General features: G+C 52.1%; 11 protein-coding genes and 1 long non-coding RNA gene across 19 annotated transcripts; 6 read left to right on the top strand and 6 right to left on the bottom strand.

Moving 5' to 3' along the window:
* Positions 1–3226: 3226 nt before the first annotated feature.
* Positions 3227–16546, top strand: LOC100489535 (E3 ubiquitin/ISG15 ligase TRIM25). Its single transcript, XM_031906843.1, has 5 exons — positions 3227–3275; positions 5543–5616; positions 9239–9375; positions 14812–16058; positions 16521–16546. The coding sequence occupies exons 1-5, from the start codon at positions 3227–3229 to the stop codon at positions 16544–16546; spliced, it is 1533 nt and encodes a 510-aa protein (XP_031762703.1).
* Positions 16547–35091: 18545 nt separating this feature from the next.
* Positions 35092–50793, top strand: spag8 (sperm associated antigen 8). Its single transcript, XM_031895033.1, has 7 exons — positions 35092–35110; positions 35428–35492; positions 37057–37210; positions 39060–39105; positions 45231–45348; positions 47125–47187; positions 50431–50793. The coding sequence occupies exons 2-7, from the start codon at positions 35436–35438 to the stop codon at positions 50551–50553; spliced, it is 561 nt and encodes a 186-aa protein (XP_031750893.1). The 5' UTR covers positions 35092–35110; positions 35428–35435; the 3' UTR covers positions 50554–50793.
* Positions 50794–55681: 4888 nt separating this feature from the next.
* npr2 (natriuretic peptide receptor 2) lies at positions 55682–113003 on the bottom strand. Its single transcript, XM_031895006.1, has 22 exons — positions 112118–113003; positions 88733–88926; positions 84748–84861; positions 82884–83019; positions 81414–81508; positions 77917–78049; positions 76631–76715; positions 76239–76359; positions 75668–75742; positions 74155–74232; positions 73921–74025; positions 73260–73331; positions 72478–72637; positions 71073–71228; positions 69041–69209; positions 68789–68935; positions 64760–64883; positions 64146–64214; positions 63889–64063; positions 59827–59925; positions 58189–58280; positions 55682–56509 (listed from the first exon to the last, which is right to left on the bottom strand). Exons 1-22 carry the CDS (start codon positions 112905–112907, stop codon positions 56447–56449), a joined length of 3252 nt encoding a protein of 1083 aa, XP_031750866.1. The 5' UTR covers positions 112908–113003; the 3' UTR covers positions 55682–56446.
* An 18299-nt stretch (positions 113004–131302) lies between these two features.
* Positions 131303–149000, bottom strand: taf1c (TATA-box binding protein associated factor, RNA polymerase I subunit C). Of its 4 annotated transcripts, none has more exons than XM_031895008.1 (15): positions 148894–149000; positions 147100–147240; positions 146813–146906; positions 145624–145739; positions 143501–143596; positions 142519–142589; positions 142076–142314; positions 141732–141857; positions 140809–140926; positions 139686–139757; positions 138920–139055; positions 138604–138732; positions 133970–134144; positions 133407–133544; positions 131303–132870 (listed from the first exon to the last, which is right to left on the bottom strand). In XM_031895008.1, the coding sequence occupies exons 2-15, from the start codon at positions 147226–147228 to the stop codon at positions 131441–131443; spliced, it is 3069 nt and encodes a 1022-aa protein (XP_031750868.1). In that variant the 5' UTR covers positions 147229–147240; positions 148894–149000; the 3' UTR covers positions 131303–131440. The 4 variants fall into 4 exon arrangements, with proteins under 4 accessions (XP_031750868.1, XP_031750871.1, XP_031750870.1 ...); XM_031895011.1 differs by having other exon boundaries at positions 148913–148969; XM_031895010.1 differs by having other exon boundaries at positions 148859–148924.
* Positions 149001–149047: 47 nt separating this feature from the next.
* LOC100145065 lies at positions 149048–160275 on the top strand. Of its 3 annotated transcripts, none has more exons than XM_031895030.1 (5): positions 149048–149122; positions 156678–156860; positions 157521–157702; positions 158431–158595; positions 159367–160275. In XM_031895030.1, the coding sequence occupies exons 2-5, from the start codon at positions 156679–156681 to the stop codon at positions 159711–159713; spliced, it is 876 nt and encodes a 291-aa protein (XP_031750890.1). In that variant the 5' UTR covers positions 149048–149122; position 156678; the 3' UTR covers positions 159714–160275. The 3 variants fall into 3 exon arrangements, with proteins under 3 accessions (XP_031750890.1, XP_031750888.1, XP_031750887.1); XM_031895028.1 differs by lacking the exon at positions 149048–149122 and adding an exon at positions 153577–153751; XM_031895027.1 differs by lacking the exon at positions 149048–149122 and adding an exon at positions 153579–153689.
* Positions 160276–160907: 632 nt separating this feature from the next.
* LOC100495886 (IgGFc-binding protein) lies at positions 160908–170670 on the bottom strand. Its single transcript, XM_031895015.1, has 4 exons — positions 170319–170670; positions 168461–169660; positions 166651–166842; positions 160908–161423 (listed from the first exon to the last, which is right to left on the bottom strand). The coding sequence occupies exons 1-4, from the start codon at positions 170488–170490 to the stop codon at positions 161065–161067; spliced, it is 1923 nt and encodes a 640-aa protein (XP_031750875.1). The 5' UTR covers positions 170491–170670; the 3' UTR covers positions 160908–161064.
* Positions 170671–177513: 6843 nt separating this feature from the next.
* Positions 177514–202965, top strand: tmem8b (transmembrane protein 8B). Of its 2 annotated transcripts, XM_031895012.1 has the most exons (13): positions 177514–177771; positions 181026–181215; positions 181400–181607; positions 181931–182064; positions 182241–182512; positions 182807–183156; positions 184495–184591; positions 184870–184993; positions 185150–185292; positions 186399–186577; positions 186770–186916; positions 199811–199927; positions 201324–202965. In XM_031895012.1, the coding sequence occupies exons 1-13, from the start codon at positions 177693–177695 to the stop codon at positions 201657–201659; spliced, it is 2376 nt and encodes a 791-aa protein (XP_031750872.1). In that variant the 5' UTR covers positions 177514–177692; the 3' UTR covers positions 201660–202965. The 2 variants fall into 2 exon arrangements, with proteins under 2 accessions (XP_031750872.1, XP_031750873.1); XM_031895013.1 differs by lacking the exons at positions 177514–177771; positions 181026–181215; positions 181400–181607; positions 182241–182512 and having other exon boundaries at positions 181976–182064.
* Positions 202966–203847: 882 nt separating this feature from the next.
* On the bottom strand, positions 203848–213076 carry ggt6 (gamma-glutamyltransferase 6). Its single transcript, XM_031895017.1, has 4 exons — positions 212936–213076; positions 207347–207684; positions 206667–206780; positions 203848–205257 (listed from the first exon to the last, which is right to left on the bottom strand). The coding sequence occupies exons 1-4, from the start codon at positions 213025–213027 to the stop codon at positions 204074–204076; spliced, it is 1728 nt and encodes a 575-aa protein (XP_031750877.1). The 5' UTR covers positions 213028–213076; the 3' UTR covers positions 203848–204073.
* Positions 213077–213199: 123 nt separating this feature from the next.
* On the top strand, positions 213200–278487 carry retn.1. 2 transcript variants are annotated; one of them, XR_004220814.1, is made up of 4 exons: positions 213200–213428; positions 269153–269313; positions 277518–277595; positions 278288–278487. It is a non-coding gene; the product is annotated as a resistin, gene 1 (long non-coding RNA). The 2 variants fall into 2 exon arrangements; XR_004220813.1 differs by lacking the exon at positions 213200–213428 and adding an exon at positions 267741–267819.
* LOC101734599 (beta-1,3-galactosyltransferase 5) lies at positions 219436–222706 on the top strand. The gene has a single exon (XM_004920868.4). The coding sequence runs from the start codon at positions 221002–221004 to the stop codon at positions 221947–221949; it is 948 nt and encodes a 315-aa protein (XP_004920925.2). The 5' UTR covers positions 219436–221001; the 3' UTR covers positions 221950–222706.
* LOC101730266 (killer cell lectin-like receptor subfamily B member 1C) lies at positions 222680–246118 on the bottom strand. The gene is made up of 8 exons (XM_031895025.1): positions 245843–246118; positions 236625–236837; positions 231264–231374; positions 228535–228567; positions 227399–227461; positions 226901–227049; positions 225964–226067; positions 222680–223147 (listed from the first exon to the last, which is right to left on the bottom strand). Exons 1-8 carry the CDS (start codon positions 246078–246080, stop codon positions 223030–223032), a joined length of 1029 nt encoding a protein of 342 aa, XP_031750885.1. The 5' UTR covers positions 246081–246118; the 3' UTR covers positions 222680–223029.
* Positions 264164–266394, bottom strand: LOC116408246. Its single transcript, XM_031895022.1, has one exon. It carries the CDS (start codon positions 266269–266271, stop codon positions 264688–264690), a length of 1584 nt encoding a protein of 527 aa, XP_031750882.1. The 5' UTR covers positions 266272–266394; the 3' UTR covers positions 264164–264687.
* Positions 278488–286008: the final 7521 nt, after the last annotated feature.

The raw sequence follows: 286008 nt of genomic DNA, 5'->3' as shown, positions 1-286008 counted from the left end.
ACGCATAAAACCATGTGGCACAAACTAATAGTATTGTGAACTGCAATGTATTCAAGTACCCTATCCCTTATTACCCCTTCCAGAAGCTTTCCTACTACTGATGTCAGACTAACAGGCCTATAGTTTTCAGGCTGAGAAGGGGATCCCTGTTTAAATAACAGCACCACATTAGCAATCCGCCAGTCTCTCGGCACCATGCCAGGCCCCAATGAATCCTGGGAAATTAAGTGAAGAGGTTTGGCAATCACAGCGCTCAGCTCATTTAATACCCTGGGATGAATCCCATCCGGCCCTGGACCTTTGTTTACCTTTACATGTTCAAGTCTCTTTTGAATTCCCCCCCGAGTGACCCATGCGTCAGTAGCTAAATTACTAGAACTGGGCATATTACAAGGGAAGCCTTCATTATCTGGCTCCTCAGATGTATAGACAGATGAAAAATAAGAGTTCAAAATTTCTGCTTTTTCCCCGTAATAAGGTTCCCACCCCTTCTTGCTTTATTTTTTTACTATTCACATAATTAAAAAATAATTTAGGATTCTTTTTACTCCTAGCTGCAATATCCCTTTCCATCTCTATTTTAGCTTGCCTGATAGCTTTTTTGCTGCTTTATTTGCCCCCCTGTACCCGATGAAAGCCCCAGCTGTCCCAGCTAACTTGAATGCCCTAAAAGCACGTTTTTTCTTACCAACCTCGACAATAACACTTTTATTCAGCCATAAAGGTTTTGCTTTGCGATGCCTCTCCTTGCTTACAAGGGGAATATACTGTTGTGTATACCTGCAAAGCAATGTTTTAAAGATGTTACATTTTCCTTCTGTGCCTAACCCCATGAAAAGCCTTTCCCAGTTGACACATTGCAGAGATGCCCTTATACTGGCAAAGTCTGCACGGCTAAAATTGAGCGTTTTAGTTCCTCCCTTATAGAGCTGTCTCTGCAGCATTAATCAAGGGTATTGATTACCTGTTAGAGAAGATGTTCCTTGTGTGGTGTGGTAGCAGAGTGAAGTAATTTACACGGTGGGAGGTGAGGGGAGAAGGCTATTCTGTAGCCCTGGTGGAAGATACTTAGTACCCAGGTGTCACATGTGTTTCCCATGTCCCAATGAAACCTTGTAGCCTTCCCCCTACAAACTGTGGCTTGTCTGGCCGGATGGAGTCAGGCTGAGGTAGCTATTTCGGGCTTGCTGGTGCCAGGTTGCTCTGCTGCATCTGGAGGTCGGGTTGGTCAGGGAGGCTCTGGAGTTGGAGCTAATGGAGCAAAATGATCTGCCATGTGAAGCCCAGCCTCTCCTCCCAAAGTATCTGTTGGGTTTGTCAAATGTAGATATCTTTCCTGTTTTTGCCCCTTATAACCTCTGCTATGACCTGTTTTAAATCAGGTCCAAATAAGGACTCCCCCATAAAGTTTAGGGATAACAGTCTTAGTTTTGATGCAGAATCACCTGACCAATGGCACAGCCATAATGACTAACATGTTGGCTGTGGGTTTGGCTTTTAGCTTGATCATTTCCATAGCATCCTCTGCATTTTTTCCCAGTAGAGGAGTCAGATGGCACATACTCAGAATCGCTAAATTCCTCTGAGCTGGAGTCCATGCAATACCTAGCAGCTTCCTCGGTGCTGTAAAACTGTACCGATAACTGCAAATCTAGCAATCAGCAGGCAAAGTCAAAACAAGCAAGCAAGACAATACTTGGAACACTTGTAATAGGAGAAGGTAGAAAAAAAACCTCACTGTAACCTTTTGATAAACTCAAGCCAGCAAGAGATGACCAGGAGTTAACCATTGGCAATAGAAACTACCAGAACAATCTGAACTTAGCCTAACACCTCTGGATCTTTCTAGAACAACTGAAATCAAATGAAGTTAAAATGGAATAAAACCACTAAAAGCAATGAAAGAACAATAATTGCAATGAAATTGGTGGTCAGAGCCCTGGATCCACCAATGTCACTGCAAAGGTAACCTTTTTGGGGTACTAAACATACAATAAAGAACAATGCAAAGATAAAACACAATAAAATCAGTAAAATCCAATAAAATCACCTAAACCAACAGAAGAACAATTATTGCAATGAAATCAGTGGCCAGAGCCCTGGATCCACCAATGTCAGTGCATATTTAGCACCCAATGCAATAAAATTATTAAAAAACAGAAATCAATTATGAAAATGCCAAAGAACACACAAATGCAACCAAATCAAATTATAGAGCAAGATCAAAAAAGACAAAGAAAGCAAAGAAAGAAAAGAAATAAAGAAAACAGAAAAAAAGGAGTAAGTGTGTGTGTGTAAAGGTCCCCATACACGGGCCGATTATAGCTGCCGATATGGGTCCCTTGGACCAGTTTGGCAGCTTATCGGCCCGTGTAGGGGCAGAACCGAGGGGCCTGGCCGACCGATATCTGGTCTGAAATTGCAATGGTAGGGGGGGCGCTATTTAAAGGGACAGCAGTGGACACATCATCATCGTGCACCCACTGCTGTCATTGGCTGGGGACTGGATCGCCGGTGGATGGGGGAGCCAATCAGTGAGTATAACCTTACTTGCTTGTTGCCTAGGGGGATGTGCACGGTTTACAAGCGCTGCACTGCTTTAAAAGTGAGCGCAGCACTTGTAAACCTGAAAGTGCTGCAGGACGTAGAATCTATGTCCTGTGGCACTTGAAGGGTTAATTCAGATTTGAAACAACATAAGATACATTGGCTAAAACGGATAATAGCAATGACTTCTGCAATGTGGTCAAATATATTTAGGTCTCTTAGTTTGTGAGATACGCAGGAGGCTTCCGCTTCTCCCTGAGTATCTGTTAGTGGGCACAGGTGTCTCCCGATGTGTTTTCTTCTTCTGAGCTCCTCTCTGTAGGGCCATCATTGTTTGTTTTGGGGCTCTCTTGAAATAGTCTTTGCAAAGGCTCATCATCATCATCATCAGGTAATTCTCGATTTTGTTTAGAAATCCTTTTGAAATAGGAAGCATTTCGGGTAATACTGTGCGGATCATTTTCTGCGGTTACCATAGAGCCCTCGATGCTTGTAACTGTATATGGTTGTGTATCATACACAGGGTCCAGTTTGTTTCCGACACAGGACTCTGTCTCCCACTGCCAACCCAGAGTGTCGGGCATGACGATGGGTGTCAGAATATGCTCTCATTTTGGATTTAGCACTAGAATCTTTTTCAAACAAATCTCTACCCACAGTCTCAGTTTTGCTGTCACCAATGTCTGGAATTGTAATCCTGAGTTTGCGGTTGAACAGCACCTCCGCAGGTGATTTGTCTGTTGTGCAATGTGGGGGGGGACCTGTAGTCTCTGAGAAAAGAAACCAGATTTGTTTCCATGGCCGGCCTTCACATGCAGTTGCTCTAAGGAACTTCCCATTGTCCCATGAACCTTTCCACCTCCCCGTTTGCTCGAGGCCACAGCCGAGTGATACGCTTATGATTAAATCCAAGGTACAAAGCAAAGTTCTTGAACTGATCTCCATTAAAAGGTCGGCCATTGTCTGTTTTAACAGTCTGTAGAATGCCCAACAAAGAGAACACTTTCTATAGAGCAGGTAGAACTGATACAGAGGAGGTTGGTCTGACACTGGGAATGTGGAATAATCACCAATGATAACCAGCAGGTATTCACCAGTATGAAATGCTCCATAGAAATCAATGCTCACATTACACCAGGGGCTGCTGGTAACACAGACATTAGTAATGGTTCCGTGTGGGTTCCAGGTGCCGTTGCCGGACACGCAATGCATCTTTGCACCACCATCTCTGCTCTCTGATCTATGTCTGGAAACCATACTTTTTCTCTAAGAAGTCTTTTCATTGTTACTATACCTTGGAGTCCTTCATGGGATAAAGACACCACTCGGTTTTGTAGACAGTAAGGAATAAGTATTCGGTTAACCCTTAAGAGGATGCTGTTATCATCAGTGACTGTCAGCTCCTTTGCAACTCAATATCATGAGCTTTGCTGAATGTTCAGTGTTTTTGCTACAGTGTGCCATTTCCCATTGTGTATCAGTTGCGCAAGTGCTTGTAATACAGGATATTTCAGTGTGGCTTCCTGAAGCTCTGGAACTGTAAGAGCCTTTGGGACTGCATGGCTGGACACAAAACGGACATATTTCATCATCAGTGTTAGAGAAATTATAGTATTTAGCCAGCAAACGTAATCTAGTGTGATATGTATCCAGCGTTCCATCTGACTGCTGTGTTGTCTGAATATATAGATTCCATACTGTTTATTCCTCTTAGGGTTGAAATATGCAGTTGTTTCCCTCTCAGCTCTGTGTGTGTCAGTGGGTTCAGCCGGTGTGTGTAGGTATCATACACCTTTTCCCCAGCTAAATGCAGTAATAAAGCTTTCTGTCGGCATTAGTGACATCCATAGCAACCCGATCATTATCTCTATATCCATCTCATCCACCTTTGCCCAGCAGCAGAGTTGGGTTCAGCATCAGAATCAAATGGTGGAAAAGTGTAATTAGTGCAAAGGGCCCTGACAGAGGAGCATAAATGCCGGCTATCACTTTTAGTAAGAATCAAACAAAGAAAGTGACACAGAATGTTGATCCTCATTGCCAGTTGTAAAGTTTAGACCCACACACAGACACACACACACACAGACACACACACACAGACACACACACACACACACACACACACACAGAGGCTTTTGCTTTATTTTACAAACTGTAGGGCTGCCAGCTCTGCTCACATGGCTGTATCAAACCCATAGTGACTATGATACTATCTGGCTTGCTGGAAAGGGCGCCCTCTAGTGTCAGCAGTGCTGAATAGTATTGAACATTAACAAAACATAATAAACATCTAATAACAGGGTTGCTGTTAAACACTACATTGTATACACAGAAGAAAAGAACTGGTTAAGCACATCTGCCTTTTCTGTACCCGCTGTAACCATATTGTTATTATAACTCAATGGGGCCACACCCTCAACCTGCATCTTTTTACTATTAATATACTTAAAAAACTTTTTGGGGTTAGTCTTGGCCTCGGCCGCGATGCGCTCCTCATTTTCTATCTTTGCCTTCCGGATTGCTGTTTTACACACTTGTTATAGTGTTTATAATCATTAAATACAGCTTTTGTCTCCTCTGATTTGTATTTCTTAAATGCCATCTTTTTTTTCCCTATTAACTTTTTTACCTCCAAGTTAAACCACTTAGGATAGTTCTTCAATATTTGTACGCAAATAATTTTTTAACACTTACCCCATAGCAGAAAAGTGCCAAAAAAAAAAAATAGGACAAAGCCCCTAAGGTTGATTTGGTAATCGTTCAGGTATCAAGTCAGCTGCACTGCTGGCCAAAGGAACCATTAAACTATTGCATGGAGCCCATACTTATGAGATCTTAAGTCCAAACAGCAGTCATACTTAGATCCTCCCCCTGCAGCATCCACAGGCCTAGCCCACACAGCCCAAGCATTGGGCACAAGAATTGACCAGGCATCCATCACAAGAACTCAAGACAGATATAGACAGCCTGTCCGCTACACTTTCCTTCCTGGCAGAGGATGCTATGGAAGTGATCAAGCTAAAAGCCAAAACCACAGCCAACATGTTAGTCATTATGGCTGCACAATTGGTCAGGTGATTCTGCATCAAAGCTAAGACTGTTATCCCTAAAATTTATGGGGGAGTCCTTATTTGGACCTAATTTAAAACATAGCAGAGGTTATAAGGGGCAAAAACAGGAAAGATATCTACATTTGACAAACCCAACAGATACTTTGGGAGGAGAGGCTGGGCTTCACATGGCAGATCATTTTGCTCCATTAGCTCCAACTCCAGAGCCTCCCTGACCAACCCAACCTCCAGATGCAGCAGAGCAACCTGGCACCAGCAAGCCCGAAATAGCTACCTCAGCCTGACTCCATCCGGCCAGACAAGCCACAGTTTGTAGGGGGAAGGCTACAAGGTTTCATTGGGACATGGGAAACACATGTGACACCTGGGTACTAAGTATCTTCCACCAGGGCCACCAGGGCTTCCCTTTGATCCCCTGCACCAAAAAAGATACAAAGTTTCCCAAACGTAATGAGATAAGGGGACTTTTGGCAGAAACCAGAAAACTCACCACCCCTGCACGGAGATACAATTGTAACTAATAAGCTAAACAGGTCTTTTGGGGGAACTGAGACTCTCAGCTTAAAGGGCAACTTCACCTCAATTAGAAAAATTGTAATAACACATAAAACAAGACCCCAAAACCCTCAGGAATGTGTACAAACTTTACATAACCTGCCAAATTTTGTAAAATGGAAGTGCTATTTAGGGGTGTGGTCACAAAACAGGCATCTTAAAAATTATTGCCCAAAACATGCAGCATTTCTTTTTGTCCCTTTTTGCATTTTTCAAATGTCAGGAGGTATGAAAACCCAAATGATTGGTGCTCACTGCAGGAATATCCCCCTTCATTCATAAAAAAGGTTCATGTCATATTAAGCCACACCCTTAAATCCATATGGCTCCTCCTCCCCTACAGATAGCATAGCAACCCCCAGCATATAATTACTCACCCAGGCAGCATAGGGCAGGCAGAGTATGGTATACAGAGGCAGCATAGGGCAGGCAGAGTATGGCACACACAGGCAGCATAGGGCTTGCAGAGTGGCACACACACGCAGCGTAGGGCAGGCAGAGTATGGCACACACAGGCAGGGTAGGGCAGGCAGAGTATGGCACACACAGGCAGCATAGGGCAGGAACAGTATGGCACACACTGTAAGGGTTAATCTCTTTAACTCTGTCTGTGCTTCTCTGCACTGTATCTAAGCAGTCACGAACCGGTTCGATTTAATCTGTGCGTCGGCGAAACATCTGATATCGTCTGCGCATGTGCGCTGATCAGGGAACTTGTACAAACGATACAACCAGTATGTGTATTGCAAACAAGTACAAATTTATTTTGTTTTGTTATTACTTATATAGTAGATAGAAAAACACATCCCATTATGCTTACATATCATGGGTGGGTACATTGCAATTATTAGTAGAAATACAGAAATTATTTAATTAGCTGCTGAAGCTTTATTATGATCTCTTAGCCTTGAATATTAGCTGAGATAAACAAGGCCAAAAGCAACTTGGACACAGACAAGATAGTGAGGATAATCATAACAACTGAAGTAACACATTCACAGGCCTTCATGATTGAAAACAAAATTGTGTAAATTCAGCATTAAGCAATTTAAACCCTATCAATCCCCCTTTTAGTCACCAAAGTGACTACATATGTGAAGCATAAATAAGCTTAAGTTGTTCAGACTGAGCATGTGAAATCATTTTTTGAATACGTTTACGAAAAATACATGAGAGATATAAATTGAAAAATACAAGTAAAACAAACACAGTAATAACAGCAAAAAGTGAATAAAAAGAAAAAACTTTGCATAATAGCAGAACCTGTAGGAGACCAGCCAGTGAAGGCATCATACCAATGGGGTTGCAGCTCATCTTGTATATAGAGCCCAGAGAGAGCAATTTGTTCTTGGGAGCAATGTCATGCAATTGGGTATCATGCTTACGATAAGCAGCAATCATGTTAGTGTTATGGATAATAAGTGATTGATATACAGTATTGGGAATCTGATCCTACAGGTAAGGTAGGTGGGAAATACAGAAAGGAACGATGGACAGTGGGGATAGGAGAAAAATAATAGGTATAATTATACCAACGTAAAAGGGTGACGTTAGTGAGGCAACCACTGAAAGGTAGTGAGGGATCTATAGCAGGAATTAATTTGAGTTGTTCTAGTTGAGAAATGGAAATCATCTTTTGTATGTGTTTGCAAAAGGTACATGACAAATACAAGTTGAACAAAAAATAAGCAAAACAAATATAACCACAACAATGATAAGTGGATAGAAGAAGCTTTGAACAATAGAATAGCCAATGTGTGACCAACCTGAGAATATATCATACCAATGATGCTGTAAATTGTCCTGTATTTGAGATCCTAGGGATATTAACTTGTTCTAAGTTGCTACTGTTTTAATAGCTGTGTCATACAGTTATTGGTCATGTGACAAGCGGCTATAGCATTAGTATTATCAGTGATTAAGGAACAGTACACTGATAAAGGGATCTGATACTGATCTAAGGTAAAGCAGATGGGAAATACATGAATGACTTGTGAACAGTAGGAAATGGGAGAAAAATAGTAAGTACAATTGAACCATCGTAGCAGAGTGACATTGGCAAAGCAGCCACTAAAAGGTAGAGAAGAATCAACAGCATAAACACCGACAGGAAAGTCTGTAGCTAGGCAAACATACTGTGGGACAACTGTAATCATTACAGAATAGTCAGATAAACATTCTAATGAATGTAGTACATTCAAATCTTTGTGTAAAAAATAAGGTTCAGCTGTGGTTTACTTGGTATTCAGCCTTGAGCATTTTAACCTTGATGGTATTGGCAAAAAGAAAAACAAAAAACAGCTTGTCCAATAACAGGATGGCTAAGATTATTTAAGAAGGACAGAGACAAAAAGAAAAAAAAACATGTATACAGATTTTTATACACATAGAATAACTATGTGTTAAGGTGTATCAAGATGGACGCACTTGATGTTAAAAATAAACTATGTGCAGTTAGTGATAGGAGTATAATTAATAAAAACTAACACAAGGTCTACAGGAAGAGAAAAATTAGTGACATAAGTCCAGGTATAAGTAGTGGACACAATGTTATTCAAAAAAGGTTAAATCATAAACAACAGAAAAGTAAAGAATAATAGATTGGAATGCAGTGATATTAGATATGGAACAGTCACAGGTGGTATTAGAAAACATAAAATAACCTTTTAACAGATCTGGAACCTTATAGATAGAGAAAGTTGCAGACATATTCCATATAGTACAGTGATTATTAGCAGAGCAAGTTAAATTATCTTTAAGTGTGAATAGTAATAGCATTGAACCAACCTCATTGCATTATCACAATTCCATTAAAACCTTTAAACAAATAAACTAATAAGGTAAGGTGATTAAACTTCATGTTTAACCCTAGATACTATAGATAAATTGGTTGTAGAAATAGGAAAAAATGTCATTAATGGGAGGCTTATAACAGAGACTGGAAAGTTTCTGTAAATGAAAAAGAGTAGATGCAGTTAAGTAATATTCACAATGGGATAAATATCAAAAGGAAAATAAGAGGCTGCACCAAAGTGCATATTTTGTCTATTTCCTGTTCATTACAGGTAGGTAGTTATCAGTTCTTGAGTTTCTCTCTGATCATCCTCCTGGTCATCCTGGTCATTCTGTCTGTCCTGATGTCTTGGGGCGGTGCTATCAGGCAAGAAGAGGTCATCTTTGGTAGTGTTATAATCTTTAGAAGGTACTGGTGGTGGTAGCAACTCGGGCAAGTTTCACTCTTGAAGCGTGAATCCACTGGTCACTGGAATCTGTTAGAATGGAGGTTGGTGTGATGGCAATAACTGTGGCTTTGGGTCCAAATGGAAATCCCCCATTTCGATAACGATGCATCTGTAGAACAACAAGAGAGTCTTCAGGGCGGAAGGTATATGTAGGTTCCTGTGTGGGTAAACGAAAAGATAAAGAGACATCACCATAGTTGCCATTCAAAGTAATGATAAAGTTATGTACATATTCTTATTTGAATAGTAATAAATGTTAACAAGAATAATAATAATATAAAAGGATATAAGTTATCTTTGCACGGATGTAAGTGTTCCTTCCAGGGCTGGGGTCTTTTTGCAGTGGGAGGTGTAGTTCCAAACAGATTCCTTTAGCATCACTTAGTCCTCGGGCTGCAGTTCCCTCAGTGAAGATGGGATCTGTTACAAAAGAGAACACCTGGCCATGCACTTTAGTTAGTTCACAAGTTAATTGAGATACAAAATTATTTTTTTATTATATTAGACAAGTACAATAATCATTGGGAAACAAACAATCCCAAATGGGATTAATAAGGTACATAAGTAGATCAATACAATGAGCAATTCAAACAATTTTACAAGTGACTATAGATGAAAAGGTAATGGCAGAAAAACATGGATTATTGTGATATAATTGGATAAGATTAATACTACATTAAACAATTCTTATTGATACAATTAAACAGGCTAGTAGACTTTGGAAATATTCATGGAACTATGGATAGTAAGGAAATGAGTCCAAATGAGAACTATCATTGGGAGAAAGGGTATGCATGAGGAATCTCCATTTAGATAAGAATCTTGTGCGGTTTTTTGTATTACTAAATTTGAAAGCAATGGCTTTATTTGTACAGAGAATTTGTAAAATAATCCTCTTTGCTGCTGCCAAAATAAGGTTCAGATAATTTATGGAGTAGGAAATGTTCCCAAATTTAGGCTGAATTAGGCGAGACACTTGTATAATGTCTTCTGAAAAATTTAATAAGGCAGATTTTGGAGTCAGATTATGTTTAAAGTCCAATGTAGATTTTAAATGGCTCTCAATGACTCGCCAAAAACTTTTAATATGAGGGCAATCCCAAAGTAGATGAATAATGTTTGGAAGCGGTGTATTACATTTGGGACAATTTTTTTAAGGAAATTTTTTTTTTAATCAGAGTTAAAACCTTTATAGGCTAGATGGATTAGTCTAAAGTTTTGCTCCCTCCAGATTTCTGTGTGGATGAGTTTATCAAAACGCTTTATGCAATTTGTTAAGGTTTCTGGGGAAATTTCTGTATGTAGATAGATGGACCATGTTTTAGAGATACAAAATTAGTTAAAGCATCAGAGTGTAATTGTAACTGTTGGGGAAACAAACATTCAGTGCTGCGGAATATGTTGGCGCTTTATAAATAAATGTTAATAATAATAATAATAGTAACACCTTAATCTGGGAACCGACCCAAACAAAATTTTAAAGAAAAACAGTTTACAATTTCTTTCTTTCCTTTTTATCTGATATTCCTTCCCCTCTCTGACTGCCATCAGCTCACATACTGAGATCCCTTCCTCCACCTTACTATTGGTTTGATCCCTGGAACCCAGTAGAGAGAGAGATATCCAGGGTCCTAAATTTCTAACTCAGTTTTGCTCATCTTATTCACACTCTAACATCCCTTCTGTAATACCAAAGAAAAGTTCAAATACACAATTTTGACACAACATAGCTTTCCCGCACACTGTACTAGGTTAACCCACCAAAGTTATGACACCCCACACACACACACACACACACAATCGCAGTGACTATCCCCTTTCCAACATGTACACCTCTCAGCTGGAATGTAACCATTAACCCCTCTTATCCCTGCACATAAGAATCCTCCTGCTACTGAACTTCATAGACACAACCTTAGACTGTTAACAGAGACCAATTATAGGGAGGCAAAAGAAAACATAGAAAAACAGAATACATCAGGCAATATATACCATGTGCAGGTTCCGTTAAAATGAGCTGCAGGCCTGAGGAACCTGTCTTTGCTTGCTGCCAGGAAGCCACTGCGAATACAGACTAATTCACAATAGGATATGGGGATGACACGGTAAAGAAACTAAAACCTAGGTTCTTATCGTGTCCCGGAGGTGATCAGTCTCCGTCCCGTTCCGTGTCAACTGTCCGGAATTCTTATATATTTGGCTTAAAGACAGACAAAACCTGCAGTCTCACATTGGGCTCAAATTGTTAAAGACATAATCAGTCCTCACGGTATTTATTCCTGTCCAAATTAGTTCAACAAAGTGTGTGGGTGCGCACCGAAAGAATCATACTGACACCAGGTTCAGTATTCCTTGCAAGTTTATCACAAATGAGTAATAGTAATTTCTTAGCATTATTATTTCCTTTATTTTCAATTTCGTATAATGAAGGTAGTGTATGGCAGGCAGAGTATGACACACACAGGCAGCATAGAGTAGGCAGAGTATGGCACACAAAGGCAGCATAGAGTAGGCAGAGTATGGCACACAAAGGCAGCATAGGTTAGGCAGAGTATGGCACACACAGGCAGCATAGAGTAGGCAGAGTATGCCACACACAGGCAGGGTAGGGTAGGCAGAGTATGGCACACACAGACAGGGCAGGCAGAGTATGGCACATACAGGTAGCATAGGGCAGGCAGAGTATGGCACACACAGGCAGCATAGGGCAGGCAGAGTATGGCACACACAGGCAGCATAGGGCAGGCAGAGTATGGCACAAACAGACAGGGAAGGATAGGCAGAGTATAGCACACAAAGGCAGCATAGGGTAGGCAGAGTATGGCACACACAGGCAGGGTAGGGCAGGCAGAGTATGGCACACACAGGCAGCATAGGGCAGGAACAGTATGGCACACACAGGTAGTGTATGGCAGGCAGAGTATGACACACACAGGCAGCATAGGGCTTGCAGAGTATGGCACACAAAGGCAGCATAGAGTAGGCAGAGTATGGCACACAAAGGCAGCATAGGGTAGGCAGAGTATGGCACACACAGGCAGCATAGAATAGGCAGAGTATGCCACACACAGGCAGGGTAGGGTAGGCAGAGTATGGCACACACAGGCAGGGCAGGCAGAGTATGGCACATACAGGCAGCATAGGGCAGGCACAGTATGGCACACACAGGCAGTATAGGGCAGGCAGAGTATGGCACACACAGGCAGCATAGGGCAGGCAGAGTATGGCACAAACAGGCAGGGTAGGGTAGGCAGAGTATGGCACACACAGGCAGGGCAGGCAGAGTATGGCACACACAGGCAGCATAGGGCAGGCACAGTATGGCACACACAGGCAGCATAGGGCAGGCAGAGTATGGCACACACAGGCAGCATAGGGCAGGCAGAGTATGGCACACACAGGCAGCATAGGGCAGGCAGACTATGGCACACACAGGCAGCATAGGGTAAGCAGAGTATGCCACACACAGGCAGGGTAACATAGGCAGAGTATGCCACACACAGGCAGGGTAACGTAGGCAGAGTATGGCACACACAGGCAGGGTAACGTAGGCAGAGTATGGCACACACAGGCAGGGCAGGCACAGTATGGCACACACAGGCAGTTTAGGGTAGGCAGAGTGTGGCACACACAGGCAGCATAGGGCAGGCAAACTATGGCACACACAGGCAGTGTAGGGCAGGCAGAGTATGCCACACACAGGCAGGGTAACATAAGCAGAGTATGGCACACACAGGCAGGGTAACGTAGGCAGAGTATGGCACACACAGGCAGGGCAGGCACAGTATGGCACACACAGGCAGTTTAGGGCAGGCAGAGTGTGGCACACACAGGCAGCATAGGGCAGGCAAACTATGGCACACACAGGCAGTGTAGGGCAGGCAGAGTATGCCACACACAGGCAGGGTAACATAGGCAGAGTATGGCACACACAGGCAGCATAGGGCAAGCAGAGTATGGCACACACAGGCAGGGTAGGGTAGGCAGAGCATGGCACACACAGGCAGCATAGGGCTTGCAGAGTATGGCACACACAGGCAGGGTAGGGTAGGCAGAGTATGCCACACACAGGCAGCATAGGGCAGGCAGAGTATGGCGCACACACAGGCAGCATAGGGCTGGCAGAATATGACACACTGGCAGCATAGGCAGAGTATGGTATACACAGGCAGCGTAGGGCAGGCAGAGTATGGCACACATAGGGAGCATAGGGCAGGCAGCGTAGGGCAAACACAGGCAGCATAGGGCAGGCAGAGTATGGCACACACAGGCAGCATAGGGCAGGCAGACTATGGCACACATAGGCAGCGTAGGGTAGGCAGAGTATGCCACACACAGGCAGGGTAACATAGGCAGAGTATGCCACACACAGGCAGGGTAGCGTAGGCAGAGTATGGCACACACAGGCAGGGCAGGCACAGTATGGCACACACAGGCAGTATAGGGCAGGCAGAGTATGGCACACACAGGCAGCATAGGGCAGGCAGACTATGGCACACACAGGCAGCATAGGGCAGGCAGAGTATGGCACACACAGGCAGCATAGGGCAGGCAGAGTATGGCACAAACAGACAGGGAAGGATAGGCAGAGTATGCCACACACAGGCAGGGTAGGGTAGGCAGAGCATGGCACACACAGGCAGCATAGGGCTTGCAAAGTATGGCACACACAGGCAGGGTAGGGTAGGCAGAGTATGCCACACACAGGCAGCATAGGGCAGGCAGAGTATGGCGCACACACAGGCAGCATAGGGCTGGCAGAATATGGCACACTGGCAGCATAGGCAGAGTATGGTATACACAGGCAGCGTAGGGCAGGCAGAGTATGGCACACACAGGCAGCATAGGGCAGGCAGCGTAGGGAAAACACAGGCAGCATAGGGCAGGCAGAGTATGGCACACACAGGCAGCATAGGGCAGGCAGACTATGGCACACACAGGCAGCGTAGGGTAGGCAGAGTATGCCACACACAGGCAGGGTAACATAGGCAGAGTATGCCACACACAGGCAGGGTAGCGTAGGCAGAGTATGGCACACACAGGCAGGGCAGGCACAGTATGGCACACACAGGCAGCATAGGGCAGGCAGCGTACGGCAAACACAGGCAGCATAGGGCAGGCAGAGTATGGCACACACAGGCAGAGTATGGCATACACAGGCAGCATAGGGAAGGCAGCGTAGGGCAAACACAGGCAGCATAGGGCAGGCAGAGTATGGCACACACAGGCAGCATAGGGCAGGCAGAGTATGGCACACACAGGCAGCATAGGGCAGGCAACACATACAGTGACACAATGCTGGCACTGCTCCTACAGTCTGTTTGAGGTGTGAACAGGTGAACAATGTTGGTGCTTATAGTTTGAGCAAGTAATAATTTTGCCCCACCCCGTGTGAGAGGGGGAGATAAAACAAGTCCAACTGGTTATACAGACAGTAACGTTCAGTTTTGTTTTTTGTTCCTGATTTCAGCGATGGCGGCTGCTGATCTGAGAGACGAGCTGAGCTGCTCCATCTGTACCAGCATTTATACTGATCCGGTATCCCTGCCCTGTGGCCATAACTTCTGCCGGGGCTGCATTGGGAGAACATGGGACTGGCAGGAGGGGATAGAGGAAGATCCTTCTTGCCCTGAATGCAGACAGAGATTTAAAAGAAGGCCTGAACTGGCAACAGCCTGGAAGCTGCGTGGCCTGGTGGAGAGGTTCCGTCCGACTGAGACAGCACTGGGGAAGACTGGGATCTTCTGCACTTACTGTCTCCTCTCTCCTGTACCTGCTGCTAAATCCTGTCTCCTGTGTGAGGCTTCTCTGTGTGATACCCACCTGAGGGGGCACTGCCAGTCAGCAGAACATGTACTCACTGAGCCCACCGCTTCCTTTATGGGGAGAAAATGTTCTGTACACAATGAGCCCCTAAAGTATCACTGCTGTGAGGACTCTGCCTGTATCTGTGCATCCTGCTGCCTGGCCGGGGGGCACCGGGGCCACAGGGTGGAGCTGCTGAGTGAGGCCTCTGAGAAGAAGAAAGAGAAACTGAGGAAAGTTCTGGAGAAATTGAGCCCAGAGAGAGAGGAGACTGAGAGAGGAGCCCAGAGGCTGCAGGAGCGCAGGAGAGAAGCTGAAAGAAAAGCAGCCGGTGAGACAGAGAGAGTCACTGCCCTGTTTCGGGGCATCAGGGAAGAGCTGGAAGCCCTAGAGAAGCGAGTCCTTGGTGATGTGTCCAGGCAGAGAGAGGAACTTTCTCTTCCATTCAATAAACTGATCAACAGACTAGAATTTAAGAAGGATGAGCTGTCCAGGAAGATCCGTCACATTGAGGAGCTGTGCAACATGGCAGATCCACTCACTGTCCTACAGGAACAATGGGAATCCCATGGAGCTGCCTTTTGTGGGGCTGAGGGGGCAGATAATAAGGGCAGAGAGAGAGAGGGTATAAAGGACCCAGCTGTAGGGGATCTGGATGTGGGTCGGATCTCAGAGACATTACTTACAGGCTTAGCTGGGATTGTGACTGGGGTAAAGGAATGGTGGATCTCTGGACAGATTCATACAGGCCTGGTACTAGATATAAACACGGCTGGGAATCATGTATCTGTATCAGGGGACAGGAAATCTGCTTCCTACTCACTAACAGAACTACATTACCCACAATCCCCAGAGAGATTTCAGGGGCCTCAGGCTTTAAGCACCAGGAGTTTCCCCTCAGGGCGACATTACTGGGAAGTGGAGGTCAGTGAATCTGGTAGCTGGAGGGTAGGGATGGCCTATCCCAGTATAGAGAGGGGAGGGGGGGAAGAGTCTTGGATTGGGGAGAATAACAAGTCCTGGTGTTTGTACAGATGGGCAAATATCTATTCAGTGACACATGACAAGAGAGACAGAGAGTTACCCCACGTCCCTTCCTGCAGGAGAATCAGGATCTCATTGGACTATGAGGCCGGACGCCTGTCCTTTTATGAGCTGAGTGAGCCAATCAGGCACTTACACACCTTCACTGCCTCCTTCACTGAGCCCCTTCATGCTGCATTCTGGGTATGGGGGGACGAAAGTTCCAGGGTGAGAATCATTACTTAAGACACTACCCATTACTCAATGGGAAATCCAGGCAAAGAGCTGCCCTTGGTCCTGTGATGGCAGCAAAATGCTGGAGCCATGTTTATATTGGGCAGTCTCGTTACGTGTTATTTCCGGATGTTACTCGGTTACTTCCCTTGTTGTACTGGGCACAGGCAGGGCAATAATTACTAGAGTACAATGCTTGTGTGTGATTATTAATTACATGCCTATATTTCATCTACAGCAGTCAGGAAACGTGTCTACAATCTGCCCCAAATGATTTGTTTCCTCTTTCCTGACCCTCTAGTGGGGGACCAGCAATCAGGGGATCCCCTTTGCTACTGTATAAAACCAGTGCTTATAGAGAGAAGGGTAAATCAAGGGGTTGTTGTTACGGAGGAATGTGAGATTAGATCTGAGGGCTCGGGTACTTAACTCCCTGCCGACACCCACACACATTTCAGGAGATCGCCCCTCGTAGATTCATTTCATACACTTTTAGGGCTCTGGCACATGGGGAGCTCAGTCACCCGCGACAAATCTCCCTGTTCGCGGGCGACTAATCTCCCCGAGTTGCCATCACCCACCATCCCACCGGGGAAAATGTAAGTCGCCGGTGGGATGGCACACGCAGCGGCACGATTTCGGGAAATCGCCGTAAAAGCCTTGCGAGGCAACTTTGCCGAAATTGCGCCGCCGCGTGTGCCATCCCACCGGCGACTTACATTTTCCCCGGTGGGATGGCGGGTGATGGCAACTCGGGGAGATTAGTCGCCCGCGAACAGGGAGATTTGTCGCGGGCGACTAATCTCCCCGTGTGCCAGAGCCCTTAAGCCCTGTTCATTTGTACAAGATACAAGGAGAGACATATGTCTCTCATTCATCCAGGTCATGGTATATCTAGTATAAATAAATTACCAAACAAGTCCAGTTGCTTTAAATTTATTTATACAAGATAAGGAGAGACTAATATTTACATGTAGACTGTGAGCTTTAATGAGTTGGGGCCTTTATCCTGTAATCCAGTGCTGTCCAACTTCTGTTGTACCGAGGGCCGGAATTTTTCCGACGTACGTGGTGGAGGGCCGATAATGGAAGCCAGTTTTGACCACTCCCCTTTTTGAAACCGCACCCACTTGAAACCACACCCATGTTATCACATGACCATACCCATATTAATGGTTGTAGTACAGCAAAAACCTGCCATACTCTGCCTTCACTACCCTGCCTGTGTGTGCCATACTCTGCCTGCCCTACCCTGCCTGTGTGTGCCATACTCTGCCTGCCCTACCCTGCCTGTGTGTGCCATACTCTGCCTTCCCTACCCTGCCTGTGTGTGCCATACTCTGCCTTCCCTACCCTGCCTGTGTGTGCCATACTCTGCCTGCCCTACCCTGCCTGTGTGTGCCATACTCTGCCTTCCCTACCCTGCCCGTGTGCCATACTTTCACTGTGTGTGCCATTCTTGGCTGGTTTGTGCCATACTTGGCCTGTGTGTGCCATACTCTGCCTGCCCTACCCTACCTGTGTGTGCCATACTCTGCCTTCCCTACCCTGCCTGCGTGTGCCATACTTTCACTGTGTTTGCCATTTTTGGCTGGTTTGTGCCATGCTTGGCCTGTGTGTGCCATACTCTGCCTTCCCTACCCTGCCTGTGTGTGCAATACTCTGCTTGCCCTATGATGCCTGTGTGTATGGCACACACAGGCAGCCTACAGTGACACAATGCTGGCACTGCTCCTACAGTCTGCACAATAACTATATATTAAAAAACTTTTTAATTGAAGTACCACCTCAGTATATGTTCTTTTTGTAGTGTGCAGGGATTATTTGTGGGTTTCTACTGCTCCTGAGGTGTGAACAGGGGAACAATGTGGGTGATTACAGCCTGAGCCTGAGGTGTGAACACTGCAGGGGGGAACAATGCAGAGATTAAAAGGTGTGAACAACACAGGGAATTACATATTTAAACAATGCAGAGGGATTACAGCCTGAATCTGAGGTGAGAACCATGCAGGGGGGCAGTTAATCACAGTACTGATACTACTTAGAGCTTACACAAGAGTAAGCCATCAAAGCAGCCAGACAGGTGGGGGGCCACACAGAGGGGGGTCGCGGGCCGCATGCGGCCCGCGGGCCGCCAGTTGGACAGCACTGCTGTAATCAGTAAGGAATCTCTCTGTTGGATACACCCTTCTATTGTACAGATGGATATGGTGGTGCTTTTAAATACTTATTAATAATAAATAAAAGCAATAGTCAATATAGTCTTCAGTTACTTCAACTACCCCACCCCAAGGCTTATAAATGGCCCCCCAAGTGTGTAACTGGCATTGATGTTATTCTGCCAAAGTACATACCCTTTGTTTTTCCAGCATTGAACCTCATTTCCCAGTTTGCTGCCCAGTTTCCCAGTCAAATCGCTCTGCAAAGTGGCAGCATCCTGCATGGAACTTATAGTTTTGCCCAATTTTGTGTCAATAGAAACAGTACTGTCTATGCCCCCCCCCCAGGACATTAATAAACAAGTTAAAAAGCAAAGGCCCAAGGACTGACCCCTGCGGTACCCACTAACCACACTGGTCCAATTAGAAACTGTTCCATTTCCCCCCACTCTGTGTACTCTATCCTTCAGCCAGTTCTCTATCCAATTACAAATATTATGTTCTAGGCCAATATTCCTCAATTTGATCATTAACCTTCTGTGAGGTACTGTATCAAACGCTTTAGCAAAGTCCAAGTAGATCCCATCCACTGCCATTCCAGCATCAAGGTTCCTGCTCACCTCCTCATAAAAGGCGACTAAATTAGTCTGGCAAGATCGGTTACCCATAAACCCCTGTGGCACAAACTAATAGTATTGTGAGCTGCAATGTATTCAAGTACCCTATCCCTTATTACCCCTTCCAGAAGCTCTCCTGCTACTGATGTCAGACTAACAGGCCTATAGTTTTCAGGCTGAGAGCGGGATCCCTGTTTAAATAAAGGCACCACATTAGCAATTGGCCAATCTCTCGGCACCATGCCAGCCCTCAGTTATATTACTAGAACTGGGCATATTAAAAGGGAAGCCTTCATTATCTGGCTCCTCAGATGTATAGACAGATGGAAAATAACAGTTCAGAATTCCTGCTTTTTCCCTGCTCTCATCAACCAACTTACCCCCTTCTGACACTAACACTTTTATCCAACCATAAAGCTTTGGCTTAGCTCCACCTCTCCTTGGCTTAGCCCCACCTCCCTTGGCTTAGCTCCGCCTCCCCTTGCTTACAAGGGGAATATACTGACCTGTTTACTTGTTAAGCAACATTTTAAAGACATTCTATTCACCTACTGTGTTTAACCCTGTGAGAAGCCTTTCCCAGCTGATACATTGCAGAGATGTGCATACATAAAATTTAGGGGCAGATTTATCCAATGGGAGATTAGAGCTCACCTGCCTTCTATTCAATCCTATGGGAGAAGCCTATCTATCAAATGATGAACTTTAACTTTCACCAACTGATAATTACACTTATAAATAATCCATAATGTATAGAAAGTGGGTGAATTTTTCTGTGTTGAGCTCTAATATCCCATCTGGATAAATCTGCCCCTTAGTGTTTAGTTACCCCCTTATAGAGCTGTCTCTGCAGCATTATCCCAAAGGAGACCATGTTGTGATCACTGTTCCCCAAATGCCCCCCCCCACACAAATGTTAGAGATAAGTTCATTATTATTAGATATTACCAGGTCCAAAATAGAGTCATTCCTAGTGGGTTCTTGAACTGCCTGAAATAAAAAGTTGTCATTTAGCATAGTTACAAACCTACTAGCTGTTTCTGACTTAGCCCCCCCATTACTCCAGTCAGTGCCGGATAATTAAAGTCCCCCATAACAACAACTTGACCCAGTTTTGAAGCCTCCTCCATTTGCAACAATAGCTGGGCCTCATCCCCCTCATCTATACGGGGGGTTTATAGCATACACCAATGATCATTTCCGTTGTGACCTTCAGCCCTACTGACATTTCTACCCAAAGGGATTCCACGCCCTCCCTAGTCCTACCCCTGGGTATTTTTTTAATGCCTTGGCTTTAATTCTAAATTCACATAAAGACAAACTCCTCCCCCTTTTTATTCTCTTTTCCCTCCTAAGTGTATAACCATTTAAATTCCCCGCCCAGTCACATGTTTCATCCCACCAGGTCTCTGGTCACTCGACCTTCGTCTCGATCGCCCTCCGACATTTCTGTATCCGATACACATCCCCATGTTCTGCAAATTGTACAAATTTACCCGGTTTCAAGATGGGGCGTGGGGCCATCTTATATGATTTTTTGTTAATAAATTTCCTTCGAAGAAAACGCTGTGTTGGAGAAAATTCATAATTAGTAGTGTTCCACACAGAAACCATATCATTGTCATAATCACGTTTATCTCGTAGGAACTTTTCCCGTTTGGTATTCTTTATAACGTATTCATATCGTTTTATCCGTTTTATCTAAAGTATCAGTATACACATCAGACCGCAAATTGGTTTGTAAGTCAGTAACTTCCTTCTGAATATGATCTAATTCTTGTCTGTCATAAGTTAAATTCCATTAGCCGACCCGAACAGTCAGATAAAATAGCATTCCAAGCTATTACAGAATCACGTGGTGCATCTGTGAATGAGGGGAACTTTTTAATCCTTAGCCCCCTCGGGATCCGATTGTTCTTAATATAATTCTCCAAAGAACAGATATCCCACCACAGACGTACCTCCCGTTTCATTTCCCGCTCCAAGCTTCGGAATAAGTACGTAAGTGTCTGATGCGCACTTGTTCCTCCATCATGTCCGAACTTCCGGATCCTCTGTAACCAGGAGAGCAACGCCCACCTTCGTGCACAGCAATATTATAGAATAATTCAAAAAATACTGTGGAGAAACATGAAGGAAATATGGCTTTCGATTTTCAAATTATAGATACTGGTGGTTCTAATCTAAGGAAAGGTGACTTTGGGAATAGACTTTTACGTAGGGAAGCCTTTTGGATCTATCGCTTGGGTACTAGAGAGACCTTGGGAGGTATGAATAGAGAGTGGGAACTTACTTGCTTCTTTTAAAAAGGTCTCTATGATTTGGTATAGATCTCATAAAACATTAGCCTCTAAACTATAGCTGCTAGATGTTTCTGTTATAAATAAATCCCTTTGTTTGTGATTATGATTTTGATGTCATTTTGCTTTAGGTATTGTTTTGATATGTGTATATGAAGGGGTAAATTAAATATGGGTGGAGTTATGGGCGCGAATAAAAGGCAATTCTGGGAAAATTGTACCATACAGCTTTTGATAAAGTGGTGTGACGCCACGAAACGCGTCAAGCGTGCGGTTTTCTTTGTATGTGCACGATATGCTTTTAAAGAGATTTAAATAAAGTGGAAGATTTTTTTTGTTTGTTTGTTTGCTCTGTACAAATCTTCTTATCACCAGGTCTCCATGGGCAGAGGGTGAATTTCCTGTTTGCGGGGCTAAAAGCCAAACAAAATGTCTAAAGTTTAATAAAAAATGACAAATCAAGTGCCAGGATGGGATACACACAGTATTTGGCCTGATGAATGGGCCCTGGAGCTCTGAAACCTTGCAGTCTATCTGTATTGTTGGCCAATATAGGAATCACTTCTACAATACTTTTGTTTTTACTTTTTGTTATTTTTGCCACTGGCCAACATGGTACCACAGTATTTACTAAATGGCCAAAGAATTCAATAATGGAAACACTCACTGTGCAGGATATGTCTAACAGAAGTCTAGAGCAACGGGACTTGTGGGTAATCATTGGGGACATTGAACTACTCATTCGAGCAGCTTCTTCTGTTCAACTGACTGGCTAACTCTTCCAATTATCCAATCACTGTGGCGCATTCTGATCTGGTGCAACCCCAGACATGCCAATATAATTACTACAGAAAATGGATAATGACCATATTAACCTCAGAAGTGCCACTATAATTACTACAGAAAATGGATAATGACCATATTAACCCCAGACCTGCCAATATAATTACTACAGAAAATGGATAATGACCATATTAACCCCAGACCTGCCAATATAATTACTACAGAAAATGGATAATGACTATATTAACCTCAGAAGTGCCACTATAATTACTACAGAAAATGGATAATGACCATATTAACCCCAGACCTGCCAATATAATTACTACAGAAAATGGATAATGACCATATTAACCCCAGAAGTACCACTATAATTACTACAAAAAATGGATAATGAACATATTAACCCCAGACCTGCCAGTGTAATTACTACAGAAAATGGATAATGGCCATATTAACCCTACATGTGCCAGCATAATAACAGTAGAACTAGTAGCAATGAGCTCTCCTTTATCCCCTGCCAAGCCAGTAACATCACTGAAAAATGGTCAATGAGTTCTCCATTAACCTCAGACATGCCAGTAAGATGAATGCAGAAATGGATAGACTGAAAGCATTCCCTGTTCTTGCACAGGCAGAATCCCAACCCCAAAGCTCCCCTTCCTGCCTCCCCCACGTCGCTTGGCCCTTTCTCTCTGCCTCCCTCTGATTGGTTCCTGCAAAGAATCCCCAGTGGAATGAATGGCTCCCTTCTTGGATATTTTTCTCGAGGAGCAGGGAGCTGAGAAGAACGAGGAAAGCAGAGCAACGCGTGACAGTGGGCTGAAAAGTGGGGTAGTTGGGGGGTATGCAGAATTCCAGGGGGGCAACACTGCAACCACAAACATTCTTTGCCAGCTTTTCATTCCTACCATAAAATGGTTTCTTTACCTGAAGATCAATGGGTCGTTAGCCCTCTGGCTCTTGGCACCAACCCACGTGAATCAGAACTACATCTCCCAGCATTCCCTTGTAAGCTTAGCGGCCAACTAGTGACTGAGATGTATGTGCAGCCTATAGAATGTATATAGTAGTCAGGACATGGCTCCGCCAACCAGCAGCACTGGTTGCCAGACTCTCTAGTGCTATGGAAATATGTGGTGATGATGATGATGGTGAGTCACATGCCAATTCCTTGAACCTATGGTGTGTGCTTGGTCCAGCTGCCACCAGGGGATTCTGGGTAATTGTGCCAAGGGAGATAGTAAAATAAGATATTTGGGGGCACCTCAATCTTCACCCAGGGAGTTGGCATAGGCCCCAGTTATAGTCCATGGCCTTGGCTCCACGTCATTGGATCAGAACATATGAAAGTGTTTTGTAAAGGGGAACTGCAGATTAAAATATTATAATTGCACTTGGTGGGGGGGGAACCCCCGGGCCCTGATATAATACAAGGTGTAAGGGTGCTGGATGGGGGTGCTGGTACCTACAATGTACCCCAAAAAAAGTGCAGCCCCCACTGTAAGTTCTTAGAGTGGCAGAAAAACAAAGCAGGGATATCACTAGATACATAACTAAGCGAGAGCGCAAGAAGCACAGAAATACTGCCTTGCAGTTGGTCAGTCAGGCCCAGGATGAGGGGTGGGCAGTACAGTCACCTGTTTGGAAGAGGGGGGCACAATAAAATATGTTTAATATGCTGTGCACAGCAACCCACTGATTGGCTGACCCCTCCCCTGCCAGCTGCTCTGTGTCGGGGGGTAACAGTATAGTGAGACAATGGAGGGGGCAATTACTCTCTGTAACCCCTGTCCCTGGGGAATAAATGGGGAAATCTCCACACACTCACTCCCTGTAAGGGGCCAAAGTCGCCCCAGCTGATTGGTGGCGCTCTCTGGTGTTCCTCCTGGGTAAGCCAGCCAAAGACACTGCTGTGTGGATAGAGGACTGTGGCCCCCATAGGGCCCTTGCACAGGGCTGCTGCCCTAGGCACATTCTGTCTCTGCTGTGTATGAATATTACTAACTGCATGGCCTGCGAGGCACCCCCAGGACCTCTCGGTCCCCAGCCCAACCCTTGTGGGTTCCATAAGTCCCTGCCTGCCCAGGGGCTCCATATACCAAGGGGCTCCATATACCAAGGGGCTCCATATACCCAGGGGCTCCATATGCCCAGGGGCTCCATATGCCCAGGGGCTCCATATGCCCAGGGGCTCCATACGGCCTGAGAACCCGGCACCCTGCGATGCTCCTTGTTGCCCAGGAGAGCTGCTGTTTTCCTTTCTGCCACTAGATGGCAGCCCAAGATCACTGTGCCAGCTATGCACTGGAGCTGGAGGATTTGGTGGAGCTGCCGCACACACTCCCCTGCACATATTTATAGCCCTGTAACCTAATGCCATAAAGATTACAGCTCCACTCCCCCCGCCCGGGGCCTTTCAGCCCAGGAGAATGACTCTTTTGTCTGACCAGTGACTTTTATGCACTTTAAAAGCCTCCCCAGGGGCAATACCTCTTGTTGCACAGTAAGAACTCAGAGGATTCCCCCTCCAATCTGGCCACCCACTCACCACTTTAGCTCTAGGGGGCTGCTGGGAGTTGTAGTTCAATAAATGCTAAATATATGTAATAAGGGGAGCCATTAGGGTGCACTATGATACAATGTCAGTGGTTCTATAAGTAGGGTCCCCTCACCCCCAAACCTGTATCTAAGACTCAATAATGAGACTGAGCAGCCAATTAGTGCCCCCCTTTATTCCCATAACTTTGGCGCATTCCCCGGCACCCCCCTTTCATATACATATGGGGGCATTTGTGCCTATAACATTAGGGCAGTCATAAACCCCAGGGATGTCTCTAGGGGGGAGCAAAATACCCGGACCCCCTGACTGGTGCTGATCCCCACACAACTCCCCTTCAGGCCCCAGCCAACCATTGGTCTGATTTCTGTGGGAGTGGCCTCTGGTGCCAGGTTCTGTGGTGGCCAATGAGATGGCTGTGCCCGAGATACTGATAAGAGGGGCCAGACTATTGCCCCCCCCCCCCCAGGCCCCATAAACTCTGTAGCACAAGGATTTCTGGGAAATCCCACCAATCTGCACGCAACTCTCCCCATTGGTTCCTGTATGGACTTGTGGCCGGGCAGGGGGGGGGCAGCAATCAGCAGATTGTATCAGTTTCCAGTCACTGGGGGGTCAGACACAGAGATAACCTGTGAGTGCATGGGAGGGAATTTGCCCCCAGGGGGGATATCTGACTCCTCAGCCCCTTTCCTAATTGCATTGACCTCTCCCACTGCTTCCGGCCCTGAACCCCCAACCCTTCCACTTACTTAGGGGAAATATCCCTCCCCTGTGGGACATGGGCTCAGTCAGTTGGGGGGGGGGGGGGTAAGTAGATATAAATATACAGGTATTATTGTTACACACAGAGCTGATCCCTCAGATTGATAGGAACCCTGATACTGTGTGTGTGTGTGATATTAAAGGGGAAATATCCCTCCCCTGTGGGACATGGGCTCAGTCAGTTGGGGGGGGGGGGTAAGTAGATATAAATATACTGGTATTATTGTTACACACAGAGCTGATCCCTCAGATTGATAGGAACCCTGATACTGTGTGTGTGATATTAAAGGGGAAATATCCCTCCCCTGTGGGACATGGGCTCAGTCAGTTGGGAGGGGGGGTAAGTAGATATAAATATACAGGTATTATTGTTACACACAGAGCTGATCCCTCAGATTGATAGGAACCCTGATACTGTGTGTGTGTGATATTAAAGGGGAAATATCCCTCCCTATATACATCAGTCAGGGACCCCACTGGCCCCGCAAATACTCCTGCACCCCCAAACATCACACACACACACTGCCCCCCCCCTCTGCCCCACATAAGGGCCTCAGTAAGACTGACTGCCCCCACTATCCTCTGTGCATCCCGCAATGCCACAGGCTGCCACTAGGGGGAACCCTACGCACACCTACCTGTAGCGCAGCTCATGGAAGGATTTGCTCAGACCTAATAATAACCCAGTTCAGCCGGGAGGCCCTGACAGCGAGTGAGAGCACAAAGAGAGCACACATAGCCGGCTATAAATACCTCCCCCACCTGGGGCTCTTAACTCTATGCGCGCTCACTCACTGCCCCACCTGGGGCCCTTAACTCTATGTGCGCTCACTCACTGCCCCACCTGGGGCCCTTAACTCTATGTGCGCTCACTCACTGCCCCACCTGGGGCCCTTAACTCTATGCGCGCTCACTCACTGCCCCACCTGGGGCCCTTAACTCTATGCGCGCTCACTCACTGCCCCACCTGGGGCCCTTAACTCTATGCGCGCTCACTCACTGCCCCACCTGGGGCCCTTAACTCTATGTGCGCTCACTCACTGCCCCACCTGGGGCCCTTAACTCTATGTGCGCTCACTCGCTGCCCCACCTGGGGCTCTTAACTCTATGTGCGCTCACTCACTGCCCCACCTGGGGCCCTTAACTCTATGTGCGCTCACTCGCTGCCCCACCTGGGGCCCTTAACTCTATGTGCGCTCACTCACTGCCCCACCTGGGGCCCTTAACTCTATGCGCGCTCACTCACTGCCCCACCTGGGGCTCTTAACTCTATGTGCGCTCACTCACTGCCCCACCTGGGGCTCTTAACTCTATGTGCGCTCACTCACTGCCCCACCTGGGGCTCTTAACTCTATGTGCGCTCACTCACTGCCCCACCTGGGGCTCTTAACTCTATGTGCGCTCACTCACTGCCCCACCTGGGGCCCTTAACTTTATGTGCGCTCACTCATTCTTAACCCTTTGCGTATAAGCACCTGCCCACTTGTGACTCAATGCTGTGATTATACCTATTCACTGACTGGGATGGTTATACCTGGGACCCCCACCCACCTGAAACTCCTTCTATATGGGGCTGATTTATCAAATTTAGAATTTGAATTTTTACCATACAGTAATTCGTTTTTTTGCACTAAAACTCAAATTTTAGAAATTTATCAAGATGCAGAGTGCAATATTCTGACATAATTTGCAATTGGTCTTCATATTTTTATTATCTGTGCTTTTTTTTTTTTTTTTCAGCAGCTCTCCTGTCTCCTGGAATTTCAGCCGTTATCTGGTTACTAGGGTTCAAACTGCCTTAGAAACCAGGAAGTGGTAGAAATGAGGGACTGATATAGGAATAGGAAAGGACATGAAAAGAAAAATAAATAATAAAAAGTAATAATAATAATATTGTAGCCTCGCAGAGCAATAGTTTTTGGCCGGCGGGGGTCAGTGACCCCTATTTAAAAGTTGGAATTAAGGCCCCAGCTTTGCTTCCCAGAGCAATATATGAAGGGGGGCCCTGTTACACCCTTATACAGCCCACCCCCATGCTCCAGGTACCAGTGTACTGATGGTCCCTTATGGCTTTGGGCACCACTTACCCCTTTGCCCTCCGTGCCCCATGGAACTGCACTAACCTAGGCAATAGGGTAATTAGTGCCCCACCTCCACATATTAAGCTATAACTCCCACTCCTGACAGTCATGCTGGGAGTTGCAGTTGAATATACTGCACACACAGCTCCTTAAAGAGACAGTACACATCTCAACACAAGCATTCCGTCTATTCTCTAAACAAACAAAAACCATTTTCATATGCAGGGTCGGACTGGGGGGTGAAGGGCCCACCTAGGCTCCCGCCCCAGGGGCCCTGCCGGCTGCATCCCCTAAACCGCCCCCTCGCAGGGACCCCCAACCTGACGTCCTCCCAGAAGCACATAAACTTAACCGTCCAGGGGGAGTGGTCGGGCAGGGGTAGCGCCTGCAAGGGTGGGGTCTGGGCCGCTGGGGCCCACTAGAGCCGGGGCCCACTGGGATTTGTTCCGGTGGCCCAGTCTGACCCTGTTCCTATGTTATTATAAAGCAGTGATTTGTAAATAGCTGAATTGGTGAGCTCTGTATAAACAGCCTCCCGTTGCATGGGAAAACTATGAATAAATACACAAATTGCTAAAATAAGGTGAATGCCAGGAGAGGCAGATAGTCTGCGGATAAACAAAGGCAGATAATCAGCCCCCCAGGCCGGCATCGACCTCTCCCTGTGCCTCTCACACACAGTTTATGTGGCCCCCCCAGCTGGGGCTCTTATAATCAATACTGAAGAATAGCTGCCTTACTACTCAACCATGCCAACAGCCGTGGAAAGTAAACCCCTGGAGAGACTGCCGTAATGAACTCGCAGAAATATTAATAGAATTTACAGAAGAAACACAAATTGGACAAGAAAAAAACAACTGACCCAACAGCAATAGCCATTATAATATACTCACCAACCAGAATATCTGTAGGGAGCTCACATTAAATGCCCAACAAAGTATGAACTTAACTACTTACAGCTCAGAGGCAGAAAACTGGTCAGAACAAACTTTAACCTGCTGCAAGATAAATACATTTTAAGATATTGCAAAGGGAATTCTCGTACTGAATAAGACAAACCATCCCCGCAGGAAAAATATGCAATAGACCAATTAGCAACATAGTAGAAACCTATAAAAAGCAGGTTATGGACACCGTTGCATACAAAGAAATGTTTATATAATATAAAATACTGCATTAATAAGCTTCATTCTTCTAGAATAGTACAGGTATCGGACCTCTTATCCGGAAACCCGTTATCCAGAAAGCTTCAAATTACGGAAAGCCCATCTCCCATAGACTCCATTTTAATCAAATAATTCAGAATTTTAAAACTGATTTCCTTTTTCTCTGTAGTAAGAAAACAGTACCTGTACTTGATCCCAACTAAGATATAATTACCCCTTATTGGGGCAGAACAGCCCTATTGGGTTTATTTCATGGTTAAATGATTCCCTTTTCTCTGTAATAAAACAGTACCTGTACTTGATCCCAACTAAGATATAATTACCCCTTATTGGGGCAGAACAGCCCTATTGGGTTTATTTAATGGTTAAATGATTCCCTTTTCTCTGTAATAATAAAACTGTACCTGTACTTGATCCCAACTAAGATATAATTACCCCTTATTGGGGCAGAACAGCCCTATTGGGTTTATTTCATGGTTAAATGATTCCCTTTTCTCTGTAATAATAAAACAGTACCTGTACTTGATCCCAACTAAGATATAATTACCCCTTATTGGGGCAGAACAGTCCTATTGGGTTTATTTAATGGTTAAATGATTCCCTTTTCTCTGTAATAATAAAACAGTACCTGTACTTGATCCCAACTAAGATATAATTACCCCTTATTGGGGGCAGAACAGCCCTATTGGGTTTATTTAATGGTTAAATGATTCCCTTTTCTCTGTAATAATAAAACAGTACCTGTACTTGATCCCAACTAAGATATAATTACCCCTTATTGGGGCAGAACAGCCCTATTGGGTTTATTTAATGGTTAAATGATTCCCTTTTCTCTGTAATAATAAAACAGTACCTGTAATTGATCCCAACTAAGATATAATTACCCCTTATTGGAGGCAAAACAATCCTGTTGGGTTTAATTAATGTTTTATTGATTTTTTAGTAGACTTAAGGTATGAAGATCCAAATTACGGAAAGACCCCTTATCTGGAATACCCTTGGTCCCGAGCATTCTGGATAATAGGTCCTATACCTGTACTACCAAATTTGAGACAATGCAGTAAAATAATCTTTGAGACTGAGATCCAGCTAATGTTGTATCCCCATGCCAAGTAGCAGTAACAGTGTTACTATAATAATGCCTGAAAAAAAAAAAACCAAATCTGTTAAAACGATAATAGAGCAGGGTAACAGAATAGCATGCGACAGTGATACTCCTAGATTTGTAGGGATTCTATAGAGGCCTAAAACTGCAGCCTCTACTATGAAGAATGACAGATGCAACTTGCATATATCCCTGGAGGATCAGCAGAACTAAAATGGAGATATAGAGCACTAACACCCCTGCAGAACTAACGGCATCAATGCCGGATACATGCCAGGACTACTTTCCTGTAAAAAAATAAGTGTGTGTGTGTGTGTATCCTTGGAGAAAAAGAATATTCCTGGTAGCTGCATAAACTGAACTACAAAATATGCATATGAACAAAAATACCAACAAGTTGCATCCTGACAACACTGATTAATTGTAGATGCCGACAGTATAACCTACTGATTCATTTGCAATGTAGAAGAATGAACTCAGTAACACTATATAATACAGTACTGAGCCAATGTAATAAGGCCATAACGGCAACCTGCATATCTACCCCCAATACTGTGAGGAGCTACTACCTGATCTTGTAGAGTGTAAGCTCTTTTGGGCAGGGCTCCCTTCCCCTCCTGTATCGGTTACTGATTGCTTTATATGTTACTCCTTGTAGAGTGTAAGCTCTTTTGGGCAGGGCTCTCTTCCCCTCCTGTATCGGTTACTGATTGCTTTATATGTTACTCCTTGTAGAGTGTAAGCTCTTTTGGGCAGGGCTCCCTTACCCTCCTGTATCGGTTACTGATTGCTTTATATGTTACTCCTTGTAGAGTGTAAGCTCTTTGGGGCAGGGCTCTCTTCCCCTCCTGTATCGGTTACTGATTGCTTTATATGTTACTCCTTGTAGAGTGTAAGCTCTTTGGGGCAGGGCTCTCTTCCCCTCCTGTATCGGTTACTGGTTGCTTTATATGTTACTCTGTATGCCCAATGTATGTAACCCACTTATTGTACAGCGCTGCGGGATATGTTGGCGCTTTATAAATAAATGTTAATGTAATGTAATAATCATAATATTTTGAGCAGGTAAACCTGGGAATGATGACTCAAATTCCCCAAGTAGTTGCAATATGACCATAACTCAACACCCTTAGTAGTAAGTTATGATAATTCATTAAAAAACTAAATACTTGCAACATGATGATGACTGCACAACATTAATATTAAGTAGTTGCAATTTAAATATATTATGTGGTTGCAACATAGTGATAAAATATTCTAAGTTATTGCAACCTGGCTGCATAAGCACATCGCATTATAATTAAGAAGTTTACAATATGGTAATAGAGACCCATAATGCACAAAGTATTTGCAACAAAGATTGTTGACCTTGTAATATATTAAGTGGTTCCCACCTGATGACAAATATTCAGTAGTTGCAACCCCGGCTATACGCAGCGGCCTCCATATCAGGCAGTGACCGGGGCCAGCCCTGCTTAGCTTACTAGATCTATCAAGATCAGGTCCATTTGGGCCACAGGTGACTTGGTTGAAAGTGTTTGAGATACCTTCAAAGTGTAAAAGTCAAGAGAGAGAAGTTGAGAAAGGCGACAAGCTAAAGCCAAAAGGGCCATGACCAGATTCAGAGAGTCTAGGGACCTAGCCAATACAGGCACACTCACTTCAATGGACTGATTTTGGGTTGGTGAGGTGATTTGGTTGAAACAAATGGAAATACTTTGGCAAATGTAAAAAGTCCGGAGAAAGAATCAAAGTTGAAAAAGGCGGCAAGCTAAAGCCAAAATTCAAAGTGTTCCGAGACCTGCAGTACCCAGCGGCCTCCCTTCCAAGCACTGACCCGGCCCAGCCCCAGTATCAGGCTCATTCCACAGGAGACGGTTTGAGGAATACTCAGTAACATTTTGTGTAGTTACCACAGGACGACTTACCATGTTGCCACTACTTGGCATATTTTGATATTCAGAACTTACCCACCTGGTAAGGAGACAGAAATAACCGAGTAGATAACTTCATAATGAGCTACATGGTGCACATAATACTGTGTGTAAAGTGGTTGCAAACATGGTAAAGACTGCATTAGCCCATCGTCTAATTAAACATGTCATGAAGACACATTGAGAATTTGCCACACGGTATTGATAACTCGTTAATATATTGAGCATTTGCAACATGGTATTGATAACTCGTTAATATATTGAGAATTTGCCACACGGTATTGATAACTCGTTAATATATTGAGCATTTGCAACATGGTATTGATAACTCGTTAATATATTGAGAATTTGCCACACGGTATTGATAACTCGTTAATATATTGAGCATTTGCAACATGGTATTGATAACTCGTTAATATATTGAGCATTTGCAACATGGTATTGATAACTCGTTAATATATTGAGCATTTGCAACATGGTATTGAAAACTCATTAATATATTGAGCATTTGCAACATGGTATTGATAACTCATTAATATATTGAGCATTTGCAACATGGTATTGAAAACTCATTAATATATTGAGCATTTGCAACATGGTATTGATAACTCATTAATATATTGAGCATTTGCAACACTCATTAATATATTGAGCATTTGCAACACTACTGAGCATCTGTAACAGTTCATACCACATGGAAAAGAAGGCTCATACATAAAAGCAAGTAGTTGCCACAGGGGATGATGCCAGTGAGTAGTTGCCATATGGCAATGATAACTAACATATAGAGTAGTTGCAATATAATGACTCATAATATCAATATGTTGCTGACTGAACATCAAATAAAATATGAAAATAACCCTAACTGCAATGTAGTGGAGACTGCACAAACAACATTAATACCAAGAAACTGCGTCATAGAAACAACTCAAATATGGCAATTAGTTGCCAAATGGCATCAGGGTCTAGGACCAACAAAAAATACCTACAGCCAGTTAATGGTGACCAATTACAACACAAAGTTGTGCTCAACTGCAAAACCCTGCAGTTCTATATAATGTAGAATACTCACCTTCCAGACATACTTAGAGCCTTGCATAATGCATACAAAATGGCACCCATACAGCCAGAACCTTGCCTGACGCCGTGTAACAAGCCCTAAAGGCTGCAGATAGTTCCAAACAGTATATAAAAAGCTGAAGGGTGAATAGACTGCACCAGCCTCTCCTTGTATAATAAGGCTCTCTTTGAAAAAGATGACAACTTACCTGAATCCCCAGCTACTCACCCTTCTGCCGCACTAATTGCAGTTTACACAGGCTTTTAGGCTGAATGATAATAAGGCGGCACAAGCTCTTCCCATAATAACACAGCTACAAGTCTGTGCCTACATACCATGGAAACTGAATTATTCAGGTTTGCCACCACAACCCTGCAGGTCCCCAATAAGTTTCCAAAGCCTGGAAGTTAATTAGGCCGTCACCATTATCCATAAGGCTGGAGTTTTGGTTACACAGGCTCTGCCCCAGCTGAACCCAATAAGCACTCACAGCTCAGAAGGTAATTAGCCCTCCTTGTAGCTGGGGCCTTACTCTTGATGAAGAGCTTCTCAGCTGCATAAAGTACCAGCACTATGCCCCAATGAAGCCATAATAGATTGGAAGGTGAATACTCACATAGGCTTCTCCATTCTCATTGGAATGTTTGGACAAAACTTACCGGATTCTTTGAAGACTTGTGTTTTATAACCATTTAATTGCATGGCTAAAGCACAAACAGGCCTCTGACTCCTGCCACTCACCCACTCCCAGTTACCCCAGGGGAACAATAAGCTCTCTGGGCAACAGGAATCTGACAGCTCCCCCATAATTGGTAACATGTTCCCTAATCTTCTTAATGAGGTGCTATCAAACAGAGCGCGCAGTGAGGAGCACCCGAGCACCCCATACTCCCTGCATTACAGGTATTGCCTGGCTGTAACACCGACTTACCGCGCATGGGCCCAAAAGCCTAACGACTTACCCTGATGTGAGGCAACGGGAGGCCATGGTCCCTTTGGACCCTCACAGGACACACACAGGTAATAAAACCCACCCCTGGGGCTTCAGCAGGTAGAGGCCAGAGACCCCGCTGGATGTTGGGGTGAGCTCACGCGGGTTGGAGTAGTGGGGGGCGGGGAGCCGAATTTATTAACTGCTTGTAATTGCCTGCCAAGTCACGTGACTGGGATTAACCCATTGGTGCCCACTGCCATGTGAAGGAACAGGAAATATATATACACACAAACATATATATATATATATACACACACACACACACACACAAACATATATATATATATATACACACACACACACACACAAACATGTATATACACAACAGCGAAGAGATCCGCACTCACAGGACTTATAGAATTAATCTGGTGTTTATTGAGAAGACTAACGTTTCAGCTACCTCAGGAGGTTAGTCTTCTCAATAAACACCAGATTAATTCTATAAGTCCTGTGAGTGCGGATCTCTTCGCTGTTGTATCTAACTCTTCACTTGGACCTGCACCCAGGCTATTGTGACCCTATATAGATATATACACACACACACACAAACATAAATATACACATATATAGATATACATTAGGAGAACACAGTATATATATATATATATATATATAAGGAGCAGGGCGGTCCCTTCCCGTTTCTCCCTCACGCCGGACACTAAAGAGAAGGGGGCGGTTCTATTTAAGTTCCATTGAGGCGGCATCGAGCTGATTGGTTGATGTGGGCGGGGCTGATGAGGGAAGCAAAGCTACGATTGGCGGAGCAGTAGGAGGGCGGGTACCAGCGCGCACGGCTCTAGGAAATGCCGGAATGTAGATAGTGTACGGGTTTCTCCTTCCGGCAGTTTTTATTTGTTTTTATCTTTTAACCAAACCCATAAACCTACCGGAGCTGAGCCGGTACCGGAGAGGGGCCACATGGCGGGCACTTGGGCCACAGGACGAATGAATTCCACTGTATTTTACCCCGTCGAACTTTCATGGTTTCCCATTGGCTGAATATTTAAGCCACGCCTCTGTTGTCTGGGGAACGGCAGAAACACGGAGGCGGAGTCTGATTGCCATAGAAACATGTGAGGCAAAATAAACAATCGGTGTAGAGGGATCATTGGGTCTGTGTCTCCGGAGTCAGCTTCTCCCTGGTTTGTTATTATGTTTGTCACAAGGTGCTGAGTGTGAGTGTCAGTGTGAGTCAGTGTGTGAGTGTCAGTGTGAGTGTGAGTCAGTGTGTGAGTGTATCAGTGTGAGTGTGAGTGTATCAGTGTGAGTCAGTGTGTGAGTGTGAGTGTCAGTGTGAGTGTGAGTCAGTGTGTGAGTGTATCAGTGTGAGTGTGAGTGTATCAGTGTGAGTGTGAGTGTATCAGTGTGAGTGTATCAGTGTGTCCCTGTGTTACCCCTGCCCACTAATGCCCCCCATACTCTCTCTCAGCCCACAGAATGGAACGTACTGGCACCGCGCGGAGTCCCTGTCTCCTGAGCAACTGGGTGGAAGAGGTAAAACTGGGAGAGAAGAGGGGGGTGGGGAGCCCTGGGGCGTGATGGTGGGGAGCCCTGAGGCGTGATGGTGGGGAGCCCTGGGGCGTGATGGTGGGGAGCCCTGGGGCGTGATGGTGGGGAGCCCTGGGGCGTGATGGTGGGGAGCCCTGGGGCGTGATGGTGGGGAGCCCTGGGGCGTGATGGTGGGGAGCCCTGGGGCGTGATGGTGGGGAGCCCTGAGGCGTGATGGTGGGGAGCCCTGGGGCGTGATGGTGGGGAGCCCTGGGGCGTGATGGTGGGGAGCCCTGGGGCGTGATGGTGGGGAGCCCTGAGGCGTGATGGTGGGGAGCCCTGGGGCGTGATGGTGGGGAGCCCTGGGGCGTGATGGTGGGGAGCCCTGAGGCGTGATGGTGGGGAGCCCTGGGGCGTGATGGTGGGGAGCCCTGGGGCGTGATGGTGGGGAGCCCTGGGGCGTGATGGTGGGGAGCCCTGGGGCGTGATGGTGGGGAGCCCTGAGGCGTGATGGTGGGGAGCCCTGGGGCGTGATGGTGGGGAGCCCTGAGGCGTGATGGTGGGGAGCCCTGGGGCGTGATGGTGGGGAGCCCTGGGGCGTGATGGTGGGGAGCCCTGGGGCGTGATGGTGGAGAGCCCTGGGGCGTGATGGTGGGGAGCCCTGGGGCGTGATGGTGGGGAGCCCTGAGGCGTGATGGTGGGGAGCCCTGGGGCGTGATGGTGGAGAGCCCTGGGGCGTGATGGTGGGGAGCCCTGGGGCGTGATGGTGGGGAGCCCTGAGGCGTGATGGTGGGGAGCCCTGAGGCGTGATGGTGGGGAGCCCTGGGGCGTGATGGTGGGGAGCCCTGGGGCGTGATGGTGGGGAGTCCTGGGGCGTGATGGTGGGGAGCCCTGGGCGGTGGGGGCCTGGGGTGATGGTGGGGAGCCCTGGGGCGTGATGGTGGGGAGCCCTGGGGCGTGATGGTGGGGAGCCCTGGGGCGTGATGGTGGGGAGCCCTGGGGCGTGATGGTGGGGAGCCCTGGGGCGTGATGGTGGGGAGCCCTGGGGCGTGATGGTGGGGAGCCCTGGGGCGTGATGGTGGGGAGCCCTGGGGCGTGATGGTGGGGAGTCCTGGGGCGTGATGGTGGGGAGCCCTGGGGCGTGATGGTGGGGAGCCCTGGGGCGTGATGGTGGGGAGCCCTGGGGCGTGATGGTGGGGAGCCCTGGGGCGTGATGGTGGGGAGCCCTGGGGCGTGATGGTGGGGAGTCCTGGGGCGTGATGGTGGGGAGTCCTGGGGCGTGATGGTGGGGAGCCCTGGGGCGTGATGGTGGGGAGCCCTGGGGCGTGATGGTGGGGAGCCCTGGGGCGTGATGGTGGGGAGCCCTGGGGCGCGATGGTGGGGAGCCCTGGGGCGCGATGGTGGGGAGCCCTGAGGCGCGATGGTGGGGAGCCCTGGGACGTGATGGTGGGGAGCCCTGGGGCGTGATGGTGAGGCAGCACTGGGGGTGAGACCCTCACAGGTATAATGGGGCGGGCAGTGCCCATAGAATGGCAGAACATAATTAGCATTATGGCCTATTTACATACAGAGAGCCACGGCGTCTTTAGATTGTGACTCCAGTGCAGGAACCGGTACCGGGCACCGGGGTATCCTCACCCCCGAACTGCTGGCAAAGCTCATGGACTCCACCACCTACCGAGACTCCTACACACAGCTTCCTGGTACCAGCAACTGTCAGCGAGGTAACTGTATAACTCAGCCTGCAGCCTTGTGCCTTTATATGGGGGGCACAGAACCCCTCAGTGACTGCTAATATCCTTATCATTTACAGTAGGGGGTACAGTATCCCTTATAATACATGAGTGATACTCAGAGTTCCCTGTATAACTCAGCCTGCAGCCTTGTGCCTTTATATGGGGGGCACAGAACCCCTCAGTGACTGCTAATATCCTTATCATTTACAGTAGGGGGTACATTATCCCTTATAATACATGAGTGATACTCAGAGTTCCCTGTATAACTCAGCCTGCAGCCTTGTGCCTTTATATGGGGGGCACAGAACCCCTCAGTGACTGCTAATATCCTTATCATTTACAGTAGGGGGTACATTATCCCTTATAATACATGAGTGATACTCAGAGTTCCCTGTATAACTCAGCCTGCAGCCTTGTGCCTTTATATGGGCACAGAACCCCTCAGTGACTGCTAATATCCTTATCATTTACAGTAGGGGGTACAGTATCCCTTATAATACATGAGTGATACTCAGAGTTCCCTGTATAACTCAGCCTGCAGCCTTGTGCCTTTATATGGGGGGCACAGAACCCCTCAGTGACTGCTAATATCCTTATCATTTACAGTAGGGGGTACATTATCCCTTATAATACATGAGTGATACTCAGAGTTCCCTGTATAACTCAGCCTGCAGCCTTGTGCCTTTATATGGGGGGCACAGAACCCCTCAGTGACTGCTAATATCCTTATCATTTACAGTAGGGGGTACATTATCCCTTATAATACATGAGTGATACTCAGAGTTCCCTGTATAACTCAGCCTGCAGCCTTGTGCCTTTATATGGGCACAGAACCCCTCAGTGACTGCTAATATCCTTATCATTTACAGTAGGGGGTACAGTATCCCTTATAATACATGAGTGATACTCACATGGGGGCCATTTTCCCTCCCTAGGAACCACCTGAAACAAAGTTCTCATCTCATGGCAGGACACTCAATATATTGGGTTAATTTGGTTTCCCCATAAGATACTGAACCAACTGGTTGTTCTAAAATTCTAAATGACTTAGTCTCCGCCCCACAGCGCCCCCTAGTGAAGGTGTAAAATGAATGGAGGGGCAGTGAGATTCCTTTGCTGGATTATCAGAATTAGAATGAAGGTAATAGCTCCTCGGGGCAAGTTGTCCATTAAATGGATCATGGATTTGCCCTTGGGAATTGCTGTGGGGGCAGAGAAACACAGTTTAAAGGGGAACTCCACCCCAAAGCAACTTTGTTGCATAATGAAAGAAATTGTCATTCTAAGCAACTTTCCAATACACAGTCATTCAAAATTTTCAGGGGTTTTAAAGTTATTTGTATTTGTCTTTGCTGTCGAACGCGGTATCTGTTCATCCATTTCTGTTCCCTGCTACTGTCATTTGCAACAATGTAGCAGTCAGTTCCCGTCCGGGTACTTCCATCCGCTGCCTGCTGCTACATTGTTTCAGATCAGAGGCAGACTCTGCATCAGTAGCAATTACACTTACAAATAACTTCAAAACTACTGAAAATGTTTAATGACTGTAAATTGGAAAGTTGCTCGGAGTGATCATTTCTTTCATTAAGCAGCAAAGATGCTTTGGGTTGAGTTCCCCTTTAATGCTCGATGAATGTTACGTAAAACAGGTTTCTTTCTCTGCGCGGATTTGTATTTAGCCAAATCTCTTGTCTCCATGGAAATGCAAGACGATACTAAGGGGTCCAATCTGCACCAATGGGTTGCTGGTACCAGCTGGTGCTTTTGGGGGTACAGCCAGGATTTGGGGTATAGGAGACGGGAAGATAATAATAAATGTTTTCCGTTTCCCTCCCAGGACAAAGGGAGGAGCTGCTGAAGAAGTTCCTGTATGAGAAGTTCAGGTAAGAAGCGTTGGTACCATTTGGGCTCAGGGAATGTTCTAGTGATATGGACTCTGTCTCTTCCCTTCCTCCTAAATAAATATCCCTCTCTGTTTTCCTAGCGATCCCCGTGGAATTCTTTCCATTTCCACCTCTTGTATCCAAAGCCCTGCTCTCAGCTGTCTCCCATATGTTCCTAGATGTCTCTCCTCCTCCCCACACGTGTCTCTTTCCTACCCCCCCCCCCGCCCCCTTGTTGTTATTTCACAATCAATAGAATCTAATGGAGGTGCCTATAGGGCAGAATCAGCACCTGGAAATGCAACCGTTCCCCAGAGTATGAGACCCCCCCCGAAGGGAATCTCTGCACCAAACTGTAACAAGTATGGGGGGATCTGTGTACCCCACAGGGCAAGGGGCTCACTGTACTGCACTGACAGATAGCAGGGGGATCTGTGTACCCCACAGGGCAAGGGGCTCACTGTACTGCACTGACAGATAGCGGGGGGATCTGTATACCCCACAGGGCAAGGGGCTCACTGTACTGCACTGACAGATAGCGGGGGGATCTGTGTACCCCACAGGGCAAGGGACTCACTGTACTGCACTGACAGATAGCGGGGGGATCTGTATACCCCACAGGGCAAGGGGCTCACTGTACTGTACTGACAGATAGCGGGGGGATCTGTATACCCCACATGGCAAGGGGCTCACTGTACTGCACTGACAGATAGCGGGGGGATCTGTGTACCCCACAGGGCAAGGGGCTCACTGTACTGCACTGACAGATAGCGGGGGATCTGTGTACCCCACAGGGCAAGGGGCTCACTGTACTGCACTGACAGATAGCGGGGGGATCTGTATACCCCACAGGGCAAGGGGCTCACTGTACTGCACTGACAGATAGCGGGGGGATCTGTGTACCCCACAGGGCAAGGGGCTCACTGTACTGCACTGACAGATAGCGGGGGGATCTGTATACCCCACAGGGCAAGGGGCTCACTGTACTGCACTGACAGATAGCGGGGGGATCTGTGTACCCCACAGGGCAAGGGGCTCACTGTACTGCACTGACAGATAGCGGGGGATCTGTATACCCCACAGGGCAAGGGGCTCACTGTACTGCACTGACAGATAGCGGGGGATCTGTGTACCCCACAGGGCAAGGGGCTCACTGTACAGCACTGACAGATAGCGGGGGGATCTGTGTACCCCACAGGGCAAGGGGCTCACTGTACTGTACTGACAGATAGCGGGGGGATCTGTGTACCCCACAGGGCAGGGGGCTCACTGTACTGCACTGACAGATAGCGGGGGGACCTGTGTACCCCACAGGGCAAGGGGCTCACTGTACTGCACTGACAGATAGTGGGGGGAACTGTATACCCCACAGGGCAAGGGGCTCACTGTACTGCACTGACAGATAGCGGGGGGAACTGTATACCCCACAGGGCAAGGGGCTCACTGTACTGCACTGACAGATAGCGGGGGGATCTGTGTACCCCACAGGGCAAGGGGCTCACTGTACTGCACTGACAGATAGCGGGGGGATCTGTGTAACAGAGGGGGGGGATATCAGTGTAACAGAGGGGGGGGATATCAGTGTAACAGAGGGGGGGATATCAGTGGAACGGGGGGGGGGATATCAGTGGAACAGTGGGGGGGATATCAGTGGAACAGAGGGGGGATATTAGTGGAACAGTGGGGGGGATATCAGTGGAACAGAGGGGGGGGATATCAGTGTAAGGGGGGGATATCAGTGGAACAGAGGGGGATATCAGTGGAACAGAGGGGGGATATCAGTGGAACAGAGGGGGGATATCAGTGGAACAGAGGGGGGGATATCAGTGGAACAGAGGGGGGGATATCAGTGGAACAGAGGGGGGATATCAGTGGAACAGAGGGGGGATATCAGTGGAACAGAGGGGGGGGATATCAGTGGAACAGAGGGGGGATATCAGTGGAACAGAGGGGGGGATATCAGTGGAACAGAGGGGGGTGATATCAGTGGAACAGAGGGGGGGGTATCAGTGGAACAGAGGGGGGGGATATCAGTGGAACAGAGGGGGGATATTAGTGGAACAGTGGGGGGGATATCAGTGGAACAGAGGGGAGATATCAGTGGAACAGAGGGGGGGGATATCAGTGTAAGGGGGGGATATCAGTGGAACAGAGGGGGGATATCAGTGGAACAGAGGGGGGGATATCAGTGTAAGGGGGGATATCAGTGGAACAGAGGGGGGATATCAGTGGAACAGAGGGGGGATATCAGTGGAACAGAGGGGGGATATCAGTGGAACAGAGGGGGGGATATCAGTGGAACAGAGGGGGGGATATCAGTGGAACAGAGGGGGGGGATATCAGTGGAACAGAGGGGGGGGATATCAGTGGAACAGAGGGGGGATATCAGTGGAACAGAGGGGGGGGATATCAGTGGAACAGAGGGGGGATATCAGTGAACAGAGGGGGGGGATATCAGTGGAACAGAGGGGGGTGATATCAGTGGAACAGAGGGGGGGATATCAGTGGAACAGAGGGGGGTGATATCAGTGGAACAGAGGGGGGGGATATCAGTGGAACAGAGGGGGATATCAGTGGAACAGAGGGGGGGGATATCAGTGGAACAGAGGGGGGATATCAGTGGAACAGAGGGGGGGGATATCAGTGGAACAGAGGGGGGGGATATCAGTGGAACAGAGGGGGATATCAGTGGAACAGAGGGGAGATATCAGTGGAACAGAGGGGGGGGATATCAGTGTAAGGGGGGATATCAGTGGAACAGAGGGGGGATATCAGTGGAACAGAGGGGGGATATCAGTGGAACAGAGGGGGGGATATCAGTGGAACAGAGGGGGGGATATCAGTGGAACAGAGGGGGGGGATATCAGTGGAACAGAGGGGGGATATCAGTGGAACAGAGGGGGGGGATATCAGTGTAAGGGGGGATATCAGTGGAACAGAGGGGGGATATCAGTGGAACAGAGGGGGGATATCAGTGGAACAGAGGGGGGGATATCAGTGGAACAGAGGGGGGGATATCAGTGGAACAGAGGGGGGGGATATCAGTGGAACAGAGGGGGGGGATATCAGTGGAACAGAGGGGGGATATCAGTGGAACAGAGGGGGGGGATATCAGTGGAACAGAGGGGGGATATCAGTGGAACAGAGGGGGGGGATATCAGTGGAACAGAGGGGGGTGATATCAGTGGAACAGAGGGGGGGGGATATCAGTGGAACAGAGGGGGGTGATATCAGTGGAACAGAGGGGGGGATATCAGTGGAACAGAGGGGGGGGATATCAGTGGAACAGAGGGGGGGGATATCAGTGGAACAGAGGGGGGGGATATCAGTGGAACAGAGGGGGGGGATATCAGTGGACCAGAGGGGTGGATATCAGTGTAAGGGGGGGATATCAGTGGAACGGGGGGGGGTACTAATATAAGAGTAGAAGGGGGATATAGGTATAAGCCAGCAGTTAGGGAGATGTTAGTAAAACAGCAGAGGTTTTGGGTTCATGACTGGGGGGCTTGGTATGTATAAGCCGCTGTGCTCCTTCCAGCATTGTGCAGTGGGAGGGGTAGGATTGCGTGGGGGCGCTACAGCTCTGCAAACACACAGGCCCCCCCTTTCCGGAGCAAATGCAGCCTAATCGGAGCCTGCAGGTCTGCTTCCTATTAACTTCCCAGAAATAGAACAATTTGGCCTTTTGTGTGTTGGAGAGGGGGGGGGCACGGGGCAGGGGAATAAAGAGCCAAATAAGCAAAGAGAAGGGAAAGAGGCAAAAAGAAAGGCAGGAGGGCACCGGGCTGGGTCACCTGTTCCTCATTTGTGCCCAGTTATCAGTGTGTAGTACCAACCTGTGCCCGGCCGTAGTACCAACCTGTGCCCGGCCGTAGTACCAACCTGTGCCCGGCCGTAGTACCAACCTGTGCCCGGCCGTAGTACCAACCTGTGCCCGGCCGTAGTACCAACCTGTGCCCGGCTGTAGTACCAACCTGTGCCCGGCCGTAGTACCGACCTGTGCCCGGCCGTAGTACCAGCCTTCTGTGCCTGGCCGTAGTACCAACCTGTGCCCGGCCGTAGTAACAGCCTTCTGTGCCTGGCCGTAGTACCAACCTGTGCCCGGCCGTAGTACCAGCCTTCTGTGCCTGGCCGTAGTACCAACCTGTGCCCGGCCGTAGTACCAGCCTTCTGTGCCTGGCCGTAGTACCAACCTGTGCCCGGCCGTAGTACCGACCTTCTGTGCCTGGCCGTAGTACCAACCTGTGCCCGGCCGTAGTACCAACCTGTGCCCGGCCGTAGTACCGACCTTCTGTGCCTGGCCGTAGTACCAACCTGTGCCCGGCCGTAGTACCAACCTGTGCCCGGCCGTAGTACCAACCTGGGCCCGGCCGTAGTACCGACCTTCTGTGCCTGGCCGTAGTACCAACCTGTGCCCGGCCGTAGTACCAACCTGTGCCCGGCCGTAGTACCAACCTGGGCCCGGCCGTAGTACCGACCTTCTGTGCCTGGCCGTAGTACCAACCTGTGCCCGGCCGTAGTACCAGCCTTCTGTGCCCGGCTGTAGTACCAACCTGTGCCCGGCCGTAGTACCAACCTGTGCCCGGCTGTAGTACCAACCTTTGCCCGGCCGTAGTACCGACCTTCTGTGCCCGGCCGTAGTACCAACCTGTGCCCGCCCGTAGTACCAGCCTTCTGTGCCCACCTGTAGTACCAGCCTTCTGTGCCCGCCCGTAGTACCAGCCTTCTGTGCCCACCCATAGTACCAGCCTTCTGTGCCCACCCGTAGTACCAGCCTTCTGTGCCCGGCCGTAGTACCGACCTTCTGTGCCCGGCCGTAGTACCAGCCTTCTGTGCCCGGCCGTAGTACCAGCCTTCTGTGCCCGGCCGTAGTACCAACCTTCTGTGCCCGGCCATAGTACCAACCTTCTGTGCCCGGCCGTAGTACCAGCCTTCTGTGCCCGGCTGTAGTACCAACCTTCTGTGCCCGGCTGTAGTACCAGCCTTCTGTGCCCGGCTGTAGTACCAGCCTTCTGTGCCCGGCCGTAGTACCAACCTTCTGTGCCCGGCCGTAGTACCAACCTGTGCCCGGCCGTAGTACCAGCCTTCTGTGCCCGGCCATAGTACCAGCCTTCTGTGCCCGGCCGTAGTCTGTCTGTCTGCCAGTCTGTCTGTCTGTCTCTCTGCCAGTCTGTCTGTCTGTCTCTCTGCTTGCCTGTCTGTCTCTCTGTCTGCCTGCCTGTCTCTCTGTCTGTCTGTCTGCCTATCTCTCTGTCTGTCTGTCTGCCAGTCTGTCTGCCTGTCTCTCTGTCTGCCAGCCTGTCTCTCTGTCTGCCTGCCTGTCTCTCTGTCTGCCTGCCTGTCTCTCTGTCTGCCTGCCTGTCTCTCTCTCTGTCTGCCTGTCTGTCTCTCTGTCTGCCTGTCTGTCTCTCTGTCTGCCTGCCTGTCTCTCTGTCTGCCTGCCTGTCTCTCTGTCTGTCTGCCTGTCTCTCTCTCTTTCTGCCTGCCTGCCTGCCTGTCTCTCTGTCTGTCTGCCTGTCTCTCTCTCTCTCTTTCTGCCTGCCTGTCTCTCTGTCTGCCTGCCTGTCTCTCTGTCTGCCTGCCTTTCTGTCTGTCTGCCTGTGTCTCTCTCTTTCTGCCTGCCTGTCTCTCTGTCTGCCTGCCTGTCTTTCTGTCTGCCTGCCTTTCTGTCTGTCTGCCTGTCTCTCTCTCTTTCTGCCTGCCTGTCTCTCTGTCTGCCTGCCTGCCTGCCTTTCTGTCTGTCTGCCTGCCTGCTTTTCTGTCTGTCTGCCTGTCTCTCTGTCTGTCTGCCTGTCTCTCTGTCTGCCTGCCTGTCTCTCTGTCTGCCTGCCTGACTGTCTCTCTGTCTGCCTGCCTTTCTGTCTGTCTCTCTGTCTGTCTGCCTGTCTCTCTGTCTGCCTGCCTGTCTGCCTGTCTGTCTGTCTGTCTGTCTCTCTGTCTGCCAATTTGGAACTATAACTACAGGGAATATTCCTCCCCAGCCCTCAGTGTTACTGTGCATTCTGGGAAACGTACCTTGGGTGTATCTAGAGAAGGCTCTGCATTGTGTCCCCTCCCTGTCCTGCTGCTCAGAATCCTGACAATAACCCACAGTACTGACGCACCCCATGTTACTGTGTCCCCAGGAAGGAAATACTCAGCGAGATCAACTCATCTGCCCAAGAGCCCACACTCACCGAATCCACAACAAAGAGAGACTATCAGGTGGAAGGATTTATACCTCGGAAACCCCAGCCGAGTAGGGTAAGTCGGGTACCTTCCAATACAGTGAACTGATTGGTCACAGGGGGCAAATTTCAGAGGGGGAACTTCATATGCGGGTCAGTGTTCTGAGGGGACGTCATTTCCCGGGGCAGGAGCTGTTGGTGCAAGGCCAGCCCACTGAGGGGTGTTATTACCTGGGAGGAGCTGTTGGTGCAAGGCCAGCCCACTGAGGGGTGTTATTACCTGGGAGGAGCTGTTGGTGCAAGGCCAGCCCACTGAGGGGTGTTATTACCTGGGAGGAGCTGTTGGTGCAAGGCCAGCCCACTGAGGAGTGTTATTACCTGGGAGGAGCTGTTGGTGCAAGGCCAGCCCACTGACGGGTGTTATTACCTGGGAGGAGCTGTTGGTGCAAGGCCAGCCCACTGAGGGGTGTTATTACCTGGGAGGAGCTGTTGGTGCAAGGCCAGCCCACTGAGGGGTGTTATTACCTGGGAGGAGCTGTTGGTGCAAGGCCAGCCCACTGAGGGGTGTTATTACCTGGGAGGAGCTGTTGGTGCAAGGCCGGCCCACTGAGGGGTGTTATTACCTGGGAGGAGCTGTTGGTGCAAGGTTGGCCCACTGAGGGGTGTTATTAACTGGGAGGAGCTGTTGGTGCAAGGCCAGCCCACTGACAGGTGTTATTACCTGGGAGGAGCTGTTGGTGCAAGGCCAGCCCACTGACAGGTGTTATTACCTGGGAGGAGCTGTTGGTGCAAGGCCAGCCCACTGACGGGTGTTATTACCTGGGAGGAGCTGTTGGCGCAAGGCCAGCCCACTGGGGGGTGTTATTAACTGGGAGGAGCTGTTGGTGCAAGTCCAGCCCACTGACAGGTGTTATTACCTGGGAGGAGCTGTTGGTGCAAGTCCAGCCCACTGACAGGTGTTATTACCTGGGAGGAGCTGTTGGTGCAAGTCCAGCCCACTGACAGGTGTTATTACCTGGGAGGGGCTGTTGGTGCAAGGCCAGCCCACTGACAGGTGTTATTAACTGGGAGGAGCTGTTGGTGCAAGTCCAGCCCACTGACAGGTGTTATTACCTGGGAGGAGCTGTTGGTGCAAGGCCAGCCCAATGATAGGTGTTATTAACTGGGAGGAGCTGTTGGTGCAAGGCCAGCCCACTGACAGGTGTTATTACCTGGGAGGAGCTGTTGGTGCAAGGCCAGCCCAATGATAGGTGTTATTAACTGGGAGGAGCTGTTGGTGCAAGGCCAGCCCACTGACAGGTGTTATTACCTGGGAGGAGCTGTTGGTGCAAGGCCAGCCCAATGATAGGTGTTATTAACTGGGAGGAGCTGTTGGTGCAAGTCCAGCCCACTGACAGGTGTTATTACCTGGGAGGAGCTGTTGGTGCAAGGCCAGCCCAATGACAGGTGTTATTACCTGGGAGGAGCTGTTGGTGCAAGCGTCCAATTTAAATGGGTGGTTCACCTTTAAGTTAACTTTTAATATGTTATAGAATGACCAGTTCTAAGCAACTTTTCAATTGGTCTTCATTATTTTGTATAGTTTTTGAGTTATTTGCCATCTTTTTCTAACTTTTTTGCAGCTTTCAAATGGGGGTCACTGACCCCGGCAGCCAAACCCTATTGCTCTGTGAGGCTTCCAGTTACATTTTATCGATTATTTTTCTATTCAGTCCCTCTCCTATTCATATATGAGTCTCTCATTCAGATCACTTCCTGGTTGCTAAGGTAATTTTGATCCTAGCAACCATATAGCTGCTGAAACTATAAACTAGAACTAAAAGTTCAGTCTCTCACTTTGCGTTCCCAACAGACTCACGACTACCGTACGGAGCAGCCGGTGACCTTCTGGGCAGAGAATGTGCGCAGTATCACTGTAAGTACCCCCTTATATACAGAGTATGTGTGGGACCCCCTCATACTGCGCCCTCTTATATACAGAGTATGTGTGGGACCCCTCATACTGCGCCCTCTTATATACAGAGTATGTGTGGGACCCCTCATACTGCGCCCCCTTATATACAGAGTATGTGTGGGACCCCTCATACTGCGCCCCCTTATATACAGAGTATGTGTGGGACCCCTCATACTGCGCCCCCTTATATACAGAGTATGTGTGGGACCCCTTCATACTGCGCCCCCTTATATACAGAGTATGTGTGGGACCCCCTCATACTGCGCCCTCTTATATACAGAGTATGTGTGGGACCCCTCATACTGTGCCCTCTTATATACAGAGTATGTGTGGGACCCCCTCATACTGCGCCCTCTTATATACAGAGTATGTGTGGGACCCCTCATACTGCGCCCTCTTATATACAGAGTATGTGTGGGACCCCTCATACTGCGCCCTCTTATATACAGAGTATGTGTGGGACCCCTCATACTGCGCCCTCTTATATACAGAGTATGTGTGGGACCCCTCATACTGCGCCCCCTTATATACAGAGTATGTGTGGGACCCCTCATACTGCGCCCCCTTATATACAGAGTATGTGTGGGACCCCTCATACTGCGCCCCCTTATATACAGAGTATGTGTGGGACCCCTTCATACTGCGCCCCCTTATATACAGAGTATGTGTGGGACCCCCTCATACTGCGCCCTCTTATATACAGAGTATGTGTGGGACCCCTCATACTGCGCCCTCTTATATACAGAGTATGTGTGGGACCCCTCATACTGCGCCCCCTTATATACAGAGTATGTGTGGGACCCCTCATACTGCGCCCCCTTATATACAGAGTATGTGTGGGACCCCTCATACTGCGCCCCCTTATATACAGAGTATGTGTGGGACCCCTTCATACTGCGCCCCCTTATATACAGAGTATGTGTGGGACCCCCTCATACTGCGCCCTCTTATATACAGAGTATGTGTGGGACCCCTCATACTGTGCCCTCTTATATACAGAGTATGTGTGGGACCCCCTCATACTGCGCCCTCTTATATACAGAGTATGTGTGGGACCCCTCATACTGTGCCCTCTTATATACAGAGTATGTGTGGGACCCCCTCATACTGCGCCCCCTTATATACAGAGTATGTGTGGGACCCCTCATACTGCGCCCCCTTATATACAGAGTATGTGTGGGACCCCTCATACTGCGCCCCCTTATATACAGAGTATGTGTGGGACCCCCTCATACTGCGCCCCCTTATATACAGAGTATGTGTGGGACCCCCTCATACTGTGCCCCCTTATATACAGAGTATGTGTGGGACCCCCTCATACTGTGCCCCCTTATATACAGAGTATGTGTGGGACCCCCTCATACTGCGCCCCCTTATATACAGAGTATGTGTGGGACCCCCTCATACTGCGCCCCCTTATATACAGAGTATGTGTGGGACCCCTCATACTGCGCCCCCTTATATACAGAGTATGTGTGGGACCCCTCATACTGCGCCCCCTTATATACAGAGTATGTGTGGGACCCCCTCATACTGCGCCCCCTTATATACAGAGTATGTGTGGGACCCCCTCATACTGCGCCCCCTTATATACAGAGTATGTGTGGGACCCCTCATACTGCGCCCCCTTATATACAGAGTATGTGTGGGACCCCTTGTACTGTACCCCTTATATACAGAGTATGTGTGGGACCCCTCATACTGCGCCCCCTTATATACAGAGTATGTGTGGGACTCCTCATACTGCGCCCCCTTATATACAGAGTATGTGTGGGACCCCCTCATACTGCGCCCTCTTATATACAGAGTATGTGTGGGACCCCCTCATACTGCGCCCCCTTATATACAGAGTATGTGTGGGACCCCCTCATACTGTGCCCCCTTATATACAGAGTATGTGTGGGACCCCTCATACTGCGCCCCCTTATATACAGAGTATGTGTGGGACCCCCTCATACTGCGCCCCCTTATATACCGAGTATGTGTGGGACCCCTTGTACTGTACCCCTTATATACAGAGTATGTGTGGGACCCCCTTGTACTGTACCCCCTTATATACAGAGTATGTGTGGGATCCCCTTGTACTGTGCCCCTTATATACAGAGTATGTGTGGGACCCCCTCATACTGCGCCCCCTTATATACAGAGTATGTGTGGGACCCCTCATACTGCGCCCCCTTATATACAGAGTATGTGTGGGACCCCTCATACTGCGCCCCCTTATATACAGAGTATGTGTGGGACCCCCTCATACTGCGCCCCCTTATATACAGAGTATGTGTGGGACTGTACCCCTTATATACAGAGTATATGTGGGACCCCCTCATACTGCGCCCCCTTATATACAGAGTATGTGTGGGACCCCTTGTACTGTACCCCCTATATACAGAGTATGTGTGGGATCCCCTTGTACTGTGCCCCTTATATACAGAGTATGTGTGGGACCCCTTGTACTGTACCCCCTATATACAGAGTATGTGTGGGACCCCCTCATACTGCGCCCCTTATATACAGAGTATGTGTGGGACCCCCTTGTACTGTGCCCCTTATATACAGAGTATGTGTGGGACCCCCTTGTACTGTGCCCCTTATATACAGAGTATGTGTGGGACCCCCTTGTACTGTGCCCCTTATATACAGAGTATGTGTGGGACCCCCTTGTACTGTACCCCTTATATACAGAGTATGTGTGGGACCCCCTTGTACTGTGCCCCTTATATACAGAGTATGTGTGGGACCCCCTTGTACTGTGCCCCTTATATACAGAGTATGTGTGGGACCCCCTTGTACTGTGCCCCTTATATACAGAGTATGTGTGGGACCCCCTTGTACTATGCCCCTTATATACAGAGTATGTGTGGGACCCCCTTGTACTGTACCCCCTTATATACAGAGTATGTGTGGTACCCCCTTATATACAGAGTATGTGTGGGACCCCCTTGTACTGTACCCCCTTATATACAGAGTATGTGTGGGACCCCCTTGTACTGTACCCCCTTATATACAGAGTATGTGTGGGACCCCCTTGTACTGTACCCCCTTATATACAGAGTATGTGTGGGACCCCCTTGTACTGTACCCCCTTATATACAGAGTATGTGTGGGACCCCCTTGTACTGTACCCCCTTATATACAGAGTATGTGTGGGACCCCCTTGTACTGTACCCCACGTTCTTCCCTTCTCACATCTCCCTCTCGTTTCAGGGGGTCTCCGACACCCGCACTAAGGACACTCCCTTCAGAAAGAGTTCGAGGTTCTCGGCCCCAATATCGGAATATTTAGACCAACCCGTTCCCTACAGCCTGGAAAACTACCCCAACATGTGACCCTTCTAACTGCCCCTCTGCCATTGTATCAAGTACCCCTGCCTGAGTAACGACTTGCATTTCAGACAGAGTACAGCCCCAGCGGGGGGCCCCACAGTCTCTCAGCACTGGGAGGTCCTGAATGGGCCCCAGTTATGTCTAGTGGGGGCCCCAACTGCACCACAGAGATGGAACCCGGCCAGACGTTAGATATGGTCTCTAATGTTCCTTCCTACTCAATAAAGCCCCAATATGGTCTGACCCAGTGTAAATCTGTGTGTGTGGGGGGGGGGATATGGGGCAAATCTCTAGGCACAGGAGAAACCCCTATTCCTCCCATCGTACCCCATGTGGGGAGCAGCGCTGGGGTCCTGAGTTCAGAGACTGATGGGAATGTGATAGGGACCTTAGATTGTAAGCTCACTGGGGCAGGGACTGATGGGAATGGGATAGGGACCTTAGATTGTAAGCTCACTGGGGCAGGGGCTGATGGGAATGGGATAGGGGCCTTAGATTGTAAGCTCACTGGGGCAGGGGCTGATGGGAATGTGATAGGGGCCTTAGATTGTGAGCTCTCTGGGGCAGGGACTGATGGGAATGGGATAGGGACCTTAGATTGTAAGCTCACTGGGGCAGGGACTGATGGGAATGTGATAGGGGCCTTAGATTGTAAGCTCACTGGGGCAGGGGCTGATGGGAATGTGATAGGGGCCTTAGATTGTGAGCTCTCTGGGGCAGGGACTGATGGGAATGGGATAGGGACCTTAGATTGTAAGCTCACTGGGGCAGGGACTGATGGGAATGGGATAGGGACCTTAGATTGTGAGCTCTCTGGGGCAGGGACTGATGGGAATGGGATAGGGACCTTAGATTGTAAGCTCACTGGGGCAGGGGCTGATGGGAATGGGATAGGGACCTTAGATTGTGAGCTCTCTGGGGCAGGGACTGATGGGAATGGGATAGGGACCTTAGATTGTAAGCTCACTGGGGCAGGGACTGATGGGAATGGGATAGGGACCTTAGATTGTGAGCTCTCTGGGGCAGGGACTGATGGGAATGGGATAGGGACCTTAGATTGTAAGCTCACTGGGGCAGGGGCTGATGGGAATGGGATAGGGACCTTAGATTGTAAGCTCACTGGGGCAGGGGCTGATGGGAATGGGATAGGGACCTTAGATTGTAAGCTCACTGGGGCAGGGACTGATGGGAATGGGATAGGGACCTTAGATTGTAAGCTCACTGGGGCAGGGACTGATGGGAATGGGATAGGGGCCTTAGATTGTAAGCTCACTGGGGCAGGGGCTGATGGGAATGTGATAGGGGCCTTAGATTGTGAGCTCTCTGGGGCAGGGACTGATGGGAATGGGATAGGGACCTTAGATTGTAAGCTCACTGGGGCAGGGACTGATGGGAATGTGATAGGGGCTTTAGATTGTGAGCTCTCTGGGGCAGGGACTGATGGGAATGGGATAGGGACCTTAGATTGTAAGCTCACTGGGGCAGGGACTGATGGGAATGGGATAGGGACCTTAGATCAGTGCTGTCCAACTGGCGGACCCCCCTCTGTGTGGCCCCCCACCTGTCTGGCTGCTTTGATGCCTTACCTTTGAGTAAGCTTTAAATGGTATCAGTACTGTGATTAACTGCCCCCCTGCATGGTTATCACCTCAGATTCAGGCTGTAATCCATCTGTATTGTTTAAAAATGTAATCCCCTGTGTTTTTCACACCTTTTAATACCTGCATTGTTCCCCCCTGCAGTGTTCACACCTCAGGCTCAGACTGTAATCACTCCCATTGTTCACTTCTTCACACCTCAGACATAGGTACTGTAGGCAGAGTATGGCACATACAGCCAGCATAGGGCAGGTAGAGTATGGCACACACAGGCAGCATAGGTCAGGGAGGGTATGGCACACACAGGAAGGGTAGGGCAGGCAGAGTATGGCACACACAGTCAGAGTAGGGCAGGCAGAGTATGGCACACACAGGCAGGGTATGGCAGGCAGAGTGTGGCACACACAGACAGCATAGGACAGGCAGAGTGCTGCCTGTGTGTGCCATACTCTGCCTGCCCTATGCTGCTTGTGGGAGGTGAACCTGGCAGGGGTTTGTTGTGGGAGTTTGTTAGCAGTTGGAAATAGCCATTAAATGGTCCCTAAGGTGTGTAATTATATGCTGGGGGTTGCTGTGCTATCCACAGGGGAGGAGGAGGCATATGGAATTTAAAGGTATATCTTAATATGACATAATTCTTTCACATATGAATGATGGTTGATATCCCCACAGTAAGGACCAAGCATTTGGGAATTTGCTGTGCTACCACCATTGTGATAAAATAGGTGTGGTTTGAAGTGGGTGTGGTTTCAAAAAGGGGAGTGGTCAAAACTGGCTTCCATTAGCGGCCCTCCACCATGTATGCTAGAGAAATTCCGGCCCTCGGCACCGTAGAAGTTGGACAGCACTGCCTTAGATTGTAAGCTCACTGGGGCAGGGACTGATGGGAATGGGATAGGGACCTTAGATTGTAAGCTCACTGGGGCAGGGACTGATCGGAATGGGATAGGAACCTTAGATTGTAAGCTCACTGGGGCAGGGGCTGATGGGAATGTGATAGGGGCCTTAGATTGTGAGCTCTCTGGGGCAGGGGCTGATCGGAATGGGATAGGGACCTTAGATTGTAAGCTCACTGGGGCAGGGGCTGATGGGAATGGGATAGGGACCTTAGATTGTAAGCTCACTGGGGCAGGGACTGATGGGAATGGGATAGGGACCTTAGATTGTAAGCTCACTGGGGCAGGGGCTGATGGGAATGGGATAGGGACCTTAGATTGTAAGCTCACTGGGGCAGGGACTGATGGGAATGGGATAGGGACCTTAGATTGTAAGCTCACTGGGGCAGGGGCTGATGGGAATGGGATAGGGACCTTAGATTGTAAGCTCACTGGGGCAGGGGCTGATGGGAATGTGATAGGGACCTTAGATTGTAAGCTCACTGGGGCAGGGGCTGATGGGAATGGGATAGGGACCTTAGATTGTAAGCTCACTGGGGCAGGGGCTGATGGGAATGTGATAGGGACCTTAGATTGTAAGCTCACTGGGGCAGGGACTGATGGGAATGTGATAGGGACCTTAGATTGTAAGCTCACTGGGGCAGGGGCTGATGGGAATGTGATAGGGACCTTAGATTGTAAGCTCACTGGGGCAGGGGCTGATGGGAATGATGTATAATCTCTGTAAAGTGCTGCAGAAATGTGTCAGTGCTGTATAAATACTAGGAAATAAATAAATCAGAATTCCCCAATTCTAGGCACAGGGTACAGGAATGACAGATATCAGTCCCACCGCATCCCCTGTTTCTTGGGGTACAGGAACAATACATATCAGTCCCACCGCATCCCCTGTTTCTTGGGGTACAGGAACGATACATATCAGTCCCACCGCATCCCCTGTTTCTTGGGGTACAGGAACAATACATATCAGTCCCACCGCATCCCCTGTTTCTTGGGGTACAGGAACAATACATATCAGTCCCACCGCATCCCCTGTTTCTTGGGGTACAGGAACGATACATATCAGTCCCACCGCATCCCCTGTTTCTTGGGGTACAGGAACGATACATATCAGTCCCACCGCATCCCCTGTTTCTTGGGGTACAGGAACGATACATATCAGTCCCACCGCATCTCCTGTTTCTTGGGGTACAGGAACGATACATATCAGTCCCACCGCATCCCCTGTTTCTTGGGGTACAGGAACGATACATATCAGTCCCACCGCATCCCCTGTTTCTTGGGGTACAGGAACGATACATATCAGTCCCACCGCATCCCCTGTTTCTTGGGGTACAGGAACGATACATATCAGTCCCACCGCATCCCCTGTTTCTGGGGTACAGGAACGATACATATCAGTCCCACCGCATCCCCTGTTTCTGGGGGTACAGGAACGATACATATCAGTCCCACCGCATCCCCTGTTTCTGGGGGTACAGGAACGATACATATCAGTCCCACCGCATCCCCTGTTTCTGGGGGTACAGGAACGATACATATCAGTCCCACCGCATCCCCTGTTTCTGGGGGTACAGGAACGATACATATCAGTCCCACCGCATCCCCTGTTTCTGGGGGTACAGGAACGATACATATCAGTCCCACCGCATCCCCTGTTTCTGGGGGTACAGGAACGATTCATATCAGTCGCACCGCATCCCCTGTTTCTTGGGGTACAGGAACGATACATATCAGTCCCACCGCATCCCCTGTTTCTGGGGGTACAGGAACGATACATATCAGTCCCACCGCATCCCCTGTTTCTTGGGGTACAGGAACGATACATATCAGTCCCACCGCATCTCCTGTTTCTTTGGGTACAGGAACGATACATATCAGTCCCACCGCATCCCCTGTTTCTTGGGGTACAGGAACGATACATATCAGTCCCACCGCATCCCCTGTTTCTTGGGGTACAGGGGTACAGGAACGATACATATCAGTCCCACCGCATCCCCTGTTTCTGGGGGTACAGGAACGATACATATCAGTCCCACCGCATCCCCTGTTTCTTGGGGTACAGGAACGATACATATCAGTCCCACCGCATCCCCTGTTTCTTGGGGTACAGGAATGATACATATCAGTCCCATCGCATCCCCTGTTTCTTGGGGTACAGGAGCGATACATATCAGTCCCACCGCATCCCCTGTTTCTTGGGGTACAGGAACGATACATAGTCCAACCGCATCCCCTGTTTCTTGGGGTACAGGAACGATACATATCAGTTCCACCGCATCCCCTGTTTCTTGGGGTACAGGAACGATACATATCAGTCCCACCGCATCCCCTGTTTCTTGGGGTACAGGAACGATACATATCAGTCCCACCGCATCCCCTGTTCCTTGGGGTACAGGAACGATACATATCAGTCCCACCGCATCCCCTGTTTCTTGGGGTACAGGAACGATACGTATCAGTCCCACCGCATCTCCTGTTTCTAGGGGTACAGGAACGATACATATCAGTCCCACCGCATCCCCTGATTCTTGGTGTAGAGGAACGATACGAGTCCCACCGCATCTCCTGTTTCTAGGGGTACAGGAACGATACGAGTCCCACCATAGCCCCCCTTATTCAGACTCCCAGACGCCGTTACTAAGAGACATTTATTTCAGAGAACGGATTCCCTGTCAGGAACAAACCGTATTTTGCAGTCCAAAGTGCCTGAATATTTTGTTGGAGGAACAAAAAGATTGGGGGGAACCGCTTAAGCCCAAACGGGTCCCCATGTAGCAGAACTGGGCGCCCCCCGCTTCCCAGCTGCACAAACCTTTGGGACTCAGGTACAAGTCCTGTTTAAGCGCAGGGGCCCCCCATTTCCTTACACTGCCGATGGAGCCCAGAGGGAACATGGGGGCGTCTCACCCTCCTGGCACCCTGAGTGGAATGGGAGCTTTGGGTGCAGCTTTGGGGGAACACTGGGAGGCAGTTAGAGGGGCTCCCCCCCAGCCAAGCGTTAATGGTATTTCCGTTAGAGGGGTGAGTCCCTGGCGGTTCCTGTAGAGGGGGCCAGTGAGTGTGCAAGCAGGTCCGTACTGGCACTTATTGCTAGCCCAATGGCTTCAGTACCTGGGGAATTATCCTGGGTCCATTACTGCCCCCCGGAACGCTATGGTTGGTGGTTCTGCGAGTCGTGGGGTGAGTGGCGCCTGGCCGTGCTGCTGGCATTGCATGGAGCGGCTCCTACCCAGAGGTGGGCATCTGAGAAAAGGAAAATGGAAGAGGTACCCGGTACCCACTGCTCCAACCAGCGAGGCATCCGTATGGGTTCTGGGAGTGCCCGGAGAGATCTGGGTCGGCCCCACAGGATCAGGAGCAGCTCAAAGTGCAGTGATACAGAGCTGGGAGCAAAGTCATTCAGATAACGTCGTCTTCTCTGTGTTCTCCATGGAGCCAATACGTCCTCATCTTCCCCTTCCCCTGGGAGGAGACACAGAGCAGCCCAATGGCATTGTTTCACATGTACAACTATATAGTGGCACCGTGTGTGTAACCCTAGCCCTGTGGCACTGTGTGTGTGTAACCCTAACCCCGTGGCACTGTGTGTGTGTAACCCTAGCCCCGTGGCACCGTGTGTGTAACCCTAACCCCGTGGCACCGTGTGTGTGTAACCCTAGCCCCGTGGCACTGTGTGTGTGTAACCCTAGCCCCGTGGCACCGTGTGTGTGTAACCCTAACCCCGTGGCACCGTGTGTGTGTGTAACCCTAGCCCTGAGGCACCGTGTGTGTAACCCTAACCCCGTGGCACTGTGTGTGTGTAACCCTAACCCCGTGGCACTGTGTGTGTGTAACCCTAGCCCCATGGCACAGTGTGTGTAACCCTAGCCCCGTGGCACCGTGTGTGTGTAACCCTAGCCCCATGGCACAGTGTGTGTAACCCTAGCCCTGTGGCACCGTGTGTGTGTAACCCTAGCCCCATGGCACAGTGTGTGTAACCCTAGCCCCGTGGCACTGTGTGTGTGTAACCCTAGCCCCATGGCACAGTGTGTGTAACCCTAGCCCTGTGGCACCGTGTATGTGTAACCCTAGCCCTGTGGCACTGTGTGTGTAACCCTAGCCCCGTGTGTGTGTAACCCTAGCCCCGTGGAACCGTGTGTGTGTAACCCTAGCCCCGTGGCACCGTGTGTGTAACCCTAACCCCGTGGCACTGTGTGTGTGTAACCCTAACCCCGTGGCACTGTGTGTGTGTAACCCTAGCCCCGTGGCACAGTGTGTGTAACCCTAGCCCCGTGGCACCGTGTATGTAACCCTAGCCTTGTGGCACCGTGTGTGTGTAACCCCAGCCCCGTGGCACCGTGTGTGTAACCCTAGCCCCGTGGCACCGTGTGTGTGTAACCCTAGCCCCGTGGCACCGTGTGTGTAACCCTAGCCCCGTGGCACTGTGTGTGTAACCCTAGCCCCGTGGCACCGTGTGTGTAACCCTAGCCCCGTGGCACCGTGTGTGTGTAACCCTAGCCCCGTGGCACTGTGTGTGTGTAACCCTAGCCCCGTGGCACCGTGGGTGTAAGCCTAGCCCTGTGGCACCGTGTGTGTAACCCTAGCCCCGTGGCACTGTGTGTGTGTAACCCTAGCCCTGTGGCACTGTGTGTGTGTAACCCTAGCCCCGTGGCACAGTGTGTGTAACCCTAGCCCTGTGGCACCGTGTGTGTGTAACCCTAGCCCCGTGGCACCGTGTGTGTGTAACCCTAGCCCCGTGGCACTGTGTGTGTGTAACCCTAGCCCCGTGGCACCGTGGGTGTAAGCCTAGCCCTGTGGCACCGTGTGTGTAACCCTAGCCCCGTGGCACTGTGTGTGTGTAACCCTAGCCCCGTGGCACCGTGGGTGTAAGCCTAGCCCCGTGGCACCGTGTCTGTAACCCTAGCCCTGTGGCACCGTGTGTGTAACCCTAGCCCTGTGGCACTGTGTGTGTAATCCTAGCCCCGTGGCACTGTGTGTGTAACCCTAGCCCCGTGGCACCGTGTGTGTAACCCTAGCCCCGTGGCACCGTGTGTGTAACCCTAGCCCCGTGGCACCGTGTGTGTAACCCTAGCCCCGTGGCACCGTGTGTGTAACCCTAGCCCCGTGGCACCGTGACTGAGCGACACTAATGGGATCTTTACCTTCATCTCAATGTCTCCCCGGAGCTCCAGCTGAAAGCAGCTAAACTCATCCAGAACCTCCTTGGTTGCAGATGAGATGTGGATTCTGAGCGCTGTGGGACAGAACCGAACAGGCGGAGTTATACACTCATGTATTATAAGGGATAATGTACCCCCTACTGTAAATGATAAGGATATTAGCAGTCACTGAGGGGTTCTGTGCCCCCCATATAAAGGCACAAGGCTGCAGGCTGAGTTATACAGGGAACTCTGAGTATCACTCATGTATTATAAGGGATAATGTACCCCCTACTGTAAATGATAAGGATATTAGCAGTCACTGAGGGGTTCTGTGCCCCCCATATAAAGGCACAAGGCTGCAGGCTGAGTTATACAGGGAACTCTGAGTATCACTCATGTATTATAAGGGATAATGTACCCCCTACTGTAAATGATAAGGATATTAGCAGTCACTGAGGGGTTCTGTGCCCATATAAAGGCACAAGGCTGCAGGCTGAGTTATACAGGGAACTCTGAGTATCACTCGTGTATTATAAGGGATAATGTACCCCCTACTGTAAATGATAAGGATATTAGCAGTCACTGAGGGGTTCTGTGCCCCCCATATAAAGGCACAAGGCTGCAGGCTGAGTTATACAGGGAACTCTGAGTATCACTCGTGTATTATAAGGGATAATGTACCCCCTACTGTAAATGATAAGGATATTAGCAGTCACTGAGGGGTTCTGTGCCCCCATATAAAGGCACAAGGCTGCAGGCTGAGTTATACAGGGAACTCTGAGTATCACTCATGTATTATAAGGGATAATGTACCCCCTACTGTAAATGATAAGGATATTAGCAGTCACTGAGGGGTTCTGTGCCCCCCATATAAAGGCACAAGGCTGCAGGCTGAGTTATACAGGGAACTCTGAGTATCACTCATGTATTATAAGGGATAATGTACCCCCTACTGTAAATGATAAGGATATTAGCAGTCACTGAGGGGTTCTGTGCCCCCCATATAAAGGCACAAGGCTGCAGGCTGAGTTATACAGGGAACTCTGAGTATCACTCATGTATTATAAGGGATAATGTACCCCCTACTGTAAATGATAAGGATATTAGCAGTCACCGAGGGGTTCTGTGCCCATATAAAGGCACAAGGCTGCAGGCTGAGTTATACAGGGAACTCTGAGTATCACTCATGTATTATAAGGGATAATGTACCCCCTACTGTAAATGATAAGGATATTAGCAGTCACTGAGGGGTTCTGTGCCCCCCATATAAAGGCACAAGGCTGCAGGCTGAGTTATACAGGGAACTCTGAGTATCACTCATGTATTATAAGGGGTAATGTACCCCCTACTGTAAATGATAAGGATATTAGCAGTCACTGAGGGGTTCTGTGCCCCCCATATAAAGGCACAAGGCTGCAGGCTGAGTTATACAGGGAACTCTGAGTATCACTCATGTATTATAAGGGATAATGTACCCCCTACTGTAAATGATAAGGATATTAGCAGTCACTGAGGGGTTCTGTGCCCCCCATATAAAGGCACAAGGCTGCAGGCTGAGTTATACAGGGAACTCTGAGTATCACTCATGTATTATAAGGGATAATGTACCCCCTACTGTAAATGATAAGGGGGCCGTACCTTCCCCATTGGACTCCATGCGCGATGCTGTATTCACTGTATCCCCAAACAGACAGTACCGGGGCATCTTCAAACCAACGACACCAGCACATACCGGACCTGCAGCGTATGGGAAAGAATGGTCAGTGCAAGAACTGTTACCTGGGGAGTTGGGGTGTATCCCGAGGGATCATGTGCCCCTCTGCACCCCTATGTGCCCCTATGTACCCCTCTCCTATATGGCCCCTCTCCCCTGCTTATTTACAGTCTGGCGTTTAGCGATGGCCCCTCTCCCCCTGCTTATATACAGTCTGGTGTTTAGCGATGGCCCCTCTCCCCCTGCTTATATACAGTCTGGTGTTTAGCGATGGCCGCTCTCCCCCTGCTTATATACAGTCTGGTGTTTAGCGATGGCCGCTCTCCCCCTGCTTATATATAGTCTGGTGTTTAGCGATGGCCCCTCGCCCCCTGCTTATATACAGTCTGGTGTTTAGCGATGGCCGCTCTCCCCCTGCTTATATACAGTCTGGTGTTTAGCGATGGCCGCTCTCCCCCTGCTTATATACAGTCTGGTGTTTAGCGATGGCCCCTCTCCCCCTGCTTATATACAGTCTGGTGTTTAGCGATGGCCGCTCTCCCCCTGCTTATATACAGTCTGGTGTTTAGCGATGGCCGCTCTCCCCCTGCTTATATATAGTCTGGTGTTTAGCGATGGCCGCTCTCATATCTAGTATTGGTTAAAGGGCAAGGTAAGGTGAATTCCCCGGGTTTTGCTGCTTTTAGGTAAAAACTGCTGACTGTGCGGCCATTTTCATTGTACTTCTGAGCAAATACCCTACTAACTGGGGATTCCAGAGTCGGCGTTTACCCACAATGCATCCTGGCAGCACTTTCCCAGCATTCCCCGTTGCAGCCAGTGTAATTGATTATGTAACTGTTGGTAACGCGCAGAGACCGGCGGCCGCTCAGCCGGGGGATTATCACTCTATCAGGGCACATTCTGTCTCTTGGGCTGGAGAATAAAGCAATTTCTCCACATAAGGAGGGAATTTCAGTAGAAATGACAGGAGATCACATCTCGCCCTTCTCTAGAGTTTCCTAAAAAGGAAGTTTCACCCAGACGTGTTCTTTGGGGCCAGAAACCCCCGGCTGCTGGGGGAGCTCAGTGTAAGGAAGAATGTTCCGGGTCTTTCCCATAATAGGAAGATCTACAGGAATATGAACAGGTCCCTGTCCTCTCCCTACTTCATCAGTGTCTCCATGGAGTCACCGGCAGCTTTGGGTCTGGACCTTCTCTGTGGCTAGGACAAGCAATGCTCTGCTCTCATTGGCTACAGGCTGTACCGGCATCTGAGAAGACCAGTTTTGTAGAAAAGCATAAGGAGAATATGAGAGAGAAGTAAGCTAAGCCAGAAGGCCAGGGGTATCCCTACTAGGGTTGCACCAGTATGGAGACTGGGCTCGGCCACAAGAGCTCTTACTGCATTGAGTCTATGAAGGACCTTCTCCTTGGGGTTCTGTGGGCTGAAACAGAAGAGGGTCGTATGGGACCTCTTACATATAAGTGAGAACTAGAAACCACCTTAGGAAGGAAGTCTGGGGTTGAGCAAAGGACCCCTTTATATTTAGTAAAGACCGGCCTTTGTTCTAAATGGATCAAGTACTCATTTTCCTGGTAAATACACCATTTTGTGATTGTGAAGATCAAATTCAAGGCCAAACGTGGCCGATAGGAAAAGGATGGGAAATGAAAGAGAATGGTTCAATCTGACCAAAACCCACATCTAATGGGTAGGTACCACTATCTGGCACTCATGGGGGTAGAGAGTTGTTAGTGCGGAATAGGGAGAGATCCATAAATGGCGGAACCCATGTCCCAGCAGAACAAACCACTAGCACAAAGCAGGGGTGGAGAAGAGTGAAAGGCTGAATAAAGAGGGTGGGAATGTGGCCAAGAGACTAATGGGGGAACCCAGGGAAAGACCTGCTGACAAAGAGGCTGAACCACCAAGTGGAATTGGAGCCAATGAGCTGCCTTCCAGATGGACTGGTCAGATAATACTGGTGCCGCTGGGGGCAAAGGGCAGGGGAAGTCGGAACCATCACTGCTTCCCAAACATAGAAGAGAAAATCTCAATTGCAGGTGGAATTTACCAAGTTGGCCAGTGCCCGTGTCCAGCCCAAGGGGAAGGGGGAGACCCGCGTGGACTAAACGCCCCAATATTTCCACTATACAGCCATTTCATTGGTCCTCCAATCCTCCAATAGTAGATAGATTTACACTTTGATAGTAGACAGAATGACCCATCAATAGTAGATAGAATGACCCATTGATAATAGATAGAATAATGCATCAATAGCAGAATGAGGCATCAATAGTAGATAGAATGATACACTGATAGTAGAATTAAACATCAATAGTAGATAGAATGACACCGATACTAGACAGAATAGTCCACCTATAGTAGTGACGCAGTGATGCCACATCGATAGTAGAATAATGCATCGAAAGATAGAATGATTCATCTATAGTAGATAAAATTATACAACAATGGTAGATAGAATGACACATCAATAGCAGAATGACACATGGATAGTAGATAGAATGGCGCATCAATAGTTGATAGAATGACACATGGATAGTAGATAGAATGGCGCATCAATAGTTGATAGAATGACACATGGATAGTAGATAGAATGGCGCATCAATAGTTGATAGAATGACACATTACTTCAGTCTGCCCCACTGATATCTGACAAGGACCCTGGATTACTGCTGCAATCCCATTGGGCAGAAGTATTGATTAGCCCTGCCCCCAGCACTAGCCGTATCCCTTCCCTCAATAACTAATCAAACCTTTCACCACTATCAATCAATTACTCACAGCTCTCCCCAACCTTTATCCTTTCTCCCTGATTAGCTAGGGCTCGTTAGAGGCAGAAACAGATTGTCACTACAGATGGCTGCTATTTGTACTTGTCATCTTGGTACCAATCCAATCAAATCCAATCAAATCTACTCTGCCCAATCTTCCAAAGAGCCCTTCCAGGAACATCCATTTAGCCAGGGTCCCTCTCTCTGAGCCGCTCCTCCCCCTGGCGAGTTAATCAGCTGAGAGGCGGAGCAAATAGAGGGAGCGGGTCTGGGCCTGAAGCACTCACCAGCCTGGGGCAAATACCAGCCTTGGTACCTGTATAGCATATACACCTGTCTATATACCTGTATGGCACACACCTGCCTGGGTACCTGTATAGGGCAAATACCAGCCTTGGTACCTGTATAGCATATACACCTATCTATATATCTGTATGGCACACACATCTGCCTGGGTACCTGTATGGGGCAAATACCAGCCTTGGTACCTGTATAGCATATACACCTATCTATATATCTGTATGGCACACACATCTGCCTGGGTACCTGTATGGGGCAAATACCAGCCTTGGTACCTGTATAGCATATACACCTATCTATATATCTGTATGGCACACACATCTGCCTGGGTACCTGTATGGGGCAAATACCAGCCTTGGTATCTGTATAGCATATACACCTGTCTATATATCTGTATGGCACACACACCTGCCTGGGTACCTGTATAGGGCAAATACCAGCCTTGGTACCTGTATAGCATATACACCTATCTATATATCTGTATGGCACACACACCTGCCTGGGTACCTGTATGGGGCAAATACCAGCCTTAGTACCTGTATAGCATATACACCTATCTATATATCTGTATGGCACACACACCTGCCTGGGTACCTGTATGGGGCAAATACCAGCCTCGGTACCTGTATAGCATATACACCTATCTATATACCTGTACGGCACACACACACCTGTCTGGGTACCTGTATAGGGCAAATACCAGCCTTGGTACCTGTATAGCATATACACCTATCTATATATCTGTATGGCACACACACCTGTCTGGGTACCTGTATGGGTCAAATACCAGCCTTGGTACCTGTATAGCATATACACCTATCTATATTACCTATCTAACACCCGTCTGGGTACTTCTGTACACAGGTATATAAGTCTGTATGTCGCGCCGCCCTTGGCTCAGTACCTACCTGTATGGATCCCTATCCGGAGCCTCAGTTGGGTATTTGGTCGATGCCGGATTTTGAATGTTCTGACGGCTTCCAGCAGTGCCAACGACATTCTGGCGATTTCCCTGGTGTGAAGTTTCCCGTTACGGACCGGTAAGCCTGACACCACCATGTAAGCGTCTCCTATGGTCTCTACCTGCGGGGTCACCATAAAGGGAAAGTTATAGCGCAAATTCCACTTTTTAGTATGGACTTTATTCAGCTCAGCCGGGTCTCACCTTGTACACATCGAAGTTGTCTATGATGGCGTCGAAGCAGGTGTACAGGTCATTCAGCAGCGTCACCACCTGTGGGAGGGGCAGGTTATACAGAGCTGGGGCAGTAGTTCAGCAACAACAGGAGGGCCCCAGACTGGTTATTGTAAAGGCTGGGGGCCAAGTATTCTGGGTCCCTCTCTGCTCAGGCTCTGGGTCCCTCCGTGTATATTTGGCACAGTGAATGGGGCAGATTTATTGCCTCCTGGGCTACTTTGCAGTGTGAGACTCTGATAGGCTGAAGGCAGCCAATCAGAAGGTGGCCAGGAGTTAGTACGTGATGTCATAGAGACAATTCCTGCCATTACATGAACCAAAATAAATCCCTGTGAAAGTGTATAGAGATCCTGTAGCTCACTGCCTGGGGGCAAAGTAAGGGTAACCATGGGATTTGCTGTGACTGGGGGGGGAATCCTGCAGGGGTCACGCACTCAGGTTCTAGAGCAGAGATCCGGGCCATACTGCTCACTTGTGATTGGAGAGGAAAAGCTTTCATTCATCTATTTAAATTCACTGAGGCGACCCAAGAGCTTGCATTCTATAGGAAACAAGGGTAGGTGCATACAGGGGAGCATTACCTGCATTGGGGTGCTCTCTGCCGACATTGAAGTGAACCCCACAATGTCACTAAAGTAGATGGTAACGCTGTCAAACGCTTCGGCCTGGACTGTCTCGCCACGCTTCAACTGCTCAGCAACGGAACTAGAAGGGAACCATAGTGTGACTTATGTACCCCCTGCTAGTTACCCCCCGTGTGTTCTACCCCCAGCGTTCTATATATATCTACAGTGTGTTCTACCCTCACGTTCTACATATATCTACTGTGTGTTCTACCCCCACCGTTCTATATATATCTACAGTGTGTTCTACCCTCACGTTCTACATATATCTACTGTGTGTTCTACCCCCACCGTTCTATATATATCTACAGTGTGTTCTACCTTCACGTTCTACATATTCCTACAATGTGTTCTATCCTCACGTTCTACATATACCTACTGTGTGTTCTACCCTCCACGTTCTACATATACTTACTGTGTGTTCTACCCTCACGTTCTACATATACCTACTGTGTGTTCTACCCTCACGTTCTACATATATCTACTGTGTGTTCTACCCTCACGTTCTACATATACTTACTGTGTGTTCTACCCTCACGTTCTACATATACCTACTGTGTGTTCTACCCTCATGTTCTACATATATCTACTGTGTGTTCTACCCTCACGTTCTACATATACCTACTGTGTGTTCTACCCTCACGTTCTACATATACTTACTGTGTGTTCTACCCTCACGTTCTACATATACCTACTGTGTGTTCTACCCTCACGTTCTACATATATCTACTGGGTGTTCTACCCTCACGTTCTACATATACCTAAGGTGTGTTCTACCCTCACGTTCTACATATACCTACTGTGTGTTCTACCCTCACGTTCTACATATACTTACTGTGTTCTACCCTCAGTTCTACATATACCTACTGTGTGTTCTACCCTCACCGTTCTACATATACCTACTGTGTGTTCTACCCTCACGTTCTACATATACCTACTGTGTGTTCTACCCTCACGTTCTACATATACCTACTGTGTGTTCTACCCTCACGTTCTACATATACCTACTGTGTGTTCTACCCTCATGTTCTACATATACCTATTGTGTGTCTACCCTCACGTTCTACATATATCTACAGTGTGTTCTACCCTCACATTCTACATATATCTATTGTGTGTCTACCCTCACGTTCTACATATATCTACAGTGTGTTCTACCCTCACGTTCTACATATACCTAGTGTATGTTCTACCCTAACGTTCTACTTACATCTACATTGTGTTCTACCCTCACATTTTACATATACCTACTGTGTGTTCTACCCTCACGTTCTACATATACCTACTGTGTGTTCTACCCTCCCCGTTCTACATATACCTATTGTGTGTTCTACCCTCACGTTCTACATATACCTAGTGTGTGTTCTACCCTCACGTTCTACATATACCTACTGTGTGTTCTACCCTCACATTCTACATATATCTACAATGTGTTCTACCCTCCCCGTTCTACATATATCTACAGTGTGTTCTACCCTCACGTTCTACATATATCTACTGTGTGTTCTACCCTCACGTTCTACATATACCTACTGTGTGTTCTACCCTCACGTTCTACATATATCTACAATGTGTTCTTCCCTCACATTCTACATATACCTTTTGTGTGTTCTACCCTCACGTTCTACATATACTTACTGTGTGTTCTACCCTCACGTTCTACATATATCTACTGTGTGTTCTACCCTCACGTTCTACATATATCTACAATGTGTTCTACCCTTACGTTCTACATATACCTACTGTGTGTTCTACCCTCCCCGTTCTATATATACCTACTGTGTGTTCTACCCTCACGTTCTACATATACCTACTGTGTGTTCTACCCTCACGTTCTACATATACCTACTGTGTGTTCTACCCTCACGTTCTACATATATCTACAATGTGTTCTACCCTCACATTCTACAAATACCTTTTGTGTGTTCTACCCTCACGTTCTACATATACCTACTGTGTGTTCTACCCTCACGTTCTACATATATCTACTGTGTGTTCTACCCTCATGTTCTACATATATCTACAATGTGTTCTACCCTTACGTTCTACATATACCTACTGTGTGTTCTACCCTCCCCGTTCTATATATACCTACTGTGTGTTCTACCCTCACGTTCTACATATACCTACTGTGTGTTCTACCCTTACGTTCTACATATACCTACTGTGTGTTCTACCCTCCCTGTTCTACATATACCTACCGTATTCTACCCTCACATTCTACATATACCTACTATGTGTTCTACCCTTACGTTCTACATATACCTACTGCGTGTTCTACCCTCCCTGTACTATATATACCTACTGTGTGTTCTACCCTCATGTTCTACATATACCTACTGTGTGTTCTACCCTCACGTTCTACATATATCTACAGTGTGTTCTACCCTCCCCGTTCTATATATACCTACTGTGTGTTCTACCCTTGCGTTCTACATATACCTACTGTGTGTTCTACCCTCACGTTCTACATATATCTACAATGTGTTCTACCCTCACATTCTACATATATCTACAGTGTGTTCTACCCTCCCCGTTCTATATATACCTACTGTGTGTTCTACCCTTACGTTCTACATATACCTACTGTGTGTTCTACCCTCCCCGTTCTATATATACCTACTGTGTGTTCTACCCTCACGTTCTACATATACCTACTGTGTGTTCTACTCTTACGTTCTACATATACCTACTGTGTGTTCTACCCTCCCCGTTCTACATATACCTACTGTGAGTTCTTCCCTCACGTTCTACATATATCTACAGTGTGTTCTATCCTCACGTTCTACATATACCTACTGTGTGTTCTACCCTCACATTCTACATATATCTACAGTGTGTTCTACCCTCACGTTCTACATATACCTACTGTGTGTTCTACTCTTACGTTCTACATATACCTACTGTGTGTTCTACCCTCACGTTCTACATATATCTACAGTGTGTTCTATCCTCACGTTCTACATATACCTACTGTGTGTTCTACCCTCACGTTCTACATATACCTACTGTGTGTTCTACCCTCACGTTCTACATATATCTACAGTGTGTTCTACCCTCAAGTTCTACATATACCTACTGTGAGTTCTACCCTCACGTTCTACATATACCTACTGTGTGTTCTACTCTTACGTTCTACATATACCTACTGTGTGTTCTACCCTCCCCATTCTATATATACCTACTGTGTGTTCTACCCTCACGTTCTACATATACCTACTGTGTGTTCTACCCTTGCGTTCTACATATACCTACTGTGTGTTCTACCCTTGCGTTCTACATATACCTACTGTGTGTTCTACCCTCACGTTCTACATATATCTACAATGTGTTCTACCCTCACATTCTACATATATCTACAGTGTGTTCTACCCTCCCCGTTCTATATATACCTACTGTGTGTTCTACCCTTACGTTCTACATATACCTACTGTGTGTTCTACCCTCCCCGTTCTATATATACCTACTGTGTGTTCTACCCTCACGTTCTACATATACCTACTGTGTGTTCTACTCTTACGTTCTACATATACCTAATGTGTGTTCTACCCTCCCCATTCTACATATACCTACTGTGAGTTCTACCCTCACGTTCTACATATATCTACAGTGTGTTCTATCCTCACGTTCTACATATACCTACTGGGTGTTCTACCCTCACATTCTACATATATCTACAGTGTGTTCTACCCTCACGTTCTACATATACCTACTGTGTGTTCTACCCTCACATTCTACATATATCAACAGTGTGTTCTACCCTCATGTTCTGCATATAATCGACAGTGTGTTCTACCCTCATGTTCTACATATACCTACTGTGTGTTCTACCCTCATGTTCTACATATACCTACTGTGTGTTCTACCCTCACTTATCCCCTATACACATAAATAGGTAAACCACAAGGCTGAAGGCTGAAGGATCTCATTTATAGGATATTCATGTCTCCTGTGTGTATCTATATATTTATACTGTGCGGTACTCACTGCGGAAGGATCTGGTACAACAGGTTCTCGGCCTTGCGCTTTTCCTCTAGATAGGCCTGTGTTCGTTCCTCCACCAGTTTCTCCAGGTTGTTGGCATACTGCTCCATACGGGAAAGCAGATTATCTAGGATACTGGTGCTGCCTTCCCTGCAAGTGGAAGGCACAAAGTTCAACCCTACAGGGTTATTGGCGAGTATAGGTTAAACCCAATATTTCAGAATTTAAACTCATTTTTTACGATGGGCTCCTTACTTATTGAACTTGCAGATGTAGGCCTTGATCTGGTTGAAATCTGGTCTGTCCAAAGGTTCCTCGGCCCAACATCTGTCCATCAAGATGCCCAGTTCTTCACTGTGACAACTGATGTCTACTGTGGGGCGGAAATAGGGGCGCTGGCCATTCCGCACCTTTTGTACTATCTCTAAGGAGAAAGGGAATGGTCAGTCAGGAGTCTGAGGTGCATCTGTGTAATGCCCAGCCTCTATACTGTGTCAGTCAGGAGTCTGTGATGCATCTGTGTAATGCCCAACCTCTATACTGTGTCAGTCAGGAGTCTGTGATGCATCTGTGTAATGCCCAACCTCTATACTGTGTCACTCAGGAGTCTGTGATGCATCTGTGTAATGCCCAACCTCTATACTGTGTCACTCAGGAGTCTGTGATGCATCTGTGTAATGCCCAACCTCTATACTGTGTCACTCAGGAGTCTGTGATGCATCTGTGTAATGCCCAACCTCTATACTGTGTCACTCAGGAGTCTGTGATGCATCTGTGTAATGCCCAACCTCTATACTGTGTCACTCAGGAGTCTGTGATGCATCTGTGTAATGTCCAACCTCTATACTGTGTCAGTCAGGAGTCTGTGATGCATCTGTGTAATGCCCAACCTCTATACTGTGTCACTCAGGAGTCTGTGATGCATCTGTGTAATGCCCAACCTCTATACTGTGTCACTCAGGAGTCTGTGATGCATCTGTGTAATGCCCAACCTCTATACTGTGTCACTCAGGAGTCTGTGATGCATCTGTGTAATGCCCAACCTCTATACTGTGTCACTCAGGAGTCTGTGATGCATCTGTGTAATGTCCAACCTCTATACTGTGTCAGTCAGGAGTCTGTGATGCATCTGTGTAATGCCCAACCTCTATACTGTGTCACTCAGGAGTCTGTGATGCATCTGTGTAATGTCCAACCTCTATACTGTGTCACTCGGGAGTCTGTGATGCATCTGTGTAATGCCCAACCTCTATACTGTGTCACTCGGGAGTCTGTGATGCATCTGTGTAATGCCCAACCTCTATACTGTGTCACTCAGGAGTCTGTGATGCATCTGTGTAATGCCCAACCTCTATACTGTGCCAGTCAGGAGTCTGTGATGCATCTGTGTAATGCCCAACCTCTATACTGTGTCACTCAGGAGTCTGTGATGCATCTGTGTAATGCCCAACCTCTATACTGTGTCACTCAGGAGTCTGTGATGCATCTGTGTAATGCCCAACCTCTATACTGTGTCACTCAGGAGTCTGTGATGCATCTGTGTAATGCCCAACCTCTATACTGTGTCACTCAGGAGTCTGTGAGGCATCTGTGTAATGCCCAACCTCTATACTGTGTCAGTCAGGAGTCTGTGATGCATCTGTGTAATGCCCAACCTCTATACTGTGTCCCTCAGGAGTCTGTGATGCATCTGTGTAATGCCCAACCTCTATACTGTGTCACTCAGGAGTCTGTGATGCATCTGTGTAATGCCCAACCTCTATACTGTGTCAGTCAGGAGTCTGTGATGCATCTGTGTAATGCCCAACCTCTATACTGTGCCAGTCAGGAGTCTGTGATGCATCTGTGTAATGCCCAACCTCTATACTGTGTCACTCAGGAGTCTGTGATGCATCTGTGTAATGCCCAACCTCTATACTGTGTCAGTCAGGAGTTTGTGATGCATCTGTGTAATGCCCAGCATCTATACTGTGCCAGTCAGGAGTCTGTGATGCATCTGTGTAATGCCCAACCTCTATACTGTGTCACTCAGGAGTCTGTGATGCATCTGTGTAATGCCCAACCTCTATACTGTGTCAGTCAGGAGTCTGTGATGCATCTGTGTAATGTCCAACCTCTATACTGTGTCACTCAGGAGTCTGTGATGCATCTGTGTAATGCCCAACCTCTATACTGTGTCACTCAGGAGTCTGTGATGCATCTGTGTAATGCCCAACCTCTATACTGTGCCAGTCAGGAGTCTGTGATGCATCTGTGTAATGCCACATAAATGAATATATGAATTTACCTTTTGGGCTGAGGTCCATCCCCTGGATATAAAAGCAGCCGTTTCTCAGCGCAATCTCCTGTAGGATAATCCCAAAGCTGTACACATCGCCTTTTTGGGTGCCCGGTGCCGGGGGTCTCGTCATCCGCAAAAGCTCCGGAGCCGTCCATAACTTCTCTGTATGATGAAAGCATGAATAGGACCGGCAGTTTAACAACTGTCAGCACGAGGGAAAGGCTCAGTCACTGACTGTCACCACTGGGTGCTGCCTCCTATCTCTGAAGGAAAGGCTCAGTCACTAACTGTCACCACTGGGTGCTGCTCTTATCTCTGAGGGAAAGGCTCAGTCACTGACTGTCACCACTGGGTGCTGCCTCCTATCTCTGAGGGAAAGGCTCAGTCACTGACTGTCACCACTGGGTGCTGCCTCCTATCTCTGAAGGAAAGGCTCAGTCACTAACTGTCACCACTGGGTGCTGCTCTTATCTCTGAGGGAAAGGCTCAGTCACTAACTGTCACCACTGGGTGCTGCTCTTATCTCTGAGGGAAAGGCTCAGTCACTGACTGTCACCACTGGGTGCTGCTCCTATCTCTGAGGTGAATGGCTCAGTCACTGACTGTCACCACTGGGTGCTGCCTCCTATCTCTGAGGGAAAGGCTCAGTCACTAACTGTCACCACTGGGTGCTGCTCTTATCTCTGAGGGAAAGGCTCAGTCACTGACTGTCACCACTGGGTGCTGCCTCCTATCTCTTAGGGAAAGGCTCAGACACCGACTGTCACCACTGGGTGCTGCCTCCTATCTCTGGGGGAAAGGCTCAGTCACTGACTGTCACCACTGGGTGCTGCTCTTATCTCTGAGGGAAAGGCTCAGTCACTGACTGTCATCACTGGGTGCTGCCTCCTTTCTCTGGGGGAAAGGCTCAGTCACTGACTGTCACCACTGGGTGCTGCTCTTATCTCTGAGGGAAAGGCTCAGTCACTGACTGTCATCACTGGGTGCTGCCTCCTTTCTCTGGGGGAAAGGCTCAGTCACTGACTGTCACCACTGGGTGCTGCTCTTATCTTTGAGGGAAAGGCTCAGTCACTGACTGTCATCACTGGGTGCTGCCTCCTATCTCTTAGGAAAAGGCTCAGTCACTGACTGTCACCACTGGGTGCTGCCTCCTATCTCTTAGGGAAAGGCTCAGACACCGACTGTCACCACTGGGTGCTGCTCTTATCTCTGAGGGAAAGGCTCAGTCACTGACTGTCACCTATAAGGGGTAATTATTTTCTGCCCCGGATATCCCTGGCAAAATGGCTGATACAGATGTTTCCCAACATCTATGACCTTGGCTTGAGCTAAGGGGGGTATTTAACACCTCATGCAAATGCAACTAGAAATGCCCCCCCGTGCAGGAAGGAAGCAAAGGATTCACACCCACTGGCATATAGAGCGTAGGCATCGTCGGCCTCACACGAGGATCGGAAACTGGCGAGACCGTAATCTGTGATCTTCAGCACAAAGCGACTGTCAACCACGCAGTTCGACGACTTGAGGTTCCCATGGGAACCAATGATACTGCGGTGCAGGAAGCACATCCCCTAGAGAGGCAACAGGGCGTCAATAGCATTGGGGCAGTTATATACCCCAGGGAGAGGCAACAGGGCGTCAATAGCATTAGGGCAGTTATATACCCCTAGAGCTGAGTAGGGGGGGCAGGTAGATACCCCAAGAGAAGAATGGGAGTGACAGGTAGATACCCCAAGAGCTGAGTAGGGGGGGCAGGTAGATACCCCAAGAGCTGAGTGGGAGAGACAGGTAGATACCCCAAGAGCTGAGTGTGAGAGACAGGTAGATACCCCAAGAGCTGAGTGTGAGAGACAGGTAGATACCCCAAGAGCTGAGTGGGAGAGACAGGTAGATACCCCAAGAGCTGAGCAGGAGGGGCAGGTAGATACCCCAAGAGCTGAGTGGGGGGGGCAGGTAGATACCCCAAGAGCTGAGCGGGAAGGACAGGTAGATACCCCTAGAGCTGCTGAGTAGGAGGGGCAGGTAGATACCCCAAGAGCTGAGTAGGGGGGGGGGCAGGTATATAGAGGGCATGGGTATTAGAAAAAGGGGAGGGAGCTTATATAGGAACAAGAGGGAGTGGAAGGAACCAATGAGAGAACTGATACAGGGAATGTGGGAGGTGCTGTTGTTCCCACTGGGCCCCTCCCTCACCTTCACAATATCATTAATGAGCGAGTTCCGGAACATCCAGTCCAAGTTTATACTTTCATTCTCCAGAATATCCTGCCAATAGAGACACTGTTAGCCTGGAGTGTGAGTGTGCACTCACCTTATATACTCACTGATTTGTGCTGTGTACTAATGCCCCTGTGCCCAGCACTAATGCCCCTGTGCCCATCACTAATGCCCATGTGCCCATCAATTGTGCTCATCAATAATGCCCCTGTGCCCATCACTAATGCCCCTGTGCCCAGCAATAATGCCCCTGTACCCATCACTAATGCCCCTGTGCCCATTACTAATGCCCATGTGCCCATCACTTATTCCCCTGTGCCCAGCAATAATGCCCCTGTGCCCAGCAATAATGCCCCTGTGCCCAGCAATAATGCCCCTGTGCCCAGCAATAATGCCCCTGTGCCCATCACTAATGCCCCTGTGCCCAGCAATAATGCCCCTGTGCCCAGCAATAATGCCCCTGTGCCCATCACTAATGCCCCTTTGCCCATCACTAATGCCCCTTTGCCCATCACTAATGCCCCTGTGCCCATGTCAGACTTTGCCAACGCATGGGAATGGCAGCTTTAATAGCTGATCTACTCCCTCTGCCTCAGTAGCTTCAACTGACCCTCTCCCCCCAGTACTTGCCCCTTACCTGCAGACTGCCCCGGGGGCAATACTCTGTAACAATGCAGATGTTGGGGGGGTCTATACAAGCCCCCAGAAAGCGGGTCAGGTGATTGAACTGAACATCCCTCATCTGCGGGGAGAAAGGGAGCGACGTTACCTGGGAAGCGACACCGTCCTGTACCTTCTATTTCTCCATTAGGCGCCACCATGGCAACTACCCTGTGATGTCACTGTGATGTCACCATGATGTCATACTCACATGTTTGAGCTCAAACAGCACCTGCCGGGTCAGCTCAATGCGCTTCTTATTCACATGTTTAATGGCCACAACGTTACCCTGAGAGAGACATACCCAGAATGTGAGCGAGACATACCCAGAATGTGAGAGAGACATACCCAGAATGTGAGAGAGACATACCCAGAATGTGAGTGAGACATACCCAGAATGTGAGAGAGACATACACAGAAAGTGAGAGACATACCCAGAATGTGAGAGAGACATACCCAGAATGTGAGAGAGACATACACAGAAAGTGAGAGAGACATACCCAGAATGTGAGAGAGACATACCCAGAATGTGAGCGAGACATACCCAGAATGTGAGCGAGACATACCCAGAATGTGAGCGAGACATACCCAGAATGTGAGAGAGACATACACAGAAAGTGAGAGAGACATACCCAGAATGTGAGAGAGACATACCCAGAATGTAAGCGAGACATACCCAGAATGTGAGAGAGACATACCCAGAATGTGAGCGAGACATACCCAGAATGTGAGAGAGACATACCCAGAATGTGAGCGAGACATACCCAGAATGTGAGCGAGACATACCCAGAATGTGAGAGAGACATACACAGAAAGTGAGAGAGACATACCCAGAATGTGAGAGAGACATACCCAGAATGTGAGCGAGACATACCCAGAATGTGAGCGAGACATACCCAGAATGTGAGCGAGACATACCCAGAATGTGAGAGAGACATACACAGAAAGTGAGAGAGACATACACAGAAAGTGAGAGAGACATACCCAGAATGTGAGAGAGACATACCCAGAATGTAAGCGAGACATACCCAGAATGTGAGAGAGACATACCCAGAATGTGAGCGAGACATACCCAGAATGTGAGAGAGACATACCCAGAATGTGAGCGAGACATACCCAGAATGTGAGCGAGACATACCCAGAATGTGAGAGAGACATACACAGAAAGTGAGAGAGACATACCCAGAATGTGAGAGAGACATACCCAGAATGTGAGAGAGACATACCCAGAATGTGAGCGAGACATACCCAGAATGTGAGCGAGACATACCCAGAATGTGAGAGAGACATACCCAGAATGTGAGAGAGACATACCCAGAATGTGAGAGAGACATACCCAGAATGTGAGAGAGACATGTACTCTGAGAAAGAGACATGCTGGGTGAGGAGACATACACTTGGTGTGAGAGAGAGAAACAGACAGACTAGGATTGTAACAAGACAGACAGTGAAAGAGATAATTTGGGCGAAAGAGAGAGGCAGAGACCCTGAGAGAGTGTAAAAGAGAGTTGGTATAATGAGCAAAGGCAGTCAGACTAAGGGTAAGAGACAGAATGAGACAGAGTGAAGGGCAATTTAGAGATAGGCAAAAAGTCGTAGGAGACAACAGGAGAGAGATAGAGAAGGGACGAGAAATGAGACAGGGCCAGACTGTCAGTATTAGATATGCACAGAAATATACAGAGAGTGCTTTCTAGAGTGCTCAGTAGAATTCGAGACATCACCTTGAAGTGTCCTGTGTTGGCAAAGATTTGATATTTCCCATGAGCCGTCATTAGAGACCCATAACTGGAACCTCTCTGGAACAGAGACAGAGACTGTCACACAGGCATGAGACTGTCACACACAGCATAGACATCACAGAGAGACTGTCACACACAGCATATCCATCAGAGAGACTGTCACACAGGCATGAGACTGTCACACACAGCATAGCCATCACAGAGAGACTGTCACTCAGGCATGAGACTGTCAGGCACAGCATAGCCATCACAGAGAGACTGTCACACAAGCATGAGACTGTCAGGCACAGCATAGCCATCACTGAGAGACTGTCACTCAAGCATGAGACTGTCAGGCACAGCATAGCCATCACAGAGACACTGTCACACAGGCATGAGACTGTCACACACAATGAGAGAAATGAAAAGGGGAGCTATAGAGAGGGGGTGATATGGGGTATTTGGGGGTGACATGGGGTATTTGGGGGTGACATGGGGTATTTGGGGGTGACGTGGGGTATTGGGGGTTCTGATACAAGGGAAGACACGGGGGGAGAGTGCAAGGGTGTCTCACTAGTGACAGAGTCAGTCGGCTCCCCGCAGTCTTGTGGTAGCGCTCGGAATTCCCAAACTGAAGCTCCTCCCACCGGATCCTCCATAGCATACTGGCCAGCTCCTTCTCCAGCATCAGCTTCCTGTGGGCCAATAGGGGGTCCCATCAGTATAATAACGACATGTAGCACCCCCCCCTGCCCCCTGTATGTGGCTAAATATCCCATATTATATACAAAGCTTCAGCATCTCAATAGCAGCAATGAGCCAACTTGTCCCAGGAGCTTGCCATCTTGGAGAGAGTCAGTGGCACTGCACATGCTCAGTGGGCTCTGGGCGGCTGCTGTTGGGAAGCTTAGGGTCGTCCTAATGGAACTGAGTCTATAGAGGTATGTGCTCCTACAGGGCACTTACCTGAGGATGAGGAAGCTGGACATGCCGAAGATCAGCAAGGTGAGCCCCGCGCCCAGGGCCACAATGGCCAACGTGGAGACCGTCGCTATCAACACAAAGTTACTCACAGTCAGAGAGACAGAGACAGACAACCCCAATGGCCCAGTAATATAATGAGAGGTACGGTGCCAGCCGACATGGGGTAAGGAAGGGAAACATAAAGGGAAAGTAAAGCTGGCATTGCGCCAACCTCTTCCTTGGTCTTGGTTGTGTAATGAGATGGACATTGGCACCAATGATCCAACCACAGGCTGTGACCCCCACTACTGCTGCCTCACCGAATGGCCCCCACATTGGCACTGGCCTCTCACATTGGCACTGGCCCCACACATTGGCACTGGCCATGCCCCCCCCCACATTAGCACAGGCCATGCCCCCCCACATTGGCACTGGCCATGCCCCTCCCCCCACATCGCACTGGCCATACCCCCCCCATATTGGCACTGGCCATACCCCCCCACATTGGCACTGGCCATGCCCCCCCACATTGGCACTGGCCATACCCCCCCACATTGGCACTGGCCATACCCCCCTACATTGGCACTGGCCACGCCCTCCCACATTGGCACTGGCCATATACTCCCCCACATTGGCACTGGCCATATACCCCCCCACATTGACACTGGCCATACCCCCCAGATTGGCACTGGCATTGCCCCCCCCACATTGGCACTGGCCATGCCCACCCCATATCGCACTGGCCATACCCCCCCATATTGGCACTGGCCATACCCCCCCACATTGGCACTGGCCATGCCCCCCCACATTGGCACTGGCCATACCCCCCCACATTGGCACTGGCCATACCCCCCTACATTGGCACTGGCCATGCCCCCCCCACATTGGCACTGGCCATATACCCCCCACATTGGCACTGGCCATATACCCCCCCACATTGACACTGGCCATACCCCCCACATTGGCACTGGCCATGCCCCCCCCACATTGGCACTGGCCATACCCCCCCACATTGGCACTGGCCATGCCCCCCCCACATTGGCACTGGCCATACCCCCACATTGGCACTGGCCCACAGCATGTTCAGCTCCGCCCCCTGGGTCCCGCCTCTTGTGATCAAGCAATGGGCATGAAAGCAAAAAAAAGGGGTAAAGGGAAGGACGAAACATTGGGAGCAAAAAGAATAAAACCAGTGGGTAAGAGAGAAGTACTGGTGGGGCGCGATATGGTCTGGGGGCACAATATGGTGGGGTATTATGGTTTGGGGGCACAAGAACAATTTCACTCACTTTTCAGACAAGAAGGGTCATCAGCGTTAAAAACACAGGGGGGGCTGTCGGATGGAGGAGACCCCTTTAGCCAAAGAATGGGCTTCCCGGTCCAGTTAATCTGCTTGTTGATGCCATTGTAGTGCCCTACAACCTGCAAGAGAGAAGCAGGTCACATGATCCAGCTGGCATTGCCCGGTCACTTGGGTTCAACTCAGACACAGACCCCCTGAATGACTGGATCTGGTACCATTGGATTGTACAAGGCCTGGCACCAACATCCAAGTGCACCCCATGGTTTATACCAACCTCCCCAAGCATTGGACTCTAGGCACAGCGCTGGGCACCCTACCAAGCTCCCTTACTGATTTGACTGTATATGAGTTGGCATTGGACTCTAGGCACAGCGCTGGGCACCCTACCAAGCTCCCTTACTGGTTTGACAGTATATGAGTTGGCATTGGACTCTAGGCACAGCGCTGGGCACCCTACCAACCTCCCTTACTGGTTTGACTGTATATGAGTTGGCATTGGACTCTAGGCACAGCGCTGGGCACCCTACCAAGCACCCTTACTGTTTGACAGTATATGAGTTGGCATTGGACTCTTGGCACAGCGCTGGGCACCCTACCAAGCACCCTTACTGTTTGACAGTATATGAGTTGGCATTGGACTCTAGGCACAGCGCTGGGCACCCTACCAAGCACCCTTACTGTTTGACTGTATATGAGTTGGCATTGGACTCTAGGCACAGCGCTGGGCACCCTACCAACCTCCCTTACTGTTTGGCTGTATATGAGTTGGCATTGGACTCTTGGCACAGCGCTGGGCACCCTACCAAGCTCCCTTACTGTTTGACAGTATATGAGTTGGCATTGGGCTCTAGGCACAGCGCTGAGCACCCTACCAAGCTCCCTTACTGTTTGACTGTATATGAGTTGGCATTGGACTCTTGGCACAGCGCTGGGCACCCTACCAAGCACCCTTACTGTTTGACTGTATATGAGTTGGCATTGGACTCTTGGCACAGCGCTGGGCACCCTACCAACCTCCCTTACTGTTTGACTGTATATGAGTTGGCATTGGACTCTTGGCACAGCGCTGGGCACCCTACCAAGCACCCTTACTGTTTGACAGTATATGAGTTGGCATTGGACTCTTGGCACAGCGCTGGGCACCCTACCAAGCACCCTTACTGTTTGACAGTATATGAGTTGGCATTGGACTCGTGGCACAGCGCTGGGCACCCTACCAAGCTCCCTTACTGTTTGACTGTATATGAGTTGGCATTGGGCTCTAGGCAAAGCGCTGGGCACCCTACCAAGCACCCTTACTGTTTGACTGTATATGAGTTGGCATTGGACTCTTGGCACAGCGCTGGGCACCCTACCAAGCACCCTTACTGTTTGACAGTATATGAGTTGGCATTGGACTCGTGGCACAGCGCTGGGCACCCTACCAAGCTCCCTTACTGTTTGACTGTATATGAGTTGGCATTGGACTCTAGGCACAGCGCTGGGCACCCTACCAAGCTCCCTTACTGTTTGACTGTATATGAGTTGGCATTGGGCTCTAGGCAAAGCGCTGGGCACCCTACCAAGCACCCTTACTGTTTGACTGTATATGAGTTGGCATTGGACTCTTGGCACAGCGCTGGGCACCCTACCAAGCACCCTTACTGTTTGACTGTATATGAGTTGGCATTGGGCTCTAGGCACAGCGCTGGGCACCCTACCAACCTCCCTTACTGTTTGACTGTATATGAGTTGGCATTGGACTCTTGGCACAGCGCTGGGCACCCTACCAAGCACCCTTACTGTTTGACTGTATATGAGTTGGCATTGGACTCTTGGCACAGCGCTGGGCACCCTACCAAGCCCCCTTACTGTTTGACTGTATATGAGTTGGCATTGGGCTCTAGGCACAGCGCTGGGCACCCTACCAAGCCCCCTTACTGTTTGACTGTATATGAGTTGGCATTGGACTCTAGGCACAGCGCTGGGCACCCTACCAAGCTCCCTTACTGTTTGACAGTATATGAGTTGGCATTGGACTCTAGGCAAAGCGCTGGGCACCCTACCAAGCACCCTTACTGTTTGACTGTATATGAGTTGGCATTGGACTCTTGGCACAGCGCTGGGCACCCTACCAAGCACCCTTACTGTTTGACTGTATATGAGTTGGCATTGGACTCTTGGCACAGCGCTGGGCACCCTACCAAGCACCCTTACTGTTTGACTGTATATGAGTTGTCATTGGGCTCTAGGCACAGCGCTGGGCACCCTACCAACCTCCCTTACTGTTTGACTGTATATGAGTTGGCATTGGACTCTTGGCACAGCGCTGGGCACCCTACCAAGCACCCTTACTGTTTGACTGTATATGAGTTGGCATTGGACTCTTGGCACAGCGCTGGGCACCCTACCAAGCACCCTTACTGTTTGACTGTATATGAGTTGGCATTGGACTCTTGGCACAGCGCTGGGCATCCTACCAAGCTCCCTTACTGTTTGACTGTATATGAGTTGGCATTGGACTCTTGGCACAGCGCTGGGCACCCTACCAAGCACCCTTACTGTTTGACTGTATATGAGTTGGCATTGGACTCTTGGCACAGCGCTGGGCACCCTACCAAGCTCCCTTACTGTTTGACTGTATATGAGTTGGCACTGGACTCTGTGGCCCCAGGGCCGGCAGTGGGACTATTTTCCAGCCAATTCAATACAATTCCTTCCTACACGTACAGATGGCGCCGCTCAGTGTTTACAATAAAATATTCAGGGAGGAAAGACGTCGCGGATCCTGTTTATTCTTTCCCTGATTGCGGAATAACTCACAGGGGAATTAGCCGCCATTTCTCCTACCCTGGCCAACTGGAAACCCATACGTTTGGCCGCCAAAGTCTCATCTCCTAACTGCCAGTTCCTTCCACTCCCCCGTACAGCCAAATACATGTGGCCCTTACTCCCAGCACTAACACATCATACCGTAGTCTCAGGTGGGTAACTGTGCCCCTCCCTGGGTACCGTAGTCTCAGGTGGGTAACTGTGCCCCTCCCTGGGTACCGTAGTCTCAGGTGGGTAACTGTGGCCCTCCCTGGGTACCGTAGTCTCAGGTGGGTAACTGTGCCCCTCCCTGGGTACCGTAGTCTCAGGTGGGTAACTGTGGCCCTCCCTGGGTACCGTAGTCTCAGGTGGGTAACTGTGCCCCTCCCTGGGTACCGTAGTCTCAGGTGGGTAACTGTGGCCCTCCCTGGGTACCGTAGTCTCAGGTGGGTAACTGTGGCCCTCCCAGGGTACCGTAGTCTCAGGTGGGTAACTGTGCCCCTCCCTGGGTACCGTAGTCTCAGGTGGGTAACTGTGGCCCTCCCTGGGTACCGTAGTCTCAGGTGGGTAACTGTGGCCCTCCCTGGGTACCGTAGTCTCAGGTGGGTAACTGTGGCCCTTCTACACTTGGCACCAGGAGAGGATGGTGGGCCGCTCAATGCCCGCCTGGCACAAGAACAATACAAAACTCACCTCAAAGCTTCCTTCATTGTGATCAGTCATTGCCCAAAGATCAAAGTCGGTGTTTCGGTCATTGTTTTTGTCCATACTGACCGTGCCGGTGATGCCTACAGCAAGGCAAGCGGAATAATGCATCAAACTAGGGAAATGTGGCAGTACAACAGTCTGGTGGGGTACAGGGGGAGGGGGTGCAAACTGCTGGGGTACAGGGGGAGGGGGTGCAAACTGCTGGGGTACAGGGGGAGGGGGCAGCAAACTGCTGGGGTACAGGGGGAGGGGGTAGCAAACTGCTGGGGTACAGGGGGAGGGGGCAGCAAACTGCTGGGGTACAGGGGGAGGGGGTAGCAAACTGCTGGGGTACAGGGGGAGGGGGTGCAAACTGCTGGGGTACAGGGGGAGGGGGTAGCAAACTGCTGGGGTACAGGGGGAGGGGGTAGCAAACTGCTGGGGTACAGGGGGAGGGGGCAGCAAACTGCTGGGGTACAGGGGGAGGGTGCAGCAAACTGCTGGGGTACAGGGGGAGGGGGCAGCAAACTGCTGGGGTACAGGGGGAGGGGTAGCAAACTGCTGGGGTACAGGGGGAGGGGTAGCAAACTGCTGGGGTACAGGGGGAGGGGGCAGGAATCTACTAGGGACAGAGATACCTCTGGGGGTACAGAATAAGTTGAGAGTAATATCCTGAGAAGCAAAAAGAGGGGCTCGTAACCTGGTGAGATACAAAATCAGGGGCACTTACCTGCACTAATCTGCCCAGGTGAGGGGGGATAATCTGCATACAGAGTGAGGGACACTGGCGGATTTTAGAATGAGGGGTTCTAATCTGCTCATTAGTGACATGTAAAGGATAGAATGAGTGGGATAGAATACAATGATGTAAATGTATTTGATAAAATGGTGTGAGTGGGTTGAATAGTTACAAGGTAAAGACTAGAATGTTTGAAATGGTGAGAATTTTTTGAGTATAACACAATGAGAAAAACGTGATAGAATGGTGAGTATATGGGAGATAATGGGAGATAATGGGAATAGATGTGTATAGGATAGAATCGTAAGAATGTGTGAGGGATATAATGATAAAGGATACAATTATGGGATAAAAGTGTGAGACTGTATGGCATGGAAATAACTGTAATAGAAAGTGAAGGATAGAATGGTGAGAATATAAAGGCTAGAATGGTAAGAATGTATGGGATAGATTGGTGGGAATGTGGAGGATAGAACAGCAAGAATCTGTGGAATAGGTTGGTAAGAATGTGCAGGATAGGATTGTGAGTGTGTGGGATAGAATGGTGAGAATATCTGGGATAGAATGGTGAGAATATCTGGGATAGAATGGTGAGTGTGTGGTATAAGGATGTGACTGATAGAATGTCAGAATATGAAGAATGGCCTATAGGAACCCAATGGAACTGAAAGCATATCAGCCACCCCCCCCCCCTCATTATTTGTGGATCCAGTGAGGCCCCAATAGGAAAGGGTTACCTTCCATCTGTCGGTCCTGGATCTTTTTAACAATACTCAGTCCGTCCTTCTGGCTCCCCCCCTCCCTGAGGGTCTCATTGAGCGCCTGTGCGTACAGCAGCACCCCGTCATGGAAACATCCGGCAATGAAATTCATCTGCCAATAGAAACGTTACTGTAGCGCAACCAAAGCAGCAGAGTAGGGCTACAGTTCAACAACACCCACATCCTTATATCTCTCTTACTTTCCTTACCTACCCACAGATACCTGCCATGGGGTAACCCTACCCACAGATACCTGCCATGGGGTAACCCCACCCACAGATACCTGCCATGGGGTAACCCCACCCACAGATACCTGCCATGGGGTAACCCCACCCACAGATACCTGCCATGGGGTAACCCCACCCACAGATACCTGCCATGGGTAACCCCACCCACAGATACCTGCCATGGGGTAACCCCACCCACAGATACCTGCCATGGGGTAACCCCACCCACAGATACCTGCCATGGGGTAACCCCACCCACAGATACCTGCCATGGGGTAACCCCACCCACAGATACCTGCCATGGGTAACCCCACCCACAGATACCTGCCATGGGTAACCCCACCCACAGATACCTGCCATGGGGTAACCCCACCCACAGATACCTGCCATGGGGTAACCCCACCCACAGATACCTGCCAATGGGGTAACCCCACCCACAGATACCCGCCATGGGGTAACCCTACCCACAGATACCCGCCATGGGGTAACCCTACCCACAGATACCCGCCATGGGGTAACCCCACCCACAGATACCTGCCATGGGGTAACCCTACCCACAGATACCTGCCATGGGGTAACCCCACCCACAGATACCCGCCATGGGGTAACCCTACCCACAGATACCCGCCATGGGGTAACCCTACCCACAGATACCCGCCATGGGGTAACCCCACCCACAGATACCTGCCATGGGGTAACCCTACCCACAGATACCTGCCATGGGGTAACCCCACCCACAGATACCTGCCATGGGGTAACCCCACCCACAGATACCTGCCATGGGGTAACCCCACCCACAGATACCTGCCATGGGGTAACCCTACCCCACAGATACCTGCCATGGGGTAACTCCACCCACAGATACCTGCCATGGGGTAACCCTACCCACAGATACCTGCCATGGGGTAACCCTACCCACAGATACCTGCCATGGGGTAACCCTACCCACAGATACCTGCCATGGGGTAACCCTACCCACAGATACCTGCCATGGGGTAACCCTACCCACAGATACCTGCCATGGGGTAACCCTACCCACAGATACCTGCCATGGGGTAACCCTACCCACAGATACCTGCCATGGGGTAACCCTACCCACAGATACCTGCCATGGGGTAACCCTACCCACAGATACCTGCCATGGGGTAACCCCACCCACAGATACCCGCCATGGGGTAACCCCACCCACAGATACCTGCCATGGGGTAACCCCACCCACAGATACCTGCCATGGGGTAACCCCACCCACAGATACCTGCCATGGGGTAACCCCACCCACAGATACCTGCCATGGGGTAACCCTACCCACAGATACCTGCCATGGGGTAACCCTACCCACAGATACCTGCCATGGGGTAACCCTACCCACAGATACCTGCCATGGGGTAACCCTACCCACAGATACCTGCCATGGGGTAACCCCACCCACAGATACCTGCCATGGGGTAACCCCACCCACAGATACCTGCCATGGGGTAACCCCACCCACAGATACCTGCCATGGGGTAACCCTACCCACAGATACCTGCCATGGGGTAACCCTACCCACAGATACCTGCCATGGGGTAACCCTACCCACAGATAGCAGTGGCCCCTTATCCCCCCGCACTCACCAGAGAGAAGTTCAGCTCCACCCCAAACTCCTCCTTGGATTTCTGGATCAGCTTCTTCTGGAATTCAAAGTATTCGGCATTTTCTGGTTGATGGTATGAAATCACAAGTACGGTCTAAGGTGAGATGTGGGAGAGAGTATGTATGAGGCACGCGAGACAGCGACCATGGGGCAACTACACAGGGCAACCGACCAATGGGGCAGCGCGGCGGGGGGTACAATCAACAATGGCGGGTATTAATATAATAACATGAGAGTCAGTGACTGAGGGAAACGCGAGAGGGAGAGTCAGTGACTGAGGGAAACGCGAGAGGGAGAGTCAGTGACTGAGGGAAACGCGAGAGGGAGAGTCAGTGACTGAGGGAAACACGAGAGGGAGAGTCAGTGACTGAGGGAAACATGAGAGGGAGAGTCAGTGACTGAGGGAAACGCGAGAGGGAGAGTCAGTGACTGAGGGAAACATGAGAGGGAGAGTCAGTGACTGAGGGAAACACGAGAGGGAGAGTCAGTGACTGAGGGAAACATGAGAGGGAGAGTCAGTGACTGAGGGAAACACGAGAGGGAGAGTCAGTGAGAGGGAGAGTCAGTGACTGAGGGAAACACGAGGGGGAGAGTCAGTGACTGAGGGAAACACGAGAGGGAGAGTCAGTGAGAGGGAGAGTCAGTGAGAGGGAGAGTCAGTGACTGAGGGAAACACGAGGGGGAGAGTCAGTGACTGAGGGAAACACGAGAGGGAGAGTCAGTGACTGAGGGAAACACGAGGGGGAGAGTCAGTGACTGAGGGAAACACAAGGGGGAGAGTCAGTGACTGAGGGAAACACGAGAGGGAGAGTCAGTGACTGAGGGAAACACGAGAGGGAGAGTCAGTGACTGAGGGAAACACGAGAGGGAGAGTCAGTGACTGAGGGAAACACGAGAGGGAGAGTCAGTGACTGAGGGAAACGCGAGAGGGAGAGTCAGTGACTGAGGGAAACACGAGAGGGAGAGTCAGTGACTGAGGGAAACGCGAGAGGGAGAGTCAGTGACTGAGGGAAACACGAGAGGGAGAGTCAGTGACTGAGGGAAACACGAGGGGGAGAGTCAGTGACTGAGGGAAACACGAGAGGGAGAGTCAGTGACTGAGGGAAACGCGAGAGGGAGAGTCAGTGACTGAGGGAAACGCGAGAGGGAGAGTCAGTGACTGAGGGAAACGCGAGGGGGAGAGTCAGTGACTGAGGGAAACACGAGAGGGAGAGTCAGTGACTGAGGGAAACACGAGAGGGAGAGTCAGTGACTGAGGGAAACGCGAGAGGGAGAGTCAGTGACTGAGGGAAACGCGAGAGGGAGAGTCAGTGACTGAGGGAAACGCGAGAGGGAGAGTCAGTGACTGAGGGAAACGCGAGAGGGAGAGTCAGTGACTGAGGGAAACACGAGGGGGAGAGTCAGTGACTGAGGGAAACACGAGAGGGAGAGTCAGTGACTGAGGGAAACGCGAGAGGGAGAGTCAGTGACTGAGGGAAACGCGAGAGGGAGAGTCAGTGACTGAGGGAAACACGAGAGGGAGAGTCAGAGACTGAGGGAAACACGAGAGGGAGAGTCAGTGACTGAGGGAAACACGAGAGGGAGAGTCAGTGACTGAGGGAAACGCGAGAGGGAGAGTCAGTGACTGAGGGAAACGCGAGAGGGAGAGTCAGTGACTGAGGGAAACACGAGAGGGAGAGTCAGAGACTGAGGGAAACACGAGAGGGAGAGTCAGTGACTGAGGGAAACACGAGAGGGAGAGTCAGTGACTGAGGGAAACACGAGAGGGGAGAGTCAGTGACTGAGGGAAACGCGAGAGGGAGAGTCAGTGACTGAGGGAAACACGAGAGGGAGAGTCAGTGACTGAGGGAAACACGAGGGGGAGAGTCAGTGACTGAGGGAAACACGAGAGGGAGAGTCAGTGACTGAGGGAAACACGAGAGGGAGAGTCAGTGACTGAGGGAAACGCGAGAGGGAGAGTCAGTGACTGAGGGAAACGCGAGAGGGAGAGTCAGTGACTGAGGGAAACATGAGAGGGAGAGTCAGTGACTGAGGGAAACGCGAGAGGGAGAGTCAGTGACTGAGGGAAACACGAGAGGGAGAGTCAGTGACTGAGGGAAACACGAGGGGGAGAGTCAGTGACTGAGGGAAACACGAGAGGGAGAGTCAGTGACTGAGGGAAACACGAGAGGGAGAGTCAGTGACTGAGGGAAACGCGAGAGGGAGAGTCAGTGACTGAGGGAAACGCGAGAGGGAGAGTCAGTGACTGAGGGAAACGCGAGAGGGAGAGTCAGTGACTGAGGGAAACGCGAGAGGGAGAGTCAGTGACTGAGGGAAACGCGAGAGGGAGAGTCAGTGACTGAGGGAAACATGAGAGGGAGAGTCAGTGACTGAGGGAAACGCGAGAGGGAGAGTCAGTGACTGAGGGAAACACGAGAGGGAGAGTCAGTGACTGAGGGAAACACGAGGGGGAGAGTCAGTGACTGAGGGAAACACGAGAGGGAGAGTCAGAGACTGAGGGAAACACGAGAGGGAGAGTCAGTGACTGAGGGAAACACGAGAGGGAGAGTCAGAGACTGAGGGAAACACGAGAGGGAGAGTCAGTGACTGAGGGAAACACGAGGGGGAGAGTCAGTGACTGAGGGAAACACGAGAGGGAGAGTCAGTGACTGAGGGAAACACGAGAGGGAGAGTCAGTGACTGAGGGAAACACGAGAGGGAGAGTCAGTGACTGAGGGAAACACGAGGGGGAGAGTCAGTGACTGAGGGAAACACGAGAGGGAGAGTCAGTGACTGAGGGAAACACGAGAGGGAGAGTCAGTGACTGAGGGAAACGCGAGAGGGAGAGTCAGTGACTGAGGGAAACATGAGAGGGAGAGTCAGTGACTGAGGGAAACGCGAGGGGGAGAGTCAGTGACTGAGGGAAACACGAGAGGGAGAGTCAGTGACTGAGGGAAACATGAGAGGGAGAGTCAGTGACTGAGGGAAACGCGAGGGGGAGAGTCAGTGACTGAGGGAAAGTTAGTGATTGGGGGAAATGTGAGAGGAAAGACAGATCATTACATTATTGGTTACAGTACATTCCCGTGCCGCTGCTGATTGGCTGCCTCGCTATGGGGGGGTGAGGGTCCCACAGATCCAGCAGATAAAAGAGACCAACATTGTTAGTTGGTACCTAAGGAATAAGTGGCTGTTTCCATGGGGATTAGGGGGGCCTGTAATTAGTTGGAGAATCAGCTCCATCTCGGGGGCCTTACCTGCCCTAATGAGGCCAAGTTTATCCCGGCCCCAATTTGCCATCAGGGAGGATGGGGGGGGGGGGGGGGCTGCTCGCTAAGTTCCAAAATCAGAATTTTAGCTCAGTAAAGTCTTTTTGGCGCACTGCTGGGCGGGGCCACCTGGGGTGCGTTACTCAGCTCCGCCCCTAAAACAGTTACTCACTCATTATGGCATTTTCCTGCTGCTTTCTTGTTTCTATTCTTTACCATTCTTGGGCAGCTCAGTAATCCAGAGAGCTGACTCTCTAAACTGCTACAGTTGGTACATTAGCACCTTCAGCCCTACTGAGCATCCTTATCATTTACAGTAGGGGGTACAGTATCCCTTATAATACATGAGTGATACTCAGAGTTCCCTGTATAACTCAGCCTGCAGCCGTGTGCCTTTATATGGGGGGCACAGAACCCCTCAGTGACTGCTAATATCCTTATCATTTACAGTAGGGGGTACATTATCCCTTATAATACATGAGTGATACTCAGAGTTCCCTGTATAACTCAGCCTGCAGCCTTGTGCCTTTATATGGGGGGCACAGAACCCCTCAGTGACTGCTAATATCCTTATCATTTACAGTAGGGGGTACAGTATCCCTTATAATACATGAGTGATACTCAGAGTTCCCTGTATAACTCAGCCTGCAGCCTTGTGCCTTTATATGGGCACAGAACCCCTATATCCTTATCATTGACAGTAGGGGGCCACCTCACCTTGAATGCCTCCTTCAGTTCCTGACTGTGGTTGCCCTGCCAGGGCTTGTTGGCCTCCCTGGCCCCATCTGCCCGCAGACTCTCCCCAAACACATCGACGTAGAAGAAGACGTAGTCACCGTCGGTGAGTTTCTCCCGCTGCGCCTGGAGCATGATGAGGTGCAGCATCTCTAAGGGGCCACAGATGTAAATCACTGTCGGGGGAAGAACAAGAGGGAAGAGGGGTGAGAGGGGGCAGAAGGCAACTGGCGGCGAATCCGCTGGCTCCTGTATTGGCACCGGGGGGCACTGCCCTTCCCCAGTGCCAGTGTGCCCCCCGTGCCAGTGTGCCCCCCGTGCCAGTGTGCCCCCCATGCCAGTGTGCCCCCCGTGCCAGTGTGCCCCCAGTGCCAGTGTGCCCCCCATGCCAGTGTGCCCCCCAGTGCCAGTGTGCCCCCCAGTGCCAGTTTGTTCCTCCCCCCCTTGCCAGTGTGTGTCCCCCCCAGTGCCAGTGCTCCCCCCAGTGCCAGTGCTCCCCCCATGCCAGCGTCCTGTGTTACTCTGTGCCAGGGCATTGTGCCCCTCCCGCTGTATAATGCCCAGTAGCTGTGGGTAAGGGGTTAATATCCCGATTACACAAGTGGCCCCAGTGGGTCGGTTTCCAGGAGGAGCTTCCGCTCTGCTTGTTTTTCTGCTGCTTTTCTAATCTGCCTCCTCCATACACAGGAGTCCGGCAACAGGACCCCAGCGCAGCTCCAGTCTAATTAATGTCTCCTGATTAACCCTGATTAATGGCTCAGTCCCACAGGCACCAGAGCTGTCTCTTCTTTCCCTGCACTCTCCCCTTAGGCACCCCAACACTCTCTGCCCTCACTGCACTCTCCCCTTAGGCACCCAAACAGTCTCTCCCCTCACTGCACTCTCCCCTTAGGCACCCAAACAGTCTCTCCCCTCACTGCACTCTCCCCTTAGGCACCCAAACAGTCTCTCCCCTCACTGCACTCTCCCCTTAGGCACCCAAACAGTCTCTCTCCTCACTGCACTCTCCCCTTAGGCACCCAAACACTCTCTCTCCTCACTGCACTCTCCCATTAGGCACCCAAACAGTCTCTCTCCTCACTGCACTCTCCCCTTAGGCACCCAAACAGTCTCTCTCCTCACTGCACTCTCCCATTAGGCACCCAAACAGTCTCTCTCCTCACTGCACTCTCCCCTTAGGCACCCAAACAGTCTCTCTCCTCACTGCACTCTCCCATTAGGCACCCAAACAGTCTCTCTCCTCACTGCACTCTCCCCTTAGGCACCAAAACACTCTCTCCCATCACTGCACTCTCCCCTTAGGCACCCAAACAGTCTCTCCCATCACTGCACTCTCCCCTTAGGCACCCAAACAGTCTCTCTCCTCACTGCACTCTCCCCTTAGGCACCCAAACAGTCTCTCCCCTCACTGCACTCTCCCCTTAGGCACCCAAACAGTCTCTCCCCTCACTGCACTCTCCCCTTAGGCACCCAAACAGTCTCTCCCCTCACTGCACTCTCCCATTTGGCACCAGAGCAGTCTCTCCCCTCTCTGCACTCTCACACATCTGTGCCACTAAGTGCTGTCACTTTCATTCACACCACGGAGAGCACTCCTCCATCTATTTGCCAATCTCTTCTTGGGGCAGTTAAATGGTGGCTGTGCAGTCTCTCAGCCCTGCGGGTCTGTCTCTGCTCCAGATGGAAGCACTTTAGGTTCCCAGGAGACAGGACAGAAGGCCGAGAGCCGGAGGGGAGGCCCCGACTGTCTGTGAGACACACGGCGAGAGCCCATCTGGCGTCAGTGCAAACCCACTGCAGGAACATCATGCACCGCTGCACCCACCCACTTACACCCACTTACACCCACTCACACCCACTCACACCCACTCACCCACTCACACCCACTCACACCCACGCATCCACTCACACTCACTCCCCTCACTCACCCACTCACACTCACTCACCCACTCACACTCACTCACCCACTCACACCCATGCATCCACTCACACTCACTCCCCTCACTCACACTCACTCATCCACTCACACCCAGGCATACACTCACTCCCCTCACTCACCCACTCACACTCACCCACCCACTCACACCCAGGCATCCACTCACACTCACTCCCCTCACTCACCCACTCACACTCACTCACCCACTCACACCCACTCACACCCACGCATCCACTCACACTCACTCCCCTCACTCACCCACTCACAGTCACCCACTCCCAGGCATCCACTCACACTAACTCCCCTCACTCACACTCTCTCACCCACTCACACCCAGGCATCCTCTCACACTCGCACCCACTCGCACCCACTCACACCCACATACCCACACACCCACTCACACCCATGCATCCACTCACACTCGCACCTACTCACACCCACGCACCCACTCACACCCATGCACACTTGCACCCACTCACACTTGCACCCATGCCTGGGTACCTCTGTGCTGGGAGTGGGATTGTTATCCCCTAATGACAAGAGGTCAGCAGCCAATCAGAAGAACAATGGGAAGGGAGCAAGATATGAGCGCTGACACCTGCATTGCTCCAATGCCCCACCCAGTGGCAGATATGAGAATAGCACTCTATTGTAAAAATCTAAGTCTGACTCATGTAACCTCCAGTTACATGGACTAAACTGAAGACTCCCCCTCGGGGCACTCACACATAATCTGGGTACTAGCACTTATATTGCAGAGTCAATACTGCAGCAATCTTAGCCTCCTATTTGTGTCTGTAAATTACCCTCCCATTTAAATTGTAAGCTCTACGGGGCAGGGACCTCCATCCTCTTGTCTCTTTGATTCTTAACTTATTGCATCTGTACCTGCTATCTATTTGTGTTTATTATTATACTTTTTATTTCTCTATTATTGTGATGAGCCCCCTGTTTTGCTGTATTAATTTATTGTTCAGCTGTACTGAGCTGTGTACATAAGTACCAATTTATAAATAAATATATACGTACCTACCTACATAGCTACCTACCTACCTACATACATACATAGCTACCTACCTACCTACCTACCTACATACATACATACATAGCTACCTACATACATACATATACACATACACACAGAGAGAGGAACAGTTCAGAGCCTGCCCCTGGGTTACTGAGAGCAGTAGGTTAGTCGCACACCGGGGGGCGCTATATACATATGTCACATGTCACTGCACTGAGAGGCCAAACATTTACTAAAGGTCACAGATGCGCGGTATGAGAAGCACTATGGCAGCGCCTGTCCCTGTAACACTATGGGGCTATTTCTCTACCAGCGACACAGACGCTTTGTCTTCCCTTTGTGAGAATGAGGAATGAATGGATATTGGGGAGTTGTATCAGGAGTCAGAACCAGCAGTGCAGGGAAGGGAAAGGGACAGACACAGTGACAGTTACACATAACTATAAACCCAGTGAGAATGAGGGATGAATGGATATTGGGGAGTTGTATCAGGAGTCAGAACCAGCAGTGCAGGGAAGGGAAAGGGACAGACACAGTGACAGTTACACATAACTATAAACCCAGTGAGAATGAGGGATGAATGGGTATTGGGGAGTTGTATCAGGAGTCAGAACCAGCAGTGCAGGGAAAGGGACAGACACAGTGACAGTTACACATAACTATAAACCCAGTGAGAATGAGGAATGAATGGATATTGGGGAGTTGTATCAGGAGTCAGAACCAGCAGTGCAGGGAAGGGAAAGGGACAGACACAGTGACAGTTACACATAACTATAAACCCAGTGAGAATGAGGGATGAATGGATATTGGGGAGTTGTATCAGGAGTCAGAACCAGCAGTGCAGGGGAGGGAAAGGGACAGACACAGTGACAGTTACACATAACTATAAACCCAGTGAGAATGAGGAATGAATGGATATTGGGGAGTTGTATCAGGAGTCAGAACCAGCAGTGCAGGGAAGGGAAAGGGACAGACACAGTGACAGTTACACATAACTATAAACCCAGTGAGAATGAGGAATGAATGGGTATTGGGGAGTTGTATCAGGAGTCAGAACCAGCAGTGCAGGGAAGGGAAAGGGACAGGCACAGTGACAGTTACACATAACTATAAACCCAGTGAGAATGAGGGATGAATGGATATTGGGGAGTTGTATCAGGAGTCAGAACCAGCAGTGCAGGGAAGGGAAAGGGACAGACACAGTGACAGTTACACATAACTATAAACCCAGTGAGAATGAGGGATGAATGGGTATTGGGGAGTTGTATCAGGAGTCAGAACCAGCAGTGCAGAGAAGGGAAAGGGACAGACACAGTGACAGTTACACATAACTATAAACCCAGTGAGAATGAGGAATGAATGGATATTGGGGAGTTGTATCAGGAGTCAGAACCAGCAGTGCAGGGAAGGGAAAGGGACAGACACAGTGACAGTTACACATAACTATAAACCCAGTGAGAATGAGGAATGAATGGGTATTGGGTTGTGCCCCCCCACACAGTATTATTTCTCAGGGGGAATGTGCAGCAGTGGGTACCCAGCAGTACTATATAAATACACACACACTGGATCCTCGGGGGGGGGGGGTGAAGGTGATGGATTGACACCAGGGGGATCCAGTTGGTAAGAGAAAAGGTTGGTTCCTCCCTGACACCCATTGGGCCTGAGATTTCTGGCCCCTCCCCTCATGCCTGTGGGACAGTGGGAAGGAATGGAATAGGGGGAGCATATGCTCTGCGGGCTGAGACCCCCGTCACTGAAACAGTTAAAAGGAAAGCTGGGGGGCTGCGGGGCTGTGGGGCTGGGGGGCTGCGGGGCTGCGGGGCTGCGGGGCTACGGGGCTGGGGGGCTGCGGGGCTACAGGGCTGGGGGGCTGCGGGGCTACAGGGCTGGGGGGCTGCGGGGCTGGGGGGCTGCGGGGCTGGGGGGCTGCGGGGCTACAGGGCTGCGGGGCTGCGGGGCTGGGGGGCTGCGGGGCTGCGGGGCTGCGGGGCTACGGGGCTGGGGGGCTGCGGGGCTACAGGGCTGGGGGGCTGCGGGGCTACAGGGCTGGGGGGCTGCGGGGCTACAGGGCTGGGGGGCTGCGGGGCTGGGGGGCTGCGGGGCTGGGGGGCTGCGGGGCTACAGGGCTGGGGGCTGCGGGGCTGGGGGGCTGCGGGGCTACAGGGCTGGGGGGCTGCGGGGCTGGGGGGCTGCGGGGCTGGAGGGCTGCGGGGTTTAATCAGTTAAAAGGAAACCGTAACACAAGGAAAGATTTTGTCTCTGAATCAGTTCAACAGAAAAAGGGTTCTCTCTGGTGCCGAACTGGTTAAAAGAGGTCGAGAGAGAGATATAGAGAGAGAGAGATATAGAGAGAGAGAGATATAGAGAGAGAGAGATATAGAGAGAGAGAGGCAGGTACATTTACCTTGGCCTAGAAATCAGCCAATCAGGAAGTTATAAACCAGCAGTAGCTGCTCTAAAAGACAGGGGGCAGAACCTTCTATGCCATCAGGAGACACCGGTACCCCCTTAACCCCCAGTAAGAGTCTGGCTTAAACCCTTCCACAGTGTCATTGCCCCAATCCTTCTCTATGGCAGCCAAGTGTGGGGTCCGATCACCCACCCACACCCACCCAAATGGGACTCTAGCCCAACAGAAATATTCCACCTGGAATTCTGCAAGCACCTTCTCCAGGTCCCCCCCGGAGCCCCCCAAACAGTGCCTGTCGGGCTGAGCTGGGCAGATTCCCCCTACTGTTTGCCATACAGCAGGGGGCGCTCTCATACTGGGCACCCCTACACAACAGCAACCCCAGGACCTACCATCATAAAGCCTTGTTGCACAATGAGACCCAGGGAAAGCCTTGTGCCCTGAAACAACCCATCAGCACCCTGCCCACCCAAGCCCCCCACCCACTGACTAAAGGCCAAGTAACACAAACAAAAAACCAGTCAAAAGAGCAATATATCTGTGATTGGAGGGAAGAGATAGCAAACTCCCAGAAGCTTACGATCTACCAATCACTAGGGAGGGAATACAGACTGGCCCCATACCTGGAAAGGCTACAGAAGCCCAAAGCCAGACAGACCCTGAGCCAGTACAGACTGAGTGCCCACAGCCTGGAGATTGAACTGGCACCGACAGCCCTACAGGCCCAGGGAGAGCCGGCTGTGCCAGTCATGTGACCGGGGCACCCACTTCCTGCTACACTGCCCCAAATACTCAGCCCTGAGAGACACCCACTGCCAGAGACCCAAATACTCAGCCCTGAGAGACACCCACTGCCAGAGACCCAAATACTCAGCCCTGAGAGACACCCACTGCCAGAGACCCAAATACTCAGCCCTGAGAGACACCCACTGCCAGAGACCCAAATACTCAGCCCTGAGAGACACCCACTGCCAGAGACCCAAATACTCAGCCCTGAGAGACACCCACTGCCAGAGACCCAAATACTCAGCCCTGAGAGACACCCACTGCCAGAGACCCAAATACTCAGCCCTGAGAGACACCCACTGCCAGAGACCCAAATACTCAGCCCTGAGAGACACCCACTGCCAGAGACCCAAATACTCAGCACTGAGAGACACCCACTGCCAGAGACCCAAATACTCAGCACTGAGAGACACCCACTGCCAGAGACCCAAATACTCAGCACTGAGAGACACCCACTGCCAGAGACCCAAATACTCAGCCCTGAGAGACACCCACTGCCAGAGACCCAAATACTCAGCCCTGAGAGACACCCACTGCCAGAGACCCAAATACTCAGCACTGAGAGACACCCACTGCCAGAGACCCAAATACTCAGCCCTGAGAGACTCCCACTGCCAGAGACCCAAATACTCAGCACTGAGAGACACCCACTGCCAGAGACCCAAATACTCAGCACTGAGAGACACCCACTGCCAGAGACCCAAATACTCAGCACTGAGAGACACCCACTGCCAGAGACCCAAATACTCAGCCCTGAGAGACACCCACTGCCAGAGACCCAAATACTCAGCACTGAGAGACACCCACTGCCAGAGACCCAAATACTCAGCACTGAGAGACACCCACTGCCAGAGACCCAAATACTCAGCACTGAGAGACACCCACTGCCAGAGACCCAAATACTCAGCCCTGAGAGACACCCACTGCCAGAGACCCAAATACTCAGCCCTGAGAGACACCCACTGCCAGAGACCCAAATACTCAGCCCTGAGAGACACCCACTGCCAGAGACCCAAATACTCAGCACTGAGAGACGCCCACTGCCAGAGACCCAAATACTCAGCACTGAGAGACACCCACTGCCAGAGACCCAAATACTCAGCCCTGAGAGACACCCACTGCCAGAGACCCAAATACTCAGCCCTGAGAGACACCCACTGCCAGAGACCCAAATACTCAGCCCTGAGAGACACCCACTGCCAGAGACCCAAATACTCAGCACTGAGAGACACCCACTGCCAGAGACCCAAATACTCAGCCCTGAGAGACACCCACTGCCAGAGACCCAAATACTCAGCCCTGAGAGACGCCCACTGCCAGAGACCCAAATACTCAGCACTGAGAGACACCCACTGCCAGAGACCCAAATACTCAGCACTGAGAGACACCCACTGCCAGAGACCCAAATACTCAGCACTGAGAGACGCCCACTGCCAGAGACCCAAATACTCAGCACTGAGAGACACCCACTGCCAGAGACCCAAATACTCAGCACTGAGAGACACCCACTGCCAGAGACCCAAATACTCAGCACTGAGAGACACCCACTGCCAGAGACCCAAATACTCAGCACTGAGAGACGCCCACTGCCAGAGACCCAAATACTCAGCCCTGAGAGACACCCACTGCCAGAGACCCAAATACTCAGCACTGAGAGACACCCACTGCCAGAGACCCAAATACTCAGCACTGAGAGACACCCACTGCCAGAGACCCAAATACTCAGCACTGAGAGACACCCACTGCCAGAGACTGTCCCATCACATCCCAGACTTCCCATCTATAGAAGAACAGAGAAAACTCCGCATCCTACTGGGAGAAGAGGCACCAACAGTAACAATGGCAGCACAATACATAACTGACTGTCATAGACTGAGAGAGACAGGACTTTCCCCTGTCCCCATATACTGACCCCCTAACCCCACCCCTTAAACTCCCCCCCATTCCCATATACTGACCCCCTATTCCCACCCCTTACACCCTCTACCTGCATTGACAATGTTAAATGTATTTGGTCCTGCCAATAAAGCTCATTTGATTTGATTTGAGAGAGAGAGACAGAGAGAGAGAGACAGAGAGAGAGTGACAGAGAGAGAGAGAGACAGAGAAAGAGAGAGAGAGACGAGAGAGAGAGACAGAGAGATATATATATATATATAGAGAGAGAGACAGAGAGAGAGAGAGAGAGACGAGAGAGAGACAGAGAGAGACATATAGAGAGAGACAGAGAGAGATATATATATAGAGAGAGAGACAGAGAGATAGAGAGAGACAGGGAGAGATATAGAGAGAGAGAGGGGACCGGTATTGAGTAAGTAAAGGGGGGGGGGGAGAAACACCTGGTACTGAGTTGGTTAATAGGAGAATTAGTAAAAGAGTTTGAAAGGGTTAAAAGTGGGCTCTGGGGGGGCTGGAGGCAAATGTGGGTGTTATTCCCCTCATTAACAATTATACCCCCCCCCCCCCCCCCATTGCCTGAATTCCATGTAAGTGAGTTCAGACTGGGGGATTGGGGGGCAGCAGGCACCATGGGGTGGGGGGCTCTAATAGAGAGACAGCCAGGCCCAGCCAGCAAGGGGTTCCCCCCCCGGGGCAGTACAGTGGGGGGCTTTAATAGAGAGACAGCCAGGCCCAGCCAGCAAGGGGATCCCCCCCCGGGGCAGTATAGTGGGGGGCTTTAATAGAGAGACAGCCAGGCCCAGCCAGCAAGGGGATCCCCCCCCGGGGCAGTACAGTGGGGGGCTTTAATAGAGAGACAGCCAGGCCCAGCCAGCAAGGGGTTCCCCCCCCGGGGCAGTACAGTGGGGGGCTCTAATAGAGAGACAGCCAGGCCCAGCCAGCAAGGGGTTCCCCCCCCCGGGGCAGTACAGTGGGGGGCTTTAATAGAGAGACAGCCAGGCCCAGCCAGCAAGGGGTTCCCCCCCGGGGCAGTATAGTGGGGGGCTTTAATAGAGAGACAGCCAGGCCCAGCCAGCAAGGGGTTCCCCCCCCCAGGGCAGTACAGTGGGGGGCTCTAATAGAGAGACAGCCAGGCCCAGCCAGCAAGGGGTTCCCCCCCCCCCGGGGCAGTACAGTGGGGGGCTCTAATAGAGAGACAGCCAGGCCCAGCCAGCAAGGGGTTTCCTAGGCAGCACTCCCCCCCCCTGGGGCAGTACAGTGCAGTACAGTGGGGGGGGGGCTAAACAAACAGACACAGACAGACAGGTGCTGCCGACACACAGACACAGCTCATGGGCAAAATATGAGCCTGACCGCTGCCTGCCGGGAACTGCTGGGGGGGAGGGGGGCTCCAGGGGGGCAACTGCCCAAATCTGCCACTTACTGACAGGCACACATATGGCACATACTGTATCTGGGCCTGTGGCACCCCGAAACCCTGCACCCCAATATCTATACCTGTGTATAAAACCCTTCCCTGGCCTGGTCCTGAGCGCCCCAAAACCCTGCACCCTGATATCTATACCTGTGTATAAAACCCTTCCCTGGCCTGGTCCTGAGCGCCCCAAAACCCTGCACCCTGATATCTATACCAGTATGATTCACTAAGTATAGAAATTCTCCCACGGCTTCTTCTGGGCACCCCAAAATCCAGCCCCCCGATATCAATACCAGTATGATTCACTAAGTATAGAAATTCTCCAACGGCTTCTTCTGGGCTTCTTCTGGGCACCCCAAAATCCAGCCCCCCGATATCTATACCAGTATGATTCACTAAGTATACAAAGTCTCCCACGGCTTCTTCTGGGCACCCCAAAATCCAGCCCCCCGATATCTATACCAGTATGATTCACTAAGTATACAAAGTCTCCCACGGCTTCTTCTGGGCACCCCAAAATCCAGCCCCCCGATATCTATACCAGTATGATTCACTAAGTATACAAAGTCTCCCACGGCTTCTTCTGGGCACCCCAAAATCCAGCCCCCCGATATCTATACCAGTATGATTCACTAAGTATAGAAACTGTCCCACGGCTTCTTCTGGGCACCCCAAATTCCAGCCCCCCAATATCTATACCAGTATGATTCACTAAGTATACAAACTCTCCCACGGCTTCTTCTGGGCACCCCCAAATCCAGCCCCCCGATATCTATACCAGTATACAAACTTTTTTGGAGAAAGTTCAAGAGAACTTTAGTAACAAGAACAATCGGTTCATAGACATTCTATGGTTCTGGACACACACTGTGTTGTAACCCTGTGGGTTTGGACCGAATGATCGGTTCTGTTTATGTTCTTCCCATGGCCTGTGGTTCTGATCCATATTTTATCTTGTATCCTTTATACTGTATGCCCCCCTGTACTACACGCCTTTTCCTTTATCTGCAGATCCCGGCCCACAGAACCCATCGGTTTCAGTCCCACCATAGAGCTAAATGCCTGTAACTGTACCAGTGGGTTTATCTGCAGATCCCACCCCCCCCCACACACCAAATACCCCAGGAATCTGAGAGATAAGACCCAGAGCTGCTCTCTGACAGCTGATACAACCCAGTCTCCTACATGGAATCCAGGCAGAACAGCCGGCAGCAACGTATGTAACTGGGACCAAGTCAACATGGACTCTCAGTCCTGGAAGCCAACATCCTGCTAGTCAGTGTCCTACTGGCACCTCTTCTACCACATCGGCCACACCCTGCTTGGGTAGGCACCTACCGAGGCCAGTCTACTCCTCTATAGAAGCCAGTCTTCTGGGTCCATCCCTCCTACCAAAGTTAGTTTCCTCCTGAGTCCTCCTATTCTACAAAAGCTGCTCTCTCACTGGTTCCTCATCTGCTGCCTAAACCAAGTGCCTATGGCTCAATCTCCTACAGAACTGAGTCTTCTACTGGGCCCCCATCCTACAGGTGACAGTTTAGTTCTAGGGTCCCACCCTCCAACCTACAGAACCCAGTCTTCTACTGGGCCCCCAGCCTACAGGTGCCTGTTTCCTAGGTTCCCATCCCCAGACCTACAGGACCCAGTCTTCTACTGGGCTCCCATCCTACAGATGTCAGTATCCTTCTAGTATCCCACCCTAAACCTATAGGACTAAGTCTTCTACTGGGCTCCCATCCTACAGATGTCAGTATCCTTCTAGTATCCCACCCTAAACCTATAGGACTAAGTCTTCTACTGGGCTCCCATCCTACAGATGTCAGTATCCTTCTAGTATCCCACCCTAAACCTATAGGACTAAGTCTTCTACTGGGCTCCCATCCTACAGATGTCAGTATCCTTCTAGTATCCCACCCTAAACCTATAGGACTAAGTCTTCTACTGGGCTCCCAGCCTACAGATGTCACTATCCTTCTAGTATCTCACCCTAAACCTATAGGACTAAGTCTTCTACTGGGCTCCCATCCTACAGATGTCAGTATCCTTCTAGTATCTCACCCTAAACCTATAGGACCAAGTCTTCTACTGGGCTCCCAGCCTACAGATGTCACTATCCTTTTAGGTTCCCACCCCCAAACCAACAGAACCATATCTTCTACTGGGCCCTCATCCAACAGGTGCCAGTATACTTCTAGGTTCCCACCCCCAAACCTACAGGGCCCAGTCTTCTACTGGGCCCTCATCCAACAGATCTCAGTATCCTTCTAGGTTCCCACCCCCAAACCTACAGAACTAAGTCTTCTACTGGGCCCCATCCTACATACGTCAGTATCCTTCTTGGTTCCCTTGCCCCCACAACAGTTCTGCTGGTTCTGCTCAGTAACAGAATGGCGACCATCACCAACCCGACCTAAACTGTGCGACCCGGTACATGTAGGACACAAGTGACCCTTTGGAACTTATAGCAAATCCCATTTGAAACCCTTTGGGAAGATTCTGCTGTTGGGGTGTTATGGCAGTAGGAAGGGGTGTTACAGAGGGGGGCACCCATTGCTGCTCCTAAATATCTCCCTGTCACTCAGTCAGAACCAGAAACCCTCCATTTTCTTCTCCTATTGTAATTAAGCCCAGAAGTTGTGAGCGCCAAGCTGGGGAATGGATAGGGGGCCCCTCCGGCACCGACCCCACAGTTACACACGGGATAGAAACATTCCAGCCCCCCCCAAATCCTCTGATACCCTGAGCTTTAGCCTGAGCGTAACGTGACCTGGGGCAGTACCTCCTGCATTATTTATTTTCCTTAATGGCCCAGCGCTCCCCCCTCTAAGGGAAGAATTTACAGCAGATGTGGCTGTACTGGGGGGTGGGGAAGCTTTATGTACAGTGAGGGAAAGTGCCTCGGGGGCTGCTTATCTGCAAGTTGGGCCCGGCTTTGGGTTCCTTTGGTTTAACGGCAGCTGGAGGGCCCCACCACTAACATCTCATTATTCAGATATTCTGTCCCCAAACACAATGATATTAATCAGGGAGCTGAAGAGCTAACAATTCATTTTGTCTATCCCATACTGTATGGGGGCTATGTGGTTAATAAGGCGTAGGGATCTATATCCCATACCGTATGGGGGCTCTGTGGCTAATAAGGCGTAGGGATCTACAGTATATCCCATACCGTATGGGGGCTATGTGGCTAATAAGGCGTAGGGATCTATATCCCATACCGTATGGGGGCTATGTGGCTAATAAGGCGTAGGGATCTATATCCCATACCGTATGGGGGCTATGTGGCTAATAAGGCGTAGGGATCTATATCCCATACCGTAAGGAGGCTATGTGGCTAATAAGGCGTAGGGATCTATATCCCATAATGTAAGGGGGCTATGTGGCTAATAAGGCGTAGAGATCTATATCCCATACCGTATGGGGGCTATGTGGCTAATAAGGCGTAGGGATCTATATCCCATACCGTATGGGGGCTATGTGGCTAATAAGGCGTAGGGATCTATATCCCATACCGTATGGGGGCTATGTGGCTAATAAGGCGTAGGGATCTATATCCCATACCTTATGGGGGCTATGTGGTTAATAAGGCGTAGGGATCTATATCCCATACCGTATGGGGGCTATGTGGCTAATAAGGCGTAGGGATCTATATCCCATACCGTATGGGGCCTATGTGGCTAATAAGGCGTAGGGATCTATATCCCATACCGTACGGGGGCTATGTGGCTAATAAGGCGTAGGGATCTATATCCCATACCGTATGGGGGCTATGTGGCTAATAAGGCGTAGGGATCTATATCCCATACCGTATGGGGGCTATGTGGCTAATAAGGCGTAGGGATCTATATCCCATACCGTATGGGGGCTATGTGGCTAATAAGGCGTAGGGATCTATATCCCATACCGTAAGGGGGCTATGTGGCTAATAAGGCGTAGGGATCTATATCCCATACCGTATGGGGGCTACGTGGCTAATAAGGCGTAGGGATCTATATCCCATACCGTACGGGGGCTATGTGGCTAATAAGGCGTAGGGATCTATATCCCATACCGTACGGGGGCTATGTGGTTAATAAGGCGTAGGGATCTATATCCCATACCGTATGGGGGCTATGTGGCTAATAAGGCGTAGGGATCTATATCCCATACCGTATGGGGGCTATGTGGCTAATAAGGCGTAGGGATCTATATCCCATACCGTAAGGGGGCTATGTGGCTAATAAGGCGTAGGGATCTATATCCCATACCGTATGGGGGCTACGTGGCTAATAAGGCGTAGGGATCTATATCCCATACCGTACGGGGGCTATGTGGCTAATAAGGCGTAGGGATCTATATCCCATACCGTACGGGGGCTATGTGGTTAATAAGGCGTAGGGATCTATATCCCATACCGTAAGGGGGCTATGTGGCTAATAAGGCGTAGGGATCTATATCCCATACCGTATGGGGGCTATGTGGTTAATAAGGCGTAGGGATCTATATCCCATACCGTACGGGGGCTATGTGGCTAATAAGGCGTAGGGATCTATATCCCATACCGTATGGGGGCTATGTGGCTAATAAGGCGTAGGGATCTATATCCCATACCGTATGGGGGCTATGTGGTTAATAAGGCGTAGGGATCTATATCCCATACCGTATGGGGGCTATGTGGCTAATAAGGTGTAGGGATCTATATCCCATACCGTAAGTGAATGTAGCGCCGGCGCTGGGATTATATAAAACCGCGCGGTGGCGCCAAACACGATTTCACCAACAGGAAGTGAGTCACGCAGGGAAAATCTCCTTCTCTAGAAAACGTGAAGAACTGACGTTCTACAGGGCGGGGCCCGGGGGGCACAATAAGAAGTTTAGGGGGTGTCCCTGGGTGCAACTGCGCTGATTTATACCCCACTCAGACCCCCCTCATTCCAATTGGGAACATAAGTTCAGGGTAAATTTTAGCAATAGTTGTAAAATGGCCAATTCTGAGCATCTTTGCAATTGGTCTTCATTATTTATTTGTTTTAGTTTCTGAATTATTTCTCATTTGAATGCCTTAAACTCCCTGGTTGCTAAGGTAACTTGGACCCTAGCAACCAGACAGCTGCTGAAAACTCCAAACTGGAGAGCTGCTGAACAAAACTTGAAATAATTAAAAAAGCACAAATAATAAGAAATGAAGACCAATTGCAAATTGTCTCAGAATATCACTCTCTGCATTGTACTAATAGTTAATTCAAAGGTGAACATTCCCTTTATTTATTGTTACTGTTTATTACTTATCTTTCTATTTAGGCCCTCCTCTATTCATATATCAGTCTATCTTTCTTATCACTGCCTGGTTGCTAGGTTAAATTGGACCCTAGCAACCAGATAGCTCTTGAAATTCCAAACTGGAGAGGTTAATAACCCCTGTAAGGATCAGTGCCCCGGCAGTGCCCCCGATATGGAACAGACTGACATGGAATTGCCCCTGGGCCATATAATGACTCTAAAGCCCAGTGACATTTGCTGAAGGAGACGCTGGGGTACCACAGGCTGGGCAGGGCGCTGGGCCGGGGGGGGCACGGCTGGGAGTTCTCACTGACACCTCCCTCCCCCTATCTGCCCTCAGATAAAGCCCATTAGGCACCGACTGCTGGGAAGCCATGATAAATCTGCCCTGGGTCTCTCCCCACTCTCTGGATCCCAAAGAAGAATCTCCCCCCCCCCCGTTACTTCCCATTCCCCCCGGTGCCCCCCCATGTCTGACACACACCCGCTACATTCCTCACATTGGCACAATCACCCCCTCACCTACCCCCCCATCACACTGCCCCCTCCCACCGGCCCTCCTGTGCCACGTCACTTACCCGTATCTCTGCCTTCCTGCCCCAGCAAATGTTCCTTCCAGTGTAGGTACTTCTACCCCACGACTTACCTGCCCTTCCTGCCCCAGTAACACTTCTACCACCTACAACCCCCCACTAACAGTGTAAGTACTTCTACCCCACGACTTACTTGCCCTTCCTGCCCCCGTAACACTTCTACCACCTACAACCCCCCACTAACAGTGTAAGTACTTCTACCCCACGACTTACCTGCCCTTCCTGCCCCAGTGCCCCCCAGTAACTATGCAAGTGCTATTATTAACCGTCACTCTTGCCCCAGTGCCCCCCTAGGGCAGTGCTGTCACCCAATGGGGGCACTGTCACCCAATGAGAGGCCCCTAGGGCAGTGCTGTCACCCAATGAGAGGCCCCTAGGGGGCGCTGTCACCCAATGAGAGGCCCCTAGGGGGAGCTGTCACCCAATGAGAGGCCCTTATGGGGCGGGAGTGTGGGAGTTCAGACCCTGGGCAATGGGCACCCAGCTCTGTGGCCCCTGAGCCTGACAGGATTCCCGGCCAATGAGCGGCTCCCTGCGCCAGATGGGCTGTCACTCACAGGAATAGGGAGTCGATAAACAGCAACTGTTCAGCCAACGCTCAGCCACTTAGTGACCATGTGTCCGGCCCCTGGGGGCTGATATGGGAGCAGGGGGGCTACGGAAACACAGACTGGGGGGGCGGGGAGGGGAAGCGCTGGAGATAAGATACAGCTGGGAGACTCCCAAAGTCACATAAACTCTGTACAGCAAGGATTCTGATCCCCCCAAATCCCCCATTCCCCCGCTGTACAATACACAGTGAGTCCCATTCCCCCGCTCTACAATACACAGTGAGACCCATTCCCCCGCTGTACAATACACAGTGAGTCCCATTCCCCCGCTGTACAATACACAGTGAGACCCATTCCCCCGCTGTACAATACACAGTGAGACCCATTCCCCCGCTGTACAATACACAGTGAGTCCCATTCCCCCGCTGTATAATACACAGTGAGTCCCATTCCCCCGCTGTACAATACACAGTGAGTCCCATTCCCCCGCTGTACAATACACAGTGAGACCCATTCCCCCGCTGTACAATACACAGTGAGACCCATTCCCCCGCTGTACAATACACAGTGAGTCCCATTCCCCCCGCTGTACAATACACAGTGAGTCCCATTCCCCCGCTGTACAATACACAGTGAGTCCCATTCCCCCGCTGTACAATACACAGTGAGTCCCATTCCCCCGCTGTACAATACACAGTGAGTCCCATTCCCCCGCTGTACAATACACAGTGAGACCCATTCCCCCGCTGTACAATACACAGTGAGTCCCATTCCCCCGCTGTACAATACACAGTGAGACCCATTCCCCCGCTGTACAATACACAGTGAGACCCATTCCCCCGCTGTACAATACACAGTGAGTCCCATTCCCCCGCTGTACAATACACAGTGAGTCCCATTCCCCCGCTGTACAATACACAGTGAGTCCCATTCCCCCGCTGTACAATACACAGTGAGACCCATTCCCCCGCTGTACAATACACAGTGAGACCCATTCCCCCGCTGTACAATACACAGTGAGTCCCATTCCCCCGCTGTACAATACACAGTGAGTCCCATTCCCCCGCTGTACAATACACAGTGAGACCCATTCCCCCGCTGTACAATACACAGTGAGTCCCATTCCCCCGCTGTACAATACACAGTGAGACCCATTCCCCCGCTGTACAATACACAGTGAGACCCATTCCCCCGCTGTACAATACACAGTGAGTCCCATTCTCCCGCTGTACAATACACAGTGAGTCCCATTCCCCCGCTGTACAATACACAGTGAGTCCCATTCCCCCGCTGTACAATACACAGTGAGTCCCATTCCCCCGCTGTACAATACACAGTGAGACCCATTCCCCCGCTGTACAATACACAGTGAGTCCCATTCCCCGCTGTACAATACACAGTGAGACCCATTCCCCCGCTGTACAATACACAGTGACACCCATTCCCCCGCTGTACAATACACAGTGACACCCATTCCCCCGCTGTACAATACACAGTGACACCCATTCCCCCGCTGTACAATACACAGTGACACCCATTCCCCCGCTGTACAATACACAGTGACACCCATTCCCCCGCTGTACAATACACAGTGAGTCCCATTCCCCCGCTGTACAATACACAGTGAGTCCCATTCCCCCGCTGTACAATACACAGTGAGACCCATTCCCCCGCTGTACAATACACAGTGAGTCCCATTCCCCCGCTGTACAATACACAGTGAGACCCATTCCCCCGCTGTACAATACACAGTGAGTCCCATTCCCCCACTGTACAATACACAGTGAGTCCCATTCCCCCGCTGTACAATACACAGTGAGTCCCATTCCCCCGCTGTACAATACACAGTGAGACCCATTCCCCCGCTGTACAATACACAGTGAGTCCCATTCCCCCGCTGTACAATACACAGTGAGTCCCATTCCCCCGCTGTACAATACACAGTGAGACCCATTCCCCCGCTGTACAATACACAGTGAGTCCCATTCCCCCACTGTACAATACACAGTGAGTCCCATTCCCCCGCTGTACAATACACAGTGAGTCCCATTCCCCCGCTGTACAATACACAGTGAGTCCCATTCCCCCGCTGTACAATACACAGTGAGACCCATTCCCCCGCTGTACAATACACAGTGAGTCCCATTCCCCCGCTGTACAATACACAGTGAGACCCATTCCCCCGCTGTACAATACACAGTGACACCCATTCCCCCGCTGTACAATACACAGTGACACCCATTCCCCCGCTGTACAATACACAGTGACACCCATTCCCCCGCTGTACAATACACAGTGAGTCCCATTCCCCCGCTGTACAATACACAGTGAGTCCCATTCCCCCGCTGTACAATACACAGTGAGTCCCATTCCCCCGCTGTACAATACACAGTGAGTCCCATTCCCCCGCTGTACAATACACAGTGAGACCCATTCCCCCGCTGTACAATACACAGTGAGACCCATTCCCCCGCTGTACAATACACAGTGAGTCCCATTCCCCCGCTGTACAATACACAGTGAGACCCATTCCCCCGCTGTACAATACACAGTGACACCCATTCCCCCGCTGTACAATACACAGTGACACCCATTCCCCCGCTGTACAATACACAGTGACACCCATTCCCCCCGCTGTACAATACACAGTGAGACCCATTCCCCCGCTGTACAATACACAGTGAGTCCCATTCCCCCGCTGTACAATACACAGTGAGTCCCATTCCCCCGCTGTACAATACACAGTGAGTCCCATTCCCCCGCTGTACAATACACAGTGAGTCCCATTCCCCCGCTGTACAATACACAGTGAGACCCATTCCCCCGCTGTACAATACACAGTGAGTCCCATTCCCCCGCTGTACAATACACAGTGAGTCCCATTCCCCCGCTGTACAATACACAGTGAGTCCCATTCCCCCGCTGTACAATACACAGTGAGTCCCATTCCCCCGCTGTACAATACACAGTGAGACCCATTCCCCCGCTGTACAATACACAGTGAGTCCCATTCCCCCGCTGTACAATACACAGTGAGTCCCATTCCCCCGCTGTACAATACACAGTGAGACCCATTCCCCCGCTGTACAATGCACAGTGAGTCCCATTCCCCCGCTGTACAATACACAGTGAGTCCCATTCCCCCGCTGTACAATGCACAGTGAGACCCATTCCCCCGCTGTACAATACACAGTGAGACCCATTCCCCCGCTGTACAATACACAGTGAGTCCCATTCCCCCGCTGTACAATACACAGTGAGTCCCATTCCCCCGCTGTACAATACACAGTGAGTCCCATTCCCCCCGCTGTACAATACACAGTGAGTCCCATTCCCCCGCTGTACAATACACAGTGAGTCCCATTCCCCCGCTGTACAATACACAGTGACACCCATTCCCCCGCTGTACAATACACAGTGAGACCCATTCCCCCGCTGTACAATACACAGTGAGTCCCATTCCCCCGCTGTACAATACACAGTGAGTCCCATTCCCCCGCTGTACAATACACAGTAAGACCCATTCCCTCGCTGTACAATACACAGTAAGACCCATTCCCCCCGCTGTACAATACACAGTGAGTCCCATTCCCCCGCTGTACAATACACAGTGAGTCCCATTCCCCCGCTGTACAATACACAGTGAGACCCATTCCCCCGCTGTACAATACACAGTGAGTCCCATTCCCCCGCTGTACAATACACAGTGAGTCCCATTCCCCCGCTGTACAATACACAGTGAGTCCCATTCCCCCGCTGTACAATACACAGTAAGACCCATTCCCTCGCTGTACAATACACAGTAAGACCCATTCCCCCGCTGTACAATACACAGTAAGACCCATTCCCCCGCTGTACAATACACAGTGACACCCATTCCCCCGCTGTACAATACACAGTGACACCCATTCCCCCGCTGTACAATACACAGTGAGTCCCATTCCCCCCGCTGTACAATACACAGTGAGTCCCATTCCCCCGCTGTACAATACACAGTGAGTCCCATTCCCCCGCTGTACAATACACAGTGAGTCCCATTCCCCTGCTGTACAATACACAGTGAGTCCCATTCCCCCGCTGTACAATACACAGTAAGACCCATTCCCCCGCTGTACAATACACAGTAAGACCCATTCCCCCGCTGTACAATACACAGTGAGACCCATTCCCCCGCTGTACAATACACAGTAAGACCCATTCCCCCCGCTGTACAATACACAGTAAGACCCATTCCCCCGCTGTACAATACACAGTGAGACCCATTCCCCCGCTGTACAATACACAGTAAGACCCATTCCCCCGCTGTACAATACACAGTAAGACCCATTCCCCCGCTGTACAATACACAGTAAGACCCATTCCCCCGCTGTACAATACACAGTAAGACCCATTCCCCCGCTGTACAATACACAGTAAGACCCATTCCCCCGCTGCACAATACACAGTGAGACCCATTCCCCCGCTGTACAATACAGATTTTTATGCCTAACTGCACAGTAACAGAATGACCCCCACTTATTGGGGGTTACGCAGCCCACTGCACCCCCAAGACGTATGACTAGACCTGATACTTGGGGCTCTTCTAATAAGGGTGCAATTGTGCACAAGTGGGGTGGCATCTGTTCTTGAAAGAAGAGGGGTATCTGACTCTCCTGATGGGGCAGTTTAGGAGACTTGATCCTCTGGCCAAGGGGCCGGCAGTTTGGAAGCTCGAGGTGTTTTGCCTCCGGGGTGAATGACTAGGGGGCGCCAGTCCTGCCTGGGCCTTGGCGCCAGTTCCTCAGGTAAGTTTTGGCGGACCCCTTGGAGAAAGGAACTCCCCCTAGCTGTGGGGCAAAGGAGAGTCTGAAGACCCTTAGTGCCTTTTGGATTGGGGGTTGGGGATAAAGGGACCCCCCAGCCTTCAGGTGAAAAGTCCAAAAACTCTGAATTCCCTTTAGAGCCTTGGGGTTTTCTCGAGAGATGTTTTTGGGAACCCATCTCTTTTTAGGGAGGACTAACTGAATGCTCCTGAAGTTGAAAGCTGGGGGTCATGCTTATGTGTCACCCCAAAAAGTGCACGGTGCAAAAACAAACTCCTAGTAACCAGTTGACCATGTGAGGAGGTTCCCACCAACGTGGCTCCTGAGTGGTCACCTCTGGCGCAGAGGGCGTGTCTCTGGCAGTAACACCAAGTATCTAAAGCCGCAGATACTCATGGGGGTTCTTCCCAATGCTCTCCATACGCAGGGGCTGCAGGTTCCTTTGGGGCCCACCCAGAGCCTCGGGATAGGAGCTTCAGCTGGATTCCTTCATTAATAGAACCCAACAACAAGCTGCTGCCAGCAAGGGAAAGTATTCCAGCTATGTGCCAGTCATACGGTATCCAGCGCAGGAAGCTCCGCGTTCATACCGACGGCCCCTGAAATAATAGTGCGGCCTGCAGACTCACAAACACTTGCTGCTTCACTTGAGATGTCGGCCAGCTCACCTAGAACCTTGAGATTTCTACCAATGAGATGCCAGTTGAACTTACCTAGAACATTGAGAAGCCTTATAATGAGATGCCAGCCAAAATCACCTGGAACCTACAGAAAGCTAACAGCGAGATGCAGCTGCACTCACCTGAAACCTTGAGAACCTAACAATAAGATGCTATCCAAACTCATCTAGAACTTTGAGTATTCTAAGGAGGAGATGGCAGCTGTGATCATCCAGAGCCTACAGAATGCTAATTGTGAGATGCCTGCTCAACTTACAGAGAACCATGAGAATCCTACTAATGAGATGCCAGCTGCACTCACCTAGAGCCTACAGAGATAACAGTGAGATGCTACCTGAACTCACCTAGAACCTTGAGAATTCTACCAATGAGATGCCAGCTGCACTCACCTAGAACCTTGATAATACAATAAGGAGCCAGCTGAACTCACCTAGAACCTTGCTAATACAATAAGATGCCAGCTAAAGTCACCTAGAACATACAGAACCCAAACAATAAGATGCCAGCTAAACTCACCTAGAACATGCAGAACCCAAACAATAAGATACCAGCTAAACTCACCTGGAACCTACAGAACCCAAACAATAAGATGTCAGCTAAACTTACCTAGAACCTACAGAACCCAAACAATAAGATGCCAGCTAAAGTCACCTAGAACCTACAGAACCCAAACAATAAGATGCCAGCTAAACTCACCTAGAACATACAGAACCCAAACAATAAGATACCAGCTAAACTCACCTATAACTTTCAAAACCCAAAAAATAAGATCTGCTTGTTCTGATTCTGTAGGACATAGGTGAGTTTGGAATCTCATTGCTCTAATTCTGTAGGACATGGGTGAGTTTGGCATCTTCTTGTTCTGATTCTGTAGGACATAGGTGAGTTTGGAATCTCATTGCTCTAATTCTGTAGGACATGGGTGAGTTTGGCATCTTTTTGTTCTGATTCTGTAGGACTCACCCAAACTCACCAAAACTCAAAGTCCTACAGAATCAGAACAAGAAGATGCCAAACTCACCAAAGTCCTACAGAATCATAGAAATGAGATGCCAAACTCACCATATCCTACATAATCAGAACAAGAAGTTGCCAGACTCACCCATGTCCTACAAAATCAGAACAAGAAGATGCCAAACTCACCCATGTCCTACAGAATCAGAACAAGAAGATGCCAAACTCACTCATGTCCTACAGAATCATAGAAATGAGATGCCAAACTCACCCATGTCCTACAGAATCATAGAAATGAGATGCCAAACTCACCCATGTCCTACAAAATCAGAACAAGAAGATGCCAAACTCACCCATGACCTACAGAATCAGAACAAGAAGATGCCAAACTCACTCATGTCCTACAGAATCATAGAAATGAGATGCCAAACTCACCCATGTCCTACAGAATCAGAACAAGAAGATGCCAAACTCACTCATGTCCTACAGAATCAGAGCAATGAGATGCCAAACTCACCTAAGTCCTACAAGGAGATGCCAATTCCGTGATGCCAAACTTTCCCTTTCACTTAAGGAATGAGAGTAACACGGTGCAGTCAAACCCCTCCAATAACAACTAGAACTGGTAACTCTCTCAGTATAGTGTCAGGGCAATGAGACGCCTGTTGAACTCACTCTATAACTAACTTACTATATCAAATAAGACAAAAGGCAAAAATCACCGGGGGTAACAGAATGGGATTCAGTATCAGAAGGAGGTCCGTTTAAGGGTTCAATGAGTTGCCGACCAAACACTAATAAACAGGGTACCAGACAAAAGTAGGCAGTGTCACTATGTGAGTCAGGGCCACTATGTGAGTCAGGGCCACTATGTGAGTCAGGGCCACTATGTGAGTCAGGGCCCCACAAGGTGACAAAGGGCACAAAGCTGATGGGCAGAGGAATACCCAGTGCCAGGCTACACAATGAGCACAAACCCAAGCGGCATGACCTCTGGGGTGGGACGGCAGCTCCTCCATCTTATGAAATCCCCATAAACCTCCGACTTACCTCGGCCACTGTTCTGGATGAACTGTATGACGCTGCCGATGTCCTCATCCTCGGGGTACATCTGGTAGCTGACCGTCAGGTTGTTGAACTCCTTATTGAGGGCCAGGAAGACCCCCTCGATGATGAAATAGTGCGGCCGATCATCCATCTTGACATCGTGATAGACCAGAGCAGCCCGAGAGCTCCAGTTGAAGTGCTCATGAAGGTGGGACACAAACTCCCCAAGTTTAATGGCCGTCGGCCCCGTCCGTACGGTGGTGTTGTAGTGATCATCATCTTGCTTGAACCCAAAGGCCAGGGCGCCGGCAGTTATAAGGGGGAGGCGCCAGTGGGTGGCAAAACGGGCAACGGAGGCAGAAGGGTAAACACAGCCTGGACCAAAGAGAACATCGGGATTGTGGTAGAGTTTCAGATCCACGGCGTTGAGTGGAGCCACATATTCCGAGCAGGCCCCGTTCAGCTCCGACGTCAGAAAAACCCATTTCACTTGGTACCCGGGCAAAAGCTGAAGTTCCCCCTGTGCCCTGTCCATCGCCATACGCAAAGCAGGGGCCACGCGGGGCCACGACCAGGCATAGCGAATGTTGCTCTCGGGAAGGACCACGGCCAGAGTCAGGGTTTGGTTGCCAGTGACACTCTGGTGGCTCCTCGATGGGCAACGCAGGAATAGGAGGAGGAAACAGAAGGCGGGCACGGCTCTCAGTGCCAACAAGGGGCACCAGTATCCACTCATCCTACTGGCGCTGGGGAGGCTCCCGGAGCAGCTGTGGTACCCAGGCTTCACATCCATGGCAGGGCTCCGGCCATAACTGGGCGACCCAGAGGGCAGAGGCAGTTGCAACCTTCTCGGGGCAGACAGGACAGAGTATAGAGCAGAGCTTTCCTGCAGTACAGTGAGCCCCCTCCCTCCCCTCCTCCTACTTAACAACCCCCCCACCACCACCACCACCTCTCCTCCAGATGTCATACCACAAACACACACAGAACTGGCACAAAGGGAAGGGGCAGAACTCCCCCTGCTGGACAATGTGTTGTACTGCATCTCTCTGCCTTCTCTATGGACAATTCCACAGTCAGCAGAACGGCCTCTGTATATTCACCCTCATCCCAACTCCCTTTATCCTGTGCCCCCCCCGTATAGTGACTCCCTGTATCCTGTGCCCCCCCCATATAGTGACTCCCTGTATCCTGTGCCCCCCCGTATAGTGACTCCCTGTATCCTGTGCCCCCCCCCGTATAGTGACTCCCTGTATCCTGTGCCCCCCCGTATAGTGACTCCCTGTATCCTCTGCCCCCCCGTATAGTGACTCCCTTTATCCTGTGCCCCCCCGTATAGTGACTCCCTGTATCCTGTGCCCCCCCCGTATAGTGACTCCCTTTATCCTGTGCCCCCCCCGTATAGTGACCCCCCGTATCCTGTGCCCCCCCCGTATAGTGACTCCCTGTATCCTGTGCCCCCCCGTATAGTGACTCCCTGTATCCTGTGCCCCCCCCCCGTATAGTGACTCCCTGTATCCTGTGCCCCCCCGTATAGTGACTCCCTGTATCCTGTGCCCCCCCCCGTATAGTGACTCCCTGTATCCTGCTACTGTGCCCCCCATATAGTGACTCCCTGTATCCTGTGCCCCCCCCGTATAGTGACTCCCTGTATCCTGTGCCCCCCCGTATAGTGACTCCCTGTATCCTGTGCCCCCCCGTATAGTGACTCCCTGTATCCTGTGCCCCCCCGTATAGTGACTCCCTGTATCCTGTGCCCCCCCCCCGTATAGTGACTCCCTGTATCCTGTGCCCCCCCGTATAGTGACTCCCTGTATCCTGTGCCCCCCGTATAGTGACTCCCTGTATCCTGTGCCCCCCCGTATAGTGACTCCCTGTATCCTGTGCCCCCCGTATAGTGACTCCCTGTATCCTGTGCCCCCCCGTATAGTGACTCCCTGTATCCTGTGCCCCCCCGTATAGTGACTCCCTGTATCCTGTGCCCCCCCGTATAGTGACTCCCTGTATCCTGTGCCCCCCCGTATAGTGACTCCCTGTATCCTGTGCCCCCCGTATAGTGACTCCCTGTATCCTGTGCCCCCCCCGTATAGTGACTCCCTGTATCCCGTGCCCCCCCCGTATAGTGACTCCCTGTATCCTGTGCCCCCCCGTATAGTGACTCCCTGTATCCTGTGCCCCCCCCGTATAGTGACTCCCTGTATCCTGTGCCCCCCCGTATAGTGACTCCCTGTATCCTGTGCCCCCCCGTATAGTGACCCCCTGTATCCTGTGCCCCCCCATATAGTGACTCCCTGTATCCTGTGCCCCCCCGTATAGTGACTCCCTGTATCCTGTGCCCCCCCCGTATAGTGACTCCCTGTATCCTGTGCCCCCCCGTTAGTGCTCCCTGGCCCCCCCCGTATAGTGACTCCCTGTATCCTGTGCCCCCCCGTATAGTGACTCCCTGTATCCTGTGCCCCCCGTATAGTGACTCCCTGTATCCTGTGCCCCCCCGTATAGTGACTCCCTGTATCCTGTGCCCCCCCCGTATAGTGACTCCCTGTATCCTATGCCCCCCCCGTATAGTGACTCCCTGTATCCTATGCCCCCCCGTATAGTGACTCCCTGTATCCTGTGCCCCCCCGTATAGTGACTCCCTGTATCCTGTGCCCCCCCGTATAGTGACTCCCTGTATCCTGTGCCCCCCCGTATAGTGACTCCCTGTATCCTGTGCCCCCCCCGTATAGTGACCCCCTGTATCCTGTGCCCCCCCGTATAGTGACTCCCTGTATCCTGTGCCCCCCCGTATAGTGACTCCCTGTATCCTGTGCCCCCCCGTATAGTGACTCCCTGTATCCTGTGCCCCCCCCGTATAGTGACTCCCTGTATCCTGTGCCCCCCCGTATAGTGACTCCCTGTATCCTATGCCCCCCCCGTATAGTGACTCCCTGTATCCTGTGCCCCCCCGTATAGTGACTCCCTGTATCCTGTGCCCCCCCCGTATAGTGACTCCCTGTATCCTGTGCCCCCCCCGTATAGTGACTCCCTGTATCCTGTGCCCCCCCCGTATAGTGACTCCCTGTATCCTGTGCCCCCTCCCCGTATAGTGACTCCCTGTATCCTGTGCCCCCCCCGTATAGTGACTCCCTGTATCCTGTGCCCCCCCCCGTATAGTGACTCCCTGTATCCTGTGCCCCCCCGTATAGTGACCCCCTGTATCCTGTGCCCCCCCGTATAGTGACTCCCTGTATCCTGTGCCCCCCTATAGTGACTCCCTGTATCCTGTGCCCCTCGTATAGTGACTCCCTGTATCCTGTGCCCCCCCCCGTATAGTGACTCCCTGTATCCTGTGCCCCCCCGTATAGTGACTCCCTGTATCCTGTGCCCCCCGTATAGTGACTCCCTGTATCCTGTGCCCCCCCGTATAGTGACTCCCTGTATCCTTTGCCCCCTGTATAGTGACTCCCTGTATCCTGTGCCCCCCGTATAGTGACTCCCTGTATCCTGTGCCCCCCCCGTATAGTGACTCCCTGTATCCTGTGCCCCCCCGTATAGTGACTCCCTGTATCCTGTGCCCCCCCCGTATAGTGACTCCCTGTATCCTTTGCCCCCTGTATAGTGACTCCCTGTATCCTGTGCCCCCCGTATAGTGACTCCCTGTATCCTGTGCCCCCCTATAGTGACTCCCTGTATCCTGTGCCCCCCGTATAGTGACTCCCTGTATCCTGTGCCCCCCCGTATAGTGACTCCCTGTATCCTGTGCCCCCCCCCGTATAGTGACTCCCTGTATCCTGTGCCCCCCGTATAGTGACTCCCTGTATCCTGTGCCCCCCCGTATAGTGACTCCCTGTATCCTGTGCCCCCCCGTATAGTGACTCCCTGTATCCTGTGCCCCCCTATAGTGACTCCCTGTATCCTGTGCCCCCCCCGTATAGTGACTCCCCTGTATCCTGTGCCCCCCCCCGTATAGTGACTCCCTGTATCCTGTGCCCCCCCCCGTATAGTGACTCCCTGTATCCTGTGCCCCCCCCGTATAGTGACCCCCTGTATCCTGTGCCCCCCCCCCTATAGTGACTCCCTGTATCCTGTGCCCCTCGTATAGTGACTCCCTGTATCCTGTGCCCCCCCCCCGTATAGTGACTCCCTGTATCCTGTGCCCCCCCCGTATAGTGACTCCCTGTATCCTTTGCCCCCTGTATAGTGACTCCCTGTATCCTGTGCCCCCCGTATAGTGACTCCCTGTATCCTGTGCCCCCCCCGTATAGTGACTCCCTGTATCCTGTGCCCCCCCGTATAGTGACTCCCTGTATCCTGTGCCCCCCCGTATAGTGACTCCCTGTATCCTTTGCCCCCTGTATAGTGACTCCCTGTATCCTGTGCCCCCCGTATAGTGACTCCCTGTATCCTGTGCCCCCCTATAGTGACTCCCTGTATCCTGTGCCCCCCGTATAGTGACTCCCTGTATCCTGTGCCCCCCCGTATAGTGACTCCCTGTATCCTGTGCCCCCCCTCCGTATAGTGGCTCCCTGTATCCTGTGCCCCCCGTATAGTGACTCCCTGTATCCTGTGCCCCCCGTATAGTGACTCCCTGTATCCTGTGCCCCCCCGTATAGTGACTCCCTGTATCCTGTGCCCCCCCGTATAGTGACTCCCCTGTATCCTGTGCCCCCCCCCGTATAGTGACTCCCTGTATCCTGTGCCCCCCCCCGTATAGTGACTCCCTGTATCCTGTGCCCCCCCCCCGTATAGTGACTCCCTGTATCCTGTGCCCCCCCCGTATAGTGACTCCCTGTATCCTGTGCCCCCCCCCGTATAGTGACTCCCTGTATCCTGTGCCCCCCCCGTATAGTGACTCCCTGTATCCTGTGCCCCCCCCCGTATAGTGACTCCCCTGGGCTCTAACACAGAGGATGGGCTTTTGCTACGTGGAAAATTTTTTATACTACACCTCCCACTGCCAGATGTAATCTGGTTATGTGATGGAACAGCAATGGGTTGGGCAGGATCAGGGCCATAGCGCCCCCCGGGTTTATCCCAGCTCAGCCCAGTGTGGCAGGGGAGGGGTCTGTGCCTGAGACCCCTGTCAGTACTGTGGCCCCTAGACTAAGGGATCCGGATCCCATACAGCAGGGGTGGGTCAGGGAGGGGTCTGTGCCTGATACCCCTGTCAGTACTGTGGCCCCTACACTAAGGGATCCGGATCCCGTACAGCAGGGGTGGGTCAGGGAGTATACTTTCAGCTGTCTCTCCTGGTTGGAGCTCTCACTGACTAAAGCTGTGACTGTCTCACTATAACAGATATTATCCTGCTGTAGGGACCCCAAGATTTGGGCCCCTTAGACTGGGTTCCCCTTTTGGGACAGGCAATACAGAGGGGGGCCTCGTGGGAATAGACGCCTGTGATTGGTCCTTATGTTTGTGTAAAAAAAAAAAAGTTCCCTTAAGCGGTTAAGCAGTGACCACTAGGTGGCAGTGTGCTGCTGTATAAACAGGGAGGCCACACCTGTCTTTCTTCCTGGGACTTCCCCTCTGCCAGAGGTAAATACAGGACTAGCCAGATAGGTTAATAGTCACTGTAGCAGCGATAGGGGCAGATAGGGTACATAGTTGGGCAGTTGGAGCCCCAACAGGAGGTCAGTGAGGGTATTACCTCGTGGCATTAATAGCCACAGATCAGGGACCCAAAGTGGTAAGTTCAGGGCATATTATATTCCCATAGGGGGAGGTTACCTGGGGGGGGGGAATCCCCAGGACGGTATAAAGGGAAACCTGTCGTCTCCTGGCGGATCCGCAGCACCCGGGTAAGCGGCACCCACGGCACAACAGGGTCCTGTAAGCGGCACCCACGGCACAACAGGGACACTTCTACCAACACTGGGGGGCGCTACACTGCACTGCACGTTCCCGGGGTCCCTGCTCCCCAACTTCACCAGAGTTAACGATCCAAATGGCTTTACTGGGGCCCTGTTACTCCCAGGCTCAATGGAACCTCCACCTGGTCCAACAGATGCAGCCAGAGGAAGCCCCACCCCTTCCCTAACATGTTACAGTGTGACAGGGCGTGGCCTACCTCCTGCCCTCCTGCCCCCAGAACCATAGTGTGGGCACAGGCCCGGGTATCCGTGGGGCATCAGCCTTACTGGGGGGGCCTTGGGCCGAAATGCACCCACTGTCTCCATTTTATTGTTATTATTGTGTCCTGGTCCTTATATAGCGCCCCCCCCCCCCCGCACAGATTAGACATCATTCCCATCAGCCCCTGCCCCAGTGAGCTTACAATCTAAGGTCCCTATCCCATTCCCATCAGCCCCTGCCCCAGTGAGCTTACAATCTAAGGCCCCCATCCCATTCCCATCAGTCCCTGCCCCAGTGAGCTTACAATCTAAGGTCCCTATCCCATTCCCATCAGTCCCTGCCCCAGTGAGCTTACACTCTAAGGCCCCTATCCCATTCCCATCAGTCCCTGCCCCAGTGAGCTTACAATCTAAGGCCCCCATCCCATTCCCATCAGCCCCTGCCCCAGTGAGCTTACAATCTAAGGCCCCCATCCCATTCCCATCAGCCCCTGCCCCAGTGAGCTTACAATCTAAGGTCCCTATCCCATTCCCATCAGTCCCTGCCCCAGTGAGCTTACAATCTAAGGCCCCTATCCCATCAGTCCCTGCCCCAGTGAGCTTACAATCTAAGGCTCCTATCCCATCAGTCCCTGCCCCAGTGAGCTTACAATCTAAGGCCCCTATCCCATCAGTCCCTGCCCCAGTGAGCTTACAATCTAAGGCCCCTATCCATTCCCATCAGTCCCTGCCCCAGTGAGCTTACAATCTAAGGCCCCTATCCCATCAGTCCCTGCCCCAGTGAGCTTACAATCTAAGGCTCCTATCCCATCAGTCCCTGCCCCAGTGAGCTTACAATCTAAGGCCCCTATCCCATCAGTCCCTGCCCCAGTGAGCTTACAATCTAAGGCCCCTATCCCATTCCCATCAGTCCCTGCCCCAGTGAGCTTACAATCTAAGGCCCCTATCCCATCAGTCCCTGCCCCAGTGAGCTTACAATCTAAGGTCCCTATCACATTCCCATCAGTCCCTGCCCCAGTGAGCTTACAATCTAAGGTCCCTATCACATTCCCATCAGCCCCTGCCCCAGTGAGATTACAATCTAAGGTCCCTATCCCATTCCCATCAGTCCCTGCCCCAGTGAGCTTACAATCTAAGGTCCCTATCCCATTCCCATCAGCCCCTGCCCCAGTGAGCATACAATCTAAGGTCCCTATCCCATTCCCATCAGCCCCTGCCCCAGTGAGCTTACAATCTAAGGCCCCTATCCCATCAGTCCCTGCCCCAGTGAGCTTACAATCTAAGGCCCCTATCCCATCAGTCCCTGCCCCAGTGAGCTTACAATCTAAGGCCCCTATCCCATTCCCATCAGTCCCTGCCCCAGTGAGCTTACAATCTAAGGTCCCTATCACATTCCCATCAGTCCCTGCCCCAGTGAGCTTACAATCTAAGGTTCCTATCACATTCCCATCAGCCCCTGCCCCAGAGAGCTTACAATCTAAGGTCTCTATTCCATTCCCATCAGTCCCTGCCCCAGTGAGCTTACAATCTAAGGCCCCTATCACATTCCCATCAGCCCCTGCCCCAGTGAGCTTACAATCTAAGGCCCCTATCCCATCAGTCCCTGCCCCAGTGAGCTTACAATCTAAGGCCCCTATCCCATTCCCATCAGTCCCTGCCCCAGTGAGCTTACAATCTAAGGCCCCTATCCCATCAGTCCCTGCCCCAGTGAGCTTACAATCTAAGGTCCCTATCACATTCCCATCAGTCCCTGCCCCAGTGAGCTTACAATCTAAGGTCCCTATCACATTCCCATCAGCCCCTGCCCCAGTGAGATTACAATCTAAGGTCCCTATCCCATTCCCATCAGTCCCTGCCCCAGTGAGCTTACAATCTAAGGTCCCTATCCCATTCCCATCAGCCCCTGCCCCAGTGAGCATACAATCTAAGGTCCCTATCCCATTCCCATCAGCCCCTGCCCCAGTGAGCTTACAATCTAAGGCCCCTATCCCATCAGTCCCTGCCCCAGTGAGCTTACAATCTAAGGCCCCTATCCCATCAGTCCCTGCCCCAGTGAGCTTACAATCTAAGGCCCCTATCCCATTCCCATCAGTCCCTGCCCCAGTGAGCTTACAATCTAAGGTCCCTATCACATTCCCATCAGTCCCTGCCCCAGTGAGCTTACAATCTAAGGTTCCTATCACATTCCCATCAGCCCCTGCCCCAGAGAGCTTACAATCTAAGGTCTCTATTCCATTCCCATCAGTCCCTGCCCCAGTGAGCTTACAATCTAAGGCCCCTATCACATTCCCATCAGCCCCTGCCCCAGTGAGCTTACAATCTAAGGCCCCTATCCCATCAGTCCCTGCCCCAGTGAGCTTACAATCTAAGGTCCCTATCCCATTCCCATCAGTCCCTGCCCCAGTGAGCTTACAATCTAAGGTCTCTATTCCATTCCCATCAGTCCCTGCCCCAGTGAGCTTACAATCTAAGGCCCCTATCACATTCCCATCAGCCCCTGCCCCAGTGAGCTTACAATCTAAGGCCCCTATCCCATCAGTCCCTACCCCAGTGAGCTTACAATCTAAGGTCCCTATCCCATTCCCATCAGTCCCTGCCCCAGTGAGCTTACAATCTAAGGTCCCTATCACATTCCCATCAGCCCCTGCCCCAGTGAGCTTACAATCTAAGGTCCCTATCCCATTCCCATCAGTCCCTGCCCCAGTGAGCTTACAATCTAAGGTCCCTATCCCATTCCCATCAGCCCCTGCCCCAGTGAGCTTACAATCTAAGGTCCCTATCCCATTCCCATCAGCCCCTGCCCCAGTGAGCTTACAATCTAAGGCCCCTATCCCATCAGTCCCTGCCCCTGTGAGCTTACAATCTAAGGCCCCTATCCCATCAGTCCCTGCCCCAGTGAGCTTACAATCTAAGGCCCCTATCCCATTCCCATCAGTCCCTGCCCCAGTGAGCTTACAATCTAAGGTCCCTATCCCATTCCCATCAGTCCCTGCCCCAGTGAGCTTACAATCTAAGGTCTCTATTCCATTCCCATCAGTCCCTGCCCCAGTGAGCTTACAATCTAAGGCCCCTATCACATTCCCATCAGCCCCTGCCCCAGTGAGCTTACAATCTAAGGCCCCTATCACATTCCCATCAGCCCCTGCCCCAGTGAGCTTACAATCTAAGGCCCCTATCCCATTCCCATCAGTCCCTGCCCCAGTGAGCTTACAATCTAAGGCCCCTATCCCATTCCCATCAGTCCCTGCCCCAGTGAGCTTACAATCTAAGGTCCCTATCACATTCCCATCAGTCCCTGCCCCAGTGAGCTTACAATCTAAGGCCCCTATCCCATTCCCATCAGTCCCTGCCCCAGTGAGCTTACAATCTAAGGTCCCTATCCCATTCCCATCAGTCCCTGCCCCAGTGAGCTTACAATCTAAGGTCTCTATTCCATTCCCATCAGTCCCTGCCCCAGTGAGCTTACAATCTAAGGCCCCTATCACATTCCCATCAGCCCCTGCCCCAGTGAGCTTACAATCTAAGGCCCCTATCACATTCCCATCAGCCCCTGCCCCAGTGAGCTTACAATCTAAGGTCCCTATCCCATTCCCATCAGCCCCTGCCCCAGTGAGCTTACAATCTAAGGTCCCTATCCCATTCCCATCAGCCCCTGCCCCAGTGAGCTTACAATCTAAGGCCCCATCACATTCCCATCAGCCCCTGCCCCAGTGAGCTTACAATCTAAGGTCCCTATCACATTCCCATCAGTCCCTGCCCCAGTGAGCTTACAATCTAAGGTCCCTATCACATTCCCATCAGTCCCTGCCCCAGTGAGCTTACACTCTAAGGTCCCTATCCCATTCCCATCAGCCCCTGCCCCAGTGAGCTTACAATCTAAGGTCCCTATCCCATTCCCATCAGCCCCTGCACCAGTGAGCTTACAATCTAAGGCCCCCATCACATTCCCATCAGCCCCTGCCCCAGTGAGCTTACAATCTAAGGTCCCTATCACATTCCCATCAGTCCCTGCCCCAGTGAGCTTACAATCTAAGGTCCCTATCACATTCCCATCAGTCCCTGCCCCAGTGAGCTTACACTCTAAGGTCCCTATCCCATTCCCATCAGCCCCTGCCCCAGTGAGCTTACAATCTAAGGCCCCTATCACATTCCCATCAGCCCCTGCACCAGTGAGCTTACAATCTAAGGCCCCCATCACATTCCCATCAGCCCCTGCCCCAGTGAGCTTACAATCTAAGGTCCCTATCACATTCCCATCAGTCCCTGCCCCAGTGAGCTTACAATCTAAGGTCCCCATCACATTCCCATCAGTCCCTGCCCCAGTGAGCTTACACTCTAAGGTCCCTATCCCATTCCCATCAGCCCCTGCCCCAGTGAGCTTACAATCTAAGGCCCCTATCACATTCCCATCAGCCCCTGCACCAGTGAGCTTACAATCTAAGGCCCCTATCACATTCCCATCAGCCCCTGCCCCAGTGAGCTTACAATCTAAGGTCCCTATCCCATTCCCATCAGTCCCTGCCCCAGTGAGCTTACAATCTAAGGTCCCTATCACATTCCCATCAGCCCCTGCCCCAGTGAGCTTACAATCTAAGGCCCCTATCCCATTCCCATCAGTCCCTGCCACAGTGAGCTTACAATCTAAGGTCCCTATCCCATTCCCATCAGTCCCTGCCCCAGTGAGCTTACAATCTAAGGCCCCTATCCCATTCCCATCAGTCCCTGCCCCAGTGAGCTTACAATCTAAGGTCCCTATCCCATTCCCATCAGTCCCTGCCCCAGTGAGCTTACAATCTAAGGTCCCTATCCCATTCCCATCAGTCCCTGCCCCAGTGAGCTTACAATCTAAGGTCCCTATCACATTCCCATCAGTCCCTGCCCCAGTGAGCTTACAATCTAAGGTCCCTATCACATTCCCATCAGTCCCCGCCCCATTGAGCTTACAATCTAAGGTCCCTATCACATTCCCATCAGCCCCTGCCCCAGTGAGCTTACAATCTAAGGTCCCTATCACATTCCCATCAGCCCCTGCCCCAGTGAGCTTACAATCTAAGGTCCCTATCACATTCCCATCAGTCCCTGCCCCAGTGGAGCTTACAATCACCTAATGGAGAACTTCACCTGAGCTTGTGACTGTCAGTTGCCGCGGCCAGATAAGGTTCCCGGTCAGGTTATTGAGGGAGTGGCACTCACATTAGTGCGCCCTAAAGGGGCGGAGTTGCAATTGCCATCTATGCCCAACCTGCCCCCTCAGCCCAACCCCAGGTTGTGTCTTCCCTCCCCACATTGACAAACTCAGCTGCTTGTGGAGCCAACCCCCTGTGCAGCTCCAGCCAATCAGCAGGCACCTACCTGGCAGGGAACCTGCAGCGGCCGCTGGAACAGGGGCGGAGTATCCATAGCAGTGACTGAGGCCACAAAACACGTTCATTCAATGGATGTTCAATAATATTCCAACGTTCCTATTGGGGCCCCAAGTTGGAAAGGGACTTAGATTATAAGAAAATATAGTCTGAAGTTTCCACTGGGGGAGGGGGAATCTAGACCAATCATAATCCAGATTATAATTCCAGCCCATATACCTACACTGGTACCCAGTACTATGTAAGTACTACCACTGTGTGTTTATTGGTCCTAATATACTGAATGTGCAGTTCCTATTGGCTTCTTCGGAGGGGCCTTGGCTGGAGCTGACCAATAACACCGTGTAGCATGTGGGCGGGGTTATTTTATTAGCAGGGGGTGGTTGAACCAGTGGCAAATATAAAGCTCCGTTCTACTTTAGGGAATAAAATATTTCCTGCCAAAATGCACCGTATCCCACATTAGCATAGCATTAGCCCCCAGAACCAGTAACCCCCTTGCACCCAAGAGACCCTGCTGCCCAGCATCCCTACATATGGCCCCTCCCCTCTGCCCAGCATCCCTACATATGGCCCCTCCCCTCTGCCCAGCATCCCTACACGTGGCCCCTCCCCTCTGCCCAGCATCCTCACACGTGGCCCCTCCCCTCTGCCCAGCATCCCTACATGTGGCCCCTCCTCTCTGCCCAGCATCCCTACATGTGGCCCCTCCCTTCTGCCCAGCATCCCTACACGTGGCCCCTCCCTTCTGCCCAGCATCCCTACACGTGGCCCTTCCCCTCTGCCCAGCATCCCTACACGTGGCCCCTCCCCTCTGCCCAGCATCCCTACACATGGCCCCTCCCCACTGCCCAGCATCCCTACACGTGGCCCCTCCCCTCTGCCCAGCATCCCTACATGTGGCCCCTCCCTTCTGCTCAGCATCCCTACATGTGGCCCCTCCCCTCTGCCCAGCATCCCTACACGTGGCCCCTCCCCTCTGCCCAGCATCCCTACACGTGGCCCCTCCCCTCTGCCCAGCATCCCTACACGTGGCCCCTCCCCTCTGCCCAGCATCCCTACATGTGGCCCCTCCCTTCTGCTCAGCATCCCTACATGTGGCCCCTCCCCTCTGCCAAGCATCCCTAAACATGGCCCCTCCCCTCTGCCCAGCATCCCTAAACATGGCCCCTCCCCTCTACCCAGCATCCCTACACATGGCCCCTCCCCTCTACCCAGCATCCCTACACGTGGCCCCTCCCCTCTGCCCAGCATCCCTACACATGGCCCCTCCCCTCTGCCAAGCATCCCTACACGTGGCCCCTCCCCTCTGCCCAGCATCCCTACACATGGCCCCTCCCCTCTGCCCAGCATCCCTACACATGGCCCCTCCCCTCTGCCAAGCATCCCTACACGTGGCCCCTCCCCTCTGCTCAGCATTCCTACATGTGGCCCCTCCCCTCTGCCCAGCATCCCTAAACGTGGGCCCTCCCCTCTGCCCAGCATCCCTACATGTGGCCCCTCCCCTCTGCCCAGCATCCCTACACATGGCCCCTCCCCTCTGCCCAGCATCCCTACACGTGGCCCCTCCCCTCTGCCCAGCATCCCTACACGTGGCCCCTCCCCTCTGCCCAGCATCCCTACACGTGGCCCCTCCCCTCTGCCCAGCATCCCTACATGTGGCCCCTCCCTTCTGCTCAGCATCCCTACATGTGGCCCCTCCCCTCTGCCAAGCATCCCTAAACATGGCCCCTCCCCTCTGCCCAGCATCCCTAAACATGGCCCCTCCCCTCTACCCAGCATCCCTACACGCGGCCCCTCCCCTCTGCCCAGCATCCCTACACATGGCCCCTCCCCTCTACCCAGCATCCCTACACGCGGCCCCTCCCCTCTGCCCAGCATCCCTACACATGGCCCCTCCCCTCTGCCCAGCATCCCTACACATGGCCCCTCCCCTCTGCCCAGCATCCCTACACATGGCCCCTCCCCTCTGCCCAGCATCCCTACACATGGCCCCTCCCCTCTGCCCAGCATCCCTACACACGGCCCCTCACCTCTGCCCAGCATCCCTGCCTGTGGCCCCTCCCCTCCTCCCAGCATCCCTGCCTGTTGCCCCACCCCTCCTCCCAGCATCCCTGCCTGTGGCCCCACCCCTCCTCCCAGCATCCCTGCCTGTGGCCCCACCCCTCCTCCCAGCATCCCTGCCTGTGGCCCCACCCCTCCTCCCAGCATCCCTGCCTGTTGCCCCACCCCTCCTCCCAGCATCCCTGCCTGTGGCCCCACCCCTCCTCCCAGCATCCCTGCCTGTGGCCCCACCCCTCCTCCCAGCATCCCTGCCTGTGGCCCCACCCCTCCTCCCAGCATCCTTGCCTGTGGCCCCCACCCCTCCTCCCAGCATCCCTGCCTGTGGCCCCTCCCCTCCTCCCAGCATCCTTGCCTGTGGCCCCTCCCCTCCTCCCAGCATCCTTGCCTGTGGCCCCTCCCCTCCTCCCAGCATCCCTGCCTGTGGCCCCTCCCCTCCTCCCAGCATCCCTGCCTGTGGCCCCTCCCCTCCTCCCAGCATCCCTGCCTGTGGCCCCACCCCTCCTCCCAGCATCCCTGCCTGTGGCCCCTCCCCTCCTCCCAGCATCCCTGCCTGTGGCCCCACCCCTCCTCCCAGCATCCCTGCCTGTGGCCCCTCCCCTCCTCCCAGCATCCTTGCCTGTGGCCCCTCCCCTCCTCCCAGCATCCTTGCCTGTGGCCCCTCCCCTCCTCCCAGCATCCCTGCCTGTGGCCCCTCCCCTCCTCCCAGCATCCCTGCCTGTGGCCCCACCCCTCCTCCCAGCATCCCTGCCCATATTTACATTTCCGTTGGCTGTGCTGGGAAGTCATTGCTGCCACCTATCTCCTTGGTTACAGATTGTCACATGTACAGCAGCCAATCAAAAGCAAGTGGGTGGGACTGGTCCATCTAGCCGTAACCCTTTCTTGGCACAGTCCTATAGAACAGGATCACAGTGATCTGAACCTCTTCGCTTATTGAAGGATACTGGGAACCGGGATTTACAGCTTAGCAGCGCCCCCTAGTGGGCAGTGAGGAGACGCCTCCGGGGAATTCCTCTAGGAAATTAAAACACATACAAATTGCAGTAACCAAGACAACTTTATATAAAGATGAATTTGCAACAGTTTTACTACAACCAGAAATCCTGGGGAACCCGTGGGGTCTATGAGCCCCCGGCGCAGTCTCTCGAGGTGCCCCAGTCCCACTCCAAGCGGAGCCCCCCCCCACAGCCTCTCTGGTTACTGGCAGCTCCTTTGCTTTTTACATCGCACTCTCTCTGTATCTGGCTGTGGCTACAGCAGCAGGGGCCCCTTTATACCCACTGAAGCTCCGCCCTAGGGGTTGGCTCCAAAGCAAGGCTCTCCCTGGGCCCTCCTCTTTTCTCAGAGCTTCATTGGGGCTCCCAGCCAATCGGATTGCTCTCCAGCCTGTAACTGGGCTGGACAATTAATGTGGAGAAAAGGCAAACATTTAGGAAGAACGGTATTTTTTCATGAAAATGTGGCACCCGGGGGCCATTTTGTAAGAGACTGACACTGTCACTAGGTCAGACTGGGATGTGTAAAGCCCACTGAGGCAACTAGGGGCCCCCCACACCTACTCAGGGGCCCCTGGCCACTCACCCCCCACCAACCCCTTCCCCCCATGTATGTACCTTACACTTTGCTGTGATCGGGGGAAGGGCAGCAAGGGAGCGACAGGTGCAGATCGGGTTTTTTCCTAGTGTCCCCCTTACCCAGTCCGACCCTGCCCTGTAAGTCTGGGGCATATTAACCCTTTTATGGGCCCTCAGCCTGTGCGGGCATCCACCCGGTAATCATTCGTGCCTCCCTGTTCCTCCTCAGTGGAGCACAAAGCCGCTATTACAGAACTGTCAGTTCTCCTATATTTGTTGGGAGTCACCTGTTTTATACCCCCTGAAGGGTAAAGCTGGGGGGCATGGCCTGGGTGTAATAAAAAAAAATCATCCAGGTGGACAGAGGGGGTGGTTTTACAAGATGCCCTACTGAGATGGGATATAATAGGGGCAAGTCTGACACAATCTGGCTCTTGCCCCCACTCACCCTCTTCCCTCCACCAATGGGCCTTTTGCCTCAAGCACCCCTGTACCCCTCCTTCGTCCTTGAGGAAGATGCTGAAAGCACCCCTGTACTCCTCTAGATCAATAGGTTTTTTCCCGCCTCCCACAGGGTAAGTCTGACAATGGGGTGGAGGAAGAACCATAAGCCCCTACATACATTTGTACTGGTGAGGGGTGAGTGCAAAGAGGATACACAGGGCTATGGGAGGGGTGCGGGTTTCCTACCCCCCCCTGTAACCTCACCCCACATATCCAGTGGACTTGCTGGGAAGCCATAGGGAACAAGGAATTCCTCTCAGTCCGACTCTTACAGGGCTGACGTCCCTAGGGCGAGAGTCACTGGCACCACTGGAAACCCATGATAAAGCCCCAAAACCTGTGCAACCCCATTGAGACCATAAGGCAATGATTTTACATTGAGTTCCAGAGCGTTCCAGGTCTGTTTGTGGGGACCCAGATTGACCATTATCATTTAATAACAAACTAGAAAGATCCAATTCATTTCCCAAGATGAAATAATTCATTTCCTGGATAACAAAGGGTTATCTATGTTTCTGGCCCTTTAAGAAGCACCATTTCAAGTTTCATTGCTGCAGTACCGTGTGTGTGTGTGGAATAAACCCTCAGTGTGGCGTTATATTGCCCCACGTGCACTAATAATATCCCACACTGTGTAAATAAAGTGCCCCCTCGCAAATTTTAAGAACAAATGTAATGTGCTGTATTGGCCACTAGATGTCTCTATTTCCCCATAGGATAATGCTAAGAACAAACTATAATGTGCTGTATTGGCCACTAGATGGCTGTATTCCCCCATAGGATAATACTAAGGACAAACTATAATGTGCTGTATTGGCCACTAGATGGCTGTATTTCCCATAGGATATAATAGTAAGGACAAATCTAATGTGCTGTATTGGCCACATTCCTATAGGATGAAACTAAGTACAAAGTGTAATGTGCAGCATTGGCCACTAGATGGCTGTATTTCTCCATAGGATAATACTAAGGATAAATGTAATGTGCTGTATTGGCCACTAGATGGCTGTATTTCCTATAGGATGACACTAAGTACAAAGTGTAATGTGCAGCATTGGCCACTAGATGGCTGTATTTCTCCATAGGATAATACTAAGGACAAACTATAATGTGCTGTATTGGCCACTAGATGGCTGTATTTCCCATAGGATATAATAGTAAGGAGAAAATCTAATGTGCTGTATTGGCCACATTCCTATAGGATGACACTAAGTACAAAGTGTAATGTGCAGCATTGGCCACTAGATGGCTGTATTTCTGCATAGGATAATACTAAGGATAAATGCAATGTGCTGTATTGGCCACTAGATGGCTGCATTTCCCCATAGGATTATACTAAACATAAATGTAATGTGCTGTATTGGCCACTAGATGGCTGTATTTCCTATAGGATGACACTAAGTACAAAGTGTAATGCACAGCATTGGCCATTAGATGGCTGTATTTCTCCATAGGATAATACTAAGGATAAATGCAATGTGCTGTATTGGCCACTAGATGGCTGTATTTCTCCATAGGATTATACTAACGATAAATGTAATGTGCTGTATTGGCCACTAGATGGCTGTATTTCCTATAGGATGACACTAAGTACAAAGTGTAATGGGCAGCATTGGCCACTAGATGGTTGTTTTTCCTATAGGATGAGACATACAGTTCCTATAGGGCAAATTGCTTTGGCCACTGGGGTGGGAGAGATTTATCAATAATCGTGGATGCAATTTTGCCATAAATCACAGCAGAGAAAAAAAAACACACACACGAGACATTTTCAGTTATTTTCTTCACCAATCTTCTTTGTGGTTCATTGAAAGAAAAACTCAAAAGGTAAAGAATTGGTATTTTGCCCCCACAAACTGCCCAGATGCCGGAGAAGTCAATGGGATGTGTAACTGCAACATTCGGCTGAAAATTAAGATTCCCCTTCCACTGGATTTTGCACCAGTCATGATCTATCAACTTACTTGAAAATGAATAGAAACATGTGATTCATGACTTTTTGTTGCTGCAACATGATTCCCCATTCAACATTTTTCATACAGATATGCTGAGAATCACTGAATCACTGACTTTTTATAAATATGCCCCTAGAGTCAGGATTCCCTACTGCACAAAACAAAGGGCAAACTGTAATGCACAGTATCGGCCACTAGATGTCTGTATTTCCCCATAGGATAATACAAAGGACACACTGTAATCTGCTGCATTGGCCACTAGATGGCTGTATTGCCTATTAGATAATACTAAAGTCAAATGTAATGCACAGTGTTGGCCACTAGATGGCTGTATTTCCTATAGGATAATACAAAGGACTAACTGTAAGGCGCTGTACTAGCCATTAGATGGCTACAGTTCATATAGGACACATTACAATGGGGGGGGGGGGGGATTTATAAATAATCACAAATGCAATTTTACAATAAATCACAGAAAAAAAAAAACCCACGCAAACACATTTTCAGGTTTTTTTAAAAAAAACTTATATACTTTGTGGTTTATTAAAAGAAAACTCCAATGTAAAGAACTGGTATTTTGCCCCCACAAACTGCCCAGATGCCAGAGAAGTCAATGCGACGCGTAACTGCAACATTCAACTAATGAGATAGGGTTCCCCACTGTACAAAAAAAAGACAAACTGTAATGCACAGTATTGGCCACTAGATGTCTGTATTTCCCCATAGGATAATACTAAAGACAAATATAATGTGCTTCAGTGGCCACTAGATGGCTGTATTTCCATATGATAATACTAAGGACAAAGCGTAATTTCCGTCATTGGTCACTAGGTGGTTTTAATCCCAATTGGGCCAGCCTTTCCCCATAACTGAGCCCATTCCCTTTATCAGCTTAGTCGCTCTTCCCTGTACTTTCTCTATTTCATTACTGCCCCCCCCCCCCTTATATATTTATATATAGTGCCCCCCCTTAACTGCCCCCCCCCCCCCAGTGTAACCAATCCCAACTGGGCCAGCCTTTCCCCATAACTGAGCCCATTCCCTTTATCAGCTTAGTCGCTCTTCCCTGTACTTTCTCTATTTCATTACTGCCCCCCCTTATATATTTATATATAGTGACCCCCCCTTAACTGCCCCTTCCCCAGTGTAACCAATCCCAACTGGGCCAGCCTTTCCCCATAACTGAGCCCATTCCCTTTATCAGCTTAGTCGCTCTTCCCTGTACTTTCTCTATTTCATTACTGCCCCCCCTTATATATTTATATATAGTGACCCCCCCTTAACTGCCCCTTCCCCAGTGTAACCAATCCCAACTGGGCCAGCCTTTCCCCATAACTGAGCCCATTCCCTTTATCAGCTTAGTCGCTCTTCCCTGTACTTTCTCTATTTATTACTGCCCCCCCCTTATATATTTATATATAGTGACCCCCCCTTAACTGCCCCTTCCCCAGTGCAACCAATGCACCAAAACTGCCTGGCATATACTAGTTGGGGCACCATCTAAATGCACCAAACTCACTGCCCCTGGGTTTTCTCTCGATGATCCTTGTCGGACTCGTAAGATCCCATGAAATCTTGCCCCCCCCCCCCCAGTTGCTATGGGTGGGGGGGCAGTCGGGGGCCTCACAGCGACACATTCACATTATAAATGATATTTCCTGATGGAAGCGGCACATTCAGTGATCAAAGGTTTATTGCACAGAACACGTCCAACAGAACCATAACGGTACTGGGGGATCAGGAGGTCCAATAGGGACCCCCCCGTGGCCCCGCACAGGTGAATAGCATACAGCACTGAGGTTGGTATTAAGGCTCAGAATCCCATGCGGGGTCTCTTTTTTGACTGCTGGGAACGGGACTGAGATCTCTGGGAGAGCGACTGAGACTGCTGCGAGAGGGAAAAGTTCTGAGACGGGAAGGCGGAGTCAGGGGGGTTCCGAGGGTGAGTTTGGGGCTCGGTGGGGGCACCCAGGAGAGAGATGAAATCCTGGACAGTCTGTCTCCTCTCTCGGGGGATCCCCCTGGAGCGAAGGAACTGAGAGGAAACCAGGGGAGAGTTGGGGGCGTGGCTTTGTGTAGAAGAGTCTTGGGGTGTCTGGGAGTTGCCCCCCAAATCTCTATGCAGAGTCCCTGTAGAAGCTGCGGAGTCCTGTGTATCGGCCCAAACAGGCTCCTGACCCGGGGGAGGGCTCCTCAGTCTCTTCCTGCCTATGGGACTGGGCCGAGGTTCCGGCTCAGAGAGGGGCTCGCTATGACAGGACCACACAGAACCCTGGTCCATATCGCAGGCGCTGGAGTCCAGACTGAGGGAGGAGGCGAAGCTCCCAGACAACCTGCTCAGCGACTTTGCCCTCTGCAACTTCTGCCTCCGGCGTCGCTCTCTCAGAGACTGCACCTTGCTGTGTCGGTTCAGCCCCAGGAACTCCTCCCACCACGAGCCCAGTTGCCCATTCCAAGCAGCCGTCAGCCTTTGGCTTAGCGGGTCCTTCCAGGTTTGGGGGTTCAGGGGCCCTAGAACTCCCGAGACTGGAGGGGTGTCCAGCCGCACCAACGTTCCGCCCTTCATACTCTCCAGGAGGGTTCTGCGCTGCTCGGCCAACTCCGGCCCAGATTCGCCCACCTCCAGGCCCTTCAAGAACTTCTTTGTTCTAAACTTAGGGCGGCCGGGACCCTTTGGGGCCACACCGAGGAGAAGGGCCCGTAGCCACCGCTGCAGGCAGCGCAGAGACCAGGAACTGAGATGGGAAACGCCTGTCCTGTTTTCTGGCTGAAGGTTCGTGGAATAGACACAGCCATTAGCCACGCGGGCAGAGCCATTAGCCACGGGGGCAGAGCCATTAGCCACGGGGGCAGAGCCATTTTGGGTGCTGGGGTCAGATTCGGAAGACAGAGGACATACTGTAGGGTCCAGTTCTGGAAGACTTGCCGTGGCGCCACCTCCCCCCGGAGTCTGTCCTTCCACACGGGAAATCATGGATTCTGCATTGTGATTGGACAGGGCTGAGGCACGCTGGGGGGAGTGGGGCCCTCCTGGGCTTTGCCCCTCGTGCTGTTCTCTCTGATTAGTTATAGAAGCCCCCTGGTCAGAGACTGGGCTACAGGATGGATCTTGGTCGTTGCCCCAGTATTCCTGGCTCTCGGCCGCTTGGTGCAACAGGGGCAGGTAGAAGAGATCCCCGAGCTCCGTCAGGCTGAAGACGATAACAGAATCCTGGTCCGATGTCACGTGGGCCGCAGCCAATCCTGAGGGAGCAGAGAAAATAGAAGGACAATAAGTTCCGACCAATCTGCCTACTATTCCTCCCATAGGCAAAGCAAAGGCACCCCCCAAGCAATGGCACCCCCCAGGCAATGGCACCCCCCAAGCAATGGCACCCCCCAGGCAATGGCACCCCCCAGGCAATGGCACCCCCCAAGCAATGATACCTCCCAGGCAATGGAACCCCCCCAGACAATGGAACCCCCACAGGCAATGCCACCACCCCCAGGCAATTCCACCCCCCCCCCCAGGCAATGCCACCCCCAAGCAATGATACCTCCCAGTAATGGAACCCCCCAAGCAATGGCACCCCCCAGGCAAAGACACCCCCCAGGCAATGGCACCCCCCAAGCAATGATACCTCCCAGGCAATTGAACCCCCCACAGGCAATGCCACCCCCAAGCAATGACACCTCCCAAGCAATGGAACCCCCCCTAGCAATGGAACCCCCCCTAGCAATGGAACCCCCCCCTAGCAATGGAACCCCCCCCTAGCAATGGAACCCCCCCTAGCACTTACCTGCTCCTGGGGATGCCAGCCGCTGTGCCACATAGTCCTGATGAAGGGGCTGTAATACAGGCAGGTGTGCCAGGCATTCTGAGGGTGGGGGGAGACTCAGGGTTGGGAAGAGCATCTGGGGGGGCGTGAGGGTCCCACCTGGAAAGAGAAAGTTCTTAGCAAACCGTTCCCTGGTGCCACGAGGCAGCCGCAAACTCTGCCCAAATGCCAACTTTGGAACAAAGTGCCCCAGGGCTCCGGGGCAGAGCCAGACCAACACAATGGCAGATGCCCCCCAGCTCCTTGAAAACTGCAAGGTCTCGCCCAATCGGCTGCCTTCTCTTACTGCCAAGCACCACGAGAGGGGGGGGGGGTCCCGCAGTATATAATGCTGCCATGTTAGTTCAGTGTGGCTGGGGGGCACCATTAAGACAGGCAGGAAGGGCAGTAACGGGGCACAAGGCACGAGGGAGCCCTGTACTTGCCATGTCCTGCACCAGCACAGAGGCCCCCCCCCCCTCTCTTGGTACAGGTGGTCCAACCCTTGTGCCGCATTACTGGCAGGGGTGCATGTATTGGGGTACCTGTATATTGCAGCAGGAGGGTTTCCCCCCGCTGGCTTCCCAGCAGAACCTTGTTGGATTGGCTGCTCGTCCCATTAGGGACAACGTGGGCAAAGCAGGGCGGGGACTGGAACATGTGATCCCACTTCAGCAGGGGAACCAATGGAAAGCGCTCGTCCATGATGTAAACCGAGTACTGGGGGGAGAGATACAGGTTACAGCACTTACTGTTTTAGCCCCACCCACAGGTTACAGCACTGACAATGGCGCCCACTGTATTATACAGTGTTTTAGCCCCACCCACAGGTTACAGCACTGACAATGGCACCCACTGTATTATACAGTGTTTTAGCCCCACCCACAGGTTACAGCACTGACAATGGCGCCCACTGTATTATACAGTGTTTTAGCCCCACCCACAGCGCCGCAGCATGATGTAGTTTAATGAAACTGCAGCCACGTGTGTGGGGAGTAATGAGGCAGTGCGGGGTACCGATACCTGGGTAGTAATGAGGCAGTGCGGGGTACTGATACCTGGGTAGTAATGGGGCAGTGTGGGTATGGGGTACCGATACCTGGGTAGTAATGAGGCAGTGCGGGGTACGGATACCTGGGTAGTAATGGGGCAGTATGGGGTACGGATACCTGGGTAGTAATGGGGCAGTGCGGGGTACGGATACCTGGGTAGTAATGGGGCAGTGCGGGGTACTGATACCTGGGTAGTAATGGGGCAGTGCGGGGTACTGATACCTGGGTAGTAATGGGGCAGTGTGGGGTACTGATACCTGGGTAGTAATGGGGCAGCAGTGTGGGTATGGGGTACTGATACCTGGGTAGTAATGAGGCAGTGTGGGGTACTAATACCTGGGTAGTAATGGGGCAGCAGTGCGGGTATGGGGTACTGATACCTGGGTAGTAATGAGGCAGTGTGGGGTACTAATACCTGGGTAGTAATGGGGCAGTGTGGGTATGGGGTACTGATACCTGGGTAATAATGAGGCAGTGTGGGTATGGGGTACTGATACCTGGGTAATAATGAGGCAGTGTGGGTATGGGGTACTGATACCTGGGTAGTAATGGGGCAGTATGGGGTACTGATACCTGGGTAGTAATGGGGCAGTGCGGGGTACCGATACCTGGGTAGTAATGGGGCAGTGCGGGGTACTGATACCTGGGTAGTAATGGGGCAGTGTGGGTATGGGGTACCGATACCTGGGTAGTAATGAGGCAGTGCGGGGTACGGATACCTGGGTAGTAATGGGGCAGTATGGGGTAACGGATACCTGGGTTAGTAATGGGGCAGTGCGGGGTACGGATACCTGGGTAGTAATGGGGCAGTGCGGGGTACTGATACCTGGGTAGTAATGGGGCAGTGCGGGGTACTGATACCTGGGTAGTAATGGGGCAGTGCGGGTATGGGGTACTGATACCTGGGTAGTAATGGGGCAGTGTGGGGTACTGATACCTGGGTAGTAATGGGGCAGCAGTGTGGGTATGGGGTAGCTTGATACCCTGGGTAGTAATGAGGCAGTGTGGGTACTAATACCTGGGTAGTAATGGGGCAGCAGTGCGGGTATGGGGTACTGATACCTGGGTAGTAATGAGGCAGTGTGGGGTACTAATACCTGGGTAGTAATGGGCAGTGTGGGTATGGGGTACTGATACCTGGGTAATAATGAGGCAGTGTGGGTATGGGGTACTGATACCTGGGTAATAATGAGGCAGTGTGGGTATGGGGGTACTGATACCTGGGTAGTAATGGGGCAGTATGGGGTACGGATACCTGGGTAGTAATGGGGCAGTGTGGGTATGGGGTACGGATACCTGGGTAGTAATGGGGCAGTGCGGGGTACGGATACCTGGGTAGTAATGGGGCAGTGTGGGTATGGGGTACTGATACCTGGGTAGTAATGGGGCAGTGTGGGGTACTGATACCTGGGTAGTAATGGGCAGTGTGGGGTACTGATACCTGGGTAGTAATGAGGCAGTGTGGGTATGGGGTACTGATACCTGGGGTAGTAATGAGGCAGTGTGGGGTACTGATACCTGGGTAGTAATGAGGCAGTGTGGGTACTGATACCTGGGTAGTAATGAGGCAGTGTGGGGTACTGATACCTGGGTAGTAATGAGGCAGTGTGGGGTACTGATACCTGGGTAGTAATGAGCAGTGTGGGGGTACTGATACCTGGGTAGTAATGAGGCAGTGTGGGGTACTGATACCTGGGTAGTAATGGGGCAGTGTGGGGTACTGATACCTGGGTAGTAATGGGGCAGTGTGGGGTACTGATACCTGGGTAGTAATGGGGCAGTGTGGGGTACTGATACCTGGGGTAGTAATGGGGCAGTGTGGGTATGGGGTACTGATACCTGGGTAGTAATGAGGCAGTGTGGGGGTACTGATACCTGGGTAGTAATGGGCAGTGTGGGGTACTGATACCTGGGTAGTAATGGGGCAGTGTGGGGTACGGATACCTGGGTAGTAATGGGGCAGTGCGGGGTACGGATACCTGGGTAGTAATGGGGCAGTGCGGGGTACGGATACCTGGGTAGTAATGGGGCAGTGCGGGGTACGGATACCTGGGTAGTAATGGGGCAGTGCGGGGTACTGATACCTGGGTAGTAATGGGGCAGTGCGGGTATGGGGTACTGATACCTGGGTAGTAATGGGGCAGTGTGGGGTACTGATACCTGGGTAGTAATGGGGCAGTGTGGGGTACTGATACCTGGGTAGTAATGGGGGCAGTGCGGGGTACTGATACCTGGGTAGTAATGGGGCAGTGCGGGTATGGGGTACTGATACCTGGGTAGTAATGGGGCAGTGTGGGGTACTGATACCTGGGTAGTAATGGGGCAGTGCGGGGTACTGATACCTGGGTAGTAATGGGGCAGTGCGGGTATGGGGTACTGATACCTGGGTAGTAATGGGGCAGTGTGGGGTACTGATACCTGGGTAGTAATGGGGCAGCAGTGTGGGTATGGGGTACTGATACCTGGGTAGTAATGAGGCAGTGTGGGGTACTAATACCTGGGTAGTAATGGGGCAGTGTGGGTATGGGGTACTGATACCTGGGTAATAATGAGGCAGTGTGGGTATGGGGTACTGATACCTGGGTAATAATGAGGCAGTGTGGGTATGGGGTACGGATACCTGGGTAGTAATGGGGCAGTATGGGGTACGGATACCTGGGTAGTAATGGGGCAGTGTGGGTATGGGGTACGGATACCTGGGTAGTAATGGGGCAGTGCGGGGTACGGATACCTGGGTAGTAATGGGGCAGTGTGGGTATGGGGTACTGATACCTGGGTAGTAATGGGGCAGTGTGGGGTACTGATACCTGGGTAGTAATGGGGCAGTGTGGGGTACTGATACCTGGGTAGTAATGAGGCAGTGTGGGGTACTGATACCTGGGTAGTAATGAGGCAGTGTGGGGTACTGATACCTGGGTAGTAATGAGGCAGTGTGGGGTACTGATACCTGGGTAGTAATGAGGCAGTGTGGGGTACTGATACCTGGGTAGTAATGAGGCAGTGTGGGGTACTGATAGCTGGGTAGTAATGAGGCAGTGTGGGGTACTGATACCTGGGTAGTAATGGGGCAGTGTGGGGTACTGATACCTGGGTAGTAATGGGGCAGTGTGGGGTACTGATACCTGGGTAGTAATGGGCAGTGTGGGTATGGGGTACTGATACCTGGGTAGTAATGGGGCAGTGTGGGGTACTGATACCTGGGTAGTAATGGGGCAGTGTGGGGTACTGATACCTGGGTAGTAATGAGGCAGTGTGGGGTACTGATACCTGGGTAGTAATGGGGCAGTGTGGGGTACTGATACCTGGGTAGTAATGGGGCAGTGTGGGGTACTGATACCTGGGTAGTAATGGGGCAGTGTGGGTATGGGGTACTGATACCTGGGGTAGTAATGAGGCAGTGTGGGGTACTGATACCTGGGTAGTAATGAGGCAGTGTGGGGTACTGATACCTGGGTAGTAATGGGGCAGTGTGGGGTACTGATACCTGGGTAGTAATGAGGCAGTGTGGGGTACTGATACCTGGGTAGTAATGGGGCAGTGTGGGGTACTGATACCTGGGTAGTAATGGGGCAGTGTGGGGTACTGATACCTGGGTAGTAATGGGGCAGTGTGGGGTACTGATACCTGGGTAGTAATGGGGCAGTGTGGGTATGGGGTACTGATACCTGGGTAGTAATGGGGCAGTGTGGGGTACTGATACCTGGGTAGTAATGGGGCAGTGTGGGGTACTGATACCTGGGTAGTAATGGGGCAGTGTGGGTATGGGGTACTGATACCTGGGTAGTAATGGGGCAGTGTGGGTATGGGGTACTGATACCTGGGTAGTAATGGGGCAGTGTGGGGTACTAATACCTGGGTAGTAATGGGGCAGTGTGGGTATGGGGTACTGATACCTGGGTAGTAATGAGGCAGTGTGGGTATAGGGTACTGATACCTGGGTAGTAATGGGGCAGTATGGGGTACTGATACCTGGGTAGTAATGGGGCAGTGTGAGTATGGGGTACTGATACCTGGGTAGTAATGGGGCAGTGCGGGGTACGGATACCTGGGTAGTAATGGGGCAGTGTGGGTATGGGGTACTGATACCTGGGTAGTAATGGGGCAGTGTGGGTATGGGGTACCGATACCTGGGTAGTAATGAGGCAGTGGGCTGGGTTCTCCCCTCTCAGGCACTGGGGTAAAATGACTCTCTCTCCTCTCTGACACGAAGCTTCTTGTCCAATATGGAAAAGGTCCAACCCCTGAGAATTAGGGGCCTGAGAGCGAGAGAAATAGAGATTAAATAGAGCAAATTTGGCCCCAGGGGGTAAGAACCTTTCATACAGCGAATCTGCCCCAGCCCATTGGCACCATTAAGAGTTTGCCTCTCACACTGACCACTTTAGGTGCCAGATGGGGGGGTATATTTGAGGCTTTGGTGGGGAAGGAAAGATACCCTCATACCCTCATGTCCACACACTGAACTCCTGTCCTGTCTGCGTAGCTCAGCACCCGCGGGTGGGAGGTGTAGTCGCTCCATCTCCACTCGGGATCATCACGGAATAACAGGGTGTCGGGATCATGGCGAAGCAGCTCCAGCCTGTGGGAACGGGGGGGGGGGGGGGGGGTGGCAAAGTCAGCAGGGGGCCCTCTTATTGGCTGTCAGGGAGGCTGAACCTGGAGTCCCACCTGCCGGGGGCAAGGGAAGGTTTGGCCCCCATAAACAGGGAGAGAAGGTCAGATCAGTGCCCAGTCTGCAGGGGGCGCCCCAGGGGCTCAGCCAGAAGGGATAGATCAGACTAACAACCCACCCTGAAAATGAAAGTCAGGCTGGCAGTCCAGCTGGTATAGCAGGGCACAACTAGAGCTCATGGGGCAGGGAAGGTTTGGCTGCGGCACCATGGCAACTCAGTCTGGCAGCATAAACTAATTCGGCCAACAGTCCCGGCAGCAGGGCAAGGGCAGTAGCAGCGCAGCGGAGCAGGGGCAAGGTCAGAGCAAGGTAGCGGGGCAAGGGCAAGAGCGAGGCAGCGGGGCAAGGGCAAGAGCAGGGCAGCGGGGCAAGGTCAGAGCGGGGCAAGGTCAGGGGCATGGCAGCGGGGCAGCAGGGCAAGGGTAGGGGCATGGCAGCGGGGCAAGGTCAGAGCGAGGCAAGGTCAGGGGCATGGCAGCAGGGCAGCAGGGCAAGAGCAGAGGCATGGCTGTTACCCAGTGGCAGCGGGGCACTTACCCAGTCTCCACGTTCCACAGATAAAGACCCCCCTGTTCAGTGCAAACGCAGAGCTCCCCAGGCAGGTAGGGGCTGTGAGACAGAGAGAGGGAACATAATTAGGGGGGGTCGCACCCACGTGGGCAATGCACTAAGGGCTATTTCCCTGATGCACAGGCAGGAAGGGGTTAATGTTACCAATGAAAAAGTGTAAAAGGAAAGTAATTTGTATAAAAAGCAAAATGTCTGACACATGGGGGCTCAGTGTTTAATTCCCCCCACTATATAATTACAGTAATCACCCCCCGGGGCATTTTTCATTGCCCCCCAACCTGGAATCACAGTGGGTCGGTGTGAGAGTTGCCCCATTACATTACAGAACTTTCCTACAACTCTGAAGATGTATTTTGTTTTTGATTGTGACGCAAACACCAAATAGGACAAAATAAGAGAAAACTTCAGCATAACTGCCCCCCCCTCCCAAAGTCTGTACCTTGTAGAGCCCCCCTTTGGGGCAATTCCAGCTGCAAGTCCCTATGAGCCACATTTTGCCCCTGCGATTATTGCCCATTCCTCAAGGCAAAACTGCCCCGGCTCCTCCATGTTGGAAGGTTTTCCCTTGGGAACGTTCCAGTCTGACCGCAGATTCCCAATGGGATTGAGGTCGGACTGTGACTGGGCCGTTCCATTTATATGTTTCCCCTTAAACACCCCCCCCCCCCCGAGTGTTGCTTTAGCCTGGGGCTCATTGCCCTGCTGGAACCCCCGTCCCACTCACCCACTGATATCTAGGAAGTGCTGAATGGAAAATGAAAGTAATTTATTACAGCTTTTTATGTGTGGGTGACAAGTCCCCTTTAAATAACGGCTTTATTCTGCCCACTAAAGCCCGGCTTTATGTGGCCCTATGGGCAGATACTCTGCGCTCTGTGCTGCCTCTCTGATTAATGCCCCCCGCTCTGGGAGTTTGGGTGGGGGGGGGTGAATACTTTAGCTAAGCACTGTATATCAAACAGACTATTAAAGGACAAGTAACACCAACAAATAAAAGTGTTTGTATTGAATTTAATATATATCTGCCTGTTCCTGGGGGTGCAGGGGGGGCAGTAATAAATATATGGGGGGGAAGGGCAGCAGGACTTACCTGACATTGATACAGGTGCTGGGGCTCTGAGTATCGACCACCCGGAGGGCCCTTGGGGGATCTTGGGAGGAGAATGCCCAGGAGGCCAGATGGTAGTTGGATCGAACTCCTACCAGAACTACAGGGTGAAAAAGAGAGTGAGTGACTTTATGCTGTGCCCTATAGAAGCTTGCCCGGGAGGCGGGGCTGAAAGTGGGGGGAGGGATTAGACCAGGGGGTGGGGCCTAACGCTATACAGGCAGCTGTGTGTTCTGTCTGTGGCACTGGAGAACTAAACCTGCCAAACCATTCTATCCCAGTTCTGGGTCATCACCCCCCAATAATATGGCTTTTGGGGTGGCTTTACTTGTCACACTTGTCTCTCTCCCATTTACACTCTTGCCCCCAGCCCCCCATAACTCCCCCCGCTCTCCTGCCTATCTGTGGCAATACATTTGGCTCCTGCCTTTTCCCAACCACAATGTGCCCTTTCATTCCTCATCCATGGGCCCCCCCCAATAATCAGTTGGGTTGGGTCAGGGCTCTGGGCAGTCAGGTTCTTCAGCAAACCCATTCTGTACGGACCTGGCTCTGTGCACGGGGCATTATGGTGCTGAAACAGGAAGGGCCCCCCCCAAACTGTCCCACAAAGTATGGAGCACAGAATTGCCAGGAACGTACATAGGGGTGCTGGTGTTGGCAATAACGGGAGTGGCTTAAATAGCCAATCATAAGAAGGGGTGCCCGGATGCTTTCAGCCATGTATTGTAACCAAGGGCAAGAGACCTATCACATAAAGAAGTGACGACCAACTGCATGACTGCACAGCCTTGGGGGCCCGGCCAGAGCGACAGACTGAGCCAAGTCCTTTCTCACACTCACAGAGCGGAAGAAGAAACCCAAACATTTCTCAGCAGGACACACATTGCCCCCCCACCCCTCACCTTCTTCCGATGATCCCCCCTTGGCCGAGGCCACTTGTTGGATTCGCCCATTAAGTTCAAACACAGCCGGATCTTCTAGCAGTTTCACCCTGTGGCCCCCGCCATTGAGTTTCACCTGCTGGAAATCTGACTGACATTAAGGAAGTTTGGTCTCCAATGGATATACACAGGGTATGGGGGGCCCCCCCACTAACGACCCACCGTGGGGCCCCTCTAGCCAGTTACATACAGGGGACCTCACAGAGGGGCCCCCGTCTCCCCCAGTTAGGCCCAGAGGGGCCCCCGTCTCCCCCAGTTAGGCCCAGAGGGGCCCCCGTCTAACAATAATATTAATTTAAGGATACGTAACTCATTCATTGCTTCTCCGTGAGGGAAGATTAAACAGCCATAGTGCCCCTCAGAATACGCAGAGTAAGACAGAGCTCCCCCTGTGTTCTGAGTGCTGTACTGCAACTGACTCCACTGCTCTGCCAGCCCCTCATGGACGCACTGTCCCAGCATCACTGGGGGGATATCCTGGAGCCAATCGCATGCCAGGAACGAGAGGCATCGCAGCTGGGAGTCAGAGTAAGAATAAGGGCAACTGTAGGGAGACATGAGAGTTTAAGTAGGAGATGGGGGGAGAATAAGGAGTATAGTGGGGGAGGAGGGGTATATATGGGGTAGAGAGAGAGAAGCCAGGGGAAAAAGAAATGTGGAAAACAAAGAGACAATAAGAGGAAATAGATAGGCAGAAACCAGCAGGGGGGGCAGGGGCAGTAGAAGGGCAGAACTGCACATAACTCACTCTCTGTGCATCGCATGGCGCAGCGACTGCAGCATCCCCGTCATCTTCTTTGTGGTTTCTCTCACCTTCCTCTGTAACAAACACATTATCAGATGTGGGCCTTCCCCTAACAGCAACTGGGGCTGACTTACAGACATATGCACTCATCTGTACCAGGGCAGTTTCCTATAGCAACCAGACCTTTGCCTACTTTTTTTAACTTGTAGTCAGCTGTTGGTTGCTACTGGCAACTGCACTGGTCCACTTTTGCACCTATCTTAGTATATCGGCCCTACTGCCTTTTCCTTCTATGATAAGCCGGATTAGTGACTGTCTCTTTCTTCTATGATAAGCCTGATTAGTGACTGTCTCTTTCTTCTATGATAAGCCTGATTAGTGACTGTCTCTTTCTTCTATGATAAGCCTGATTAGTGACTGTCTCTTTCTTCTATGATAAGCCTGATAAGTGACTGTCTCTTTCTTCTATGATAAGCCTGATAAGTGACTGTCTCTTTCTTCTATGATAAGCCTGATTAGTGACTGTCTCTTTCTTCTATGAGCCTGACAAGGGACTGTCTCTTTCTTCTATGAGCCTGACAAGGGACTGTCTCTTTCTTCTATGAGCCTGACAAGGGACTGTCTCTTTCTTCTATGAGCCTGACAAGGGACTGTCTCTTTCTTCTATGAGCCTGACAAGGGACTGTCTCTTTCTTCTATGAGCCTGACAAGGGACTGTCTCTTTCTTCTATGAGCCTGAAAAGGGACTGTCTCTTTATTCTATGAGCCTGACAAGGGACTGTCTCTTTCTTCTATGAGCCTGACAAGGGACTGTCTCTTTCTTCTATGAGTCTGACAAGTCTCCCCCATATGGATATAATTGTAGGGGCTGTGTCACTGTAGCTACTGATTAATCTTCTCTCTCAAGGATCTGATTACGGATTATTAAATCCCTACAGTAGGTACCTGCCCATAGGTAGGTGATGGGTCTGTTCAGTTTACTCACATAAAGCTGCTTATCTCCCAGGTAGCAGTGTGGTTCCAGGAGTTGCCCCATACACTGAAAGGCTGTGTCACTGTGATCCAATGAGAAATTGCCCAACTGAAGAGAGTAAGAGATTGGAGAGAGATTAGAACATTCCTTTTCTGTATATTTGTATCTATACATGGGTAGGGGCTGCCATACTGTTTCCCCTAGTGCAGAGGTAGCCTTATATGTGCCCATAGCAGTCACCATCAATTAACCCCAGCATCAGAACAAACGGAGGCACCAGAGGCCCAGGACTGTACGGCAGCATGTTAGTTATTGGCCATAGTTTATCTGCCCCGTACACTAACCCCCACAGGATTCATAGCAGTGAATGGAGCCTAAATTTGTGTACTATTTCATAGACTACAGGGCTACATGTATGACTTCATCATGTGGGATGTGGGAAATTGAACTAAATGAAAGGTACTATGGGCCTCACCCACAAATTAAGGACAAATTGTTGGTTTGGAAGGATACAAAGTACTGGGGGGCCACGAGCCGAGTTGTTGAGAATATTTCACTATGGGAGGCTAAAGGCACCGAGGGGGCCCCAAAGAGAACATTGGCTCTAGGTTCTTATATATCTGAAGAGTATCGGTCAGAGGTACCAACTGCACCCAAAGAGTAGATGTCAGCAATATGTTTAGGGCCACAGTCAGAGCACTGGGAAGATAGTGCCGCAGCCTATGATAGTAGGTAGTAGTAGTAATAGGATGTTAGAGGACAAAATCTTTTTAGATTTTGGACCTTATGACCCTTAAATACCATGTTCCTCCCTGCGACTGGGCTCAAAATCTAAGCAATGAAAGTGTGTGAGCGGCCGGGCGGTGGCCGAGGCCTTGGAGAAGACGTGTGGCCCTGTCAGGAGAACACGGGAAGGTGGGCGGCAGATCCTGTATGCGTTGGTCTGGGTAAGAACCTGTATTCAGAGCGTAAGCTTCTCACTGACTAAACCAGTCAATGCAGTGACTATAGCACTAAGCTGGAGTAATCTGTAACAATCTTACCAACCCACTGGACTAGTCACATAACCCCTTATTTGCCCCTATTCCATAGCCCAGTGATCCCCAACCAGTGGTTTATAAGCAACATGTTGCTCCCCAACCCATTGGGTGTTGCTCCCAGTGGCCTCAAAGTAGGCCCTCATTTTTGAATTTCTGGTTAGGAGACAAGTTTTGGTGCATAAAAACCAAGTACAATGTCAACCAGAGCCTCCTGCAGGCTGCCAGTCCCCATAGGGGCTATTAAATAGCCAATTATAGCTCTTATTGCTACTCCAAGGAACCTTTTTCATGTCTGTGTTGCTCCCCAAGACTTTTTCTAGTTAAATGTGGCTCACGGGTATAAAAGGTTGGGGATCCCTGCCATAGCCCAACAGCCATAGTTATGGTGGGCCCTGTGGGGACACTTGCCACCCACTTAGAGAGGTCACCAAGTGACTGTGACAGATTCCATCCATTATTTGCAGAATCAACAGATTGTCCTTTTCTCCCCAAGTCACCTGGAGAGCGAGAATCTTCTGGAGAAAGCCAAAAGGTTAAGGTTTTACCCCCCGGTGAAATAGATGGAGAAACGTTCCATTGGGAAAAGCGACCTAAGCGCCGCGCTGGCCTCTCCATACTCCAACTCAGATTGTCAGGGGAATCCACTAACCCACACACTGCAATCACCAAGGGAATCCTCCAGAAATCCTCCAGCTTCCCTCTATCCCTGGAAGATCTGACAAGATCCACTTCTGAGCCTCCGAGCCCAAATAAGTACTGTGACTGGACACGGGGGGCTTATTCATGCCCCCCCCACTGGCAAAGCCCAGCCTGGCACAGTGACGGAGAAACGGATAAGCCCAAACTAGCTAAAGCCAGGCTGCTTCTTAGGCAGGGCAACACCCTGAGGAGAGAGGGGGAGCAAAAAGCTATTTTGGGCAAAACAGATGCATGCTGCAGGCTGCACCGGTGGCAGAATTAGCCATAAAACTACTCTGTAGGTTTCCAATGACCTGCCCACCCCATGCCTTTACATCAAAGCAGGCTGCACTGGTGCTTGGCTTCATGGGAACCGGTGCAGTTAGCAGCACTCACTAATCCTGCGGGGGGGCTAACCTGATTAGTGAAATCCAGTTGTACACTGCTTTTCCTCACAAGAGTATTTCTCAGGGGAACCGCTGCTCTCATTTCTTGTACAATGTCGGATACCAGCACCGGAGGGATTCCAGAACCTGCCGGGGAACAAAGAAAACAGGGAACAGTGTGACTCCCCCAAACGTAACTACACCCCAACCTGCTGGGATTTCTCTGCACAGTGGGACTGGGTTCCACGTTATGTTCTTAGCTGCACAGCTCTCATCAGCAAATGTGTTTATGGGTCGGTCCCCCCTAGGCCCAAACTGTACTAATGGCAGTGACGTGTTTATGGGTCGGTCCCCCCTAGGCCCAAACTGTACTAATGGCAGTGACGTGTTTATGGGTCAGTCCCCCCTAGGCCCAAACTGTACTAATGGCACCGACGTGTTTATGGGTCAGTCCCCCCCTAGGCCCAAACTGTACTAATGGCACCGACGTGTTTATGGGTCAGTCCCCCCTAGGCCCAAACTGTACTAATGGCAGTGACGTGTTTATGGGTCAGTCCCCCCTAGGCCCAAACTGTACTAATGGCACCGACGTGTTTATGGGTCGGCCCCCCCTAGGCCCAAACTGTACTAATGGCACCGACGTGTTTATGGGTCAGTCCCCCCTAGGCCCAAACTGTACTAATGGCAGTGACGTGTTTATGGGTCAGTCCCCCCTAGGCCCAAACTGTACTAATGGCACCGACGTGTTTATGGGTCAGTCCCCCCTAGGCCCAAACTGTACTAATGGCAGTGACGTGTTTATGGGTCAGTCCCCCCTAGGCCCAAACTGTACTAATGGCACCGACGTGTTTATGGGTCGGTCCCCCCTAGGCCCAAACTGTACTAATGGCAGTGACGTGTTTATGGGTCGGTCCCCCCTAGGCCCAAACTGTACTAATGGCAGTGACGTGTTTATGGGTCAGTCCCCCCTTGGCCCAAACTGTACTAATGGCACCGACGTGTTTATGGGTCAGTCCCCCCTAGGCCCAAACTGTACTAATGGCAGTGACGTGTTTATGGGTCGGTCCCCCCTAGGCCCAAACTGTACTAATGGCAGTGACGTGTTTATGGGTCAGTCCCCCCTAGGCCCAAACTGTACTAATGGCACCGACGTGTTTATGGGTCAGTCCCCCCAGGCCCAAAGCGGAGGAGGTGGCTGAGAGACTTCCCATATGAGTTACCAGGGTTAGGAGGCAGCAGTGGGATGGGTGCCGGGCTGGTTGGGCTCCAACGTTCTGCAGATCTGCTGTACAAGGGAATGAACTTGTAACCATCCTGTGAAAACAATGACAAGGTGTCTGTGGGTGCAACCACTATAACCACCCCCTTCCCCAGCACTGCCCCCCCCCCCCCCACTAAAGCATCCCCATGTGATCCCCTTTCTTATTTTCCTTTGTAACATTTCTGACACTTATCCCCAGAGCTGCCATCTAAACCCCAATAAACTAATGTCTCTACTGAACCTTACCTGCGCGCTGTTACTGTGCTGGACTTTGCTGTGTTCCCCCAGGCCAAACACAGAGTGGGAAGTGGGGGCCTCCCTGGCACAGGGCCCCTCGCTGTAAAATGAGGGGAACAAAGAGCCTGGAAACTCCATCTAAGAAGTCATCTACAAGGCAAGAACAAGAAAGATTATAAGGCAGTTACATAAGCTAAATGTACTCACTATAATTGGCCTTCAGGCTGGATCCCCTCGGCTCATAACAAATGATTTCTAATATCCTTATCATTTACAGTAGGGGGTACAGTATCCCTTATAATACATGAGTGATACTCAGAGTTCCCTGTATAACTCAGCCTGCAGCCTTGTGCCTTTATATGGGGGGCACAGAACCCCTCAGTGACTGCTAATATCCTTATCATTTACAGTAGGGGGTACATTATCCCTTATAATACATGAGTGATACTCAGAGTTCCCTGTATAACTCAGCCTGCAGCCTTGTGCCTTTATATGGGGGGCACAGAACCCCTCAGTGACTGCTAATATCCTTATCATTTACAGTAGGGGGTACATTATCCCTTATAATACATGAGTGATACTCAGAGTTCCCTGTATAACTCAGCCTGCAGCCTTGTGCCTTTATATGGGGGGCACAGAACCCCTCAGTGACTGCTAATATCCTTATCATTTACAGTAGGGGGTACATTATCCCTTATAATACATGAGTGATACTCAGAGTTCCCTGTATAACTCAGCCTGCAGCCTTGTGCCTTTATATGGGGGGCACAGAACCCCTCAGTGACTGCTAATATCCTTATCATTTACAGTAGGGGGTACATTATCCCTTATAATACATGAGTGATACTCAGAGTTCCCTGTATAACTCAGCCTGCAGCCTTGTGCCTTTATATGGGGGGCACAGAACCCCTCAGTGACTGCTAATATCCTTATCATTTACAGTAGGGGGTACATTATCCCTTATAATACATGAGTGATACTCAGAGTTCCCTGTATAACTCAGCCTGCAGCCTTGTGCCTTTATATGGGGGGGCACAGAACCCCTCAGTGACTGCTAATATCCTTATCATTTACAGTAGGGGGTACATTATCCCTTATAATACATGAGTGATACTCAGAGTTCCCTGTATAACTCAGCCTGCAGCCTTGTGCCTTTATATGGGGGGCACAGAACCCCTCAGTGACTGCTAATATCCTTATCATTTACAGTAGGGGGTACATTATCCCTTATAATACATGAGTGATACTCAGAGTTCCCTGTATAACTCAGCCTGCAGCCTTGTGCCTTTATATGGGGGGCACAGAACCCCTCAGTGACTGCTAATATCCTTATCATTTACAGTAGGGGGTACATTATCCCTTATAATACATGAGTGATACTCAGAGTTCCCTGTATAACTCAGCCTGCAGCCTTGTGCCTTTATATGGGGGGCACAGAACCCCTCAGTGACTGCTAATATCCTTATCATTTACAGTAGGGGGTACAAACACACTAGATCACACAGCTGCACACACAGGAGGCCCAGAGCCAAATGTAACCCCCGGCGGTATGAGTACAGGAGCGAGTAATACATACACTCAGGGACACCCCCGGGAATCACGGTGAGACCGCCCCACATTACTCACTGTATCTCCCACAAACACGTGTAGTTGCACCCTCAGAGCTCACACTCGCCTCCCACAGCGCTACAGTCTCCCACAGCGCTACAGTCTCCCACAGACAAACACCCATTACCGAGCGGACACTCACACTCACACTCACACTCACACTTCCCTTCTCCTCACACCCCACACAATCCGAACCTGAAGTTTTTGCTTGTACCTCTCTCCCGGCCCGTCATAAAGTGTTATTTCAGGTTACGCACCAATGAAGAGTAAGAACGCTCAGTCACATGACCATGTAGCCAATCACAGAACAATGGGCGTGTCTCAGCGCATAGCGGCCATATTGCTACTCGCTGGGTGCAGTTCTGAGTTCCAAGGTGGCGGCTCGGAAGTTTCCTTCAGTTCCCTCCCAAGAGACGCCTTCAAGGTGTGATTTGGGCGTAGAGCTGGGCTTTTGGCTCCTGTCTGTTGTGTCGGAATTTTACACCAGATAAAAATCAACTATTCCCCTCCTGCCATTCCCTAACTATCCCCCCATTCCCTAACTATCCCCCCCTATCCCCCCATTCCCTGACTATCCCCCTCCTATCCCCCCATTCCCTAACTATCCCCCCCCTACCCCCCAATTCCCTAACTATCCCCCCCCATCCCCCATTCCCTAACTATCCCCCCCTATCCCCCCCATCCCCTAACTATCCCCCCCTATCCCCCCATTCCCTAACTATCCCCCCATCCCCCCATTCCCTAACTATCCCCCCTATCCCGCCATTCCCTAACTACCCCCCCATTCCCTAACTATCCCCCCATTCCCTAACTATCCCCCTCCTATCCCCCCATTCCCTAACTATCCCCCCCTATCCCGCCATTCCCTAACTACCCCCCCATCCCCCCATTCCCTAACTATCCCCCCTATCCCCCCATTCCCTAACTATCCCCCTCCTATCCCCCCATTCCCTAACTATCCCCCCCATCCCCCCATTCCCTAACTATCCCCCCTATCCCGCCATTCCCTAACTACCCCCCCCATCCCCCCATTCCCTAACTATCCCCCCCTATCCCCCCATTCCCTAACTATCCCCCTCCTATCCCCCCATTCCCTAACTATCCCCCCCTATCCCGCCATTCCCTAACTACCCCCCCCATCCCCCATTCCCTAACTATCCCCCCCTATCCCCCCATTCCCTAACTATCCCCCTCCTATCCCCCATTCCCTAACTATCCCCCCTATCCCCCCATTCCCTAACTATCCCCCCTATCCCCCCATTCCCTAACTATCCCCCCTATCCCCCATTCCCTAACTATCCCCCATTCCCTCACTATCCCCCCATTCCCTCACTATCCCCCCATTCCCTAACTATCCCCCCATTCCCTAACTATCCCCCCATTCCCTAACTATCCCCTCCTATCCCCCCATTCCCTAACTATCCCCCCCATCCCCCATTCCCTAACTATCCCCCCCTATCCCCCCATTCCCTAACTATCCCCTCCTATCCCCCCATTCCCTAACTATCCCCCCTATCCCGCCATTCCCTAACTACCCCCCCCATTCCCTAACTATCCCCCCCTATCCCCCCATTCCCTAACTATCCCCCTCCTATCCCCCCATTCCCTAACTATCCCCCCCTATCCCCCCATTCCCTAACTATCCCCCCCTATCCCCCCATTCCCTAACTATCCCCCCATTCCCTCACTATCCCCCCCATTCCCTCACTATCCCCCCATTCCCTAACTATCCCCCCATTCCCTAACTATCCCCTCCTATCCCCGCATTCCCTAACTATCCCCCCCTATCCCCCCATTCCCTAACTATCCCCTCCTATCCCCCATTCCCTAACTATTCCCCCATTCCCTAACTATCCCCTCCTATCCCCCCATTCCCTAACTATCCCCCCCTATCCCCCATTCCCTAACTATCCCCTCCTATCCCCCCATTCCCTAACAATCCCCTCCTATCCCCCCATTCCCTAACTATCCCCCCATTCCCTAACTATCCCCTCCTATCCCCCCATTCCCTAACTATCCCCCCATTCCCTAACTATCCCCCCCTATCCCCCCATTCCCTAACTATCCCCCCATTCCCTAACTATCCCCTCCTATCCCCCCATTCCCTAACTATCCCCCCCTATCCCCCCATTCCCTAACTATCCCCTCCTATCCCCCCATTCCCTAACTATCCCCTCCTATCCCCCCATTCCCTAACTATCCCCCCATTCCCTAACTATCCCCCCCTATCCCCCCATTCCCTAACTATCCCCTCCTATCCCCCCATTCCCTAACTATCCCCTCCTATCCCCCCATTCCCTAACTATCCCCTCCTATCCCCCCATTCCCTAACTATCCCCCCTATCCCCCCATTCCCTAACTATCCCCTCCTATCCCCCCATTCCCTAACTATCCCCTCCTATCCCCCCATTCCCTAACTATCCCCCCCATCCCCCCATTCCCTAACTATCCCCCCCTATCCCGCCATTCCCTAACTATCCCCCCCTATCCCGCCATTCCCTAACTATCCCCTCCTATCCCGCCATTCCCTAACTATCCCCTCCTATCCCGCCATTCCCTAACTATCCCCACCATCCTGCCATTCCCTAACTATCCCCTCCTATCCCGCCATTCCTTAACTATCCCCTCCTATCCCGCCATTCCCTAACTATCCCCCCCATCCTGCCATTCCCTAACTATCCCCTCCTATCCCGTCATTCCTTAACTATTCCCTCCTATCCCGCCATTCCCTAACTATCCCCCCCATCCTGCCATTCCCTAACTATCCCCTCCTATCCCGCCATTCCCTAACTATCCCCCCCATCCTGCCATTCCCTAACTATCCCCTCCTATCCCGCCATTCCTTAACTATCCCCTCCTATCCCGTCATTCCTTAACTATTCCCTCCTATCCCGCCATTCCCTAACTATCCCCCCATCCTGCCATTCCCTAACTATCCCCTCCTATCCCGCCATTCCCTAACTATCCCCCCCATCCTGCCATTCCTTAACTATCCCCTCCTATCCCGCCATTCCTTAACTATCCCCTCCTATCCCGCCATTCCCTAACTATCCCCCCCATCCTGCCATTCCCTAACTATCCCCTCCTATCCCGCCATTCCTTAACTATTCTCTCCTATCCCGCCATTCCCTAACTATCCCCTCCTATCCCGCCATTCCCTGACTATCCCCTCATTCCCTAACTATCCCCTGCTAATTCACACACACACACACAATGCTGAGTGCTGGGGGCAGTGCAGGTACCACTATATGATTTTACTATGCGGCTGTTACACATTTCAGGGAGGGGTCGGGGGATTTTTACCAAGTGAGAGAATAAAAGATACAGAGATTATTATTGTTATTAGCACAAAGGACACATGGATATTTCTCATTGTGACCCCATGTAGTGTTTGTGGGTTCCGCTACATGAGAACATCAGGTAAATGGCCCCAGCCTGCTGTATGGGCAGCGCCCCGGCCCTCTGTATGGGCAGCGCCCCGGCCTTCTGTATGGGCAGCGCCCCGGCCTTCTGTATGGGCAGCGCCCCGGCCTTCTGTATGGGCAGCGCCCCGGCCTTCTGTATGGGCAGCGCCCCGGCCTTCTGTATGGGCAGCGCCCCGGCCCTCTGTATGGGCAGCGCCCCGGCCTTCTGTATGGGCAGCGCCCCGGCCTTCTGTATGGGCAGCGCCCCTGCCCTCTGTATGGGCAGCGCCCCGGCCTTCTGTATGGGCAGCGCCCCGGCCCTCTGTATGGGCAGCGCCACGGACTTCTGTATGGGCAGCGCCCCGGCCCTCTGTATGGGCAGCGCCCCGGCCCTCTGTATGGGCAGCGCCCCTGCCTTCTGTATGGGCAGCGCCCCTGCCTTCTGTATGGGCAGCGCCCCGGCCCTCTGTATGGGCAGCGCCCCTGCCTTCTGTATGGGCAATGCCCCGGCCCTCTGTATGGGCAGCGCCCCTGCCTTCTGTATGAGCAGCGCCCCTGCCTTCTGTATGAGCAGCGCCCCTGCCTTCTGTATGGGCAGCGCCCCTGCCCTCTGTATGGGCAGCGCCCCTGCCTTCTGTATGGGCAGCACCCCGGCCTTCTGTATGGGCAGCACCCCGGCCTTCTGTATGGGCAGCGCCCCTGCCCTCTGTATGGGCAGCGCCATGGCCTTCTGTATGGGCAGCGCCATGGCCTTCTGTGTGGGCAGCGCCACGGCCTTCTGTATGGGCAGCGCCACGGCCCTCTGTATGGGCAGCGCCCCTGCCTTCTGTATGGGCAGCGCCATGGCCTTCTGTATGGGCAGCGCCACGGCCTTCTGTATGGGCAGCGCCCTGGCCCTCTGTATGGGCAGCGCCCCTGCCTTCTGTATGGGCAGCGCCCCGGCCCTCTGTATGTACCATTGGTACAGTCCCTGTAGAGGAGACTGGTTATAGGGGGCAGCCCCCCCCCCAGTACCACTGGATACCTATAACCCTGTGCTGGGTGTATAATAAGCAGTGCACTTGGGTGCCTTTCAGAATCGGGTCAGTTTCAAACCAGAAGCTGGTAATATCTGCATGCTGATTGGCTGATCTGTGTTAGATTGCAGAGGGCTGTACAGAACCAGCACCACCCATTTCATAGAGCCATTTACACCGTATCTGAGCTGTGGGTTTCAGCATTCCCTTGTTTTGGCACAAACATTCCCCACGCTGCAGCTTTGTGTGTGGGAATTGACACCCCCTGCTGCACTCACTAAGGATTCGTACTGCCTGACCCCCATCCTCCCTGCGGCTGCTTTGTACGGAAGCCATGGCCACCCTGCACTGCTGATCAGCCCCACAGCATGTAGTAGGGGGAAGAGAAGGGCTCTGGGGCTAATGAGCAGCTGAGGGCAATAGGGAAACCTGTGCTGAATTAAGGGAGAATGTCTGAGAGCCCGGGGCCGGGGATGGGGGGGAAGTTTTACCCACTAGAAAAGAAGAGCCACAAATCCAGTCGGGCCGGAGGGTGACTTTCTAGGGGCCGATATTTGGTGCTGATTTACAGGTACTTCTACTCCTTCTTACTGTGCCGACCCACTCACTGGCGGCACCAACCTCTCACACTGGGTTTGTATCATACATGTGCCTAAAGGTACTCTGGGAAGGGGCCACACTGTGTATGGGAGTGCTGCTCTACATGCTGGGAAGGGGCCACACTGTGTATGTAAGTGCTGCTCTACACGCTGGGACCCCGGGAGCTGGGAAGGGGCCACACTGTGTATGTAAGTGCTGCTCTACACGCTGGGACCCCGGGAGCTGGGAAGGGGCCACACTGTGTATGTAAGTGCTGCTCTACACGCTGGGACCCCGGGAGCTGGGAAGGGGCCACACTGTGTATGGGAGTGCTGCTCTACATGCTGGGAAGGGGCCACACTGTGTATGGGAGTGCTGCTCTACATGCTGGGAAGGGGCCACACTGTGTATGTAAGTGCTGCTCTACACGCTGGGACCCCGGGAGCTGGGAAGGGGCCACACTGTGTATGTAAGTGCTGCTCTACACGCTGGGACCCCGGGAGCTGGGAAGGGGCCACACTGTGTATGTAAGTGCTGCTCTACACGCTGGGACCCCGGGAGCTGGGAAGGGGCCACACTGTGTATGTAAGTGCTGCTCTACACGCTGGGACCCCGGGAGCTGGGAAGGGGCCACACTGTGTATGTAAGTGCTGCTCTACACGCTGGGACCCCGGGAGCTGGGAAGGGGCCACACTGTGTATGTAAGTGCTGCTCTACACGCTGGGACCCCGGGAGCTGGGAAGGGGCCACACTGTGTATGTAAGTGCTGCTCTACACGCTGGGGCCCCGGGAGCTGGGAAGGGGCCACACTGTGTATGTAAGTGCTGCTCTACATGCTGGGGCCCGGGAGCTGGGAAGGGGCCACACTGTATGTAAGTGCTGCTCTACACGCTGGGAGCTGGGAAGGGGCCACACTGTGTATGTAAGTGCTGCTCTACACGCTGGGACCCCGGGAGCTGGGAAGGGGCCACACAGTGTATGTAAGTGCTGCTCTACACGCTGGGACCCCGGGAGCTGGGAAGGGGCCACACTGTATGTAAGTGCTGCTCTACACGCTGGGAGCTGGGAAGGGGCCACACTGTGTATGTAAGTGCTGCTCTACACGCTGGGACCCCGGGAGCTGGGAAGGGGCCACACTGTGTATGTAAGTGCTGCTCTACACGCTGGGACCCCGGGAGCTGGGAAGGGGCCACACAGTGTATGTAAGTGCTGCTCTACACGCTGGGACCCCGGGAGCTGGGAAGGGGCCACACTGTGTATGTAAGTGCTGCTCTACACGCTGGGACCCCGGGAGCTGGGAAGGGGCCACACTGTGTATGTGAGTGCTGCTCTACACGCTGGGACCCCGGGAGCTGGGAAGGGGCCACACTGTGTATGTGAGTGCTGCTCTACACGCTGGGACCCCGGGAGCTGGGAAGGGGCCACACTGTGTATGTAAGTGCTGCTCTACACGCTGGGAGCTGGGAAGGGGCCACACTGTGTATGTAAGTGCTGCTCTACACGCTGGGACCCCGGGAGCTGGGAAGGGGCCACACTGTGTATGTAAGTGCTGCTCTACACGCTGGGACCCCGGGAGCTGGGAAGGGGCCACACTGTGTATGTAAGTGCTGCTCTACACGCTGGGAGCTGGGAAGGGGCCACACTGTGTATGTGAGTGCTGCTCTACACGCTGGGGCCCCAGGAGCTGGGAAGGGGCCACACAGTGTATGTGAGTGCTGCTCTACACGCTGGGACCCCGGGAGCTGGGAAGGGGCCACACTGTGTATGTAAGTGCTGCTCTACATGCTGGGGCCCCGGGAGCTGGGAAGGGGCCACACTGTATGTAAGTGCTGCTCTACACGCTGGGACCCCGGGAGCTGGGAAGGGGCCACACTGTGTATGTGAGTGCTGCTCTACACGCTGGGACCCCGGGAGCTGGGAAGGGGCCACACTGTATGTAAGTGCTGCTCTACACGCTGGGACCCCGGGAGCTGGGAAGGGGCCACACTGTGTATGTAAGTGCTGCTCTACACGCTGGGACCCCGGGAGCTGGGAAGGGGCCACACTGTGTATGTGAGTGCTGCTCTACACGCTGGGACCCCGGGAGCTGGGAAGGGGCCACACTGTATGTAAGTGCTGCTCTACACCCTGGGACCCCGGGAGCTGGGAAGGGGCCACACTGTGTATGTAAGTGCTGCTCTACACGCTGGGACCCCGGGAGCTGGGAAGGGGCCACACTGTGTATGTAAGTGCTGCTCTACACGCTGGGACCCCGGGAGCTGGGAAGGGGCCACACTGTGTATGTAAGTGCTGCTCTACACGCTGGGACCCCGGGAGCTGGGAAGGGGCCACACTGTGTATGTAAGTGCTGCTCTACACGCTGGGACCCTGGGAGCTGGGAAGGGGCCACACTGTGTATGTAAGTGCTGCTCTACACGCTGGGACCCCCGGGAGCTGGGAAGGGGCCACACTGTGTATGTAAGTGCTGCTCTACACGCTGGGAAGGGGCCACACTGTGTATGTAAGTGCTGCTCTACACGCTGGGAAGGGGCCACACTGTGTATGTAAGTGCTGCTCTACACGCTGGGACCCCGGGAGCTGGGAAGGGGCCACACTCATTTCTCTCTTTCATTTCAGTGACAGGGATCCAACTGCCCTGCTGTATTTCCATTCCCTCTCGCTGGTTCCTTTGGCCCAGAGATTAGGGTTACTTGCCCTTCCCTCTTTCCGTGTCTGACACATAAAAGCCCCATTCTGTATGGCAAGTTTCCAGCAAACTGCCCCGGGAGCCACATAGCATAGAGCCCTGCCCTATGCTCTCCGCATGCTGTGAGTCACTGACAGATTTCCCCTGCTCTGATTGGTTGATTCCAGCACAAAACAGCAATGTGCAGTGAACTGGTAACAAATACAGTAATGATGAACTGCTCATGTTTTGGGCGAATAAAGAGTAAAAAGTACATTGCCTCCCAGAAATGTGATATATTTTATTAACCCCCAGGATGGATCAGGAGTTGACTGATGGATCTGTGGGACGGGCATGGACTCCGCAAGAAACCCAAGCAATGCTCGATCTGATCCGGGACTTGGGTTTGGGACCAGCATTGACCCGCAAAGGATATCAGAACTGGGATGTGTTTGAGAGACTCCAAGTGCTTCTGAGCCACTGCAGGGTGAGAGCCAGGTGAGGCTTTGGGGTAGTAACATGGATCCTGGGGGGTGGGGGGGGGGTGCTGTATAAAAGCCCATGTGATCTGAGCTGGACTCACACTATGAGTTATAGCCTTTGTGCTCAGAGTTGGGGGTGCAACAGTCTCTGAATAAGTATGTGAGCTTCTTAAAGGAGCTGAACAGGCCCGGACTGGCAATCTGTGGGTTCTGGCCAGGGTCGCACTGGGGGGTGCAGGGCCCACTGGGTCTCCCGTCCCAGGGGCCCTGCAGGTTCCCCACTGGCCTTGTCCCTTAATTCCCCTCCCATAGGGGCCCCCCTAACCCCCTGCAGGGTCGCTGCCCGACGTCTTCCCCCGACATCTATGTTTAATGCCTCGGGGGAGTGGTCGGCAGAGGTCGAGTCTGGGCCACCAGGGCCCACTGGGATTTGTCCCGGGGGGGCCCAGTCTGACCCTGGTTCTGGCAATACCAAAGGGGCTGCTGTAAGATGCCATAGACAGTCCCTGTTTATTGGGCTAGTGGGGGGGGGAAGGGGGCTTTTTGGGCCTCTGTGTTATTCTTTATTCAGTTGTGAACATTGGTACCTTCCAGGGCAGTAGCTGTGTTCTTGTCTGGGGGGGTCCATATCTTATTATGGGTATGACCAGGCCTTTTGCTTCTCTCCCTTCTCCAGCTCAGCAGAGATCAAGGCTCAGTGGCAAGCGCTGAAAATGAAGTTCTGGCGCCTCAAGCGCTTTGTTGGCCTGGCTCCCCTGGTCGCCATCACTGCCGACTTTCCCTTTTATCAGCAGATGGAGCAGCTCCTGGAACCACAGAAGAGAATGGAGATCTGCAGTCGGGAGGCGGATAGCACCAGTGAGTGTATCGGGAGATTAGTGGGGAGACCTTTTGGGTATCGGGGTAGCACTGGGTGCACTGCATCTGCTCCTGAGCCAATACACCCCCCAGCAGAACAGTGTCGGAGGAGCCCGTGCTTGCTGAGTCAGTAGAACAGCATTACTAATTGGAAGTGCCAGAGTATTTGTTACCCTAATGCTAATGAATACAATGGGCTCAGGGACTGGAACAGCAGCCTCCTTATTATCCAATTTTCTATCCAGCGGGGACAAAACTGCACCATGAGCAAGAGCCTCCCATACACAGTGATGGTTCTGCCTGGTAGGTACCAGCTGCACAGAGGCCTTTCTGATGTTGTTGAACTGCTTCCAGCAGATAATGCATTTCTTGGGGAGCCCACAGTGTGGGGTATGGTAGTCCCCCTACATTATCTGCCTTGAGTTAGCTGCCCCCACAAACAAACAGGCGGTCGATTAGAATGGGGGTTATGGGGGCTTCTATAAGGCTTGCAGTGGGGTGCAGGGTGTATTGGCTAATATTGGAGGGAATAGAAGTGCAGGGTTTGCCCCATGTCCAGTGACCCACAGCAATAAATATAAGGGTTAACTTTTGCACTATGGGGACCTTCTGTTTCTGGCCTAAAGTTGCCCCAGATACTCTGCATCCCAACCCCTGTAGTGCCTCCTGGCTGCAGATCCTATTAAGCCCACAAAGCCCTGTCTATGTAATTCTCATCCCATTCACAGTTCAGGAAAGTGGGAGACCAACGTCCTCGCTGTCTGACTCCCCGTCTGATGAGGACATGACAGACGACGCTTCCATTCCAGAAGTGCATCACGAGCAAGAGCCGGCCATTAACAATGGAGGAAACCTGCACCCAGAGAATGTACAAGAAGCTGCTCCCCAAGATGGTATGTGCCACAGTTGCCAGTTAGTACTGAGCAGGGCAAAGATCCTATGTGTGATTAGCGCCATATACAGGAGAAGTGACACTGGGGTGGGGGTCCTGTTAGAAAGTAGTGCCGGCAGTTTTGTGGGGCCCCGTTCATATGTGAGTCAATAGGAAGGAATATAGGAGGGGTGGAGTAGTGTAGGCAGATACCAGGCAGGGTACGTATGTGGGAAAGTGATGCAGGCAATTAATGGGCTCAGTACATACCTTGTATGTTGGACAGTTGACCCTACGGGGGATATTCGAGAGTAGGAAAGGCATTAGTAGGCCCAGGAGGAGGGAGGAGCTATTAGATACCAGTGAAGGCAGTAAGGAGGCCCAGTACGTATGTGGGACAGTTGGCGCCGGAGGGGAGGAGCTATTAGATACCAGTGAAGACAGTATGGAGGCCCAGTACATATGTGGGACAGTTGGTGCCGGAGGGGAGGAGCTATTAGATACCAGTGAAGGCAGTAAGGAGGCCCAGTATGTATGTGGGACAGTTGGCGCCGGAGGGGAGGAGCTATTAGATACCAGTGAAGGCAGTAAGGAGGCCCAGTATGTATGTGGGACAGTTGGCGCCGGAGGGGAGGAGCTATTAGATACCAGTGAAGACAGTATGGAGGCCCAGTACGTATGTGGGATAGGTGATAGTGGCACAAAAGTTGGTGTGTTCCATTTACATTAAGTAGAATGAATACCATTTAATCGGAGATAAGTACTGGACCTACATTTGCTGTGTGTCCCATAGGAGCCGCAATCAGGAACCCACACCTAGCACCCGAAGCCCTTGCAGACTTGGAGCCGGAGCCCATACGGCTGCTGCAGACTACAATGGGACAGTTAGTGGAAGGAATGGCCCAACTGGTTCAGACCCTAAATCGTGTCTGTGGGGTTCAGGAGCAGATCTCCATACAACTGGGATATTTCTGTTCCCTACTGCCAAAGTTTCCCATCCAAATGGGCAGCGGGCGCCCTCGTAACCAGGAAGGGGGCAAGTGTCCGGAAAAGAAACCTGTGGTTCATGGGCCACGAAACTCCAGGGGGCTGCGCAGGAGTCTGAGGATCAAGAAATTTGCTGCCCGATACTCTTCCTGAGTCCTCAGACTGGGGCTTGGGGGATCCGTGGGGCTGGGTGGGGGCAGTTTAGTTAGGGTATATATATATATAACAGTTGGTTTCCCTGTCGGTACAAAGCTGAGTGGGCAGGGGCACCCCCAAACAGCTGCAGAGACAATGGGGAACATTTTTTTTTCTTTTGTACGTGTGATGTTTTGTTTTGAGTGGCCCCAAATAGGGCGCATGGGTAGTGGCAGCACCAGGTTGGCTTGTCCTGCAACCAGTATTGGGGCGATGGCACACACAGCTACTTGTTGCGGCTACAAAATGGCTGAAAATGCCCCACCATAGCCAATATGGAGAATTGCCTCTGCTTAAACACACAGACGATTGTCAGTACTGTATATTTTGTAGCTGCAACAAGTAGCTCCATGTGCCATTGCCCTTAACCCTCTGTCTGCTGGTCAGTGCCGGAGGCGGCCTTAGCTCTGTATTATGTTACAATTGTATTGAAATGGCTCTCTGAGCACTTACTTCTCACTATGTTTTGTATAGAAAAAGCTTGATTTGGCTTCTGTTCAATAAAAGTGTATTCTCTATACACACTCGCTCCCTTCTCTGCCACTGATCTGTGTGTATGGGGGCAAGTGTGTGCCTACTGCCACGTGACAGCCACGGTGCTTGTGTGAGTGAGACCTGGGGCGAGAGTGGGGAGTGAGGCCTGGGGCGAGAGTGGGGAGTGAGGCCTGGTGTGTATGAGAGTGAGTGTGAGTGCCAGATCTCCAGTAAGTAGATACTGGATAGTTGTTAGTCTAACAGTGGGCATTTTACTTGGCTATAGCAAACAGACTGGCATTGTAGCACTGAAATGTAACCATGGCCATAACTGGGGTACAGCCAACAGATTGGCCTCCCTGTGGCACAGTCGGATACGGGCCGGCCTCCCTGTGGCACAGTCGGATACGGGCCGGCCTCCCTGTGGCACAGTCGGATACGGGCCGGCCTCCCTGTGGCACAGTCGGATACGGGCCGGCCTCCCTGTGCAATGCCCCACATCCTGTCTGCATGGGATAAACATGATTTCATGCCATTCACCCCAAACCCACCCTGGGCCACCCCACAAACCCACATCAGTATGTGGCATAAAGATGCACTGTAACTGGATTAGAATAGGAGGGAGCAGTCGGACCCCAGTGCCAGAGCCTTGTACGAGGGAACATGGCAGCACACAGGTAGGTGAATGCACTTTATTGGCCTCGGACTTTCCTGCCTCGGGGCACTTCCCTCACTGGTGCAAATACAAGTGATTCTAATGGTAAATACACAGCTATTGTGCCTCTGTAGGTGGCAGTAAGTGGTGCTCAGAGGTTGGGGCGATGCCCTGAGGGGCTCAGTTACAGATAAAGCTCAGTTTAGTGCCGCAGCACTCAGCCCTCCAGGTGAGACCCCCCGCTACAGACAGCACTGTACACAACTTGTGGGTGGGGTCACTAGGCTGCCCTTCCCCCCAGTTTGTGTAATTCACAGGGGTCTCATCCGTCCAATAGAGGGTCCCCCACACTCGGTGCCTGCGAAGGCCAATCCAAAGTCCCAGCCCAGATATGTTCTTGGGTACCGCCTCCAGCAGCCTTTGGGTCTCGAGGTCTGGGATGCTGATCAGATCTGAGCCATTTTCACGGCAATAACGTAAAGCGTCCCACCATCCGAGCTGAGCCGCCACCACGCTGAGGTTTCTGGCATTCAGGAGCCCTGCAAAAGGTTTCTGTTGTCAGTACCCAGCCCTACCCAGCATTCTGTGGGCTGAGGGTCGGCACCGCCACATGGGCCTCTGTAGCCCCCCAATTGCAAGGTCTGACCCCAACATAGATACGCCACTGGCAGTTAGAGACACACTGCAGATAATGCTGAGTATAAGGGGTCTGGGGGGGGGGTAACCAGTACACTGCAGGTAATGCGGAGTATAAGGGGTCTGGGGGGGTGTAACCAGTACACTGCAGGTAATGCTGAGTATAAGGGGTTGGGGGGGTAACCAGTACACTGCAGGTAATGCTGAGTATAAGGGGTCTGGGGGGGTGTAACCAGTACACTGCAGGTAATGCTGAGTATAAGGGGTTGGGGGGGGGGTGTAACCAGTACACTGCAGGTAATGCTGAGTATAAGGGGTTGGGGGGGGGTGTAACCAGTACACTGCAGGTAATGCTGAGTATAAGGGGTTGGGGGGGGGGTGTAACCAGTACACTGCAGGTAATGCTGAGTATAAGGGGTTGGGGGGGGTAACCAGTACACTGCAGGTAATGCTGAGTATAAGGGGTCTGGGGGGGGGGTAACCAGTACACTGCAGGTAATGCGGAGTATAAGGGGTCTGGGGGGGTGTAACCAGTACACTGCAGGTAATGCTGAGTATAAGGGGTTGGGGGGGGTAACCAGTACACTGCAGATAATGCTGAGTATAAGGGGTCTGGGGGGGGGGGTAACCAGTACACTGCAGGTAATGCGGAGTATAAGGGGTCTGGGGGGTGTAACCAGTACACTGCAGGTAATGCTGAGTATAAGGGGTTGGGGGGGTAACCAGTACACTGCAGGTAATGCTGAGTATAAGGGGTCTGGGGGGGTGTAACCAGTACACTGCAGGTAATGCTGAGTATAAGGGGTTGGGGGGGGGGGTGTAACCAGTACACTGCAGGTAATGCTGAGTATAAGGGGTTGGGGGGGGGGGGGGTGTAACCAGTACACTGCAGGTAATGCTGAGTATAAGGGGTTGGGGGGGGGGGGGGTGTAACCAGTACACTGCAGGTAATGCTGAGTATAAGGGGTTGGGGGGGGGGTGTAACCAGTACACTGCAGGTAATGCTGAGTATAAGGGGTTGGGGGGGGTAACCAGTACACTGCAGGTAATGCTGAGTATAAGGGGTTTGGGGGGGGGGTAACCAGTACACTGCAGGTAATGCTGAGTATAAGGGGTTGGGGGGGGGGTAACCAGTACACTGCAGGTAATGCTGAGTATAAGGGGTTGGGGGGGGGGGGGGTAACCAGTACACTGCAGGTAATGCTGAGTATAAGGGGTTGGGGGGGGGGGGTAACCAGTACACTGCAGGTAATGCTGAGTATAAGGGGTTGGGGGGGGGGTGTAACCAGTACACTGCAGGTAATGCTGAGTATAAGGGGTTGGGGGGGGGGTAACCAGTACACTGCAGGTAATGCTGAGTATAAGGGGTTGGGGGGGGTAACCAGTACACTGCAGGTAATGCTGAGTATAAGGGGTTGGGGGGGGTGTAACCAGTACACTGCAGGTAATGCTGAGTATAAGGGGTTGGGGGGGGGGTAACCAGTACACTGCAGGTAATGCTGAGTATAAGGGGTTGGGGGGGGGTAACCAGTACACTGCAGGTAATGCTGAGTATAAGGGGTTGGGGGGGTGTAACCAGTACACTGCAGGTAATGCTGAGTATAAGGGGTCTGGGGGGGTGTAACCAGTACACTGCAGGTAATGCTGAGTATAAGGGGTTGGGGGGGGGGTGTAACCAGTACACTGCAGGTAATGCTGAGTATAAGGGGTTGGGGGGGGGGTGTAACCAGTACACTGCAGGTAATGCTGAGTATAAGGGGTTGGGGGGGGGGGGTGTAACCAGTACACTGCAGGTAATGCTGAGTATAAGGGGTTGGGGGGGGTAACCAGTACACTGCAGGTAATGCTGAGTATAAGGGGTCTGGGGGGGGGGTAACCAGTACACTGCAGGTAATGCGGAGTATAAGGGGTCTGGGGGGGTGTAACCAGTACACTGCAGGTAATGCTGAGTATAAGGGGTTGGGGGGGGTAACCAGTACACTGCAGATAATGCTGAGTATAAGGGGTCTGGGGGGGGGGGGTAACCAGTACACTGCAGGTAATGCGGAGTATAAGGGGTCTGGGGGGGTGTAACCAGTACACTGCAGGTAATGCTGAGTATAAGGGGTTGGGGGGGGTAACCAGTACACTGCAGGTAATGCTGAGTATAAGGGGTCTGGGGGGGTGTAACCAGTACACTGCAGGTAATGCTGAGTATAAGGGGTTGGGGGGGGGGGGTGTAACCAGTACACTGCAGGTAATGCTGAGTATAAGGGGTTGGGGGGGGGGGGTGTAACCAGTACACTGCAGGTAATGCTGAGTATAAGGGGTTGGGGGGGGGGGGGTGTAACCAGTACACTGCAGGTAATGCTGAGTATAAGGGGTTGGGGGGGGGGGTGTAACCAGTACACTGCAGGTAATGCTGAGTATAAGGGGTTGGGGGGGGTAACCAGTACACTGCAGGTAATGCTGAGTATAAGGGGTTGGGGGGGGGGTAACCAGTACACTGCAGGTAATGCTGAGTATAAGGGGTTGGGGGGGGGGGTAACCAGTACACTGCAGGTAATGCTGAGTATAAGGGGTTGGGGGGGGGGGGGGTAACCAGTACACTGCAGGTAATGCTGAGTATAAGGGGTTGGGGGGGGGGGGTAACCAGTACACTGCAGGTAATGCTGAGTATAAGGGGTTGGGGGGGGGGTGTAACCAGTACACTGCAGGTAATGCTGAGTATAAGGGGTTGGGGGGGGGGTAACCAGTACACTGCAGGTAATGCTGAGTATAAGGGGTTGGGGGGGGTAACCAGTACACTGCAGGTAATGCTGAGTATAAGGGGTTGGGGGGGGGTGTAACCAGTACACTGCAGGTAATGCTGAGTATAAGGGGTTGGGGGGGGGGTAAACCAGTACACTGCAGGTAATGCTGAGTATAAGGGGTTGGGGGGGGGTAACCAGTACACTGCAGGTAATGCTGAGTATAAGGGGTTGGGGGGGTGTAACCAGTACACTGCAGGTAATGCTGAGTATAAGGGGTCTGGGGGGGTGTAACCAGTACACTGCAGGTAATGCTGAGTATAAGGGGTTGGGGGGGGGTAACCAGTACACTGCAGGTAATGCTGAGTATAAGGGGTTGGGGGGGGTAACCAGTACACTGCAGGTAATGCTGAGTATAAGGGGTTGGGGGGGGGGTGTAACCAGTACACTGCAGGTAATGCTGAGTATAAGGGGTCTGGGGGGTGTAACCAGTACACTGCAGGTAATGCTGAGTATAAGGGGTTGGGGGGGGTGTAACCAGTACACTGCAGGTAATGCTGAGTATAAGGGGTCTGGGGGGGGGTAACCAGTACACTGCAGGAGACGCCATAGGGGGTCAGAATGGAATGTGGGGGTGTAAGCCGGGGAGGTACAGGGAAGGGACATCATTATATTTCTATGCAAATACCCCCAGGTGCCTGTGCCTCCCACTCAGTCAATATGAGCTTTGCATAGGGAAATGCACTGAGCGGGGGCATCAGTTATGGGTTGGGCATCAGTTATGGGTTGGGCATCACGGGGCAGATAAACACTCAGATTGCTTAAAGGGAAAGTACCTAATGCAGCTCTAAAGCAGCCGCCGGGTCAGTTCCCCGCACTCCTGAGACTTAAGCGCGTAGATCCAGTGTCGGTTTAATTGCGCCCTGACTCCAACTGGCCAATTAGACCAGTCCCTGGATCCACACGGAATATTATATATTTCTATGAATACAGGATGATCTGTAGCCCTTCTGCTGCTCACTGCCCTCGTGTAATGATAATTTAACCCTAATTCACTGATATTCTGAGAAAATGGTGGGCTTGGTTTATCTTTCTTTCTATTGTCTTCCTCCCACCTCACCTTCCACCTACCCTCCCGCCTAACCCCCATCTAACCCCCACCTACCCTCCAACCTAACCCCCATCTAACCCCCACCTACCCTCCCGCCTAACCCCCATCTAACCCCCACCTACCCTCCCGCCTAACCCCCATCTAACCCCCACCTACCCTCCCGCCTAACCCCCATCTAACCCCCACCTACCCTCCAACCTAACCCCATCTAACCCCACCTACCCTCCCGCCTAACCCCCATCTAACCCCCACCTACCCTCCCGCCTAACCCCCATCTAACCCCCACCTACCCTCCCGCCTAACCCCATCTAATCTCCCACCTACCCTCCAAACTAACCCCCATCTAATCTCCCACCTAACCCCCATCTAACCTCCCACCTAACCCCCATCTACCCGCCCACCTAACCCCCATCTACCCTCCCACCTTACCTTCCACCTACCCTCCCGCCTAACCCCCATCTAATCTCCCACCTACCCTCCCACCTAACCCCCATCTACCCTCCCACCTAACCCCCATCTAACCCACACCTACCCTCCTACCTAACCCCCATCTAATCTCCCACCTAACCCCCATCTAATCTCCCACCTAACCCCCATCTAACCAAAAAATATATGTAGGGGGAGCACGAGACAAAATGCAAAATTTTTGCAAAAAAGTGCTTTTATTTTTATGCCATACATGACATGTTTCGGGCCCCTTTCATGCCCTTGATGAACATGTCGTGTATGGCATAAAAATAAAAGCACTTTTTTTGCAGCAATTTTGCACTTTGTCTCGTGCTCCCCCTACATATATTTTTTGACTGAACATTGGCTGAGAGTGCGGCTCTATCACTGGGGGTTTGATGCATGAGGTCTGGAAGGCTGGGCGCAGAGTACCTATCTAGTCGAGTATTCTAACCCCCATCTAATCTCCCACCTAACCCCCATCTAATCTCCCACCTAAAGGTCCCCATACACGGGCCAACTGGTGCCCCCTTCCCTTACCTGTAGAGCCAACTGGTGCCCCCTTACCTGTAGAGCCAACTGGTGCCCCCTTTCCCTTACCTGTAGAGCCAACTGGTGCCCCCTTCCCTTACCTGTAGAGCCAACTGGTGCCCCCTTACCTGTAGAGCCAACTGGTGCCCCCTTACCTGTAGAGCCAACTGGTGCCCCCTTTCCCTTACCTGTAGAGCCAACTGGTGCCCCCTTACCTGTAGAGCCAACTGGTGCCCCCTTTCCCTTACCTGTAGAGCCAACTGGTGCCCCCTTCCCTTACCTGTAGAGCCAAGTGGTGCCCCTTTCCCTTACCTGTAGAGCCAACTGGTGCCCTTGCAGTAGAGTAGGATGAAGGTGTGGAACTGACACTGGATCCAATGGTGGATTTGGGCTTGAGGGTGGATGAACTGTCCTCCCCTAACTGGTATCCAGTGTTTGAGCAGGAACTGGATCCAAAGACAGAGAAGTTCTTTCCAACAACAGGAATGGGCGAGCCTGCTCTGCCTACAGGGAACAAATGTACAAATGTCAGGCTTCTCTGCACAACTGGCTGAGTCCTCTGACTGACTCCTCCAGATTGGGATACTTGTTGTTAGGTGCAGTTCCATCAATGGTAGGGGTTAATATTACCTGCACCTCTCCCCCAATCAGCAACAGGAGAAACCTTTTTATAACCTTGCTTCTCTCCCTGCCTGAGCAAACTGGTTCTGTTGTGAGAGAGTTTAGCATTTGGGCTTTAGCTAGAAAATACAGTTGTGAAATCTGCCTCTGACCCGGCTGATCCCTAACCCTCTGGTTCCTGTGTAGGATTTTGGCCTGACCATTCACTTAGTCTCATCCCTTGGTGCTGTGTGTCTCTGGTTTCTGTGTAGGAACCAGCTAGGCCCCCCAAACTGCTGTGTTGTGTGCCCTGATTGGCCCTTCCCCCCCCCCCCAAACTGCTCTGTTGTGTGCCCTGATTGGCCCTTTCCCCCACAGACTGCTCTGTTGTGTGCCCTGATTGGCCCTTTCCCCTACAGACTGCTCTGTTGTGTGATCTGATTGGCCATTTCCCCCTACAGACTGCTCTGTTGTGTGATCTGATTGGCCCTTACCCCCTACAGACTGCTCTGTTGTGTGATCTGATTGGCCCTTTCCCCTACAGACTGCTCTGTTGTGTGATCTGATTGGCCCTTACCCCCTACAGACTGCTCTGTTGACTGATCTGATTGGCCCTTTCCCCCCACAGACTGCACTGTTGTGTGATCTGATTGGCCCTTTCCCCCACAGACTGCTCTGTTGTGTGATCTGATTGGCCCTTTCCCCCACAGACTGCTCTGTTGTGTGATCTGATTGGCCCTTTCCCCCACAGACTGCACTGTTGTGTGATCTGATTGGCCCTTTCCCCCACAGACTGCTCTGTTGTGTGATCTGATTGGCCCTTACCCCCTACAGACTGCTCTGTTGTGTGATCTGATTGGCCCTTTCCCCCACAGACTGCTCTGTTGTGTGATCTGATTGGCCCTTTCCCCCACAGACTGCTCTGTTTTATGATCTGATTGGCCCTTTCCCCCACAGACTGCTCTGTTGTGTGATGTGATTGGCCCTTTCCTCCACAGACTGCTCTGTTTTATGATCTGATTGGCCCTTTCCCCCCCACAGACTGCTCTGTTGTGTGATCTGATTGGCCCTTTCCCCTACAGACTGCTCTGTTTTATGGTCTGATTGGCCCTTTCACCCCACAGACTGCTCTGTTGTGTGCCCTGATTGGCCCTTTCCCCCCACAGACTGCACTCATATCTGAACAGGTTCTGCCCCTCTGTAGTAATCATTCCTAACACATCTAGGTCTACCACTGCTTAGTAATAGGGAGAGGAACAATGCTCATCCACCGGGGAGTGGATCTCCTGGGGTTCTGATGATCAGCTACAGAAGAGAAACGTACTGAACAATTATGGGTGTGAGATGCTAGGGGGGCTGAGAATATACCACTAACTGCAAGGGGTAAGGGTTTGCTAATATCAAGATAGTACTGGGCTGAGGTGATGGCCAAGTCTATTGAAGGTTTGAAAGAAGAGCGGTGCTGATCTCTCAAAAGAATTCTAGGAGGGAACTAGTGCGTATGGGGTGATCATTGACTTACCACTGAAGCTGTAGGCTGTTGCCCAAACCTTCTCCTCCGATACCTGACAAACAAAGTGAGAGCCGGGACTAAGTGCCACCTCCACCCAAGCATAGCTGTCTCCACCTGACAAGACTTTGTTCCACTTCACATCAGCTGGGAAGGAGCTTCCATCCAACGTTACTGCTCTGTACTCGTCCCAGTTGGTTATCACAAGGAGATGGGTGGAGAGGGTGGACGGGGCATGAACGACCTGCAGTGTCTCAAACTGTTCAACAGGAATCACATTGGCCAAATACGGCTTGAGAGCGGGGTCTCCTGAACTGGTGCTGCCGGGACTAACATAGAGGGCCATCACAGTCCTGTTGGCCACAATCTGAAGGGAAGATGAGTTGCATGGTAGGTTTAGAATGCTTCCCATATACACTCTGTAGTCTTTCTTCCCCTCACCGTTATACACAGTCACATCCGTTATCCCAGCAACTATTAACTGCATCTTATCTCCCAGTGGTGGAACATTGGCCGAGGGGACAATAAAAGCTTTACCCCAGCGAGATTGGGGCAGCAGTTGCTCATATACATAACCATTATAGTACTTAAAGCTCGTTTGGTTGATTTGGTACCCACTTAGCACTGCCACCGTATTATTAGCCTGGACTGATGTGCCATAGAGGTTGCCCTTTAGCTGGAACTGTGCCGCCTGGTAAGGGCCAAGTGTGAAGGTTGTGGTGCTCCCAGGAGACCAGGATCGCCCACCGAACTTGACGACTCCACCTTTAATAGTGACACTAACAGATGTGGGAGAATACTGGTTGACAATGGCAAACTGGGAATATCCGGGCAAATCAAAGACAGGCGTGAAGATGAAGTAGTTTAAGTCAAGATACCTGGTAGGAAGCACGTAAGATGAGTCAAACCCATTGGGGGTCCAGACTTGGGAGATAACAATGATGCTCTTAGTAGAAGACACCTCTACAGTACAACTGGACAAGAGTGAGCTGCCCACAAGCATGACATTAGTGGGAATTGGGACGTTGGCTATCTGACCTGGGCTCAGTGTGTAGAACTGAGAGAAATTGGTGCCGGGCACTTTCACAGAGACCCCCGCACAGCAATTCAACCCATGCAGGAGAAGGTCAAACCTCGTCTTGTTGTTTTCCATCAGGGGCACCTCCATAAATGCTGTGACAAAATACAGTCCTGAGAACATGGCCGGGTCATCTGTGAAATGAATAGAGTGGGGAAAGAGAGGAGATTTTATCATCAGCATAGGAAGGGGTTCTTAACTGTAAGGGCAGTCAGGTTACGGGATTCCCTACCAAGAGAGGGGGAATGAGTGATACATTGGGGGTGGGGAGGAAAGGAGATCTCACCATCAGCATAGGAAGGGGTTCCTTACTGTAAGGGCAGTCAGGTTATGGGGTCCCTACCCAGAGAGGGGGAGTGAGTGATACATTGGGGGTGGGGAGGAAAGGAGATCTCACCATCAGCATAGGAAGGGGTTCCTTACTGTAAGGGCAGTCAGGTTATGGGATTCCCTACCAAGAGAGGGGGAGTGAGTGATACATTGGGGGTGGGGAGGAAAGGAGATCTCACCATCAGCATAGGAAGGGGTTCCTTACTGTAAGGGCAGTCAGGTTATGGGGTTCCCTACCAAGAGAGGGGGAATGAGTGATACATTGGGGTGGGGAGGAAAGGGGATCTCACCATCAGCATAGGAAGGGGTTCCTTACTGTAAGGGCAGTCAGGTTATGGGATTCCCTACTATGACAGTTAGGCAACATTTGTGGGGAGGCAGGTTTAGGTAGGTACAGAGACCTTGCAGGGTTGGGGGAGGTGGGATCGTGCCATTTGAGTTGGCAGACAGTAGGGCACTTACCTTGTAGGGTGGGAGGAAGGTGGGCACCCAGTAAGGTGAGCAGGTAGATGATCATTGTGCAGGTTAGGGGAGCCTGGGGAACTGGAACACTCCTGGACTCCTGGGCTCGTGCCACTGTACATAGCGACGGGGGGGGGGGGGGGGGGGTGCGGCAGCACAACTGATTATTCATGCAAATAAAGTCTGCTGTCTCCCTGCAGCCCAAACGGATCCGCACAGAACTCTGGGCCCCACAGTGGGTGCAGCCAGTCACACTGCCAAGGGTACTACTGGGTGCTGTGTGAGTGTATATGTAAGTGCCGCAGCCTCTATAATGGGGCAGGGATAGGGCAGAGAGGCTGGGGGGCAGGGATAGGGCAGAGAGGCTGGGGGGCAGGGATAGGGCAGAGAGGCTGGGGGGCAGGGATAGGGCAGGGATAGGTCAGAGAGGCTGGGGGGCAGGGATAGGGCAGAGAGGCTGGGGGGCAGGGATAGGGCAGGGATAGGGCAGAGAGGCTGGGGGGCCGGGGGGCAGGGATAGGGCAGAGAGGCTGGGGGGCCGGGGGCAGGGATAGGGCAGAGAGGCTGGGGGGCCGGGGGGCAGGGATAGGGCAGAGAGGCTGGGGGGCCGGGGGCAGGGATAGGGCAGAGAGGCTGGGGGGCCGGGAGGAAAGGATAGGGCAGAGAGGCTGGGGGGCAGGGATAGGGCAGGGATAGGTCAGAGAGGCTGGGGGGCCGGGGGCAGGGATAGGGCAGAGAGGCTGGGGGGCCGGGGGCAGGGATAGGGCAGAGAGGCCGGGGGGCCGGGGGGCAGGGATAGGGCAGAGAGGCCGGGGGGCAGGGATAGGGCAGAGAGGCCGGGAGGCCGGGGGGTAGGGATAGGGCAGAGAGGCCGGGGGGCCGGGGGGTAGGGATAGGGCAGAGAGGCCGGGGGGCAGGGATAGGGCAGAGAGGCTGGGGGGCCGGGGGGCAGGGATAGGGCAGAGAGGCCGGGGGGCCGGGGGGTAGGGATAGGGCAGAGGGGCCGGGGGCAGGGATAGGGCAGAGAGGCCGGGGGGCTGGGATAGGGCAGAGAGGCCGGGGGGCTGGGATAGGGCAGAGAGGCTGGGGGCAGAGATAGGGCAGAGAGGCCGGGGGGGTAGGGATAGGGCAGAGGGGCCGGGGGGCAGGGATAGGGCAGGGATAGGGCAGAGGGGCCGGGGGGCAGGGATAGGGCAGGGATAGGTCAGAGAGGCTGGGGGGCCGGGGGGCAGGGATAGGGCAGAGAGGCTGGGGGGCCGGGGGGCAGGGATAGGGCAGAGAGGCTGGGGGGCCGGGGGGCAGGGATAGGGCAGAGAGGCTGGGGGGCCGGGATAGGGCAGAGAGGCTGGGGGGCCGGGGGGCAGGGATAGGGCAGAGAGGCTGGGGGGCCGGGGGGCAGGGATAGGGCAGAGAGGCCGGGGGGCCGGGGGGCAGGGATAGGGCAGAGAGGCCGGGGGGCCGGGGGGCAGGGATAGGGCAGAGAGGCCGGGAGGCCGGGGGGTAGGGATAGGGCAGAGAGGCCGGGGGGCCGGGGGTAGGGATAGGGCAGAGAGACGGGGGGCAGGGATAGGGCAGAGAGGCTGGGGGGCCGGGGGGCAGGGATAGGGCAGAGAGGCCGGGGGGCCGGGGGGTAGGGATAGGGCAGAGGGGCCGGGGGGCAGGGATAGGGCAGAGAGGCCGGGGGGCTGGGATAGGGCAGAGAGGCCGGGGGGCTGGGATAGGGCAGAGAGGCTGGGGGGCAGAGATAGGGCAGAGAGGCCGGGGGGTAGGGATAGGGCAGAGGGGCCGGGGGGCAGGGATAGGGCAGAGAGGCCGGGGGGCAGGGATAGGGCAGGGAGGCCGGGGGGCTGGGGGGTAGGGATAGGGCAGAGAGGCCGGGGGGCAGGGATAGGGCAGGGATAGGGCAGAGAGGCCGGGGGGCAGGGATAGGGCAGGGAGGCCGGGGGGCTGGGGGGTAGGGATAGGGCAGAGAGGCCGGGGGGCTGGGGGGTAGAGAGGCTGGGGGGGGTGAATACAACTTGCCTCCTTCCCACAAACTTTTTCTGGGGAACACTGGGCAGCTTAAACCTGTCTGACCCAGAGGTTCTGGTTGCCCCAAGCATCATTAGTGCAAAGCTCCTTGGCCCAGTCTATTTAAAGGGGAAATATCCCTCCCCTGTGGGACATGGGCTCAGTCAGTTGGGGGGGGGGGGGTAAGTAGATATAAATATACTGGTATTATTGTTACACACAGAGCTGATCCCTCAGATTGATAGGAACCCTGATACTGTGTGTGTGTGTGATATTAAAGGGGAAATATCCCTCCCCTGTGGGACACAAATATAGCTGATTCCCCAGACAACACATTACTTGAGTAATTTCTCAGAACCCCTTATGCTGAGAGTGTAATGCGCCCCCCCCTCACTCGGTGCATCAGCCACAACAGAATCCATCACTTCCCAATGGAACAGACTGTGTGGGCAGCGGAGGGATTTCAATCCCAGAATGCATCATGTTACAATGGAGTCTCCATTACAGCGAGACTTGGGGGAACTGACAATCACACAGACACAATATCTGTGTAAAAATAAAATGTTTATATTTGTTTCCTGCAGTTCAAAGTTCAGCAGGGAAAATGGGGGCTATATATACAGTATTTCCATTTATGTGTCCATTTCCCAGTATGCCTTGCATGATTGTGTAGATTGATCAGACTATTTCCCAGAATGCCCTGGGTGACTGGTTGGTGAGACAAATTCCCAGAATGCAGCGAGTGAGCAAATCTCTATTTGTGGAAATGAGGGATAAAGCATTTCCCAGCATGCTCTAGGCGGTATAAAGGTCAGTTGATGAGACTTTTTCCCAGAATGCTCTTGATGAGCGAATCTACATGTTTGGATATGATGTGGGGGTGGAAATGAAGTATATCCCAGCATGCTTTGGGTGGTTACTCTCTATGTGTGTGTAGATCAGTGGATGAAGTATATCCCAGCATGCTTTGGGTGGTTACTCTCTATGTGTGTATAGATCAGTGGATGAAGTATATCCCAGCATGCTTTGGGTGGTTACTCTCTATGTGTGTATAGATCAGTGGCTGAAGTATATCCCAGCATGCTTTGGGTGGTTACTCTCTATGTGTGTATAGATCAGTGGCTGAAGCATTTCCCAGCATGCTTTGGGTGGTTACTCTCTATGTGTGTATAGATCAGTGGCTGAAGTATATCCCAGCATGCTTTGGGTGGTTACTCTCTATGCGTGTATAGATCAGTGGCTGAAGTATATCCCAGCATGCTTTGGGTGGTTACTCTCTATGCGTGTATAGATCAGTGGCTGAAGTATATCCCAGCATGCTTTGGGTGGTTACTCTCTATGCGTGTATAGATCAGTGGCTGAAGTATATCCCAGCATGCTTTGGGTGGTTACTCTCTATGTGTGTATAGATCAGTGGCTGAAGTATATCCCAGCATGCTTTGGGTGGTTACTCTCTATGCGTGTATAGATCAGTGGCTGAAGTATATCCCAGCATGCTTTGGGTGGTTACTCTCTATGTGTGTATAGATCAGTGGCTGAAGTATATCCCAGCATGCTTTGGGTGGTTACTCTCTATGCGTGTATAGATCAGTGGCTGAAGTATATCCCAGCATGCTTTGGGTGGTTACTCTCTATGTGTGTATAGATCAGTGGATGAAGTATATCCCAGCATGCTTTGGGTGGTTACTCTCAATGTGTGTATAGATCAGTGGCTGAAGTATATCCCAGCATGCTTTGGGTGGTTACTCTCTATGTGTGTATGGATCAGTGGCTGAAGTATATCCCAGCATGCTTTGGGTGGTTACTCTCTATGTGTGTATGGATCAGTGGATGAAGTATATCCCAGCATGCTTTGGGTGGTTACTCTCTATGTGTGTATAGATCAGTGGCTGAAGTATATCCCAGCATGCTTTGGGTGGTTACTCTCTATGTGTGTATAGATCAGTGGCTGAAGGATATCCCAGCATGCTTTGGGTGGTTACTCTCTATGTGTGTATAGATCAGTGGATGAAGTATATCCCAGCATGCTTTGGGTGGTTACTCTCTATGTGTGTATAGATCAGTGGATGAAGTATATCCCAGCATGCTTTGGGTGGTTACTCTCTATGTGTGTATAGATCAGTGGCTGAAGTATATCCCAGCATGCTTTGGGTGGTTACTCTCTATGTGTGTATAGATCAGTGGCTGAAGTATATCCCAGCATGCTTTGGGTGGTTACTCTCTATGTGTGTATAAATCAGTGGATGAAGTGTATCCCAGCATGCTTTGGGTGGTTACTCTCTATGTGTGTATGGATCAGTGGATGAAGTATATCCCTGCATGCTTTCGGTGGTTACTCTCTATGTGTGTATAGATCAGTGGCTGAAGTATATCCCAGCATGCTTTGGGTGGTTACTCTCTATGTGTGTATGGATCAGTGGATGAAGTGTATCCCAGCATGCTTTGGGTGGTTACTCTCTATGTGTGTATGGATCAGTGGCTGAAGTATATCCCAGCATGCTTTGGGTGGTTACTCTCTATGTGTGTATGGATCAGTGGCTGAAGTATATCCCAGCATGCTTTGGGTGGTTACTCTCTATGTGTGTATGGATCAGTGGATGAAGTATATCCCAGCATGCTTTGGGTGGTTACTCTCTATGTGTGTATAGATCAGTGGATGAAGTATATCCCAGCATGCTTTGGGTGGTTACTCTCTATGTGTGTATAGATCAGTGGATGAAGTATATCCCAGCATGCTTTGGGTGGTTACTCCCTATGTGTGTATAGATCAGTGGATGAAGTATATCCCAGCATGCTTTGGGTGGTTACTCTCTATGTGTGTATAGATCAGTGGATGAAGTGTATCCCAGCATGCTTTGGGTGGTTACTCTCTATGTGTGTGTAGATCAGTGGATGAAGTGTATCCCAGCATGCTTTGGGTGGTTACTCTCTATGTGTGTGTAGATCAGTGGATGAAGTATATCCCAGCATGCTTTGGGTGGTTACTCTCTATGTGTGTGTAGATCAGTGGCTGAAGGATATCCCAGCATGCTTTGGGTGGTTACTCTCTATGTGTGTGTAGATCAGTGGCTGAAGGATATCCCAGCATGCTTTGGGTGGTTACTCTCTATGTGTGTGTAGATCAGTGGCTGAAGCGTATCCCAGCATGCTTTGGGTGGTTACTCTCTATGTGTGTGTAGATCAGTGGCTGAAGCGTATCCCAGCATGCTTTGGGTGGTTACTCTCTATGTGTGTATAGATCAGTGGCTGAAGTATATCCCAGCATGCTTTGGGTGGTTACTCTCTATGTGTGTATAGATCAGTGGCTGAAGTATATCCCAGCATGCTTTGGGTGGTTACTCTCTATGTGTGTATAGATCAGTGGCTGAAGTATATCCCAGCATGCTTTGGGTGGTTACTCTCTATGTGTGTATAGATCAGTGGCTGAAGTATATCCCAGCATGCTTTGGGTGGTTACTCTCTATGTGTGTATAGATCAGTGGCTGAAGTATATCCCAGCATGCTTTGGGTGGTTACTCTCTATGTGTGTATAGATCAGTGGCTGAAGTATATCCCAGCATGCTTTGGGTGGTTACTCTCTATGTGTGTGTAGATCAGTGGCTGAAGCATTTCCCAGCATGCTTTGGGTGGTTACTCTCTATGTGTGTGTAGATCAGTGGCTGAAGCATTTCCCAGCATGCTTTGGGTGGTTACTCTCTATGTGTGTATAGATCAGTGGCTGAAGTATATCCCAGCATGCTTTGGGTGGTTACTCTCTATGTGTGTATAGATCAGTGGCTGAAGTATATCCCAGCATGCTTTGGGTGGTTACTCTCTATGTGTGTATAGATCAGTGGATGAAGTATATCCCAGCATGCTTTGGGTGGTTACTCTCTATGTGTGTATAGATCAGTGGATGAAGTGTATCCCAGCATGCTTTGGGTGGTTACTCTCTATGTGTGTGTAGATCAGTGGATGAAGTATATCCCAGCATGCTTTGGGTGGTTACTCTCTATGTGTGTATAGATCAGTGGATGAAGTATATCCCAGCATGCTTTGGGTGGTTACTCTCTATGTGTGTATAGATCAGTGGCTGAAGTATATCCCAGCATGCTTTGGGTGGTTACTCTCTATGTGTGTATAGATCAGTGGCTGAAGTATATCCCAGCATGCTTTGGGTGGTTACTCTCTATGTGTGTATAGATCAGTGGATGAAGTATATCCCAGCATGCTTTGGGTGGTTACTCTCTATGTGTGTATAGATCAGTGGATGAAGTGTATCCCAGCATGCTTTGGGTGGTTACTCTCTATGTGTGTGTAGATCAGTGGATGAAGTATATCCCAGCATGCTTTGGGTGGTTACTCTCTATGTGTGTGTAGATCAGTGGCTGAAGGATATCCCAGCATGCTTTGGGTGGTTACTCTCTATGTGTGTATAGATCAGTGGCTGAAGGATATCCCAGCATGCTTTGGGTGGTTACTCTCTATGTGTGTATAGATCAGTGGCTGAAGTATATCCCAGCATGCTTTGGGTGGTTACTCTCTATGTGTGTATAGATCAGTGGCTGAAGTATATCCCAGCATGCTTTGGGTGGTTACTCTCTATGTGTGTATAGATCAGTGGCTGAAGTATATCCCAGCATGCTTTGGGTGGTTACTCTCTATGTGTGTATAGATCAGTGGATGAAGTATATCCCAGCATGCTTTGGGTGGTTACTCTCTATGTGTGTATAGATCAGTGGATGAAGTATTTCCCAGCATGCTTTGGGTGGTTACTCTCTATGTGTGTATAGATCAGTGGATGAAGTATTTCCCAGCATGCTTTGGGTGGTTACTCTCTATGTGTGTATAGATCAGTGGATGAAGTATTTCCCAGCATGCTTTGGGTGGTTACTCTCTATGTGTGTATAGATCAGTGGATGAAGTATTTCCCAGCATGCTTTGGGTGGTTACTCTCTATGTGTGTATAGATCAGTGGATGAAGTATTTCCCAGCATGCTTTGGGTGGTTACTCTCTATGTGTGTATAGATCAGTGGCTGAAGTATTTCCCAGCATGCTTTGGGTGGTTACTCTCTATGTGTGTGTAGATCAGTGGCTGAAGGATTTCCCAGCATGCTTTGGGTGGTTACTCTCTATGTGTGTATAGATCAGTGGATGAAGTATTTCCCAGCATGCCCTGGGCAGGGACTGTTTGTGTCCCAGACTACTCATCCATACCTGAGGCAATGCCATCAGCTGGCAGCTTCCTGTGATCGACAGCGACCCCATCCAATCCCCTGGCGGCGTTCCCTTGCGTCCCTCCCCCCCGCCAATAGGAGCCGCTCGGTTGCAGGCAGCGGTGGGACAGAGGCAGGAAGTGGCGGGCAGTAGCCCATTGTGCAGGGATGAGAGCGGAGCGGCGGGGAGGGGGAGGTGCCGGGTACCTGGGACAGCTCCTGGTGCTGCTGGCCGCCGGCCTGGCTGGTGAGTGTGGGATGGGGGAGCTCTCCTTTCCCCTGTGGTGCTGAACCCCCCCCCCCCCCCCCGCCTTCCATTCACTGCCTGCCCCTCCCCCAGCATCCCTGTCTCACTAACCTGTATATATATATATGTGTGTGTGTGTGTCAGTATATACCTGTATATATATATATGTGTGTGTGTGTCAGTATATACCTGTATATATATATATATGTGTGTGTGTGTGTCAGTATATACCTGTATATATGTGTGTGTGTGTCAGTATATACCTGTATATATATATATATATGTGTGTGTGTGTCAGTATATACCTGTATATATGTGTGTGTGTCAGTATATACCTGTATATATGTGTGTGTGTCAGTATATACCTGTGTATATATATATATGTGTGTGTCAGTATATACCTGTATATATGTGTGTGTCAGTATATACCTGTATATATGTGTGTGTGTCAGTATATACCTGTATATATGTGTGTGTGTCAGTATATACCTGTATATATATATATATGTGTGTGTGTCAGTATATACCTGTATATATATATGTGTGTGTCAGTATATACCTGTGTATATATATATATATATGTGTGTGTGTGTGTGTCAGTATATACCTGTATATATGTGTGTGTGTGTCAGTATATACCTGTATATATATATATGTGTGTGTGTCAGTATATACCTGTATATATATGTGTGTGTCAGTATATACCTGTATATATATATATATATGTGTGTGTGTGTGTCAGTATATACCTGTATATATGTGTGTGTGTGTCAGTATATACCTGTATATATATATATGTGTGTGTGTCAGTATATACCTGTATATATATGTGTGTGTCAGTATATACCTGTATATATGTGTGTGTGTCAGTATATACCTGTGTATATATATATATGTGTGTGTCAGTATATACCTGTATATATGTGTGTGTCAGTATATACCTGTATATATGTGTGTGTGTCAGTATATACCTGTATATATATGTGTGTGTCAGTATATACCTGTATATATGTGTGTGTGTGTGTGTCAGTATATACCTGTATATATATGTGTGTGTGTGTGTCAGTATATACCTGTATATATATGTGTGTGTGTGTCAGTATATACCTGTATATATGTGTGTGTGTCAGTATATACCTGTATATATGTGTGTGTCAGTATATACCTGTATATATGTGTGTGTGTCAGTATATACCTGTATATATGTGTGTGTCAGTATATACCTGTATATATGTGTGTGTCAGTATATACCTGTATATATGTGTGTGTGTCAGTATATACCTGTATATATGTGTGTGTCAGTATATACCTGTATATATGTGTGTGTGTCAGTATATACCTGTATATATGTGTGTGTGTCAGTATATACCTGTATATATGTGTGTGTGTCAGTATATACCTGTATATATGTGTGTGTCAGTATATACCTGTATATGTGTGTGTGTCAGTATATACCTGTATATATGTGTGTGTGTCAGTATATACCTGTATATATGTGTGTGTCAGTATATACCTGTATATATGTGTGTGTCAGTATATACCTGTATATATGTGTGTGTGTCAGTATATACCTGTATATATATGTGTGTGTCAGTATATACCTGTATATATGTGTGTGTGTCAGTATATACCTGTATATATGTGTGTGTCAGTATATACCTGTATATATGTGTGTGTCAGTATATACCTGTATATATGTGTGTGTCAGTATATACCTGTATATATGTGTGTGTGTCAGTATATACCTGTATATATGTGTGTGTGTCAGTATATACCTGTATATATATGTGTGTGTCAGTATATACCTGTATATATATGTGTGTGTCAGTATATACCTGTATATATGTGTGTGTGTCAGTATATACCTGTATATATGTGTGTGTGTCAGTATATACCTGTATATATATGTGTGTGTCAGTATATACCTGTATATATGTGTGTGTGTGTGTGTCAGTATATACCTGTATATATGTGTGTGTGTGTGTGTCAGTATATACCTGTATATATGTGTGTGTGTGTGTGTCAGTATATACCTGTATATATGTGTGTGTGTGTGTGTGTGTCAGTATATACCTGTATATATGTGTGTGTGTGTGTGTCAGTATATACCTGTATATATGTGTGTGTGTGTGTGTGTCAGTATATACCTGTATATATGTGTGTGTGTGTGTCAGTATATACCTGTATATATGTGTGTGTGTGTCAGTATATACCTGTATATATGTGTGTGTCAGTATATACCTGTATATATATGTGTGTGTGTCAGTATATACCTGTATATATATGTGTGTGTGTCAGTATATACCTGTATATATATGTGTGTGTCAGTATATACCTGTATATATGTGTGTGTCAGTATATACCTGTATATATGTGTGTGTCAGTATATACCTGTATATATGTGTCTGTCAGTATATAGCTGTGTACAATTCCTCATGGCTCCACTCAAAGCCCACACTGGATGGTGTGATGGATGGGGGTTCCAGTAACACAATGCATGATGCCACTATATATATATATATACACACACACACACACAGAGAGCAGGGCCAAGAGGATTTTACCACTCCGCCATGCAGGGGGAGAAGATTCCCTGAAGGGGGTAACTACAGCTACCAGGGAGTTTAGGCTCCATTTTGTTGTTATTGGCCCCTCTCCTCTGAGTCCTCCCATTCAGCAGAACTGGGTTCAGGGATATTTCCCCATCCCACGAGTGCAGTAGTGTCTGTGCCAGCTGTACCCTCTCACTCACCTGGTTATACTGAGCTCTAGTGGCCCTGCTTCTAACTTAATGCTAAATCTGGCACATAAAGGCCAAAAGTAAAGCTTTGGGGGCCCAAGCCCAACTGCTGTAAAGGTGATGTATCTGCACGAGTCCAGTCAGCCCCCACAGATTGTGTGTCCTGGTTACAGAGCCCACAGAAAGAGACGCAGAACGGGCTGTGGGTAGGTGGGCATCATGTTTATTAGCAACACTGAGTGCCCGCCAGTGCCAGTGCTGTGCTCCTGCTCTCCTTTGCTATACTATATAGCCCCCACAGAGGCCACTTGCCAGCATTATGGGCTGGTAGCCAGGAGTCTGATGAGTCTGTGATGATCCAGTATGTGCTACATGGGGGTTAGTGTAAGGCCGGTAGGTCGGCAGTGGGATGGGGAATTTATGGCTTCCTGTATGATCCTGCCTTGTGTTTGATACAAGAACAGATCTCTGCCCTGGGCCCCTCACAGCAGTCTGTGTTTCCTTCTCCCTGCAGATGGTCTCTTTGTCACCGATTACTTCACTCGCACCCCACGGAAGCTGAATCCCTTCCGCTCGGTCGGCAGCGTGGAGCTTTTCCATTTCCACATCCCAGAGGACACAGTGATTGCTGTGTGGAACCTTATAACCTTTAAGGAACAGGGGGGCACCTTCGGAGACAACTGCCCTGACCGCACCATCACTGTGTAAGTACACCCTAGGCAGGGGGGCAGGTATCTTCTGAATAGGCTTTGCTTAGCAATCAACTGAGGTATGGAGGCTGGGAAATACTGTATAGACAAATCTATATGTGATATCGGCAAATCTGCTGAACCCCTGAATATTATTCATAACCCTCGCCCAATGAATTCTCCTGGTTCTTCTCTGCAGGTATTTCCGAGCAGGGGCTCCCCCAGTTATCAATCCCTTGGGTGCTCACTTCCCCCGAGATACAGCAGTTCCTGGAACGTTCACCCTCACTCTGACGTGGACCCTGCCAAACCGGACCACTGGGGTGTTCAATGTGACCAGCCCACTTCCTGGTGACTGGTTCCTAGCGGCTCACCTTCCAAAGGATGATGGGAAAATTACTATCAAGGTAACTTTATAGCCATGGGGTGGAACAGTACAGAAATTGCAGCCCCAACATCTATTGTTTTGCTAAAGGAGTCTGTCATTTCCTGCTCACACTCATTCAGCCAGTGGGGGGTGGGGTGGGGTGGGGGGGGTGTGTGTGTGTGATGCTTGGCGCGGGCATTTGTCTTGGTGCCCGGGAGTGCATCTTTGCACCTGGAGGTTTGGCGGCGTTGGCACAGTGTTGCCTCCAGTGTGCAAGAGCAGTTTTGTGGCGCCAAGGTAGCCGTGGTAGTTGTGCCACTGTCTCAGTGTAAGTAACGCCCCCTGTTGCTGGTTGTATTGCAGGGGTTACACGATGAGTGCCAGTATCTGTTCCAGCCCCAGCTTATTGTGCAGCGAGCTGTCGGTGTGCCGGTGCTGTACCCTGGATACGTGACTGAGCAGATGCTTCCAGTGCACAATCGCTCGGCACTGTACAAGTATGTGCTGAACTCACTCACGGTTAAGATCTCTCTGTGCCTTAGGCTGTCTCTTACTAAAACTTTAACTTATATTTTTGATGGTCTCTTGCACTCTACCTGCACTCTACTAACACTCGCACCCTTGCCTGTCTCTCTCACCCCCTGTCTCTTATACCCACTGCTTTCTGCCCTAGGGTGTTTGTACCTCAGTTCACCTCTGGGCTGCGAATCCACCTCCTGGGCTGCCGAACTGGGACACACTTGGGAGAAACTTGCCCCCTTCTGCTAAGACTTCGTGCCAAGGCTCCCCCTCTGCATAACTCTTCCAGCCAGGACTGCCCCCTACCCTCTGGTTGCCAATTGCTTATGCCACTGCCCCTCTGGCAGCACTGGTATTACATATTGGTAGAGAGAACTGGTGTCCCAGGCACTGCCATCTACTTCCAGCTTACGGCACATCTGCATGGTGAGTCCCATTTGTTGGTACTGTACTGGTGCGGTGCCAGGGTACCTGGCCTATCTGTCTATTTATCTATAAACAATATTGCATGCTGGGAGCACAGAATCCTCTTTGAAGCATCTATGCTACTAGTAATGAGATATAGATCTATACAGGGCTGCTGCACTGTGCCTAGGTGCCAGCCATATGCCAAGGTGCCAATTATATTTATACAGGATTTCATGCTAGGGCTGCCGCTAATTTCTCTCATGTGATGCCGGGTCTGTCTCTAATCTCTTCCATGTCATTCTCTTGTTACAGACTGCTCCCGCCCTGGGCTTACTCGAATTGCTGGGCCCAGCTCCACTCTGAACATGCCCCAGTCGTTTGGCACTGCTGGTGGTCTGGCATCAATGGAAGGGCTTCCCTCACCAGGAGTCTCTCTCTTGGCTAGCAATGTGTCCTGGGCTGATGCCGCATCCCTCCTGCCCTCCTGCTGGCCAATCCGACCCACACTGAGAAATGAACTGGACACTTTTTCTGTCCACTTTTACATATTCTTTGGCCCTAATGTATCAGTACCCCCAGACCGGCCCGCGGTGTTCAGCATTAATCTTCTACCTGTGCTGGACAGTGGGGGAGTCCTGAATCTGGAGATCCGACTAAACACAGTAAGTAGGAATATGGGGAGAGCTTTGTGAGTTTGAAATGGGTCTTTAATGGGTGCTGTAGGTAGGCAGTTAGCACTGTGAAGGGGCATTTAGTGCGGTAAGTGCATGGCCAGTTTGTCCTGTAATTGAATGGCCAATTAAAGCTGTGGGTGAGTAGGCAGTTAGCACTATAAATACATGGGTAGTTAGTGCTGTGGGTAGGCAGTTAGCTCTGTGAATGTAGCTAGAGCTGTTAGTGAGTAGACATTTAGCACTATGAATAAGTAGGTAGTTAGCGCTGTATTTTGGCAAGAAGTGCCATGATTGAGGGAGTGGGCAGTTAGAGCCATGATTGAATGAGTGGGAAATTAGTGACATGATTGAGTAAGCTGAAATTTAGTGGCATAATTAAGTAAATGGGCAGTTAGTGCTATGAGTGGGAGAAGGGGAGATATGTCAGTAAGGAGCAAATGGTATGAATACCAAGTAAAATATAAATAGATGTCCCCAGCACTGTACAATAAATGGGTCTATACACTGAACATACCCATAATCAATACAGGTAGTAATAGGGCCCTGTTCAATAGAGCTTACAATGTAACCATAATTAGATTATAATAATACAATTCATGGCATTGAAGTGATGTTTGTGGGATTGGAAGCCAAGAATGAAGCTCTAGTTAATAGGGCCCGGTGCTCAGGGAATCAGAATTCTTCCAGAAACAGGAAATACAAAATTCACCGGCACACATATGCAAGTACCGCAGGGGAAACCCCTGTAAGTGTATTTGTGGAAGTGGGGTAGGATCAGGGCATTGGCCCAATTGGCTAGGTTAATGTTATTATCCCTACTCAGGTCATTATCCTGCCCCCAAGGCGGCATCACTTCTGCAGTACCGAGGCTGAACAGGGGAGGCAGGTAACTGATGGCTGCTGTTTTGAGTAGAGCCGCAGCCTATCAGTATCAGCCATAGCCTGTCAGTGTCAGCCTATCAGTTTCAGCCAGCAGCCTATCAGTTTCAGCCAGCAGCCTATCGGTATCAGCCATAGCCTGTCAGTGTCAGCTGTCAGCCTATTGGTATCAGCCAGCAGCATATTAGTTTCCGCTATAGCCTGTTAGTGTCAGTTTCAGTTTCAGCCATAGCCCGTCAGCTGCCCGCCTGTCAGTATCTGCTGTATCCCATCAGTATAGGCTGGTAAGAAGTCAGTTACATAATGTTTGCATTTATCTGGGTTAGTGAAACCAGAACAACTGTATCACTGACAGTGTGGAGGTTCTTCAGTGTTATTTAGGGTGCTGATTCTCTTATACGTACCCCAGGGAATTGCCTCTCACTCTGCCTTTTGTCTCCTTCTCAGTCCTCGGCCCAGGGAGAAAATCTCACAGTGTTTGGCTGTTTGAACCATGGGGTCCCTCTGATCTCTGGGGATAACGCAACCATCAGCTGCCACACAGGTCAGTCCTGTGAATGCAGTGCTCCAGTACTTCCCTCCCATCTGCACTTTGTGTTGGTACTTCCCTCCCTCCCATCTGCCCAGTCCTGCCCTCCCACCTGCAAGCTATGTTGGTATTACCCTCTCCCCTGCTTGTTGTGCCACCTGTAAGCTATGTTGGTATTACCCTCTCCCCTGCTTGTTGTGCCAGTCCTGGCCTTCCACTGGCAGGTTTTTCTCTCTCAGTAACTGTCTTTTCTATTCCTGTCTTGGGGCTTTTTCTGTCCTTGCTCTGCACAGAATCTCTGTCTGGCTTCTCCGTCTCTGTGAATATGGCAGATCCGGTCAGTCGGCTGCGAATCCCATACCCACAAACAGGCACATGGTACCTTAGCCTGCGCTCCCTATGTGCCTCTGAACATGGGTGAGGCCCATTACATACATTTCATCCTATTCTGTACTACTATGCACCCATCTGCACACAGCCAATACAATTTAGTGCCTGTGACATATACACACTGGTCAGGTAACTGCACTGCTCTGTATGGGATACGTATTTACTGTATTGTGCTTGTGTCAGGTGGCGGCCGTGCAGTAACGTCAGTGCTGAGTTGTACCTGCGCACTTTCCTGTCTCCCTGTATCAATGAGTGTGGGACATACGGACAATGTAAGCTCCTCCGAACCAACAACTACCTGTATGCGGCCTGTGAATGCAGAGCTGGTAAGTGACCAATGGCTGCATCTGGATGTTATTAGAGATACAAGCAATGAAGTATATGCAAAGGTAAAGGCAATGATGGAACTGTACCAGATGGAAGAGATGCATGAGTTATATGTGCCGGCAGTGCTGGGAGGGAAATATAGCATATGTGTGACTTGTAGGAGATTTACATTGATGACGATGGTGCTGGCAGAATTCATCACAGCCCAATGTCCGTATAAGCCAGTTGTATGGCAACCACCATCATGCAACGTAAGGAGTTACTGCACAGGGGATCAACACAATGTACTGGGCATTTGCCTTGGCTTTATTGCCATGTCCAGGAAGCTATGAATTAGATACAGGCAGTGTTGGCCATGTCTGTAATGGAGGGAATACAGGAATGTGTATGAGGTGTATAAAGTGCAAGTGATGGAGAATATGTAGGAAACACAGGTCATGTTAGAGGAGTGGGTAATGGAGAAAATACTTGGGGTGTATGAGATATAGGAGATGCAAGTGATGGAAGTTATGGAGGATATGCTGGTAATGCTGGAGGAGTGAGTAATGGAGAAGATACTGAGGGTGTATGAGATGTAGGAAGTGCAAGTGATGGAAGGTAAGTATGAGACAGGAGCCGAGGGTTATGTTAGGGAGTGAGTAATGGGGAAGATACTGAGGGTGTATGAGATGTAGGAGATGCAAGTGATGGAAGGTATAGAGGATATGCTGGTAATGCTGGAGGAGTGAGTAATGGAGAAGATACTGAGGGTGTATGAGATGTAGGAGGTGCAAGTGATGGAAGGTAAGTATGAGACAGGAGCCGAGGGTTATGTTAGGGAGTGAGTAATGGGGAAGATACTGAGGGTGTATGAGATGTAGGAGGTGCAAGTGATGGAAGGTAAGTATGAGACAGGAGACACTGCTGGAGGAGACACTGAGGATGTGTAAAATGATATAATGGAAGATATATTAGAATTCCTGCTGAGAATGCTTGTGATAATGATGGTGTAAGTGATGTAGGGTGCAGTGTGAACATTAATAGTGGTGTTTGGAGTTTCACGTGAATCCTTGGTATGATTGTAGCGTAACATGTGCACTTGAGGAATCACCCTGCTCTCTTGTAGGCTGGAGCGGCTGGGGCTGCACGGATAACGCTCAGGCATTCACCTATGGCTTCCAACTGCTCTCCACCTTACTCCTGTGCCTCAGCAACCTCATGTTCCTTCCACCCGTCCTCATCGCTCTGCGCAGCCACTATCTGCTCGAGGCCTCCGTCTACATCTTCACCATGTTCTTCTCTACAGTAAGTGTAGCTGCCAGGCATAATGATATATATATTCTTACTGATTGTCTTATTATTACCAACGAGAGGGCTGGGCCTGGAGGCAACGAGGTGCTTATTCTGCCTGGCAGAGAGCTGTCTCTTCTGGCTATAAAGTGCCAGGGGGATTCATGGTGATGGGGCCCATCCACTAATGTGTATCTTTCTGGGCAGTTCTATCACGCCTGCGACCAGCCCGGCATCGTTGTCTTCTGTATCATGGAATATGATGTGCTGCAGTTCTGCGACTTCCTCGGCTCCCTCATGTCTGTGTGGGTGACGGTTATCAGCATGGCCCGGCTCCAGCCAATCATCAAACAGGTTAGTGAGACCAGCCACGGAAGAGCCAATGGTTAAGCAGACACAGTGGTAAGGTGAGGGACTAATAACTGAGACAAAGGGCCAGCACCCCAATCTTGTGTGAGGAATAAGTACTGGGGCCTGTAAGGGTTCCTGACCGCAAATCCTAAAACAAGTCAGCCGTGGGAGCTCTCCTGCCGGGACAAAGGCGTGCACGGGAACAAGGACGACACGACCAGGATGGAAGTTCAAACTTGTTCAGTTTATTCTTACGTGATTATAGCTTATATACCCTTTTTGAGTACATGCAGATACAAAGGAATCATTTCCAAAAAATAGAGTAGAACCTCATTATCCACAAGGACGTTCTTCAAGGACGGCCAAGACAGGACATAAATTTTACATAGAGTACACAGATAAGAAAAAGTTACTTTTTGAAGGTTCACATCCTGTAAAATGCAAGCTATGCAAAAGTACTAATTGGGAAAAACAATTATTATGGGATGTTCAAGCCTTGCTGTCTGCTATTACAAAATGGAGGTACATTTGTAAAATGGAGTATGATATGCTAAGCATCAAAGTATCAAAGTATCAAAATACATGCATATATGAATATATGATTATATGAATATGAGAACATAGGATATTATATCAAACCTTACAATCCCTCCTTTTATCACGAAGTGATAACATATTGAAGATGAAATCTATGGAGGGAGAATTTTAGATACCCTCCCTTTTATCACGAAGTGATAACAATTAAAGTTAATCATTACAACGTGAACAACACATGCGGATTAATGAAGGCACACATTGGATGATAATTAGACAGATGATAATAATAATGACAACCTCGATAACAGTCTTGACCCAACCGCTAATGTCTGGGAGCCAGCTAGTGAGCCAGTCCCACCAACCTTGGTCTTTATGTTGGGTACTGTTGTTAACCAAACCGTGAAGTATGTCAAGCTTTTGGTTAATGGCTTGAAAAGCAAATAATTAATCGCCATTTTGTAATACTGCTTTTCTAATGTCTCCTAAGTCAGTCAATAGATTTGCAATTGCAGTGCTGGTAGCGTTAATGCTCTTAACTATGATGCAAGCAATTTTATTAATTTGTTTATCCTGATATACAGTCAATCCTGGTATTCCTACCAATGAGAATCCTAGCGCTATTAGTTCAGACTTAGCCATTAAGTGTAAGTCTGACTCGCAATCTTCAGGTAGTTGTTCATAATCTGTGCCTCTCTTAGGGCGTTGGGCCTGGGTGGTCTGTCTAGGGTGGGTTGTGATTACATGACATAGTTGTAGTGATGTTGGTGCATTGATAGGTCAGCCTACTGCACACTGAGTGCGGGTCACTACTCTTAGTCAAACGTGCCTAAATGCACTAATGCATTAATGTTACAAGTCATGTTATAGCGTATGTCACTTGCAGTTACATTGTAGGTAATTATGGAAGCAAAATTTTGATGTGCAATATAAACATATATGAGGACATGTGTTTCAGTATCAGAACCTTGCACTTCAGAGTCATTATTTGTAGCATGAAGAATGTCAGTAAGCATAGTAGTGGGAGTAGCAACAGCTACAAAACAAGTCTCAATCAGTTCAGTTGTACTAGTGACATCCTTTAGGCACATGTAACTAGTGTTAAGAACAACCCGTGCCATGTATTCCCACAAATTGTCATCACGTATGTTACGTATGTTTATCTACTGTTATGTTCCTGTTGGGCGGTCCAGAGACTGTCCACACAATCAAGGTAGCTCCTCAGGGTGATATGCACCCATGGTGCTGAGGAAAATGATAAAGTAGACAAATCCTGCTAAAGCAAGAATTTTGCTGAGGACAATGATGAGGTAGATTTCTCAGACTCGACCGCTGTTTCCTGGGGTGAGGGTTGGGTAGGTCACAAGGGGGGTTGCCGTCGTCATCTGAGGATGGGGTATCCTGTGGAGTAATCCTCCAGGGGGCCCTCTTGCGTGTATCCATTGATTGCTGTCAGATGTCAGGATTGCGGTTCTGGTGATTGACTATCACGGTCGTGGGATCTACGTATGGGGTGGTTCCACCTTCCTTTGAATGGAGTCTCCGCATGAATATGATATCTCCTGGTCGATATGAATGTGTAGCTTCCTGTCAATGAATAGGAAAAGAGAAAGAAACATCACCATAGTGACCATTCAAAACTTTATCAATTCAGTTACATATTGTTCCCGTATCTGATCCAAATTGCCTGGTATAATGACCAAGGGAGTCCTTGTCCACGGAGTGGGAAAAGGCTTACCCATTAAAATTTCTCACTTACTATGACTTTCCTTTTTACATGACACATTTCAGTGATTTACTTGCTGTGACTTTCCTTTTTATATGACACCATGAACTACATAATGAACAGTGGTGCTGCATGTTTCTGGAGACCTATAATCCCTCCTTTTGACCAGAGACCATTGTCGTCGATGGTCAACATATTATCCTGCCAGTATATTATATCTGCAGGTGTGGCATATAATTGTAGCTCATATAAGAGCAAATCATGTGGCAGAGATGGCAGCACTCATAAGGCAGTAATATCAGGCGGGGGCTTATCGGGCGGGGGGTCGGAAGGATGGGCAGCCACTGGCGGTAGAGTGCCCACGGCACTTAACTACCATTAAGGTGTGTGGAAGCATAAGGGTTTGTAACAACTCTTCTATATAAGTAGCATGCGCAATAGGCTTACCATCAGCACTTGTGAAATATAGAAAGTTGTAGGATAGAATAAGGTATTAGCAATAGAAGACTCAACAGCTACCGTGTAAGCTGCTAGCACCCACAGGCAGGCAGGCATGCCTTGCACAGTGGACAGTAGCACCTCAGAGAAGTATGCTATGGGTCTTTAACTGTTTCCGTAAATCTGGGCTAAGCCTGCAACCATGGTCTTACAATTTCCTGCAGTACAACACAAAGGCAGATTATAGTTAGGCAGACTGAGTATAGGTGCAGATGCCAATACCCCCAGTAAAGCTTTAAATGCATTTGTGCCAGTTTCAGTCCATTGCAAATTGTCAGATTCAGAGTCTGTAAGTATGCTCCTTAAAGGAAAAAGAAAGGTAAAGTCACTTGGGGGTGCCAAAATGTTAGGCACCCCCAAGTGACTTTAACCGCCTACCTTTTACCCCGGGCTGGTGCCGCTGTCAGGAGAAAATAGCACCAGCCCGGGGTAGCTGCCGGCGCTTCCTCCTTCCGGCTTCCCTGCGCGCGCATGCGCAGTAGAGTGAAAAGCCGAACTTAAACATTTAAGTCGGCTTTTTCGCTCTACTGTGCATGCCCGGCCACCGGCAGTTTAGGAAGTGGAAGGCGGAAGGAGGAAGTGCTGCGCTCCAGGTACCCCGGGCTGGTGCTATTTTCTCCGAACAGGGGCACCAGCCCGGGGTACAAGGTAAGCGGTTAAAGTCACTTGGGGGTGCTTAACATTTTGGCACCCCCAAGTGACTTTGCCTTTCCTTCCCCTTTAAGACGCTTTCAAAATATGAACAGTCTGGAATCCATTGTCTGCAAAAACCAACCGTGCCCAAGAATGTGAGCAATTGTTCCTTAGTTTGTGGCTTTCTATGGCTGAGATTGCCTGAATTCTCTGTTGGTTTATTAGTCTATGCCCCTGTGATAGCAAGAAACCCAAGTACTGTACAGATGGTTTGCAATACTGCACCTTTTTAATTATACCTTGTGCCCCTCCTCACACAGGTAATTCAGCAGTGAAATAGTGTCTTTTTCACAACTTTCTTGGTCTGCACTACATAACCACAAATCATCAACATATTGCAGGGGAGTTGACCCTGACTGATATCCCCAGCCCTTTAGAGATTCACGGAGTACATACCCATAAATCACGCTGTTAGCGGCGTACTTCATTGCTAATTGCGCAAAGGTGATTGACGCCGATCGCACGTGAAGGCAAACAAGGGCCTTATCTTCTCACTTACTGATATAGAATGGTATGCATTCCCTAAATTTATGACACTGTAGTATGTTGAGTCTGAAGGTGTAGAGGTAAGTAAGGGGTTAATGTCTGTTACAACGTGTACCATCGGGTGCATGAGTCTGTTGATACCAGGGATACTGTTTTTGATAAGCAGGTGTGTGGGTCTTTAAGAATGCTTTGTAGGGGGTACAAGACACACATCCTACATTGATTTTGGAAAATAGCCCACACGGCAGGTTAATTTGACCTAATGGACAAATGTCCGTACACTAATATAATTGTGCCATATGACCTCTAATATTCTCTGAAACCTTCTTGTTTACAGGCTAATACAACTGCCATAGACTGTCTATTAAACCATAATCCTTCCATTTCTACATGCATTAACCCTGACACATATGTCTAAGATAAATAAGGCATGAGGCTATGTATTAGAGGAATGTATCAGAACTGTGTAATACAGAAAAGGATATAAGTTATTATTGCACGGATGCAAGTGTTCCTTCCAGAACTGGGATCTTTTGTAGTGGGAGGTGTAGTTCCAAACAAATTTCTTTAGTATCATTTAGTCCTCGGGCTGCAGTTCCCTCAGTGAAGGTTGGATCTGGAACAAAAAGAGAATCCCTGGCCATGCACTTTAGTTAGTTCACAAATTAATTGAGATACAAAATTAGTTAAAACATCAGAGTGTAATTGCAGCTGTTGGGGAAAGTAACACCTTAATCTGGGAGCTGACTGAAACAAAATTTTGAAGGCGACAGTTTACAGCCCCTTCTTAGTCGGTATCTAACACTGAACAGAGCTACCGGCAATTTGCCAATAAATTTCTGACTCGGTTTTGTTCATCTTGCTCACACTCTAACATCCCTTCCTTAGGGTGGCAAGCACACTCCACGGGTGAGTATCCGCTGGAAATAGCATTTTCCCAAATCTTTATTATACTTTTCCCTAAATTTTCTTGTCCCATAGGGAAATGGACATTAAGCCGGTAACACAGAATGTCCGGAACACTGGGCATTACACGTTTCCTACCCAGGTAAACTTCAGGATACCCCCCTTCCGTGATACTAGCTAGTCGCCACCCCCCTTCTGTAATCCCAAACAGAAGTCCACATACGCAATTATTACACGACATATCTTCCCTGTACACTGTACTAGGTTAACCCACCAAAGCTAAGATATTCCACACACAATCCAGTGTAATTACCCCCACTCCAGCATGCACAGTGCTCAGCTGGAAAGTAGCTATTAACCCCTCTAATGCCTGCACATAAGAATCCTGTTACTGACCTTCACAGGCACAACTTCAGACGGACGGTTAACAGAGACCAATTACAGGGAGACACAAGAATACATAGAAACAAGAAACATAAATCAGGCCATAAATACCAATGTGCAGGTTCAGTTAATAGACTGCAGGCAACAGGAACCTGTCTTTGCTGGCTGCCAGGAAGCCACTTTCGACTACGGACTAATTCACAATAGGATATGGGGATGACACGGTAAAGAAACTAAAATCTAAGTTCCACCGTGTCCCGGAGGTGATCAGTCTCCGTCCCTTCCGTGTCAACTGTCCGGAACCCTTATATTTGGCTTAAAGACAGACAAAACCTGCAGTCTCACATTGAGCTTAAATTTTTTTAAAGACATAATCAGTCCTCACGGTATTTATTCCTGTTCAAATTAGTTCAGCAAAGCGTGTGGGTGCGCACCAAAGAATCATACTGATACCAGGTTCAGTATTCCTTGCAAGTTTATCATGAATGTGTAGTGATAATTTCTTAGAAATTTTATTTCATTTATTTTCAACTCCTTATAATGAAACTTAATTGCAACAATTCCGTAAAAGCAAAAACCTTATTAGCTCAGTCAGAGGTATTCCTTAATGTTGCAATAAATTTTACATGACCGGTTTAAAAATATAACATTTACTTCTAAAGACAATAACAAAGACACAACACAGACAAACAGTAATTCATCCAAGAGTATCGCAACAAGAAACTCATGCCTACCTAATGCCCCTCCTTTAGAGGCTTTGAGCTTACCAAAAACTCCTTATTACCTTTGGCTACTTCCCCCGATTAACTCTTACCGTTAATGTCCAAAAATCAAAAGTATAAGCACCCTTGGCAAAGCAAAGTCGTTAGGGCTGAACTGAGATCAAGGTCCCAACAATACCCACAACGACATGCGATCACTCTTAATGCCCTGGGTGTTTATATGAACATTTATATATTTTACAGTACAATATTGGCAGATAGAGAAAAATAAGAAAATCCCTTAAGGAGGCTCCCAGTGAAATATAAACAAACCAACTTGAGCGGCCAAACTCCTGCTACCGCAGCAGGCAATAAATCTCATAAATCTTGCGTTACCAAAACGCAAATAAAACCTTGCACTACCAAAGTGCAACTAAAACCTTGCGTTACCAAAGTGCAACTAAAACCTTGCACTACCAAAGTGCAACTAAAACCTTGCACTACCAAAGTGCAACTAAAACCTTGCACTACCAAAGTGCAACTAAAACCTTGCGTTACCAAAACGCAACTAAAACCTTGCACTACCAAAGTGCAACTAAAACCTTGCGTTACCAAAACGCAACTAAAACCTTGCACTACCAAAGTGCAACTAAAACCTTGCGTTACCAAAACGCAAACAGAACCCTGTGCTACCGCAGCACAACTAAATTAACCTTTTATATGCAGACTTCAATGGAATGCTGCAAAAACAAGGACATGGCGGTGCCGCAGCCGGACAGAGTAAGACTCAAAATGAATAGAGTTATACTCACTTGTCCAGCTGGCGACACCCCACTCCTGGTACCATAACTGTAAGGGTTCCTGACTGCAAATCCTAAAACAAGTCAGCCGTGGGAGCTCTCCTGCCGGGACAAAGGCGTGCACGGGAACAAGGACGACACGACCAGGATGGAAGTTCAAACTTGTTCAGTTTATTCTTACGTGATTATAGCTTATATACCCTTTTTGAGTACATGCAGATACAAAGGAATCATTTCCAAAAAATAGAGTAGAACCTCATTTTCCACAAGGACGTTCTTCAAGGACGGCCAAGACAGGACATAAATTTTACATAGAGTACACAGATAAGAAAAAGTTACTTTTTGAAGGTTCACATCCTGTAAAATGCAAGCTATGCAAAAGTACTAATTGGGAAAAACAATTATTATGGGATGTTCAAGCCTTGCTGTCTGCTATTACAAAATGGAGGTACATTTGTAAAATGGAGTATGATATGATGGTTTTATGCGTAACAGATCTTGCCAGACTAATTTAGTTGCCTTTTATGAGGAGGTGAGTAGGAACCTTGATGCTGGAATGGCAGTTGATGTCATCTACTTGGACTTTGCTAAAGCGTTTGATACAGTACCTCACAGAAGGTTAATGATCAAATTAAGGAATATTGGCCTAGAACATAATATTTGTAATTGGATAGAGAACTGGCTGAAGGATAGAGTACAAAGAGTGGTGGTAAATGGAATATTTTCTAATTGGACCAGTGTGGTTAGTGGGTACCGCAGGGGTCAGTCCTTGGTCCTTTGCTGTTTAACTTGTTTATTAATGACCTGGAGGGGGGCATAGACAGTATTGTTTCTATTTTTGCTGATGACACTAAATTGGGCAAAACTATAAGTTCCATGCAGGATGTGCCGCTTTGCAGAGAGATTTGACAAAATTAGATAACTGGGCAGCAAACTGGAAAATGAGGTTCAATGTTGATAAGTGCAAAGTTATGCATTTTGGTAGAAATAATATAAACGCAAACTATCTACTGAATGGTAGTGTGTTGGGGGTATCCTTAATGGAGAAGGATCTAGGGGTTTTTGTTGATAACAAGTTGTCTAATTCCAGGCAGTGTCATTCTGTGGCTACTAAAGCAAATAAAGTGCTGTCTTGTATAAAAAAGGGCATTGACTCAAGGGATGAGAACATAATTTTGCCCCTTTATAGGTCCCTGGTAAGGCCTCACCTTGAGTATGCAGTGCAGTTTTGGGCTCCAGTCCTTAAGAAGGATATTAATGAGCTGGAGAGAGTGCAGAGACGTGCAACTAAACTGGTTAAGGGGATGGAAGATTTAAACTATGAGGTTAGACTGTCGAGGTTGGGGTTGTTTTCTCTGGAAAAGAGGCGCTTGCGAGGGGACATGATTACTCTGTACAAGTACATTAGAGGGGATTATAGGCAGTTGGGGGATGTTCTTTTTTCCCATAAAAACAATCAACGCACCAGAGGTCACCCCTTTAGATTAGAGGAAAGGAGTTTCCATTTGAAGCAGCGTAGGTGGTTTTTCACGGTGAGGGCAGTGAGGGGGTTGGGGAATACCCTGCCGGGGGATGTTGGGTAGGTGGTTTTTCACGGTGAGGGCAGTGAGGGGGTTGGGGAATGCCCTAGTGATGGGGTAATGGCAGATTCTGTTAATGCCTTTAAGAGGGGCCTGGATGAGTTCTTGATCAATCAGAATATCCAAGGCTATTGTGATACTAATATCTACAGTTAGTACTAGTGGTTGTATTTATAGTTTATGTATGTGAGTGTATAGATTGGTAGGTGTGGGTTAGATGTGCTGGATTTACTTGGATGGGTTGAACTTGATGGACACAGGTCTTTTTTCAACCCTATGTAACTATGTAACTATGTAACTATATGCTAAGCATCAAAGTATCAAAGTATCAAAATACATGCATATATGAATATATGATTATATGAATATGAGAACATAGGATATTATATCAAACCTTACAGGGCCCCCTGAGGAACATTAGAAGTGGCCAGGACCAGTCCAACCCAGGAATGATTGGGGCCAGGGAACAAGGAGAGGTTGCCATACTGATTAGGGCCAGTCTCCATGATCCCCATACAGAGACATTTCATGCTGCAATGGCCAATAATGATGTGCGTAATTGATTTGTGTTGGGGCTTAATCTGGATCCACTATAAGAGAAATGAGACCCCTCATATCGCTCCATGCACAGTATGGCTGATGCGCTGTGCTTCTCCCTCCCATCTTGGATGGGGCATCTATAGAGAACTGGATAGAGAACTGGCTGAAGGATAGAGTACAAAGAGTGGGGGTAAATGGAACATTTTCTAATTGGACCAGTGTGGTTAGTGGAGTACCGCAGGGGTCAGTCCTTGGGCCTTTGCTTTTTAACTTGTTTATTAATGACCTGGGGGGGGGCATAGACAGTACTGTTTCTATTTTTGCTGATGACACTAAATTGTGCAAAACTATAAGTTCCATGCAGGATGTGCCGCTTTGCAGAGCGATTTGACTGGAAAACTGGGCAGCAAACTGGGAAATGAGGTTCAATGTTGATAAGTGCAAAGTTATGCATTTTGGTAGGAATAATATAAACGCGAACTATCTACTGAATGGGAGTGAGTTGGGGGGATCCTTAATGGAGAAGGATCTGGGGGTTTTTGTAGATAACAAGTTGTCTAATTCCAGGCAGTGTCATTCTGTGGCTACTAAAGCAAATAAAGTGCTGTCTTGTATAAACAGGGCATTGACTCAAGGGATGAGAACATAATTTTGCCCCTTTATAGGTCCCTGGTAAGGCCTCACCTTGAGTATGGGGGGCAGTAACAGTGAGTATGGGGGGCAGTAACAGTGAGTATGGGGGGCAGTAACAGTGAGTATGGGGGGCAGTAACAGTGAGTATGGGGGGCAGTAACAGTGAGTATGGGGGGGGCAGTAACAGTGAGTATGGGGGGCAGTAACAGTGAGTATGGGGGGCAGTAACAGTGAGTATGGGGGGCAGTAACAGTGAGTATGGGGGGCAGTAACAGTGAGTATGGGGGGGGCAGTAACAGTGAGTATGGGGGGCAGTAACAGTGAGTATGGGGGGCAGTAACAGTGAGTATGGGGGGCAGTAACAGTGAGTATGGGGGGCAGTAACAGTGAGTATGGGGGGGCAGTAACAGTGAGTATGGGGGGCAGTTTTGGGCTCCAGTCCTTAAGAAGGATATTAATGAGCTGGAGAGAGTGCAGAGACTGCAACTAAACTGGTTAAGGGGATGGAAGGGTTAAACTATGAGGTGAGACTGTCAGGGTTGGGGTTGTTTTCTCTGGAAAAGAGGCGCTTGCGAGGGGACATGATTACTCTGTACAAGTACATTAGGGGGGATTATAGGCAGTTGGGGGATGTTCTTTTTTCCCATAAAAACAATCAGCGCACCAGAGGCCCCCCCTTTAGATTAGAGGAACGGAGCTTCCATTTGAAGCAGCGTAGGGGGTTCCTCACGGTGAGGGCAGTGAGGGGGTTGGGGAATGCCCTGCCGGGGGATGTTGGGTAGGGGGTTCCTCACGGTGAGGGCAGTGAGGGGGTTGGGGAATGCCCTGCCGGGGGTGTTGGGCAGGGGGTTCCTCACGGTGAGGGCAGTGAGGGGGTTGGGGAATGCCCTGCCGGGGGTGTTGGGCAGGGGGTTCCTCACGGTGAGGGCAGTGAGTAGGTTGGGGAATGCCCTGCCGGGGGTGTTGGGTAGGGGGTTCCTCACGGTGAGGGCAGTGAGGGGGTTGGGGAATGCCCTGCCGGGGGATGTTGGGTAGGGGGTTCCTCACGGTGAGGGCAGTGAGGGGGTTGGGGAATGCCCTGCCGGGGGATGTTGGGTAGGGGGTTCCTCACGGTGAGGGCAGTGAGGGGGTTGGGGAATGCCCTGCCGGGGGTGTTGGGTAGGGGGTTCCTCACGGTGAGGGCAGTGAGTAGGTTGGGGAATGCCCTGCCGGGGGTGTTGGGTAGGGGGTTCCTCACGGTGAGGGCAGTGAGGGGGTTGGGGAATGCCCTGCCGGGGGATGTTGGGTAGGGGGTTCCTCACGGTGAGGGCAGTGAGGGGGTTGGGGAATGCCCTGCCGGGGGATGTTGGGTAGGGGGTTCCTCACGGTGAGGGCAGTGAGGGGGTTGGGGAATGCCCTGCCGGGGGATGTTGGGTAAGGGGTTCCTCACGGTGAGGGCAGTGAGGGGGTTGGGGAATGCCCTGCCGGGGGATGTTGGGTAGGGGGTTCCTCACGGTGAGGGCAGTGAGGGGGTTGGGGAATGCCCTGCCGGGGGATGTTGGGTAGGGGGTTCCTCACGGTGAGGGCAGTGAGGGGGTTGGGGAATGCCCTGCCGGGGGTGTTGGGCAGGGGGTTCCTCACGGTGAGGGCAGTGAGTAGGTTGGGGAATGCCCTGCCGGGGGTGTTGGGTAGGGGGTTCCTCACGGTGAGGGCAGTGAGGGGGTTGGGGAATGCCCTGCCGGGGGATGTTGGGTAGGGGGTTCCTCACGGTGAGGGCAGTGAGTAGGTTGGGGAATGCCCTGCCGGGGGTGTTGGGTAGGGGGTTCCTCACGGTGAGGGCAGTGAGGGGGTTGGGGAATGCCCTGCCGGGGGATGTTGGGTAGGGGGTTCCTCACGGTGAGGGCAGTGAGGGGGTTGGGGAATGCCCTGCCGGGGGATGTTGGGTAGGGGGTTCCTCACGGTGAGGGCAGTGAGGGGGTTGGGGAATGCCCTGCCGGGGGATGTTGGGTAGGGGGTTCCTCACGGTGAGGGCAGTGAGGGGGTTGGGGAATGCCCTGCCGGGGGATGTTGGGTAGGGGGTTCCTCACGGTGAGGGCAGTGAGGGGGTTGGGGAATGCCCTGCCGGGGGATGTTGGGTAGGGGGTTCCTCACGGTGAGGGCAGTGAGGGGGTTGGGGAATGCCCTGCCGGGGGATGTTGGGTAGGGGGTTCCTCACGGTGAGGGCAGTGAGGGGGTTGGGGAATGCCCTGCCGGGGGATGTTGGGTAGGGGGTTCCTCACGGTGAGGGCAGTGAGGGGGTTGGGGAATGCCCTGCCGGGGGATGTTGGGTAGGGGGTTCCTCACGGTGAGGGCAGTGAGGGGGTTGGGGAATGCCCTGCCGGGGGATGTTGGGTAGGGGGTTCCTCACGGTGAGGGCAGTGAGTAGGTTGGGGAATGCCCTGCTGGGGGATGTTGGGTAGGGGGTTCCTCACGGTGAGGGCAGTGAGGGGGTTGGGGAATGCCCTGCCGGGGGATGTTGGGTAGGGGGTTCCTCACGGTGAGGGCAGTGAGGGGGTTGGGGAATGCCCTGCCGGGGGATGTTGGGTAGGGGGTTCCTCACGGTGAGGGCAGTGAGGGGGTTGAGGAATGCCCTGCCGGGGGGTGTTGGGTAGGGGGTTCCTCACAGTGAGGGCAGTGAGGGGGTTGGGGAATGCCCTGCCGGGGGATGTTGGGTAGGGGGTTCCTCACGGTGAGGGCAGTGAGGGGGTTGGGGAATGCCCTGCCGGGGGGTGTTGGGTAAGGGGTTCCTCACGGTGAGGGCAGTGAGGGGGTTGGGGAATGCCCTGCCTGTGGATGTTGGGTAGTGGGTTCCTCACGGTGAGGGCAGTGAGGGGGTTGGGGAATGCCCTGCCGGGGGATGTTGGGTAGGGTGTTCCTCACGGTGAGGGCAGTGAGGGGGTTGGGGAATGCCCTACCGGGGGATGTTGGGTAGGGGGTTCCTCACGGTGAGGGCAGTGAGGGGGTTGGGGAATGCCCTGCCGGGGGATGTTGGGTAGGGGGTTCCTCACGGTGAGGGCAGTGAGGGGGTTGGGGAATGCCCTGCCGGGGGATGTTGGGTAGGGGGTTCCTCACGGTGAGGGCAGTGAGGTTGGGGAATGCCCCTAGAGATGGGGTAATGGCAGATTCTGTTAATGCCTATAAGAGGGGCCTGGATGAGTTCTTGATCAATCAGAATACCCAAGGCTATTGTGATACTAATACCTACAGTTAGTACTAGTGGGTGTATATATAGTTTATGTATGTGAGTGTATAGATTGGTAGGTGTGGGTGCTGGGTTTACTCGGATGGGTTGAACTTGATGGACACTGGTCTTTTTTCAACCCTATGTAAATATGTAACTATATTGTATTTGCTTGCAGTTCTGCTGTACATTCGCCTTTATTTCCCTCCAATCACAGGTGCTGTACCTACTGGGCGCAATGCTTCTCTCCATGGCGCTGCAGTTGGATCGACATGGCCTCTGGAACCTTCTCGGGCCCAGTTTGTTTGCTGTGGGCATCATGGCGGTTGCCTGGGTAAGACTGGCAGAGACAAGTGTTACTGAGTGACTCGGAACTCACCCAACATTCTGGTCCAAAATACAACTGAATGTTGTGCCCCAGATAATAAATCCCCCGTACGAGCTCAGAATACAACTGAATGGTGCTCACCCAGATAATAAATCCCCCGTACGAGCTCAGAATACAACTGAACGGTGTGCCCCAGATAATAAATCCCCCGTACGAGCTCAGAATACAACTGAACGGTGCGCACCCAGATAATAAATCCCCCGTACTAGCTCAGAATACAACTGAATGGTGTGCCCCCAGATAATAAATCCCCCGTACGAGCTCAGAATACAACTGAATGGTGTGCCCCCAGATAATAAATCCCCCGTACGAGCTCAGAATACAACTGAATGGTGCGCACCCAGATAATAAATCCCCCGTACGAGCTCAGAATACAACTGAATGGTGCGCACCCAGATAATAAATCCCCCGTACGAGCTCAGAATACAACTGAATGGTGCGCACCCAGATAATAAATCCCCCGTACGAGCTCAGAATACAACTGAATGGTGCGCACCCAGATAATAAATCCCCCGTACGAGCTCAGAACACAACTAAACGGTGCGCACCCAGATAATAAATCCCCCATATGAGAACATTAGGTCCCATTTGACTCTTCCTTTGCTTGGCATGAGGTTAGTCACATTTTGCCCAGTCAGTAGTAATTACCCATGAATCACTCTCAGCAGTGCGTTGTCTCTTTTGCCAACACACAAGCAGCTTCTCCCAGTAATGAAGCAACACCCTGGGTGTGAGTGCCCCCGTTAGTACTGGGCACAGGGAGGCTGCCACTGGGGTGCTTAGAAGGCACTGGGCTCCACACCAGGATCCCTTTAGGAACCTCAAACCTTCAGGCAGTCAGGCTGAATATAAATGAATATGGAGTCATGCCAGGGCCCCCCTTGTTCCACCAGGGCCAACAGAAGCCACTGGAACTCTTCTCAAATATTCTGCTTCAATGTGTCTGATGCAAATATAAGTAGATTTGGTTGTTGTGGTAAATTCCCTGTGCAACCCTGTACCCCCTATACCCCCCCTTTCCCTAGTGTCTTTTGAGAGGGACTGCACAACTCATACCCGTAGGGCCGCAACCCCACAAGTCCCGTTTCTCCTCTGCCCCGTGCTGCGATTCAGCCAATCCCCTGGGAGAGACACTGAACGTGCTGGGGGTGCCCAGGGGCATGGAAAGTACAGGAGGGTTCCTGTGGGAAACAGCTTGTGTTCTCTAAGGTTGGGGGGGCATCTAAGGGACCAGGGCTCTCCGGTCTATGCCCAGTACTAGTTAGTGCCAACTCTAGCCCTCAGCTGGTTGTGTGCCACAGAGTGATCTCTCTAACATTCCTCTCTTTGTTATGATTGGCAGACCTTCCGGACAATCCGCCGGCGACACTGTTACCCCCCAACCTGGAAGCGCTGGCTCTTTTACCTCTGTCCGGGGACCCTCATTGCCAGTTCTGCCGTCGCTCTCTACGCCTTTGTGGAGACAGAGGAAAACTATTTCTACATCCACAGCATTTGGCACATGCTTATTGCCGGCAGCGTCGGCTTCCTCCTGCCCCCGCGTGCCAAGCCGGATGGGAGGGTGGCGCCACTGAGCCGCAGGAAGGGCTGTGGCTACCAGCTCTGTGTCAATGAGCAGGAGGAACTGGGCTTGGTAGATCCCGGGTCTGTTTCTATAAACAGCATCTGTACCAGTTGACAGAGAAGACAAGGCCATTGGGCGGGGACATGTCTGTGGGACCAGTGGATACGGCCCAAAGGGACAGAACACTGCTGCCTCCTCACTGCAACCTGCTCACTAATCCTGCCGTCCCACTGCCACTTGGTACTGGGGATGGAACGGGCAACAACTGGCAGTGATCCCCTGGGCTACACTGGGTTCCTTCCCAAGCAAATGGATTCTTACTCTAATGCCAAATGATCAGATCGTTGCTCTAATGCAGAAATACCTCTTTATGGCACGGCCCGCGGGCCTGCTCACTTTGTCCTTTCTGTTTGTGTTTATAAGGGATCCGTGCAAAATGTCGTCCACTAAGTGGGATTTATGGGCCGACACCCAGAGCCGCTGCCTCAGGACTTAGCAGGACAGACAGGGACAAGGGGGGGCAATGTTTTATCTGCTATTGGGGGGTGGGGGGGGACAAACAGGGACAACGTGCTTGGGAGGTCTGAGAATACTGCCGGCTCTTTATAGGGAATGATAGAGCGCCAGTGGAACTTATGGGGTACCTGTAGGTTTGGGCCCGAGAGGGCACAGTGGAACTTATGGGGTACCTGTAGGTTTGGGCCCGAGAGGGCACAGGGGAACTTATGGGGTACCTGTAGGTTTGGGCATGAGAGGGCACAGTGGAACTTATGGGGTACCTGTAGGTTTGGGCATGAGAGGGCACAGTGGAACTTATGGGGTACCTGTAGGTTTGGGCCCGAGAGGGCACAGTGGAACTTATGGGGTACCTGTAGGTTTGGGCATGAGAGGGTGACCTGTACATGACAGGGTGCCAGCTGAAGATTGTGGGTGCTGGGTGAAAGGGCACCCAAACAACTAATGGCTGGGGCAGAAAATGACCCTGATATAGAGGGGCAGGGGGTACAGAGAGTGGGAATGTAGCGGTGAGTTACGAGGTTAAGAGGTAAAGGCCCCAGACTGGGCCACGTTTAGCTGATAGAGGGACCCGGGTAGGATTCATCTAGTTCCACATATGGGTTGGGCTGAACCAGTGGGAATGGGTCATGTGCTTCTTCTCTACTGTCCCATTAGCTTCCAGTTTTACTTCTTCCTTCCCCCCCCCACTCCCCTGTCAGGGGCCACAGAGAGACAGAACCTTCCCAGCACATCCCAGTTTGGCCCAGTACGGCCCAGGCTTCCACCCTCTCACCCTGCCTCATCCCTGAATGTACCACGGACTCTGTGTCGGTTTCTGAGGGTTTATCAGTATTTTTTGCTCATGTGAATTGAATGAAAACTTCCAAGATTAAACCAAAAATGTAATTTCTAAATGAAAAAATAGATTTCTTGCAGTTCCTTATACAGAGCTCTGAGCAATGGCGCCCACTGCTGGCAAACTGACATCATAACACCCTTCCAGCTGATTGAAATACAAGGGCTCATTTACTTACATAGGTGCTATATTGGTCCTAGGAACCGAAACTGTTCTAGGAACCATTCTGATTGGCTCAATGGGCCCAACACCTGCCTGAAACTGTCCTAGGAACCATTCTGATTGGCTCAATGGGCCCAACACCTGCCTGAAACTGTCCTAGGAACCATTCTGATTGGCTCAATGGGCCCAACACCTGCCTGAAACTGTCCTAGGAACCATTCTGATTGGCTCAATGGGCCCAACACCTGCCTGAAACTGTCCTAGGAACCATTCTGATTGGCTCAATGGGCCCAACACCTGCCTGAAACTGTCCTAGGAACCATTCTGTTTGGCTCAATGGGCCCAACACCTGCCTGAAACTGTCCTAGGAACCATTCTGATTGGCTCAATGGGCCCAACACCTGCCTGAAACTGTTCTAGGAACCATTCTGTTTGGCTCAATGGGCCCAACACCTGCCTGAAACTGTCCTAGGAACCATTCTGATTGGCTCAATGGGCCCAACACCTGCCTGAAACGGTCCTGGGAACCATTCTGATTGGCTCAATGGGCCCAACACCTGCCTGAAACTGTCCTGGGAACCATTCTGATTGGCTCAATGGGCCTACCACCTACCTAAATAATTTTAATGGTACCATTCTGATTGGATTCTGGGGGTTATATTACCCTATAGGGGTTAAATGCTTTTATACCTGTGAGTACAGGATAGTTAGCGACAGCGCCCCCTGTAGCACAGACTGACAGGTGCGGGTATTGAGCGCATATTTTTGAAAGAAATGGATCAAAACCATAATTATAAAAAACAATATATTATTATTCTGTGCTGTGATGAAGCTGTTGAACAGGTCACAGTAGGCCAAACACATAACAGCGCCCCCCGCTGGCCTAATAAAGTCTATGCCAGTTCCAGCGGCCCCTCTGGCATCACACAGTCCATCTAATTCTACCCATCAGGGGGCATTATGGGCAATATATGTGGAACAGTCTATTGTATCCGACACAGGGGGGACCTTCCTACAAACCCTCGTGAAAACAGCAAAGGCCCGAAGATCTGGCAACGTGAATATGTTCCGCTTCTACTGCTACAGCCACAGCCGTCGGTGGGTTTGTGCCCCTAGGGGTCTCCGGTGGGTTTGTGTCCCTAGTGGTCTCCGGTGGGTTTGTGTCCCTAGGGGTCTCCGGTGGGTTTGTGCCCCTAGGGGTCTCCGGCTGCGTTACCCCCACAGGGGAATGTTCATGGGCCAGTGATTCCCGGACTGACTCGGTCAGATTCATTTGAAGGAACAGGTGGTTTAAGATAACCTGAGCCAGAGAGGAAGGAACAGAGCTCCCCCCAGTGGCTGCCAAGCCCATTACATCCCCATCTGCCCCTACAGACAGCACCGCTGGGCAGGCCCAGAAGTCGGGGTGCGAGACATCGCCATGTTGGGTAAAGTCGCTGAGGAGGATCCCTGTGATGGGAGAGACAAATCCTGAGCCAAATGAGCTGTTGAGGGAGAGAGACAGTACCAAGAGGTCCCCAGAGGAGCGCGCTACCATCACATTGGTCCCTACAGGGGCGGCCCTCCGGCCCATCCATGGAAGCAGCAAAGAGTCGGAACTGGAGTTCTCACTGAGTTTCTGCATAAAGTTGGACAGAATCGACCCAGCAGTTTGGCCACTGGATGTATAAAGTGTAAGCTCTTCTACACGTAGAGTCAGGGGGGCCTCAATATCAGGGCGATTCTGGGAGATAGCGGCTGTGAACTTGTCCCTTATGGCGGAGTCGGTATCGGCAGGGAGGCTCTGGGCCAGTCGGCCCGTCACAAAGGAGTCCGTATAGAGAGTAGAGAGCTGCTCCAGGAAGGCCCCCAGGGGAGGGTTGGTCACTGTCTCCCCCACTCCTTTCAGCCCCCCAGTGGGGTTATTGTTCTGGCAGAAGAGCTTGCAGAGTCCCTCAGAGGAGGAGATGAACTGCCGATTGTTCTGCAAGGCGCGGCCCAGTGGGTCGTCCACACGGAACCCCTCATTCGCAAGGTTGATGGCCGGACGCAGAAGCTCCGCCCATGGCTTGTGGCCGTAATTCTGGTGCAGTAGGCGGAGACCGTGGAGCATCATGGGAATCCCAAACGGAGTGGGGGAGGGCTCACGTGGCAGAGCGTTCAGCAGGCTGGCACTACTGGTGCTGCCATTATACACAATGCAGGAGAATACGCCCCCTACAGTAAGGGTAAGAGATACATTAGGGTACAGCACTGTCTGGGGGTCCCCCCAGCACTCAATATTCTCCTATTTGTGTCTGTAAATTACGCTCCCACTTAGATTGTAAGCTCTATAGCGCAGGGACCTCTGTCTCTCTGACACTCAGCCCTATGAATGTATTGTTCCGCAGTACAGCACCGAGTACACAAGTAGCACCATAGAAATACACGCACTGCGCTGTGTATAAGGGGGAGGAACGCTCTGCGCTGTGTATAAGGGGGGAACGCTCTGCGCCGAGTATAAGGGGGAGGAACTCTCTGCGCTGAGTATAAGGGGGGAACGCTCTGCGCTGTGTATAAGGGGGGAACGCTCTGCGCCGAGTATAAGGGGGAGGAACTCTCTGCGCTGAGTATAAGGGGGGAACGCTCTGCACTGCGTATAAGGGGGGAACGCTCTGCGCTGCGTATAAGGGGGGGAACGCTCTGCGCTGTGTATAAGGGGGGAACGCTCTGCGCCGAGTATAAGGGGGAGGAACTCTCTGCGCTGAGTATAAGGGGGGAACGCTCTGCACTGCGTATAAGGGGGGAACGCTCTGCGCTGCGTATAAGGGGGGGGAACGCTCTGCGCTGTGTATAAGGGGGGAACGCTCTGCGCCGAGTATAAGGGGGAGGAACTCTCTGCGCTGTGTATAAGGGGGGGAACGCTCTGCACTGCGTATAAGGGGGGAACGCTCTGCGCTGCGTATAAGGGGGGGGAACGCTCTGCGCTGTGTATAAGGGGGGAACGCTCTGCGCCGAGTATAAGGGGGAGGAACTCTCTGCGCTGAGTATAAGGGGGGAACGCTCTGCACTGCGTATAAGGGGGGAACGCTCTGCGCTGTGTATAAGGGGGAGGAACGCTCTGCGCTGTGTATAAGGGGGGAACGCTCTGCGCCGAGTATAAGGGGGAGGAACTCTCTGCGCTGAGTATAAGGGGGGAACGCTCTGCACTGCGTATAAGGGGGGAACGCTCTGCGCTGCGTATAAGGGGGGGGAACGCTCTGCGCTGTGTATTGGGGGGGAACGCTCTGCGCTGTGTATTAGGGGGAGAAACGCTCTGCGCTGTGTATAAGGGGGAGGAACGCTCTGCGCTGTGTATTAGGGGGAGGAACGCTCTGCGCTGCGTATAAGGGGGGGGGAACGCTCTGCACTGTGTATTGGGGGGGAACGCTCTGCGCTGTGTATTAGGGGGAGGAATGCTCTGCGCTGTGTATAAGGGGGAGGAACGCTCTGCGCTGTGTATAAGGTGGAGGAACGCTCTGCGCTGTGTATAAGGGGGGAGGAATGCTCTGCGCTGTGTATAAGGGGGGAAATGCTCTGCGCTGTGTATAAGGGGGGAAATGCTCTGCGCTGTGTATAAGGGGGGGGGGGAATGCTCTGCACCTTACCCAGGGAAGTGCTGTGCGGGTGAGTAACTGCCAAACACAAAACTGAAGCAATTCCAGCATCGACCACTGTGCCGCCATCTTGCAGGATGTCTTTCCCGATCTGCGAACAGGCGTCTGTACCAGGGGGGGAGTATACACAGGGGTAAGATATTCACATATATATGGGGGGGCAGATACACAGGGGAGAGGGAGGGTCCCCTGAGTGCCGTAGGTAGGCGAGTGAGAGGGTCCCCTGGGTGGCGTAGGTAGGCGAGTGTGAGGGTCCCCTGGGTGGCGTAGGTAGGCGAGTGTGAGGGTCCCCTGGGTGGCGTAGGTAGGCGAGTGTGAGGGTCCCCTGGGTGGCGTAGGTAGGCGAGTGTGAGGGTCCCCTGGGTGGCGTAGGTAGGCGAGTGTGAGGGTCCCCTGGGTGGCGTAGGTAGGCGAGTGTGAGGGTCCCCTGGGTGGCGTAGGTAGGCGAGTGTGAGGGTCCCCTGGGTGGCGTAGGTAGGCGAGTGTGAGGGTCCCCTGGGTGGCGTAGGTAGGCGAGTGTGAGGGTCCCCTGGGTGGCGTAGGTAGGCGAGTGTGAGGGTCCCCTGGGTGGCGTAGGTAGGCGAGTGTGAGGGTCCCCTGAGTGGCGTAGGTAGGCTAATGTGAGGTTGCACTGGGTGCAGTAGGTGAGTGTGAGCAGAAGGAACACTCACCAGAGTCAGTCACAGCGATGCCATGATGGTAGGTGCCAGTGGCATGGTGGTGCCCAGCAGAGGAGGAGTCGGAGTGCCCATCAGGCCCATGTTGGTGGCTGTGGTGGTGACTCTCATCTCCTTCCTCCTCCTCTTCCTCTTCATGATCTGAGTCCAAAAACTCTTTTTCGTTCCCAGTCTGCTCCGAGCTCCCCAGTAACCCATTCTGCCCCCGGGGCTGCCCCGCGCTGCTAAACTGCACTTCATACAGGACAAATCCCACGGCCACCACTAGGAGGAGCATGGAGGCGAGCACTCGCAGGCAGGTCTCTCTGCCCCGCCCATGGGGGGAGGAGTTCCTAAATAGGAATAGGATATTTATATAAATGAGTGTGTACTTACCTAGAGATATAACTTCAGCACAGGCTGGGGCAACATGCTCTCCGGGGGGGCAGTAATGTAATAGAGAGAGTACAGGGAAGAGCGACTAAGCTGATAAAGGGAATGGGCTCAGTTATGGGGAAAGGCTGGCCCAGTTGGGATTGGTTACACTGGGGGGGGGGGGGGGGGCAGTTAAGGGGGGGTCACTATATATAAATATATAAGGGGGGGGCAGTAATGAAATAGAGAAAGTACAGGGAAGAGCGACTAAGCTGATAAAGGGAATGGGCTCAGTTATGGGGAAAGGCTGGCCCAGTTGGGATTGGTTACACTGGGGGGGGGGGCAGTTAAGGGGGGGTCACTATATATAAATATATAAGGGGGGGCAGTAATGAAATAGAGAAAGTACAGGGAAGAGCGACTAAGCTGATAAGGGAATGGGCTCAGTTATGGGGAAAGGCTGGCCCAGTTGGGATTGGTTACACTGGGGGGGGGGGGGGGGCAGTTAAGGGGGGGTCACTATATATAAATATATAAGGGGGGGGGCAGTAATGAAATAGAGAAAGTACAGGGAAGAGCGACTAAGCTGATAAAGGGAATGGGCTCAGTTATGGGGAAAGGCTGGCCCAGTTGGGATTGGTTACACTGGGGGGGGCAGTTAAGGGGGGTCACTATATATAAATATATAAGGGGGGGCAGTAATGAAATAGAGAAAGTACAGGGAAGAGCGACTAAGCTGATAAAGGGAATGGGCTCAGTTATGGGGAAAGGCTGGCCCAGTTGGGATTGGTTACACTGGGGGGGGGGGGCAGTTAAGGGGGGGCAGGTTTCATTAAGTGCGCTCGGGGGAGGGGGTCATAGGGGTGGGGGGGCCCCTGTGGGAAGGTGTGTGAAGGCCGCGGTAGGGGGCATTGGGGGGGTGCAGGGGCCCCTGAGACAGAAGCCCCGGTGGGCCCTGCACCCCCAAGTCCAACCCTGGGTACAGCTGTGCCCGGGGCAGGATGAAAGTGCCCTTGTGCCCTCAGCCGGAGCTGCCCCGTAGATGCCACGACACAGGGTGATGCAATGACACGTGTGCCCTGTAGGGGGCAGGATATTTTGCCCCTGTAGGAGTCACAGTGCCGGTACAAACTCTATAAACACTGAGCCCCGGGACTGGCCCAGCAGGTTCAGCAGGTTCCCAAATCCCTGAGTATTATTCTGCCTGAGGGACTGGCGCCGGCCCGGGGCTGTGACTGGATCAGCCAGTCGGACTGGATTCCATGATAGGATCAGGATCTGCCCCAGTGAGAGGCACTAAGGGCCCTGGCACAACTCCCTGCACCCTGCCCCGACATCACTCCCCTGTGTAACTATAACTCCCTGCACCCTGCCCCGGCATCACTCCCCTGTGTAACTGTAACTCCCTGCACCCTGCCCCGGCATCACTCCCCTGTGTAACTGTAACTCCCTGCCCCGGCATCACTCCCCTTGTGTAACTATAACTCCCTGCACCCTGCCCCGACATCACTCCCTGTGTAACTGTAACTCCCTGCACCCTGCCCCGGCATCACTCCCTGTGTAACTATAACTCCCTGCACCCTGCCCCGGCATCACTCCCTGTGTAGCTGTAACTCCCTGCACCCTGCCCCGGCATCACTCCCCTGTGTAACTATAACTCCCTGCACCCTGCCCCCAGCATCACTCCCTGTGTAACTGTAACTCCCTGCACCCTGCCCCGGCATCACTCCCCTGTGTAACTATAACTCCCTGCACCCTGCCCCGGCATCACTCCCTGTGTAGCTGTAACTCCCTGCACCCTGCCCCGGCGTCACTCCCTGTTTAACTATAACTCCCTGCACCCTGCCCCGGCGTCACTCCCTGTGTAACTGTAACTCCCTGCACCCTGCCCCGGCGTCACTCCCTGTGTAGCTGTAACTCCCTGCACCCTGCCCCAGCGTCACTCCCTGCTTAACTATAACTCCCTGCACCCTGCCCCGGCGTCACTCCCTGTGTAACTATAACTCCCTGCACCTTGCCCCGGCGTCACTCCCTGTGTAACTATAACTCCCTGCACCCTGCCCCGGCGTCACTCCCTGTTTAACTATAACTCCCTGCACCCTGCCCCGGCATCACTCCCTGTGTAACTGTAACTCCCTGCCCCAGCGTCACTCCCTGTGTAGCTGTAACTCCCTGCACCCTGCCCCGGCATCACTCCCTGTGTAACTGTAACTCCCTGCACCCTGCCCCGGCATCACTCCCTGTGTAGCTGTAACTCCCTGCACCCTGCCCCGGCGTCACTCCCTGTGTAACTATAACTCCCTGCACCCTGCCCCGGCGTCACTCCCTGTTTAACTATAACTCCCTGCACCCTGCCCCGGCGTCACTCCCTGTGTAACTGTAACTCCCTGCACCCTGCCCCGGCGTCACTCCCTGTGTAGTTGTAACTCCCTGCACCCTGCCCCAGCGTCACTCCCTGTTTAACTATAACTCCCTGCACCCTGCCCCGGCGTCACTCCCTGTGTAACTGTAACTCCCTGCACCCTGCCCCGGCGTCACTCCCTGTTTAACTATAACTCCCTGCACCCTGCCCCGGCGTCACTCCCTGTGTAACTGTAACTCCCTGCACCCTGCCCCAGCATCACTCCCTGTGTAACTGTAACTCCCTGCACCCTGCCCCGGCATCACTCCCCTGTGTAACTATAACTCCCTGCACCCTGCCCCGGCGTCACTCCCTGTTTAACTATAACTCCCTGCACCCTGCCCCAGCGTCACTCCCTGTGTAACTGTAACTCCCTGTATGCTGCACACAATACACATAACAAGACATACACTCTTTACTCTGCCAGAGCAATGCAGGGGTTAAAAGCGAGTGACTGGGGCTCACAGCCAATAGGGCACCCAGGGAGTGGCTGCTGGGAGTTGTGCCAGGGTGGGGAAGGGAGGGTGTGACTCTCTCACACACACACACAGCTCTGATTTACACACAAGGAATGTTACCTCCTGTCACTCATTTACACACACACGTGCTGCAGCCACACCCACTCACACTCGCTGTGTATCCCTCACTCACACTCACTGTGTATCCCTCACTCACACTCACTGTGTATCCCTCACTCACACTCACTGTGTATCCCTCGCTCACACTCACTGTGTATCCCTCGCTCACACTCACTGTGTATCCCTCGCTCACACTCACTGTGTATCCCTCGCTCACACTCACTGTGTATCCCTCGCTCACACTCACTGTGTATCCCTCGCTCACACTCACTGTGTATCCCTCGCTCACACTCACTGTGTATCTCTCACTCACACTCACTGTGTATCCCTCACTCACACTCAGTGTATCCCTCACACACACTCCGTGTATCCCTCACTCACACTCCGTGTATCCCTCACTCACACTCACTGTGTATCCCTCACTCAGTGTATCCCTCACTCACACTCAGTGTATCCCTCACTCACACTCAGTGTATCCCTCACTCACACTCACTGTGTATCCCTCACTCACTGTGTATCCCTCACTCACACTCAGTGTATCCCTCGCTCACACTCACCGTGTATCCCTCGCTCACACTCACTGTGTATCCCTCGCTCACACTCAGTGTATCCCTCGCTCACACTCAGTGTATCCCTCGCTCACACTCAGTGTATCCCTCGCTCACACTCACTGTGTATCCCTCGCTCACACTCACCGTGTATCCCTCGCTCACACTCACCGTGTTACCAATCCTGTTCGGTCAAGACACTGTTTTCGCAATGGCCAGTGTTCGCAGCTCAGTGTGATCGCTCGTACATCCGTTTTGTTTGTTCCTCTTTTTTATTTCGTCTCTTGTCTCTTCATCACTTTGTGGTCCTTCGCTTATCTGTTACTACTTTTCACTTTCCGTTTTCTCCACCTTACTGCTTGTTATCCTTCCCCGACTTTGTATATTTTTTTTTTCTTGTATCTGCTCACACTCATTAACCTCGCTCGCTCACTATCCTCTCCACCCGTGTATCCTCGCTCACACTCACAGTGTATCCCTACGCCTCACACTCACGTGTATCCCTCGATCACACTACCGTGTATACTCGCTCACACTCACCGTGTTATCCCCTCGCTCAAACCAACTTCCCCTTCAAACCCCCCCCGTGTAATCTCGCTCACACTCAGTGTATCCCTCGCTCACAACTCACTGTGTATCCCTCGCTCACACTCACCGTGTATCCTCGCTCACACTCACCGTGTATCCCTCGCTCACACTCACCGTGTATCCCTCGCTCACACTCACCGTGTATCCCTCGCTCACACTCACCGTGTATCCCTCGCTCACACTCACCCGTGTATCCCTCGCTCACACTCACCGTGTATCCCTCGCTCACACTCACCGTGTATCCCTCGCTCACACTCACCGTGTATCCCTCGCTCACACTCACCGTGTATCCCTCGCTCACACTCACTGTGTATCCCTCACACATCCAGACACCCAGACACCCAGACACCCAGACACCCAGACACCCAGGCACCCAGGCACCCAGGCACCCAGGCACCCAGACACCCAGGCACCCAGACACCCAGACACCCAGACACCCCAGGCCACCCGCAGGCACCCAGGCACCCAGACACCCAGACACCCCATCCAGACACCCAGGCACCCAGGCACCCAGACACCCAGACAACCCAGACACACAGACACCCAGGCACCCAGCACCCAGACACGCCAGACAACCCAGACACCCAGACACCCAGACACCCAGACACCCAGACACCCAGGCACCCAGGCACCCCAACCCAGGCCCCACACCCAGACACACCAGGCTACCCAGACACCGTCAGACCCCAACCCAGGCACCCCAGGCACCCAGACACCCAGACACCCAGGCCAGCCCAGGCACCCAGGCACCCAGGCACCCAGGCACCCAGGCACCCAGACACCCAGGCACCCAGGCACCCAGGGCAGGGCACTGTAAGTGGGGTGCATGGATGATAATAATAGTAATGAGAAGGCTGTATATATACTCACAGTGAGTGATACTCAGGTATAATGAGAGACTGTAATAGCGATATATATATACAGTATAGGGAGAGGGGAGAGCGGGACAGGGGGGGGGGGAATGACAGGGCGAGGGGGGGGGGGGGGAATGACAGGGCGGGGGAATGACAGGGGGGGGAATGGGGGGGGAATGACAGGGCGGGGGGAATGACAGGGGGGGGGGGCCGCACCCGGGGGGGTGGGGGGGAAGGACAGGGGGGGGGGGCCGCGGTACCTGAACACTCGGACAGACACCTGTCCCTCCGGCTCCTCCGCCTCCGAGTCCCGCAGCCTCTGGTACCGAACCTCCTGCCTCACGGCTCCCATGGCCCCTCACCCCGGTACCTACCGCCGCTTCCGGGTAATACACCTGCCACTCACTCCCTGCCAACCGCGTCTCCCCGCCCCCTAACAACCCGCAACACCTGCAGCCAATAGCCTGACAGTGCTCCCCAGCCCCGCCCCTAGCAGCCCCGCCCACTGAATCGCACTCTGGGGCCTTGGGAAGAGACTATTGCCGAGATGCGAAGGTTCTTATTGGCTCCTGTTGGTCCCAGGCAGCGGCCCAGCGGGTCTATGGGAGCCACAAGGCACTGGGCCACTGAGGTACCGGTACGGGTTGCTGCTTCTATTTCCGCACGGAGCCATCTGATAGGCTGCTGATTGATACTAGACACGCCCCTGCGTTACCTGTGCTGGAAATCTATGGGAAGGGCCGCTATACCCAGGTACTCATCTGCCTCTGCCCCCCAGGGGGAGCTCCACCTACCTGCCTGTATTGCCCCCCCCCAAGGGGGAGCTCCACCTACCTGCCTGTATTGCCCCCCCCCAAGGGGGAGCTCCACCTACCTGCCTGTATTGCCCCCCCCCAAGGGGGAGCTCCACCTACCTGCCTGTATTGCCCCCCCAGGGGGAGCTCCACCTACCTGCCTGTATTGCCCCCCCAAGGGGGAGCTCCACCTACCTGCCTGTATTGCCCCCCCAGGAGGAGCTCCACCTACCTGCCTGTATTGCCCCCCCAGGGGGAGCTCCACCTACCTGCCTGTATTGCCCCCCAGGGGAGCTCCACCTACCTGCCTGTATTGCCCCCCCAGGAGGAGCTCCACCTACCTGCCTGTATTGCCCCCCCAGGGGGAGCTCACCTACCTGCCTGTATTGCCCCCCAGGGGGAGCTCCACCTACCTGCCTGTATTGCCCCCCCAGGAGGAGCTCCACCTACCTGCCTGTATTGCCCCCCCAGGGGGAGCTCCACCTACCTGCCTGTATTGCCCCCCAGGGGGAGCTCCACCTACCTGCCTGTATTACCCCCCAGGGGAAGCTCCACCTATCTGCCTGTATTGCCCCCCAGGGGAAGCTCCACCTATCTGCCTGTATTGCCCCCCCAGGGGAAGCTCCACCTATCTGCCTGTATTGCCCCCCAGGGGGAGCTCCACCTACCTGCCTGTATTACCCCCAGGGGGAGCTCCACCTACCTGCCTGTATTACCCCCCAGGGGAGCTCCACCTACCTGCCTGTATTACCCCCCAGGAGAAGCTCCACCTACCTGCCAGTATAGCCCCCCAGGGGAGCTCCACCTACCTGCCTGTATTGCCCCCCAGGGGAGCTCCACCTACCTGCCTGTATTGCCCCCCAGGGGGAGCTCCACCTACCTGCCTGTATTACCCCCCAGGGGAAGCTCCACCTATCTGCCTGTATTGCCCCCCAGGGGAAGCTCCACCTATCTGCCTGTATTGCCCCCCAGGGGAAGCTCCACCTATCTGCCTGTATTGGCCCCCCAGGGGGGAGCTCCACCTACCTGCCTGTATTACCCCCCAGGGGGAGCTCCACCTACCTGCTGTATTGCCCCCCAGGGGAGCTCCACCTACCTGCCTGTATTACCCCCCAGGGGAAGCTCCACCTACCTGCCAGTATAGCCCCCCAGGGGGAGCTCCACCTACCTGCCTGTATTGCCCCCCAGGGGGAGCTCCACCTACCTGCCTGTATTGCCCCCCAGGGGGAGCTCCACCTACTTGCCTGTATTGCCCCCCAGGGGGAGCTCCACCTACCTGCCTGTATTACCCACCAGGGGGAGCTCCACCTACCTGCCTGTATATCCCCCCAGGGGAGCTCCACCTACCTGCTGTATATCCCCCCAGGGGGAGCTCCACCTACCTGCCTGTATTGCCCCCCAGGGGGAGCTCCACCTACTTGCCTGTATTGCCCCCCAGGGGGAGCTCCACCTACCTGCCTGTATTGCCCCCCAGGGGGAGCTCCACCTACTTGCCTGTATTGCCCCCCAGGGGGAGCTCCACCTACCTGCCTGTATTACCCCCCAGGGGGAGCTCCACCTACCTGCCTGTATATCCCCCCAGGGGGAGCTCCACCTACCTGCCTGTATATCCCCCCAGGGGGAGCTCCACCTACCTGCCTGTATTGCCCCCCAGGGGGAGCTCCACCTACCTGCCTGTATTGCCCCCCAGGGGGAGCTCCACCTACTTGCCTGTATTGCCCCCCAGGGGGAGCTCCACCTACCTGCCTGTATTACCCACCAGGGGGAGCTCCACCTACCTGCCTGTATATCCCCCCAGGGGGAGCTCCACCTACCTGCCTGTATATCCCCCCAGGGGGAGCTCCACCTACCTGCCTGTATTGCCCCCCAGGGGGAGCTCCACCTACTTGCCTGTATTGCCCCCCAGGGGGAGCTCCACCTACCTGCCTGTATTGCCCCCCAGGGGGAGCTCCACCTACTTGCCTGTATTGCCCCCCAGGGGGAGCTCCACCTACCTGCCTGTATTACCCCCCAGGGGGAGCTCCACCTACCTGCCTGTATATCCCCCCAGGGGGAGCTCCACCTACCTGCCTGTATATCCCCCCAGGGGGAGCTCCACCTACCTGCCTGTATTGCCCCCCCAGGGGGAGCTCCACCTACTTGCCTGTATTGCCCCCCAGGGGAGCTCCACGCTACCTGCCTGTATTACCCCCCAGGGGGAGCTCCACCTACCTGCCTGTATATCCCCCCAGGGGAGCTCCACCTACCTGCCTGTATTGCCCCCCCAGGGGGAGCTCCACCTACCTGCCTGTATATCCCCCCAGGGGAGCTCCACCTACCTGCCTGTATTGCCCCCCAGGGGGAGCTCCACCTACCTGCCTGTATTACCCCCCAGGGAAGCTCCACCTATCTGCCTGTATTGCCCCCCAGGGGAAGCTCCACCTATCTGCCTGTATTGCCCCCCAGGGGAAGCTCCACCTATCTGCCTGTATTGCCCCCCAGGGGGAGCTCCACCTACCTGCCTGTATTACCCCCCAGGGGGAGCTCCACCTACCTGCCTGTATTGCCCCCCAGGGGGAGCTCCACCTACCTGCCTGTATTACCCCCCAGGGGAAGCTCCACCTACCTGCCAGTATAGCCCCCCAGGGGGAGCTCCACCTACCTGCCTGTATTGCCCCCCAGGGGGAGCTCCACCTACCTGCCTGTATTGCCCCCCAGGGGGAGCTCCACCTACTTGCCTGTATTGCCCCCAGGGGGAGCTCCACCTACCTGCCTGTATTACCCACCAGGGGGAGCTCCACCTACCTGCCTGTATATCCCCCCAGGGGGAGCTCCACCTACCTGCCTGTATATCCCCCCAGGGGGAGCTCCACCTACCTGCCTGTATTGCCCCCCAGGGGGAGCTCCATCTACTTGCCTGTATTGCCCCCCAGGGGGAGCTCCACCTACCTGCCTGTATTGCCCCCCAGGGGGAGCTCCACCTACTTGCCTGTATTGCCCCCCAGGGGGAGCTCCACCTACCTGCCTGTATTACCCCCCAGGGGGAGCTCCACCTACCTGCCTGTATATCCCCCCAGGGGGAGCTCCACCTACCTGCCTGTATATCCCCCCAGGGGGAGCTCCACCTACCTGCCTGTATTGCCCCCCAGGGGGAGCTCCACCTACTTGCCTGTATTGCCCCCCCAGGGGGAGCTCCACCTACCTGCCTGTATTACCCCCCAGGGGGAGCTCCACCTACCTGCCTGTATATCCCCCCAGGGGGAGCTCCACCTACCTGCCTGTATTGCCCCCCAGGGGGAGCTCCACCTACCTGCCTGTATATCCCCCCAGGGGGAGCTCCACCTACCTGCCTGTATATCCCTCCAGGGGGAGCTCCACCTACCTGCCTGTATTGCCCCCCAGGGGGAGCTCCACCTACCTGCCTGTATTGCCCCCCAGGGGGAGCTCCACCTACCTGCCTGTATTACCCCCCAGGGGAAGCTCCACCTACCTGCCTGTATTGCCCCCCAGGGGGAGCTCCACCTACCTGCCTGTATTACCCCCCAGGGGAAGCTCCACCTATCTGCCTGTATTGCCCCCCAGGGGAAGCTCCACCTATCTGCCTGTATTGCCCCCCAGGGGAAGCTCCACCTATCTGCCTGTATTGCCCCCAGGGGGAGCTCCACCTACCTGCCTGTATTACCCCCCAGGGGGAGCTCCACCTACCTGCCTGTATTACCCCCAGGGGAGCTCCACCTACCTGCCTGTATTACCCCCCAGGAGAAGCTCCACCTACCTGCCAGTATAGCCCCCCAGGGGGAGCTCCACCTACCTGCCTGTATTGCCCCCCAGGGGGAGCTCCACCTACCTGCCTGTATTGCCCCCCAGGGGGAGCTCCACCTACCTGCCTGTATTACCCCCCAGGGGAAGCTCCACCTATCTGCCTGTATTGCCCCCCAGGGGAAGCTCCACCTATCTGCCTGTATTGCCCCCCAGGGGAAGCTCCACCTATCTGCCTGTATTGCCCCCCAGGGGGAGCTCCACCTACCTGCCTGTATTACCCCCCAGGGGGAGCTCCACCTACCTGCCTGTATTACCCCCCAGGGGAAGCTCCACCTACCTGCCAGTATAGCCCCCCAGGGGGAGCTCCACCTACCTGCCTGTATTGCCCCCCAGGGGGAGCTCCACCTACCTGCCTGTATTGCCCCCCAGGGGGAGCTCCACCTACTTGCCTGTATTGCCCCCCAGGGGGAGCTCCACCTACCTGCCTGTATTACCCACCAGGGGGAGCTCCACCTACCTGCCTGTATATCCCCCAGGGGGAGCTCCACCTACCTGCCTGTATATCCCCCCAGGGGGAGCTCCACCTACCTGCCTGTATTGCCCCCCAGGGGGAGCTCCACCTACTTGCCTGTATTGCCCCCCAGGGGGAGCTCCACCTACCTGCCTGTATTGCCCCCCAGGGGGAGCTCCACCTACTTGCCTGTATTGCCCCCCAGGGGGAGCTCCACCTACCTGCCTGTATTACCCCCCAGGGGGAGCTCCACCTACCTGCCTGTATATCCCCCCAGGGGGAGCTCCACCTACCTGCCTGTATATCCCCCCAGGGGGAGCTCCACCTACCTGCCTGTATTGCCCCCCAGGGGGAGCTCCACCTACTTGCCTGTATTGCCCCCCAGGGGGAGCTCCACCTACCTGCCTGTATTACCCCCCAGGGGGAGCTCCACCTACCTGCCTGTATATCCCCCCAGGGGGAGCTCCACCTACCTGCCTGTATTGCCCCCCAGGGGGAGCTCCACCTACCTGCCTGTATATCCCCCCAGGGGGAGCTCCACCTACCTGCCTGTATATCCCTCCAGGGGGAGCTCCACCTACCTGCCTGTATTGCCCCCCAGGGGGAGCTCCACCTACCTGCCTGTATTGCCCCCCAGGGGGAGCTCCACCTACCTGCCTGTATATCCCCCCAGGGGGAGCTCCACCTACCTGCCTGTATATCCCTCCAGGGGGAGCTCCACCTACCTGCCTGTATTGCCCCACAGGGGAAGCTCCACCTATCTGCCTGTATTGCCCCCCCAGGGGGAGCTCCACCTACCTGCCTGTATTGCCCAGGGCTGGAACCAGGGGCTGGGGATGTAACTCTATTGCCTGCAGTCCCCTAGTTTCTGCCACTGATGCTGCTCCTGTGCACCCACACCCCCTCTGGCACCCACACCCCCTCTGGCACCCACACCCCCTCTGGCGCCCATACCCCCTCTGGCACCCACACCCCCTCTGGCACCCACACCCCCTCTGGCACCCATACCCCCTCTGGCACCCATACCCCTCTGGCACCCACACCCCCTCTTGCACCCACACCCCCTCTGGCACCCACACCCCCTCTGGCACCCATACCCCCTCTGGCACCCACACCCCCTCTGGCACCCATACCCCCTCTGGCACCCACACCCCCTCTGGCACCCACACCCCTCTGGCACCCACACCCCTCTGGCACCCATACCCCTTGGCACCCACACCCCCTCTTGCACCCACACCCCCTCTGGCACCCACACCCCCTCTGGCACCCACACCCCCTCTGGCACCCATACCCCCTCTGGCACCCACACCCCCTCTGGCACCCACACCCCCTCTGGCACCCACACCCCCTCTGGCACCCATACCCCCCTCTGGCACCCACACCCCCCTCTTGCACCCACACCCCCTCTGGCACCCACACCCCCTCTGGGCACCCACACCCCCTCTGGCACCCACACCCCCTCTGGCACCCATACCCCCTCTGGCACCCACACCCCCTCTGGCACCCACACCCCCTCTGGCACCCACACCCCCTCTGGCACCCATACCCCCTCTGGCACCCACACCCCCTCTTGCACCCACACCCCCTCTGGCACCCACACCCCTCTGGCACCCATTTCTGGCTTGCCAAAAATCTTACTGTCTCCTGCCCCTCCTCCTCTCTATCCTGCTCCCCACAGTCCCCCCTCCTCCTCTCATCATCTATCTTACCCCCCCACTGTACCCCCCTTTCTATATACCTGCCTGACACTCCTAGAGAGGGGCTGTGGCACCGTATTTAGGGGTCCCCTTTCTCTTGCCTCAGGCACCTGGCAGGCTGTGAAGCTGGACTTGCATGGGGCTGTTTTGGGCTCGGGGTACTTGAAATACCAGGGCCAGGGCAGATCTTGATGGGCAACAATCAGGGGCAGATCAGTTAGCTGAGCAGCTTGGGCTCCAGCGAGGAGTTTAGAGATAGGGGTCAGGGCTAGCAGGGCCGGGCACCCAAGGGCCACTAGGGCCCCGCAGATAAACAGTCTCAGGAGGATGAGATCCATGGGGCACCATGTGCGGGGTTAATGCCCAGCCCTATTTATGCCCCTCCAGCTTTATTACTTGATTGGGGCACAGTCTGGGGCCCCTCAGCTGATATTGCAGTAAGTGCCCATCGGGGGGGCTTGTAAAAATAAAAGCAGGCAACATTTTCCCCCATGGTCCCCCCTAAAATGCTGAGCACCTAGGCATTGTGGGTAGAGGCAGGCTGGTGCATAAGTATGGGATAAAGCTGTTTTCCTATTGGCTGTGAATGTGTTTAAGTTACAGCCTTAAAGGGGCCCCGCGTGTTAGAGTTTGGGGCACAGGGAGCCGGATAAAGGGGATCAGTACAGAGACCCCATTAGAAGCAGCAGAATGAGAGGCCGAGTCACGTGACCTTTGTGCTCCTCCCTGGAACCAGCCCAGAATATTCCGCTAAACAGCCCCCCAGAGAGGGCACCTACAGAGCTTGGGATGTAGTTCAACTACAACTCTCAGTATCCTCTCACTCTGTGCTGGCAGGGCGCTGGGAGTTGTAGTTGTGGGACGCCCTGCTTTGCCTGGGGAATCCATTCCATTTATATCTAGTTACACACACACTGTGTGCCCCACAGAGCTAACAATCTAGGCCTGTTGCACTTTTGTGCAGAGTGTGAGCTTCTGTGACTACTACACCCCCCTCCCCACCCTGATATTCTGTGTGTTGCTATTTGTCAGTCGGTGCCCCCCCCCCCGGGTTATTTGCACTGAGTGCATGTCTGTGCACGTGGGGAGCCACATTAACCCTCTGTGTGCCGTGTAATTGAAACCATCTGTGATTCCCTGACAGTCGCACCAGGGCTGGAGACAGGACCCTGCTGTTTGGCTGAGGGGCTGACGCTCGTTAGGGACCGTCCCCTTGTTATGGGTCAGTCGCGGATCAGAACAAGATCCAAGTCTCCGCACAAACAACTCTCGGCAGATCCGTCAGGATCCCCCCCCCCCCTCGGCTCGGGGTCCCTCCTCTCTCAGTTTCACCAAAGCACAAACAAAGGGTAAGTCTGCCTCCCACCCCTGAATGGGAAGCCTTTGTGCTTAGGGGGTGGGGGAAGGGGCAGCTCCTTGTTGTGTCACATTTCCAGTGATTATCACATCGGACTTTGCTCTGCCAATCACAATGGCGCAGTAAGGAGTCAGAGTCCGGCGGGGAACTGGGGAAGCCTTGCTGTGCCAGTGGGCAAGTGAGAGTCTCCCTGCGGAGCCAGTTGGTACCATGCACTGCGTGCCCAATGGCTCACATACGGACTTGGCACTTAAAGGTCTGTCTCTGTGTTGGCACCTTCCTGATCCTGCTGTTGGTTTGGGGCCACGTTGCCCAGGAAGGGCCCAAAGGAGCCCTGGGGCTTGACTTGTCCCCCCTCTTCCATGGAGACCTGGTGCGGCCCCCCTGCCGGGATCGCCTGGTGCTGCTCATCTTGGTCACCTCACACCCGGCTCATACGGAGCAAAGGAAGGTGATCAGGAAGACCTGGGCCGCCCAAGGTGCCATGGCCACTTACCCCTGGCAGGCTGTCTTTCTGATTGGACGTACGCTGGACGTAGAACTGGACTGGCATATCCATAAGGAGCACGTAGCAAACGGCGACATCCTAATGGGCAACTACCTGGACACCTATCGGAACCTGACGCTGAAGGTGATGCACGGCTTGCAGTGGGCAGCGGGCACGTGCCAGCCGCGTTATATACTGAAGACAGACGACGACTGCTTTGTCAACACTGAGCGGCTTCCGGCCTTCTTGGCCCTTAGCAACCAGCTCAGGGAGGGTCTCTACGTTGGCTCCACTTTCTCCAGGGAGAAGCGCGTCGTCATAAGGGACCCCTCCAGTAAGTGGTACGTTTCCAAGCAGAGCTATGAGCCAGACACGTACCCTCCTTATGCCAGTGGCATTGGCTATGTCCTGTCCCTGGATGTGGCTAAGACTGTGTTGGCCGTGGCACAGGCCACGCCACCCATCCCTATGGAAGATGCCTACGTTGGGATTTTGGCTGACAGGGCAGGGATTAAGCTCCTCTCCAGCACCAGATTTGCCAAACACAACCTCAAGTGGAGCATCTGCAACTACCGGTACCTCATGGTCATTCATCGGGTGTCTCCGGCCGAGCAGGAGGTGGCACTTGGGAACGTCCAGTTGGCCAACACTGCCTGCACCATGAACAAGGAGGTGACACACTGGTAGCGGAAATAGTGTTGTTTGGACCATAGATTGGGGCTGGAGGGATCCCCAACTGGCTAATTCCAGGTCACGTTATAGTGATTCATGGGTAGAGGAACCAAACCCTAGAAACCCAACAGAACCTGCAGGTCTATGTGCACTTACCTCCTGTGATCTCATACCATCATACCCAGTGTCCTAACCATTGTACCCCATGTCCTAACCATCGTACCCCATGTCTTAACCATTGTACCCCGTGTCTTAACCATCGTACCCAGTGTCCTAACAATCGTACCCCATGTCCCAACCATCCTACCCCATGTCCCAACCATCCTACCCCATGTCCCAACCATCCTACCCCATGTCCCAACCATCCTACCCCATGTCCCAACCATCCTACCCCATGTCCCAACCATCCTACCCCATGTCCCAACCATCCTACCCCATGTCCCAACCATCGTACCCCATGTCCCAACCATCCTACCCCATGTCCCAACCATCCTACCCCATGTCCCAACCATCCTACCCCATGTCCCAACCATCGTACCCCATGTCCCAACCATCGTACCCCATGTCCCAACCATTGTACCCCATGTCCTGACAATTATGCCCCCCCATATAGTGCTGCTTGGCCTAATTGCACACCCCAACCCAGTTCCATGGGCCCCATCTGATACAGGGGCTGCAGGCTGAGATATGATTAGATGAGTAATTAGCAGAATAACTAATAAAAGGAAGGTTATTAAAGAATAAATCTCTGTACAAATGTGTAATTTATGTAAAGTATGAAATAAAGTGATTGTTTCTAACAGGGGCGGTGTCTGAGTTCCTAATAGATAACGTAATATTCATAAACAACAAGCAAGAAAGAAACTCCCCTTATACCCGGGATTGTGCCCCACCCTGGGGGATGGGGGGTAATTTCTGCCTGAGAGCTCCGCCCAGTGAGGGAGACTTGGATTTGATTAGAGATCCCAAGAGCTGACACTTATACAGATGGGTATTACCCGGGGGTATTGCCCTTCCTGGGGTGCGAGGGCTCAGGGGAAGGAAGAGCCGGTGCCCCCCCAGAGTAGGGGAGTTGCGCAGATAAATGGCTCCCCCTTAGGCCTTTACTTGGCGCTCACAGATCCAGCGCAGCAGTCGGTAACAATTCTCCAGCCCAACGTTCCGGCCCAGTTTGGCGCAGGTCCCAGAGGTGTCTGTGTTCTGAATGATGGTCCTGCCCAACAGAGAAGGGCATCACGGGTCAGTACTATAACCAGCCCTGGCATTATTGCCCCTTGGCATGTCCTTTCCACCCCACGGCACCCACATACTCAACTGCCCCGTCATATCTGCCCCTCCCTCTTACCATTCCCGCTACTCATATCTGCCCCTCCCTCTTACCATTCCCGCTACTCATATCTGCCCCTCCCTCTTACCATTCCCGCTACTCATATCTGCCCCTCCCTCTTACCATTCCCGCTACTCATATCTGCCCCTCCCTCTTACCATTCCCGCTACTCATATCTGCCCCTCCCTCTTACCATTCCCGCTACTCATATCTGCCCCTCCCTCTTACCATTCCCGCTACTCATATCTGCCCCTCCCTCTTACCATTCCCGCTACTCATATCTGCCCCTCCCTCTTACCATTCCCGCTACTCATATCTGCCCCTCCCTCTTACCATTCCCGCTACTCATATCTGCCCCCCCTCTTACCATTCCCGCTACTCATATCTAACCCCTCCCTCTTACCATTCCCGCTACTCATATCTACCCCTCCCTCTTACCATTCCCGCTACTCATATCTGCCCCTCCCTCTTACCATTCCCGCTACTCATATCTACCCCTCCCTCTTACCATTCCCGCTACTCATATCTGCCCCTCCCTCTTACCATTCCCGCTACTCATATCTGCCCCTCCCTCTTACCATTCCCTGCTACTCATATCTACCCCTCCCTCTTACCATTCCCTGCTACTCATATCTGCCCTCCCTCTTACCATTCCCGCTACTCATATCTGCCCCTCCCTCTTACCATTCCCGCTACTCATATCTACCCCTCCCTCTTACCATTCCCGCTACTCATATCTGCCCCTCCTCTTACCATTCCCGCTACCCATATCTACCCCTCCCTCTTACCATTCCCGCTACTCATATCTACCCCTCCCTCTTACCATTCCCGCCTCATATCTGCCCCTCCCTCTTACCATTCCCGCTACTCATATCTGCCCCTCCCTCTTACCATTCCCGCTACTCATATCTGCCCCTCCCTCTTACCATTCCCGCTACTCATATCTGCCCCTCCCTCTTACCATTCCCGCTACTCATATCTGCCCCCCCTCTTACCATTCCCGCTACTCATATCTACCCCTCCCTCTTACCATTCCGCTACTCATATCTGCCCCTCCCTCTTACCATTCCCGCTACTCATATCTGCCCCTCCCTCTTACCATTCCCGCTACTCATATCTGCCCCTCCCTCTTACCATTCCCGCTACTCATATCTGCCCCTCCCTCTTACCATTCCCGCTACTCATATCTGCCCCTCCCTCTTACCATTCCCGCTACTCATATCTGCCCCCCCTTACCATTCCCGCTAACTCATATCTGCCCCTCCCTCTTACCATTCCCGCTACTCATATCTGCCCCTCCCTCTTACCATTCCCGCTACTCATATCTGCCCCCCCTCTTACCATTCCCGCTACTCATATCTACCCCTCCCTCTTACCATTCCCGCTACTCATATCTACCCCTCCCTCTTACCATTCCCGCTACTCATATCTGCCCCTCCCTCTACCATTCCCGCTACTCATATCTGCCCCTCCCTCTTACCATTCCCGCTACTCATATCTGCCCCTCCCTCTTACCATTCCCGCTACTCATATCTGCCCCTCCCTCTTACCATTCCCGCTACTCATATCTGCCCCCCCCTCTTACCATTCCCGCTACTCATATCTACCCCCTCCCTCTTACCATTCCCGCTACTCATATCTACCCCTCCCTCTTACCATTCCCGCTACTCATATCTGCCCCCTCCCTCTTACCATTCCCGCTACTCATATCTGCCCTCCCTCTTACCATTCCCACTACTCATATCTGCCCCTCCCTCTTACCATTCCCGCTACTCATATCTACCCCTCCCTCTTACCATTCCCGCTACTCATATCTGCCCTCCCTCTTACCATTCCCGCTACTCATATCTACCCCTCCCTCTTTACCATTCCCGCTACTCATACTACCCCTCCCTCTTACCATTCCCGCTACTCATATCTGCCCCTCCCTCTTACCATTCCCGCTACTCATATCTGCCCCTCCCTCTTACCATTCCCGCTACTCATATCTGCCCCCCCTCTTACCATTCCCGCTACTCATATCTGCCCCCCCCTCTTACCATTCCCGCTACTCATATCTACCCCTCCCTCTTACCATTCCGCTACTCATATCTACCCCTCCCTCTTACCATTCCCGCTACTCATATCTGCCCCTCCCTCTTACCATTCCCGCTACTCATATCTGCCCCTCCCTCTTACCATTCCCGCTACTCATATCTGCCCCCCCTCTTACCATTCCCGCTACTCATATCTGCCCCCCCCTTACCATTCCCGCTACTCATATCTGCCCCTCCCTCTTACCATTCCCGCTACTCATATCTGCCCCTCCCTCTTACCATTCCGCACTTCTCATATCTGCCCCCCCCTCTTACCATTCCCGCTACTCATATCTACCCCTCCCTCTTACCATTCCCGCTACTCATATCTACCCCCTCCCTCTTACCATTCCCGCTACTCATATCTGCCCCTCCCTCTTACCATTCCCGCTACTCATATCTGCCCCTCCCTCTTACCATTCCCGCTACTCATATCTGCCCCTCCCTCTTACCATTCCCGCTACTCATATCTACCCCTCCCTCTTACCATTCCCGCTACTCATATCTGCCCCTCCCTCTTACCATTCCCGCTACTCATATCTGCCTTCTGTCCTACCTGTCCCACTTTTTGCCCATATTTTCCCATAAACTTGCCCCCTGCCCCCACCTCTCATGGGGGGAACTTACTCAGTGGAACCGTCGCCCCATTGTCCGGTCCAGTTTACTCCCTTATAGTGAACAAGTTTCTTCAGTCCGACCCAGTATTCCTGCCCTGTGAGGTCTATTATCCTCTGAAACAGACAGAGATATTACCCTGGAGATTAGTCCTGATTCCTCCAAGTAACCCATAAACCCCCAATGCAGAAACCCCCAATACAGGTACCCCCACTACAGTACCCCCCCATACAGGTATCCTCGATTCAGGTACCCCCAATACAGGTACCCCCAGTACAACTACCCCCATACAGGTACCCCCCAATACAGGTACCCCCAATACAGGTACCCCCAATACAACTATCCCCCATAAGGTTACCCCCCAATACAGGTACCCCCAATACAGGTACCCCCAATACAACTATCCCCCATACAGGTACCCCCAATACAACTATCCCCCATACAGGTACCCCCCAATACAGGTACCCCCCCAATACAGGTACCCTCCATACAGGTACCCTCAATACAGGTACCCCCAATACAGGTACCCCCACTAAAGTACCCCCCCATACAGGTATCCTCGATACAGGTACCCCCAATACAGGTACCCCCACTACAGTACCCCCCTATACAGGTACCCCCCCCAGTACAGGTACCCCCGATACAGGTACCCCCAATACAGGTACCCCCACTACAGTACCCCCCTATACAGGTACCCCCCTATACAGGTACCCCCCCCAGTACAGGTACCTCCGATACAAGTACCCCCAATACAGGTTGCTGTGAGTAGAACACGAGGCGCTCAGGGCTGTGTGAATGAGACATGGGGGGGGAAGCATTAGGGGGCTCCTTGCACCCTCCCAGTTTGTATATCACTATGGGGGGAACAGGGAAACGGCAGTCTCATCTGAAGTAATATCCAACATACCCAGTGCGTGGGGCGGTCTCGCAATCCGACTGCAGCTCTTACCTGTATGTTGGGCTCTCGGACAGACAGCAGGATGGAGCCCCTTTCCCTACAGAAACTCTCACTTTCCTCTTGTTTCATTCTCTCTTCAGAAATAAAATAACATTTTGCCCCAAGGAAAACCCATGTTTGGGGGCACAGGGCGGGCAGACCTGCAACAGAGCAACGGGGCAAATACTCATAGGGGGGCACAGGGCGGGCAGACCTGCAACAGAGCAACGGGGCAAATACTCATAGAGGGGCCTGATATAAACATAAGGTGAGACCTCCAAGAGAGACAGTCGCTCCCAGTTATAGACCCAATACATGTTCCTGAGATGTCCCCCCTACGCCCCCGGGACCCCACAGTGGGTGTGAGACTAATGGCTGGAATCAGATTGGTTACCCCAAGCTACATTCCTATTATAACCAATTGCAAACACTTGTATAGGAAGCTGAACTTCCCCTTTAATTCAATATAAATGGGACCTCATTGGCTGAACAGGACATTTGGGGCGGTACCTGTCTGATGGATAGTTGAACCCGGTTTATCATTTACTTTTTCTCTCGATTCACTTTGAACGTCTGTAACAGAATACAATTTTCATCATCATCATCATCATCATTCTTCCCCGAAACCAACTATTTCATTATCAGATCCAGCAGAACCCAAACAGAGCAGCCCCAGAACCATCTTCCTGTTCTACAAAATCATTCATTTGTCTTTGGATCCCAGTTCATGTCAAGTGCAGGGACCACAAACTCTGAGAGTGTCCGTCAGTCTGTACTTTCCTTCTCATTCTCTCATCATGTGATCAGCCCAAGGTTTGAGCCATCACAGCACCCGTACAGTAACACTAGTGACTAGTGAGATCCCGTGTAGAACCAACATGCCCCATAGTAAGGTACAGCACCTAAACTACTCCCCGTGGGGGTCCCTGTACTGTCACTGACCCCATAGCACCTAAACTACTCCCCGTGGGGGTCCCTGTACTGTCACTGACCCCATAGCACCTAAACTACTCCCCGTGGGGGTCCCTGTACTGTCACTGCCCCCATAGCACCTAAACTACTCCCCGTGGGGGTCCCTGTACTGTCACTGCCCCCATAGCACCTAAACTACTCCCCGTGGGGGTCCCTGTACTGTCACTGCCCCCATAGCACCTACACTACTCCCCGTGGGGGTCCCTGTACTGTCACTGCCCCCATAGCACCTACACTACTCCCCGTGGGGGTCCCTGTACTGTCACTGCCCCCATAGCACCTACACTACTCCCCGTGGGGGTCCCTGTACTGTCACTGCCCCCATAGCACCTACACTACTCCCCGTGGGGGTCCCTGTACTGTCACTGCCCCCATAGCACCTACACTACTCCCCGTGGGGGTCCCTGTACTGTCACTGCCCCCATAGCACCTACACTACTCCCCGTGGGGGTCCCTGTACTGTCACTGCCACACTGGGTGGGTGTATGTGAGTGTTTGTGCAGGTTCCCTATACAGAAATACAATATTGCATCACTGGACTATTGTGCCCCCCCCCATATCCATGTTCCAGAATTCAGAATAAAAATGAATACATTGATTAATGCTGTTAGGTAATTATTTAGGCGAGTCCCAGTCCCAGTGCTAATGGGTCTGATGTCCGACCCAGAACCCACCTGCCCAGAACGGCTCCTCCGGTGACTTTGTGTCTGCAACAAAACAACAAAAATGTGACATTGTTATTCATCCAAAGAGTACGGCATTGGGCCAACTCTAGTGATGATGTTCTGACTGGCCCCTAGGAGCCATACTGGGATAGTACGGCATTGGGCCAACTCTAGTGATGATGTTCTGACTGCCCCTAGGAGCCATACTGGGATAGTACGGCATTGGGCCAACTCTAGTGATGATGTTCTGACTGGCCCCTAGGAGCCATACTGGGATAGTACGGCATTGGGCCAACTCTAGTGATGATGTTCTGACTGGCCCCTAGGAGCCATACTGGGATAGTACGGCATTGGGCCAACTCTAGTGATGATGTTCTGACTGGCCCCTAGGAGCCATACTGGGATAGTACGGCATTGGGCCAACTCTAGTGATGATGTTCTGACTGGCCCCTAGGAGCCATACTGGGATAGTACGGCATTGGGCCAACTCTAGTGATGATGTTCTGACTGGCCCCTAGGAGCCATACTGGGATAGTACGGCATTGGGCCAACTCTAGTGATGATGTTCTGACTGGCCCCTAGGAGCCATACTGGGATAGTACGGCATTGGGCCAACTCTAGTGATGATGTTCTGACTGGCCCTAGGAGCCATACTGGGATAGTACGGCATTGGGCCAACTCTAGTGATGATGTTCTGACTGGCCCCTAGGAGCCATACTGGGATAGTACGGCATTGGGCCAACTCTAGTGATGATGTTCTGACTGGCCCCTAGGAGCCATACTGGGATAGTACGGCATTGGGCCAACTCTAGTGATGATGTTCTGACTGGCCCCTAGGAGCCATACTGGGATAGTACGGCATTGGGCCAACTCTAGTGATGATGTTCTGACTGGCCCCTAGGAGCCATACTGGGATAGTACGGCATTGGGCCAACTCTAGTGATGATGTTCTGACTGGCCCCTAGGAGCCATACTGGGATAGTACGGCATTGGGCCAACTCTAGTGATGATGTTCTGACTGGCCCCTAGGAGCCATACTGGGATAGTACGGCATTGGGCCAACTCTAGTGATGATGTTCTGACTGGCCCCTAGGAGCCATACTGGGATAGTACGGCATTGGGCCAACTCTAGTGATGATGTTCTGACTGGCCCCTAGGAGCCATACTGGGATAGTACGGCATTGGGCCAACTCTAGTGATGATGTTCTGACTGGCCCCTAGGAGCCATACTGGGATAGTACGGCATTGGGCCAACTCTAGTGATGATGTTCTGACTGGCCCCTAGGAGCCATACTGGGATAGTACGGCATTGGGCCAACTCTAGTGATGATGTTCTGACTGGCCCCTAGGAGCCATACTGGGATAGTACGGCATTGGGCCAACTCTAGTGATGATGTTCTGACTGGCCCCTAGGAGCCATACTGGGATAGTACGGCATTGGGCCAACTCTAGTGATGATGTTCTGACTGGGCCATAGGAGCCATACTGGGATAGTACGGCATTGGGCCAACTCTAGTGATGATGTTCTGACTGGCCCCTAGGAGCCATACTGGGATAGTACGGCATTGGGCCAACTCTAGTGATGATGTTCTGACTGGCCCTTAGGAGCCATACTGGGATAGTATGGCATTGGGCCAACTCTAGTGATGATGTTCTGACTGGCCCCTAGGAGCCATACTGGGATAGTACGGCATTGGGCCAACTTTAGTGATGATGTTCTGACTGGCCCCTAGGAGCCATACTGGGATAGTACAGCATTGGGCCAACTCTAGTGATGATGTTCTGACTGGCCCCTAGGGTCAATACTGGGATAGTACGGCATTGGGCCAATTCTCGTGATGATGTTCTGACTGGGCCATAGGGTCCATACTGGGATAGTACGGCATTGGGCCAACCCTAGTGATGATGTTCTGACTGGCCCCTAGGAGCCATACTGGGATAGTTCAGCATTGGGCCAACTCTAGTGCTGATGTTCTGACTGGCCCCTAGGAGCCATACTGGGATAGTACGGCATTGGGCCAACTCTAGTGATGATGTTCTGACTGGCCAGTAGGAACCATACTGGGATAGTACAGCATTGGGCCAACTCTAGTGATGATGTTCTGACTGGCCCCTAGGAGCCATACTGGGATAGTACGGCATTGGGCCAACTCTAGTGATGATGTTCTGACTGGCCCCTAGGGTCCATACTGGGATAGTACAGCATTGGGGCAACTCTAGTGATGATGTTCTGACTGGCCCCTAGGAGCCATACTGGGATAGTACAGCATTGGGCCAACTCTAGTGATGATGTTCTGACTGGGCCATAGGGTACATACTGGGATAGTACGGCATTGGGCCAACTCTAGTGATGATGTTCTGACTGGCCCCTAGGAGCCATACTGGGATAGTACGGCATTGGGCCAACTCTAGTGATGATGTTCTGACTGGCCCCTAGGAGCCATACTGGGATAGTACGGCATTGGGCCAACTCTAGTGATGATGTTCTGACTGGGCCCTAGGGTCCATACTGGGATAGTACGGCATTGGGCCAACTCTAGTGATGATGTTCTGACTGGCCCCTAGGAGCCATACTGGGATAGTACCGCCCCCTGTGACAAGCGGGGGCAAGAGGCCTAGGGATAGGCAGTACCTGTCTAGTGCCCTCCACTGTTGCACCCTAGGCAAATACCCCTAGTACCAGCCCTATGAGACTCAGTACAGCTCCCAGAGGAATGGTGGCCATACCAGTTACTTACTGGTCATTCTGAGTCGGAGGGAAATATTCATAAGCTGCACGAGGAAGCAGATGAAAAGCAGAAGGAACAACAACATGGCGGTCACAGGCTCCACCCTTTCCTGTTTTCTCTCTGATGGAGAAGGAGACATGGAGCTGGGCTGAGAGAATGGCATGGCATTATATATATATATACCCCCCCCCCATACCAACTGTCAGCTCCTCAGTGTCAGGACCAATGATCCCCCCCTACTGCACTATGCCCTTATTGCCCTGCGCTCTCGGGAATGGCCAGCAGATGGCAGCACCTTGATCCAGTGGAGCCCATGTTACTGTATATACCTCGCCCCACTGGGGAACTGCTGAACTCCATGGGGGAATTTTTTGGGTTTAACCCTTTCACTGCCAGCCGTTTCGGTCAAAGCAGAACGTATATTGCCAGACAGTTTTTGAACATTTTGCACTGTTTCACTTTAGGGGCCTTTCCTCGGGGGGGACTTTTAGTTTACCCAGGAAAACAATATATCGTTTGTTTCAGGGCAACCTAAGCTTTCAGAATATGGTGGTGTTTTTGTGTAAATCCAATTCTGTAACAAGATATAGGGCCTGATTCACTAAAGTTTATCGTACGCTTTTTTGCGGTAAAAAAGACGCGACAATTAGCGCGCGATTCACTACAGCATTACCGCATGTGATAAGTCGCATTTTCGCATGCAGTATTTCTCGCACTAGTTTTACCGCATACGTTCATTTCCGCGCTGAAAAGAATACGATCGCATGATTCACTATAACTTAGGCGCGCTAAATATCGCATTCGGCTATGCGAAAATTAACCCCTACTACAGGCAGGCGATAATTATAGAAAAGTACAGTAAATGAGTTTTTGGCAATAAAATATGGACTTACAGTGTTATTTATTCAGTCTGTGTCGGCCCCAGAGTGACGCAGCCGCCAGTTTGCAGGGAAATGGGCATTTTTAATACAGTAATTTTCTGCAAGTATTGGCGTGTATGGCTAACATGGCGTGCGTTCATTTGCGCGACTATTTCTATTTGGCTACAAGTGATGAAATGTTTCGCCAGGCATGGATTCGCAGCAAATTTTTGGACGTGCGTTGAATTTTTTTGCGGCGGATTTTTTCATGCGTTTCGCAAAACAATGCGCCAATGGCAAAACGCCTGAAAAAATTTGCCACGCAAAAATTCACCGCACATACAAAAATTTATACAAGCGTCAAAAAATAATAGTCACAGCAACAATTTTTTTGCCCGCACAACATTTTTGCCGTTTCGTGGATCTTTCAAAAGATTTGCTAATTTTCACTAAAGAAACCAAAACACATTTGCTCATCACTAGTGGCTACTATTTATATGCATCTACTATTTATATGCTACTATTTATATGATACTATTTATATGATACCATTTATATGCTACTATTTATATGCTACCATTTATATGCTACTATTTATATGCTACTATTTATATGATACCATTTATATGCTACTATTTATATGATACCATTTATATGCTACTATTTATATGATACCATTTATATGCTACTATTTATATGCTACTATTTATATGATACCATTTATATGCTACCATTTATATGCTACTATTTATATGCTACTATTTATATGCTACTATTTATATGCTACTATTTATATGATACCATTTATATGCTACCATTTATATGCTACCATTTATATGCTACTATTTATATGCTACTATTTATATGATACCATTTATATGCTACCATTTATATGCTACTATTTATATGCTACTATTTATATGCTACTATTTATATGATACCATTTATATGCTACCATTTATATGCTACCATTTATATGCTACTATTTATATGCTACTATTTATATGATACCATTTATATGATACCATTTATATGCTACTATTTATATGCTACTATTTATATGCTACTATTTATATGATACCATTTATATGCTACCATTTATATGCTACCATTTATATGCTACTATTTATATGCTACTATTTATATGATACCATTTATATGCTACCATTTATATGCTACTATTTATATGCTACTATTTATATGCTACTATTTATATGATACCATTTATATGCTACTATTTATATGCTACTATTTATATGCTACTATTTATATGATACTATTTATATGCTACTATTTATATGATACTATTTATATGATACCATTTATATGCTACTATTTATAAGCATCTACTATTTATATGATACTATTTATATGCTACTATTTATATGATACTATTTATATGATACCATTTATATGCTACTATTTATATGCTACTATTTATATGATACTATTTATATGATACCATTTATATGCTACTATTTATAAGCATCTACTATTTATATGATACTATTTATATGCTACTATTTATATGATACTATTTATATGTGGCTAATATTTATATACACCATTTATATGCGGCGACAATTTTTATACACTATTTCTAAGCTACCATTCATATGCGGCGATTATTCGCGGGCGTAATTTAGCACATGTACCGGCAAATACCGCATTGAAATAGTCTTCGCGAGTTAAATAACGCATGCAATATTGCGCGTAAAAAAGCGCGAGTATGCTTATAGTGAATCGTGCGAAAATCGCCAAAATTAAGACGCAGTAAAATTTTTAACGCACGCTATAAATAGCGCACATTAAATCGCACTTTAGTGAATCAGACCCATAGGCTTCTAAATGTCTTGAAATGAAGAAAGAAAAAAAATACTTCCATAATATAAACACACATACACCAGAAACAAAAATTATTTTATGCACAAAAATACAACTGATTTGGAAAGTCCCATGTCTCCTGAACGTGCCAATACCAAATATATATAGTTTTATGGGGATTTGTCACTTGTATAGGTCACAAACTCCCAGCAGTACACTACCAAATTCCCAAAGCACTGCTCCAGAAAGCTGCATACTTTAGATTTCAAGGCCAAAACTTCCACTAACAAAAAGTTTATCCCAAAAAATGATACATTTTTGGAAAGAACAGATTCTGGGGAATCCAGAATAGGCACAACTGTCTGTCTGCTCCAAACTATCAAGTCGCAATGCTTTCCTAAAGTTATTGGTTTTTGTCAAAATATGTGAAACTTTTAAAAATCGCTTCAAAGCTTCCAGTCTATAGAATCTTATCTCCTACAGGTTATAAAGTAACCAAATAAAACCCCCTAAATATGAATGCCAGAGGCCTACTGAACAGTTCGATGCCCAATATGTATAGATATACCAAAGTCGGCGGTATGTACTGACCCCAAAATGAAAATAGCACATAAGGATTTCTCGCCTGCCAGCTCAGCTTTTGCATACAGAGACCCCTGTCAGTGTATTATGTGCAGTAACCCCCCCTAACTATACAGAGACCCCTGTCAGTGTATTATGTGCCGTAACCCCCCCAACTATACAGAGCCCCCTGTCAGTGTATTATGTGCCGTAACCCCCCCTAACTATACAGAGCCCCCTGTCAGCGTATTATGTGCAGTAACCCCCCCTAACTATACAGAGCCCCCTGTCAGTTTATTATGTGCCGTAACCCCCCCAACTATACAGAGCCCCCTGTCAGTGTATTATGTGCCGTAACCCCCCCAACTATACAGAGCCCCCTGTCAGTGTATTATGTGCCGTAACCCCCCCTAACTATACAGAGCCCCCTGTCAGCGTATTATGTGCAGTAACCCCCCCTAACTATACAGAGCCCCCTGTCAGTTTATTATGTGCCGTAACCCCCCTAACTATACAGAGCCCCCTGTCAGTGTATTATGTGCCGTAACCCCCCCTAACTATACAGAGCCCCCTGTCAGTGTATTATGTGCCGTAACCCCCCTAACTATACAGAGCCCCCTGTCAGCGTATTATGTGCAGTAACCCCCCCTAACTATACAGAGCCCCCTGTCAGTTTATTATGTGCCGTAACCCCCCTAACTATACAGAGCCCCCTGTCAGCGTATTATGTGCCGTAACCCTCCCTAACTATACAGAGCCCCCTGTCAGCGTATTATGTGCCGTAACCCCCCCTAACTATACAGAGCCCCCTGTCAGCGTATTATGTGCAGTAACCCCCCCTAACTATACAGAGCCCCCTGTCAGTTTATTATGTGCCGTAACCCCCCTAACTATACAGAGCCCCCTGTCAGTGTATTATGTGCCGTAACCCCCCCCAACTATACAGAGCCCCCTGTCAGTGTATTATGTGCCGTAACCCCCCCCAACTATACAGAGCCCCCTGTCAGCGTATTATGTGCCGTAACCCCCCCTAACTATACAGAGCCCCCTGTCAGTGTATTATGTGCCGTAACCCCCCCTAACTATACAGAGCCCCCTGTCAGCGTATTATGTGCCGTAACCCCCCTAACTATACAGAGACCCCTGTCAGTGTATTATGTGCCGTAACCCCCCTAACTATACAGAGCCCCCTGTCAGTGTATTATATGCCGTAACCCCCCCTAACTATACAGAGCCCCCTGTCAGTGTATTATGTGCCGTAACCCCCCCAACTATACAGAGCCCCCTGTCAGTGTATTATGTGCCGTAACCCCCCCTAACTATACAGAGACCCCTGTCAGCGTATTATGTGCCGTAACCCCCCTAACTATACAGAGCCCCCTGTCAGCGTATTATGTGCCGTAACCCCCCCTAACTATACAGAGACCCCTGTCAGTGTATTATGTGCCGTAACCCCCCTAACTATACAGAGCCCCCTGTCAGTGTATTATGTGCCGTAACCCCCCCTAACTATACAGAGCCCCCTGTCAGTGTATTATGTGCCGTAACCCCCCCAACTATACAGAGCCCCCTGTCAGTGTATTATGTGCCGTAACCCCCCCTAACTATACAGAGCCCCCTGTCAGTGTATTATGTGCCGTAACCCCCCTAACTATACAGAGCCCCCTGTCAGTGTATTATATGCCGTAACCCCCCTAACTATACAGAGACCCCCAGAAAATTATACAGTTTTGGAAAGTACACCTTCTCATGAATTCAAAATAAGTAAAGTTATTTTCTACACCAAAGTAACACAGCAAAGCTCTGCTAAAGCCACATCAGGAACTGATACAGGGATAAAAATGCAATAAAACCACAAACATTGTGCGAATCAGTGAAACAACAAAATAAGTCACATGACGTATTGTGTAATTAGTGGTCAGAATATCTGCTAGTCAGGCTGTCAGAATAAACAGTTTTTAGGGAAAAGAAACTAAAAACAAAGTGGTGAAATTAAAAAAAAAAATGTTTGTGTATAAATGTGTGTGTACATGTTGTGTGACAGTGTGTAAGTGTGAAAAAAGAGCGACTAAGCTGATAAAGTAACAGCCCCTCAGCCCCCCGTGGGTCAGTGCCAGGAAGGTACCTGAGGGGGGGAGAGGCCGGACCCCCATCTCCAAGTCACAGGGCTCAGACATGTTTCCCAGCGAGGGTGTCGGGTCTGACAGGCAGAGGTTCTGGTGCTGCTCAGAGGAAGTGGTTCCTGGGCGGCTATTTCTGGACTCGAGGCTCAGAGCCGGGGGGGTCATTTCCTCAATGAGCTTGGCCTCATCGCTCCGTGCGGCTAATGGCTCTGTACCTGCAAATAAGTCGGGGGGCTCCATCAGCGCAGAAAGTACACGTTTGTCACTGCCCCCCAATAGCACCGACACCCCCAGTTACTGAGTGTGGTACTGGCAGATACATTAGATAGGTACAAGGAAGGGGAGTTACAGGGGGGGGCTAGGAAGTTGTGGGATCCCCCCCCCCCTGAATCAGTGGTACTGGCAGATACATTAGATAGGTACAAGGAAGAGGAGTTACAGGGGGGCTGGGAAGTTGTGGGATCCCCCCCCCCTGAATCAGTGGTACTGGCAGATACATTAGATAGGTACAAGGAAGGGGAGTTACAGGGGGGGCTGGGAAGTTGTGGGACCACCCCCTGAATCAGTGGTACTGGCAGATACATTAGATAGGTACAAGGAAGGGGAGTTACAGGGGGGGCTAGGAAGTTGTGGGATCCCCCCCCCCTGAATCAGTGGTACTGGCAGATACATTAGATAGGTACAAGGAAGGGGAGTTACAGGGGGGGCTGGGAAGTTGTGGGACCACCCCCTGAATCAGTGGTACTGGCAGATACATTAGATAGGTACAAGGAAGGGGAGTTACGGGGGGGCTGGGAAGTTGTGGGATCCCCCTCCCCCTGAATCAGTGGTACTGGCAGATACATTAGATAGGTACAAGGAAGGGGAGTTACAGGGGGGCTGGGAAGTTGTGGGATCCCCCCCTGAATCAGTGGTACTGGCAGATACATTAGATAGGTACAAGGAAGTGGGGTTACGGGGGGGCTGGGAAGTTGTGGGATCCCCCCCCCCTGAATCAGTGGTACTGGCAGATACATTAGATAGGTACAAGGAAGGGGAGTTACGGGGGGGCTGGGAAGTTGTGGGATCCCCCTCCCCCTGAATCAGTGGTACTGGCAGATACATTAGATAGGTACAAGGAAGGGGAGTTACAGGGGGGGCTGGGAAGTTGTGGGATCCCCCCCCCCTGAATCAGTGGTACTGGCAGATACATTAGATAGGTACAAGGAAGGGGAGTTACGGGGGGGCTGGGAAGTTGTGGGATCCCCCTCCCCCTGAATCAGTGGTACTGGCAGATACATTAGATAGGTACAAGGAAGGGGAGTTACAGGGGGGCTGGGAAGTTGTGGGACCCCCCCCCTGAATCAGTGGTACTGGCAGATACATTAGATAGGTACAAGGAAGGGGAGTTACAGGGGGGCTGGGAAGTTGTGGGACCCCCCCCCTGAATCAGTGGTACTGGCAGATACATTAGATAGGTACAAGGAAGTGGGGTTACGGGGGGGCTGGGAAGTTGTGGGATCCCCCCCCCCGAATCAGTGGTACTGGCAGATACATTAGATAGGTACAAGGAAGTGGGGTTACGGGGGGGCTGGGAAGTTGTGGGATCCCCCCCCCCCTGAATCAGTGGTACTGGCAGATACATTAGATAGGTACAAGGAAGGGGAGTTACAGGGGGGCTGGGAAGTTGTGGGACCCCCCCCTGAATCAGTGGTACTGGCAGATACATTAGATAGGTACAAGGAAGGGGAGTTACAGGGGGGGGCTGGGAAGTTGTGGGATCCCCCCCCCTGAATCAGTGGTACTGGCAGATACATTAGATAGGTACAAGGAAGGGGAGTTACAGGGGGGCTGGGAAGTTGTGGGATCCCCCCCCCCTGAATCAGTGGTACTGGCAGATACATTAGATAGGTACAAGGAAGGGGGGTTACAGGGGGGGGCTGGGAAGTTGTGGGATCCCCCCCCCTGAATCAGTGGTACTGGCAGATACATTAGATAGGTACAAGGAAGGGGAGTTACAGGGGGGCTGGGAAGTTGTGGGACCCCCCCCCCCTGAATCAGTGGTACTGGCAGATACATTAGATAGGTACAAGGAAGGGGAGTTACAGGGGGGCTGGGAAGTTGTGGGATCCCCCCCCCTGAATCAGTGGTACTGGCAGATACATTAGATAGGTACAAGGAAGGGGAGTTACAGGGGGGCTGGGAAGTTGTGGGATCCCCCCCCCTGAATCAGTGGTACTGGCAGATACATTAGATAGGTACAAGGAAAGGGAGTTACAGGGGGGGCTGGGAAGTTGTGGGACCCCCCCTGAATCAGTGGTACTGGCAGATACATTAGATAGGTACAAGGAAGGGGAGTTACAGGGGGGCTGGGAAGTTGTGGGATCCCCCCCCTGAATCAGTGGTACTGGCAGATACATTAGATAGGTACAAGGAAGGGGAGTTACAGGGGGGGCTGGGAAGTTGTGGGATCCCCCCCCTGAATCAGTGGTACTGGCAGATACATTAGATAGGTACAAGGAAGGGGAGTTACAGGGGGGGGCTGGGAAGTTGTGGGATCCCCCCCTGAATCAGTGGTACTGGCAGATACATTAGATAGGTACAAGGAAAGGGAGTTACAGGGGGGGCTGGGAAGTTGTGGGATCCCCCCCCCTGAATCAGTGGTACTGGCAGATACATTAGATAGGTACAAGGAAGGGGAGTTACAGGGGGGCTGGGAAGTTGTGGGATCCCCCCCCTGAATCAGTGGTACTGGCAGATACATTAGATAGGTACAAGGAAGGGGAGTTACAGGGGGGGCTGGGAAGTTGTGGGATCCCCCCCCTGAATCAGTGGTACTGGCAGATACATTAGATAGGTACAAGGAAGGGGAGTTACAGGGGGGGCTGGGAAGTTGTGGGATCCCCCCCCTGAATCAGTGGTACTGGCAGATACATTAGATAGGTACAAGGAAGGGGGGTTACAGGGGGGCTGGGAAGTTGTGGGATCCCCCCCCCTGAATCAGTGGTACTGGCAGATACATTAGATAGGTACAAGGAAGGGGAGTTACAGGGGGGGGCTGGGAAGTTGTGGGATCCCCCCCCTGAATCAGTGGTACTGGCAGATACATTAGATAGGTACAAGGAAGGGGGGTTACAGGGGGGCTGGGAAGTTGTGGGATCCCCCCCCCCTGAATCAGTGGTACTGGCAGATACATTAGATAGGTACAAGGAAGGGGAGTTACAGGGGGGGCTGGGAAGTTGTGGGATCCCCCCCCCCTGAATCAGTGGTACTGGCAGATACATTAGATAGGTACAAGGAAGGGGAGTTACAGGGGGGGCTGGGAAGTTGTGGGACCCCCCCCCCCTGAATCAGTGGTACTGGCAGATACATTAGATAGGTACAAGGAAGGGGGGTTATAGGGGGGGCTGGGAAGTTGTGGGATCCCCCCCCCCTGAATCAGTGGTACTGGCAGATACATTAGATAGGTACAAGGAAGGGGAGTTACAGGGGGGCTGGGAAGTTGTGGGATCCCCCCCCCCTGAATCAGTGGTACTGGCAGATACATTAGATAGGTACAAGGAAGGGGAGTTACAGGGGGGGCTGGGAAGTTGTGGGATCCCCTCCCCCTGAATCAGTGGTACTGGCAGATACATTAGATAGGTACAAGGAAGGGGAGTTACAGGGGGGGCTGGGAAGTTGTGGGATCCCCCCCCCCCTGAATCAGTGGTACTGGCAGATACATTAGATAGGTACAAGGAAGGGGAGTTACAGGGGGGGGCTGGGAAGTTGTGGGACCCCCCCCCCTGAATCAGTGGTACTGGCAGATACATTAGATAGGTACAAGGAAGGGGAGTTACAGGGGGGGCTGGGAAGTTGTGGGACCCCCCCCCCTGAATCAGTGGTACTGGCAGATACATTAGATAGGTACAAGGAAGGGGAGTTACAGGGGGGCTGGGAAGTTGTGGGACCCCCCCCCTGAATCAGTGGTACTGGCAGATACATTAGATAGGTACAAGGAAGGGGAGTTACAGGGGGGGCTGGGAAGTTGTGGGATCCCCCCCCTGAATCAGTGGTACTGGCAGATACATTAGATAGGTACAAGGAAGGGGAGTTACAGGGGGGCTGGGAAGTTGTGGGATCCCCCCCCCTGAATCAGTGGTACTGGCAGATACATTAGATAGGTACAAGGAAGGGGAGTTACAGGGGGGCTGGGAAGTTGTGGGATCCCCCCCTGAATCAGTGGTACTGGCAGATACATTAGATAGGTACAAGGAAGGGGAGTTACAGGGGGGGCTGGGAAGTTGTGGGATCCCCCCCCCCTGAATCAGTGGTACTGGCAGATACATTAGATAGGTACAAGGAAGGGGGGTTACAGGAGGGGCTGGGAAGTTGTGGGATCCCCCCCCCCTGAATCAGTGGTACTGGCAGATACATTAGATAGGTACAAGGAAGGGGAGTTACAGGGGGGGCTGGGAAGTTGTGGGATCCCCCCCTGAATCAGTGGTACTGGCAGATACATTAGATAGGTACAAGGAAGGGGGGTTACAGGGGGGCTGGGAAGTTGTGGGACCCCCCCCCTGAATCAGTGGTACTGGCAGATACATTAGATAGGTACAAGGAAGGGGAGTTACAGGGGGGCTGGGAAGTTGTGGGATCCCCCCTGAATCAGTGGTACTGGCAGATACATTAGATAGGTACAAGGAAGGGGAGTTACAGGGGGGGCTGGGAAGTTGTGGGATCCCCCCCCCCCTGAATCAGTGGTACTGGCAGATACATTAGATAGGTACAAGGAAGGGGAGTTACAGGGGGGGCTGGGAAGTTGTGGGATCCCCCCCCCCTGAATCAGTGGTACTGGCAGATACATTAGATAGGTACAAGGAAGGGGAGTTACAGGGGGGCTGGGAAGTTGTGGGACCCCCCCTGAATCAGTGGTACTGGCAGATACATTAGATAGGTACAAGGAAGGGGAGTTACAGGGGGGGCTGGGAAGTTGTGGGATCCCCCCCCCCTGAATCAGTGGTACTGGCAGATACATTAGATAGGTACAAGGAAGGGGAGTTACAGGGGGGGGCTGGGAAGTTGTGGGATCCCCCCCCTGAATCAGTGGTACTGGCAGATACATTAGATAGGTACAAGGAAGGGGAGTTACAGGGGGGGGCTGGGAAGTTGTGGGATCCCCCCCCCTGAATCAGTAGTACTGGCAGATACATTAGATAGGTACAAGGAAGGGGGGTTACAGGGGGGGCTGGGAAGTTGTGGGATCCCCCCCCCTGAATCAGTGGTACTGGCAGATACATTAGATAGGTACAAGGAAGGGGAGTTACAGGGGGGGGCTGGGAAGTTGTGGGACCCCCCCTGAATCAGTGGTACTGGCAGATACATTAGATAGGTACAAGGAAGGGGAGTTACAGGGGGGCTGGGAAGTTGTGGGACCCCCCCCCCGAATCAGTGGTACTGGCAGATACATTAGATAGGTACAAGGAAGGGGAGTTACAGGGGGGGCTGGGAAGTTGTGGGATCCCCCCCCCCTGAATCAGTGGTACTGGCAGATACATTAGATAGGTACAAGGAAGGGGAGTTACAGGGGGGGCTGGGAAGTTGTGGGATCCCCCCCTGAATCAGTGGTACTGGCAGATACATTAGATAGGTACAAGGAAGGGGAGTTACAGGGGGGGCTGGGAAGTTGTGGGATCCCCCCCCTGAATCAGTGGTACTGGCAGATACATTAGATAGGTACAAGGAAGGGGAGTTACAGGGGGGCTGGGAAGTTGTGGGACCCCCCCTGAATCAGTGGTACTGGCAGATACATTAGATAGGTACAAGGAAGGGGAGTTACAGGGGGGCTGGGAAGTTGTGGGATCCCCCCCCTGAATCAGTGGTACTGGCAGATACATTAGATAGGTACAAGGAAGGGGAGTTACAGGGGGGGCTGGGAAGTTGTGGGATCCCCCCCCCTGAATCAGTGGTACTGGCAGATACATTAGATAGGTACAAGGAAGGGGGGTTACAGGGGGGCTGGGAAGTTGTGGGATCCCCCCCCCCTGAATCAGTGGTACTGGCAGATACATTAGATAGGTACAAGGAAGGGGGGTTACAGGGGGGCTGGGAAGTTGTGGGATCCCCCCCCCCTGAATCAGTGGTACTGGCAGATACATTAGATAGGTACAAGGAAGGGGAGTTACAGGGGGGCTGGGAAGTTGTGGGATCCCCCCCCCCTGAATCAGTGGTACTGGCAGATACATTAGATAGGTACAAGGAAGGGGAGTTACAGGGGGGCTGGGAAGTTGTGGGATCCCCCCCCCTGAATCAGTGGTACTGGCAGATACATTAGATAGGTACAAGGAAGGGGAGTTACAGGGGGGCTGGGAAGTTGTGGGATCCCCCCCGAATCAGTGGTACTGGCAGATACATTAGATAGGTACAAGGAAGGGGAGTTACAGGGGGGGCTGGGAAGTTGTGGGATCCCCCCCTGAATCAGTGGTACTGGCAGATACATTAGATAGGTACAAGGAAGGGGAGTTACAGGGGGGGCTGGGAAGTTGTGGGATCCCCCCCCCTGAATCAGTGGTACTGGCAGATACATTAGATAGGTACAAGGAAGGGGAGTTACAGGGGGGCTGGGAAGTTGTGGGATCCCCCCCGAATCAGTGGTACTGGCAGATACATTAGATAGGTACAAGGAAGGGGAGTTACAGGGGGGGCTGGGAAGTTGTGGGATCCCCCCCTGAATCAGTGGTACTGGCAGATACATTAGATAGGTACAAGGAAGGGGAGTTACAGGGGGGGCTGGGAAGTTGTTGGACCCCCCCCAGGTACAAGGAAGGGCCACTGTGTATAATAGTTCCCATAGTGACAAGGTGCCAGAATATGGGGGTGTTGGACCAAGGAAGATTATATAAAATAATTTGTATTTATATAAGACATTACCTGGCCCTGCGCCCCCCCCAGCCCCCAGTGCATAGGAACCAACAACCCAAACATGTACTGACCTGTAGGCCCAGCGGTTCTGATTCTGAACCTGTGGAACTGAGTAGGCGCAGTGTGGGCATACAGAGGTAAGTGCTGCCATGTTGATTTTTATAGTTTAGCAATTATCTGGCTCTGGTGAACTCAAAGGCAAAGGGGGCGCCCATGGTATATTGGGCCACACTGGCACCACGGTTGGTATATATTTACCCACAATGCACTCGGTGCGACGCAGAGTGACCCAATATATTGCATTGCCTATATCTGCACGTGGGTATCGCTTGGGCACGGGGCGGGCATTCCCTTATACAGCAGGTAGGGGGCAACTTAATACGACTATAAGCCAATGGCACCCAGCCGCCCAAACAAGAGCCACCCTTTTCTACAGAAAGAGACTCAGCCCAACATGCACCCTAATGAGTGACCCGTGGATCTGCCCAACATGCACCCTAATGAGTGACCCGTGGATCTGCCCAACATGTACCCTAATGAGTGACCCGTGGATCTGCCCAACATGCACCCTAATGAGTGACCCGTGGATCTGCCCAACATGCACCCTAATGAGTGACCCGTGGATCTGCCCAACATGCACCCTAATGAGTGACCCCTGGATCTGCCCAACATGCACCCTCATGAGTGACCCGTGGATCTGCCCAACATGCACCCTAATGAGTGACCCATGGATCTGCCCAACATGCACCCTAATGAGTGACCCGTGGATCTGCCCAACATGCACCCTAATGAGTGACCCCTGGATCTGCCCAACATGCACCCTCATGAGTGACCCGTGGATCTGCCCAACATGCACCCTAATGAGTGACCCATGGATCTGCCCAACATGCACCCTAATGAGTGACCCTTGGATCTGCCCAACATGCACCCTAATGAGTGACCCATGGATCTGCCCAACATGCACCCTAATGAGTGACCCGTGGATCCGCCCAACATGCACCCTAATGAGTGACCCATGGATCTGCCCAACATGCACCCTAATGAGTGACCCGTGGATCTGCCCAACATGCACCCTAATGAGTGACCCGTGGATCTGCCCAACATGCACCCTAATGAGTGACCCATGGATCTGCCCAACATGCACCCTAATGAGTGACCCATGGATCCGCCCAACATGCACCCTAATGAGTGACCCATGGATCCGCCCAACATGCACCCTCATGAGTGACCCGTGGATCAGCCCAACATGCACCCTAATGAGTGACCCATGGATCTGCCCAACATGCACCCTAATGAGTGACCCGTGGATCCGCCCAACATGCACCCTAATGAGTGACCCATGGATCTGCCCAACATGCACCCTCATGAGTGACCCGTGGATCTGCCCAACATGCACCCTAATGAGTGACCCATGGATCTGCCCAACATGCACCCTAATGAGTGACCCGTGGATCTGCCCAACATGCACCCTAATGAGTGACCCATGGATTCGCCCCAACATGCACCCTAATGAGTGACCCGTGGGTCCGCCCAACATGCACCCTAATGAGTGACCCGTGGATCTGCCCAACATGCACCCTAATGAGTGACCCGTGGATCTGCCCAACATGCACCCTAATGAGTGGCCCGTGGATCTGCCCAACATGCACCCTAATGAGTGACCCGTGGATCTGCCCAACATGCACCCTAATGAGTGACCCGTGGATCAGCCCAACATGCACCCTAATGAGTGACCCATGGATCTGCCCAACATGCACCCTAATGAGTGACCCGTGGATCCGCCCAACATGCACCCTAATGAGTGACCCGTGGATCTGCCCAACATGCACCCTAATGAGTGACCCATGGATCCGCCCAACATGCACCCTAATGAGTGACCCTTGGATCTGCCCAACATGCACCCTAATGAGTGACCCGTGGATCTGCCCAACATGCACCCTAATGAGTGACCCATGGATCCGCCCAACATGCACCCTAATGAGTGACCCGTGGATCTGCCCAACATGCACCCTAATGAGTGACCCATGGATCCGCCCAACATGCACCCTAATGAGTGACCCGTGGATCTGCCCAACATGCACCCTAATGAGTGACCCATGGATCCGCCCAACATGCACCCTAATGAGTGACCCGTGGATCTGCCCAACATGCACCCTAATGAGTGACCCGTGGATCAGCCCAACATGCACCCTAATGAGTGACCCATGGATCTGCCCAACATGCACCCTAATGAGTGACCCTTGGATCTGCCCAACATGCACCCTAATGAGTGACCCTTGGATCTGCCCAACCCCAGGGATCCAAAGTAACAGCCCCCCGTGGGTCAGTGCCAGGAAGGTACCTGAGGGGGGGAGAGGCCGGACCCCCATCTCCAAGTCACAGGGCTCAGACATGTTTCCCAGCGAGGGTGTCGGGTCTGACAGGCAGAGGTTCTGGTGCTGCTCAGAGGAAGTGGTTCCTGGGCGGCTATTTTTGGACTCGAGGCTCAGAGCCGGGGGGGTCATTTCCTCAATGAGCTTGGCCTCATCGCTCCGTGCGGCTAATGGCTCTGTACCTGCAAATAAGTCGGGGGGCTCCATCAGCGCAGAATATACACGTTTGTCACTGCCCCCCAATAGCACCGACACCCCCAGTTACTGAGTGTGGAACAGTCCTGACCCACCAGAACCAAGTGCTGACTATCCATGCCATGCTGAGTGCCAAGGTGCCCAGTAGAGGGCAGTTACTCTGCATTGTGGGAGTTGTGGGGGGCAATACTTACCCCTGTGCCTAATTGCCCTTGGTCCTGACCCAACTCTGAACCCACCCGGGGCAAGAAGGGCCCATATCTGGCACAGCGAGAGGAACATAATACAATAACAGTCTCTTCCCTCCGGCGCCAAACACCCAAACACCTAATAAACAATAGTAGTGTTACCGGGGGGGCACTGAGCCCCCCAGATATGGCTCTGGCTTCCTGTAAGGGGCTCCCCCTCCTCTATAGGAATCACTAAGGGCAGTGGGGGCCACAGGGGGGAATAAGGCACCGGGGAGTCCAATACTCTGGGGGGGGGGGGGGTGAGATGTTTATTAACTTGCCCCATATCATGGCTATAAAGGCACCCACAGGAACAGCCAGGAAGTCACATGGGGCAGTGGGGCCAAACGCCTTGCTTGGATAGGGCCCCTGGGCATCAGGTGGGAGGTCCCTGCCTATCAGATCGTTTTGTGTAAAGAGAGTTAAAAGCCCCAAACTCAGAAAGAGACAGAGACAGAACAGTCTCAGAGAGAGAGGGGGGAGGAGCCAAACACCCATTATTAGTAAAGGCGGTCTCAGAGAGAGAGGGGGGAGGAGCCAAACACCCATTATTAGTAAAGGCAGTCCAAGATAGAGAGAGGGGAGGAGCCAAACACCCATTATTAGTAAAGGCAGTTCCAGAGAGAGAGGGGAGGAGCCAAACACCCATTATTAGTAAAGGCGGTCCCAGAGAGAGAGGGGAGGAGCCAAACACCCATTATAAGTAAAGGCGGTTCCAGAGAGAGAGGGGAGGAGCCAAACACCCATTATTAGTAAAGGCGGTCCCAGAGAGAGAGGGGAGGAGCCAAACACCCATTATAAGTAAAGGCGGTCCCAGAGAGAGAGGGAAGGAGCCAAACACCCATTATTAGTAAAGGCGGTCCCAGAGAGAGAGGGGAGGAGCCAAACACCCATTATTAGTAAAGGCGGTCCCAGAGAGAGAGGGGAGGAGCCAAACACCCATTATTAGTAAAGGCGGTCCCAGAGAGAGAGGGGAGGAGCCAAACACCCATTATTAGTAGTCCCTCTGGGGAGACTGTTCCATGTGTGGCTCCTCTTGCTTGAAGCTGAACTCCTCTGGAAACACAAAGAGCATTGGGCTTTTCTGCTTCACCCCGTGAGTCCGATGGCATTTGTGCTGGTACCAGTTCTTACTTGCACACAGTACCAACATGAACCCAGAATAAAGAACGGACCCAAAACCCAAATCCCCCAGTATAAAGCAGGTTCCTAGACAAACGGGGCTCAATTTTTATTTATTTAATTATTTAGATAATTACTAGAAACATTGAGAAAACAAGCAAAGTCCCATCAGGGGTTAATAAAGTACATAATATAAACAATGCAGTAAAGGGAACATTTCAGCTCAGTTTTTCCAATTGAAAAGGAATGAAAAGATAATGATGGAATAACACAGGGGTTTGTGTATCCAATACGTTATCACAAGAATCAGTTCCGGGGGCAGATTCGTACATTTACCCCCCTACGGTGTAACGACGAATCAGACGCGCCCAGAGCCCCGTAGGGTTCAATTCAGTTTTGGGGCGTTTACCTTCCCAGGAGGGCGGAGCTTACCGATATCGCTATGTTGGATAAAGAGAGGTAGATTATAAAATATAATATAAATATAATATAAATATAAATATATTTCGGATCGTCATTTAGTAAAATGCTATTTATCCTTTCAAGTTCAATGGGATCATTTTCCATTTATGACATAAAGGGACGCTGTGTAACGGGGCTCATTATAGGTCACATGTAGTTTGGGCCAAAGTAAATGCCAGCGGGACGGCGCCACAGAGAGGCCATTGTGTGTAGGGCCAATAACCCATCAGCATGGCGCCCCCCGGGGCTCACCCTTTGTTATTGGCTGTAGGGCAAATGGCATTGATCCACAGAGGCGCCACATGGCTCCCCACGAAGGCGAGATATCCCCCCCTGCACCCCAAAACTCATCATAAACTGTAACTTTCCTTGAGATTCAGCCTGAGATCTGAGGAGAATGTGATTGGCTCTTTTTCAGTTCCATTTGTTTCTTATTGGCCCAGTGTCATACAGATACCGACCAACTGTAGCATCACTGCTAGGGCTTTCTTACTGCAGGCTACTGTCCTGTGTGCTGATAGGCCCCTAATGCAGCCCTCCTGCAGGCTACTGTCCTGTGTGCTGATAGGCCCCTAATGCAGCCCTCCTGCAGGCTACTGTCCTGTGTGCTGATAGGCCCCTAATGCAGCCCTCCTGCAGGCTACTGTCCTGTGTGCTGATAGGCCCCTAATGCAACCCTCCTGCAGGCTACTGTCCTGTGTGCTGATAGGCCCCTAATACAGCCCTCCTGCAGGCTACTGTCCTGTGTGCTGATAGGCCCCTAATGCAGCCCTCCTGCAGGCTACTGTCCTGTGTGCTGATAGGCCCCTAATGCAGCCCTCCTGCAGGCTACTGTCCTGTGTGCTGATAGGCCCCTAATGCAGCCCTCCTGCAGGCTACTGTCCTGTGTGCTGATAGGCCCCTAATACAGCCCTCCTGCAGGCTACTGTCCTGTGTGCTGATAGGCCCCTAATGCAGCCCTCCTGCAGGCTACTGTCCTGTGTGCTGATAGGCCCCTAATGCAGCCCTCCTGCAGGCTACTGTCCTGTGTGCTGATAGGCCCCTAATGCAGCCCTCCTGCAGGCTACTGTCCTGTGTGCTGATAGGCCCCTAATGCAGCCCTCCTGCAGGCTACTGTCTGTGTGCTGATAGGCCCCTAATGCAGCCCTCCTGCAGGCTACTGTCCTGTGTGCTGATAGGCCCCTAATGCAGCCCTCCTGCAGGCTACTGTCCTGTGTGCTGATAGGCCCCTAATGCAGCCCTCCTGCAGGCTACTGTCCTGTGTGCTGATAGGCCCCTAATGCAGCCCTCCTGCAGGGTACTGTCCTGTGTGCTGATAGGCCCCTAATGCAGCCCTCCTGCAGGCTACTGTCTGTGTGCTGATAGGCCCCTAATGCAGCCCTCCTGCAGGCTACTGTCTGCGTGCTGATAGGCCCCTAATGCAGCCCTCCTGCAGGCTACTGTCTGTGTGCTGATAGGCCCCTAATGCAGCCCTCCTGCAGGCTACTGTCCTGTGTGCTGATAGGCCCCTAATACAGCCCTCCTGAAGGCTACTGTCCTGTGTGCTGATAGGCCCCTAATACAGCCCTCCTGCAGGCTACTGTCCTGTGTGCTGATAGGGCCCCTAATACAGCCCTCCTGCAGGCTACTGTCCTGTGTGCTGATAGGCCCCTAATGCAGCCCTCCTGCAGGGTACTGTCCTGTGTGCTGATAGGCCCCTAATGCAGCCCTCCTGCAGGCTACTGTCTGTGTGCTGATAGGCCCCTAATGCAGCCCTCCTGCAGGCTACTGTCCTGTGTGCTGATAGGCCCCTAATGCAGCCCTCCTGTAGGCTACTGTCCTGTGTGCTGATAGGCCCCTAATGCAGCCCTCCTGCAGGCTACTGTCCTGTGTGCTGATAGGCCCCTAATGCAGCCCTCCTGCAGGCTACTGTCCTGTGTGCTGATAGGCCCCTAATGCAGCCCTCCTGCAGGCTACTGTCCTGTGTGCTGATAGGCCCCTAATGCAGCCCTCCTGCAGGGTACTGTCCTGTGTGCTGATAGGCCCCTAATGCAGCCCTCCTGCAGGCTACTGTCTGTGTGCTGATAGGCCCCTAATGCAGCCCTCCTGCAGGCTACTGTCTGCGTGCTGATAGGCCCCTAATGCAGCCCTCCTGCAGGCTACTGTCTGTGTGCTGATAGGCCCCTAATGCAGCCCTCCTGCAGGCTACTGTCCTGTGTGCTGATAGGCCCCTAATACAGCCCTCCTGAAGGCTACTGTCCTGTGTGCTGATAGGCCCCTAATACAGCCCTCCTGCAGGCTACTGTCCTGTGTGCTGATAGGGCCCCTAATACAGCCCTCCTGCAGGCTACTGTCCTGTGTGCTGATAGGCCCCTAATGCAGCCCTCCTGCAGGGTACTGTCCTGTGTGCTGATAGGCCCCTAATGCAGCCCTCCTGCAGGCTACTGTCCTGTGTGCTGATAGGCCCCTAATGCAGCCCTCCTGCAGGCTACTGTCCTGTGTGCTGATAGGTCCCTAATGCAGCCCTCCTGCAGGCTACTGTCCTGTGTGCTGATAGGCCCCTAATGCAGCCCTCCTGCAGGCTACTGTCCTGTGTGCTGATAGGCCCCTAATACAACCCTCCTGCAGGCTACTGTCCTGTGTGCTGATAGGCCCCTAATGCAGCCCTCCTGCAGGCTACTGTCCTGTGTGCTGATAGGCCCCTAATGCAGCCCTCCTGCAGGCTACTGTCCTGTGTGCTGATAGGGCCCCTAATACAGCCCTCCTGCAGGCTACTGTCCTGTGTGCTGATAGGGCCCCTAATACAGCCCTCCTGCAGGCTACTGTCCTGTGTGCTGATAGGCCCCTAATGCAGCCCTCCTGCAGGCTACTGTCTGTGTGCTGATAGGCCCCTAATACAGCCCTCCTGCAGGCTACTGTCCTGTGTGCTGATAGGCCCCTAATGCAGCCCTCCTGCAGGCTACTGTCCTGTGTGCTGATAGGCCCCTAATGCAGCCCTCCTGCAGGCTACTGTCTGTGTGCTGATAGGCCCCTAATGCAGCCCTCCTGCAGGCTACTGTCCTGTGTGCTAATAGGGCCCTAATGCAGCCCTCCTGCAGGCTACTGTCTGTGTGCTGATAGGCCCCTAATGCAGCCCTCCTGCAGGCTACTGTCCTGTGTGCTAATAGGCCCCTAATGCAGCCCTCCTGCAGGCTACTGTCTGTGTGCTGATAGGGCCCTAATGCAGCCCTCCTGCAGGCTACTGTTCTGTGTGCTGATAGGCCCTTAATGCAGTCCTCCTGCAGGCTACTGTCCTGTGTGCTGATAGGCCCCTAATACAGCCCTCCTGCAGGCTACTGTCCTGTGTGCTGATAGGCCCCTAATGCAGTCCTCCTGCAGGCTACTGTCCTGTGTGCTGATAGGCCCATAATACAGCCCTCCTGCAGGCTACTGTCCTGTGTGCTGATAGGCCCATAATGCAGGCCTCCTGCAGGCTACTGTCCTGTGTGCTGATAGGCCCCTAATGCAGCCCTCCTGCAGGCTACTGTCTGCGTGCTGATAGGCCCCTAATGCAGCCCTCCTGCAGGGTACTGTCCTGTGTGCTGATAGGGCCCCTAATGCAGCCCTCCTGAAGGCTACTGTCCTGTGTGCTGATAGGCCCCTAATGCAGCCCTCCTGAAGGCTACTGTCCTGTGTGCTGATAGGCCCCTAATGCAGCCCTCCTGCAGGCTACTGTCCTGTGTGCTGATAGGCCCCTAATGCAGCCCTCCTGCAGGCTACTGTCTGCGTGCTGATAGGCCCCTAATGCAGCCCTCCTGCAGGCTACTGTCCTGTGTGCTGATAGGCCCCTAATGCAGCCCTCCTGCAGGCTACTGTTCTGTGTGCTGATAGGCCCCTAATGCAGCCCTCCTGCAGGCTACTGTCCTGTGTGCTGATAGGCCCCTAATGCAGCCCTCCTGCAGGCTACTGTCTGTGAGCTGATAGGCCCATAATACAGCCCTCCTGCAGGCTACTGTCCTGTGTGCTGATAGGCCCCTAATGCAGCCCTCCTGCAGGCTACTGTCTGTGAGCTGATAGGCCCATAATACAGCCCTCCTGCAGGCTACTGTCTGTGAGCTGATAGGCCCATAATACAGCCCTCCTGCAGGCTACTGTCCTGTGTGCTGATAGCCCCCTAATGCAGCCCTCCTGCAGGCTACTGTCTGTGAGCTGATAGGCCCATAATACAGCCCTCCTGCAGGCTACTGTCCTGTGTGCTGATAGGCCCATAATGCATCCCTCCTGCAGGCTACTGTCCTGTGTGCTGATAGGCCCCTAATGCAGCCCTCCTGCAGGCTACTGTCTGTGAGCTGATAGGCCCATAATACAGCCCTCCTGCAGGCTACTGTCCTGTGTGCTGATAGGCCCATAATGCATCCCTCCTGCAGGCTACTGTCCTGTGTGCTGATAGGCCCCTAATGCAGCCCTCCTGCAGGCTACTGTCCTGTGTGCTGATAGGCCCCTAATGCAGCCCTCCTGCAGGCTACTGTCCTGTGTGCTGATAGGCCCCTAATGCAGCCCTCCTGCAGGCTACTGTCTGTGTGCTGATAGGGCCCTAATGCAGCCCTCCTGCAGGCTACTGTCCTGTGTGCTGATAGCCCCCTAATGCAGCCCTCCTGCAGGCTACTGTCTGTGTGCTGATAGGCCCCTAATGCAGCCCTCCTGCAGGCTACTGTCCTGTGTGCTGATAGGCCCCTAATGCAACCCTCCTGCAGGCTACTGTCCTGTGTGCTGATAGGCCCCTAATGCAGCCCTCCTGCAGGCTACTGTCTGTGTGCTGATAGGCCCCTAATGCAGCCCTCCTGCAGGCTACTGTCTGTGTGCTGATAGGCCCCTAATGCAGCCCTCCTGCAGGCTACTGTCCTGTGTGCTGATAGGCCCCTAATGCAGCCCTCCTGCAGGGTACTGTCCTGTGTGCTGATAGGCCCCTAATGCAGCCCTCCTGCAGGCTACTGTCTGTGTGCTGATAGGCCCCTAATGCAGCCCTCCTGCAGGCTACTGTCTGCGTGCTGATAGGCCCCTAATGCAGCCCTCCTGCAGGCTACTGTCTGTGTGCTGATAGGCCCCTAATGCAGCCCTCCTGCAGGCTACTGTCCTGTGTGCTGATAGGCCCCTAATACAGCCCTCCTGAAGGCTACTGTCCTGTGTGCTGATAGGCCCCTAATACAGCCCTCCTGCAGGCTACTGTCCTGTGTGCTGATAGGGCCCCTAATACAGCCCTCCTGCAGGCTACTGTCCTGTGTGCTGATAGGCCCCTAATGCAGCCCTCCTGCAGGGTACTGTCCTGTGTGCTGATAGGCCCCTAATGCAGCCCTCCTGCAGGCTACTGTCTGTGTGCTGATAGGCCCCTAATGCAGCCCTCCTGCAGGCTACTGTCCTGTGTGCTGATAGGCCCCTAATGCAGCCCTCCTGTAGGCTACTGTCCTGTGTGCTGATAGGCCCCTAATGCAGCCCTCCTGCAGGCTACTGTCCTGTGTGCTGATAGGCCCCTAATGCAGCCCTCCTGCAGGCTACTGTCCTGTGTGCTGATAGGCCCCTAATGCAGCCCTCCTGCAGGCTACTGTCCTGTGTGCTGATAGGCCCCTAATGCAGCCCTCCTGCAGGGTACTGTCCTGTGTGCTGATAGGCCCCTAATGCAGCCCTCCTGCAGGCTACTGTCTGTGTGCTGATAGGCCCCTAATGCAGCCCTCCTGCAGGCTACTGTCTGCGTGCTGATAGGCCCCTAATGCAGCCCTCCTGCAGGCTACTGTCTGTGTGCTGATAGGCCCCTAATGCAGCCCTCCTGCAGGCTACTGTCCTGTGTGCTGATAGGCCCCTAATACAGCCCTCCTGAAGGCTACTGTCCTGTGTGCTGATAGGCCCCTAATACAGCCCTCCTGCAGGCTACTGTCCTGTGTGCTGATAGGGCCCCTAATACAGCCCTCCTGCAGGCTACTGTCCTGTGTGCTGATAGGCCCCTAATGCAGCCCTCCTGCAGGGTACTGTCCTGTGTGCTGATAGGCCCCTAATGCAGCCCTCCTGCAGGCTACTGTCCTGTGTGCTGATAGGCCCCTAATGCAGCCCTCCTGCAGGCTACTGTCCTGTGTGCTGATAGGTCCCTAATGCAGCCCTCCTGCAGGCTACTGTCCTGTGTGCTGATAGGCCCCTAATGCAGCCCTCCTGCAGGCTACTGTCCTGTGTGCTGATAGGCCCCTAATACAACCCTCCTGCAGGCTACTGTCCTGTGTGCTGATAGGGCCCCTAATACAGCCCTCCTGCAGGCTACTGTCCTGTGTGCTGATAGGCCCCTAATGCAGCCCTCCTGCAGGCTACTGTCCTGTGTGCTGATAGGGCCCCTAATACAGCCCTCCTGCAGGCTACTGTCCTGTGTGCTGATAGGGCCCCTAATACAGCCCTCCTGCAGGCTACTGTCCTGTGTGCTGATAGGCCCCTAATGCAGCCCTCCTGCAGGCTACTGTCTGTGTGCTGATAGGCCCCTAATACAGCCCTCCTGCAGGCTACTGTCCTGTGTGCTGATAGGCCCCTAATGCAGCCCTCCTGCAGGCTACTGTCCTGTGTGCTGATAGGCCCCTAATGCAGCCCTCCTGCAGGCTACTGTCTGTGTGCTGATAGGCCCCTAATGCAGCCCTCCTGCAGGCTACTGTCCTGTGTGCTAATAGGGCCCTAATGCAGCCCTCCTGCAGGCTACTGTCTGTGTGCTGATAGGCCCCTAATGCAGCCCTCCTGCAGGCTACTGTCCTGTGTGCTAATAGGCCCCTAATGCAGCCCTCCTGCAGGCTACTGTCTGTGTGCTGATAGGGCCCTAATGCAGCCCTCCTGCAGGCTACTGTTCTGTGTGCTGATAGGCCCTTAATGCAGTCCTCCTGCAGGCTACTGTCCTGTGTGCTGATAGGCCCCTAATACAGCCCTCCTGCAGGCTACTGTCCTGTGTGCTGATAGGCCCCTAATGCAGTCCTCCTGCAGGCTACTGTCCTGTGTGCTGATAGGCCCATAATACAGCCCTCCTGCAGGCTACTGTCCTGTGTGCTGATAGGCCCATAATGCAGGCCTCCTGCAGGCTACTGTCCTGTGTGCTGATAGGCCCCTAATGCAGCCCTCCTGCAGGCTACTGTCTGCGTGCTGATAGGCCCCTAATGCAGCCCTCCTGCAGGGTACTGTCCTGTGTGCTGATAGGGCCCCTAATGCAGCCCTCCTGAAGGCTACTGTCCTGTGTGCTGATAGGCCCCTAATGCAGCCCTCCTGAAGGCTACTGTCCTGTGTGCTGATAGGCCCCTAATGCAGCCCTCCTGCAGGCTACTGTCCTGTGTGCTGATAGGCCCCTAATGCAGCCCTCCTGCAGGCTACTGTCTGCGTGCTGATAGGCCCCTAATGCAGCCCTCCTGCAGGCTACTGTCCTGTGTGCTGATAGGCCCCTAATGCAGCCCTCCTGCAGGCTACTGTTCTGTGTGCTGATAGGCCCCTAATGCAGCCCTCCTGCAGGCTACTGTCCTGTGTGCTGATAGGCCCCTAATGCAGCCCTCCTGCAGGCTACTGTCTGTGAGCTGATAGGCCCATAATACAGCCCTCCTGCAGGCTACTGTCCTGTGTGCTGATAGGCCCCTAATGCAGCCCTCCTGCAGGCTACTGTCTGTGAGCTGATAGGCCCATAATACAGCCCTCCTGCAGGCTACTGTCCTGTGTGCTGATAGGCCCCTAATGCAGCCCTCCTGCAGGCTACTGTCTGTGTGCTGATAGGGCCCTAATGCAGCCCTCCTGCAGGCTACTGTCCTGTGTGCTGATAGCCCCCTAATGCAGCCCTCCTGCAGGCTACTGTCTGTGAGCTGATAGGCCCATAATACAGCCCTCCTGCAGGCTACTGTCCTGTGTGCTGATAGGCCCATAATGCATCCCTCCTGCAGGCTACTGTCCTGTGTGCTGATAGGCCCCTAATGCAGCCCTCCTGCAGGCTACTGTCTGTGAGCTGATAGGCCCATAATACAGCCCTCCTGCAGGCTACTGTCCTGTGTGCTGATAGGCCCATAATGCATCCCTCCTGCAGGCTACTGTCCTGTGTGCTGATAGGCCCCTAATGCAGCCCTCCTGCAGGCTACTGTCCTGTGTGCTGATAGGCCCCTAATGCAGCCCTCCTGCAGGCTACTGTCCTGTGTGCTGATAGGCCCCTAATGCAGCCCTCCTGCAGGCTACTGTCCTGTGTGCTGATAGGCCCCTAATGCAGCCCTCCTGCAGGCTACTGTCTGTGTGCTGATAGGGCCCTAATGCAGCCCTCCTGCAGGCTACTGTCCTGTGTGCTGATAGCCCCCTAATGCAGCCCTCCTGCAGGCTACTGTCTGTGTGCTGATAGGCCCCTAATGCAGCCCTCCTGCAGGCTACTGTCCTGTGTGCTGATAGGCCCCTAATGCAACCCTCCTGCAGGCTACTGTCCTGTGTGCTGATAGGCCCCTAATGCAGCCCTCCTGCAGGCTACTGTCTGTGTGCTGATAGGCCCCTAATGCAGCCCTCCTGCAGGCTACTGTCTGTGTGCTGATAGGCCCCTAATGCAGCCCTCCTGCAGGCTACTGTCCTGTGTGCTGATAGGCCCCTAATGCAGCCCTCCTGCAGGCTACTGTCCTGTGTGCTGATAGGCCCCTAATGCAGCCCTCCTGCAGGCTACTGTCTGTGTGCTGATAGGCCCCTAATGCAGCCCTCCTGCAGGCTACTGTCTGTGTGCTGATAGGCCCCTAATGCAGCCCTCCTGCAGGCTACTGTCCTGTGTGCTGATAGGCCCCTAATGCAGCCCTCCTGCAGGCTACTGTCTGTGTGCTGATAGGCCCCTAATGGAATAGGGGCAATTACATGGGGAGGGCCAGACAGAGCCGGCTGGCTACACACAATACACACCTAGATGAGATTAACCTACACAATGCATTTGCTACAACAGGTAGGAGGGGGCAGGGGGTACATTTCAGCATAACCACAATATTTCATGTTTTCCCTCCAACTTATACAACTGGTTATGTCACATTTCTCCCCCTTCCCAAATAGTGAGCCTGCTGGGGGCCTACACAGGTTCCCAGCAGCCTCACTAGCCAATTCCCATAAAGCAAAATGTCCATAATAAGAAAGAAAAATGTTATTTTAGAGTTCTAATTGGTATCTGTCCCAATTAGGACTCAATGTTTACCCCAAATGTTTACCCCCTGCTTTTCCTTTAATTCTAAGTTCCACCCAACCTCTCTCAAGGCCCCGGTCCCTGTAACATTACACAATGGGGGACCCCTCCATCTGGGAGATATTGTAGGGACAGCACGGGGACTCACCAGTGTTTTATTTCTCTGTGGGGTAATTCTCTGGCCTTGTTGTCTGCCAGAGGGGGTTTCCGGAACAACTGCCCTGGTTACACGTTGTGCTTTTCGGGTGCCCCTTACTCCATTCCCAGAACTGACTGCTCTGATAGACATTGGGGAATCCTGAGCAATGCTTTCCTCTTGGTCCTGTTCCTCTCCAGCCAGCAACAACTCAGGTAGTGGGGAATCCTCATCTCTTCCCTCCTTGGAGCTTTTTTCAAACTGAGCAACTCCAGGCTCCACACAATTAGGGACTTGGCTTGGGGAGGCCTCAGCCTCTGCCAAGCCCTTAAAATAGCAGCACCCACTCTCCGGTTCTGCCAGCTCAGGGGTAACACAACCACTGAACTCTAAACAAACAGGGATTTCCCTTGGGGACCATAATAAAGTTGTTTGGGAAGCTTTTTGTTCCTCCCCCACCCCGGCACTGACTGTACTGGGGGGTAACTGAAAGTCTTTTGGACCTACAGTACCAAGGCATGGCTGTGCCTGCTGAAAACCACAAAAAGATGGTGCACATACCCTCAGTGCTTCCTTGCATTGGTTTTCCAATTCCTGGATACTTCCATACTCTTTTATCAATTCCAGTTCCTGATACACCAGGTCAGCAAGCCAGTCCCTCCGTTCCTCTGTATCATTCATTCCTATATAAAAGAAGCGCTGTGCATAGAGGGTATGGAATTCCCCCTCTGGGTTACCCACAAAGGTGCTATAGTCACAGAAATTCAGCCTCTCCCATTGGCCGTGCCATTCCGCCAAGCTACAGGGAAGCGGGAGCACTGTATAGGGACTGTGCCAATATCTCCCACCTGGTTGGTGCATGGTGCGCTGCAGAACATAGTACCCATCCTCCAGGTCTGCCTCTCCTGCCACTAACTGCCCTACTCCATATGCCAGACCCTCATCCCCAGATAGTCCCAGTGACTCACATCTCAGCCAGAACAGGGTCCTCTCTCTGGGATCAGTAGGGATCTCTGTGTCAGCGGGGGCCTTCGGCACCCACGGGGAGGGTGAAGTCAGGATCAAGGAGGAAGGCCGCTTCCAGCGAGTCCGAGCGAAGTACAGATGCGGGATAATCCAATAGAGAGGTCGGGTCCAGGCAAAGGTCACTTGAGGCAGGCAGCAAGGTTCAAGGTCAGGAACAGGCAAAGGTACAGCAACAGGAAGGCAAGCAGACAATTAGGAACCCAGGAACACAATAGGAATATTGAGCTATACTCGGGCATTGAACCTGGGTCACTGGCGTTCTTTTAAGTTTGAATTTGGCGCCATAGCGCGTGACGTCATCGCGCCGGCGTCCTTGCGCCCACGTGGAGCCCTGGGCGCCGCCATCTTGGATTCGCCGCGCCGGGAGGAAGGAAGCCGCCGCACGCCAGGTAGGGAGCGTCGCCGATTCCTGACAGTACCCCCCCCCACGGGGGGCCACTGGACCACTAGACCGAGGCTTCTGAGGAAATTGACCATGGAACGCCTTTACAAGACGAGGAGCATGTACATCAGAGTCTTTCTCCCAGGAGCATTCCTCAGGGCCGAATCCCTTCCATTGGACGAGATATTGAAGTGATCCCCTGGAGAGCCTAGAATCTAAAATCTTCTCAACTTCGTACTCTTGCTGACCATCCACGAGGACGGCAGAAGGAGGGGACTGAGCAGAAGAGAAGTGATTGAGCACCACTGGTTTCAACAAGGAGACGTGGAACACGTTAGGAATCCGCATCTCTGGGGGAAGTTGTAGCCGGACTGCCACGGGATTGATCACCTCAGAGATGGAGAAGGGACCCAGGAACTTGGGACCCAGTTTCGGAGATGGTACCTTCAAGCGGATGTTCTTGGAAGAAAGCCAGACTTTTTCACCAACCTTGTATGGAGGGGAAGGCTTTCTCCGACGATCAGCGAAGGTCTTGTGTACCAGGGAACTTTTCTCCAAATTAGACTTGGTGGCAGCCCAGATAACAGACATGTGAGCCGCCAGGTCATCTGCAGCGGGAACTTCGGAGAGGAGAAAATCTTGAGGGAAGGCCAAAGGATGTTGACCATACACCGACAAGAAAGGAGATCTTCCAGTGGAGGAGTGACTGGCATTGTTGTGAGCGAATTCTGCCCAAGGGAGTAAATCTGACCAGTCGTCTTGGCAAAGGGAAACATGGTTTCGCAGAAATTGTTCAAGAGCTTGGTTTACACGCTCTGCTGCCCCATTGGTCTGAGGGTGATAGGCCGAGGAGAACTGAAGAGATACTCCCAGAGACTTGCACAAGGAGCGCCAAAATCTGGACACAAACTGAGACCCCCTATCGGAGACAATTTCCACAGGGAAACCATGCAAACGAAAGATATGCTGTACAAAGAGATGAGCCAGTTCTACAGCCGAGGGGAGTTTCCTCAAGGGTACGAAGTGTGCCATCTTGCTGAAGCGGTCTATCACTACCCAAATGACAGTGTTACCACAGGAGGGCGGCAACTCCACAATAAAGTCCATACCCAAATGCGTCCATGGGCGAGAGGGTATTGGCAATGGATGCAGAAGACCGCAGGGTCGAGAGTGGCTGGCTTTAGTGGTGGCACATACAGTACAAGCTGCGACAAAGTCTCGGACATCCTTGCGGATGGTCGGCCACCAAACTAGGCGTCGGAGAAGTTCAAGAGTTTTTTCAAAACCAGGATGGCCGGCTTGTTTGGAGCTATGAGTCTGCTGGAGAATGGGAAGGCGTAACTCAGAAGGTACGAATGCCATTCCTATGGGAGTATCTGGAGGAGCAGCCGACTGGCAAAGCAGAATTTGTTCAGCGAATTGGGGCAACACAGCGGCAATGATCCTGGAAGGGGAAATGATAGGCTCTGGCTCTATAGGCAGACGATCCTCTGGGGAGAAACTTCGAGACAGGGCATCTGCCTTCCGGTTCTTGGTCCCAGGACGATACGTCAGGACAAAATTGAAGCGGGAGAAGAAAAGAGACCATCTTGCCTGACGGGGATTTTGTCTTTTGAGAGACTGTAGAAATTCTAGGTTCTTATGATCAGTGTAGATCGTGACCGGATGAGATGCTCCCTCTAAGAGGTGTCGCCATTCCTCGAGGGCGAGTTTGACAGCCAGGAGTTCACGATTCCCAATGTCGTAATTCTGCTCGGCAGAGGAAAACTTCTTGGAGAAGTATGCACATGGATGGAGCTTACCATCTGCAGAATGTCTCTGGGAAAGGATAGCACCTGCCCCTACATCAGAGGCGTCGACTTCAATAAAGAAGGGTAGGTGAGGCTCTGGGTGTCGAAGAACTGAGGCCGAAATGAAGGCATCCTTCAGGGACTGGAAGGCTTCAAGGGCCACAGGAGGCCAACAACTGGGTCTCCCTCCTTTGCGGATGAGGGAAAGGATAGGAGAAATGCGGGAAGAAAAGCCTTTAATGAATTGGCGGTAATAGTTCGCAAATCCTATAAACCTCTGGATTGCTTTGGTACTCTGGGGAAGTGGCCACTTCTGGATAGCAGACACCTTGGCAGGATCCATTTCGAAGCCCTTAGACGAGATAATGTAACCCAGGAAGGAGATCTTTGGTACTTCGAAGGTGCATTTCTCCAACTTGGCGAAAAGAGAGTTTTCTCTAAGGCGAGAAAGGGCTTCTTTGACTTGGGAGCGATGGGTCTCCAAATCTTGAGAGAAGATAAGGATGTCATCCAGGTACACGACAACAGACTTCCCCAGGAGGTCCCGAAAAATATCGTTTACGAACTCTTGGAAGACGGCTGGAGCGTTGCAGAGGCCGAAGGGCATCACGAGGTACTCGTAATGCCCATCACGGGTATTGAAAGCCGTCTTCCACTCATCGCCCTCTCGGATTCTGATGAGATTATAAGCCCCGCGGAGATCCAACTTAGAGAAAATCTTGGCCCCTTTAAGTTGGTCAAAAAGTTCTGAAATAAGGGGTAACGGGTATCTGTTCTTAACAGTTATTTTATTGAGACCCCGGTAGTCAATACAGGGGCGGAGTCCACCGTCCTTCTTTTCGACAAAGAAAAAGCCAGCTCCTGCTGGAGAGGTAGAAGGACGGATAAATCCACGCTGGAGGTTCTCGGAGATATACTCCTTCATGGCAGCCGTCTCTGCAGGGGATAAGGGATAGGTCCGCCCACGGGGTGGCATAGTTCCAGGAAGGAGATCGATAGGGCAGTCATACCGCCGATGCGGGGGAAGAAACTCTGCTGACTTTTTGCAAAAAACATCAGAGAAGTCCCTGTAGACGGAGGGTAGAGCTGAAAGACTCGTAGAGGAGACTATAACCCGCTGGAGTGGCTGAGGAATTAAACAATGTCTTTGGCAGTACTGACTCCAACGGGAGATCTGACCAGATGACCAGTCAATGGAGGGGTTATGGAGTCGTAACCATGGCAACCCCAGCACAACAGGAGACGAAGGACATGGGATAATCAGGAATGACATCTTTTCCAGATGTAGTGCTCCAATCTGGACAGATAGTTCACTGGTGGTTAAAGTGATGGTGTCCGTGGAGAGGGGTCTGTCATCAATGGCAAAGACCCGAATAGGAGGAGTCACTGGAAAGAGAGGAATGCCAACCTCTTTTGCGAATGCCCAGTCCATAAAGTTTCCTGCAGCTCCGGAATCAAGGAAGGCTGAGACTGGAATTGTCTGGGAGGACAGCCGGATCTGCACAGGAACATGAAATTGGTGAGATTGTTCCGCTGACTTAGGAACAATACTACCAGCAAAAGAAACAACAGTCTTACTTGAAGCAGGAGTATTCCCCGGCTTGACAGGGCAGGAAACCGCTAAGTGGGATTGTCCGCCGCAGTATAGACATAGGCCGGAAAGGCGTCTCCGAAGCTTCTCTTGTGCAGACAGTCGAGCTTTCCCAAGTTGCATGGGTTCCTCCGAAGGGGAAGTGGTAAACTGCGGAGAAGACGGGGGTACCATAGGGTTCTGGAAGCGCGGAGCCAGGACTGGATGAGACTTTTTATTCCGCTCTTTATCAGCCTGATGTTCTTTCAGGCGAGTGTCCACCTTAATAGCGAGAGCAATCAAATCTTCAAGGGAGTCAGGTAGATCTCTGGATACCAGGTCATCCTTCAGACGGGACGATAGGCCTTGGTAGAAGACTGCCTTATAAGCCTCCTCATTCCATGAAGTTTCCGCCATGAGGGTTCTAAAGTCTATGGCATACTCACTGGCACCGAGACTGCCCTGGCGGATCTGCAGCAGGCGTGAAGAGGCAGTAGCGACCCGACCAGGGGCATCAAAGATGGTTCTGAACATCTGTAGAAATTCCTTCACATCAAATGTCAGGGGTGACTGGCTCTCCCAGAGAGAAGTTGCCCATTCCAGTGGTTTGCCCTCCAGACGAGACATAACGTAACCCACCTTCGCTCGCTCACAGGAGAATTGGGAAGGTTGGAATTCAAACTGAATCTGGCATTGAGTCACGAATCCCCTGCAGGCCTGCGGATTGCCACCGTAGCGCGGAGGAGGAGGTATTCGTGGCTCACGAGCTGGCGGCATTGCTGGCAGAGGAACCACCACAGCAGGAGGAATTTCCGCGACAGCGGGAGTAGCGGGCAAACGGGACAAGATGGAATCAAGTACTTGCCCAATTCTGACTTGCTGGGATTCATACGCCTCCATACGGGACGCCAGCCCGCGAAGGGCTCTTCCGACGTCCAGTACCGCTTCCTCGGGATCCATGGCCCGAGTATAATGTCAGCGGGGGCCTTCGGCACCCACGGGGAGGGTGAAGTCAGGATCAAGGAGGAAGGCCGCTTCCAGCGAGTCCGAGCGAAGTACAGATGCGGGGTAATCCAATAGAGAGGTCGGGTCCAGGCAAAGGTCACTTGAGGCAGGCAGCAAGGTTCAAGGTCAGGAACAGGCAAAGGTACAGCAACAGGAAGGCAAGCAATTAGGAACCCAGGAACACAATAGGAATATTGAGCTATACTCGGGCATTGAACCTGGGTCACTGGCGTTCTTTTAAGTTTGAATTTGGCGCCATAGCGCGTGACGTCATCGCGCCGGCGTCCTTGCGCCCACGTGGAGCCCTGGGCGCCGCCATCTTGGATTCGCCGCGCCGGGAGGAAGGAAGCCGCCGCACGCCAGGTAGGGAGCGTCGCCGATTCCTGACACTCTGGAGTCCAGGAGTAATCCATGCAAGCGAAGAGATCCAATGGGTCAGCGTAGAATCCAGGTGGGGTGCTCATGGTGCCAGTTGGGTCCTGGGATCCTATCCCACCGCTGCCACCAAATTATGTCACAACCTCAGGGCCGTGAGTTCCCAGACATAGGGCAGGACCCAAAGAGCAAACAGTTGGTATCACAGGATGAGGCGTTTATTGGAGAAATGGCAAGTAGCCATCAGCAGGTTCCCATAAGCCAGTAGGTGGTAGCCAGCCTGCACTCTTGTTCCTTAGGGAGTAGGGAAATACACACAGTTGGGGGGAATCTTCTTGCCCCAGCTAAGGTAGATTCCAGGGAACACAGGGGAGGGGGTCCTGCCGTAGCTAAGGTTACACCCCAGACAAAAGGCTCTTTGGAACTCTTGGCAGCCACCTTTGTAGCCAGAAAGGGAGCAGCCCCTGTCGTAAAATCAAAACAGGATTTGACTCCTTCTGCCAACCCAAAGGCAGCTTCCAGAGGGGCCAATCATAGCTAATCCCACTGGGCCTATGGGAAGCCACCTAGGGAGCATGCCCAGTTCAGTCCATTGTATCCACCAGACAGAGCACTGCTCTCACAAGGGGTAACTATGTGTATTGTGTCACTATGGGGTCCTGGCTCTGTGTGCCCTCACAATAGGGGCAATTACATGGGGAGGGCCAGACAGAGCCGGCTGGCTACACACAATACACACCTAGATGAGATTAACCTACACAATGCATTTGCTACAACAGGTAGGAGGGGGCAGGGGGTACATTTCAGCATAAACACAATATTTCATGTTTTCCCTCCAACTTATACAACTGGTTATGTCACATTTCTCCCCCTTCCCAAATAGTGAGCCTGCTGGGGGCCTACACAGGTTCCCAGCAGCCTCACTAGCCAATTCCCATAAAGCAAAATGTCCATAATAAGAAAGAAAAATGTTATTTTAGAGTCCTAATTGGTATCTGTCCCAGAGTTACAGTGTTATCTCTTCCCTCCCAGACAGCCCTTAGTGGCTGGGCCCCTCACACACAGTAGGGGGCAGCAGTTGGTGCAGTTTCCCAGACAGCTTGCAGAGTCACTGAGCAAAAGTCTTTAGTTCCTTGGGGGGGGGGCATATTGGCAAAACAGGAATAAAAAGATGGGGTGTAAACAGAACCCACAGGATCTAAGAGGGATTTTTCAGGGTGGCCATCATTAACCCTCTCTCCTCCATATGGGCGACCCTGTAATGTCACAGTTCTGGCCTCCAGGACAATAAAGGGGCCTTCCAGGGAGAAGGGAACAATTCCAGGTGGTACAGTCTGTATCCCCCCCCCAAGCAGTCAGGCCAAGGTGACTCATCTTCAAGTGACCCCAATGACCAGTGGACCCCAAAGAGTATTAGACAAATGTTTACCCCCCTGCTTTTCCTTTAATTCTAAGTTCCACCCAACCTCTCTCAAGGCCCCGGTCCCTGTAACATTACACAATGGGGGACCCCTCCATCTGGGAGATATTGTAGGGACAGCACGGGGACTCACCAGTGTTTTATTTCTCTGTGGGGTAATTCTCTGGCCTTGTTGTCTGCCAGAGGGGGTTTCCGGAACAACTGCCCTGGTTACACGTTGTGCTTTTGGGGTGCCCCTTACTCCATTCCCAGAACTGACTGCTCTGATAGACATTGGGGAATCCTGAGCAATGCTTTCCTCTTGGTCCTGTTCCTCTCCAGCCAGCAACAACTCAGGTAGTGGGGAATCCTCATCTCTTCCCTCCTTGGAGCTTTTTTCAAACTGAGCAGCTCCAGGCTCCACACAATTAGGGATTTCACTTGGGGAGGCCTCAGCCTCTGCCAAGCCTTTAAAGTGGCAGCACCCACTCTCCGGTTCTGCCAGCCCAGGGGTAACACAACCACTGGACTCCATACAGACTGGGATTTCACTTGGGGAGGCCTCAGCCTCTGCCAAGCCTTTAAAGTGGCAGCACCCACTCTCCGGTTCTGCCAGCCCAGGGGTAACACAACCACTGAACTCTAAACAAACAGGGTTTTCACTCGGGGAGGCCTCAGCCTCTGCCAAGCCTTTAAAATGGCAGCACCCACTCTCCGGTTCTGCCAGCCCAGGGGTAACGCAACCACTGAACTCTAAACAAACAGGGATTTCACTAGGGGAGGCCTCAGCCTCTGCCAAGCCTTTAAAATGGCAGCACCCACTCTCCGGTTCTACCAGCTCAGGGGTAACACAACCACTGGACTCCTCACAAACAGGGATTTCCCTTGGGGACCATAATAAAGTTGTTTGGGAAGCTTCTTGTTCCTCCCCCACCCCGGCACTGACTGTACTGGGGGGTAAGTGAAAGTCTGTTGGACCTACAGTACCAAGACATGGCTGTGCCTGCTGAAAACTACAAAAAGATGGTGCACATACCCTCAGTGCTTCCTTGCGTTGGTTTTCCAATTCCTGGATACTTCCATACTCTTTTATCAATTCCAGTTCCTGATACACCAGGTCAGCAAGCCAGTCCCTCCGTTCCTCTGTATCATTCATTCCTATATAAAAGAAGCGCTGTGCATAGAGGGTATGGAATTCCCCCTCTGGGTTACCCACAAAGGTGCTATAGTCACAGAAATTCAGCCTCTCCCATTGGCCGTGCCATTCCGCCAAGCTACAGGGAAGCGGGAGCACTGTATAGGGACTGTGCCAATATCTCCCACCTGGTTGGTGCATGGTGCGCTGCAGAACATAGTACCCATCCTCCAGGTCTGCCTCTCCTGCCACTAACTGCCCTACTCCATATGCCAGACCCTCATCCCCAGATAGTCCCAGTGACTCACATCTCAGCCAGAACAGGGTCCTCTCTCTGGGATCAGTAGGGATCTCTGGAGTCCAGGAGTAATCCATGCAAGCGAAGGGATCCAATGGGTCAGCGTAGAATCCAGGTGGGGTGCTCATGGTGCCAGTTGGGTCCTGGGATCCTATGCCACTGCTGCCACCAAATTATGTCACAACCTCAGGGCCGTGAGTTCCCAGACATAGGGCAGGACCCAAAGAGCAAACAGTTGGTATCACAGGATGAGGCGTTTATTGGAGAAATGGCAAGTAGCCATCAGCAGGTTCCCATAAGCCAGTAGGTGGTAGCCAGCCTGCACTCTTGTTCCTTAGGGAGTAGGGAAATACACACAGTTGGGGGGAATCTTCTTGCCGCAGCTAAGGTAGATTCCAGGGAACACAGGGGAGGGGGTCCTGCCGTAGCTAAGGTTACACCCCAGACAAAAAGCACTGCTCTCACAAGGGGTAACTATGTGTATTGTGTCACTATGGAGTCTGGCTCTGTGTGCCCTCACAATAGGGGCAATTACATGGGGAGGGCCAGACAGAGCCGGCTGGCTACACACAATACACACCTAGATGAGATTAACCTACACAATGCATTTGCTACAACAGGTAGGGGGGGGGGGCAGGGGGTACATTTCAGCATAACCACAATATTTCATGTTTTCCCTCCAACTTATACAACTGGTTATGTCACATTTCTCCCCCTTCCCAAATAGTGAGCCTGCTGGGGGCCTACACAGGTTCCCAGCAGCCTCACTAGCCAATTCCCATAAAGCAAAATGTCCATAATAAGAAAGAAAAATTTTATTTTAGAGTTCTAATTGGTATCTGTCCCAATTAGGACTCAATGTTTACCCCAAATGTTTACCCCCCTGCTTTTCCTTTAATTCTAAGTTCCAACCAACCTCTCTCAAGGCCCCGGTCCCTGTAACATTACACAATGGGGGACCCCTCCATCTGGGAGATATTGTAGGGACAGCACGGGGACTCACCAGTGTTTTATTTCTCTGTGGGGTAATTCACTACACACCTAGATGAGATTAACCTACACAATGCATTTGCTATAACAGGTAGGAGGGGGCAGGGGGTGCATTTCAGCCTAACCACAATATTTCATGTTTTCCCTCCAACTTATACAACTGGTTCTGTCACACCCACAAATGGTTAATGCTGGGTCGGAAGGAGCCGGAGGGTTCTGTGTATTTTTCCCACAGGTTCTCACATGAATCTATGAGATAATAATTTATTGCATCACCCTGTATGGGGTGGAAGGGTTAATCCCATATCAGTTTCATTTCCTCTCCTCCTCTGCCCCCCCTACTATTTATTGCCACCCCCCCACTACTTATTGCCACTCCCCCAACTACTTATTTCCACTTCCCCCTACTACTTATTGCCACTCCCCCCTACTACTTATTGCCACTCCCCCCAACTACTTATTGCCACTCCCCCCTACTTCTTATTGCCACTCCCCCCTACTACTTATTGCCACTCCCCCCTACTACTTATTGCCACTCCCCCCACTGCCTATTGCCACTCCCCCCTACTACTTACTGCCACCCCCCACTACTTATTGCCACTCCCCCCTACTTATTGCCACTCCCCCCCTACTACTTATTGCCACCCCGCCCCGGGGAGCCTCATACTCTGTTCTGGGAAGGAGAGGTAAGTGCTGTTTGTGGGGGGGCAGTGCCAGCGAGGGGCATGGGGGGGCTATACTGACGGGGGGGGCAGTGCCAGCGAGGGGCATGGGGGGGGCTATACTGACGGGTGTGACTGGTACTGAGATACTTTTGGGGCCACAATGTTAGTAGATTAATGTAACGAGTGTAACAATTAGTAAAGGTGAGAATATGAAATAAACAGGGAATTGTCAGTATGAGTGGGTTTCCCTCTGCCTATTGGCTATTAAGCGCACACACTAGCCAATCACAGCCCTGCTCTGGCACTTTGGCCCCTACTGGCATTGGTTGTGTGGGGTCACTGTGACAGAATGGATCAGTACAAGGAGAGGAAACCCACCCGCAGGTACAGGGGGGCTTGGGGGGAACCCATATAGTACTGTGGGGATTGGAGAGATACATAGGGCATTACTGGGCAGTGTGGGCACAGGGTGTTGGGTGCTATCTGTAATCTTGTTTATTACAGGGCAGTGTGGGCACAGGGTGCTGGGTGCCACCTGTAATCTTATTTGTTACTGGGCAGTGTGGGCACAGGGTGTTGGGTGCTATCTGTAATCTTGTTTATTACAGGGCAGTGTGGGCACAGGGTGTTGGGTGCTATCTGTAACCTTGTTTATTACAGGGCAGTGTGGGCACAGGGTGTTGGGTGCTATCTGTAACCTTGTTTATTACAGGGCAGTGTGGGCACAGGGTGCTGGGTGCTATCTGTAATCTTGTTTATTACAGGGCAGTGTGGGCACAGGGTGTTGGGTGCTATCTGTAATCTTGTTTATTACAGGGCAGTGTGGGCACAGGGTGCTGGGTGCTATCTGTAATCTTGTTTATTACAGGGCAGTGTGGGCACAGGGTGCTGGGTGCTATCTGTAATCTTGTTTATTACAGGGCAGTGAGGGCACAGGGTGCTGGGTGCTATCTGTAACCTTGTTTATTACAGGGCAGTGAGGGCACAGGGTGCTGGGTGCAGGGCACAGGGTGCTGGGTGCTATCTGTAACCTTGTTTATTACAGGGCAGTGAGGGCACAGGGTGCTGGGTGCAGGGCACAGGGTGCTGGGTGCTATCTGTAACCTTGTTTATTACAGGGCAGTGTGGGCACAGGGTGCTGGGTGCAGGGCACAGGGTGCTGGGTGCTATCTGTAACCTTGTTTATTACAGGGCAGTGTGGGCACAGGGTGCTATCTGTAACCTTGTTTATTACAGGGCAGTGTGGGCACAGGGTGCTGGGTGCAGGGCACAGGGTGCTGGGTGCTATCTGTAACCTTGTTTATTACAGGGCAGTGTGGGCACAGGGTGCTATCTGTAACCTTGTTTATTACAGGGGTGACATTAGGTGACGCTGGGGAAGGATTGGGAAGATGAAGCTGCGTCTGACTCTCGTTCTCCTGGTTCTGGTTCTGGTTCCTGCAATCGACATGGGCGGGGCCAATGACTGCTCCATCACTGATCTGATTGGGTTCAACAGCCTCATTAAATCTATGGGTAACGATAATTACTGCTGCCCCCTTTCCACTTCCACTAAAGCCCCCAAGCACTGACCTGGCACTAAATTAAAGCCCCATTCCCTGTGGGATTCTGCAGGAAGGGCCCCCAGTGGCACTAGACCCCCCTTAGCGTAAATCCGGGGTCCCACTGTGCAGAAGGTTAAGGTGCCCAGACACGGGGCCCATTCTTCCCTTACACTGATTCGGCAGCTAACATAGTAGGTACAGTGGGGGTGGGCCCAGTGGGGGGGTACAATGGGGGTGGGCACAGTGGGGGAGGAACAGTGGGTAGGTACAGTTAGGGAGGCACAGTGGGTGGGTACTCTGGGGGAGGAACAGTGGGGGAGGCACAGGGGGGTGGGTACAGTGGGGGAGGCACAGTGGGGGGGGGTACAGTGGGGGAGGCACAGTGGGTGGGTGGGCACAGTGGGGGAGGAACAGTGGGTGGGTACAGTGGGGGATACAGTGGGGGAGGAACAGTGGGGTGGGTACAGTGGGGGAGGCACAGTGGGGGGTACAGTGGGGGTCACAGTGGGGGAGGCACAGGGGGGTGGGTACAGTGGGTGGGTACAGTGGGGGAGGGACAGTGGGGGGTACAGTGGGGGGGTACAGTGGGTGGGTACAATGGGTGGGTACAGTGGGGGAGGCACAGTGGGGGAGGAACAGTGGGGGAGGCACAGGGGGGGGTACAGTGGGGGGGGCACAGGGGGGTGGGTACAGTGGGGGAGGAACAGTGGGGGAGGCACAGGGGGGTGGGTACAGTGGGGGAGGCACAGTGGGGGGGCACAGTGGGGGAAGAACAGTGGGGGAGGCACAGGGGGGTGGATACAGTGGGGGAGGCACAGTGGGGGGGTACAGTGGGGGAGGAACAGTGGGGGAGGCACAGGGGGTGGGTACAGTGGGGGAGGCACAGTGGGGGAGGATCAGTGGGGGAGGCACAGTGGGGGAGGCACAGGGGGAGGAACAGTGGGTGGGTGGGCACAGTGGGGGAGGAACAGTGGGTGGGTACAGTGGGGGAGGCACAGTGGGGGCTACAGTGGGGGAGGAACAGTGGGGAGGCACAGGGGGGTGGGTACAGTGGGGGAGGCACAGTGGGGGGGTACAGTGGGGGAGGCACAGTGGGGGGGTACAGTGGGGGAGGAACAGTGGGGGAGGCACAGTGGGGGAGGAACAGTGGGGGAGGCACAGGGGGGTGGGTACAGTGGGGGAGGCACAGTGGGGGGGTACAGTGGGGGAGGAACAGTGGGGGAGGAACAGTGGGGAGGGCACAGTGGGGGAAGAACAGTGGGGGAGGCACAGGGGGGTGGATACAGTGGGGGAGGCACAGTGGGGGGGTACAGTGGGGGAGGCACAGGGGGGTGGGTACAGTGGGGGAGGCACAGTGGGGAGGATCAGTGGGTGGGAACAGTGGGGGAGGCACAGGGGGGAGGAACAGTGGGTGGGTGGGCACAGTGGGGGAGGAACAGTGGGTGGGTACAGTGGGGGAGGCACAGTGGGGGAGGCACAGGGGGGTGGGTACAGTGGGGGAGGCACAGTGGGGGGGTACAGTGGGGGAGGCACAGTGGGGGGTACAGTGGGGGAGGAACAGTGGGGGAGGCACAGGGGGGTGGGTACAGTGGGGGAGGCACAGTGGGGGGGTACAGTGGGTGGGTACAGTGGGGGTCACAGTGGGGGAGGCACAGGGGGGTGGGTACAGTGGGTGGGTACAGTGGGGGAGGGACAGTGGGGGGGTACAGTGGGGGGGTACAGTGGGTGGGTACAATGGGTGGGTACAGTGGGGGAGGCACAGTGGGGGAGGAACAGTGGGGGAGGCACAGGGGGGGGTACAGTGGGGGGGCACAGGGGGGTGGGTACAGTGGGGGAGGAACAGTGGGGGAGGCACAGGGGGGTGGGTACAGTGGGGGAGGCACAGTGGGGGGTACAGTGGGGGGGGCACAGTGGGGGAAGAACAGTGGGGGAGGCACAGGGGGGTGGATACAGTGGGGGAGGCACAGTGGGGGGGTACAGTGGGGGAGGAACAGTGGGGGAGGCACAGGGGGGTGGGTACAGTGGGGGAGGATCAGTGGGGGAGGCACAGTGGGGGAGGCACAGGGGGAGGAACAGTGGGTGGGTGGGCACAGTGGGGGAGGAACAGTGGGTGGGTACAGTGGGGGAGGCACAGTGGGGGCTACAGTGGGGGAGGAACAGTGGGGGAGGCACAGGGGGGTGGTACAGTGGGGAGCACAGTGGGGGGTACAGTGGGGGAGGCACAGTGGGGGGGTACAGTGGGGGAGGCACAGTGGGGGAGGAACAGTGGGGGAGGCACAGGGGGGTGGGTACAGTGGGGGAGGCACAGTGGGGGGTACAGTGGGGGAGGCACAGTGGGGGGGTACAGTGGGGAGGAACAGTGGGGGGGGCACAGTGGGGGAAGAACAGTGGGGGAGGCACAGGGGGGTGGATACAGTGGGGGAGGCACAGTGGGGGGGTACAGTGGGGGAGGAACAGTGGGGGAGGCACAGGGGGGTGGGTACAGTGGGGGAGGCACAGTGGGGGAGGATCAGTGGGTGGGAACAGTGGGGGAGGCACAGGGGGGAGGAACAGTGGGTGGGTGGGCACAGTGGGGGAGGAACAGTGGGTGGGTACAGTGGGGGAGGCACAGTGGGGGCTACAGTGGGGGAGGAACAGTGGGGGAGGCACAGGGGGGTGGGTACAGTGGGGGAGGCACAGTGGGGGGTACAGTGGGGGAGGCACAGTGGGGGGGTACAGTGGGGGAGGCACAGGGGGGTGGGTACAGTGGGGGGGTACAGTGGGTGGGTACAGTGGGGGAGGCACAGTGGGGGAGGAACAGTGGGGAGGCACAGGGGGGTGGGTACAGTGGGGGAGGAACAGTGGGGGAGGCACAGGGGGGTGGGTACAGTGGGGGAGGCACAGTGGGGGGTACAGTGGGGGTCACAGTGGGGGAGGCACAGGGGGGTGGGTACAGTGGGTGGGTACAGTGGGGGAGGCACAGGGGGGTGGGTACAGTGGTTGGGTACAGTGGGGGGGTACAGTGGGTGGGTACAATGGGTGGGTACAGTGGGGGAGGCACAGGGGGTGGGTACAGTGGGGGAGGCACAGTGGGGGAGGAACAGTGGGGGGGCACAGTGGGGGAGGCACAGTGGGGGGAGAAACAGTGGGGGAGGCACAGGGGGGTGGGTATAGAGGGGGGAGGGACAGTGGGGGGTACAGTGGGGGAGGAACAGTGGGGGAGGCACAGGGGGGTGGGTACAGTGGGGGAGGCACAGTGGGGGGGTACAGTGGGGGGGGCACAGTGGGGAAGAACAGTGGGGGAGGCACAGGGGGGTGGGTACAGTGGGGGAGGCACAGGGGGGTTGGGTACAGTGGGGGAGGCACAGGGGGGTTGGGTACAAGTGGGGGAGGCACAGTGGGTGGGTACAATGGGTGGGTACAGTGGGGGAGGCACAATGGGTTGGTACAGTGGGGGAGGCACAGGGGGGTGGGTACAGTGGGGGAGGCACAGTGGGTGGGTACAGTGGGGGGGTACAATGGGGGAGGCACAGTGGGTGGGTACAGTGGGGGAGGCACAGTGGGGTGTACAGTGGGGAAGCCACAGTGGGTGGGTACAGTGGGGGTGGGCACAGTGGGGGAGGAACAATGGGTTGGTACAGTGGGGGAGGCACAGGGGGGTGGGTACAGTGGGGGAGGCACAGTGGGTGGGTACAGTGGGGGGGTACAATGGGGGAGGCACAGTGGGTGGGTACAGTGGGGGAGGCACAGTGGGGTGTACAGTGGGGAAGCCACAGTGGGTGGGTACAGTGGGGGTGGGCACAGTGGGGGAGGAACAGTGGGTGGGTTCAGTGGGGGAGGCACAGTGGGTGGTTACAGTGGGGGTGGGCACAGTGGGGGAGGAACAGTGGGTGGGTACAGTGGGGGAGGCACAGTGGGTGGGTACAATGGGTGGGTACAGTGGGGGAGGCACAATGGGTTGGTACAGTGGGGGGGTACAGTGGGAGTGGGCACAGTGTGGTGGGGTACAGTGGGGGAGGTACAGGGGGGTGGGTACAGTGGGGGAGGCACAGTGGGGGAGGCACAGTGGGGGGGTACAGTGGGGGAGGCACAGTGGGGGCTACTGTGGGGGGGTACAGTGGGGGAGGCACAATGGGTTGGTACAGTGGGGGGTACAGTGGAAGTGGGCACAGTGGGGGAGGAACAGTGGGTGGGTACAGTGTGGTGGGGTTCAGGGGGGGAGGAACAGGGGGTGGGTACAGTGGGGGAGGCACAGTGGGTTTGTACAGTGGGGGAGGCACAGTGGGGGAGGCACATTGGGTGGGTACAGTGGGGGTGGTACAGTGGGGGAGGAACAGTGGGTGGGTACAGTGGGGGAGGCACAGTGGGTGGGTACAATGGGTGGGTACAGTGGGGGAGGCACAATGGGTTGGTACAGTGGGGGGGTACAGTGGGAGTGGGCACAGTGCGGGAGGAACAGTGGGTGGGTACAGTGTGGTGGGGTACAGTGGGGGAGGAACAGGGGGGTGGGTACAGTGGGGGGGTACAGTGGGGGAGGCACAGTGGGTGGATACAGTGGTGGGTTAAAGTGAGGAGGCACAGTAGAGGGGGTACAGTGGGGGAGGCACAGTAGAGGGGGTACAGTGGGTACCTCAGCACAGTAGAGGGGGTACAGTGGGGAGGCACAGTAGAGGGGGTACAGTGGGGAAGGCACAGTAGAGGGGGTACAGTGGGGGAGGCACAGTAGAGGGGGTACAGTGGGGAAGGCACAGTAGAGGGGGTACAGTGGGGAAGGCACAGTAGAGGGGGTACAGTGGGGGAGGAGCAGTAGAGGGGGTACAGTGGGGGAGGCACAGTAGAGGGGGTACAGTGGGGGAGGCACAGTAGAGGGGGTACAGTGGGGGAGGAGCAGTAGAGGGGGTACAGTGGGGGAGGCACAGTAGAGGGGGTACAGTGGGGGAGGCACAGTAGAGGGGGTACAGTGGGGGAGGCACAGTAGAGGGGGTACAGTGGGGGAGGCACAGTAGAGGGGGTACAGTGGGGGAGGAGCAGTAGAGGGGGTACAGTGGGGGAGGCACAGTAGAGGGGGTACAGTGGGGGAGGCACAGTAGAGGGGGTACAGTGGGGGAGGAGCAGTAGAGGGGGTACAGTGGGGGAGGCGCAGTAGAGGGGGTGCAGTGGGGGAGGCACAGTAGAGGGGGTACAGTGGGGGAGGCACAGTAGAGGGGGTACAGTGGGGGAAGCACAGTAGAGGGGGTACAGTGGGGGAGGAACAGTAGAGGGGGTACAGGGGGGAGGCACAGTGGTGGGGTACAGGGGGGGAGGCACAGTAGAGGGGGTTCAGTGTGGGAGGCACAGTAGAGGGGGTACAGTGGGGGAGGCACAGTAGAGGGGGTACAGTGGGGGAAGCACAGTAGAGGGGGTACAGTGGGGGAGGCACAGTGGTGGGGTACAGGGGGGAGGCACAGTTGAGGGGGTACAGTGGGGGAGGCACAGTAGAGGGGGTACAGTGGGGGAGGCACAGTAGAGGGGGTACAGTGGGGGAGGCACAGTAGAGGGGGTACAGTGGGGGAGGCACAGTAGAGGGGGTACAGTGGGGGAGGCACAGTAGAGGGGGTACAGTGGGGGAGGCACAGTAGAGGGGGTGCAGTGGGGGAGGCACAGTAGAGGGGGGTACAGTGGGGGAGGCACAGTAGAGGGGGTACAGTGGGGGAAGCACAGTAGAGGGGGTACAGTGGGGGAGGCACAGTAGAGGGGGTACAGTGGGGGAGGCACCAGTAGAGGGGGTACAGTGGGGGAAGCACAGTAGAGGGATACAGTGGGGGAGGCACAGTAGAGGGGGTACAGTGGGGGAGGCACAGTAGAGGGGGTACAGTAGGGGAGGCACAGTAGAGGGGGTACAGTAGGGGAGGCACAGTAGAGGGGGTACAGGGGGGAGGCACAGTAGAGGGGGTACAGTAGGGGAGGCACAGTAGAGGGGGTACAGTGGGGGAGGCACAGTAGAGGGGGGTACAGTAGGGGAGGCACAGTAGAGGGGGTACAGGGGGGAGGCACAGTGGTGGGGTACAGGGGGGAGGCACAGTAGAGGGGGTTCAGTGGGGGAGGCACAGTAGAGGGGGTACAGTAGGGGAGGCACAGTAGAGGGGGTACAATGGGGGAGGCACAGTAGAGGGGGTACAGTAGGGGAGGCACAGTGGTGGGGTACAGGGGGGGAGGCACAGTAGAGGGGGTTCAGTGGGGGAGGCACAGTAGAGGGGGTACAGTGGGGGAGGCACAGTAGAGGGGGTACAGGGGGGAGGCACAGTGGTGGGGTACAGTGGGGGAAGCACAGTAGAGGGGGTACAGGGGGGAGGCACAGTGGTGGGGTACAGTGGGGGGAAGCACAGTAGAGGGGGTACAGTGGGGGAGGCACAGTGGGTGGGGTACAGGGGGGAGGCACAGTTGAGGGGGTACAGTGGGGGAGGCACAGTAGAGGGGGTACAGTGGGGGAGGCACAGTAGAGGGGGTACAGTGGGGGAGGCACAGTAGAGGGGGTACAGTGGGGGAGGCACAGTAGAGGGGGTACAGTGGGGGAGGCACAGTAGAGGGGGTACAGTGGGGGAGGCACAGTAAGAGGGGGTGCAGTGGGGGAGGCACAGTAGAGGGGGTACAGTGGGGGAGGCACAGTAGAGGGGGTACAGTGGGGGAAGCACAGTAGAGGGGGTAGCAGTGGGGGAGGCACAGTAGAGGGGGTACAGTGGGGGAGGCACAGTAGAGGGGGTACAGTGGGGGAAGCACAGTAGAGGGGATACAGTGGGGGAGGCACAGTAGAGGGGGTACAGTGGGGGAGGCACAGTAGAGGGGGTACAGTAGGGGAGGCACAGTAGAGGGGGTACAGTAGGGGAGGCACAGTAGAGGGGGTACAGGGGGGAGGCACAGTAGAGGGGGTACAGTAGGGGAGGCACAGTAGAGGGGGTACAGTGGGGGAGGCACAGTAGAGGGGGTACAGTAGGGGAGGCACAGTAGAGGGGGTACAGGGGGGAGGCACAGTGGTGGGGTACAGGGGGGGAGGCACAGTAGAGGGGGTTCAGTGGGGGAGGCACAGTAGAGGGGGTACAGTAGGGGAGGCACAGTAGAGGGGGTACAATGGGGGAGGCACAGTAGAGGGGGTACAGTAGGGGAGGCACAGTGGTGGGGTACAGGGGGGGAGGCACAGTAGAGGGGGTTCAGTGGGGGAGGCACAGTAGAGGGGGTACAGTGGGGGAGGCACAGTAGAGGGGGTACAGGGGGGAGGCACAGTGGTGGGGTACAGTGGGGGAAGCACAGTAGAGGGGGTACAGTGGGGGAGGCACAGTGGTGGGGTACAGGGGGGAGGCACAGTTGAGGGGGTACAGTGGGGGAGGCACAGTAGAGGGGGTACAGTGGGGGAGGCACAGTAGAGGGGGTACAGTGGGGGAGGCACAGTAGAGGGGGTACAGTGGGGGAGGCACAGTAGAGGGGGTACAGTGGGGAGGCCACAGTAGAGGGGGTACAGTGGGGGAGGCACAGTAGAGGGGGTGCAGTGGGGGAGGCACAGTAGAGGGGGTACAGTGGGGGAGGCACAGTAGAGGGGGTACAGTGGGGGAAGCACAGTAGAGGGGGTACAGTGGGGGAGGCACAGTAGAGGGGGTACAGTGGGGGAGGCACAGTAGAGGGGGTACAGTGGGGGAAGCACAGTAGAGGGGATACAGTGGGGGAGGCACAGTAGAGGGGGTACAGTGGGGGAGGCACAGTAGAGGGGGTACAGTAGGGGAGGCACAGTAGAGGGGGTACAGTAGGGGAGGCACAGTAGAGGGGGTACAGGGGGGAGGCACAGTAGAGGGGGTACAGTAGGGGAGGCACAGTAGAGGGGGTACAGTGGGGGAGGCACAGTAGAGGGGGTACAGTGGGGGAGGCACAGTAGAGGGGGTACAGTGGGGGAGGCACAGTGGGTGGGTACAGTGGGGGAGGCACAGTAGAGGGGGTACAGTGGGGGAGGCACAGTGGAGGGGGTACAGTGGGGGAGGCACAGTAGAGGGGGTACAGTGGGGGAGGCACAGTGGGGGGTGTACAGTGGGGGAGGCACAGTGGAGGGGGTACAGTGGGGGAGGCACAGTAGAGGGGGTACAGTGGGGGAGGCACAGTGGGGGGGTACAGTGGGGGAACTTTATTTTCTCTTAGTTCTATGGGGTTTTTATGGGTAAATCGCTCTCATTTCAGTGGCGTCGGCTCTGGAGAAAACTGAGATCGACTGCATCGATGCCCGCGGGAATGGAGCATCTGCCACTTGCCCTGCAGGTGAGAAATTGCCCCAGCGGGGGGTGAGAAATGAGACATTGGGTCACCCTAATTATCCAAGGTGCAGCCCCCCAGCACATCTCCCTGCCATTGCCCATTATTATGGGATTCCAGTAACCAGGGCCCTTGGGTCCAGGGCCGAACACGGGGCCACTAGGTGGGAAGCAGTGGGAGGAGTCACACAATGTAACATGGGGGCAGATTGGCTATTGAGCTTAGGCCGTTCCTCCCAGGGGTCTGGCACATATAGGGCCCTTAGCCTGACTGTGTGCATGGGGCCCCTCTGTATATCTCAGGGGCTGGGGGTCTTATGTCGCTTCTGGTTGCTAGGCAACAGCACATGGTGGAAGGGGGTTCATTGTGATTTGGTGGTTTTTGTTATATAAAACTAGAGGTGCTCTTATGGACCTTGATTTTACTGCAAAATGCACCCAATAAATTGTAATGTGGGGGGTATAAAGAAAGCCCACCCTAAGGTGCAATGCGAAGCCCCCTGTAGTTTGTCTCAGTGACACCAGTCGGCCATTGACTTGCATGGAAAGCAGTTTGCAGTAAGAGAGCGCCCCCCGATGGCAGTGGGTAAAACACTGAGAATATAAAGCTGAACTAACACTCTAACTGCCCCCATGATACTCCCTACCCCAGCTCTGGGGGTCTCGGCACATAACCCTCATGGCTCTGTCTCTCCGCAGACACGGCGGCGGTCTCCTGCGCCTGTGGGATGGGCTGTGGCTCGTGGGACATCCAGTCCAAATCTACGTGCCACTGTCAGTGTGCCGGTATGGACTGGACCACCGCCCGCTGCTGTAAGATTCAGAGCAAACATTAACCCTCCGATGGCATCTGTTCTTTTGTTCCTGGGCAAATAAAGATTCTGTCCCTTAATCCTCCATCTTGAGGGTCCCTGAGTTCTTATTGGTGGAAAGAGGTGCAGGTGGGTGTGCTGGTTTGGGGGGGATTAAGGGAAAACTGGTTCCATTCTGCCTGGAGGTGGGGCTTAACCATTCTATCCAATGCAAAGACTAAATTAACTCTGAGTGGAGGTGGAGCTTAATCATTCTATCCAATAAGAACACTAGTTTCATTCTGGGGATGGTGTTAATTATTGTAGGGCCACTAGGTGGCAGTAATGGGATCCACTGGTGCTGAATAAAAATACAATAAAATCATTTGCGCTTTATACACCAGTGCTAGGAACCTGGGATGTTTGTACTGGGGGTTCCCAGACGCCCCAACATAAATGTGTGTTATATAAAGTCTATTCGACACAACGGGGGGGGGGGACTTGCAGGGGGAACACAAAAACTTGGGGTTCGGGGGAGGAAAAGATTTCACATGTAGAGAAGTAATTTGCCAAAGGGAGGGAGGCCCAGGCTGTGTAAGTGATTGCTCCCCTTTATCTACATTAATGTTTCTTGTCTCCCCTTTATTGATGTTTTGGGGTACAGACAGAACCCCACAGTAACAGGGGTTTTTATTTCTTTATACAAGTGGGGTCTCTCTGTCGCCTGATATAATACTGAGAGGTCGCGGGTCAGTAGCTGGTGGGACCCATAATTCCCTGGTTCTGGTGCACTTACCCTTTAATCTTAGGGCCGGAGGCAGAAACAGGAGGATTAAACACAAGAAGACAGGCACCCCCATAAGAATATCCCCAAATCCTTCTGCCCTCTCTGTACTTGCCCTTTACTCACTGGCCAGGTATTTACAGATACTTTGCCCAATCACAAAAGAAAAGGCAATGTCCAATCAGAATAGAGACTGAATCCCCCACTCCCCCAAGGGGCACTAGAGTAGACGCGTGGGGCAGATATGGGGTAACTAAGCCTGTTTATATTATACCTGAAGGGAAAATATACATATTACTGGGAATAACAGAAAAGAGAGATATCGGGTCACATTGGACTCAGTACCAGTTACACACGTATGTGTGGGAAATGTGGGACAATAGGGGGTTCAGCTATAGATCCAGTCCCTGCTATAATGGGCCGCCCTACGGGGGTCTCTACTGGGGGGTTCAGCTATAGATCCAGTCCCTGCTATAATGGGCCGCCCTACGGGGGTCTCTACTGGGGGGTTCAGCTATAGATCCAGTCCCTGCTATAATGGGCCGCCCTATGGGGGTCTCTACTGGGGGGTTCAGCTATAGATCCAGTCCCTGCTATAATGGGCCGCCCTACGGGGGTCTCTACTGGGGGGTTCAGCTATAGATCCAGTCCTGCTATAATGGGCCGCCCCTACGGGGGTCTCTACTGGGGGGTTCAGCTATAGATCCAGTCCCTGCTATAATGGGGCCGCCCTATGGGGGTCTCTACTGGGGGGTTCAGCTATAGATCCAGTCCCCGCTATAATGGGCCGCCCTACGGGGGTCTCTACTGGGGGGTTCAGCTATAGATCCAGTCCCTGCTATAATGGGCCGCCCTACGGGGGTCTCTACTGGGGGGTTCAGCTATAGATCCAGTCCCTGCTATAATGGGCCGCCCTACGGGGGTCTCTACTGGGGGGTTCAGCTATAGATCCAGTCCCTGCTATAATGGGCCGCCCTAGCGGGGGTCTCTACTGGGGGGTTCAGCTATAGATCCAGTCCCTGCTATAATGGGCCGCCCTACGGGGGTCTCTACTGGGGGGTTCAGCTATAGATCCAGTCCCTGCTATAATGGGCCGCCCTACGGGGGTCTCTACTGGGGGGTTCAGCTATAGATCCAGTCCCTGCTATAATGGGCCGCCCTACGGGGGTCTCTACTGGGGGTTCAGCTATAGATCCAGTCCCCGCTATAATGGGCCGCCCTACGGGGGTCTCTACTGGGGGTTCAGCTTATAGATCCAGTCCCTGCTATAATGGGCCGCCCTACGGGGGTCTCTACTGGGGGTTCAGCTATAGATCCAGTCCCCGCTATAATGGGCCACCCTACGGGGGTCTCTACTGGGGGGGTTCAGCTATAGATCCAGTCCCCGCTATAATGGGCCACCCTACGGGGGTCTCTACTGGGGGGTTCAGCTATAGATCCAGTCCCTGCTATAATGGGCCGCCCTATGGGGGTCTCTACTGGGGGGTCCAGCTATAGATCCAGTCCCTGCTATAATGGGCCGCCCTACGGGGGTCTCTACTGGGGGTTCAGCTATAGATGCAGTCCCTGCTATAATGGGCCGCCCTATGGGGGTCTCTACTGGGGGTTCAGCTATAGATCCAGTCCCTGCTATAATGGGCCGCCCTACGGGGGTCTCTACTGGGGGTTCAGCTATAGATGCAGTCCCTGCTATAATGGGCCGCCCTATGGGGGTCTCTACTGGGGGGTTCAGCTATAGATCCAGTCCCTGCTATAATGGGCCGCCCTACGGGGGTCTCTACTGGGGGTTCAGCTATAGATCCACTACCAATCAGTGCGCTGTAAACAAGACCGATGAAGCTTCTACCACTGCACATACCAAATATAATCAGAAGTCACTACATGCAGAAACTGGGGGGGTTCCTACCCACATACAGGAATCTGTCCGGCAAAAGGCCAGCAATGCAGAGCCTGGGGCAAAATAAATCATTTTACAAAACTGCAGGATAAAACTGCTTCATAAATCCCATTCTTACACCAAAGTGCAGCCGAGGGAAGGGAATCCTGTCGCACCCCACACAGTAATGAAGCCGGAGACTTTCAGTGATGGAAATGAATATACATTCGGGGCCACTGCCCAGTGCAAAGGCAAACAGCCACGGGTAGATGGTCTCCTTGGCAACACTAAAATCACTGCAATGATAGACTCAGGCTCTGCTGTGAATCCCATTGGAGAATCTACATTTCAGCTGTTACACCTGTTAGGAAGCAGTATTACAGTATATACATATGGGGCAGAAAGACCCCTTGATATATGTGGGAAATTCATCACTACCTGTAAATTCAGAGACAAAAAATTAAAAACTTGGTTTTATGTGACCTAGAGAAATAATAATTCACTTTTGAGTTTTGAAGCATCATCTTGCCTGGGTCTAATCAAACTCATGAACGCAGTCTCAACTACTTCTCTCTGTTGCAAACAACCTAGTGTCAGGGTCAGACTGGGCCGCCGGCACACCGGGAAATATCCTAGTGAGCCCCGACCCTAGTGGGCCCCAGCGGCTCAGTCCGACCCTGCCTAGTGTTTCAATATACCGTATTTTTCACCCTATAAGACGCCCCGGAATATAAGTCGCACCCAATTTTAAAGGAGGAAAATCTAGAAAAAAAAGATTCTGAACCAAATACTGTAGTAAAATATTTAATATCAACTGTATAAAGTTAATTGTCTCTGGGCTCGCACATAATGAGGCTTCCACCAGGGCCCCCCCCAAGTATCCTTCAGCTTCCCCCAGGCCCCCCCAAGTATCCTCAGCTTCCCCCAGGGCCCCCCCAAGTATCCTTCAGCTTCCCCCGGGCCCCCCCCAAGTATCCTTCAGCTTCCCCCGGGCCCCCCCCAAGTATCCTTCAGCTTCCCCCGGGCCCCCCCAAGTATACTACAGCTTCCCCCAAGGCCCCCCCAAGTATCCTTCAGTGTCCCCCAGGGCCTCCCCAAGTATCCTTCAGCTTCCCCCAGGGCCCCCCCAAGTATCCTTCAGCTTCCCCCAGGGCCTCCCCAAGTATCCTTCAGCTTCCCCCAGGGCCTCCCCAAGTATCCTTCAGCTTCCCCCAGGGCCTCCCCAAGTATCCTTCAGCTTCCCCCAGGGCCTCCCCAAGTATCCTTCAGCTTCCCCCAGGGCCTCCCCAAGTATCCTTCAGCTTCCCCCAGGGCCCCCCCAAGTATCCTTCAGCTTCCCCCAGGGCCCCCCCAAGTATCCTTCAGCTTCCCCCGGGCCCCCCCCAAGTATCCTTCAGCTTCCCCCGGGCCCCCCCCAAGTATCCTTCAGCTTCCCCCGGGCCCCCCCAAGTATACTACAGCTTCCCCCAAGGCCCCCCCAAGTATCCTTCAGTGTCCCCAGGGCCTCCCCAAGTATCCTTCAGCTTCCCCCAGGGCCCCCCCAAGTATCCTTCAGCTTCCCCCAGGGCCTCCCCAAGTATCCTTCAGCTTCCCCCAGGGCCTCCCCAAGTATCCTTCAGCTTCCCCCAGGGCCTCCCCAAGTATCCTTCAGCTTCCCCCAGGGCCTCCCCAAGTATCCTTCAGCTTCCCCCAGGGCCTCCCCAAGTATCCTTCAGCTTCCCCCAGGGCCCCCCCAAGTATCCTTCAGCTTCCCCCAGGGCCTCCCCAAGTATCCTTCAGCTTCCCCCAGGGCCCCCCAAGCATCCTTCAGCTTCCCCCAGGGCCTCCCCAAGTATCCTTCAGCTTCCCCCAGGGCCTCCCCAAGTATCCTTCAGCTTCTCCCAGGGCCTCCCCAAGTATCCTTCAGCTTCCCCCAGGGCCTCCCCAAGTATCCTTCAGCTTCTCCCAGGGCCTCCCCAAGTATCCTTCAGCTTCCCCCAGGGCCTCCCCAAGTATCCTTCAGCTTCTCCCAGGGCCTCCCCAAGTATCCTTCAGCTTCCCCCAGGGCCTCCCCAAGTATCCTTCAGCTTCCCCCAGGGCCCCCCCAAGCATCCTTCAGCTTCCCCCAGGGCCTCCCCAAGCATCCTTCAGCTTCCCCCCAGGGCCCCCCCAAGCATCCTTCAGCTTCCCCCAGGGCCCCCCCAAGCATCCTTCAGCTTCCCCCAGGGCCCCCCCAAGTATCCTTCAGCTTCCCCCAGGGCCCCCCCAAGTATCCTTCAGCTTCCCCCAGGGCCCCCCCAAGCATCCTTCAGCTTCCCCCAGGGCCCCCCCAAGCATCCTTCAGCTTCCCCCAGGGCCCCCCCAAGTATCCTTCAGCTTCCCCCAGGGCCCCCCCAAGCATCCTTCAGCTTCCCCCAGGGCCCCCCCAAGCATCCTTCAGCTTCCCCCAGGGCCCCCCCAAGCATCCTTCAGCTTCCCCCAGGGCCCCCCCAAGCATCCTTCAGCTTCCCCCAGGGCCCCCCCAAGCATCCTTCAGCTTCCCCCAGGGCCCCCCAGTATCCTTCAGCTTCCCCCAGGGCCCCCCAAGTATCCTTCAGCTTCCCCCAGGGCCCCCCCAAGCATCCTTCAGCTTCCCCCAGGGCCCCCCCAAGCATCCTTCAGCTTCCCCCAGGGCCCCCCCAAGTATCCTTCAGCTTCCCCCAGGGCCCCCCAAGCATCCTTCAGCTTCCCCCAGGGCCCCCCCAAGCATCCTTCAGCTTCCCCCAGGGCCTCCAAGCATCCTCCAGCTCCCCCACCGCACCCCAAGCATTCTCCAGCTCCCCCACCGCACCCCAAGCATTCTCCAGCTCCCCCACCGCACCCCAAGCATTGTTCAGCTTCCCCCAGAGCCCCCAAGCACCTTCCATTTCCCCCCAGCGGCCTCCAGCTCCCCTGATGTCCTCCTCTCTGTGCCGCGGCTCCCGGCTGCTTCTGTGCTTTTATACAGTTGTGCCCCGTGAGTGTGACGTCAGTACGCATGGGCGCAACCTTATAAAAGCGAGGATGTAGCAGAGAGCCGTGGCACAGAGAGGAAGATGCAGTTTGTCGTATAAGACGCACCAACTTTTCCACCACAGTTTTGGGGAAGAAAAAGTGCGTCTTATACGGCGAAAAATACGGTAATCACTTGTTTGAGGGAATTGGAAGGTTAAAAGACTTTCCGGTGCAACGTCACATTAATCCTGCTGTGAAACCGATAATACAGCCACACAGGAGAATTCCCTTCCATTTATGGCAAAAAGTCAGCATAGAACTAGAAAAGTATTATTGAACGTGTATATGGGCCCACGCCTTGGGTCTCCCCAATAGGAACAGCACCAAAACCCAAACACCCTGACAATGTTGGAATCTGCATAGACATGTGACAAACTAACGCTGCAATCACGAGAGAGCGCCATATCACCCCGACCATAGATATTATCCATGGCCTCAACCAGGCTAAAATATTTTCGAAGTTGGACCTAAAAGCAGGTTTTAATTAACTTGAACTGCACCCAGGCAGCAGATACACAACATTTCCCACACACACTGGGCTGTGGGGGTACAAATGCTTGAGTTTTGGGGTACCCTCTGCTGCTGAAGTTCCACAATGTAATACAAACGCTGTCTGGGCTTCCAGCTGTGAAAAACTTCAGCAATGACATGTTGGTGTATGGGGCGACCCAGAAAGAACATGGTGACAATCTAACAGCAGTGGTTAAATGACTCCATGACAAAGGTTGAACCACAACAAATGTGAATTTAATAAAACTCAGCTTGAATTCTATGGTTTTATTTTTTCTGGAGACGGTGTATCTGCAGATCCCAGACAGGTTGCAGCCATTCATGAGGCGAGTGCTCCCAAAGATGCCAGAGAAATACGACGTTTCGTTAGAATGGCTAACTATTGCTCTCGTTTTATTCCTCGTTTTTCTACTCCTGCAGTTCCACTGAGAGATCTGACACAGAAAGCTGAACCCTGGCACTGGGGAGAAACCGAGACGAGTGCTTCCAAACACTACAGCAAAGCTTAATGAGTGAGCAGATTACTGTATATACTCGAGTATAAGACTAGTTTTTCAGCACCCAAAATGTGCTGAGTCCCCCTCGGCTTATACTCGAGTCAGGTGCCATTGGTCCCTCCAGACTAGCACCCTCTGTCCTTTGTGTGCAAATTAGGCCACCCACACCCAGACCCCCCAGTGCCCTGGCCCACTCCCACATCCATCTTCATCTCCCATCCTCACCTGCCCCATTCTGCACTAGGCATGGCACTTTATATTCTATATAAAATATATATATAGTTTTGAAGGACTTTAACTCTTTGTGTTTTAGCTTAGTTGCTTATTGAGCTAAGGGGGTAGTACTCTTAAGGTATCATATTGTTTTTGTTGACCCTCTTCTCCACTTACAGAGCTAGTTATTTTATTGGTTTTCATTTTGATGAAACTTAGCAGTAGCGGCTGCATTTCCCACCCTAGGCTTATACTCGAGTCAATACGTTTTTCCAGTTTTCTTAGGTAAAATTAGGTACCTCGGCTTATATTCCGATCGGCTTATACTCGAGTATATACAGTATGTCATATTTCAATCCTCGCTGAGAAACTGAACTAATACTTGATGCCAGTCCAGTTGGCCTTGGTGCCATACTAACCCAGAAACACAACACTATGTCATTGCATATGGCAGCCGGTCACTCAGTGATGTAGAAAAGTGATATTCTCAAACTGAGTGTGAAGCATTGGCAATAGTATGGAGCTGGGAATAGTTTCACCTGTACCTGTATGGGAGTCCTTTCACTCTAGTGATCACAAGCCGTTACAGCTCATCTGGAATAATCCTAAATCCAAACCACCAGCCAGAATAGAGAGATGGGGCCTACGACTACAGCCATATAATTTCCGTGTGGTACACAAATCTGGTAAAGCTAATCCAGCCGACTACATATCATGCCTAGTGATGGGCGAAATGT

The sequence above is a fragment of the Xenopus tropicalis genome, chromosome 1, assembly GCF_000004195.4.
Source record: "Xenopus tropicalis strain Nigerian chromosome 1, UCB_Xtro_10.0, whole genome shotgun sequence".
Classification (NCBI taxonomy): domain Eukaryota; kingdom Metazoa; phylum Chordata; class Amphibia; order Anura; family Pipidae; genus Xenopus; species Xenopus tropicalis.
Note: the sequence above shows the minus strand (reverse complement) of the source record. Positions and strands in the feature narration are given on the sequence as shown.

What these genes read in the sequence shown, in the direction of transcription:
- LOC101734599 (XM_004920868.4), top strand. Translation starts at nt 221,002, where the DNA reads ATGGCTCACATACGGACTTGGCACTTAAAGGTCTGTCTCTGTGTTGGC.
- LOC101730266 (XM_031895025.1), bottom strand. Translation starts at nt 246,080, where the DNA reads ATGGAGCCCCCCGACTTATTTGCAGGTACAGAGCCATTAGCCGCACGG. An exon ending in CCGGCCTCTCCCCCCCTCAG is followed by an intron (nt 236,838 to 245,842) that starts GTACCTTCCTGG and finishes ACTTATTTGCAG; the next exon opens with GTACAGAGCCATTAGCCGCA. An exon ending in GGAGGAGCCGTTCTGGGCAG is followed by an intron (nt 227,462 to 228,534) that starts GTGGGTTCTGGG and finishes ATTCTGTTACAG; the next exon opens with ACGTTCAAAGTGAATCGAGA.
- ggt6 (XM_031895017.1), bottom strand. Translation starts at nt 213,027, where the DNA reads ATGGGAGCCGTGAGGCAGGAGGTTCGGTACCAGAGGCTGCGGGACTCG. An exon ending in GTGTCTGTCCGAGTGTTCAG is followed by an intron (nt 207,685 to 212,935) that starts GTACCGCGGCCC and finishes ATTCCTATTTAG; the next exon opens with GAACTCCTCCCCCCATGGGC. An exon ending in CCCGCACAGCACTTCCCTGG is followed by an intron (nt 205,258 to 206,666) that starts GTAAGGTGCAGA and finishes CCCTTACTGTAG; the next exon opens with GGGGCGTATTCTCCTGCATT.
- LOC100489535 (XM_031906843.1), top strand. Translation starts at nt 3,227, where the DNA reads ATGTCTGGAATTGTAATCCTGAGTTTGCGGTTGAACAGCACCTCCGCA. An exon ending in TCATTATGGCTGCACAATTG is followed by an intron (nt 5,617 to 9,238) that starts GTCAGGTGATTC and finishes TGTTCATTACAG; the next exon opens with GTAGGTAGTTATCAGTTCTT. An exon ending in AGTGTTATAATCTTTAGAAG is followed by an intron (nt 9,376 to 14,811) that starts GTACTGGTGGTG and finishes ACCCCGTGTGAG; the next exon opens with AGGGGGAGATAAAACAAGTC.
- tmem8b (XM_031895012.1), top strand. Translation starts at nt 177,693, where the DNA reads ATGAGAGCGGAGCGGCGGGGAGGGGGAGGTGCCGGGTACCTGGGACAG. An exon ending in GGCCTGTGAATGCAGAGCTG is followed by an intron (nt 185,293 to 186,398) that starts GTAAGTGACCAA and finishes GCTCTCTTGTAG; the next exon opens with GCTGGAGCGGCTGGGGCTGC. An exon ending in TCCAGCCAATCATCAAACAG is followed by an intron (nt 186,917 to 199,810) that starts GTTAGTGAGACC and finishes CTCCAATCACAG; the next exon opens with GTGCTGTACCTACTGGGCGC.
- npr2 (XM_031895006.1), bottom strand. Translation starts at nt 112,907, where the DNA reads ATGGATGTGAAGCCTGGGTACCACAGCTGCTCCGGGAGCCTCCCCAGC. An exon ending in CATCCAGAACAGTGGCCGAG is followed by an intron (nt 88,927 to 112,117) that starts GTAAGTCGGAGG and finishes TTCCCCCGACAG; the next exon opens with TGATTTACATCTGTGGCCCC. An exon ending in CCAACACAGGACACTTCAAG is followed by an intron (nt 74,233 to 75,667) that starts GTGATGTCTCGA and finishes TGTCTCTCTCAG; the next exon opens with GGTAACGTTGTGGCCATTAA.
- taf1c (XM_031895008.1), bottom strand. Translation starts at nt 147,228, where the DNA reads ATGGAGTTTCCAGGCTCTTTGTTCCCCTCATTTTACAGCGAGGGGCCC. An exon ending in AACTGGATTTCACTAATCAG is followed by an intron (nt 143,597 to 145,623) that starts GTTAGCCCCCCC and finishes TACTCTCTTCAG; the next exon opens with TTGGGCAATTTCTCATTGGA. An exon ending in AGAAGCAATGAATGAGTTAC is followed by an intron (nt 141,858 to 142,075) that starts GTATCCTTAAAT and finishes AATGTCAGTCAG; the next exon opens with ATTTCCAGCAGGTGAAACTC.
- LOC116408246 (XM_031895022.1), bottom strand. Translation starts at nt 266,271, where the DNA reads ATGAGCACCCCACCTGGATTCTACGCTGACCCATTGGATCCCTTCGCT.
- LOC100495886 (XM_031895015.1), bottom strand. Translation starts at nt 170,490, where the DNA reads ATGAATAATCAGTTGTGCTGCCGCACCCCCCCCCCCCCCCCCCCGTCG. An exon ending in AACAGCCTACAGCTTCAGTG is followed by an intron (nt 166,843 to 168,460) that starts GTAAGTCAATGA and finishes TGTTCCCTGTAG; the next exon opens with GCAGAGCAGGCTCGCCCATT. An exon ending in GGCACCAGTTGGCTCTACAG is followed by an intron (nt 161,424 to 166,650) that starts GTAAGGGAAAGG and finishes AACCTTTTGCAG; the next exon opens with GGCTCCTGAATGCCAGAAAC.
- spag8 (XM_031895033.1), top strand. Translation starts at nt 35,436, where the DNA reads ATGGAACGTACTGGCACCGCGCGGAGTCCCTGTCTCCTGAGCAACTGG. An exon ending in TGAGCAACTGGGTGGAAGAG is followed by an intron (nt 35,493 to 37,056) that starts GTAAAACTGGGA and finishes ATTTACATACAG; the next exon opens with AGAGCCACGGCGTCTTTAGA. An exon ending in GGAAACCCCAGCCGAGTAGG is followed by an intron (nt 45,349 to 47,124) that starts GTAAGTCGGGTA and finishes CGTTCCCAACAG; the next exon opens with ACTCACGACTACCGTACGGA.
- LOC100145065 (XM_031895030.1), top strand. Translation starts at nt 156,679, where the DNA reads ATGGATCAGGAGTTGACTGATGGATCTGTGGGACGGGCATGGACTCCG. An exon ending in CACTGCAGGGTGAGAGCCAG is followed by an intron (nt 156,861 to 157,520) that starts GTGAGGCTTTGG and finishes TCCCTTCTCCAG; the next exon opens with CTCAGCAGAGATCAAGGCTC. An exon ending in AGAAGCTGCTCCCCAAGATG is followed by an intron (nt 158,596 to 159,366) that starts GTATGTGCCACA and finishes TGTGTCCCATAG; the next exon opens with GAGCCGCAATCAGGAACCCA.